We start from the raw sequence: 274226 nt of genomic DNA, 5'->3' as shown, positions 1-274226 counted from the left end.
TCACTGTCGTTTTCCCATTATGCTGCACCAGTAGCTTTGTGGGGAATCCCAATCAGTACTGGAGGCGGTAGTTCTCGCAGGACCCCGGTGATGGTTGCGAAAGTCTTCCTGTGTCGTAGGGTGGGCGCCGAGAGGTGAGCAAAGATCTTCACTGTGTGGTACTTTTGTGGAAAGTCCTTTTTTAGCCACCGAGAGGTGAGCAAAGATCTTCACTGTGGTACTTCAGTGGAAAGTCCTTTTTTGCTCTGCTTGCCTTCAGCACTAGGTCCTTGGCATGATAATAGTGCATCTTTAGTAGAACATCCCGTTGGGTATCTTGTGGTAGAAACTGCGGTTTTGCGACTGTATGCGATCCATAAGAAGCATTTCCACAGGTAAGAATGGGGCCAGCACACGGAATAGCTCAGTGGTATAGGTCTGGAGGTCAGATGTGGTTACCGTCTCAGGGATAAGCATTCATACTTGGCATTCATTGTGAATGTGTCAGGAAATTTTGCCAGAATGTTACTCTTATGGCTAATTGGCAGGTATGAAGACTCTACTTCAGATAGTCAGTCTGTCTTTCAAATATAATGCTGAAAAGGAAGGGGACACCACTGAAGGAAATTCCAACACTGCAACCTTGTTTAAAAACTCCAACATACAATGCTTAAATATGCACCTATGAACCATTGTAATCTAAGTTTCGTGCTCAATGCACTTTTTCAAGATCAAGTGAACTCGCACAAAGCTTCCCTCCTCTCTTATTTATAAAGCCCTAACAAGTTCCATAGCGCTGTGCAATGGGTGAACTAACACATTTGTAACCAGACCAGTTTGACGAACAGGACGATTGAGGGCCCTGCTCACTGAGCTTACATGCTAGAGGGAGTGGGATATAGTGACACAAAAGGTTCATTTGAGGGCCTAGTGTTTTGTTTTGATGACCGTTTAAGGATAGAAATCAGGGTGCGGGGAGGGAAAGCTGTTAACAGTTTAATTGATATGATTTCCTTAGAAGTACATTTTCATAGATTTTATTTTAAGGGGTGGAGACAGGGTGAAAGTCTTAGTGAGGGGAAGGACATTCCATAGGAATGGTGCAGCCCTTGAAAAGTCTTTAAGGTGAGCATCAGAGGTAGGAGTACGAACAGAGGTTAGACGTAGGTCTCCAACAGAGCATAGGGGCCTAGATGGAACATATTTGTCTATTACTGAGGATACGTAGGTTGAAGCAGCATTGTGTAGAGATTTGTAAGAAAGTGTCAGGATCTTAAATTGAGCCCTATATCTTATAGGAAGCCAAGGTAGGGACTGACAAAGGAGGGTGGTGCGGGCGCACTGGAAGGTGAGCTTTGCCGCTGCATTCATTATAGACTGTAACTGGGCAAGTTGGGAAAACTTAAGTCTACTGAGAAGCAGATTACAGTAGTCAAGGCGAGAGAGGACAGCGGCATGGACCAGCACCTTAGCTGTATCAGAGGTTAAATAGGGTTAGATGAGCACAATGTTTTTGGGCTGGAAGCGTCAGGCAGCGAGAACACCCAGGCAAGCGAGCCTTAGAGGTAGAGCCGATGGTAGTGCCATTGACTTGGAGAGACAGACAAGGGAGTAGCAACACTTGAGGGAGGGAAGACCAGAAGTTCTGTTTTAGACGGGTTCAGTTTGAGGAGCCATCCAGTTGGAAATAGCAGAGAGGCAGTCCGAGACACGAGTCAAGAGGGGTAGTGAGAAATAAAGGGAGGATAGATAAATTTGCCTGTCATAGAAATTATACTGGAAGCCGAAGGAGCTGATAGGTTTACCAAGGGAGGCAGTGTAGGGGACAAATGACAGACCCTTTGGGAACACCAACAGAGAGGGAGTAGGGAGAAGTGGCAGAGACCGAGAAAGAAAGCATGAAAGAGCGCTTAAAGAGGTAGGAAGAGCACCAGGAGAGAGCAGTATCTCGTAGACCAGGCTTCCCCAAACTCCGGCCCTCCAGATGTTGCTGAACTACAACTTCCATGATTCTATGAATTAAATAGGCTGAGAATCATGTGAGTTGTAGTTCAGCAACATCTGGAGGGCTGGAGCTTGGGGAAGCCTGTCGTAGACTGAGATTACGAAAGATGAGAAGAAATTAAGTATTTTAAATGTTTTTTTTTTATGTAGCTTTTAAAACAAATGTGATTACTTTCCACAATATTGAATATCCCTTCTCCTTCTTGCTGAAGGAATGTCAAATACCGGGTGGGGAGGTGAACCGGATTGTTGGAGATGTCATGTATAAAGCAACTTTTATTTTTTTAATAGAGCAGACTTTGGGCTCTAGATCTTGTATGTGTTTAAAATTGCCATATTAAGAGATCACTGCTTAAAGGGATTCTCCAGTGCCAGGAAAAGGTGTTGTATAAAAGCACACCACTGTTTATTGTATATGTTTTCATATTTATTTGAAAACAATTCATGGGAAGCTACTGCTGATTTATCGGATCTCCTGATAGGCAGAATAGGTACGTGGGTACAGTTGGCCGGTCCTGTAGGGGGCGCCTAGTTACAGCAGTTATAATGTGCCTTTTTGGAGCTTAGGTGGGGAGGATAGATAAGTACCAGGAGCCTTGGCCAGTATCAATGTTGCCTATCCTGTGGTAGAGGAAAGGGCAACTACCCATTTGATGAATGCTGCTTTGTTTATGGGAAATGTAAGGGAAGTAAAATGTATTTATAATTTAACTTGTTGCATTATTCCATCACATTTGTTTATACAAACTTTAATCATTTGTCACAGTTTAGTGAAAAACACTGAGAATGTGGGGATGTACAGGAAGAGGCAAGAAAGTGGTTCAGACATGTTGAGAGTAACAGGAGTTTCGTAAATTCCTTTAGGTTGCTATTGCTAAGTTGACAAGTTTAGCTGGTCAGCAGAATTTAGGCTTAAGCAATCTGTGTGAATTTTCTCCAGCCAACAGCTCATTCTGGAAAAGCTGACATTACTATTGAAAACCTATACAAGTATAGTAAGCAGCATTTTGCCCTGTTCACACCAGAGGTGACAGTAAAATTAGATCTTCAAGCAAGGTATCAACAGATTATGAAACTTTTTTAAAGTCCCCCCTCCCCCTTTCTATAATTATTACAAAGGTAGGTAGGATATTTATTTTAGATGAGAACTGAAGTGGAGCTTAAGGAGGAAGAGTTAAAGGGACACAGGTACCATAATCACATCAATGGATTGATGTGCCAGCATCAAAATCCTTGTCTAGCAGAGATCCCAGGCCCAATTATGATAATGAGAAGGCAGAGTTATGCTCCACCTCGCACCATGCCAATTTATACCAGGGATTGAGACAGTGTCAAAACTAAGAGTGATTGGCTGTATCATGTGTTTTGATTTATTTAAAATAAGTTGTTTGTTTTTTAATTTTTTTTTTTAGCAACGTGCCTTTGGAGGAAAAACAAATATAGTACAATATAATCCAAATATTGAGCGTAAAATAGAAGTTGGTGATGCAGCTTGAGTATTGGCTGTATATTCATGCAATATTTATGCACTTTTCCAGAGCAAAAAAAATAATCTGAAAAAACATCAATCCCATTGTTATTCTGCACATACATATATATATATATATATATATATATATATATATATATACACACCACACACACACACACACCACACACACCTATATTCAGCTATTCTCCACACATTCGTAATGTAAGGATCACTCCACAGTTAACATTATGGGCAAAAAAAAATAAAAAATTAATACCTAGAGAAATCCACTAGATGGTGCATTTGACTTGTCCATTTTTATTGTAGCTCTTGATTTTCCTCTTCTTTTCTGAAACAGCAATTATTGAAAACAGACTCCACTTTCAAGTCCAGAAAAAAGAAAAAAGAAAAAAAAAATATTTTGCTTTCTGGACAGTTTGAACTGTTGCACAATTTTAGAGGTTTCTTTTTTTTCATGCTAGAAAATCTTTATGGATTTGCATTATCTTAGATATGATGGTATTATGGGAAATCTGGTTGACACTCTACCTTTTGGAGTAAATTCCTGGATGCTATAATATCGAAGAATCAGTCACTGTATTTTCACTAAAAATTAATTTATTTATTTTTAATTAAAACTTTTTTACTGGGTGTATTATTACATTACAATGGGGAGCTCATTTGCTGACAAGGCCATACATCTGTTGCAGATCATATTATACTGATCATAGCAGGTTCCAGTACATTGATCAGTTGTATGTTCATGGTTCTGGGTGACTTCAAAGGATAAGAATCCATAAGGTGAACAAACATTCAACAAAAAGGGAGGGGGAGCTATAGTGCCATGAATACGGCTTTGTAATATTCCTGGCACTAAAGTATACCTTTAAGCTAGCAGAATTGCTAGCAAATGTTTGTTGCTCTGATAAATTTTGTTAAACTTTGCTCCCTCACTTTTCAAACATTTGTCAGCATATAAACGAAAATACCTACAAATTGAGTGACATGGTACTAGTATACAGGCGGTTCTCCTGCTCTCCAGAGTGGCAACTACAGTGCATGCCTATTTGCTGTAATTAATCATCTTGATTGTATTTGCTTTCTTTTTAGTGAATAGTAATTCATGGTAGGAGTGACATGCTGGAGGGAAGTAACTATCACCTTAAAGGATGACTATAGTGTCAGGAAAACAAACCAGTTTTCCTGACACTATGTCATCCTTGGGGGACCCTCACCCTCAGGGTCCCTCTCCCGTTAAAACCACTTCAGCAACTTACCTCAATCCAGCGCTGGTGACATCTCCTCCCCCGCCGACGTCAGCTCCTGAGTGGAGCAGAATGCGCATGCGAATTTCTCATCCAGCGTCGGAGAAGTGCCTCTAGCGGCTGTCAGGAAGACAGCCACTAGAGGCTGGATTAACCCTGCTATGTAAACATAGCAGTTTCTCTGAAACTGATGTGTTTTCAGCTGCAGGGTTAAAACTAGAGGGACCTGGCACCCAGACCACTTCATTGAGCTGAAATGGTCTGGGTGGCTATAGTGTCCCTTTAACCGCTCCTAGAGCTATATAATATATAATTTATGTTATGATAAATGATTTCATCATTGTTAGCTGTTATTTCAGCTTCTCCTGTGAAAAATCTATAACTTTTTATTTAATTTTTTTCTCTATTGCTCACATATCACTTGATCTGTGAATAAAATCAACATTTAGGGTCCGGGCTCTAGCAATCAACCTTTCTTTTTTTTTTTTCCCATCAATCAATTGAATTACATTTTCTTTTTCATTTTTTTTTGCCGCCATGGGCAAAATCACGAACCAAACTAACTCTGCCATTGCACATTTAGGTTGGTTCATGATTCAGGTACATTTCAGCTCGGAGCTCAGAAATTAGACCAATCACTGGATCGGCCCAAATTCTAATTAATTGCAGTTTGGACTAGAACAAATCTCTAAGTTTACAATAATGCTGATGAGCAGTTGTGGTACTTGCTGTACTTGTCAGATGGTGGGTTTTTTTCTGTTTTTATTTTTCATTCTTTAACAGAGTTAAAATTCTAGTCTTCCATGTCTTAAGCAAGATAAATCGTTTATGAATCTATAGCATATTAAGTGTTTTCTACATAAGAACTTTGTCAACTATGCAATGGTCAGTGCTGAACTCATTAGATTTTTGCTGCATTTCGTAATGTAAATAACTAAAACGAGGTAGATTTATTAAAGTATTGGCAACAGAAAAGTTGTGAAAGGATAGCAGCCGCAATAAAAAAAACAAAGGAATGTTTCTGCTGATTCCCCTGGTTTTCATAACGATTGTTTGACTTTGCTTTACTTTTCTGTTAGAAAAACGTTTCTAAATCTATGCCAAGGTGTCGCTTTGGTGACCTAATACAGAAAACAATTGGACTATACCCATTAAACACATTCTCATCATTCTAATGCATTTAACTACTACTTTTTTAATGTCAAGTGCTGCAGGATCAATATTTCTCTTTCCATGCATATTTTGTATTTTTCTTCATTATGTGCTACAGTTCCATGATACCAATTGCCGAAAGACGCCAATGCAATCATTAAAAGGTGTGCATTGCATACCTGTCCGACCTGCAATAATTTTGAAGTTGTCATTGTGTTTGGCCTTAACATGGTTAATATGTTCCAGTAAAATTACCCTGCCTCCTTCCTGTACTGTCAAGACTTTCCTTGTAAAAATAACAGTGTCCTTTTATTTGGTGGAGTGCGGCGTGATATTTTTGGCATGGCCATCACTTTTGACTCGCATAAATTTGTGACCTCAAAAGTGAGAACTGAATGCTTGCCTTAGTACCCAATATATCCTTATCCTTCAATATTTTCGGTTTAGTTTGTCCTACATGCCAGAATATCGTTTCGCTAAATCAGTAAGCAAGTAATGTAACGACTGCTGTAGTTAGTAAACGAATAGTATATTAAGCTATCGAACGTCTAAATAAAGAATTATCGGACTAAAAATTTCTAGTGTCATACGGTGCTCAATAGAAAGTTAAACTGAAATATTTGTACTGTTGTTTTTTTTTTCTAGCTTGTATTAGATCATATTGAACTGCAGAGTTGCTCTTGCATACCAAGTGTTAAATTACCCCAGAGAGTCAATTTGAATGTGTCTTCAATCAGATTATTGAAAAATTGGTTATACGGTTAGTCCGTATGATTGAGCTTGTGTTCTCTGGTGCAGTTTATTTTAACTAGAGTGCCATGAACACCTTGCTTTCAGGACTACAATAAGTTACATCCAATCCATAAGTAGGCGCCTTTGTGTTTGCTTTGTTTGTTTTTGTTTTCCTTTTGGGTCTCTGCCTTTAAATTAGAATTCCCACCTGATAATGAAATGTAATGGGTCTATTTAAGCATATATATTTAGTATATCTTCATTTAAAAGTTTCCAGATGTCATATTTAATTTAAGGCTAAATAGAAATTAGTGCATTGGAATGTGTTCGATTGTTGAAGTGTCTTGTTCTCAAAATGTGTGGGGCTTACACAGAATATTTGTTCTTGATTAACCATTGTCTTTATAAAATGCCAACATATGATGTGGTACTTTTTGTAAATGGGCAAAGTGGAATCTAAAATATTTTTTATTTAAATGCTGTCTTTGATTCCATTTAACACTAAAAGTGCCTATAGTGCATGTGCTGTTGGGAGTAGTGTTATTTGAATGTATAACATGTTTTTGATTTATTGGTTTCAGGAAAAGGTCAGGGGAGTGGGATGGGAAATTCCTGCTGTATTTAGCATTTTTCTTACCTTTTTTCAATTTTCTTTTTTTTTTTTTTTTACACATGATGTCGTCATGGCACTGCTGTTTTTAGAATTTTTGTTCTTATAATTGACAGACTACTTAAAATATAAAACCAGAATTTCACCGTCTTGTAAATTATTATTTTTTCCTAACATATAGTGGCAGTACCAGTGGATTTTGTATTCTTCTGATGGACAAGCCAACTGTAAATAATGAAATAAAAATTTTAAATAGTCCCTCCTACTTCCCCTTTAAAACCTCAGATTTACCCTAGGACCATCAGTAAATCTGAGGTTTTAAAGGGGAAGTAGGAGGGACTATTTTGAGTCTGGTGAGGTGCACAGGTTGCTGTATTGGGGATCGGGATGATAGCTGTCTGGGAGGTGAGCGGAGTGCCACGCTCTGTGTCCTGTTTACAGAGCACTCAGAGTCTGCCTTCTTATGCCGTGTGGAGACCGGCACTGGGTAAGATGTGGCCCACCAAAGGTATGATATGTTTTATATTTTCCTTAAATGCATCTGTCGGTTTTCTTCTTGATTGGTAAGTTTCTCAAAATTGTTTTATTTATTGTAGATGTCTTTATTGTAGATGTTCATCGTCTCCTAAGGACTTAGACAAAGAGAAAATGTCAGCACTTGAACTCAATAAGGATACGTTTAAATCAAAACACAACACCTGCTCAGAATGCGCTACTCCACTGCCTGATGGATGCAAAAAGAAAATGTGCAATAGCTGCGTTTCTGAAGATCTGGATAAATCTAAGCCACAGGATATGCAGAAATTTCTTAACTGCTTCCAGGGTAACCTTTCCCAAACATTTGAATCTTTTAAAGAATCTGCTAAAATTCAAGTGCCTTCTCAAGAAAGGCCTTCAAGAAAACGTAAGCTAGAAAGATGAGTTATCAGGAGAATGCTCTGATACTGCATGCTCATCAAATTCTAGTGAGGTGTCTAATGTGGAAGAAGGTTTTCCTGCTGAACACCTGAAAAGATTCATTAAAGAGGTAACGGCAGTGTTATCTGAGGATGATGTTACAAAAAAGAAAATTAAGGGTTTCCCGATAGACTCGAAGTTGTTAGAATTTGTATATGTAGAATGGAAGAATCCTGAGAAAAGGGAACTCATTTTCAAACATTTTAAGGAGCTTATCAGACTTCAAGAAGGTTTAAATTGGGAAAATCTACCAAAGGTAGATACGCAAGTGGCACAACTGTCCAAAAAGACCACACTACCCATCAGTGCGGTATTTGGCCTTAAAAATCCATGCTCTTACTACGTCTATACCGACGGATTATGCCTGCACAATAAAGGGACACCTTACTACACCATTGCAGTCTCTCTCTACAAAGCCATACATCCGGGGTGAGATCCATCTGTTTTTCCTCACATAACAGTGCACTGTTTTTCTGGACTGTTTCATACATTTTCTTGCTTTTCTTTTCATTTTTTCATTTATTCATTTTTTTTTCCAGTATTGACCTTTTCACCATTATTTCATATGCTTGCAGCTTTCCATGATTGGAAACTACAGTATTTATATCATAATTTTCAAATAGAGTATCTACCCATGGAATTACTGTACTATATATATGGGAAATATGAACTGTATTTTGTTGTAAATTTGTGTATATACCATCAATTTTGGTTTGGTGTACCATATATGAATTGATTTACATCTATAGGAGAGAACATTGATTGTCCTATTTGCATGAATTACGCAATACTGGTGGTTGTAGATAGATGCATATACTATGAATTCCAGATGTTAATAGTTGTAGATTTGTGTATATACCATCAGTTTCAGTTTAGTGTACAATATATGAACTTAATTGACTACTACAGGAGAGATAATTGATCTATACGATAGGTTTCGTCCTATTGGTATGAATTATACTATAATGGTGGTTGTTGATTTGTATATATACTATGAATTCCTGTTTTTTGTATCATATTTGAATTTACTTAGAAATCATTAATTCTCCAGATTATAAGAGATTATCGATTTTTTTTATTTTTTTTTTTATCCGAGAGTTCTTGTTTAACCTATATGAATAGTGTTGTCGCGAACCCGAAATTTTCGGTTCGCGAACGGCGAACGCGAACTTCCGCAAATGTTTGCGAACCGGCGAACCGCGCGAACCGCCATTGACTTCAATGGGCAGGCGAATTTTAAAACCAACAGGGACTCTTTCTGGCCACAATAGTGATGGAAAAGTTGTTTCAAGGGGACTAACACCTGGACTGTGGCATGCCAGAGGGGGATCCATGGCAAAACTCCCATGGAAAATTGCACAGTTGATGCAGAGTCTGCTTTTAATCCATAAAGGGCAGAAATCACCTAACATTGACACCTGTCCTCAAAGCCCAGCCCTGATACACACTGACACAGAGCAGAATAGAGACTGTTCCCCCTACATAGGGTCACTTGGCAGATATGGATTGACACCTGTCCTCAAAACCCCTGATACACACTGACACAGAGCAGAATAGAGACTGTTCCCCCTACATAGGGTCACTTGGCAGATATGGATTGACACCTGTCCTCAAAACCCCTGATACACACTGACACAGAGCAGAATAGAGACTGTTCCCCCTACATAGGGTCACTTGGCAGATATGGATTGACACCTGTCCTCAAAACCCCTGATACACACTGACACAGAGCAGAATAGAGACTGTTCCCCCTACATAGGGTCACTTGGCAGATATGGATTGACACCTGTCCTCAAAACCCCTGATACACACTGACACAGAGCAGAATAGAGACTGTTCCCCCTACATAGGGTCACTTGGCAGATATGGATTGACACCTGTCCTCAAAACCCCTGATACACACTGACACAGAGCAGAATAGGGACTGTTCCCCCTACATAGGGTCACTTGGCAGATATGGATTGACACCTATCCTAATGATCCCTGATACACACTGACACAGAGCAGAATAGAGACTGTTCCCCCTACATAGGGTCACTTGGCAGATATGGATTGACACCTGTCCTCAAAACCCCTGATACACACTGACACAGAGCAGAATAGAGACTGTTCACCGTCCACAGAGACCATGATACACACTGACACAGAGCAGAATAGAGACTGTTCCCCCTACAAAGGGTCACTTGGCAGATATGGATTGACACCTGTCCTCAAAACCCCTGATACACACTGACACAGAGCAGAATAGAGACTGTTCCCCCTACATAGGGTCACTTGGCAGATATGGATTGACACCTGTCCTCCAAACCCCTGATACACACTGACACAGAGCAGAATAGGGACTGTTCCCCCTACATAGGGTCACTTGGCAGATATGGATTGACACCTGTCCTCAAAACCCCTGATACACACTGACACAGAGCAGAATAGGGACTGTTCCCCCTACATAGGGTCACTTGGCAGGTATGGATTGACACCTGTCCTCAAAGCCCCTGATACACACTGGGGGGAGCTACTGTCCTCCCCAACCCCTGCGCGGTGGGTGGGGGCCATAAATCACAATGGGGTGACCTACTGTCCTCCCCCCCTCGGCCCCCATCCCTGCGCGGTGGGTGGGGGGCATAAATCACAATGGGACGGACCTACTGATAGGAGTGGAGTATTGTTCATATCAGTTTAATACCTTCCGCGTCTCCTATCAGTGGACGTGTAAATGGCAGAGATTTTTAATTGTTGAATCACCTCCCCTTTTTAGGCCAAGGTGGGAAGATGCTTAGACCACTGGTATATTGGTGCCATCTTGGAGGATTTTAATTTTTGGTTTGGTTTTTGAAGCCACAGTGCTGCACCAGTGGGCCTAAAAATTAGGCATGTACACATGCCTGAAAAATGTGGTATTGTTGCAGCCGCTGCTGTAGCAGCGGCCAGAAAAATTGATGTTTGTTTCACAGGCAGAAAGTGCCCTAAAACATGGCGGCTTGAACCCTAGTTGGTGGCGGATAAGTCACGCAAGTCAAACGTCATTCAGAGCTAAAATACAGCAGCGTGTGGACCATTTTTAGCCCAAGGCAGCTCATCTCATCAGGCCTTTTTAATCGAATGTATCGCCCAGTGTCAGTCCCTTCGGGATCCATCCCTCATTCATCTTAATAAAGGTGAGGTAATCTAGACTTTTTTGACCTAGGCGACTTCTCTTCTCAGTGACAATACCTCCTGCTGCACTGAAGGTCCTTTCTGACAGGACACTTGAAGCGGGGCAGGCCAGAAGTTCTATCGCAAATTGGGATAGCTCAGGCCACAGGTCAAGCCTGCACACCCAGTAGTCAAGGGGTTCATCGCTCCTCAGAGTGTCGATATCTGCAGTTAAGGCGAGGTAGTCTGCTACCTGTCGGTCGAGTCGCTCTCTGAGGGTGGATCCCGAAGGGCTGTGGCGATGCATAGGACTTAAAAAGGTCCGCATGTCCTCCATCAACAACACGTCTTTAAAGCGTCCTTTCCTTGCCGGCGTGATCGTGGGAGGAGGAGGAGGAGGATGACTTCCACCTCTCCCCCTGTTAGATTCCCGTTGTGCTGTGACATCACCCTTATACGCTGTGTAAAGCATACTTTTTAATTTATTTTGCAAATGCTGCATCCTTTCCGACTTGTTGTAATTGGGTAACATTTCCGCCACTTTCTGCTTATACCGGGGGTCTAGTAGCGTGGACACCCAGTACAGGTCGTTCTCCTTCAGCCTTTTTATACGAGGGTCCCTCAACAGGCAGGACAGCATGAAAGACCCCATTTGCACAAGGTTGGATGCCGAGCTACTCATTTCCCGTTCCTCCTCCTCACTGATGTCATTGAAGGTATGTTCTTCCCCCCAGCCACGTACAACACCACGGGTACCAGATAGGTGACAACGAGCACCCTGGGATGCCTGTTGTGTTTGGTCTTGCTCCTCCTCCTCCTCCTCAAAGCTACAATCCTCCTCTGACTCCTCTTCCTCACAATCCTCTTCCAGCGTTGCCGCAGGTCCAGCAAGCGATGCTGATAAGGCTGTTTCTGGTGGTGATGGTGACCACAACTCTTCCTCTTCCTCTTCACGCTCATCTACCGCCTGATCCAGCACTCTTCGCAGGGCACGCTCCATGAAGAAAACAAATGGTATGATGTCGCTGATGGTGCCTTCGTTGCGACTGACTAGGTTTGTCACCTCCTCAAAAGGACGCATGAGCCTACAGGCATTGCGCATGAGCGTCCAGTAACGTGGCAAAAAAATTCCCAGCTCCCCAGAGGCTGTCCTAGCACCCCAGTCATACAAATATTCATTAACAGCTTTTTCTTGTTGGAGCAGGCGGTCGAACATTAGGAGTCTTGAATTCCAACGTGTAGGGCTGTCGCAAATCAAGCGCCTCACTGGCATGTTGTTTCGCCGCTGGATATCGGCAAAGTGAGCCATGGCCGTGTAGGAATGCCTGAAATGGCCACACACCTTCCTGGCCTGCTTCAGGACGTCCTGTAAGCCTGTGTACTTATGCACAAAGCGTTGTACGATCAGATTACACACATGTGCCATGCACGGCACATGTGTCAACTTGCCCAACTTCAATGCCGCTATCAAATTTTTTCCGTTGTCACACACCACTTTGCCGATATCCAGTTGCTGCGGAGTCAGCCACTTTTCCACCTGTGCGTTCAGGGCGGACAGGAGTGCTTGTCCGGTGTGACTCTCTGCTTTCAAGCAAGTCAAACCCAAGACGGCGTGACACTGCCGTATCCGGGATGTGGAATAGTACCTGGGGAGCTGGGGGGGTGCCGTTGATGTGGAGCAAGAAGCAGCGGCACAAGAGGACTCAGCCGAGGAGGTTATGGAAGAGGATGGAGTAGGAGGAGTAGAGGAGGTGGCAGCAGGACTGCCTGCAATTTGTGGCGGTGTCACCAACTCCTCTGCAATGCCACGCATTCCTTGCTTGTCAGCCGTCAGCAGGTTTACCCAATGCGCAGTGTAGGTGATATACCTGCCCTGACATGCTTTGCAGACCAGGTATCAGTGGTCAGATAGACCCTTGCCCCAACACTGTGTGCCAGACATGCCATGACTTCCTTTTGCACAATCGAGTACAAGTTGGGGATTGCCTTTTGTGAAAAGAAATTCCGGCCGGGTACCTTCCACTGCGGTGTCCCAATAGCTACAAATTTTTTGAACGCCTCAGACTCAACCAGATTGTATGGTAAAAGCTGGCGGGCTAATAGTTCGGACAAGCCAGCTGTCAGACGCTGGGCAAGGGGGTGACTTGGTGACATTGGCTTCTTACGCTCAAACATGTCCTTGACAGACACATGACTGTGGGCAGATGAGCGGGAACTGCTCAAGGCGGGAGACGGAGTGGCGGATGGTTGAGAGGGGGCAAGAAGGACAGCAGTGGTTGACGTGGCTGAAGATGCTGGACCAGGAGGAGGATGGCGGCTTAGAGTAGGCGTGCTGCTTGTACTCATGTGCTGATCCCATAGGCGTTTGTGATGTGAGATCATGTGCCTATGCAAAGCAGTTGTACCTAGGTGGGTGTAGGACCTCCCACGACTCAGTTTCCTTTGGCAGAGGTTGCAAATGGCATCGCTGTTGTCCGAGGCAGACACACAAAAAAAATGCCACACTGCTGAGCTCTGCAATGACGGCATTCTGGTGGTGGACACAGCATGCGTTGATTGGCGTGCTGTCGGGCTGACCCCGGGTGCCGATGCATGCTGTCTGACTGTGCCACTAGCTCCTTGCGACGACCCCCCCCCTGCTTCCAACTCGTCTCCTCCTCCTCCTCTCTGTCTCCCCATCTGAACTTTCGCCCTGTTCTTCTTCTTGCCGAGCGGGCACCCACGTGACATCCATGGACGCATCGTCATCATCAACCGCTTCGCTTGTATCTGACAACTCAGAAAAGGAAGCAGCAGTGGGTACAACATCATCATGATCACACCGTACCTCCATGTGTTTAATGCTGCCTGCCTGAGACATATCCCTGTTATCTACATCCTCTAGCAATAATGGTTGCGCATCACTCATTTCTCAAACGGGTGTGTGAATAACTCCTCTGACATACCAAGTAAAGCGGCTGTGGTGCTAGTTTTGGTGGTGGCGGCAGGCGGGTGAGTGCTATCTTGAGAGGTGCCTGAAGCTAAGCTGGAGGAGGATGGTGCGTCAAGGTTCCGAGTGGAGGCTGTACAAGATTGGGTGTCCTGTGTTAGCCAGTCAACTAAGTCCTCAGAACTTTTCAAGTTCAGGGTACGTGGCTTCTGAAAACTGGGCATTATTCTAGGGCAAAAGGGAATCACAGCACCACGACCACGACGGCCCCTGCGGGGTGGCCTGGCTCTGCCTGTCATTTTTTTTGGGATTAGTGGTACTATGCGTGCAAGCTACTGTGAGACCAGATATGATTGGCAATGTGCACTGGAACAGTTCTGCAGAGCACACGCTGAAGGAAGGACTGACAGAGCCGCTTGAAGACAAGTAACTGCTATTCAATCTATAACAGTGAAAAACAAATTTTGGTTTTAAAAGCACGCTATAGAGACACCAGATATGATTGGCAATGTGCACTGGAACAGTTCTGCAGAGCACACACTGTAGGCCTGAGACACCCGCTTGAAGACAAGTAACTGCTATTCAATCTATAACAGTGAAAAAAAATTTTGGTTTTAAAAGCACGCTATAGAGACACCAGATATGATTGGCAACTGTCAAAGCACGCTGGCAGGGTTGTGCAGGGCACACGCTGAAGGAAGGCCTGACAGAGCCGCTTGAAGGACACTGACTGTCTGCTATTAGCTTACACTGGAAACCTTTTTTCTTTGTAAAAGCACGCTAAAGAGACACCAGATATGATTGGCAACTGTCAAAGCATGCTGGCACAGGTCTGCAGAGCACACGCTGAAGTAGGCCTGACACCCAGACGCTTGCAGACAACTAACTGCTCTTCTATTACAGTGAAAAAAAAATATTTATTTTAAATCTAAAGCTTAACCAATTGTTAAAACAGATATGAGTGGTGGCACTGGGCTAGTGGGCACAGTATCCAATGTGAACCTCACACAGAAGCTGGCATGCAGGCAACTGCTCTTCTATTACAGTGGAAACAAAATTTTGGTTGTAAAAGCACGCTATAGAGACACAAGATATGAGTGGCAACTGTCAAAGCACGCTGGCAGGGTTGTGCAGGGCACACGCTGAAGGAAGGCCTGACAGAGCCGCTTGAAGGACACTGACTGTCTGCTATTAGCTTACACTGGAAACCTTTTTTCTTTGTAAAAGCACGCTAAAGAGACACCAGATATGATTGGCAACTGTCAAAGCACGCTGGCACAGGTCTGCAGAGCACACGCTGAAGTAGGCCTGACACCCAGACGCTTGCAGACAACTAACTGCTCTTCTATTACAGTGAAAAAAAAATATTTATTTTAAATCTAAAGTTTAACCAATTGTTAAAACAGATATGAGTGGTGGCACTGGGCTAGTGGGCACAGTATCCAATGTGAACCTCACACAGAAGCTGGCAGGCAGGCAACTGCTCTTCTATTACAGTGGAAACAAAATTTTGGTTGTAAAAGCACGCTATAGAGACACAAGATATGAGTGGCAACTGTCAAAGCACGCTGGCACAGGTCTGCAGAGCACACGCTGAAGTAGGCCTGAAACACAGACGCTTGCAGACAACTAACTGCTCTTCTATTACAGTGAAAAAAAAATATTTTAAATCTAAAGCTTAACCAATTGTTAAAACAGATATGAGTGGTGGCACTGGGCTAGTGGGCACAGTATCCAATGTGAACCTCACACAGAAGCTGGCAGGCAGGCAACTGCTCTTCTATTACAGTGGAAACAAAATTTTGGTTGTAAAAGCACGCTATAGAGACACAAGATATGAGTGGCAACTGTCAAAGCACGCGGGCAGGGTTGTGCAGGGCACACGCTGAAGGAAGGCCTGACAGAGCCGCTTGAAGGACACTGACTGTCTGCTATTAGCTTACACTGGAAACCTTTTTTCTTTGTAAAAGCACGCTAAAGAGACACCAGATATGATTGGCAACTGTCAAAGCACGCTGGCACAGGTCTGCAGAGCACACGCTGAAGTAGGCCTGACACCCAGACGCTTGCAGACAACTAACTGATCTTCTATTACAGTGAAAAAAAATTATTTATTTTAAATCTAAAGCTTAACCAATTGTTAAAACAGATATGAGTGGTGGCACCGGGCTAGTGGGCACAGTATCCAATGTGAACCTCACACAGAAGCTGGCAGGCAGGCAACTGCTCTTCTATTACAGTGAAAAAAATGATTCATTTAAAATCTAAAGCTTAACCAATTGTTAAAACAGATATGAGTGGTGGCACTGACTGTGCAAATGAGCAAGGCATCCAACCTGACACAGAAGCTGGCAGGCAGGCAACTGCTCTTCTATTACAGTGAATTTTTTTTATTTATTTTAAATCTAAAGCTTAACCAATTGTTAAAACAGATATGAGTGGTGGCACTGGGCAAATAGGCACAGTATCCAATGTGAACCTCACACAGAAGCTGGCAGGCAGGCACCTGCAATTACATTACACAGGAAAAAAAAAAAAAAAGCAGCCTGATGTTATAGCCCTAAAAAGGGCTTTTTGGGGTGCTGTCCTTACAGCAGAGATCAGATGAGTCCTTCAGGATTGTAGTGGACACTGAATACCCTAGCCTAGCTATCAATTTCCCTATCTAATCAGCAGCAGCTAAACTTTCCCTCCTCTCACTAAGCATGCATCTTCCGAATGAATCGAAAATGGATGCTGGGAGGGAGGTTGGAGGGTGTGGAAGGGAGGGAGTGCTGCTGATTGGCTGGAATGTGCCTGCTGACTGAGAGGCACAGGGTCAAAGTTTGCCCAATGATGACGAATAGGGGGCGGATCGAACTGCGCATGTGTCCGCCCGCCGTGGCGAACGCGAACACGCTAAGTTCGCCGGGAACTGTTCGCCGGCGGACAGTTCGGTACATCACTATATATGAATGACACACAAGTGGTGTATAATAAATGAACTGTTTTCTTGCATACCCATACATTGACTCTCTCAATCTTTTTCTTTAGAGATATACATAATAGATGCATTTGAGTGCGGTATTTATATTGATATATTTTTTGTACATTTTCTTGAGGTTTTGATTGGGAATGAACCTCTAATACCTGCACCGCCACGTGATAGAGTGCCAGCACCACTGACATTTGTTTAAAAATCCAATGGACAGAAGAGCAGAGACGTCCTGCAGAAGAATCTTCCAAACAGCAAGGTTTCAAAGTAAAGCTGCAATTGCGGGAGTATCTGTCATGAGAGCACAAAAAGTTTGGCTTCAAGAAATTGAGAGCTGCCTGATGGAAGGATCGGAAAAAGAAATTCCTCAACTTTTACATAATATAAGGTTGGCTAATGATTTTATGCAGGATTTATCAGAGGAAGGCCCAAAATTGCCGGCACGTTCAATGGGACTTGCTTCAGTAATCAGAAGGGCTTTATGGCTGTATTCATGGTCCGTGGATAAGGCATCGAAGTCTTCTTTTTGTAAACTACCTCTAGAAAGTGGGAAATTGTTTGGTTCCCAACTAGAAGAAATGCTTAGGCAAATGTCTGACATGAAAAAGGCTTTACCTCAGGAAAATATATATACGCCAAATTTGAAAATATTCCATTACCAGCCTAGAAGATCTGGGAAGTTTGATAGGAATCGATTTCTTTCGAATACCAACAAGAGACTACAAGTTTCAAGACAAAACACTAACAAACAAGTTAAAAAGAAGAGGTTCTGAAGCCAAAGTAGGTGGACGGCTACAACTTTTTTTTACAAGGCATGGGAAGAAGCATTAAACCCATGGATTCTGTGGGTCAAAAGAGAGGGCTACAAAATCAAGTTCTCAGAAACTCCGAAACCTTGTTTTCTTCTCTCATCTTACTCCTCTCAAAAGAAGAAGAAATCTCTATGGTCAGAAGAAATGGCACTGGTAACACAAAAAAAAAGTGTGAGTGCCAAGACGTCAGGAAGGAAAAGGGGTATATTCCAGATTTTTCCTGGTCCCCAAACCAGACCAGTCAGTCACACCTATTCTGGACCTAAAGAATATCAACAAGTATATTTCGTACCAGAAATTCCAGATGGACACGATTCACTCTGTTACCCATTTATTGAACAAAGGGAATTTTATGGCAACTAACTTCACCTATCTTCACGTTCCCATGGCAGTAACAATAAGGAAGTATCTAAGGTTTGCAGTTCACCCTGGTACCAGTATCCATCATTTCCAATTCAAAGCGCTTCCATTCGCGCTCGCATCGGCCCCAAGAATTTTTACCAATCCTTGCTCCATTAACTGCAAGATTAAGGGAAATGGGTGTTTCTTTAATCCCATACCTGGACGACTGACTTATCATAGCCGACTCAAGAAGTCATCTGGAAAGGGATCTTCAAACAACAATGCACATGCTTGAAAATCATGGTTGGTTTATCAATTTAAAAAAATTCCAGCTTTTGCCAACCCAAAGAATTCAAATTTTCTCTGCACCTCCCTATGCGAAAGAGGCAAAAGATAGAGGAGGACATTTTTGTTTCTTCAAGAACAAAAAGATTACACCATAAGGCAAGCAATGAGTGTTCTGGGTACTTCGCCATCCACAATTGCAGCTGTCCGATGGGCCACATTGGCAATCCGTCCACTTTTCTTGGATCATTGGACATCTATCACTAGACCCATCAGAGCCCCCATTGATAAACAAGACATGGAATATTGCAAACATATATACTTTACTGAAGATAGGGATGGAAACTAGTACTGCTTTGAAATACTCAGAATATTACTTACCTGTAATTGTTTTTCCCCTGTTTGTTTTTTTTGAGACTTGATGGAACAGTTATAATACTTTGAAGAGGTCTTATTCTGTGCTTCACTTAAAGAAACACTATAGCATTAGAAATGCAAAACTGTATTCCTAACACTATAAAGTCCCTCTGCCACTGCGGCGCCCCCAACCTGTTGGCTACAGGGCTAACCCCTCCCTTTTTTTTTTGCCCCACTTCTAACTTGCCTCTTTTCGATGCCAAGGTCCCTCAGCTCTGGCTTGATCTCCTCCAATGGAGAAACCTAGTGCACATGCCGCAATCACATTATTGCTTTGGCATTAAATCAATGCTTTTATGTGCGGATTTTGTTGACGCTAGACGTCCTCATGAGAAACGTCAGTGAGAAGCCAAAAAAGCATCTCCAGTGGCTGTCTGGAAGACTGCCACTACAGGTTGTCTTAACCCAGCAATGTAAACAACGCAGTTTCTCTGAAGGGGACACTGAGATGAAGCTGTTTGGGTTACTAAAGTGTCACTTTAATTCCGTAGAGGAATAGCTACATTCCGAAAACAGAAAATCCTCTTGGTGTTTCTGATGGAGCAAAGTCTCTTGTTGACAGTCTGAAGAGTGCCAGTTTTATTTTAAGGAAAAAAAAAACATGTTAAGTATGTGGAATGCAGGACCATTCCCACAAAAGTGATTCTTGATAGAATTAGACTGTTTTTTTTTTTTTTTTTCCATAAATGGATAAGCCATACAAAAGAAGAAACATACATTTTTTTTTGTGAATACTACAAAAACACATAAACAAACAAACAATAATTCCACAATACAACGGCACAAAACACATCTACTGATGCAGCTACCATTTAGTGGAAAAGGCTAACATTTCCATAGGAATTTTTCAAAAGCAAAACTAAAACAGGAGTAAGGGGTGTGCAAAAGCAGATAAAGTAACAAGAGGACATTTTTAAGGAGTAAGGAGAGGCTAGCAAACAGGCCCCTCCAAAAACCAGTGGCGAGGTAAATTTCACCAGATAATTATCAGTGAAAATGTCTTTAATACCTTGTACAATAAAATGGATTTGATGTTCTGGGATTATGTTTTCTGTTTTTACAACTGCTTCACATCCTTTGTGGCACAACCCATTTGTTGTTTGTTTATACTGAATATGTGGAGGCTAGACAGCCATTTCTATCCATGTACAACACCACAAGCAGCCTCCCTCACAGACACAACATCCTAAGCAGCCTACACACACCCTCTCCCACTTATCATTGAACCACCATCTGCCATTTTCCCTTGCAAATGGGCAGTAGCACCTGGAAATGTTGAGGTGACTGACAATGCTTTGGGGTACGCAATGTCTGTAATGAAATTGCAGAATCCAGTGATGGCACAAACCCATTACAAGATACTGCCTCTCCACATGCACGGCTGACAGTCAAGGCTGGATACCCGTTGGACCACAGGTAAAAGGTTGGCAAAGAGTAGGATGACTAAAACATCTTAAATTTCTACATTTTTGTTTGTGTGTGTATGTATGTTTGTCAGCGTGTCTGGCATTGGGAATCACTCTGTGTGATTGTATGTCTGTCTGGCAGTTTGTATCTGGGTGTGTGTGTATCCCCATGAGTGTGTCTGGGATGTATATGTATGAGAGTGTGTTTCATTGTCTCTGGAAGAATGTGTGTGAGTATGTGAGTTGGTGGGGTCTCAGCAACTGTGTTTGCAAGGACCTTTAAGTGTTATGATGCTATCCCTTCAGGATGGACTGAGAGTAAAGAGTCATATGCCAGCAGTGCACCCGCTGGCTAGAAACTGTGCTAAATGCACAGGGGAAACAGGAAGGATTCCCCATCACTAGACACCAGGGACCCTGGCCAGTTAACTTTATTATCGCTTGCATTTGTTCTTCATTATGGTCGTCAGTTGGGGCCTCATATTCATGTTTCGCCAAAGGCCTCACAAAGTCTAGAGCCGCTTCTGTTTATATGTGCATTATACATGCGTGGGCGATATTATATGATTTGCCCATTATTTTGCATATAATATATGTATTATATATATATGTATATAATATTATGTATATAATATATATAATGGGCAGATCATGTAATATTTTGACGTGTTGAGAGATATCTTACTACTGCAGGAAATGTTTAAGAAAAAAAAACTCAATTTATACATCAGGGAAATGTGATGATAATCTTTATCATACATTTAAACATGTGAGCTGTTGTCATACGGACTGCTTGTAAAGCCACAGTTTTCTACATTTCTTCTATACAAATGCAGTCTGTACTGTGTTTGTGTCTTTCTAGCATATGTTTTGTATTTGTTTGTATGTTTTTTGGAACTGTTAGCTATTTATAGCCCTCTATCCTATAGTTTGCACAAATGTTTTCCTTTTCTAAAAGACAATTAGTCTCCCTTTAAACAGTTACAATTTGAAGGAATACTATAGTGTTAGGAATACAAAGCAGTATTCCTAACACTCTAGCGTCCCTCTGCCGACGAGGCCCACTTTGTCATGGACATCTAAAGGGTTAAAAAACCCTCAACACTTACTTGCTTCCAGCGTCAAGATCAGGCTCCTCTTCTATTGACTTCAGTGTGAATCTAATGCTCATGTGGGGAGGGCACCGCACACACATTAGGCCTTCCCCACACAAAAACATTGACTCAATGTATGCCTAGGGGGTTTTTCAACAAGCTAGACATGTACAAACTTTGTGAAACTGCAGGAAGCTCCTCTAGTAGTTATCTGCTAGTTTCTCTAAAATTGCCATTTTTTACATGGTGAGAGACCGGGTCAGTGCACCAAGACCACTTCAATGCAATGAAGTGGTCTGAGTGCCTATAGTGTCCATTTAAGGAGAATCACATTGCAAAGTAAACAGAGGTTTATTATTTTTTTATATTTACATATAGGTTATATAAAGCAGATTGGAGGGAGTTTGTATCCAGTAGTCACATATTTGAAGAGGCTCTCTAGGTAAAATCTGCCTATGCAAAGTTACAGTAGATATTTTCCAGTCCTATGTCGCCTATTCTGGTGACCCACTTGTTCTTCATCTGGCTATGGATGATCACTCCCACACGCACACACAGAACAATAGGATCTCTACCTTCTTGTCAACCACATAATCTGTTATCACATATTTCCACCAATATGACCTAAATGTAGTGGCTTCGCAAGCTACTACACATTACTAAAAATTACTTTCTAGTCCTACAGTCCAAGCTCAGAACTGCTCATGCACATTTGTGCACAGATATCTGGCTTGGCCACACTGGGGCAGTGGACAAAGATTCCATAGCAGTAACTGGGCTTTGTCTGAGGTCTACATGGGCCTTTCACCTTGATTATCAACCATCAAGCAGACTATGCAATGCCTCCCGCCTGACATGGACTATTTTAACAACCATTTATGAGGGTTCAATCTCTTGATTTGAGGTTTTCCAAGGTTCATCTTCACCTTGCAATGAGACGATCCCTTCCTAGCCCTGAGTCCTCTGTAATATTAGAGAAAAATATATCATGAGAGTGCCACTTTAATGCAACAAATTTGGATTTATTTATACATCACAGTGTGTGGGTATTGTGGTGGGGGCAGGATTTTAATGCAAAGGGTGCTGGTTTAATTTTGCAAGTTTGAGATTAATGTAGGAGATGCAGTCTTATGTATAGCATGGTGTGAGGTTAGTACAGCAGGTGTGGAGTATGGGTTTATATAATGCACTGAATTCATTCAAAGGTGTCGCTTCATAATGTGATTATTAGAACATTTTAGGTTTTAGGGCTGGTTTAGAAAGGGGCCTTTAGTCAATATTCAAGCCATGAAATATACTAGAGGTATTTTTGTCACCCAACAATGCCCCTTGCCTAATTTACGTATATTTTTCATTGATAAATCTTTTAGATACATTACTTCTCTGTGTTGGATATAAATCTGTTTATAATTATTTCTAATGTGTGTATATATATACATATATATATATATATATATATATATATGTCCGCTGCATGCAGTTTAGAGGTGGTGTTAGATAATTAATGACAACTTCCATATAATTACTGTCCTCTTAGTAAAACGTTAGACTTACTGCATGGGGAGTTATTATGAGAAAATAAACATTTTGGTTCTTGAACAGAACAATATGTTAAAAAAAATAAAAATAAAACCACAACATTTAGAACCGAATTAGCGCCGGATATTGGAAATAATTCTTGAGTTAAGTGAAATGTCATCATAATGTAAATTACAAAGCAGACAAATATGTATCTGCAGCCAGGAGATAAAAGTAATAATGGAAACTTTAAAAATAAATATAAATCTGTCAACATGCAAAACACTTACGGGATTCTTCCCAAATGGCCCTGTACTGTAAGTGGCAAATCCATATGGGGCCATTCGGACTGTTAAATACAGACATTGCTAATGGAATTCAACAATGTCCACATTGTGTAAATCGTGCCCTGAATGGACCTGAATATGGTCTGGATTTCATCTGTTCCAAATGACCCAGGTGGCTGAAATCCAGACCCAATGACGTAGATCCTGGGCAAGTGGCAATGAGGTGTCATTGTCCTCATTAAATTAATAATAGCATGTCTTCCCTGGCCACCCCCCCCCCCACCCCCCCAAATGAATTTGAGTCCCTACCTACCCCTCGTTGCTATATTATAGCTGCCAGAGAGAAAATAGTTCTTCAAATGATCAATTCACTTGCAAAAAGTGAATGATAATTTGCGAATATGCATTTGATTTATATACGGTCGACATGCTGTCATTGATAAATCTCAGATTCCTGTGCTGTTTATTGGTTTGGATGCAAATATTGGTGATCTTTATAATGCTTCAGAAGAATGATAGCGAATCGGTTGGACAGAAGGAATCCTGACTGCATTTGTAAATCTTCGAATTGCCAATGTGGTCGGAATTAGGTCATTTTCAGTTTAGTGAGTAACCCTGTTAGTTTAAAAAATGCAGCTCTCCAAAAATTAATTATAGGAAGAGGAAGGTGCATTGTGTTAGCTAGTTTTATTAATATGTGGTCCTATGGCTCAATTTAAATGAAATCACCTTGAATGTCACACAGTGTTGGATTTCAGAAATGGAGAACATTGCATGGGACCCCTGCTTAATAAAAGGTTTGGGGATTCAACTTTCATAGAATCACCAATCATCGCCCAGTATAGGAAATTTAATGGGAATCGTGGCTCACCTGCCAAAAGATGATACTTTTTGGCATGCTTTAGAAGAGGTGAAGTAATGAGAGAGAAGGATCCCTTATTAATTATGGTTTCTGGAGACCCCATCTGATTTTACTTCTGCAATCATTTGACAAATCGGGTATGAGGTGAGTAGAATGTGATTGTGGCACACAATTTATTATTATTATTAGTAGAGTTATTAGTGTTTAATAGTGTTGTCGGGGGGGGGGGGGGGGTGGGGGAGGTGGGGCGGGGATTGACCTGCAAGCTGAACAGTCGCATGGTGGAAGAGCTCCTGCCACACAGATTGTTTGTTTATAGGGAAATACTAACAGATTTCATGCCTGAAACAATACCGGGGTACGCTACCCATGCTGGGGGCACCCTGGTGAATCACTCGATGCCAAACTCGAGTGTTTCCCGCAATCCAGAACCCATGGTGGCAGGCTGCGACCTGTGGTGGACGGAGCTGGGGGGGAAGGGGCGGCCACTCCCCTCACCCCTACGCCGGAGGCACCGAACCACAGACTACCCGCTCCCCCCCTCAGGACCGGTGGGGGTGATCCCGGTCCAACCTCTCCAGACAGCGCAACCTCAAAGGCAGCCCCTAGCCACGCGGGCCTATACAATGGAGTATGCCACATGCAAAAACGACTGTCGCTTCGAATGGCACCACACTCTGACCAAGCTGGATGCCCTTTTCAACGCCTTCTGGGCACACCTGGCTAATAAAGAGCAGCATACCAATGCCCCAGTACACTCACCTGATGGAAAACCAGCATATCTCCACCACAGACGCACGGGCCTCCACCCAAAGGGACCTAAAAGATGGCACCAAATACGAAGACTCCCCCTGTTGGCACACAAACAGGCAAGATCGCGCCATGCAGTAAAGCCAGCACGAAGTGGCCTACAAGCACCCCCCAGACCCGGCATGAAGCCGCGACCTGCAAAGCAGACAACAACAGACAAGCCTGCTTCACAGCTCCGAACCCACTCAACAACACAGAGAGCCCCAGAGTACCAGAGAGAGACTCTACTTACCTACTTCATCGGAACGGGCCTCTGCAGTGACAGGCGGGCGAGACGGCCACTGGAGCTCACGACACTGCGCCTTGCTGTGCCCCGGCAGGACTCCCAAATATACCAGACATCCTTCTATGCGCTGGGCATAGGATGAAAGAGAACTCACGGGAAACCACAGAGGTACATGCCCAAAGCCTCTGTTATACTAGACGCTACCCATACCACACTACAGCCTCCTCAACAGAGACTAACCAACGACATAGCTTGCACAAGTATTATTCTATTCTGTTTGATTGTTTTCAACTGTTTAGCATCCTTTCAATAAGCTTATCAGACCTGTATAGTGCCTCACTACATGCATCAGACATGCCCACATTTCACCTGTTGCCTATTAACCTTAAAATGACAAGCCTGCCTGCCTGCCTGCCTGGCAAATTTCAGGATTATTTCTCCTCATAGACACTCGAGACTTACAAGCATGCATCACACAAACGTTATCGCATAGCCACACACATAGGAATAGCACACAATGACCACCATGTATTATTGTACCCATAGGTCAAGCATGATTAATCGGTGTTAAAGCTACTCCACTAACCATGTGTGCAACTATCTCAATCGTATTCAAACCTTATTAAAAGGTGTGCCGACTCATCGAAATGGAACAAAACAATAGTTTTAAAAGTTTTATGCCGCATGTAACATGTTTTATTGTGACTTTTATGCATTCCTGCATCTGCTCACTGTGACAGTGCAGGAAGATCTGTTAACATATGCACAACAAAAAAAAAAAAGAAAAAAAAAAAAAAAAAAAAAAAGAAAAACATAGTGTTGTCAGTAATCCTCTATTATATTATTTATGTAAGTGTAAAAATGTTAGGTGCAGGATACTGCATTAGGATATATCAAGTAAGTGGAAATGGTTCATTTCTAACTGTTCATGTGTTTAAAGCACCATACGCTACGTTCAACTCTCCTCGATATATTTCTTTCTTTCTTCTTTGTTTTTTAATGTTTCTCATGAACTAATACATCTCTTGGGGTTCAAAATAATGAGTTCATGTGAATGTTCTTGTAATCTTTGCCACTGGATTTCCCCTGCTCAAAAATGATTTTATTTGTAGCTGTCCCTGTTAGCTCACAAATTAAACATTTCATAAACACCTCTACTGAGTAAGTCTCAGGAATGACTTCATATGAAAAACCTAAAAAAGTGCAATTTGTATTTCAATAAAAGTAGAGACATGCCAACGATTCGCCTGTCTCAGTAACCAAGAGAAATAACTTCTGTTTGTAAATGTTTTCGTTATGATTGTGTGCTTTGTGTATAAATATATACAGTAAGGACATACTTGAAAATGAGAGAAATCTCAATGTACCCATCCTGGTAAAATATTTTATAAATATATACTGATATGATAATCTATGTCTTCTGGACAAGTGGGACATCGAGCTCTGCCCAGAAGAGTTATCCGCTTAACTTTGACACGAAATCCCCTGCACCATGTGTTCTGGAGGCCCATACTTCCTGATCCGGTGAACTTTGTAATTTTTTCACCCACTCTTTCCAACACCTACTCCTCCTTTTAGGTCTATACTATCCACATTTCCATATGCATGACTGTCATCTACTGTCTGACTTCTAGTTTTAATTCCTTGCTTCAGCATTGGTTTCCTCAAATCCTCTTTCATATAAGATTTTCCTCACCCCTAGTAACACGATTAGACTTGTGCATTCGTGTTTGGGCGAAATGTGATTCAGATAAAAGTTGGCTTATTCAGCAATATGTCTGAATAAGAAAAACAAAAGAAATGCCAAATAACCAAATTAAATGAGTGAAATGGTTAATATACAATTGTGAATGTAAAGGACATGAATATCATTCATGACCGAATGAATGTCATTCATGGATATCATATATGGTAAGCTACCAATCTGGTCTACTAAACAGCACCCGTATTTGGTATCCTTAAATATGGCAATCCCACATAAGGGTACCAAATTACATCTACTGAACAGCTAAAAGAACAACATTAAGAATAGCCCTTAATTTTAATACTTTAGATGTTTAGTAGATAGCTCCCTAATTTATTGTCCTTACATGGGATTGCCATATTTAACCCCTTAGTGACCAGACATTTTTCAATTTACTTACCGTTAAGGACCAGGGCTCTTTTTATACTTCTGCGGTGTTTGTGTTTAGCTGTAATTTTCCTCTTACTGATTTACTGTACCGACCCATATTATATACCGTTTTTATCATCACTAGGTGGTCTTTCTAAAGATACCATTATTTTTTTTTTTTTAATTCTTTATTTTTGTAGTGCACGTTGTAACAGACGAGCTTGCGTTACCACAACAGTAGTTGCAAGCTATTCAAAAACAGAGATAAGAAAACATTGGCATGGTATCAGAAACATTGGCACTTTTCTTTTTTTTTTTGAGGACAAGATAACATCAGGAATAAATTCAGGCTATACATGCACACTCTATATGTGGAGTAAGACAGGAAGGAAACTACACCTACATGTCTGTTTCGCAAGTGGCAATGCTCAGGTAGAGTGTTATCTAGACATGTGATATGAGTTGAGAGATACAGGGTATGCATATTAATTAATTAGCGAGAATCAACATTAATATAGCCAGGCTTAGGTATGTAATTGCTCGGTAAATGCTAGTGCTGCTGTGCTCATTCTAGGCAAGTAAAGAAGAGGACAAATAGCATAACATCCGTTTTAAGAGAAACAGGCTTAAAGTGAAAACCACTGGGGCTGAGCAGTCTGTGCTATTACATGTGTCCGTGTGAGACCCGGCAGAGAGAAGTAGGTAGGGGTAAGGTATGGCTGCATGTTTCGTCCAAGAGTGTCAGTTCTTAGGTGGCATGTGTTGAGCAGTTGTCTCTTGTAAAGCCCGGTCTGTTTCTGGCTGTGGAAGACTCTGTGCTTGTATAGATTGGGCAGATGATGTCGCTTGGGCCTTACAGTCCATGGCAGGTCTCTACAGCAGATCGGCATGGTGCAAGATGAAAGGGGACTACAGGCTCTTCCAGATGTCACTGGTGTACCTTTGGGTGGTAATAAGGCTTTTCTTTTTGTTGCTTGGTGGTCAGCCGAGTTAGATGCTTGACCAGCTTGTTACATGCTTCGCGAGCTAGCTCAGTGGGCTCATAATTCCCCTCCAACTCCTGTCTCCACCAGGGAGGCGCGTATTGCGGGCAGAGGGTCCGGTTGCTCTCTTGGTCACTTTCTCTCCCCGGCTGGGGCAGCGGTGGATTCGTCGCTGTGTTCGCTGCACCGTCCTTTGTTAAGGAGTAAGGTGCTTTCAGCCGCCGCCATCTTACACTGTGGGCCTTGGGTGTTCAGCACCCTTTAGTCAGCTCAAGTTCGTCCCAGTGGGGACCGGGATGACCCCCCCCGGGATGACCCCCCCAGCCCAGAGGGGGGGGAACGAGGCAGGCCCAACAAGCCAGCGCGTGGGGAGGGAGACGGGGCAGCGGCCGTCTATCCCGCTCCCCCCAGAGTAGGCCGCAGCCTCCGAAGTCCCGTGCCCCCCGTAAAAGCTGCCTATTGTGGCTTAAAGGCCCGATTCCTCTGGAGCCCTTCCGCCATGCGACCGGTCAGCACGGCGGTCCGGCCCCGCCCCCCGATACCATTATTTTCAGCATATCCTATAATTTACTATAAAACAAATTATAAAATATGATGAAAAAATTTACAAAAACACTATTTTTCTAACTTTGACCTCCAAAATCTGTTACGCATCTACAACTGCCAAAAAAACACCCGTGCTAAATGGTTTCTAAATTTTAGTACCAATGTTTAGAAATTCCCAATGTTAACATGTTCTTAACTGTTTTTGGAAAGTTATAGGGCTATAAGTACATGTAGGACATTGCTGTTTTCAAAATACATATTTTTAAAATATATCAATAGTGACATTGTAACACTGTTCACACCTTACATGTACTATTTTTTTTAAAATAGACAACCTAGGGCAGTGATGGCGAACTTATGGCACGCGTGCCACAGGTGGCACGCCGAGCCCCCTCTGTGGGCACGCGGCCACAGGTCGCCGGAGGGAGGGTGCGCTCCACCGGCGCATCCATAGTGCGGCACAAGTGGCCGCCTTAGGGAGCACCAGCCCGGCGGGCGCAAAACCGGAGTGACCGGCAGGAGGTGAGCGCATAGTGCTCCCGCCTGCCAGGCACTCTGTCTAGCGTGGCCGAGCGCGCCGCGGTACAGGAACTTATGCTTCCTGTACCCGGGCGGACGGAAATGAAGTGCTCACAGCAAGAGCACTTCCTGTCCGGGCCGGGTACAGGAAACTGAGCTCCACGGTGCGCTCGGCCACGCTACAAGGTAGGAGATCAAGGACAAGTAGAAAGAAAATTGAAGGGGGAAGAAAACTGAGGGAGAGATGGGAGGGGGGAAGAAAACCGAGGGAGAGATGGGGGGGTAACTGAGGGAGGAATGGGAGGAGAAAACTGCGTGTGGGATGGGGGAAAGAAAACTGAGGGAGGGATGGGTGAAAAAAACTGAGTGAGGGATGGGGAAAGAAAACAGTCGGGGGGGAGGGGGGATGACATACACACAGCACCCCTGCCCTACACATATGACCCCACACAAACACACACACATAACCCCACACAAACACAAACATCACCCCACACACACATCACCCCCCCACACACACACACCCCACCCCCCCACACATCACCCCACACACACATCACCCCCCCCACACACACACACCCCACCCACCCACACACACCACACCCCCACACACACACCACCCCACATCACCCCCCCACACACACACACATTACCCCCCACACACATCACCCCCCACACACACACACACATCACCCCACTTACACACACACACACCACCCCCCACACACACACCACCCCACATCACCCCACACACACACATCACCCTACACACAAACACATCACCCCACACACAAACACATACACTGTACCCCTCAATGCAGTGTGTGTACACTCAGCAGTCTGTGTGTGTGTACACTCAGCAGTCTGTCTGTGTGTGTACACTCAGCAGTGTGTGTGTGTGTACTCAGCAGTCTGTGTGTGTGTACTCAGCAGTCTGTGTGTGTATTTATCATTCTGTGTGTGTGTGTGTACTCAGCAGTTTGTGTGTGTGTGTACTCAGCAGTCTGTGTATGTGTACTCAGCAGTCGGTGTGTGTGTATTTAGCAGTCTGTGTGTGTGTGTGTACTCAGCAGTCTGTGCGTGTGTATTTAGCAGTCTGTGTGTGTGTGTGTACTCAGCAGTCTGTGTGTGTGTGTGTACTCAGCAGTCTGTGTGTGTGTACTCAGCAGTCTGTGTGTGTGTGTGTGTACTCAGCAGTGTGTGTGTACTCAGCAGTCTGTGTGTGTGTATTTAGCAGTCTGTGTGTGTGTATTTAGCAGTCTGTGTGTATGTACTCAGCAGTGTGTGTGTACTCGGCAGTCTGTGTGTGTGTGTACTCAGTAGTCTGTGTGTGTGTGTATTTAACAGTCTACGTGTGTGTGTGTGTGTATTTAGCAGTCTGTGTGTGTGTGTACTCAGCAGTCTGTGTGTGTGTGTACTCAGCAGTCTGTGTGTGTGTATTTAGCAGTCTGTGTGTGTGTACTCGGCAGTCTGTGTGTGTGTGTGTGTGTGTGTGTATTTAGCAGTCTGTGTGTGTATTCAGCAGACTGTGTACTCAGCAGTCTGTGTGTGTATTCAGCAGTCTGCTAAATACAGACAGACTGCTAAGTACACACACAGACAGACTGCTAAATACACATACAGACAGACTGCTTAATACACATACAGACAGCCTGCCGAGCACACACACAAACTGCTTAATACACACACAGAGATGTTAATTAGTTCGGACAACTGTATGAGTTGTTTTTTCTAAACTTAAACCTCAGTATTCAGGTTTAATTGCCGTTTTGGCACTTTGAGGGAAAAAAATTGGCATGTATTACGGTTTGGGCACTCGGGCTCAAAAAGGTTCGCCATCACTGACCTAGGGTATTCAATATGGGGTATGTCCAGTCTTTTTTAGTAGCCACTTAGTCATAAACACTGGCCAAAGTTAGCATTCATATTTGTTTGTGTGTGAAAAAGGCAAAAAACTAATTTGAACGCTAATTTTGGCCAGTGTTTGTGACTAAGTGGCTACTATAAAATACTGGACATACCCCATTTGCAATACCTTGGGTTGTCTACTTTTGCAAATGGTATGCCATCATGTGGATAATTCTCATTCCTGGGCTACCATTTGCTCTCAAAGGCAACATAACTGATCTGGCAAATTTCAATGTGAAAAAGCAGAACATTAAGCCTTATACTTGACCCTGTAACTTTTGAAACACCATAAAACCTGTACATGAGGGTTCGGTTTTACTCACGAGACTCCGCGGAACACAAATATTAGTGTTTCAAAATGGCGGACTTGTGGCTTACAGTTGGAGGCGAGCATGGGAGAAATGGACGATCTCCCTGCTACCTGACCTGCTGACAAAGACAGAAACCCCATTCCCCCCCAGCCGGTGGGGGTCATCCCGGCAAGAAACAGCAACGTGTGGAATCATTCAACCTGTCAGCCTCTGATACAAGTCCACGGCTGTGCCAACTGGATCAAGATGGCGGCTGCTGACTCTGCTACAGCTACAAGCAGTCTGCACAAGACACTCGAACCACGACTAGACTACATATTCCCTAGAAGGAGAAGCAGGGACCGGCAGAGCAGAGATATGTACCTCCCGACCATCAACTCCTTGTGGCTAGCAAAAAATGGAGACTGCTCTTACCTAGCATCCAAAGCTGACAGTAATTCATACAGTTTAAGGGTTAAAGCGTGTGTCACTAAATTTAGCTGCACAGGGCTAGCAGATCACTCAACCCATACACAAGTTTTGTCTCATGATTAGTTACCCCCAATCTAGTCAGCCTACGCTGCAGTTTCATCACATTTGCTGACTAGACAAACATATCCTAGCCTGATTCCTGATGAGTCTGACGATTCATTGTAACAATGTATAGTGACCTTGAATGTTATAGCCTGTTAGTTCAGACACATATAATTAGTCTGTTTCACTGTTATGCCTGTTTACTCGAAAAATATTAACAAGAAAAAAAAAAGAAGCTGTGAATCTGGAGCTTATATCAATATGCATTTTACATATTGTATTGTTGCTATCTGATCATCTGTTATAACTCCATTTATTTTTTTCTGTACCATATCTACCAATGCCTCAATAAAAGAAAGATTGACAACAACAAAAAGATTTTTTTTTTCATTTTATATATTTATATATATATAAAATCAAAAAATTGCCGGCACTCTTGGGTTTAATTCATCCAGTATATTGTTGGTAGATTCAAGCTAGGTTGAATCTACCAACAATAAACTGGATGAATTAAACCCAAGAGTGCCGGTAATTGTTTAATTTTTTATATTATTGGGACTTGGCACCTGGTATTATTATTTTTTGTAGGAGTGCAAGAGGTTCTAAATTGTCTATATATATATATATATAATTATAAAATACACAATCCAGCGCACTGGCTTATTCACTAAACAATAATTTCAAAACTTAGAGATTGTAGTAGTTTTATTTAAAAATACCACACCTAGGCAAAAAAATAATGGGGGTTTAGTTACATTATATGATCATATATTGCATAAGCCTGCCACAACGTCAATGTACCCCATTCTTGGCAGGTCCTACCTATTTAGCCTTGACTTGCAGAGAGTCCCAGGAAGGATGTATTTCCCAAATGAGTAGATTAATCCCATAAGAGCAAGCATTAGGCTGCTAGAGTAGGACCTGCCAATATTCCACTGTAGCCACCTAACTCCACTTTCTTTCTGTGTGCACTTTTGGAAGAATACACAAAGAATTAAAAAAAAAAAAAAAGATTGTATGGAAATATAGAATATTATGTTTTTACATGTTGTAATTTTGAGTCCAACTACACTCTATTAAAGGACCACTCTAGTGCCAGGAAAGCATACTCGTTTTCCTGGCACTAGAGTGCCCTGAGGGTGCCCCCACCCTCAGGGACCCCCTCCCGCCCGGCTCTGGGAAGGGGAAAGGGGTTAAATCTTACCTTTTCCCAGCGCTGGGCGGAGAGATCTCCTCCTGCTCTCCTCCTCCGATCCTCCTCTTCTACTCCCCGTCGGCTGAATGCGCACGCGCGGCAAGAGCTGCGCGCACATTCAGCCGGTCACATAGGAAAGCATTCATAATGCTTTCCTATGGACGCTGGCGTGCTCTCACTGTGAAAATCACAGTGAGAAGCACGCAAGCGCCTCTAGCGGCTGTCAATGAGACAGCCACTAGAGGACATAGGGGGAAGGCTTAACCCATTCATAAACATAGCAGTTTCTCTGAAACTGCTATGTTTATGAAAAAATGGGTTAACCCTAGAAGGACCTGGCACCCAGACCACCTCATTAAGCTGAAGTGGTCTGGGTGCCTAGAGTGGTCCTTTAACTGATACTGGAACCAAGAACGACTGATAGAACCTAGAAGGGCTTACAGTCCCCTAACTGACTAGCTCTGCTGCCTATTGGTCACAGCTCATCACCTCTACGAAGACCTTGTGTGACTGACATTTTTTTTTTTTTAAGTAAAACATGCTTTTAAAGTATATCTTTAATAAATGTTGCTCAGCATTACATCAGCTTTGGAATGCATGACTGCATCATTTGGCTTTTCTTTCATGTAAATAATCAGATTTGTATCTAGGTGTTGTAGTCTATTCAGTTAAACATATTGCTGCCTTAGAACATAAATCATTCAGAACACTTAACCAATTAACAAAACATTTGTTTTCATGTACAATCACCCCAGTGACCAAGCCTTTCTTTTGCTGATGATGTGAGAGATGAATACTAGCATTAATCCAATATTTATTACATAACTTTTACTGTCTTTGTATCTGTCTTTGTATCTAACTTTTACTGTCTATTTTTTTTTTATTATTATTATTATATGTGGAATATAGTGAAACTAAATGCACGGGGTAAGTCAGAAATCCGGGGAAATTAAATGAAAACTGAAGACCCTGTACATTTTAGTACACCCCTACTTTCTCTTCTAAAGCACTGTCATTCCACCTCTCTTCTCTTAAACCCCATCAGTAATCCAATGAAAATCCATGAAAATTAATTTGCTTGGCTCTTTTAACCATCCCCATATGAAGAATGTGGGTGGGGGGAGATTCAAACTGGTAATCTTCCTGGGGCATTATAGGGATTTTAATACTTCTCTGATGATAAATACAGACTGCATTGTTTAATTTTGATATAGTATGTTTGTGGATGATACCTGATGCCTGGCTTCTGAAGTAGGATGGAGTTTACATGGAGGTAGTATGGAGATTCAGTGGACAACTGATGGAATTTAAGAGGGGGAGGTGGACTAAAGGTGTTTTGGAGAAGAGAGGAAGGATGTCATAAAATGTACACTGTAAAAGTTTACATAAGTATGCTACAGTTTTTTTAGTTTTTTAGAAACTATTGTTGACCACCTGCTTCCTATGAAAAGCTGAACATCATAGAGAATGTAAGAAAACAACTCTAGTTCTTTTATCAAGTACACATACAGACTCCCACCATGTGCCCGCTTCTAAAGGCAGAAGTGGTCATGGTGGTTCGAGTAAACCTTTCATTTAAACTTACAGATGTTTAATAAACACCAGCTGTAGAGAGCTGGAATTATCCAGTGCCGATATGGTTACACCTAAATATATTATCTATTCCTTTCTATTTTTTTTTTTCCTTTTTCGTAGTTTAGGTGATATGATTTGTCATATTTTGCTTATGAGCATATGTGCAGCAGGGAACAGTGATCAGCAATTTAACAGAAAGAAATAGCAAAATCATTGTGATCCAGATAGTTCCTCACCACCAGCAATACCTTCTTTTCTGGTATTCTACTGTTCCAGGAGAAAGGAGTCCAGCATTCTTCTGGCAGGGTTTCTATACCATATGTTAAAACTATACAAGCTGTGTAAGCCAAAAGCAACAGATTTTGCATTAGGTGAGGTGAAGTGACTAAGCAAAGCTTTATGCGTAATGACTCAGGAGCCGATCTTCCTCCTCACAAAATATCTCCCCAATTCATGAGTTTAATGCAAGGCCAACAAGCACGAGGTATGCGATTAAGTGGGGGGAAGTGGGGGAGAGGAGTCAGTTATACTCTGCAAACAAATAAAGATTATTATAACATGCCACAAGACCATCTGTACTGATCCTGTGACTGCTAACACATTTAGTATCGATGGAATCACTGAAACTGCTAACACATTTAGTATCGATGGAATCACTGGAACTGCTAACATATTTAGTATCTATGGAATCACTGGAACTGCTAACATATTTAGTATCTATGGAATCACTGGAACTGCTAACATATTTAGTATCTATGGAATCACTGGAAAGAATAGCAGGATTGGTGTTTCAAGAACAGATGGAAATTTTTGGCAAGACAGTCACAAGCATATTTAAATTGTTGCGTCCACAACACCATGACCACTTTTGTGATTTCAAGCGGTTATGGTGCGTGGAGTCTGCATGTGCAAAGTTTCACTTTTACATAGTTACATAGTTACATAGCTGAAAAGAGACTTGCGTCCATCAAGTTCAGCCTTCCTCACATTTGTTTTTTTGCTGTTGATCCAAAAGAAGGCAAAAAAAACAGTCTGAAGCACAATTTTGCAACAAGCTAGGAAAAAAATTCCTTCTTGACCCCAGAATGGCAGTCAGATTTATCTTTGGATCAAGCAGTTATTACCCTACATTGAAAGATTATATCCTTGAATATTCTGTTTTTGCAAGTATGCATCTAGTAGCTGTTTGAACATCTGTATGGATTCTGATAAAACCACTTCTTCAGACAGAGAATTCCACATCCTGATTGTTCTTACAGTAAAAAAACCTTTCCTTTACCTTAGACGAAATCTTCTTTCTTCCAGTCTAAATGCATGGCCTCGTGTCCTATGTAAAGTCCGGTTTGTAAATAGATTTCCACACAATGGTTTGTATTGGCCCCGAATATATTTGTATAATGTTATCATATCCCCTCTCAGGTGACGTTTTTCTAAACTAAATAGGTTTAAATTTGTTAACCGTTCTTCATAGCTGATATGTTCCATTCCTTTTATTCATTTTGTAGCCTGCCTCTGCACTTTTTCTAGTGCCATAATATCCTTCTTTAGAACAGGTGCCCAAAATTGCACAGCATATTCAATATGTGGTCTTACCAGTGATTTATAAAGAGGCAAAATTATATTCTCGTCCCGAGAATGAATGCCCTTTTTCATGCATGACAATACCTTACTGGCCTTGGCCACTGCTGATTGACATTGCACATTGTTGCATAGTTTGTTGTCTATAACAATTCCCAAGTCCTTTTCGTGTGTTGTTATCCCTAATTCGCTTCCATTAAGGGTATACGTTGCTTGTGTATTCTTTATGCCGAAGTGCATAACTTTCAACATTAAATTTCATTTGCCACTTGAGTGCCCAGTCCTCCAGTCTATCTAAATCCCTCTGCAGCAAAGTAATATCTTGCTCACATTGTATTATTTTACAAAGTTTTGTGTCATCTGCAAACACTGAAACATGACTTTCAATGCTGTCTTCAAGATCATTTATAATCATGTTAAATAGAAGGGGTCCCGGACAGACCCATGAGGGACACCACTTGCCACCTCTGTCCAGCTTGAAAATTTACCATTAACGACAACTCTTTGTACTCTGTTTTTAAGCCAATGTTCTACCCAAGAACAAGCATTTTCATCTAGACCGATTTCCTTGAGTTTGAACACTAATCTATTGTGTGGAACTGTATCAAATGCCTTGGCATAATCCAAATAGTACACATCCACTGCAACACCCTGATCTATACTTCTGCTTACTTCTTCGTAGAACGCAATCAAGTTAGTTTGACATGACCTGTGCTTCATAAAACCGTGCTGATTTTTGCTGATAACTCAAGGAATTCTTGAATATTATCCCTTAATAACCTTTCAAATATTTTACCAGCCACAGAAGTTAAGCTCACAGGTCTATAATTTCCAGGCAAGGATTTTGAACCCTTTTTGAATATAGGAACCACATCTGCCTTCCTCCAATCCTCTTGAACACTTCCTGAAAGAAAAGAATCTCGAAAGATTAAAAACAGAGGTTCACTTATTTCTACACTTAGTTCCTTAAGTACACGTGGATGGATACCGTCAGGCCCTGGAGCTTTGTTTATATTAACTTTCTTTAGTTGCTGCAGCACCTTGTCTTGAGTTAACCAATTACAATTATTCTGCAAGTTTTTAGTAGCAATCATTTGCACATCTATTGCCATGGGTTCTTCCTTAATATATACGGAGGAGAAATAGTTATTTAAAATTCCTGCCTTTTCCTGGTCTTCATTAACTAACACCCCCGTTTCAGTTTTTAGTGTACCTACACTTTCATTTTTGTTTTTTTTAGAATTTATGTACTTAAAAAATGCTTTGGGGTTGGTTTTGCTCTCTTTAGCTATCATTTTTTCATTTTGAAGTTTAGCAAGTCTAATTGCCTTTTTGCACGCATTATTTGCTTCCTTATATCTTTTATAAGATGCATCTGATTTGTCCGAATTGGTTTAGAAACTTCATGCTTTACAGGGCAAACATCTTGCCTTCAGCAATCCAAAGCATTCCCAAGTATGGCTATAGGTGCGTTACTATATTATTGTACATCATGTATCTAAAACACATTTATTATTGATGGGGTTTTTTTCAGTATATATTTTTCAGTCCAAATTATGAAAATTGGTGCTTCATATGGGCAAATCAAAGCCTCCAGCGATATTCTGCTATTCTTGGATGATAAAAAAAAAAAGCAATGTAATTTTCTTCTTTAATTTCTTTTCATCTTTATTTATCCTATATTAGTGTGAGGTTATGCACATGCTGTCTGAGACAGTTTTATGTGTTTTTGACAAATCACATAAATGAATCAGTAAGGCGGATGCCTTGTATGAAGAGGGTGTTCCAGGCCTTAGGAACAGATTTGCTTTGTTTTGTTTTTTTCCTTTTTAACTCTGGTGCTAATTTGAGGTTTATTTTCCAACAACATAGATCTTTAGATATGGGAGTGGACTGGAGTATGAATTGCATACTGTGATGGCAAGAAACTGCATTAGGTTGAATCATCAACTAAATTGCACAGATTTGCCTCATTAAAGACATTTCAAAACTATTTTATATAAAATGGAGACCACTGCTGTTCTCTTTTTCAACCAGTTACCAAGCAAACAATCCCTACTTCATACTATTGTCCATGTGTTTGTTGACTATGACAACACCCAGTGTCAGTACAGATTAGCTCACATTTTAATAAAAACCTGGGAACAATATGTGAACCTCAAATCCCTCAACACCCATCTCCTGTTACTCTCTCCAAAAGGGCAGCACTCTACTCTCTACTCCAGTTCTGCTTCACTCCCACCTTGTTTAGTTGCTCTCCTACTCAATGCCTTTCCTATTGTGTTTTATACAGCACCTCCTCAAGACTGTAAGGTTGTTTGGGCAGGGTCCTCGCCAACCTATTGTTCCTGTAACATTTTGTAATTATTTCATTTATTGTTAAATCGCCCCTTTTATAAAATTGTAAAGCACTGCAGAATATGTTGGCACTATATAAATGCCAATGATAATAATATTTTCCATTCTACGAGATAAAAGCAAGTCCTAAGTAGGTTCATATTTAAGGGTTTTTCAAATGTTTTCATGGGTGCACAATTAGTACTAAATGTTGAGTAACATATCAGTTACTATGGGCAAAAGAAACCCCAGGGACAACCATAATGTATTCATCAAGTTAATTAACTGCAATATCGAAGAACCATAGAACAGATTTCACTGAGTTTCTTTGAGTCACCCGAAATAAATGTAATGTTTTCTAATGCAGAGCTCTTACTAGTGAAATACTGCATTGATCTAAGTTTGTATACATCCTTAAAACATATTTTATATCGGGGCCGGGCCTGTCCGCCATCTTGGATGCATGCATGGTGACCTAGCTCTTCCAAGTTTTTGTCTATAGATCTGCCATCTGGCAGTTAATCACAATAATAATACCAAGAGGTATGAGCCCTAGCTACAACGCGATTGCTGGTACCTGAGATAGCCCCGATATAGAAGTGATTGTGTCTCCTGGAGGTTGAGGCCTAACTGGCAACTGAGAGGGGGAGGCGTCCACTCCCCAGCTTGGCAGTGCATCAGAACTCGCCTCAATGAGAGTATCAAGAGTTGCCTGAGGGAACCAAGAGGCAAAGACCCTGTTCCCCAAGATGGCCACGAGGCCTACCGACCAGAGGAGATTCTGACTGTTTTCTACTAAATCTGCAATGCTTTTTGGACCTCTGTGTCCCAGAGATCAGAACAGCAGCAGAGCAGCATGAGTCTCTCCTCACACAACAAGAGGATGAAGGTTATAGAGGATCTACACCGGGCTCTCCTGCTGCACTTAACACTGTGATTTACCGACACCTGAGAGTCAGGAGAGGCAAGGCCTCACTACACAACCCACGCCTGCGGAGGAGAAGCAAGAGACTGAAGCTGAGGCACAGCACACATACTTGGTACCCATGCAGACCATGGAGTGGGATAGACTTGAGCATGATTAATAGCTGGGTCCGTGGAGAATTGGTGTTGGCTCTAATTCTAGCTCATAGTTGGTGTGGGTGCTCGCTTGGGCCTACCCAGAGTGCACTCATGGACAGTCCTGGTATGTAGGCACTGCTCTTACCTAAATTGGGCATTGGATGATGGCACCATTATACTGAGACTTTAAGTTTCTTTGGAAGTTGTGGCATTTCTAACTTACTCCTGTCTTCTTACTCTGCTTGTTGTGCCTAAAACAAGTGCTTAGATTTCTGTTTTAACTAATCTTGTTATACAATATTAGCGCTATGTCGTTCTTTCTACCTTATTTCATCTTAAAAAGAGGCCCTCACCTCATGTGTGACATATCTGTAACATAAATTAAGCTTAGCACACGCACTGATATTATCATATACCTTTTGCAAGTTAATGTCTTTAATTGCCACCGTTGTACTGAAACGTTTCCCTAATAGGTGCCTCAATAAAAATACTGATTGACAAAAATCTAATTTACATTTCGTGAAGTCAAAAAAAAAAAAGCAACATATTTTATATTTCTCTAATTTACTGTGTGACTATAAGCTTGTGACGTCTGACATTATTGAAGACTCCTGTTACGGCATTGGGATGGGTTCCTTGCTACCTTAGTCTATACTTCTAGTTATCATGTATATAGCTTGTTTTTTTGCATCTGTCAAGTAAAAGGATTATCAGACACACACAGCTTGGCAGAAAAGGAAGTGTTCTCAGTATGGAAACATAACTGTAATGCGATGAGGCACTCCTCTTGCTGCAGTGAATCACAATCTGTGATGACTTTTCTCTGTTCTTCCAAGTATTGTGAAAGGCACTGGCACTGCTAATGGCACCTGTTTTCTACTTCGCACCTCATTAACAGCACTGGAGAAGCCTGGTTCCATCCTCCCTCTTCAAAGCAGGAAACGGTCAGCAGCAGAGGCATGTGGATGCAAAGCACTTCCACTATCCTCTGCTACACGACAAAAAGTATTTTACAGAGAAGTCCGTATTCCCATAGATGCCGAACCATGGGATCCATGTTCCGAAAAACATCCTGGCATTCAGTGTTGTCAACATCACAAAACACTTCATTACTAGAAATGATAATAATGTAATTTATTCTAAAAAAAAATTGTATTAATATTTACACAAATGCTGCTCTAAATATATTACACAAAATACTGTATATAATTCATACTAAAAAAATAAAAAAAAAACTCACTTAGTCTGATGGCAATTCCATTGATTGCACATAGATGTAAATGGAATAGTGCCGATACGTTTGCCTTGTAAGTTCATAAATCCAAACCTCAGAGAATTGCTAGTGACCAGTCTGTAAAGTGTGTAAAAATTACAGCATTCATTCATATTATGGCTGTATATTTAACAAAGGTTTTTAAAATTAAAGTGTCTGTCACCTTAAACATACCTTTCTACTATTGTTTCCTTTTCTCTTCCTCTTTCTGAATCTGTTCTTCTTTTCTTCAGACCCATAAATCACTTTAGCTTGCTCTCGGTGTGAAGAGTTTTTTCAGTTTACAAAAAGTGCAGATATAATTTTTTTTTTAACTTTTATAAATTAAAATTGTTATACCCCCTGGCTTTCAATCAAACAACCAGTCTTGTTACCAGTAGAACTAAATGCAAGAGGCAGTAATTGCTCAGAGCATCTGCCTTGCACAGACTACTCATTGAGCTGTATTGGGAAGTTTGTGATTGGACAGCCACAGAAAGTCTGGGCGGGGTTAGAAGGGGAGGGTTTCTGGATCTTTCCTGTATCTGCCCTCCACTATGTCTAAGGTTATTTCCTTTTATCTGCGCTCCACTATTTCTACTGTTTCAAGGGTTAGAATAATAATTGAGCGAGGATAAATTAGTTCCTAACCCTAATTTTCTTTCCAATTGTCTTTTTCAAATTTGAATCGTTTTACAACCGTTTAACCGTTCGCCTCCCTCAATTAATATTATAACCCTCAGATATAAAGGAAATAGTGGAGGGAAAACAAGAGGAGTCTTATTTATTAGGTCCACAGAGAACAATTAAACTTTCCCAGGCCAGGCCTGGTGAGCATATAATATCACAGCCTGCAAAAGCAGACCCCCTTCTACTGCAGAGAGGGACTGTTAATATGGCTGACTTGGGAAAATGGCTTCAGTTTTATCTTATGTGCTATAAAGGCAAGTATAACTAACCATAAATTAAAGCTGCCAGAGTTTATTTTAGGAAATACTATTTTTTCGTGCACTTGTGAGAAATTGGATCGGAGCTAAGAAAAATATAAAAAATAATGTTAATATAGTATCTATGTAGGCATTATACTATATAAATTTACAGTAAATACAGTTAAGCCACTAATGCTGTTGCTCTGTGTAGTACATTTTGGTACCTTTACAGAAAGGCACTTGGATAATTATTCCTTCCTTCTACACCAGCATAATAAAAACAATTAAAACGCCTAAAACCGATATGTGCATTATAAATAGATCATCAGTTTAACAGTGTGAACTTACACCTAATGTATGAAGATATATTTGAATATATGCAATTTTTTTTATCAAAAGATGCACAATCACAACCTTAAAGGATCACTATAGGGTCAGGAACACAAACCTGTATTTCTGACCCTATAGTGATAAAACCACCATCTAGCCCCCCTGGGCCCCTCATGCCTCCATAAATATAGCAAAATCTTACTGTATTCAAGCCTTAAGCTGTAACTCTGCATGCTGTTTGACTAAAAAAAAAAAAGAAGTCTGCTGACATCATCAGAAGTGGTAGCCTGACCCAATCACAGTGCTTCCCCATAGGATTGGCTGAGACTGACAAGGAGACAGATCAGGGACAGAGCCAGCGCAATTCAAACACATCTCTGGCCAATCAGCATCTCCTCATAGAGATGAATTGAATCAATGAATCTCTATGAGGAAAGTTCAGTGTCGGCATGCAGAGGGAGGAGATACTGAATGTTTGGATGCATTTTAGGCAGCCATGACCCAGGAAGGATCTCTAACAGCCATCTAAGGAGTGGCCAGTGAGGTTATCACTAGGCTGTAATGTAAACACTGCATTTTCTCTGAAAAGACAGTGTTTACAGCAAAAAGCCTGAAGGTAATGATTGTACTCACCAGAACAAATTCAATAAGCTGTAGTTGTTCTGGTGACTATAGTGTCCCTTTAAGCGAGAGCCATAATCATAATATTTGATGTAACAAGATTGCTTAAACCTAATATTAATAAGAGAGAAATGTTTTAATAAACGTGGAGACTGGCTTCTATATGGTGACTTTGGTTGTATCAGATTTCATTTGATTTATGTTAAAACTTATACTGTAATATTTGAATATTACTATCGTATTTTCGAAAGTAAACACCTACAGCAAGGAAAGAGCAAAGTTTGACTATATCACAGCATAAGCCTGTTACAGATGTCTGCCAATTGAATGCTAAAGAAGGCATATGTAGGAAATTAACTTCATTCAACCAGCAATGTGCATGTCGAGTTTGCCACCATATTGCTATGAGATGCTAATGATATATAAATGCTATTTTTCTGTACTTGCTCCTCTGATACAATATGGCTAATTGCATCTATAATGATAGCACATGCTTAGCAGCCAGATGTTTTGTGTATAACTCTTACCAGTTATGCATCTTTCCATAAAGTCTATTGGGAAACTATTAGACACCTGCAGTAAGGTGTATACACTATGTGATAAGTGATAAGACAAGATGGTGTAGAGTAAATATGAGCAAAACTTTCTTTTTAACTTATTTTCTTTTTATTGTGCAATAACAAAATAACATATAGTATTAAGTAGTACAAAAAATGGAAAATATTTTACAATACTGGTATGCACAGAGAGTGAATCAACGTATTCTGCAATACAGCTATCTTAATGCGGTAACCATGGCAGAACAGTGTATAAACAATACTTCAAGCATGTAAGGTGGGTACTTCAATGTAATACATGATCGAAAACGTCTTGCAGGAACACATTACATTGTACTTTTTAGCGCATGACACCACCATGCGCACTTGGTATGGTTAGAACCTGCCAGGGTCCCCGTATGGTCGTTTGGTGTGTCTCACTCAGATCGGGGCAATTTCTCTCTGTCGGTCCTCATGGGGACCCTGTGGTGAGTGAGACATAAGACACTGGAGCCTGTGTATCTGAAAGGTGTACCACCAAGTCACTTGAAGATTCATATATAACAATATATCAGTAACCGTGGGAACTACATCATAGTGCCATTGCGATATCTTCTTATAATGACTTTCTTGCGTGTTGTTACAGCCTGTCGATGTATGAATCTGTTTAAATACCAGTTCCCATTCTCTTTGTGATATGATGATATTTAGCTTCTGGGCCCAAGAAGTGGTAAATTGAGGCAGCTGTCCCTTGTGTCCCCCTTGCAACAATTTGTATAGTATAGAAAGGTGTTTGCTCTTGAGGATGCCGGAGGTGCAGTATGTTTCAAAGTTTGAGAATGTGCGTGCGCCTTTGAGAAGGCTCTCTGTGGAGTGTAGGAAGTGGGATAGTTGGGCATATTTGTAAGTTTGGATGACCGAAGGTTGGGTTGTTGTCATCAGATCGTTGAGAGGCTTGACTAAATGACCATCCAGAACCGACATCAATGTAAGGTAAGGTGTTGTGCCTGAGACTTTTAAAAAATCGTATGAGTGTATGGGTACACCTGGTGGGAAAAAAGGGTTACCTGTCAGTTGGTATAATAAAGGAGGGAATGGGGCTATGGATGGCACTTTTTTATGATGATCCACATGCGGAGAGTTGGGGTAATAGTCGGATGAAGAGTTTGGCTTGAGCGGAGGAACGTAGTTCCTGTCCTGTGCCAAGGGATCATGTGTAGTGGTATCAGAAAGAACGAGTCCTCCAATATCACCAATTGTGTCTTCGGTGTCGGATTGGTCCATTTATATATTCTGGTTACTATAATCGCTTTGTGATAAAGACCTATGTTGGGCAAACCAAGTCCCCCCTGTGTTTTCGGTCGTGTTAGTAGATCGAAAGATAGTCTGGGATGATTTTGGGCCCAAATACATTTAGTGAATGCTCGTTTAATTTTGAGAAAGAAGGATTTGGGGAGGTGTATGGGAAGAGTTTGAAGAAGGTACAGGATCTTTGGTAGGGTATTCATTTTTATTATATTTATTCGACACAGCCAGCCGAATTGGAGTTTATTCCACGTGGTCAGGTCCCTATCTATTATGTGGAGAAGAGGCTCGAAATTAAGGTTGTATGTTTTACTGAGATCATGGGGTAGGTGAACCCGTAGATACATGATGTCATTTTTTGCCCAGTCAAAAGGGAATAAGTTCTTTAACAAGTCTTGAGATGGGCCATCTGTCTTGAGGAGAAGTATCTCGCTTTTGGAGAGGTTAACTTGGAAGTTGGATACCTTATTATATAGATTGATTTTCTCCAGTAAAGGGGCCAATGTGGTGGTGAAGTTAGTGTGAATAAAAGATCATCGGCGGGGGCAGGACCTGGACGCAGAGCCGGGCAGACGCAGGACAGAGCTGCTCTCGCTCCAAACGCCAAACCTGCCTGATAAAAAGCCACAAAACGATGCCAAAACCCGTCAAATGGGCCACCAACAAAGAGCTGCTGACAGGTGCAAACTGCCGAACAACCAGCAATGCAGCCCGAGGTCTACAAGCATGGCCGGCGTGGAGGAGGCGGCCGCTCCCCCGCCACCAGCCACGGCTTACGGAAAGAGACTGGACCCACGTTCCCCACCCTATAGACCGGCGGGGGTTATCCCGCTGACAAGCGACGACGGGGTAACCCGAAAACGACTGACACTCTGTGCAGCCGCGGACAAGATGGCGGACTCCGCATGGACCCCCACCACATGGGACCTACTGGAGCTGCTTGAGGTCTGCCTTGACAGGCTGTTCACAGCCTTCTGGAAGAGGCTCGAGAGCAGACCGCGAACCGCGAAACCGCCACCTTACTCACCTCACCCTCCCCGCTACACACCAAGATTGACCAGCTGGAAGGCTCATGAGACACCCCACGGGAGGCAGAGGAGATGGGTGAGGCCCAGGGCACGCGGGCCACACAAGCAGAGGAACAAGGTCTGCCACCAAGAACACAACCCCAGGCCTGGGCGGACGCTCCCCCGCCACCAGCCACGGCTTACAGAAAGAGACTGGGCCCACGTTCCCCACCCTATGGACCGGCGGGGGTTATCCCACTGCCAAGCGACGACGGGGTAACCCGAAAACAACTGACACTCTGTGCAGCCGCGGACAAGATGGTGGACTCCGCATGGACCCCCACCACATGGGACCTACTGGAGCCGCTTGACACCCCACGAGAGGCAGAGGAGACAGGTGAAGCCCAGGGCACGCGGGCCACACAAGCAGAGGAACAAGGTCTACCACCAAGAACACAACCCCAGGCCTGGGGGCACTACCTGCCATCCCCCAAAAGGAATCTGCTGGGCTACAATGGGACCACCGAAGCGAGACACCGTGAAGCAGGCACTGGAACAGAACGCTGACAGGGTGAACGCCTTACCGCCCAACACCAGCCTCCTGGCGGCTCTCTCCACGACAACCTCGCCTGCCCTCACTCCCAGCGCACATGTCCAGCCTCCAGGGAAGGGGTTGGGTGACTGAGACGGACTCTAGTTTCCAGCTGGCTAAGGACAATGTCTCCCCCTCTGCAGGCATAGGCTGAGTAAACTGCCGACCACTCTATAGCAAAGCATATCTGTGTTTTTTGTTACTTCACAAAGTTAGACATAATCCTGCTATCTTGATACTGCAGTTATTGTATATGCTATACTGTAGCCTAATTACCATCTTATATCCTGCACTCTATGCTACAGTATACTACTTTCTATTATATTGTGTTGTTTAAACTATATTGTGTTGTTTAAAATTGTTTCAGATCTATGTTGATCAGGGATATTGGTCAGAAGTTGCCACAATTTGTGAAATGTTTTCCTGATTTTGGTAATAATGTTATGTGTGCCTCCAGAGTGGAGGATGGTAATGGTTGAGTATCAGACAGTGAGTTAAAGGCTTGTGTGAAGGGGTCAGCTAGTACATTAGCAAATAACTTGTAATATTTGGCCGTAAAGCCATCTGGTCCTGGGCTTTTGTTTAAGGGCAATGCGTGTGCCGCTTTGTTAAATTTTTTGCGTTGCTGATACTTATGAGCGTTATCGATACCAATATACTCATATACTGTCCTACTTAGGATCACTATCTAGCTCATTAAGGATTAAGCGTTGCTGAGACTTATATAGGATCACTAGTTAGAATTTAGGTTTGGGGACTTATTACTCTTTGGGAGTTACTAAGGCTTGATATATTTCTCACTTAGACGTCTAGCCGTTCGGTTTTATTCTGGGTTTGGAGGGAGAATTCCCCTATCATCCTCAGTATGCCGTACTTAAATGACTACCTATGTTTAACAAGTCTCTAGTACTCCTAGGAATCATTTACACGTATATTGGATGGCGACTTAACTAAGAGTACTCTTGATACTCAACTAATTAAAGGGTGTCTATTTATACCTAGCAAACATCTGAGTATTTTGGAGCTCTGTCCGACCGGACCATCTTTATTACCCCAATTTCATTTAATATACGTTTTTCAACCTTGGCATGGGGATCGTGTTCCAGAGAACGAGGGTGTTAAGAGGTTTATAGGCTTACATTTTGATCACATTACTTACGCGTTCTTATTTGCCGTTCACTCTCTATTTTCCCCTCAGTTCTCCGATACCCATATTGCATTTGGGGACCACTCTGAGTATTATAATTGGGGAGACAGTGTTATCTACCCGACTATATTATTAGTTCGGCTTACACCGCTCCCTCTATATTCCTTTACATCCTCTGCAACGTATTGCCTTGAATGCTAATAATATCCCCTACACCCCTGATGTTACTTTTGACTGTATCCATTTATGGATCACTGTAACAATAATATATGTGCAGTTGTTAACATATTGCTCTTCTGAAGTTTATGCAAACAGTCTCTACTTCTCAGGGGATACTTTCTTATCTCTTCTCTTGTCACACACTTTGCATAACCGACCTGCGGATACTGTGTCCGCTTATGAGTTGTTTTATAACGGTTTCTTTTAGCTGTTTCAAACACTTAGTGGTAAATATGCATCTACTGTGAGCTTTGCTCACATTCTCAAGTATATCTAGTTGATTATGGACCAATTAGCATTTGGAAGCCTTTCACTATAAGCTCTTGCTACAATTCAAGGTCCCAATAGCTATCTATCCTACACGGGGACCGATATCCTTACTGTCACCACAGGTAGGTGCAATACCTATAAGAAGGTAGGGGTGAAAGGTGGGTAAATGGTCATGTACAGGGCGGGGGGTAGGATCTCTAAAAAAGAGAAATTAGCTCATTCAAAATGGTCACTGGGAAACGTCATCCGTTCCCGAGAGAATCCTAACCCAAATATGCTGTAGGTAACCAATTAGGGGCAAAATATTCCTATAGGCACAAGTTGTGGACGGGGGCGATAATTGGGCATACGTGTTCTTGGTTCAGTAGTTTGGTGCATTGTGTGGGATTTGGCTAGTGGCTTTTTAAAAATTCGGTTCTGTAACCAATTCGGAATCCAATAGTGACATTGTTGTTTTTTGGGGTTTTTTTTTTTGCACATATTCTTCCTCCCTGGACAAGAGATGCAGGAGCCCTGAGGTGAACTGGGGATAACCTTGGCAGCCCGCTAGAGGCGTATCGGTGTCTATGCTATGATATTACATACCTTGGGAGATATCTACCCATCCCCTCCTTCTAATCTGCGGGTGGGTGTTCTAGGTTTGGGCTGAGGTCCTCTGTGATCTGTCTGCTGAAACTCCTCTGGGGCGCAGGGCCTGATGGGTTCTGTCTAGCAATATTGGGGCGTCAGGGGGTTTGTCCAGGATAACATTGAGGAGTTCCTTAAGTATCAGTGGGACATCTTCCTGTTCAGTTTCTGGAAGACCACTAATCCTGAGATTATTGGGTCTCCCCCTGTTGTCCAGGTCATCCATTGACCTCTGCATTGCAGTCATTTGAGCTGTGTGTTCTGCCACCTTATCTTGGAGGGAGTGCAGTTGTGTAAAAATATTGCTTATTTTCGCCCGATGCTGATGGATTCTGCTCGTAGGACCACGGAGCAAGTCTAGGCAGCGACCATTCAAATAAATTGAATTTGTCTGAATCAAAAACCTTTCAATCAACACCCGAGTGAATGATTGCATCCATTTATGGATCTATTCATTCAGTTACGGATTAAAAGGCTTTTGATTTGGATCAATCAATTTTCAAAATAGCCTTCAATTACCAATTTTTGCATAAATTAATTCATGATACTTTTTTGTATCTGTTATTTCTTGTGAATTACACAGTTGGCATGTCCAGTATTTCTTAAGCACTCAACTTCTATAATTTTTTTTTTTTTTAAATATAAATATATATATATATTTTTATTGTTGTCCTGTTTTCTCTTATTGTTATCAGTTTTCTTTTATTGTGCTGTTCTTTTCTCTTTTTCGTATGTCACTCACATTTGCACTTGTTGTTCGATGTATGTTCACTATTCCAAAGCTATGAGTAATCAGAACATATTAGTTTTATAATACATTTATAAACACGGATCGTTTGTAATTACGCTTTTACAAAACTTTTATAAAACCACATACACTTGCAATATTGTTTATCTGGTTTTATATAGTGTAATGGTGTTTTTTGTTCACTGTGTTAATATGCTACAAAACAATTACATTTCCAGCTTCTACAATGTATTGAGAGCCAGCTGACACAGCAAAATGTATTTTTGTGCACAGTCTATTACAATTTGCAACAATGTGTCCATTTTAATTTGTTAAAAAATATATATTTTTGTATATTTTGTAACTTACACAAAACCATTACTAAGCATATGCATATATTCACGTGACTAAGCTAACCAATGACTTGGACAGCAAGTTGAGCCCAGACTTTCACATATAGAACCTACATAGCTAAAGTGGAACTAAAAATCCCAAACCCATTTTATCAAAGAATTGTTTGGAGAACATGCAGTTTTACTGCAATTATTCTTTTATATAGAATGTAAAGAGAAAGGAAACAATATTTAATTAAGTCTGTTGATACATGGATCGCTACGCACTAAACACTGTTTTTTTTTAAATTGTAAATAATGTGTGATAGAGTGCTTGCTGAGACCACAAATCTTGTGAGTAGTATTAACACTTTTTGTTTATATACATTTTCAGTTTTTTAAATCACTAAATGATATTTTACAATTGGAGACTTATTTATGTACTTAGTATTCTAGTACATTATGAAAAACATATCTCTCTGAAAGAAATGGCAGATTGGATCAAGAACCTATCACTGGATGTAATCTTACAAACATGTCTTCCTGACACTATAATGCTGAAACACAGCCCTGGATGCCTGGCTCCTCTCTCTGGAGAATAAAGGTGATTTTACTCACCTTTTCTCCAACACCTCGCGGGTCTCGTTGCGGCTGAGATAATTCATTTTGATGATCTCATTCAATCCAATGCTTTCCCATATAGACTGTTACACATGTGTGGCAAAATGCTGTGCTGCGTCAATCAGCATCTCCTCATAGAGATGCATTGAATTAATGCATCTGTATGGGGAATGTTCAGCGGCTCCATGCAGAGGGTGGAAACAGTGAATGTAGGTGCTGCACACTGTGCAGCACTGATCCAGGAAGCACCTCTAGTGGCCATCTGAGTGACTGCCACTAGAGGTGTCCCTAGGCAGCAATGTAAACACTGCATTTTCTCAAAGACAGCGTTTATATTGAAAGGCCTGCAGGGACATGCTATGGACACCAGAACAACTACATGAAGCTGTAGTGGTTCTGGTGATTAAATTGTCCCTTTAAAATGTGTGTTAAAAACATTATAAAACCATATAATTTTAAATATAATTTAAAAAATGTATCAGCATATTACGAAAAGAGTCACAGTGATTTCAATATTAAATGCACAACTTGTAATTACCCAATAACATGAATAAACACTAAAATTCCTGACTGGCATTAAAAATAACCAACAAGTTAGTCAAATTATTGCCAGTTGGAAAACATGTGAGTACCACTTAATGACAGCTACCATGTCATTAATTCTTGCTTGTCATAGTGTCACACCACCAAAGGAGTAGAGATAGAATTGTGCTGGTTTTGTCTCTTCAACGTCTTTCTTTACCTATCATTATCAGTATGAAGCTGCATTAAAATCTTGGACAGACCAAGTTTTTCATGTACTGAAGCTGTCTTGAGATTAGAGACCCCGTGTGGATGGTGGCAGTCAAAATATATTAAAGGATTTTAAATTGGACCAGGAGTCAACAGAGCAATTGGAAGTGGCCCACCACTCTCATAGAAAGACTAGCCCATAGATAAATATAATATAATAAACTAATTGTTAGCATGGCTTTGTTTAGCAATGGAATAATTGCGGAATCGGTTGGCACTTTATAAAATATCAGTAATAAATAAATTAAATTAAATAAATCCATAGGAAGCAAAAGTACAAAACCAGTAGTTAAAGCAGACAGTACAAATCACCAGAAGCCAGCCACAGTTAGGACAACAGAAAGACACCACGTGGAAGTCAAGCCAGTGTTAAATGAGAAAGTAGGATCTAGGTGAGATTACATAATTGACTCTTGCCAGTCTGACGTCACAGAACATAATGCTGGGTTCATGTATAGGAGGGCAGCTGCGCACTCCAGTAATTGGGGCTAATAGAATGTACAGGAAAAATGAGCAGGTTCATAACCACCCACAACGTGACAATGATCAATGGGTCAATGTGTAGACCTTGCTAATAAATGGTTACTACAATGTGAGTGTTATGATCTACTGAATACTGTCTCCTAGGCCGGCAGAGATTCTTTTTTTATTTTTTTTTTTATTCATCTAAACAGCATTATGTAGAGAGAGAATACAAACAAAGCTAACCTTTTAATTTTTAGGCGTTCACTTTTTTTTGTAGAGAGAGTTTAGGCATGATGCTGATTAATCTGGGAAAGAAGTCAGATTCCTGGGACCTCTAAGGGGAGAATTGATGAGCTCCAGTTTCCACTGTTGTCTGAAGTCTATAAAATTGAAGCCTGGTTTAAAATGATGAAACATCTGGCTGGTAATAATTCCATTGCACACGCTTTCCAATGTCGAACAGCATACAGTGTAACATAAAGCAGGCTGCACCCATAATCATGTGAATATGGGTAATATCAATATTAACCTCTTAAGCTAAGACAATTAGCCAGCAATGCCAGCAAAAGGTGAGGCTAACTTGCTCATTAAGGTGTTGAAATTTATTTTGACGTTTCCATGTCCCTGCTTTCTTTTAGGGAAGTATTTGCTGACCTAAATATTGCTATACTATGAAATGTATGCTTTACTCTGCATCTCAGAATTAATTAAGTCTCAAATTATTGATCACAGAATTAAAAATCATTTATTTTTACTGAAATTGCAATTTCCATCTGTTTCTTACTAACCGATTGCACAAGAATGGTTTATATCGCCAGTATTCATGTGGTTTCATTTTAAACTTCTGCCAAGTTAGTCCCAAAGTGTTATTGTTAATAAATATATTGTGCGTTACAAAGCTGTATTTAATATGATTCAGTGACTCACTGCTTTTAGTTTATTTAACATGCAATATTTTATGGGTTAAAGCTTCAAATTGGACCTGTAGCTTAAAAAAAAAAAAAAGAAACATTTTAAAAAAAGGTTTGTCAGCCTTACAAGTAGTGAGATTCTCATCCCATCCATCTTTTTTACCACCATGACCTGACAGCCTTAATAATTGTTCCTCCTAAATCTATTTTTTCTAGGTGCTACAGGACTGAAGGAAGTACAAGGTCATACGTGAGGTTACATACATAGAAAGCAATTCTCTAATACCTCTAAACACCATTGAGCAAACTGAACTATTGAATCAAATATATATGACGGTTCTTTAGGTTATATCGATTAATGTAAACATTTTTAGGTACCATGTCTGAGAGGCTCCAGGGTGAAAGCATGATTGGACTTTGTTGATCTTCAGTTGGATCAGGATGACACCTTTTTGTCTTTAATACCAGTACTCTGAAACAGTGTTAGTATTAGAAATATTGTATTAATGCAGAGATAAAGTATGCTCTAATATTTTATGATCACACCGACTGTATGCAATATAGAAAGAATATAATGAGATTTACGACAAAGTTATATAAGTGGAGCTATCATTAATGTCTGAACATATTCCATTAGGCCATTCTACATTTTGATCTTCACAATAGCACTTTAAAAGTAACTCCCACCATCCAATTGAAAGATTATTTTTCTGGTGCATTGAGTTAGATACAGTTCCATTTGGTGAAGCGGTGGTGTTGTTCTGTGCATAAAAGCTGCTCTGAGACATAAAATAGTTATCAAATCTTATGTTTTTGTTTTTTTTAAAGTAATTATTTCTTATGAACATACAACACAAAAATAATTGCAGGATTTTTTTTTCTAATCATGGGAATATTTGGAATTTGCTAAGGCGTTCCACATTTTAAAACAAATTATCAAAAATTGGAAATATTCTCCAGCACATCTGTAATTCCTGCATGATTGTTCGGCCTGCAACGTGATATTCCCCGATGAAATCACAGTTTACTTAATAGCCCTGTAGATTTTCATGTGGGCTTTATTTTTATTTTTTTCCTTAAAACAAATGTTTAATTTTGTCATTTTACACAGTTTTAAAATGTTTCCTTAATCCCTTAAACAAAGCATTTTTAGTTGGACTGCTATACTTTTGCTTTGCCAAATTAAATATGCTTTGTCAGGTTTCCATTAGTTATAAGTCACGCACCTTTCAGATATTACAATGTAGAAGCGCCAATTAGAGGCAATATTTCTTGCAAAGAGAGGCTTGTTTTCCTGGATTTTCACTTTACACTTAGATTTACCACAAATTAGTTAACGACACATGCGAGTTTTAATAATTCATTCTTTATGTTTTCCTTTTGTGACCCATATATTTTTCAATTTGTACATTTCAATGTTGTCAATCCGATGGTTGTCATATAATGTTTATCACACAGTGCTGCTTGGACAAGATTAAGTTTGGAGTATTTTGTTTTCACCGTTCTGTGTTGTTTGTATCTTTGTGTCACTGGGCATAATGGAAGAGGAATCTAATAAAAGCTTAATTTACTAAAATATGTATTTGGTTTGTAAGCCAGTTAATTCAATTTTACTTATTTATTTTAATTTTATTTTTAATTCAACGCCAAGTTATTTTTGTTTTGATGTAGTGCAATATGTATTTGAATCTTGCAATGAATACTTTGGGGGTCTAGTATGGGATTACATTCATTAACCATTACAGGAACTCTGTCATGTTATCCGAATACTGAGGAATTAGTAGATGTATCTGTTTTCAAGCTGGTTGAAATGTTCATGTGCAGTAGGTGAAAGGTGTTCCCTCTTCCCAACCAAAAATACATTTGGCATGGCTGAACCCATGCTGCACTCGTTTCCTTCCTAGGTTTGCACCTCAAAGTTTTATAGATTCTTCCTACATTTCAGCAGCCAGCCATATTTGTATTGTGTTCAGTCCATTGATCATATGAAAGAAAGACTGTAAATATTACTCCTTTAAATTATGTTATTTTTTGAGACACCACTGGATAACCAGCTTTACATAAACAAATACATTTACAATTATAATCCTGCAGCTCACCTTTTTGCCCCGATCTCCTCTCCATTTCCTGAACAGAAGAATGGGGAAAAAAGCACAACTGTGGGCATACTAAAGTCATGTGACCATTCCAAGTCTCTTTACTAGTGGTCATGTGACCTCCTCGTTTAGTGTTTTTTTAGCCCTAGTACAAACTTGTTTCCATTTTTAGACCTACTATCCCAGGCCTGACTTTCTAGAAATGTTCTTTTTGGAATCTTGATATAAATTGTATGCGCTCAGTTTTTTCCTGGTTTTGATTAGTTTTGAACTCTTTCTGGTCTTGGCCAAAATATGAAATGGTCACATGACTTTAGTGCGCCCAGAGTGACATTTTTTTATTTTTTTATTCTTCTGTTCAGGAAATTGAGACCTGGTCATAAAAGGTGAACTGCAAAATTCTAATTGTATATTTATTTGATTATGTAGAAATCAAAAATCGCATTAGCCAATGAATGTAGCAGGTTTTGGGTATATATTTCTATTTGAGATTGCAATTGTGATTTTGGAGGTTTGTCATTGTCTGTTTGAGGTGCGCTAACCAAAGGAGAGGCCTGCTATTGATATAGCGTGACAACCAAATGTGCAGGCCCTTTTCTGTTAAATGGCCGGAATCCATTGGCAGAGTGTGTCAATTAATTCACAGGTGTACGTAGGCTACCTGACAGAAATCTAGCTTGACACCCATCCCCATGAACTGTAGAATTTTGTTGTGTCACTCTGCACCGCCTGTAACCTCCTTTTGTTAGGAAAATTACATGCACATACTCACTTTCACACACACATTCTAGATATCTGCTTTTCAGCATTAAGGGATTCACCACAGAACGTTATTTAGATCGCAATGTGGGCCCTTAATTGAAATATAATAACACTTTTTTTTTTTTTTTTTTTTAAATTCTTTATTTTGGTAGTGCAAATAGTCACAATATTTCGACAGTCGCCACAACAGCGTATTTCAAGTGTTGCACATGGTATGCAGTGGCATGAAACATTTGCACAATTTTTTATATATATAACAGCTTAATAAACAGGCTTATGATGGATCTATTTACAGTATGATCAAGTTGAGTATTAGGTATTACATGCCTGAGAGGGACTAACAGTCGTACATATGCCAGGATTATATTCGTTGAGAATCTTGCTATAAAGCTGAAACGAGTAGGGTAAAAGGCAACGTGTAATCAAGCTTATGGCATAGGCAGTAACTGCCAATATTGTTAAGGTGAGTGTTGAGGTAGCCTATGTGTACTTGGTAGGATATAGTATGCAGAGGCGTGACTGAGGATATAGACAAGACACATGCAATCTTATTTTTAGCAAGGCCCTGCAATCAGGTTCATGCTGAGAAAGAGATAGGACTAGTGAAACAGGCATCCAAAACAGGTTTCTAGAACAGGCTTATATAAGGAAGTTTCTATTAAAAGAACGCAAATAAATGAAACGCTATGTTTGTCATTGGTACCTCATTATTAAACATGCTAGGCTATAAGGTTATTAAACATTGCTTGGGGACGAAGGTGAAAGAAAAAACATAAGGAGAAAAGGCAATCATATGGGGAAAATATGAGAAAATACCACTGGCGGTAAGGAACTGGAGAGCGTGTATGGCTCTAGTCCGTGTGGCTGACCGGTTGTAGAGACAGTTCAGCCTATGCCTGACAAGTAATTTCCCGATAGCCAGGGAGAGTGACTTCTGTTTTCAGGCTGCGGAGTGGGTTGTAAAGCAAGTCCATTCCCTGGCGTCGGCAGTTCCCGGTGTGTTGTATGTTGCCTTATGTGCCGCCGTGTCAGGGCCGTCTTCGTTGCCGCTGTCTGCTTCTTCATCAGGTGGTTCCGACCTCTTGTGGGTGAGTACTCGCTGATATGTTGGTGGGAGCTCGGGCCGTTGCGCGTCCGCCTGTGTGCTTGCCGGTTCTCCTGGGCCTTTGGTGAGATCTTGCAGCCATTTTCAGGTAGAGTGCTGGGCCTTAGGGTCTGTTCGGTGGTATCGCTTTTCTGTGCGAGGGGGCTGGTGTGTGCGCCCGTTTCGTGCTCCCGCCATGCCGGCCTTTGGCGTTTGCGCTGCCTGGTGGCCGCCTGGAAGGCCAGAGCTGGGTGTTCGTAGTGACGTCTGCGGGTGATTGGTCTTAGCCACGAGGCCACCAATTGTGTAGCCCGCTGGTAGGTCATCCCCCTGTCCACCAATGTTGTGCAGAATTGTAGGCACTGCTGGTCTAGGGCCATCAGAGGGTGGAGTGTGGCACGGCTGACCGCTGACTTTTTCCTGTGTCTTGGCTGGGCGGCCATTTTGGCTGGGCCTCAGGCGCCTCGCTTGTTTGCAAGTTATGTGGTCTGGGTATCTCGCTCACCGTTTAGGTACTCTTGGGTCGGACGTGTTGTGTCCGTCGCTTGGTGGTGCCGGGATATCCCTCACCGGCCAGGGGGGGTGAACGGGGTCTGGAGGGCTGCAGCGTTTTCCCGCTGAGTTGTTGGCGTGGAGGTCGGCCGCCGCTCCCGCGCCTGCATATGTTGGTAGGCCGCAATCCCGTATTTGCACCAGGTCGCTACTCCGAGCTCGGCAATCCGGCAAATTGAGTCTCGGGGGTCACCCCACTACTCTGCTGCTTCGTTGTGGAAGGTTTGGTGAGGTAGTTTTGGGGGAAAAGTCGCTTGTTAGCCGGTCTTCGTACGGAGCTCTGGTTGAGTGCGACCAGTCTGCTCGGCAGTCAGGCCCCGCCCCCCATAATAACACTTTTAAATTAGACTATATTGCTCATAGTTTAATGCCAGACCTTAAAATAACGTGAATGCTATATGTGACTTCTGGGAAAGGAATGCAGCAAACTCAGCGTGCCTCAGCTTTGTTATAGAACCTGCCTACTGAACATGCTGATATCATGTACTTGCTAGGTAGTCAATACTGGCTTCAGAAACATGTGACTATATAGAGCAGGGTGGCTGAGGCACTGCAAGATGATTTACCCACGAGACAATGCTATTTGTGCACCATTTCTGTTTTGTCTAGCTAGCCATAGTCAAATATGGGTCAGCATTATGGTTCCAGTTTGCATATCTCAAACAATAAGGAAGAAAGACTGAGCCAATAAAGTGTGTATAGAAACTCTCCAAAAAATGGAGGGAGGCTGTGATACTAATATTCCATATTAATTAAGAATGATTCATCACTATTGAGCAAATTAAACTATTATAGATAGTTAAGATGGCGCTGGTACACAGTGCTGAAAATGTTAATAACCACAAAACACAGCACCAAGATGACTCATGCATAGCTTCACGAGAATATTATGAGAACGTAGGTAGTTTTTAGATAAGAGAATATTAACCGCACAGATCTGGCATGGCAATGCTGGCGGACTGAAAAGCCTGGCCAGCTGCAGGTCCCATCCAACGCTTTTGCAGGGTCTTTGCTGGGCTGCACTGATAAGAAGATTTGGTGGAAAAGTACAGACTATTCACCCTTTTGATTATTAAGTTTCTTATGAAAGATTAGAAAACTTGGCACTCATTTGGAGTACTACCCACCTGAAATACGGATGCGTATTGCTGGTTCTGCTGATTTCCCAGTAAAAGAGGGTCCCCTTCAAGCCTAACTGCCAGAAGTTCTCTCAGTTGAGTGCAGCAAGCCTCTCTTATGGTGATGTGTACTTGAGATGTTTTTATTAAGCTGTTTCTTTGAGCTGTTCCTTTAAGCTGAATTTTAAGCTGAATGATTGTTAATTAAGTCTTTGTTAGTAAATAAAGTTTGTATTGATTATTTACAAGTACTCGATGTCAGTGTCTTTCCCTTTCTCAAATACTCAATTCACTCATCCCGAATAAGGTTTTGGTGCCCACCAATAGCTTTAAAAACCTTAGGGTAATTGATTATTGCTTTTTGATATTGGCGCTTCATGAATTTAATGATTAGACACAACAGAGGCCAGAACATAGAATTAAAATCTGTGCAACAACAACAAAAAACGATCAAGGTATTATTTTTAAGCACTTCTGTTGACACATGCGAAGTCCTTTAAAAAAATAATAATTTGTTGTTTCTCTTTATTTTATAGACTCGTAACAAATGGTTATGCACCTTAATGAAGACTCAGGTCGAAACGCGTTGTGCTTGTGCTTATGTGGATAATTTTAAGTATACATGTAAGATTTTATATATATTGTTTAATAAATTCACTATACTCGATTTTAACAGGTTACTGTCTGTGTCTCACCTCATAACCTACATTGGAATATTGGGGAAAATTCAGAAGACACTTACAGATGGAAATACTGATCACTTCCCCAAATTGATGGCGACTGAGATACTGCCAACCCACTACTATCAAATAGAGCCGATATAGCTGGCTCCATAAACAGTGAGTGTAACCAGTAAACATGTGTACACTTTCTTAGATATCAAGTTGTACACTCGAATTACATACCCATAACAAGGAAGGGTAATTCTTTTATATATTGTTTCACTTTGTGTGCACTTTCACTTTCTTTGGTATTCTCGTAACCAAAATGTAAAAATCCCACTGGATAAAATGCCGTAGTTTCGTGTGTAATATATTTAAAGTATCTACCCTACACAGGACATCAGGAACACTGCATAATATTGTGTGGGTATTAGTCATCCCCTACTTTCTATGTGTCTGAAAATAAAATACCAATCCAAGGTATAGTCAAGAATTTACATCAGACATTTTCGTTTAAACATTCACAGCAGTAAAATTGGCTGCTGATTTATTTTGTAGATTTATTGGATTGTTACTGCTTTACACATATGAAAGACAAGTTGTTGTTTTTTTCTTACGTATGGAAAATTGAGTACCACAGGACATAACAAGAAAGTCTTGCTCTTCCTCCTATCCATCAATGTTCACACTACATATACAGTAATAGTTTATTGTACAATAACAGTAAGCATGTTGTAACCGAACTACATTGGGTTGATCCAGAAAATAAAGGAATTAAATATTACAAACATTGTTTTAAAATGTGACATTTATGACACAGAGCCTTTTGTTAAAACGACTCTGGGTACTCTTCATGTGCAATGCATGTCATATTTTGTGGGTGGCACTGAAACTGTATCTGATAAACCTGTATGGTCAAACGACCTCAGTGCGTTAACCTAGCTATAAAAATTGCACCACTAGGTTTGTGTATACATTTAACAAGTAGTTGGTATTTATAAGCACCATCAAAAACCCTTCAGTTTAAGAGTTCTCAACTAGTTTAACAAATGCTTCAAGGATAAATAATTGCATGGATACAGTATACACACACGTCATTTACATGACATATCAAACGATAACTGAGATAAACTAGAGCTAACTTTGGTTGTGTTCTTTTTGTAAATGAAAGACTGAGTAATGGTTGGCTTTTAATGTGTGTAAATATTACAGTGCATTTATAAAAAATCTTTAAAAAAAAATAAAAAAAATTACTAGCACCAAAAATGTTATCATAAAGGTCTTAAAGAAGATGTAGGTGGAAAAGCAAATAAACCGGAGAAGTCCATCAGGAGCGTAAATGCATGTACCTCTGCTGAAAGGATTGGATGTATCAGCATCAATGGTCAACGTCCAATGAAGTGTTCCCAAGTTTAAATTCATTGTATTGAGCATATCAAGGCAGCTCAGTTACATACTATATAAGAAGCCTGAGACAGTGGTTGTATTGAGCTGGGGTATTGGTCCTGTACCTTGCATATGTCATGAGAAGAAAGTGCTTTTTTAAATTCATAGAAAAATATTTATGAGGATTTGTACCTATCCTATGGGAAATCAGTGAGGGGAAAACATTCATGTCTACCTATCGATCTTTGGTTTCATTTCGTTGGTCTTTGTCCGGTGAATTAATGGAGTAGAATTTTTATCTTCATTTTAAGAATGTCACCCAGTTCACCACTGAGGTAGTCTCTGTCATGTCTGTCTTCAAGCTGGATAAGCTCTTTCTCCTTATAGAGAGGAACACTGCTAATCTGTAGGGAGTAAACACCTGCTTGAGGTTTCTTCTTGGCCAGGTGAAGGTAGCTAACTCCTTCCTTTTGATTGATCCTAAAGAGGCCATCTTCATTTCCAGAGTCTATTATATATCTGTTGTGATTTGTTAATGTGGTGAGGGCAGGGGTGAGTTCCAGAATTCGTTCTCTTATATTCAGGTGAGATGTGTTGAAAGCAAGGATAACCGTTTTCTCAATATCCCAACTTGCAAGACTAACCGGGGCTTCCAGTTGCTCCTGGAAAGAAAAAAATATTTTAAAATAATACCTTTAACAATCAAAAAACATAACTTGGGATGGTATATGGTAGTAATGACATATTTAGGGAATATTAGGAGTTAATGTTCTAATGAATTGAAAAGCTTTATGTAGGAGTGTGTGTAGAGAGTTGGCTTTTGGTTGGTTGGTTGGTGGGTGGGTGCGGTGAGGGGGTACCTTGTTCTTCAACCAAGGAAGCACAAGGTCTTGGTGCCCTAGCATCATGAATTACCATTTTTAATGTACAGTGTAATGTGACCCATTGTGCAGTACAGGAAATTATTAAAATAATAGGCATGCCATTATTATTGTAATAAAATACAAACACAACAATGGGACTATGTAGATGACAGCATAATACTTACGTATTGCAGTAGGTAAACAAATTACACGTTCATTTATATTTCCATTCCATATTTTTGTGTTATTGGCATAAATGTGATCTATGCTGTGCTTTGGAGAACATAACTCAGTGTGTGGAAACCTCACTCCCATAGTGCTTACCATACAGTTTTACAGTTTTTTAAGTATTTTTTTAACTATAGTATAGTAACTATAGTCTAAGCTTTAGTTAATAAACAATTTCAAAGACTTTTAGTTTTACCTCTTCATCATCTGAAGCTGTGCTGTTTGTGCTCCTCCGTTTCCTGCCTCGTTTGGGATAACCGTTGATTTTACAGTCGTAGCAAGCTTCCGGGGAAAGAGAATTGTCATCTATTTCCCCACTGACCGCAAGATCTTGGGCTCTGCTGAATCCTGCTCCCGTAACACAATGTCTAAGAGACGTAAGACAAACATGACTTATATTAACATGGTAATACAGATTGAAAATTTGAAGCCCATCATGTTCAACCTTTCACACAGTCTAGTTGCTGTTTTTGATTTAGAGCACAAAAAAAAAAATCCTAAAGAATTTATGAATTTTGCCAGAGTAAGGAAAATAACATTCTAATGCCAAAATGGGAATTAGAATTCCCCGTGGCAGAATAAAAATTTTAAGAATAATATTTTGTATTACTTTTTATACCTCTGTATTCTGCTAAAATGCAGTAAGAACTTAATAAAACCCCCCAAAACATTTATTGATTCTGACAGCACATCTTCTCTAGGGAGCACATTCTATATCCTTATTGTTCCTATTGTAACTAACCAGTTTTGCTGCAGTAGGTGAGATCTTCAAATCTCAAGGGACGGCTTTGTATAGATTGTGACTCAAAAAACTTTAAATTATCATACATATTCTAAATATGATGTTCAGAAAATGGATTCTAGATGTAATCTTAGTAAATTAAAACTACTTCTAGACATTTTATTTTTTATTAAACTATTTTTTTACTGTTTCTCTACCAGAAACAAGTGTAAATGTTTTTATTTCATGTGTTTTGTAGAATATAGTTTAGTCCATAAAGCCTCACACAACTTCATTTATGTGATATGTGATATGTTTATATTCTAGCTACCCTTACTTCAAACAAAAGATAAGCTGATTTTTTTTTTCAACCAAAAAGGGCTCTGTAGCGAAGGTTTTAAACAATTTTGTGTAGTGTAATATTTTAGGCAAAATTGTTGTTTCATGATTTTAATGAATTATTCAAATGTTATTTTTTTTGTTCTATTGAAGATTTGTCAAGTGTGCTTGTTAAAATCATTTATTTATGGCTTTTTTTATTTTTATTTTTCGTATGATTAAAGAGATATTATGAGCACCAAAACCACTTTATCTGAAAGTTAATGTTTATATTTGTCAGACAATACGCCTCTAGTAGATGTCAAACTGAGAGCCACAAAAGGTACTCCCTCATTAAGACCTTTGATTTTCGAAGGTCTGTTTGCTTGGTAATGATCGCTGTACCATGAGAAGCATTGGATTGGACCAGGGACAGATGATATTAGTTGAAGAGGAACAGTTCACAAGAATAACATTTTGGTAATAAAAGTCTATTTGCCGTAATAGTTTTTTTTTTTTTTTTTTTAATGATTAAATATTTAAAAAAATAAAGGAACATCTGATAATAGTTTTTTTTTTAAATTAGTGTTTTGTTATCACTATACCACAGCTCTAAATATTGATAAATCATTGTGCCCTTCCATTTCACAAGAGATCAAGTGATTGTAAATAACGCCTATGAATAAGCACGTGGGTCAACACATACACTATTGCAGGGGCAAGCAACCGTTGGCACTCCAAATGTTGTGAACTACATCTCCCTTGATGCTTTGCCAGCATTATAGCTGTAAGAGAATGATGGGAGATGTAGTCCATCTGGAGTGCCAAAGGTTGCCTACCCCTGTACTAATGTATAAATACACAGCTGTATGTGTGCAAAAGAACAAAATGAACAAAATATGCCCTTTCATTTTTCCATGTATCATTGTACCCTTCCATAAAGAGTGATGTTCTAACCCTAGATAACTTTAAGAAGATAAGGGCTGTTATGAATACAGTTCTTTTAATATTTACCCTTGTCCTACTCGGAAGTAGCCAGGAGGACAGCCGCACAGATAGCCGCCTTCAGTGTTGGAGCATCCATAGCTGCAGGGAGCTTGGGAAGAACTGCACTCATTGACATCCTGGCAAGCACCAGCAAACTGCTCAAAGTGAAATCCTGTTGGACAGATACACTTGAAGCTGCCCAATGTGTTGTGGCAGGAGGCTCCTCCACACGCCTGACTATTCATGCACTCATTTTCATCTGGAAAAAAAAAGTATTGTGATTTACCATTTCATAACTGTACAAAAGTTATAAAGCAGTAAAAACAAGTAAATAAATACAAACCTAATTCACACCTAGTCATATTTGTCTAAAAATCGCTAGCTCTGTTTTGAAAAGAGTCTAATTAAAGGGACACTATAGTCACCTGAACAACTTCAGCTTAATGAGGTTGTTCTGGTGAGAACTATAGCTCCCTGCAGCCTTTCTCGTGTAAACACTGTATTTTATGAGAAAATACAGTGTTTACATTGAAAGCTAGGAACACCTCCAGTTGCAGTCACTCAGAGTGAACCAGAGGGATTTCGGAGTTGGTGGAGGCATAATATGCCTCCATCCACTCAGATCTGCTGTCAGCAGAGTACAGGGCAGCACTGTGCACGGCATCCTGTGATTCAGTATCTCCTCCCTCTGCATGCAGACACTGAACTTTCCTCATAGAGATTCATTGATTCAATTCATCTCTATGAGGAGATGCTGATTGGCCAGGGCTGTGTTTGAATCATGCTGGCTCTGCCCCTGATCTGCCTCTTTGTCAGTCTCAGCCAATCCTATGGGGAAGCACTGCATTGGATCAGGCCACCACATGTCAGCAGACTGTCTAACAGCATGCCGATTTACAGCTTCAGGCTTGAATACAGTAAGATTTTTATTAGATTTATGGAGGCATGAGGGGCCCAGGGGGGCTGGATGGTGGTGTTAACACTATAGGGTCAGGAATACATGTTTGTGTTCCTGACCCTATAGTGATCCTTTAATATTGTAAAGCGCTGCAGGATGAGTTGGCGCTATATAAATACCAATAATAATAATATAAACTCTGTCAGGTCCATTTGTTGATATGACTGCCAATGCAGTGGATTACTTTTTGTATTATTTATCAGCTTTGCTTTGCTCTGATATTTTTATAAAACTGTGTAACTAAGTACAGAGTGTCCCATTTTTATGTTTTAGAACACAATACTGCACTGTCATCCATCTAATCATTCACAGTAATAACCTCCATCCACTTTAAGGGCCCTTTTCTCAGACATATCCCAGTGTAAAAAAAAAATCCTTCTTTAAATATAATATATATATATATTTCTCTTCTTTCTTCTTCATGTTGGGTGGCTCGCCGGGATGTTAATATGCATATATATTATAATTATTTTGTGTGTCGGTTAGAAACATCATTTCACATCAAATGTATGTTTCTTTTAGGATTATTCTGCTTACAATTACTAAGATATAATAAAACAACAAAGGATGTTACAGGATGATAGATGTTCAACAGCAGATTGCTGGACTCAGGAAGGGAGGCAGAGATAGAGTCTTCAAAGTCAGAGAACAGACAGACCACCAGCGTCGTTGTCCTTTGTCCACTATTCTATATAGTTATGTCCATCATGACGTCAGACATTGAAGCTCAAACTCTGGTCACATAAGGACTTATATGAAGACCCTCTTGAAATACAACCACATACCAGAATTCTCAGACAAAGAAAGTCACGTGACGTATTGATACCATCTGTTACTAGTGCTCAATCTAGACATATTTAATGTACAGTGATTAGAATGTGCAATATTCAACACCCAGTCTGCCGCATATTAGTGGGATTTACACTCTGAAGTGGCAGCTGATGAAATTTTTTTATCTGAGCTCATTCCTGAGCATAATCAAAAGGCAGCAGCTGAAATAATTGCAGCCTGGAGTGGTATGGTAACTCCCACTAATCTCAGGCGGCACTGGGCCATGCAATTTTCAGTGCTGCCCTAACAGTAAAAAAAACTACCCTTAACTGCAACAAATAATTATACTACCTTAATGCAAATCATTCACCCTTACACTATTTTACACTAACAGTAACTTAACCCCTACACTGCACTAACATGTTAAAATCTTACTTGTGGCTGGTATAGTGTCTCTCTATTATGGCACAAGTGAGCTACAAGTTTTATGAGACCTGAACTGTGATTGACCACAAGGCAAGCTATTATGTTTCTGCCCATTCCGAGTGTCCTTATCAACTCTCTTGTTGGTATGAGATTCATATAAATTGTGACAAGTCTGATATGGCAAGCGAGCATCCCTTAATGCAATATGAATGAGAGAATAGTAAAGGGTAGGATTGGGTTGGGGAGGAAACATTGAACTTTACCAGCTCTGTTTTAATGGTGAATCTCTCTAGACAGTTACCTGGTAAGATCAGGGTGCTTTATCCTTCTACAGAAGAAGGTAGCTATGTGAATGTTATGCCAAACTTTATGGAATGTCTGTTAACCACTTAAGGACACATGACGGAAATATTCCATCATGATTCCCTTTTATTTCTGAAGTTGTGTCCTTAAGGGGTTTTAAACATCAAATTGTACGTTTTCTATTGTACACTGCTGCAGAATCTCTATAAAAATATAATAATCAAAGTAATTTAAAGACCCCTGGCCACTACTAAAACTTTAGGCTAATTAGCTTCATACATACCAATATGTTCAAGTGTACTTTCTTTTGAGGCAAAACATTTGATGGACAACATATCTTATTTCCTGGCATAGCAAAGTATTATTGTGATTTACTGTACATGGATTTATAACATCAATCACTGATAAACTATGTGCCATGAGACTTGGTCATGATCCTTGAATGCTTTGGTTGCTAGGATAATTGGAAACAAGTTCATATTTGAACAGAAAAAAACAAAAACTCAACTTATTTGCATTAAAAGGACATATAGCTATTTTGGTTAAAATTTGATAATTTTTTTGCTATGTCAACAATTACACACTTCTTGTTATGTCACTGAATAAAAATGACATAAAAAATGGAAATAGCTGGATAAAGAGGCACCCCACACTCCAAATGAAAAACAGATTTGAAAATAAGTCATTATGTTGAGGTTTAATAAATACTTTACAAAAAATTCATGCAACCGGTGAGAAGTCCTTTTTTATGTTGGAACATCGAAATGTATGTGGAAAAATCTCTAGACAGTTTGTAAAATGATTGCAAATGTGGAAGGGTTTAGGTCACTAATTGAAATCTGACACCTGCATATTAAACCAGTCATATGAAGAAAATGAAAGACATCTGCACACCTTTTAACGATAACCACAATAATTCAGAGAGTTTGAGCAACCTGTGTGTCCTCAGTCATGTGAGCCACTGTGAACGTGGTCACTGTCACACTGGGGTTTATTCACTAGTCTTGGAATCGCAGACCACAGAAAAGGGAGTTGGAAAAATAAAATCTCAACATGGAAAAATTTTCCAACTCAGCATGGCCTCCAGGTTAGTTGACTTTGACCTGAAAGTTGCCATTCTTTAATTCTTTGAAAGTTGGCATGTGCCCAAGGCAAACTGGCAAATTACCCCCCCTACCCCCCTACAGTGAGTGCAAATGTATATGCCTGTCAGCAGTTAAGTTAATCTGTTTTTTTTTGTTTGCACCCCAGCCTTTGAGTACACCAATGGTGCCCTGTACCAAGCTGTGCTTGTTTACGTGTCCTACACTTGTTGACCATAATGCATCAACATTCTAAATGGAATTAGAAGATCTGTCCATCATTCATGGATGTCTGACTTTGGCAATGAGGATCAATGGTGATTGCATTACCCATAATGCTCAGCTATGAAACAAAATTAGTGCGAGGGAATATGGTGGTGTTGGCTAACCTTACATCTTGTTAGAACAATCCTTGAAGCATAGAGTAGCATTCTCCCTCTGCACATACCAGCAAATGGAGATAATGCGGTGACTGTTCATGTACACTGCAAGGAGTAATGGTGTCTTGACTTTGGGTAACAATGGTGAGATATTTCTGACTAACTCCATAGAAGATGCACTACTATACCAAGCCAATTCCAGTTCAGTCTTTCCAACTCGATAGTCTCCTCTATAGTGCTTTTTTATTTGTTAGTGAAACTATATGAAATGTTTATCATCAATCACACCTTCTCCTGCTTGAATCTACATTTCCATAACTCCTTTTTAGAAGTAACTATGGGTTGTTATATTATTCTACAGAAGAACTATTAAATGTTCTTTGCAATTTGTTATTGTCTTCCAGGCAATATGTTTTCTGGCTGATAAGCTGATTGTACCTGTGTGTTTAATCAAAGAGCTAGTTTAGGATGTGTGTCATCAATGCCCAGAAATAAGCAATACACTTGGCCTCAATCATTTTCTTTTTCGAGAAAGAGTGTTTTGGGAGGATCGCCTGGTTTGTCTGAGAAAATCTTTCTTCTTACAGACACTTTGGATATCAATCAACCCAACAGGAAATCCTATGTCTGACCTAAAAATCACACTTAAATAATATGCAAAATTATTGCAGCTGTATTCTGTCTGTGTCAGGTCTTTTTTTCTAAACTGATGAAAAGGACTGTGAAACATTTGGAAATGCTACGGGGTTATGGCATATCTAATGATATAGTGTCTGTCCTCTCTCCTGCATCCTCAAAGTCTAGACTCTGCAAAAAGGAGACTTTTTAAATTCTTATGTTTTCTCACCCCTTTCTCTCAAGTCAAGAGTGTGGTGGGTCTAGACTATCAAGTTGTTTCCCTTCTGCAAGTGCAGACATCGTTTCTGAAATATTGAGTTGACTGCCAGCAATCAGCATATGAAATGGCTTCAGAAGAATGATCTCACCTGCCAGTTCTAAATGCAGCTCCTTACGCACTGTTCTACCTACCAGTACCAACGGCAGGTCCCCGATCGTCGTCTCTTTAGGCAACACTTAAGAAGGTTCCTAAGTTAGACAACTTGCACCATCTGCGAGGAGTGGCTCTCATCTCATTGTTCCTTCATTACAATGCCGGCATATTAAAGCTCTGTACTGGGATTGCTTATTAACATTTGCAGTGCTGAAGAGTAGTCTAGTGTTGCTCATACTAGAAATTCTGATGCTTCGACACTGCAGATGCTGTTCAACCATATTGACCAAGATACTCATTCGGCAAAGATGGCTGAATATCATTGTAAATTTAGTTCACAAACATCTGCAGTGCAAAAGATTAGCAACTTCTCGTATAGAGTCATCTCGTAAGAGAGTTGTTTTGCAAATAACTATATATTCTCCATTTTCTATAGCCCACTTGATTTAGGTTGAACTTAATCCTTTCCCAATCTGAAGACCATAAGCTGCCTGCAAATCTTCACATAGTAATGTCTACTCACCAACACACTGGTTCCACTGATAATGTTGAAGGTAGCCTTGTGGACAGCCACACCTATACCCTCCCATGATGTTCTGGCATCCATGTTGACAGCGATGACTTCCATCACATTCATCAATATCTAGAAATAAAAAGGTTTTTAATCAAACTTTTGTACTTCCAATACCATTGTCTTTGGTCTAATTTTGCACACATGTGATACCTAGAATAATCTGAGACCCTGTATCCTGAAGCTTAAGATCTATCACCCCATCATCAATCGAGAAATACCTTTGTCTGAGTAACTGTTAACCCTTTCCATCCCATAATCATATCAACAATTGAGAAATACCTTTGTTCATGAGACTATTCATTTTTACTCTCCCAACCTTGTGTGCTCATGGGCTTAATTTCATTTAGACGTGAGAATTTGATGATCGTTAGCATCTAAAATAATTTCCACATACTGTAGACTGTAATGTAGGTTACATTAGCTATTGCAATGGCAGATGGTTAACACTGAATGCAAACTGTCATTAAGAGTAAACAAACAAAAACTATCACCTGTATGAGAACACCATAGAACACTTTGAGCTGCATGCATCATATCTACTTATGTCTTGAAATCCAAAGTAAAAGAACAGAATACTCACATGCTAAACGGTTTCACTGTAAGCTTAGTTATGAGCATTTAGTGCTTATGGACAACATAAAAAGCCACAGGATTTATTTGTAAAAATAGATTATTTGTTAACATTAAATAAAAATAAAAAAACTTTTGTTTTTCTTTAAAAAATAACTTTTTCGGGGGTAATAATCTTCCAGTTTCCTTAGAAACGGGAATGGACTGGGGTCCAACGACTGTCCTTGTCAACCTTGATGCTAGTCTCTGCTACTATAAGAGACCATCAATTCACCAGGCATTTGTCTAGAGTACCTTACGTTTAATCGAGTCCATCATAAACCTCATAATACTAGTGTGATGTGCAGGAATATACGGTAATTAACTGCATAACTCTCTTGAACACTTCCCCTCCACTGCATTACAATACATTACCACAATTTTGACTGGTGTCTCTTTTCACTTTCAAACCATTAATTCTCAACAATTTTTTTACCATCATAAATTTGATGCCACCTTCTTGGTTGCTAATTGTGTGCACTTTATTACTTAGTTGTTCCACAACAAGTTTAAAATTAATTTTGAATAGTATGTCTACGTATTCTCTATATTTAAAAAATAGTATACCTACTTATCCTCTATATTTAAAATATATACATTAGAGAGATTTGAAAAATAAAAATATATGTAGTAATCCACACCTCTTTATCGAGATATTATCCATTACACCTGGCAGTCAGCATAGACGAAACATACAGAAAAGAAAGGAAATTAAAGGGAAACTGGCTTTCCCTGCACTATGGCTTCCTCTTCTGTCAATCGATTTGAAAGCAGGTTATAATGTAATAAGAAAAAATAAAATCTTACAAACGGCCAACTTAACTAAAAGCAACGCAGCGAAGTTCAAGATGCCTACTGTGCCAGAGTTTAGTATGGGCAAAACATTGCACATGACTTAACTGTGTGTTTTTCTCTAGCTACCAGACATAAATGTTTACAAACACAAATAATTCTAGCTTGCATAAACAGCAGTGTTTGCTTTGGCTGACATGACAATGTTATCTGGCTTCTAATTGAGTAAATTTACGATTATTGTTGCCACTGCCAGTTCAAAACTTCAGAAAGGGTAGCCCCTTGGGTACGTTGTTGGCAAGGTTAAACTGACACTGAAATGTTTTTATAGCCCATGTAAAGGATATTTTAAAGCATGAAAATGAATTTGATTTATACGTCTAACAAAGGATAAATTACATTTGACAGAACGTTTCCAGGATTCAATAGACTAGAATCCCGGGGGAACCCTAACCTTAGCTTTGAAAACAGTGACTGCACAATTGGTCTGACTGTTCGTTAAGGCAGGCTCACGCAAAGACCAATTAAAGGGCTGCTTGCAACATTCTATGGGGACTTTGAAATTGACATTATTTTATTATTGTGGGGCTGCAATGGCTCTCAAGTAAAGATTAAAGAGGAACTATTATTTTCCAGGGTGATTTAAATATAATGCTTACCTATCCCTTCACTTATCAAATATGTATTCGTGAGGTGTGAAAAAATTTAATAAAATTTAGAAATCCACACTTCCTGCTTCCTACTTCCTATAACTGGATGCCTCCCTCTCCGCTCCCTGCCAATCATTGTTATACAATCTGTACTCTGCACCTGCCAGTCAGCATTAAGAAAACATACTGAGAAAAGGAGAAAATACACAGCGTTTGGATTGTTCCTCTGCATTTGCAGTGTTTGCCATAGATTTGTCTTGTCTGAAGTGGATTATGATGTAATTTGCTAAATCTTTAATATAAATCTGAAATAAAACCGAGCATCCCATGAAAAGTGTTTTGGAAGATTTACAATGTTTTATTCACTGGTGTCAATTTCATTTTCAATTATGAAATACAGTACCTTCACAGGCTCCACTAGGATCCAAACTAAACCCACGCTGGCAGTCACATGAATAGCTTCCTGGAGTATTTTGGCAAACGCCTTTTGCCCCACAAAGGTTAGCTTCTGAAGCACATTCATTGTTGTCTAAAGTGAACATAGAACAAAAATAGATATCACTGTATATAAAAGGACAATACGTTCCTCTCTATAAATTGCCAACCCATCCCCCAAAGTCTAACTCAACAACCCACCCAGTTCCGATGTAATATAATGCTATTCTCCACTGCATTAACAGTAAGTAACACATGGACTTTTAATACTTGTCATTCGTCGTGTGCATACTGTACTAAATTCTGTTTTTTATATTTTTCAGGTATATGTGCTACACATAGATTTTGATGATCATTTGTTTCCACAAAAATTTTGTTTGATGTCTGTTAAATCTATTATTTCATATTATTTTTGAATCAGGACTCTGAATGGAACATAAAGGTGATGATTACATAACTAGAAACATCTACACAGATAACAAAGTACACATTCTAAACACGGAAATCTATTACAAGGGCTACGACAGATGCCTCCAACGTACAATAGATTGCAAGTTGCCCCTTGTTGTTTAATTGTAAGCACATGGTTCTGTAACGTTGTATGTACATACGTATTCACACTTTAAGGAAGACTCCAAGCACGGAGACTGTTTCCTAAAGTGTTGGTGAAACAAAATACTTTCCCCAGTTGGTTCCCTGCCTTACTACATAAGGAGTTTGCTGCCTTCTTTTATTTGAACAAAGAAACAGCAACAGAACAGCAACCATACCCGATTGCTCAGGGCGAGAGAGTTCCTTTTAAAAGTTTTTCCTATGGTAATAAGGACTTTGGCAGATGTTTATTATAAGAGCTCAGTAGGCCCATCATTTTCTTCTACATCTGTATTAATAGGTGCAGTAATAACGGAGTGTGGGTTTAAAACGGATCCATTTCAAGTTCTCACCTTAATTTTTCATCATTATTTTCCATGCATTTATTTTCCTTTTTTTTGTATATATTTGGTGTCTTTTACGCATGTTTTATTGTTTGCTTATTTGATGGACATTACCTTGGATACTTTGTCACAATGTTACTGTGTATTGGACAGCACAAAGAGTATCTATCTACAAATATTACATGTAGATGTATTGTGTATTACATTAAACATTGAAAACACATTCCAATAAGAATGGACTGGGACTATCAGTGAGTTATTTGAACATAGTTGAGTATATTGTCTGTTTAATGTCATGTCTCAATACTATAATGTATTTGATCAATCTGTTGTTGTTGTTGTGGTGTATGGTATTTGTTTACATTACAAACAGGGTTATTTACTAGAGTGACAATTGTCAGGAATACAAAGCAAATTGAATGACAATGTCAAATTTAAGGGCAAAGGATCAGAGCTGGAAGCACGTTTGACTTGGATAATTTTTACAGTTCAGCTACTTATATTTGGAATTCACTTGGGATTTCTAACAATCTCACTTTAGTAAATAACCCTGATATTTTCTATTCATTAGCTAGTTTTGGGGATATTTTGGTTACTGTTAATTTCATCTACAATAATTCTGATTAATGAAAGATTTTTGTCAGCACAAATCCTATATTTTGTGTTGGTGAATGTTCTTTCGATAATTACAAATTTTACGTTATGTTACGTTAAATGGACGTGGCCAAGAACAGAGGCATCCTTCACTTTATTCGTAATCTCCCGATTCTCCTTCAGTTACTTTAACTCTACATTCCTTTAGGTGACACTTACCAATGCAAGCACTGTGATGCTGTGTGAATCCAGGGGGGCACTTACAGGTAAATCCACCCATGGTGTTAACACAAATAAATTGGCAATTGTGCTGCTTAGTTGCACATTCATCTAGATCTGAAAAGGAAGAGCAGAAACCCATATTATAAGCCAAATATATTTTTATATATATAATATATTATGTCATATGCTTAATTATGGTTAACGTTCTGAAAGAAGTATAGTCTAACAAAGTACAAAGACTGCGTGTCTTTCCCTTTGTGTGCAACTAATTATTCATTTCAAAGTTTACGCATCGTACATTTTAATTAACAACAAACACTAGCAAATGATGTACAGATAGACATTGGTGACCATTGTAACTTGTATACAGTTTTCTTTTTTTGAAGAGCTGGTAGGACTTTGATGTCAAGTTGCAAGGTAATATCTTTATATTTGGTGCCATGAGCAACAGACTTACAGGAACAATATATTAAAAGAGACTTGCAATGTTTCAGTCCACTGCATCACAAGACATTTACTGCAACATTTTCTTTGCACTTCCATTATCTCCAACCTTTTTACCAGCATTAGTAAATACTTGCTTAATACTAATTCCACAGATTCATAATAATCCCTTAGCATTTACAATTCAGCCGACGCATTTCATCAGAACTCACTTTTGGGTGGTAATCTGCTACACAATGTAGATCCCCGTGTGTTTCCATCATTTAAACTAAATTCTGCTATACCCACAGTTTACAGGTGAAATATCTTCAACACTTGTAATAACAACATGCACTGAAGATGTCCCCTAATCTGGTAAGCAACCCCTTGCTACCTTACATTATGATGCTAATTTTGCAATGTTTATACGTAATTGGGTAGATTAAGTTTTAATGCCACATTTGATTAATGAAGAATGTTTTGTTTCATGTATTTATCCTTAGATGGTTGAGGTATATAATTAGCATCCAATAATTATGGCAAGTAATGAGCTATTGACAAAAAGACTGTGCAAGTTGCTTTAGGGAGCTTGTAGTAGTATGGTCTGTAAATTTAAATCCCTTTTTTTATTTTTATTTTCTATCCTGTTTGTACATTTTCATTGATCATAAGATCAGTACATACAGTTTGCTCTTACTTGCCCATGTACATTGTGCAATATGAATTATTACTGCAGATAAGGGTAATTAGGGTTACTAAATAAAGCAGGACTTGGCCAGGAAAATACAAAGCATAAGCCAAAATAATATTTCAACTTGGTCATTTTTCCAGCTTGAATATTTTTGCCTAAACTTAGCAGTTTTCTTATCATATCTCTACAATTCTCGCTGTAGTGAATCACCCAGATTAGTTTTACTATCACATCAATTTTGCATGTTGTACCAGGCAACCTGGTGCATTTTCCTCACTAAATATTGCTAACAAATTATAATTTTTTTTTTAATTTAAGGGGCTCAACATGCGCTCGTCCATCTGTTTAAAACATATCATATATCTCACAAAAAAAAATTATATTTTATTTTGCTACAGTCATATGTTTATTGTAATGGTACCTTGCCTGTACTGAACCATGTAACAAAAGTATTAATTGTTATTCAAACATAATTATTAGATAATAAAATCCATGGGATAGGTCTGAATGACATAGTTCAACAAACAAATATAATTCAGTAAAATGGAGGGCAATGTTTTAAAATCATGGTCTAATTCCTCTTATAACTGCACTGTTATGTGTGTAAGCAGTGTGTGTAATGTTAACACACATACAATTACTTTATGGTTCTAAAAACCTTTGCAATAACTACATGAGCATTTAGAGTCACAGAATTAATAAAAACATTGAAAACATCTATTTAGAAAATTGGGCGGATTAGATGTTCTGAATGGTTCTCATCTGTGTCATATTCTATGTTTCTATCTGAAACTGTGTTCCCATAATTAGTTTAACTTCACAAACTACTCACATGTCATGCAGATAATCTCAAGATCTCCCTGGCTTTATAGAGATTATGGGTTTACTTTCAATCTTGTTGCTACTTTTAAAGCTGACCAGCCGCTATTCATTGAAATGCTTGTTATTAATGTTAGCGAGTAGAGGTTACTGACTGCAAAATGTTACCAGTATAGGCCCTGGGGAGATAGCGCAGCTAAGCGGACAAGGGCACATGTAGGAGTGTGGGGATAGATGCATGGGATTGGTTGGGAAGAATCTGTGGGTGTGATTATGTTCTGTGTAAGACAGTGTGGGGGAGGTCTTACCTCAGTGCCACTTGGGATTCGGGCCAGCAAACAGCTTCCCTCCCGCCCACCCTATACTATATTTTGTCGCAGCTAGCCGGGGGTATGTCCTTGCCAATTGAGTTTGAGGTTACGTTTAAGTAGATGGAATGAGATGAACAAGTTTTTTAAGGTCTCAAACCTCCCCTGCTCTAAAGGTTTAACTTTAGGTTGCCTGAGGTCTCGTGCCCATCGAGCGTGGATAAGGTCGGCTGATGGCAGGCATTGGAAGGATTTTTATGACGAGGGGGGAGGTGAGAGGGAGTGGTGATTAGGAACCACTCCATGTTTTTATTGGCAAGGACGGTTGGGTCACTGTATAACACTATGGGTGGAGTTATATATGTATATATGTTAATTTATGCTTATTTATGTCTAATGTTTTGGTTACAGAAAAGAAGAGATTTAATAAATAAAGTTATGGATGTGTTATGCAGTAATTTAGTTGTGATAATAAATGCTGTGGCCTGTTTCATCCATACTAAGTGGTCTGTCGTTATTGGGGGGTTTAATGGGGTTAGATTTTGTTCTAGGCTGCATCGCGATTCCCCACTACGTACATACATGACGGGGATATACCAGCCACCCCTACAGAAAGTCAGTCATTAAGTAGTGGCTAACAACTCTTATTATTTTCTATGGGAGCTGCTAACCATTACTCAGTTACTATGTTTTACTATTTTAGAATCCCGTTGCTACTCAATATTGACTGCTGCTAAGACAAACAATCTAACATCACCCTCTGGCCTGGTTTAAGGCAGTAAATGACAGCTAAATCCCTATACAGCCAAGAAGTTTTGATCCAACCATGTCGCTAAGATTTACCTCCCAAAACTACTTGCCTGTAGCTACTGGCTGCAATGGGTGAAATGCGCATGGTCAGGTATGTATTTCTGTACTTTACTATCAAGCAGCTACTATGAGAGTTGCTGGCATCTGTAGTGGCAGCCCTTAGTGAGAGGCTACAAGAATATAGCAACACAGTTGTAAACCTCTTGGTAGCTTGTAGCCACTACTCACTACTGTTGTTAATAGCAACAGCTTACAGAAGCGGTTTACTGAATAGGCTTAAAACAAGCCCTGTTTTAATCATATTTTAGGCCCATAAGGACATGATGTTACCTTTGCAGCTTCTTCCATCTTCCTGCAGAATGTAACCTCGAGGACAAGAACACTGGAAGCTTCCATCTGTGTTTTTGCAGATGAAGTTGCACGGCTTAGGAGACTGATTGCATTCATCAATATCTGAAAAGTAGATGGAGCATATTTCAAAACCCATTACAGACATGTACATTTAATTCCTGAGCAATATACTACACTATTAATATATTATAATATAAAAAATCTACTAATTACTCCAATGGTCTGTAACAATGGCTTTAGGAAAAACTTAGAAAATTGCCCCGGATGGGTCAGGGTTCAAAACAGGCAGGTACCCTTGAAAGTTCAACCTTAAAGTTTTGAGATGCCCCTGGGTTATGTCTAGGAAACATGATCAATTCAGTGTTCTCTTGGGGCAGATCAAATCCCTTAGTACAGATATGGACGTGTCTGCTTTTCCAATGCTGTGATGACTGTGAACTGTTTCTTCAGATCCCTTTGTTTAATGCTGAAAAATGGCTTGCTGAAATAGAGATACCAAATGGCTTGCTGAAATAGTGAGTGGTTGGTTCAAACTTACAAGCCAGGATCACAGTATTGATATTGCCTTACCTATACAAGAGGTTCCAGTTATATCCTGAGTGTAGCCTGGGTTGCAGTGACATTTATAAGCCCCTCGTTCGTTGACACATTGTCCATTGCGACAGATGCCATAAAGAACATCACACTCATCAATATCTGTATGAAATGAGAGTAATATGAACTGGCATTACAGTTCTGCACAGTTGAACCATCATTCACTCAAATATCTTGCAAATATGAAAATACTCGTAACATATTTCCTTGAAGACCAGGTAATGCATCTAGTTTCCTGTATTATTGTCCACCACTACAATTCTAAATTTGTATATGCATACACACCCTTATGATGGCTAGGGGATTCATAACGTGTACTAAAGTGGTTTATAATCTGTTCTTTATTAATTAAAGGACCACTATAGTCACCCAGACCACTTCAGCCCAATGAAGTGGTCTGGGTGCCATGCCCCCAGGTTTAAACCCTGCAGTGTAAACATAGCAGTTGCAGAGAATAAAAATGAGAAACTGCCATGTTTACACTGCTATGTTTAAACTGCTCTGTTTACATTGCTGGGTTAATCCAGCCTCTAGTGGCTGTCTTCCTGACAGCGCTAGAGGCGCTTCTGCGACGCTCAATGTGAAAATCGCATTGGGCACCCAGAACATCCATAGGAAAGCATTAAGAAATGCTTTCCTATGGGCATTTTTAAAGCATGCGCGGCTCTGGCTCCATTCGGCTCCACTCGGGAGCTGACGTCGGAGGGGGAGGAGAGGTCACCAGCGTCGAGTGAGCCAGGCCCTGGATAAAGCTAAGTGGGAGGGGGGCCATGAGGGCGGGGGAGACCTAAGGACAGTATAGTGTCAGGAAAACAAGTTTGTTTTCCTGACAGTATAGTGATCCTTTAAGTTTGTTGAGAAATGTTACCAGTAAAAATGACAGTTATTTATTTAGTCATAAGAAAATAGGGACAAACTGTACTTCATTCTACAACCATCTAAAGTTGCTACCGAGCCATCTACAGTCTACTCAAGCAAACACGTTCATTACGTACGATGAGGCAACCTTAACACTATAACATTTATTCTCCCATTTGGCGACTAATGTTTAAAACCTACATTTCCACAAATTATATCTCCTTGGATGATCTATAGGCAGTCACCATTAGCAATGAGAACTGGAAATCTGAAAACGATATCTCTCCCAGTATGATGTGATGACTGCTCATGAGCCAGTTACAGTGGAGAAAGGGGGAACTAGAATGCAAAAGAGCTACATAATAGGGGAGATATAAATGGGTCTAATATACTAGTGGCTGGAAGGACCTCTTGATACAAACCCCCCCCCCCCCCAAAAAAAAAAACACACTCAGAAATTCCCTCCCAACGAATTAGGTCATTAAGACTCCAATGAAAGGTTTCTCTTCCATAACTGTCTCAGTACTCTTGTCTTGCAAATATTGCCTCACCCTTGATATGTTTTTAACACTCCCTTGCAGTTCTCTATCCACCACTTAGAAACATAAAACATTCTCTCACAATCTACCATTGCTCCTTTCCCCCTTCTGAAAGCTCTTCCCTCTCTCCATGTACGGTTTTCACTGCTGTATCTCCCTTCTAACACAGCCTTTCCTGGCTCTCTCTACTATACCATTCTTCACCTTGTACCATTTAGGCACCAAGAGTCTTGTGTATCTCTCACCATTACAGGGAAACATGCACACAAAATATGGTACACAAATAAAGAATGTATCACTATTTGTAAATCTAAACCTAATCACCACTTTGTTGATTCTGGAGCATTGAGTTAAACAAACATTTTCTTCTTATCGACTATTTGAATCTAACTGCAATGCACTATATTCCATATTATTGCCAGAAGATCATTTTGGAGTTTACATATCTTGTGAGTTTTTAAGTTTACATTACAGAACATTTTTCATGTTAGTTTAGTGGCCTCTTGGCCATTTTAGACATTCTACACAAGTCTTAGAATTTACTTTGGCCACTGTTCTCTGAGTTCAAATTAAAGAGGTGGAAAGAGTGGAGAACATGAGATTGGTATATATAGTATTGGACATTAAGTTCTTGGCTATGTAAATGACGAGGTAAAATAATATTAACTAAGAGTCCTTGTCCAGATATTGATGTGAGCCCTAGTAAATATACTCAGGGCAGGGAACACCAATGAGCAGGGTTCTGGCTCTTCTAGAGTTACACATATTGATGTTCTGCCAGCCTACGAGGTGTTGTACAATATGTAAATTGTAATTTATACTATATTTGCAAGACATGTCTACATTCTTTGAAATACACATCTATCAGATTTTGTCTTATATGCACACTCTAACATAAATAAATACCTTCTCCGCCGGTTGTGAATCCTTTTCCATAAGGGCACAGTTTTCTGTATTGAAGTGTGCCTTGGAAGGGGCAAATCTCGCAATTTACACTCCAACCTCTGCCGGAACTGCAACAACATTCCGACTTAGTGACTGAGTTCCTGGTGGATGATCCCATTTGGCACATGGTATGTAAAACGTCAGTGAAGCAATATCCCAATCTGTTGTCTGTAAAACATAGAAAGATACAATTTCAGACATTGCAAAGCAGTACAGCAGACCCTAGGTAACCTGTCAAACTTAGTTTTGTAAACAGTTTGTAAGTTAGCAAATAGTTTGACTACCAACTTGTGAAGGTTGCAGGGCACTCCTGCCACCATAACTACTACATCATGCTGTGGTGTTGATCATAATTGGCGTGCTCCTCTATGGTTATGTATAACCATGAACCCTATGAGTTTATAAATAAGATCCAGCAGGGCGAGTTGTTTACACGCTCTTCCATGTGTCTTCTGACTGACCCTTATTTATAGGTACTTGCCATTGTATCACCTATTATATGACATTCTTACCGAGACATTCTGTTTCTGTAGAACTTGTATTGAAGCCATCAGAGCATTCACATTTGTAGCTTCCTACAGTGTTCACACATCTTCCATTTTCACATAGACCAGGTTTCTGGCATTCATTCAAATCTTATTCGGGAAAAAAGAAAATGAGGACATTCATTATATAACATTTTCTGGTTATATGACTTTTTTGTAAGCTTATCTTTGATAAACATTTCCGTCAATTTCGTTATTACATACCCATACATCCTTCGCCATCTAATCTACGTTGATATCCTGGTCCACATATGCACATATATGTTCCGATTAGATTTTTACAGGTCATCTGTTTGGATTCACAGTCATGGATTCCATCTTCACACTCATCCTGATCTGTAAGATATGTATTTTTATTATTATTATTTCACAATTAATTTAAGAAGCATTTCTACAATTTACTATTTTATTCAGAATATTTAGTATAATGATTAATCTAGAAAAGTTATTTTTCTTTGTATTATGATTAATAAAACGAAAATGTCAAAAAAGCTATACAGGATTTGCTATTTGATGGCACACAACTCACCCTTGCACATTCTTTTGTCTTCTCGCAGGACATAACCAGCTGGACACTTACATTCATAAGATCCGTATGTGTTGACGCAACGGAACGCACACAAGAGTGGGTTCTGTGCACACTCGTTAACATCTATTAAATGAAACAGCTATTATAAAAATGCAAAGTGAAATACATATATAGTAAATTATATTGTTACTCAGTTTAAACAAATATTAAAGATGGATTTATTGGTTTCTTTCATGAAATTATCATATTGCATCGTTTTTTTATATCAACAGATATATACCTTCACATGACATCATTGGTCCTGGCTCAAAGCCTTCCTCACAAGTACATTCAAATCCACCAATGATATTCTTACAGGTTCCATTCCCACATGGGTTTCCAACAGAGCATTCATCAACATCTAGAATGCAAATAAAAGAGTTAGAGGAATTTCAGTCTCCTAAGTTTTGCCTTTACTCTGTCTAAGAAACACTGTCTAGGAAACTTCAGTAAGCAAACTGTCATTTTTGGACTTTAGCTTAACAAGGTATCAAGGTTTAAGTTTAAAACGTTAATTAAAACATGAACACAATAATATAACTAAATGTTTGATCTTTTCAATGGTAACAAAAAGTGGCAAGTTTCTCCTCTTTCTCCTTTTGGGTGGGACACGTCACACCTTTTTCTTGGAATTTGGTTGCTTGTCAGTTTCCAATAAAAATAAATAGATCCACAAAGAATCACCAGAATAAATATGGGACAATGGTTGTAAATGCAAAGCTTTATTAAGCAATATTTATTCAATATCACTTTGTAAGATCACATCTGACGCGTTTCGTCTATAAGCAGTTGTAATCATAGATGATTAAGTCTGTATATAGACAAATGCATCAAATGTGATTTTACAGTGACATTTAATAAATATGGCTTGCTAAAGCTTTGAATTTACACCCATTGTCCCGTGTTTTGCCGGTGATTTTTTTGTGGACTTATATTCCTTTATTGGAAGCAGAGTGGGAGACAGCTTGGCCTGAGCACCAAGAGTTACCTGGGTAAGTTGCTTATAAGGAAGTTAAGTGGATTATGGATTGATTATCCTTTGTTTTTTATGCTCAGTATTTAAGTACACATGTTTCATTAAATACTGTTTGTTTATTTTTTTATTCTTTATTTTATTTGTGCACAGATGGTACAGACAATAGCCAGCGCAAGCCATTCGATCAACATAGATTAACAATTGTATTTTAATATCACAGAACAATTTTATGAGGTTAATAAAAATGAGTCGCTTGATGCATAAGTACTGCACCTTAGGTCGAAGATAAAGAAAAGGCAGAACGTGAGACAGTGTGGCATGAGAAAGAAATTTAAAGTATTGACATATGACAGATGGGTACATGCCATGGCTAGGAAAGATTCCTGGACCCTACAAGACACTAAGCTAGTCAGAGGAGTTTAAGGAGTTACAGGAATGATTGGAGAGGCAACCCCTTTCCTTACTCAGAGACCACTCAGCCCCCACCATCTGCAGGATGCAGTCCCAATAATCAGATGTAGGTCTGCCAGTACACACCCAGACTGCCACCCAGGCCATGTCAGATATCCTGAACTTAGTTCTGTACCGCAGTGTGGGTTGATGAGGAAACACAACACAGCTTTGGAGGTTGTGCATCCTTAGGGTCTCGAATGCTACCCGCCATGGGACCTCGGTGTCAATTGCAGCCCCCCGTTGAAGCTTCAGAAGCTGGAAGTTGTTTAGGTAATGATTCCCAGCTTTGACTGCAGAGGGCGCCAAGAGCCAAGTGGGAGGCAGACTTCTCCATGGAGTGCCCGGCTTGCAGAGCAGACTTCGCCGTCACTTTAAAAGGTAAGTGAGACCTCCAACGATGTCAGGCACTGATAGGCCCAGTGTGGACTGGGATGACCCCCCAGCCCAGAGGGGGGGAAGCATGGCCAGCACCTTGCATATCGAAGGCTATGGCCCACAGCTGACAGGCAGAACAGCAGGGAAGCAGCCGTCCACCCCACTCACCGTCCGAGCCGTCCGCGGTCACCGGAACCCTCACCATGAGTGGACATAGCGCAAATTTAGGGCTCTTTATGAGGACCGGCGCCTCCAACTAGTGTGTGTTTCACTTCTCAGTGCCTGCTGCCGAACTGGCCTGCTTAAATGGGTCGAAAGGCTGGTAGATTGCGGAAGCAGGTGTACCATGCGGCCAGCCTGCATGGCGGCCCGGCCCCACCCCCTCTTAAATACTGTTTTAACAACTATAACCAACTATTACTGCAGTAAGCAAGCCTTTGTTTCTTGGGGGTATCTTTGTTGAATATATTGGGTGACTAAATTGTGATAACTTTTTTTTGTTAAATTGTTGTTAATGTTCTACTTTCCTGAAATGTCACCTTGGATTTCAATTAGTGGTGTAGTAAAACACTGAGAAAAAAACTTCATTTTTTTTTAAGGTACAGACCCACTATTGAACTCATCAAAAATATTTGAATTAAAACATTAAGAGACTTTACAAAAAATGATATTATATAAGTGTACAAAACTGTAACATACCTGTGCATTCATCTCCTATAAGTGTGTAGCCAAAGGAGCATTCACACCGATAAGACCCATCTGTGTTGATACACTGTCCATTTTTGCATTTGTCAGGATCGGTACATTCATCCATGTCTATGAATTAGGAAGAAATGGCCTGATGTTTAATTTGCGCATTATACGCTTTGCAAACAGTAGTTTGTTCAACATTTAACCACATCCACCTTACCAATTCGTTCATCCTCAGGTCCAATAACCACACCACTTCCATAGGGACAGATCTGACGGAATGCATCTGCAAATATATTAAACAAGTTAAGTCTTAAACACACCACAGTAAACAAAGCAAAAAAATAATGCAAATGTGTCCTGCAACTAGGGTTGCCTGATTAGTACATGACTTCGGGATACCTATAAAATTCATATTTTAGAGCTTCATTTTAATCAACACAGCCTGTAGTCTGTATTCTTCTGTATGTGCCATAATTCATGATCTGATAATCCCATCTACAGCTGGAATACCCACTAAATATTTTCTGTTAAAGAGACATTTCACTGCCAAATCTTGAAAAATACTAAATCACTATTTAGTATGTATATCCCCAATGAAACCATGCATGCATTTACTTATGACGCTTTTTTTCATTTAGGATATATCTAAAAACAGCTTGCAAAACCTGCAGATCTCTTGTCTTAACAAGCCCTCCCCTTCTAACTGACTAGACTTTCTGTGGCTGTCCAATCACAGGCTTCCCACTGCAGCTTCATGAGATGTTTTTGCAAGACAGGTGCTCTGGGCAATTGCTGCCCCTTGAGTTTAGATCCACTGGGCTAACCAAACCAGGAAGTTACAGGCTTGGTTGTCTACTTAACATGCTGGGTGGTGTAACCAGGTTAATTTATAAAAGTGTAAATTTCTATTTGAAATTTGAAATCTGCACTTTTTGTAAAATGAAAAAAAGAGGACATATTCCTCAGCAAATAGTGTAAAAGGAAGAGATATCGGTGTAGCGCTCTATCGTAGTGGGTATATGGAAATAAATTAGTAGAAAACCTTGCTGTACCTTAAATAGGTTGGGTATACTATAGAAAGTCCCAGTAGTTTCGGATTTTACCTTAAATAAAAAACACAAATATACAGAACATAGTGTAACCTGTGTACAGGGTAAAATATAAAAATAAAGTGCATAGGTAACTGACTCACACTTTTCTGAGCTAATGTACTAGCTCAGGTATATGCGCCTTAGGGTCCGTAGAGGCGACCCTCACCCTCTTTTTCGTCCCGATTTTTCTCCAGGTGTAGTATCCTAGGTAATGGGTATAGGAGGGAGAATATAGCGTAGTACAGTCTGGTGTATATATGATATGTTAAGTAGGTAATACCAATATACTCACAAACCCTGAGCCAATATATCGGCTCGCTTCACAAGGTGTATGTGGTTAAGGACCACATTCCTTCTTTATAAAAGCAGGTAGCAATAATAGCCGTAAGTGTTATAAGTATATATAATTAATTTATTGTATAAAAAGTATATAACATAAATATGTATAAAAAAAATTGCTATATCAATAAAACAACACTTGTGGCTATAGTCCAAAAATCAATTCTGTCAGCTCACTGTTCATCCAGGACGCGTTTCACCTAATTGGCTTCCTCAGCTGGAAAAATGTTCATCTTTGAACATTTTTCCAGCTGAGGAAGCCAATTAGGTGAAACGCGTCCTGGATGAACAGTGAGCTGACAGAATTGATTTTTGGACTATAGCCACAAGTGTTGTTTTATTGATATAGCAATTTTTTTATACATATTTATGTTATATACTTTTTATACAATAAATTAATTATATATACTTATAACACTTACGGCTATTATTGCTACCTGCTTTTATAAAGAAGGAATGTGGTCCTTAACCACATACACCTTGTGAAGCGAGCCGATATATTGGCTCAGGGTTTGTGAGTATATTGGTATTACCTACTTAACATATCCTATATACACCAGACTGTACTACGCTATATTCTCCCTCCTATACCCATTACCTAGGATACTACACCTGGAGAAAAATCGGGACGAAAAAGAGGGTGAGGGTCGCCTCTACGGACCCTAAGGCGCATATACCTGAGCTAGTACATTAGCTCAGAAAAGTGTGAGTCAGTTACCTATGCACTTTATTTTTATATTTTACCCTGTACACAGGTTACACTATGTTCTGTATATTTGTGTTTTTTATTTAAGGTAAAATCCGAAACTACTGGGACTTTCTATAGTATACCCAACCTATTTAAGGTACAGCAAGGTTTTCTACTAATTTATTTCCATATACCCACTACGATAGAGCGCTACACCGATATCTCTTCCTTTTACACTATTTTCTGATAGAAAGATAAGCACGGTGGTATAGCAGCTCACAAAAAATTTGCTCAGGATAACCCAGATTATAAACTAAACATAGAAGCGCTTGTACTTCCCATCTACATATATTCCTCAGCAAGCTGAAGTGATTTGGGGGTCTGGAGTGTTCTTTTAAATATCATTTTTTTTTTTTTTTTGTGTGTTATATGGCATTTGATTTTACTAGAAATAATATCAAGGACACAGATAAATTCTGATCTGACATTAAAATGCTATTGTCTTTGTAATGTTAATTATAAATACTTTCTTCTGTAGGCTGTGGCCTAATTTGTTTAGAAACATTAGGAAAGGGTTAATGCTCAAACATGAATAGTTTCTCTCCTGCACTTAGTTGGCGCTGCCCGTAACAGTGTTCCTTATGATTTCTTTTGGAATCTGTTCATTTGGACTTCACATCCTGTACATCTATAAATGTTCTCTCCAAACTCGGCTTTCAAGTGAGTTTGAAACTAACACCTCGCCAACTTGTGGTGGGTGGAAAACTGCTTTTGTTGTACTGAGTAATGGTCTCCCTGCGGGATTGTCTGGGAATGTATTCTTTGTTGCCTGATTGCAGTAGGATATACAATGCTAAAACCATTGTGTAATAAATTGCTAATGCCTAACTGATTACAATAATACATGGGAAGCTTAGAAAACAAAGTGTTTGGTTTCTAAATGTTGAAGTAGATGCTGCCTATTTTCTGTAACAAGCAAGTGCCTCAATAAAGGAATGATTGACAAAAGTAGATACTGCCATGCAATGTTTAGTTATGTCAACACAGTCTATTGATCAGCACAATCATACCATCCCCTTCTGTTGGGCATATTTCACACGGGGACCCCCAGCCAGTTTCTCGTAAGGCACAGCAACACTCTTGCTTAGAGTGATTTCGAGCTTTGGGTGCAGTACATTGACCTTCTTCAAATTTCGTGAAACAGAAGCCCATTCTCTGATCTGTGATGGAATTTAATATGAAAGAAAATGTATAAGAATGTGATAGTGTCTCTAATGAAGACAGAATTTAAAAAGTATGCTAGCATTATATCAGATGTGAAGATAAATACCATTTAACCATATTAAGCTCAGATCACTCCAGGGTTTAGGTATGGTTATCTAACAAATTATTAATCATATAAAAAAAAATCTCTGCCAATTATTACCTTGGCATCTCCTTCCAGATGATGACAATACAAATCCCTCCGGACACAGACAGGCAAAACTGCCTGGTGTATTAGTGCAAGTGCCCAGGGCACAGATGTCTGGAAACTCTGCACAGTCATCAATGTCTGCAAAAAAACAATCAAAATATAGTAAAATACGGATTGTCTTCAATATGATCAGTATTCATGTGTTCATAATCTTCAATTTCCTTGTATATACCTTCACATGTTTCATTCTTCAAGACATAACCAGGAGGACAGATGCAACGGTATGAGCCATCCAGATTTTGACAAGTGCCAGGAGCACATTTCCCGGGATCGCGGGAGCATTCGTTGATATCTGAAAAGAATGAGGTGGTATGCTATCACGTGTTACCTAGAAAGAACCTTCCACAATATAAATACTAATGATGCAATGATTGATGAAGACTACAAGAACAAAAATATGCGAATTAATACCTGACTTGGTTACCTATAAAAGGTTCCTACTATTTTTCAGCTTTTTACTGTTATCGTGTATTTTTTTTAAAACACCTCATGAGAGACATTTTTTTCCACCCAAGAGTAATGTGAATTTGAGTGCAGGGCTTATTTCTGTGTTTTTATTAGCATTTATATTTCACTGCCATATTACAATGATGCAACCCACCCTGTATGTGCCATATTAATAATGTGCAATGGTTCATAAAAATCCCCATTTCTGTCTCTTTATAGAATTTTGCCTTTGGGATGAAAGCAGCAAGGCGAATTGTTAGTGTAGGACTCACCTAAGAGGTCTGCCTTGACATGGCAGGTGAGCTTACATGTTACATTGTTACATGTACTAAAAACTCTGTTATTTAATGGTGCATACGGACTTGGAATTGTGCTCGAGGGACTTTTAATTTTGTTATATTTTATCATTGTTTCATAGTTGTACAATGCAAAGGGTTACCACCCCTCTGATAAAGAAAAAAATCACAGGAACTCCTGTACAAAACTTGATGGTGACACGCTCCGTTTCAGAAATGATAAAGTAGGCATGTATATTTGAACTGTATTTTTTGCTGGTGAAATCTCTGCTGAAATAGGGGTTAAAAACATACCTACCTGACAGTTTCTTCTTGCTATAAAATGCTGTGCATGTCCTATAATGCCCAATGCAGTTACATGCGAGACACTATCTGCACTTTTTTTTTTTCTTCATTCTTTCTTTTTTTAGTGCATGTAAAATCACATATAGCATACCATGCCACAACAGCAAGAGCATGCGGAGTCAAACAAAGATTTGCAATAATTAAGTAGTGGTGAAAACTTTGCACATTTTTTAGGTTATTATCGCTTGACACAGAGTTATATGTGCACATTTTTTTTAGTGCCAACATCTGGAGTTCTGGATTACTAAAAGGAAAACATGAGAGTTCATCACATCCCAGCAGCGCTAATGGCCAGACGTGTGCTAATAAGTACATTTGAATGCTAATCACTCTATGCAACTTGTAGTTGTTTGGCTAGTACACAATGCATTGATGAGATTAGGAGGATATTATAATATGACACATTTTTTTGAATAAGTAAAATGATTGGCAGAAAAACTGTATCAGCTTGGGCTGGAAACAACACTATGTAGTCTGGTAATAGTTAGTTACCCAAGCATGTTCTCCCGTCTGATGCCATCTCGTAGCCTTCATTGCAGATACACTGGAAACTCCCAATAACATTGAGACACTGTCCATTTCTACATAGCTGGCCATTCAGTGTGACACATTCATCGATATCTGGAAGAGTAACACAGTATTATTTTACCAAAGTAATAACTCAAAGAATATACATTTCCAAAACACAATTACAATGTAAGTAATACAAAACCAGAAGAATTATTTCAGCTTCTACTGCAAGACCAAATATGTCCTAGATTTAACTTTTTTTTTTTTTTTTTTAACTTTAACAGGGGCCCAATATTTATATGGGGGGGGGGGGGGGGGGGTAAAAACACGAATGTTATAAATAAATACATTTATAATGTTAGAGTGTTCATTTAAAATTACATCTGAAATTGAGAACTTTTTCAGAACACTTTGTATAATAGAATTTTAATATCCATAAACAGTACAATTGTGCAATTTCCTTTTAATTGGTATTTGGATCCCCATCAAAGAAAAATACTTTTACGATTTCTGTGTAGGCGAACACAAATATTTGTGGGACTGGACAATAGTTTTTTTGCAGATAAAAAAAATGGCATTCTGTGGTTTAAAAAAAAGACATTCCACATGTTTTTATATGCTTATTTGTAATTTATATCTAAATCTAAAATCATGTATGGACATATTATTATCTAATCCATGTAGCGACCAAGTTAATAGATCACTGCTCATAATTCTTACTTATTTTACCTGTTTTTAACTCACACAAAGTTGTTCCCAGGCTGCATGTAGTTTATTTAAATTACACTTCTGAAGTGCTAATATTTTAATGAAGTTAATCTCTGAGTACCCTAAAATAACCCTCATGTGAAAATATTGTGATCTTGTGGCTTTTGGGACACCTCCAGTTATATCCAAACAATCTGATCTATAACAGCAATATTCTCAGAAAATGAAATGACACAGAATATTTAATGAATATTAAATATTTAAGTCAGAGGTGTTGCTAGGTTACATACAACCCAGGACAAAAATATATTTTGACCCCCACCTCCCGAGCAGTATAGTTTTTGTGTGTAGCACTCTGCACACCTTCCAATTCCCTTTTCTTAGGGAACTTAAGCTCCGTGCACCCCCTGCTGCCTATCACCCAGGCATGACTGTACTCCCGCCACCCAGTTCGAACACAAGTGATTTAACTATGCATCTTAAGTTCCTTAAAGGGGTTCTCAGTGGCTGTTGGATACAAACAAGAGATCTTTAGGCACTAAGTAATTTGTTTGCAATTCATTTTTCATCATAACTAGATAAAATGGTAGAACACATCTTACCTATACAGTCATTATTGTGTGATAGAATGAACCCATCGTGGCATCTGCAGTTGTAAGAACCAATGGTGTTTCGGCACGTTCCGTTTCCACAAGGATCTCTGTCACACTCGTTAATATCTACAGCAAGACAACAACATGTGGACATGCTCAGTAGGGTACAACATAGTGCAAATGTAGACTAACAAGGAATATTTACACGTTTATACTACATAGCTATAGGTGCAGAGAGTCCAGGTTGACAATGATGAAATCTGAATATGCATTACAGAGGTTCTAACTAGCAAAAAGAGAAAGTGAAGAAATAAATACAGGTGATTGGTGTACCCCCTCAAATTATTTTTGTTTGGTTTATTTGGGGTCCTGTCTGATCACAATACTTGGGTTGAGCACACCATCCCTCCTCACACAGGTGCCCCATTAGAAGTGATCACAGTAAAACAGGAGTTTAAGAGAGCTTCTTGGAGCAACTTTAGCACAATATTTTGTAGCTAGAAATTAGGGTAGACTCAGTTTGCAGTAGTGATGGGTTTTACATAGAATGGCTACAGGTGCCAATAAATTTCAATATTTTGTAGGTGAGATTGGTGATTTTAGTAACCTTGTAAGATTTGAAAGTATACATTTGTTGGTTGTTTACTGTTCCCTTTTAGGGCAAAGTAAAATTATTATACCTAACTGCAGACTGAAGGGTTGAAATATATTAAGTGGCAGAACCTTTAATTGCATAAATCGGCATTTAAAAAAAAAAAATGACTTTGCAGTGAATGTGTAGTATGAAAACCGAATTACAAAATTTAGGCAGTATAGCAAATATGACAAAAACTAATTTGAGAATTTTTCCAATGGTGCTCTCTTTGTCCAAAACCTTCAATTTATGTTTCAATCCGCTAAAATGTATAAAAGTTTCAATCCGCTAAAAGTGTAACACCGTAAATAGAAGAGTAAATATTGAAACATACCCATACACATCGTCTGATCCTCATTGGTTTTAAATCCATTGTGGCAAACACAATAATATCCACCGGTTTTGTCTTTACATTCTCCGTGACTGCACAAGTTGGGAATTTCCTGGCACTCGTTTCGATCTTAATGGGCGGCAAAAATGTATGAAAAGATGAAACAACAATACAAAAATCTCTGTATAAATAAAGAAATGCAGTCAGAAGACAAATAAAATAGCAGCTTCGGGAAAATTTTACCGGAAAATGTGAAGAAGAAATGTATTTTGCTGTCTCAATTAATGCAACACGTCTTTCTTTTAAACAAAACGGATGTTCAAAATCAAATTGTTTACAATGCCCTTTGGGCTTCAAAAATGATCAGAAATGTGAAGCACAAGGGTAAATCAGGGTAAAATAAATGTGTGTTGACAGTTCTCTCTTTCAGACGTTTTGATGAAAAATAGCAATAAAAAACTTTGACTGTCAACATTCATGGTCAATGCCAGCCAAGGTGAGTGTGTAAATTAAAGGAGGTCTTTGTTTTGTTTGGTTTTAGATTTTTAAAAAGATTTGGGTCATATTATCGCAAGTTTAAAAAAATCTAAAATTCAATGAGCACTAGCACTAGCAGAGATTCAGCTTGAAGTGAATGGGTATCTATTGGGCATCTTTAATAGGAATGGGACTTCCCAGTGCTCGGGTTATATATCGGCCATTTCTTAACAAGTTTGTATCTTAGAAAACACTTTGCAAGTTCGATGCTTTTCCTATTTATCAAACAGGGATGTAAAGAATTACAGGAAAATGTGAACTTGCCAATGTGATCACCAGTATTGTTTCTTAAACTGGATATTTTGCCAGCTTTCCTGTTCTACTGTTCCACCGAGTTAGTTACAATAGTGATTTTTGGAGAAACGATAAACATCCTAAAGTACTGTTGGCACAGTTGCGGAAACTCAGTTCAAATCATAGAGATAATCAACTCCCTCCAAAATTAGCAAAACAGAAAGTAGAGAAACAATAGACAATTTCCTTATGGGAAAATACCAAACATTAAAAAACAAAGCACGTCTTTGACGTATATAGGCATGTATTATACATATTAGACATGGTACATAGACATATGCATTCTAAACTCCAAACACTAAAGAACCCTGCTTCTGCCAAACTCCTGGTTTCTAATCTATTTATATTTTTTATCCTTTATGTTCAATTTAGTTTCTCAGCTGCCATTCCAATATCATAGGGTGTACCCCAAGGTTATGTTTTAGGGTTCACCTCCCTTCAATCTAGACCCTCTGTCCTAAAGTAACCATATATAGGTAAATGAAAAGTAAGAGTTGAGTAAGTAAGAGAATGAAAAGAGTTTTGCTCCACAAATAATCTTAAAACGCTCTTTCTTGCCTTACGCGTGCCCCCAACTCTCTGTTCACATTTAACATCTCCCACCATACATTTGCCCCCACTCCACCCTCCATTCTAACACAACAAATCCTATAAATTGAGCACAACATGAAATTCACAAAATTATGTCTATTATTAATATTTTTATTTTCTATGATGGGACAATATTCTATAAATCTACTTGCTACATGTATTGTCTCTATAACTATATTTTCTAATACTCTAATGTAATGTGTATCATGCAAAGTACAGCCAAGAAACCTAGTTCTTACCGACGCATTGCCCGGTTGATGTGAATTTGTATCCTGGTTTGCAGTCACAACGGTAGCTGCCTGGTGTGTTAACACAGTCCGCATTCCTTTGACATACTGGCCCATTCTGACATTCATCAATATCTGTAAGTGCATACAGAATTTAGAAATATCCGTTGTAATGTATATATTTTTTTTATGGTACGGTTTTAATTATTGCAGTTACTTAAAAAAACTGTGAATTACAAGAAATAAAAAAGAAATAAGAGTAGCAAACAAAGAAACCCAGCCTAGTGTAATAATTACTTATTAGAGATCTAGAATCTAAAGATGGATTGTTTGGACAGCTTGTAAAACAAAGGATCTATCTGAAGGGTGCTAAGTACCCAAAATAGCCTTAAACTTGCTCCAAAAATGTTGCCTCTACTTCAGGAAATCAAATCCTGAACTATTTGCTTTTGGCCACCAAAAAGTCCTAATACTTAACTTACAGTACTATACTTCATTACATCAAACGCATCCAGAGCGATGAATGTATAAAGATGTTTATCCTGTTTTGGAGTCATGTTTACTCTCACTGTTCGAGCTTTGCCCTCCCTTCCCAAACTAACTTATTTATTTTACCCTGACTACCTCTCTGTCTATATAGAAACTTTATGAATGACACTCTTGCCCCCTTGTAAGCCTTTACTGTGTTTACAGTTTGGCAGAAAATCTTCTAACTTATTTACAGGGCAGGATTTTGGAGTTTCAGGTTTCGGATTAGCACAGTCACGCAGTTGTTGATTTGCTGGAGGAGATAGGCAGGACACCGAAGGCCTCTGGTCCAAAACACTATGCTTTCTTTCATTTAAAGATGTCCCTCTAAGCCATTGCTGGGAATAGGATGAGTGGTTCCTAGCTTACACTAGCTCTGCACCTCATATAGCCTGCTGAGAGATGAATGCCTGCAATAGAAACCTGGGAAACTATTGCTACCGAAATAGATTTATAAAAAGATTTACAAAATATGCATTTGTAATTAATGCCTCCATAATAAAATGTATGAATTTTACATATTATGATAATGGGGGTCATAGCTTTATATATTTTCCATGAAGTTAGATATCTTTTTTTGTATGACTCGATGAAAGATCAAAATAATCATATAAATAATAATTACAACTAAACTGGCCTTTTGTTTTCCATTTTGTATTCACTCAGTTGATGTTTTTTGTTTTTTTTTAATTGATTGTAATTTTTTTTACTCACTGAATCCAGTGATATTAAGCTATTGCAAATGGTAAAACAGGTTTGTTTATTTTATTTTTACCTTTAGCGACAAATCAATAAATGCCTGATTAAATAACTTTGTAAAATTTGCACTCCACTCAACATCATGTGTATGTACAACAGTATTTCAAAATACTATCTTAGAATAGTACTGTTTCACACTTAAATGATCTAGCTGGGTTCTATGTAATACACTACTCTGCGTTTATTATACAGTTTTGTACGATTGATGAGAAAATAAAATGTCATATCTTACCTTCACAGATTAGCAGCTTGTCATTGTAAACAAATCCCATTGGGCATTCACATTTAAAGCTTCCTACCAAATTTATACAAACTCCATTCTCGCAGACACCAGGAATTTCTCTGCATTCATCAATATCTGAAACAAATGTTTAAGTTTGTGACATCCTCTGTGTACAACATTTACAAGCAGATCAAACTGTACATTAAAACATACTGACCTACTGGAAGCCCAGTGTAAATATCGATCACAAAGCCCGGTCTAGTACTTCCGCAAAGACTTGAAAAGTCATCTGCAAAGAAAGCATTAGCATAATTTATTTGGCAAGTATTTTAATTAGTAAATATCTATTTCATGTTGTTTTTAATAGAATCTCTGTTGAGAGTCTAGGTTAAGTTACATAAATATAAAACTGGCACAAAGGGGGATAAAAAAAATCACACCTAAACTTTTATTTCCAAAAACATACAAGGGGCTTATTAAAAACAGCTGATGTTTCAGTAACACATTAGGCAATTGAACTACGGCACACGCTGACAGGTAGATTTAATAGAAATTGACAGGTTACACCAAAATTGTGATTGCTGTGCCGACGCCACTTAGTAAAGGGTGCCAGTTGAAGTGTGCTGTGCCCTACATAGGAAAACGTGGAAACTGCAATGGGTGGAGAAAAATATATACAACAAACTATATTATTTTGATTAAGATTAATTATTTTCAGCAACCTTTAACAGTTTTTAAAATATATATTTTTTTTCTGATACCTGCTGGTGGGTTGTTCAGAAATTCGCCAATACGCAATTCTAACGTTTTTTTTTTTCCAAGTTAAGCTTCAAAGTACATTTTATGATTCCCCCAAAGAGATGTACTTATTTTATTTCATTTTAAAGAATTATCTCCTTGGGGTGTATGCACGACAAATGAGAGAAGACTTTGGAATGTTGTGTAGACTAATAAAACTTACAGTGTGCTACCCAACTATGTGTTAGCATTAGAATTCTGATGGCACGTGCTTCTCGTATAAAGAGTTTACCAAGTAATTATGAATTGGATGAATAGTAGACTCTCCATAGTTATGCTTATTACAACATACAGAGATACATGCTGCTCATGTAATATAATGAAACTATTGAAAAATGTGATACCTACCTGTATTTGGCAAAGGACACACTTCACACGGTTTGTTCCAGGCACGGCCAATATTGTATGAGCAACAACACATCTTCTTTGTCATGTTATAGAGCAATTCTCCATCGCAGGTTTGATTGTCAGCATAATAGTTTCTGGAACATAAACTCCTTCTCATATCTGTAAGTGACAAATATATATTCATCACAACAAATAATTACGTAACATGAACTGTTTTACTACACCCTACATATTATTTAATTAAAATAAAAAAGGAATTCCAGCACAAAACGGATCAAGTGATTATTACAGCGGGAAAAAAAAACAGGAAACATTTTAAAGAAACTTATATTGTAGCAATTTTTATAATTTATGATATTGCCATTAAAAGTAAAACTTTTTTTATAGTATGTCAAATACAGTGTAATTTTGAATTTCACAGTCTCTGAAATTTTGCTAATTATTATTTTTTTTTTGCATTGTAAAGTGTGGATACATAATATTCATTCAATTTTAATTACAAATATGTTTTTATTGACTTATTCGGACCACACAACAAACAACAAACAATAAAATGACAGAAACAAAAATTATAAAGAAAAAATACTACGTAAAATAGTATTTTGACAAATATGAACACTACAGCAAAACACACCATCTGCCACTTAATAAAATGGTGCACAAATCCCAAAGTTTACTTGTTTTTTTTTGGGAGATCATCATATCCATTACAGTCAAAGAGTGAAAGAATGTAATTGACATTACTTACCCATACAATTATTTCCTCCATTAACTTGCATGTAGTCAGGTGGGCATATGCACGTGTAATTTCCAACCGTGTTGAAACAGGTTCCAGGCCCACAGATACCAGGTTGTTCACATTCATTAACATCTTCAAATTGAGAACAAAAGTTTATCATGAAAATGTTGACAAAACAATTTCCTTCCTTAAATCTCTCAGCTGAAATGTGGTGGATGAGAGAGGAAATATAAACAGCCAAATGGCCATTTTATAGTCAAAACATTTACGCAAACCTCATGTCTGAACAGATTTCGCTTTGGAAATATTAGGAAGAGAGGCAAGATGCTAGATGCTAGGCTATAATCGGATTATTTTTAATGCAATCGGCTGTATATACCATGAATATTATCAGTACGCACCATCACAAACACGTGTTTGTTCATTAAGGTAATAGCCAACAGGACAGCGGCACTCAAAACTTCCAAACGTATTGATACACTTTCCACCCTGGCAAAGTCCAGGTAACTCGAGACATTCGTCAATATCTAAAGAGAAAAAGCAGGGAGCATTATTTGAGCATTATTATTTTATAATAAAAAAATACATCTTGAAAATGCCTACACGCATGTTAAGATGCCCTGTTGTCTTGAAGTTAATTTGATTAGCGGTACTTGATCTAGTTATCTCCCACACACAGGGGCACCTGAGTAGGATCTCCATTGTCCTAATTAATTACCCCCTGCCGGAGGTCTGTGTATAAATATGTGCATTGAAACATTATAAAGAATTCCTGTTTTTCACCCTCCCCATAAAGTTTCACCCGATGTTTGCAGGGGCTGCGATATATATATCACTGAACATTCTGCGAGAAAAGGAGAGATGCTTTGGCGGAGATACTCTGGTCGAGTATTGGAGCTCAGCCACAATTACAAAATACCCATCAGTTGAAAAATACTCATATATGGCAATGGAAGACGGTTTACTTATGCTCCATGGCACTCGCTAGTAATGTGTTTTTTAGCAGCTCCATAGAATAATTATGGATTAAATTACTCAGTCCTCTAATATAATATTTCGGGTGAATATTAGATTTGGGTGCATTGTTCAGCAAAAATATTTTATGCTAGATACTTTTGTGTAAGGTAGGGTTTTAAATTTACCTTCCAAAATAATGGTGATCGGATTTGGCCTGAAACCTTCACCTCCAGGACACAAGGTTTTATATTCACCTAGAGAGATAACACATTTTACAACTCATATAAAGACTTTTCAAGCAGATCTTAAAACAAGAATGATAGATAGATATTGTATAATTATATGATTATTTGAGCTGTAGAAATTGCTTCTAAATTACTCGTAAATTACTCAAAGCATACATACTTGAGTTCACTGAAGGACAAAGTTCACAAGGGTTTCCCCACCCTTTGAGCCCAAGAGAGCAACAACACGAAGCCTTTGAAACACCAATTCCTACTTCGGTGCTGCAGGACAACTCTCCGTTATCTCCCCGAGGTTTTGTTTCCAAATAGCAACTGCCAGACCTGGTATCTGCAGGCAAAGAAGAGACATGTTTAATAATAACATCATAAAAAGACATGAGCATCATCATTCTCTCTGAATTCTTTCTTATACCTGAATGAAATATGTAAATTCTATTTAGTGTTTATTTAGTGTTCTATGTAGCTTAAGAGTACACAAAACACAGGGCCTGTGCTACCATTTGATCGTGTTTTACCTGTAGCTGCAGAATGTAATGCCCAATGTATCTTGTCACTGTAGAAAACAAATACCTTATTGTCATATGTACATGTATGTCTTCAGTCCAGTACATCTGTAAGGATGCACACAAACCTAACCTAATATACTGTAATCGTGGCTTTTGTGAGTTATGTTGCCCTTGTATTGCCTTATATATTATGTAGGTAAATAATTGTTTCGATATATTTTGTAACAAAGGACATTTTAGTAAAGTTCGGGTTTTTCTGCATGCTTATATTTCTTATTTATGTTCTGCTTAGGGTTTGCTTTCTGTGGATAGCTCTCAGTATTGAGTAATGGTTAATTATTATATTGTGAAGACAGATATTTATACTTATAAAAGGCAGAAATGAGTGATATTATGGAGCAAAGTGCTAAATAGGAGCTATCACCTTGGAAACCTAGAGAATATTTCTCAACATTTAGCACTTTGCACCCAGCATAGCATCTGTTTTGGCTAATATCTCCTCCTTTGAGTACATCTCCTCTAGAACTCTAGAAAAGGTGATGAGAATGTGTTTTTTTCTTGAAAAAACATAAACAGGTTATTGTTATAGACTATTAATGACCTATATCACAATAGTTTCTGAAAATATATCCAAATAAATTAATGATCTGGCAGGAAGAGTAGCTGTGATATGTTAAAATGATGTTCTGATTTTTCATTTCCCATGTTCTATGTAAAATATTAAACGGTATTCTGGAAATGGTCATTTGGAGCTTTATGGACTGATAAATGATATCAGTACAAATTCTAATTAATGCTAAAAGAACAAATGCACTCATGAGCATGACAATGAGAGCACGCATGCACTGGAATTCACGTAGCTTGTACTAGACTTCTTTTTCTGCAATACTAAATAAAAAGCCATTGAGAATGAATGTTTCCTTGGTCATTTAAAAAAAAAAAAAAAAATTTCATACCAACACATCCAACCCGGGTTGGGTTAAGTTCGAAATCTGGAGGACATTCACAGTTGTAGCTGCCTGGTGTGTTTTCACAAGTGCCACTGATGCATACTGTTAGATCGGCACACTCATCCACATCTGGAAAATTAAACACAATTATGACAAGAGCGTTAATTTAATGAAGATTTATTGGTAGTTAATGTAGTTGATACTACTCTAATGTAAGATGTCTCTGTCCAAGCCCAAAACTGGAGCATTAGGATTTGCTATTAAAACAAGTCCATATGGTTTTGACTGTACGTCTATCTCTTGGAAATCCTTTAAGAGACTTTTTTTTTTTTAAAGATCTGCACATAAGCAATGTGTGCTGTGTACAGTTGAAAATACTGTAAAATAAACATAGTACCTATTTTAACTGTGTAACTGTGATTATAAGTGATTATTGTGTCTGAAGTCTCCTTGTGCCATCCTTCATTTCAGTATTAAACCATTTTTTATGTTTAAACTAAAAGCAAGAGTCCCCAGTAACAGTCTCCTGTGTGCTGCTAGGGCTAATGAAAAAGTATTGGCCTCAGCAGCAATGGGTGGCTGTGATTGGATGGGAGTGTCAGCTGAACGTTTTAGCCTATCACAGCTCCCATTGCTGGTATGAATTAGTATGGCTTGAAGGAAGTGTGTAATCTCTGCCTTAGCCACAACTTGAGTGCGGACACTTATTTAATTTTAAGCTGATTGTAAATGGTTTAACACCAAATGGAGGGGGACTCCAGGCATTATAACCAATTCAATGATATGTAGTGATGTTAGTGCCTACAGGATCCCTTTAAAGTAACTTTATATATAAAAAGAAGAAGACAATAAAGATGTGTAAATGCCAATAATAATGTGAAATAGAGAGAGAGAAAAAAAAAGACAGAGTAGAGGAACACTAAAGGAAGGTTATCTAGCCTGGATTTTTAACATATATTTTTAACATATTTCCGAATATTTGGAGATAGATACAACGCTCTTATTTGCAAATGTCTGAAAAAAAACACACTAAAATTGTACCTACTTGAAACTGAGACTAGAAATTTGAATCTTATCTTACCCGTGCAATTGCCTCCGCTTCTGTCCAGCTCATATCCAGGGTCACAATCACATCTGAACAACCCCGGCAAATTTTTGCAAGTTCCATAAACACAGATGTTGGGGAGAATGCACTCATCAATATCTAAAAATGGAGAAAATGATGATGTTGTTGAAAAATAAACAAAAAAACTTCAATGTCTTGGCACTAGGCCATCAGATATAAGTATAAACTCGGCAACAGAATACATTTCTCAAATGTAAAGATGGTATTATTTTATTATTAGTGGATATTAAAACACAAAGCTAAAAATCAGGGGCTCAATATATTACCTATATCTTAATCGACATTTTAGCTTGTGAAAGAGCAACATAACTTTATTCAAGTCTGTGTATTAACAATTTGTGTTCTACTGCAGGTTGGATAAAACAAACATGAATAACTTATTATAAGTGACGTATTTTTATTGTTAGAGAGCAGACACATAAAAACTCTTCTAAAAATTAAAGGGTTGATAAACAGAGCTGTGCATGTACGTAGAAAAATAATATGAGCAATTTGCTGCAGGGATTATGATGGTTAGAGCACTAACTGTGCAGTGACTCTAACATAGAACTGAAAAAGATGTAATAGAACCTACAGTAAAGGACAGCTTGTGCTACCATCATGTTACTTTTAATGTTTTTGATCCTAAGTTGATCCTAAATTATCTGTTCTTTCCAAACCATTGCCAACCTATTGCTGTTTCTCTCGTTTAGCACACCTGTAAAGATTATGTAGCCTTTTTAGCCCATTAGCCCAAATTTTCTGGTCAAACTATTAATGAAGTTTGGTATTTTGGGTGAGTTGCTGCTGTACCTTCACAAACTTTTCCATCAACGCTTGGTAAGAAACCCATGTCGCAATCACAACGGTATCCTCCAGGAGAGTTCAGACACTGTCCATTGCCACATAAATTCAAGTTTTCGGAGCACTCATCAATATCTGTTCAAAAGAGCAGACAGGTTAATTGATCAGACTTTCATTTAATTGCACACCATATACAGAACATAAAACATATTTTTAGAATTTCACCACCATGTACAGTCAGGGACGTTTTAGCCGCGAGGTAAACAAGGCATTTGCCTTGGGCGGCATTTTCCAGGGGGCGGCAAAAAAAGACGCCCCCAAATGCCCAGGGCAAATGTCTTGTTAGCCTTGCGGCTAACTGACATGCCGGTCGGGCTGCTGGGCTGGTTGCAGGGCGGGTGGGCGGCTGGCGAGTGAGAGAGCTCCCCCTGAGCTGTCTGCTCAGCTCCCTCGCGCGCCGCAGAGTGAGGCTGGGAGCCGGAATATGATGTCGAGGGAGCTGAGCAGACAGCTCAGAGGAAGTGCTCCCTCGCCAGTCGCCCGCCCGCCCTGCAACCAGCCCAGCAGCCCGACCGGCAGCCCCACTAGACCCCAGGGAGATAGAGAACTCCCTCCCCCCCCCCAGCATTCCCAAAGGTAAGGAGACAGGGGGGTAAAAAAAAAAAGTGTTAATGTGAGTGTGTGTGTGTATATATGTCATAGAAACATAGAAACATAGAATGTGACGGCAGATAAGAACCATTCGGCCCATCTAGTCTGCCCAGTTTTCTAAATACTTTCATTAGTCCCTGGCATTATCTTATAGTCAGGATAGCCTTATGCCTATCCCACGCATGCTTAAACTCCTTTACGGTGTTAACCTCTACCACTTCAGCTGGAAGGCTATTCCATGCATCCACTACCCTCTCAGTAAAGTAATACTTCCTGATATTATTTTTAAACCTTTGTCCCTCTAATTTAAGACTATGTCCTCTGGTTGTGGTAGTTTTTCTTCTTTTAAATATAGTCTCCTCCTTTACTGTGTTGATTCCCTTTATATATTTAAATGTTTCTATCATATCCCCCCTGTCTTGTCTTTCCTCCAAGCTATACATGTTAAGATCCTTTAACCTTTCCTGGTAAGTTTTATCCTTCAATCCATGAACCAGTTTAGTAGCCCTTCTCTGAACTCTCTCTAAAGTATCAATATCCTTCAGGAGATACGGTCTCCAGTACTGCGTACAATGCTCCAAGTGAGGTCTCACCAGTGTTCTGTACAATGGCATGAGCACTTCCCTCTTTCTACTGCTAATACCTCTCCCTATAAAACCAAGCATTCTGCTAGCATTTCCTGCTACTCGATTACATTGTCTGCCTACCTTTAAGTAATCTGAAATAATCACTCCTAAATCCCTTTCCTCAGATGTTGAGGTTAGGACTCTATCAAAAATTCTGTACTCTGCCCTTGGGTTTTTACATCCAAGATGCATTATCTTGCACTTATCCACATTAAATGTCAGCTGCCACAACTCTGACCATTTTTCTAGTTTACCTAAATCATTTGCCATTTGGCTTATCCCTCCTGGAATATCAACCCTGTTACATATCTTAGTATCATCCGCCAAAAGACATACCTTACCATCATGACCTTCTGCAATATCACTAATAAAAATATTAAAGAGAATGGGCCCAAGTACAAATCCCTGAGGTACCCCACTGGTGACAAGACCATACTTTGAATATACTCCATTGGCTACAACCCTCTATTGCCTGTCACTCAGCCACTGCCTTACCCATTCAACAATATTGGAATCCAAACTCAAAGATTGCAGTTTATTGATAAGCCTTCTATGTGCAACAGTGTCAAAAGCCTTACTGAAATCTAGGTAAGCAATGTCTACTGCACCACCCTGATCTATAATTTTAGTTACCCAATCAAAAAAATCAATAAGATTAGTTTGGCATGATCTCCCTGAAGTAAACCCATGTTGTCTCTGATCTTGAAATCCATGTGTTTTTAGATGTTCAACAATCCTATCCTTTAACATGGTTTCCATCACTTTCCCCACTACTGAAGTAAGGCTTACTGGCCTATAGTTGCCCGACTCCTCCTTATTACCTTTCTTGTGAATGGGCACAACATTCGCTAACTTCCAATCTTCTGGGACTACTCCTGTTAACAATGATTGGTTAAATAAATCTGTTAATGGTTTTGCTAGTACACCACTAAGCTCTTTTAATAGCTTTGGGTGTATTCCATCAGGTCCCATTGACTTATTTGTCTTTACTTTTGACAGTTGAAATAGAACCTCTTCCTCTGTAAACTCACATGTAATAAATGACTCATTTATCCTTTTTTTTAACAGAGGTCCCTTTCCTTCATTTTCAGCTGTAAATACCGAACACAAATATTCATTGAGGCAGTCAGCTAGACCTTTATCCTCATCTACATACCTTCCTTCTTTTGTTTTTAATCTAACTAATCCTTGTTTTAACTTTTCTTTTCTCATTTATGTATCTAAAAAAAGTTTTGTCCCCCTTTTTTACTGACTGTGCTATTTTCTCTTCTGTGTGTGATTTGGAAGCTCTTATAACTTGCTTAGCCTCTTTCTGCCTAATCTTATAGGTCATTCTGTCTTCCTCACTCTGGGTTTTTTTATAATTACTAAATGCTAACTTTTTGTTTTTTACTATTTTGGCCACATCTGCGGAGTACCACAGTGGTTTCTTGAATTTTTTGCTTTTACTGACAAGCCTAATGCAATTTTCTGTTGCCTTCAGTAGTGCAGCTTTTAAATAATCCCATTTATTTTGGACTCCATTTAAGTTGCTCCAGTCTGATAATGACTCCTTTACACATATTCTAATTTTAGAAAAGTCTGTTTTTCTAAAGTCTAAAACTTTTGTTTTTGTGTGGTGTGACTCAGTCACTGTTCTTATATTAAACCACACTGACTGATGATCACTGGATCCTAAACTTTCACCTACAGTAATATCTGATACCAAATCTCCATTTGTTAACACTAAATCTAGTATGGCCTCTTTACGAGTTGGCTCCTCAACGACTTGTTTTAGAGACAATCCCAGTAGGGAGTTTAGAATATGTGTGCTTCTGGCACAAGTAGCTATTTTTGTTTTCCAATTCACATCAGGAAGATTAAAGTCACCCATGGTGATAACTTCCCCCTTCATTGTCATTTTAGCTATTTCTTCAACTAGTAGATTATCTAACTCTTCAATTTGTCCTGGGGGCCTATAAATCACACCTACACGAACTACTGTGTGATTACCAAATTCTAACGTAACCCAAATGGACTCTATGTTCGTCTCACTAACCTTTATTAGGCTAGATTTTATGCTATCCTTCACATACAGGGCCACCCCTCCCCCTTTCTTGCCTTCCCTGTCTTTTCTATATAAAGAGTACCCTGGTATTGCTATGTCCCAGTCATTTTTTTCATTATACCATGTCTCAGTAACAGCGACTAAATCTACACTATCATTTGCCATTATTGCCACAAGTTCATGGATCTTATTCCCTAAACTGCGAGCATTTGTAGACATGACTCTAAGCTTATCATTTTTTAACACACTTGCTACAGGCACCTTCTGTCCTTGTTTTGGGGGACAATTGGATTGATGTTTTATCACCCTTTTGCCCCCCCCTCCTAGTTTAAATACATCTTAGCAAAACCTCTGAACTGCTCACTGAGAACATTTGTTCCCTTTTGAGAAAGATGCAAACCATCTTTTTTGTACAGTTTATTTCCATTCCAAACAGAGCTACCATGAGCAATAAAGCCAAATCCTTGCTCCCAACACCATTCACCAAGCCACAAGTTAAAGTCCCTAATACGCATCCGCCTGCCATTCTGAGTGTTATGCACAGGCAGAACTTCAGAGAATGACAGTGTGGAAGCAACCTGCCGTATATCATTGGCAAAAACATTAAAAACTTCCTTAACCTCTGAAACCTCATTGCAAGCCAAGTCATTTGTCCCTAAATGGACAAGTACATCCAATTCCCCTTCCTGCTTTGCTTGCTTAACAATATTACAGATACGTCTCCTGTCTCTGTGAGCAGTAGCTCCGGGAAGACACTTCACAATACCACCATTGTCCATCTCCACACCTCTTATGATGGAATCCCCCAACAACAACTGCTTTCTATTAGGCCTCATCATAGTCTTCAAGCCTCTCTGCACAACACCGCTGGCCTCAATGCCTCTCTCCACAACAGCACTAGCCTCAGTGCCTCTCTCCACAACACCTCTAGCCTCAGTGCCTCTCTGCACAACACCACTAGCCTCAGTGCCTCTCTGCACAACACCACTAGCCTCAGTGCCTCTCTGCACAACACCACTAGCCTCAGTGCCTCTCTGCACAACACCACTAGCCTCAGTGCCTCTCTGCACAACACCACTAGCCTCAGTGCCTCTCTGCACAACACCACTAGCCTCAGTGCCTCTCTGCACAACACCACTAGCCTCAGTGCCTGTCTCCATGACACCATTACACTCTGAAAGAGCAGAAAATGAATTATGTAGAACAACAGACTGTGCAATATGCCTTTTATCCACAACTCTAAGTCTACCAGATCCTACAGTAATCCATCTGCCATTCCTAGTATGTCTCTGTGGCAGTGGCTTTGCAGCAGTTCCAGCTTGAGTTTGTTTACCAGATAATTTACAAATCTCAGACTTCAAAAATACAATCTCCTGCCGCAAGATAGAGAACTGTCTACAGATTAGACAACAACTAAACCTCCAAAAAATGGAACGCGAAACAAATGCATAGCAACTATTACACTGAACTAAGTTTGCCATTCCAATGAGATCAATTATTTAAATCAAACGAATCTTAACTTTTTATTTATCCTCCTGAATACCTCAGATTACCTCCAGTTTATCTCCAGAATATCTCCAACCACAGACACTTAGAAGCAACCCTTAGAAGAAGCAACCAAGCTCTATTAGCCAAGCTAATGACAACAGCCCTTATATACTCCTAAAATCACCTCCCACTAGGAATGTTTAACACCTGGGTAGGCCTCTGCTTATTAGCAAACAATAGCTAATTTACACAGCAATCAATAGCAAGCAGCTACCTAATCCAATCAAATGCCTTATAATTACCAACAGGAAATCAAACCTTGTGCAATCAGTAAAATTTTCCTACAGATGAATCTTACCTGTAACAGTAAAAAAGAAAACTCTTAGCACAACTCTTAGACAGTTGAAGCTTCTGTAAAACTCTCCAGAATATCTCCAACCACAGACACTTAGAAGCAACACTTAGAAGAAGCAACCAAGCTCTATTAGCCAAGCTAATGACAACAGCCCTTATATACTCCTAAAATCACCTCCCACTAGGAATGTTTAACACCTGGGTAGGCCTCTGCTTATTAGCAAACAATAGCTAATTTACACAGCAATCAATAGCAAGCAGCTACCTAATCCAATCAAATGCCTTATAATTACCAACAGGAAATCAAACCTTGTACAATCAGTAACCTTTTCCTACAGATTAATCTTACCTGTAACAGTAAAAAAGAAAACTCTTAGCACAACTCTTAGACAGTTGAAGCTTCTGTAAAACTCTCCAGAATATCTCCAACCACAGACACTTAGAAGCAACACTTAGAAGAAGCAACCAAGCTCTATTGTTAGTGAGTGTGAGTGTGTCTGTTAGTGTGTGAGTGTGTGTATGTCTGTCTGTTAGTGTGTGTGTGTGTGTCTGTTAGTGTGTGTGTGTCTGTGTGTGTGTCTGTGTGTGTGTCTGTTAGTGAGTGAGTGTGTGTGTGTGTGTCTGTGTGTGTGCATATGTCTGTCTGTTAGTGAATGTGAGTGTTTCTGTTAGTGTGTGTCAGTCTGTTAGTGTGTGAGTGTGTGTGTGTGTGTGTATGTCTGTTAGTGAGTGTGAGTGTGTCTGTTAGTGTGTGTGTCAGTCTGTGAGTGTGTGTGTGTGTGTATGTCTGTTAGTGAGTGTGTGTGTGTGTGTCTGTTAGTGTGTGTGCCAGTCTGTTAGTGTGTGTGTGTCTGTTAGTGTGTGTGTGTCTGTGTGTGTGTGTGTGTTTGTTAGTGAGTGTGTGTGTGTGTGTGTGTGTGTGTGTGTGTGTGCATATGTCTGTCTGTTAGTGAATGTGAGTGTTTCTGTTAGTGTGTGTCAGTCTGTTAGTGTGTGAGTGTGTGTGTGTGTGTATGTCTGTTAGTGAGAGTGAGTGTGTCTGTTAGTGTGTGTGTGTGTCAGTCTGTGAGTGTGTGTGTGTATATGTCTGTTAGTGTGTGTGTGTCAGTCTGTTAGTGAGTGTGAGTGTGAATGTCTGTTAGTGAGTGTGAGTGTGTCTGTTAGTGTGTGTGTGTGTCAGTCTGTTAGTGTGTGAGTGTGTGTGTGGGTATGTCTGTTAGTGAGTGTGAGTGTGTCTGTTAGTGTGTGTCAGTCTGTGAGTGTGTGTGTGTATGTCTTTTAGTGAGTGTGTGTGTCTGTTAGTGTGTGAGTGTGTGAGTGTGTGTATGTCTGTCTGTTAGTGAGTGCGAGTGTGTCTGTTAGTGTGTGAGTGTGTGTGTGTGTGTGTGTATGTCTGTTAGTGAGTGTGAGTGTGTCTGTTAGTGTGTGTGTGTGTCAGTCTGTTAGTGTGTGAGTGTGTGTGTGGGTATGTCTGTTAGTGAGTGTGAGTGTGTCTGTTAGTGTGTGTCAGTCTGTGAGTGTGTGTGTGTATGTCTTTTAGTGAGTGTGTGTGTCTGTTAGTGTGTGAGTGTGTGAGTGTGTGTATGTCTGTCTGTTAGTGAGTGCGAGTGTGTCTGTTAGTGTGTGTGTGAGTGTGTCTGTTAGTGTGTGTATGTCAGTGAGTGTGTGTGTGTCTGTTAGTGAGTGTGTGTGTTTCTGTTAGCTAATGTATGCGTATCTGTCAGTGAATGTGTGTGTGTGTGTGTATTTAGAAGGCGGGGCGGGGGAAGGGTTGGGTGGGGGTGGTGGGTGGGTGAGGGGGGCGCCTGAGTTTTGTCCTGCCTAGGGCAGCACAAAACCAGGATACACCACTGTGTACAGTTCATAATGTTCTGAAAAAGCTGATATTTCTGTTTGTTGCTATGATTACAGATGGAGACTCCTCCATTTCAATAAAGATATTTTTGGCAGCAACAAGACAACTTGCTCTACCGGGGCTAATTCTCTGTTGATCTCTCTCGCTGATCTCACAGCGGTCTAAATAACCATGAAAAGAATGTAAATTACAATGAAACTATGATAAAATTATACTTTCTGCATGATAATTAAATGCTTTGGGCCAAAACACACAGCAGCAGTTTTGTTCCAGGACAAACTTGGAAAAAAATGAAAGTTTCGTAAAAGCCAGTTTGATTAGGATGAACACAATAATTATTTAATGACTATAAAAAAGGCTGCATTATAAAATAAAGACTTCTGTCTACATTTAGTTGATGCCTTTAAGTTGGCATTTTTTATGTGTCTTTAAACAAATACGAACTGCAGTCCTAATATATTACACCATGTTGTATTTTAAAAAGTTAGCATTGTTTTTCAACACTATCTTGCACACTATCTGACATATTGTGTTGTATACATACTCACCTGTGCATTCTAATCCAGTCCCAGTGTACCCCTCTTTGCACAGGCACCGGTATGATCCCATTGTATTCTTACAGTCTGCATGCGGACTACATAAATGCGTTCCATTTGAGCATTCATCAAGATCTACACAAGAGAATATGGTTAAAGCACACAATCATTTACAAGCAGCAAGTAAAAACAAAATTACAAAACATACATAATTATTTTTTTTACTAATTTAAATTGGATATTCACACCATTGCAGACAGACCCAGCCCACTTTGTACGTGAATGCATACTGTCATTTCTTTTAATTAATCAATGACTGTGCTGACTTAAGCAAAAGGTAAGTCGGATAATCGGCCATATCTTTGAGGTACTGTGACCAGACAGTATCTAGTAAATGTGAAGACCAAGTTACAGTCAGTCAGTTGCAGCCGAGTAAGGACATCTCATGGAGAATTTAAAGACTTTAGACATATACCGGTAATAATCCAAAACCTTTTATTTAATCTAGTTCAGAATCAGTTTATATGACAAAGTTAGTTAACATTGTCCAAGATTTTTCAGCACTTTAGGGTACAACAACATATCAAAAATTGTTAGAACGGAGATAATAGTGATCTAAGTTAATCTATTTATTGTTCTCCGAGTGGAACAATACCAGCATGTATCCTTATGTCCTGCACATGCGCTGGGGTTTATTTAAAAAAAAGATTAATTAAACACTATCACTGCATTTTCTTCCTTTCTTGGTGTGGTCCATTGGACCTAAACCTAGAACATATTGTTAGTTCTCTCCTCTGCATAAACAAACTAACTGTGTGTCAAATAAATGAGTACTAAAGGAAATCCCTTTGAAAACACGTTTCCAGTATTGCAAACAAATAAATAAGTGGATTTAGAAACGTGCATTAAATTAAGACATAATGAGTCTGCAATTCCAGATGTTTGGCAGATTTAACATGGAAGCACTTATTTCTTCTCTGTTTTTGTTAGAAATCAATTTATCCTCAAATATTTTAGTAAATTGAACTGCTGATAAATTTGTACTACAGATAAACAAAGCTGTATTCTTAATAATGCTTAAGAAGGGCTTAATTCTAACAAAAATTCAGAATATTGTATATGCAAACAAAAGAAAACATTGAATAGGGAACATGTCTTTCAAGTTGATGTGGACGCGAAGTCCAATAAAGATAGGAATTACAATTTGGGAACAACTAGGGTAACAGAAGTCATGGTGTGACACTGGCCGTTAGTCTACACCATATAGAAAGTCAGCATACCATGAAAGGAATTTTAAGACTGGAAACACACTTACCTGTGCATTTCACTCCATTCCCAACCCATCCTGGGCTACAGGCACATTTAAAGCTTCCTGGGGTGTTGGTGCACATGGCATGTCGATCACAGTTATGGGCTCCTATCTCGCATTCATTGATATCTACGGAAGCAAGCAGAAGATAAAATATTTAGCCAATGGTACGGTTAATGAGTTTGCGAGTCCATCTCCATGGTTCAATATGTTATCTATGTTTTATTCGGCTGTTTTACAAACTTGCATGGTTGAAACCTATTCAGTCCACGTTGCATGAGAGCAACTCAAATGGTTTTGTCTCTGGTTAAGTGTATAGAAAACAAGTTATGGTGCAGCCTGTTAGAATATGTATTATTAGTTAATACTCAACCATGACAACAAGGGTGTTTGACATGTTTCTCTAGGCCATTTCAGCACTGAGTACTATCTCTGTTAGGCCATCCATTGACTTCATCTGCAGGGTAAAGTTCAAAGGCATAAATGAAACCTACAGAGCCATTGCTAACACTCTGTCTATGTGCTTGAATTGTCTGTCCAGAACTTATATCCTTCTCTCAACACAACCTTCCAGTCATCAGGTCCTCTCACATGTTATATCTATCCTTTAACATTCTCTATTTCTCTGTTTCTTCTCATACATTCCTTGCCTACTATTTCCCTCTACAAACCCACCTACCAAGGTGCGTTACTAATTGACCAATAATAATCTGCCAAAGAAGATTGCTGAAAGTCACTAATGCTTTAACTGGCTACCCCTGTAGGCACCCATCCCTTCAACTCTGAACGCAATGCAGAGCTACAAAAGCAGGGCTTTCATAGTGTGCATCTATGCATTTATTTGTATGTCATTTGGTATGTTAATATTTTTGAAACACTAGAAATGCTAATTTTTCTAAATAATAAAATAACTTATCGTACAACATTAAACAGTTTCAACTAGTGGGAGAAACAGGACGGCTTGATAGCAAATTGAATCTCCAGAAAATGGGGAATTATTCTGGCTGCAATGCCAAACAAGCTGGCACCAAGCTGAGACCAATGTTCTACAGGAATATTTCTGGCTCAAAGACAAACTCTTAATGTCCCTGAACAAGAAAATTCCTACAGGCAATCCTGTTACTGAATATTGGTGTAATCATAATAGCAAGCTTTTTTTTCTCTATATAATTTGTTAATAGGAAGCACATTGAATGCACTGCTTTTAGTTCCCATCTATGAATACACTGTTACAAGAAAAAAAAATAATATTCAATTCTAGCCAACATGATAAAAATCACTCAAAGCAGGAAACCAGTATTTAAGAAAAGTTAAAATAGCTAATTTTGGCATCAACTGTAAGGAAAGACTATTAGAATTTGGAAAGGTAATTTTTACAATGACATATTGAGTGATACGTTGAATTCACGATGATGCCTGCTCTGCATGATAAATGATCACTATATTTAATGTTGCAAGCAGCAGACAAAGAAGGAGAAGATTGCATTGCAATTCTGGTCTCCAGACTATAGTATTCAAATGGTAATTACATAGCAGATAACGGCTGAACTTTTTTGATTTTTAAAAAAATATGTTTTATCTATTTTTGGCGTGTTTTAAAAACTTTGCCAACTGTTTTTTTTTTTTTTTTATGAAGTTGGTCTTCCAATGCATCCCGTGGCTACAACGTAAACCATTTATGTGTTTGCTTACCAAGGGCTTAACCAGTTTACGGACTGGGCACGGCATACCCTTGTTATTGTGAAAATACATTGGTCTTACAAGGGCGAGGGTTAAGCGATTATTTTATTTTATTTCTTAGGCTTCAATATTACTCCTTCTCCGATTCTGTTCTGAGTCAATGTGGCAAATAGTTGAATAGTTATCAAGTTAGACGCCCACGCCATAAAACAGGACCAATAAAGAAACAAGTAAATCTTCTTTTTTTTTTTTTTTTTGCATTCTTTTTAGTTATTTTAATAATACACATATTTTTTTTATTAACAAACATGCACGCAGAGAAAAAGCACAAGGAGTTTCTCCTTCTTCTGTTAGAACCCCTATGGGGCTTTCCTACTTAGCTCATTAAACACTGCAGGAGCATTCTTTTGTTGTGATTCAAACTTCTAGTTCTTTTCCAAAACTGTCACGAACTGCTGTTTCTTCTTGACAAATCCGGAATCCAGCACCTTGGGTTAATCATGTATATATATATATACGTAGGATGCAAAAAGGTTGGTAGCAGACTTCCACCTTTTCTAAATGTACACAGCAAATAGGACTACTGCAAAAAGTCCCACCAATATACCTACATTCCTGGATGTTGATAGGAGCTAAATCGAACGAATTCCAATTGGAGCCGACAGAGTTGCCCCCATTTTGATCCTTTGTACAAACATGTGCATACACTGTACTTTTCCCATAGCACGGTTTGCGATATCAATATATCACACATCATGTTTGTGAAATGGGAAGCATGTGATGTAGTGTGAGAAGAGATACAAATGATTTCCCTCTGCTAGAACATCTTCATTAAGGATTGAGAGTAAGCTCTAGAGAATTCCTCATTTTGCTTAACAAACACATACTATAAATATCATGTCAGTTAGGAAACAAGAAAGGATTGAACAAACTCTTCTCATTCCATGGAGGAAAGGCAATCCAACATAACTTTAGCAGTCAGTAGCAGATAGGCAAATGACCCTACTCCGCTGTATTACAATTGTTTATAATGCAAACATATTCCGCAATGCTGTACATAGAAACATAGAATGTGACGGCAGATAAGAAACATTCGGCCCATCTAGTCTGCCCAGTTTTCTAAATACTTTCATTAGTCCCTGGCCTTCTCTTATAGTTAGGATAGCCTTATGCCTATCCCACACATGATTAAACTCCTTTACTGTGTTAACCTCTACCACTTCAGCTGGAAGGCTATTCCATGCATCCACTACCCTCTCAGTAAAGCAATACTTCCTGATATTATTTTTAAACATTTGTCCCTCTAATTTAAGACTATGTCCTCTTGTTGTGGTAGTTTTTCTTCTTTTAAATATAGTCTCCTCCTTTACTGTGTTGATTCCCTTTATGTATTTAAATGTTTCTATCATATCCCCCCTGTCTCGTCTTTCCTCCAAGCTATACATGTTAAGATCCTTTAACCTTTCCTGGTAAGTTTTATCCTGCAATCCATGAAACAGTTTAGTAGCCCTTCTCTCAACTCTCTCTAAAGTATCAATATCCTTCTGGAGATTCGTTCTCCAGTACTGCTTACAATAATGTACAATAGGTAACGATAAACCTTTACTTCTAAAAAAAATAAAACACACATAGAATACATAGGAAATAGGTAGGTGAAGTCAAGCTAACAATCTAAAGGGATAAGGAACAAATGGAAGTGAGGAATTAAGCGATGTGAATGTATCTGAGTATGGGAGGGGTGTTTGGAGGAGGGAGCACAGTAGACGGGAGACAGCATTGAGGGGATGGGTTGTAGGGGATGAGGACTTAATGGAAGAGCAGCCAGGCTTCTCTAAAGAAGTGTGTATTTTAGGATTTTTTTTGAAGGACTGCAGAGTCAGAGAAATTTGGATGAACTTTGAGCTGGACCCTTAATGAAACAGGAAGCCAGTGTAGAGACTAATTGAACAGTGTGGTGAGAGAATTCTTGGATGTAAGGTAGAGGAGTCTGGAAGAGGCATCATTATGGACTGTAGATGGGCAGCCTGGGCACTTTTCAGTCTAACAAGCAGGTTACAAAATCAAGAGCACGGAAAAGTGTCTTGGTTGCAGCCTGAGAAAGGGCAAACACGAGAAATGTTTTTAAGGTGAAAGTGACAGGATTTCGTGATAGATTTTATGTAATGAAAGGTCAGAGTCAAAAGCACACCAAGGCAATATGCGTGCAGGGTAGAGATTATGATCACACTCTTGACCTTAGGGAAAACAGGAATAGGTGTAGCATTAGAGGGAGGAAAGACAAGGAGTTCGGTCTTGGTGAGGTTGAGTTATGGGACTCGTGAAGTGAGGATAGGCAGTCAGTGACACGAAGACAGTTGCTTCTTACTTCTTGGGGGGTAAAATTTTGCACATGGATATTGGTGGTGTGAATTATATGGACAGCAATGGACCTACTTCAAGTTGAAAGAGATAGAAAAGAGAAGGTCCATGCAACAATTTCAAAGTTCCAGAGTTGAATGCAATCAACAAGTGCAAAATATAGCCAGTGAAATAATGCAGGAGAGTTAGAGAGAAAAATGAAGAGAAAGGTGAGATGCTTTTACAACATAGGGCTCTTGGACCCTCGAACGCATTGACTTCTTTGGACTAAGGTGGAAATTGGAATGAGTTTACACCATTCAGCTAACACCAACAAAAACAGGCAATAGAAATACCAAAAAATGTTAAACATTTTCATGCCTTACAGCATTAGAAGAATGTGTTTTATGCAATAGAAAGTGACTTTAAAGCCCCAAGGAATGTTAACCACGTGTAAAGGTGTGCAGAGGTTCTCTTTACATGAATTATTGCACACCCTCTTTCTCTCAATATGTATACTGACAAAATGACCATATCTAGGACCTAGCCGACTGAGCTGGACTGAATGTTTATTGTGCGGAGTTGCTATGTGGATTGTGGTAATTTACTATGTGGTTTTGTCCAAACCAATATGGGATGTTTATTAAAAATGATCCAAAACCAATCTTCCCAGGGAAATTTGTATTCATGCAAATCTTGGAGCACTGAGTATGTATCAGATTGATCTCCTGCCTAACTGTCACTCACCCCTGTAATAACTCCCTGGGAACAGTTTAGTTAAGGAAATGCAACTGTGTGAAATAATTTCTACCCAGCAAGAGAAGAGATATTTAGCAAAATACCAATAATTCTATTTCTAGCATTAACTTTAAATGGTTAACCCTTTGAGTCAAAGAGTTGCTGGTGGTGATAAACATACTTATTAGTAAATAGCCATTTTTTCATTTTTCTTGACCTTGTATTCAATAATGGATGCTGCACGAGACTCTCTTGGGATCATTTTTGAAAAGCGACACTGAGTCAAAGTATTAAAAGTAGAGCAAACACCATAGAGACCAGTGGAATATTTGTAATTAGTGTTCCACTTTCAGCACTTGAGCACAGGAAAGCTCTTTATAAACAACACCAGTGGGTACCCGTCAGCATCAGGACTGTCAATCTATGTGCTGGTCCACATTCATTACAAACAGTTCAAGTCTCTAATGTAAGGAACACTCTTCCACATTTAATTTAATTTAAAATGTTCTACTAATTTAATAATGTATATATCTGCCCCCATTTTCAAGTATAATACTGTTCTACTGACCAGATTCTAAATCACAGGTTGTCAATTAGTGTTGACCGAAGGCAGCCCTTAACTCTTTGGGAACAGCAACTTCCATGATGCTTTGCCATACATAAACCTGGTTTAACAACAGCTGAATGACTACCTTTTGGCAACCCCCTTGTCTCAATGTTCACAGCCATTGCTTTTAAACGGTGCTATAACAAAAGTGTTTTTGCCATGTTACAAATGTTTTTGCTGTGGTGATCTCTATAGCACGAGGTCCGTGATTCTCCTCTTCCAAAATGCACAGTATCATTCTAATTAGAAAATATTACTCACAATGTATTTCATGGAAATGGTTATGTAGTCACTGCATAAAATACTTTCAGCTTTTCATCTAGCACAGGCCTCCCACTTTGCTGGATCAGACCACACTACACTAAAAATTATCTTCATCCTCCTTGAAAGACTAGCTTTACGGCTGGATAACTACCATATGTCAAGGAATTTTCATCCTCCCTGAATGGTCTACAGTTAAGCTAGACTGCAACAGAAAGTCAAAGCACATGTACTGATAGAAAAAAAGGAGATAAGGAGTAATAGCAAATGACATGCCTGTATAAATATACTGTATTTCCAGCCTTCAGCGTATGAATTCTACATACCCCAGGGACACCTCGCTTTTCCACCTCAGAGCCAGGCATATCAGGTTCTGAACAAGGTGAGCTTAACATCTATATATATATATATATATATATATGTTTAGTCACTATTGTTGGAAACTCGCTGCACTACTGCATAATTTCTATTACTTTTCATGTCGGGAGAATATTCACCCAATATCTACCAGAGGTGTGATGCTCCCCTAAGAGCATAAAGGTTGCTTTTAAAGAGCCAGTTACTATACAGGCTCAAGTCAATCACTCTGCTCTAATATAGATGTAGTATCTATATATTCCATATTTAACATGTACTGATAGGTCTACTGTGCAACTGCTCTATTGCCCCGAGTCACAAAACATGCTCTCTCTGACATGTCTACTGTGAAGGCAGACTATAATCAGACTTAAAAGTACTTGTATCCGGGGGTGGAGCCTGAGTGGGCAAGAGGAGCAGACATGTGTGTTTGGAGCTCCAGCTAGAAAAGCGAAAAAAGTGATTTTAACCCCGGCTAAACCGTGATTACACCCCACCGATGGGCAGCTAAGAGCCCAGAGGGGACTAAGCGACTAACCCTAAGACTCTACTAAACGGATTAAGCACGGGAGACCAAAGAGACACTGCTGCGGCCTACTACACCGAAACTGGGGAGAGGCGGACGACCTCCCTGCTTCCTGGTATCCAGCGAGAGCAAGCAATCTCCTACCCACCCACCCCAACTGGACCAGAGGGGGTTCTCCCGGTCCCTACTCGACTGCACACATCAAGCGGCACAGCAGCGACATACAGACCCAGCACAGGGTATTACCAAGCAAGGAAAGACAAACCAAAATGGCGACTGTCGCATTACCTGCTGAGACGGCACACAAGCAGCGCGCACCAGCTCTCTGCTCTGCAGACCACATGTTGAGGCGGCTGAATAAGCACTTCCAAAGGCTATGGACCACTCTGGAGAACCACCTGTTATCCAAACCGCTCCAGCCCAGAGTCTGTGAATGGGGCGGCGGGAGTCGGAGGGAGCAGAGGACTCCCTCGGGCATAACGCACTCAAATAAGCCTGCACTTCCTAACACTAGCCCACCTGGGCCGAGGGCCACCAAGGGCTTGACCCTAACACGTCGTCCACACGGACGGAAGGAGGACCGCCACCGAAGGCGACAGACCACCAGATCCCCCGTTACTCCCGCTATGGGAAAGACCCGGCCCATGGAGGAGCCCGGGTCAGTGGTTTAAAGACGTCGGCCTTCATCCCGGCCTGGGGCTGGAGGGAGGACTTACCTCGCCCCCGCCGACCAGCCGCCTCCGTACCCTCCTCTGCCACATATCATACGCGGTGGAGAAAACACAAAACATCTCAAACCCTTTATATCTCCAGCAACCGACCAGGTCGAACAGGTCAGCCATGGAAGGCTCACCGCACCACAGCACACGAAAGGCAGACGAAGTCACAACTGCACCAGTGGATCACTGATCCCTGGTGGAGAGGAGAAGCGGACAAGGCACCGGGCACTCAGAACCGCAGGGTAGTGCGCAAGAAGCTCGCTGGACCTTGGCAACCAAGCTATGGCGGCCTCCCACCAAGAGGCTATCAAGCTATGTTGAATGTGCCTTCATTTACTAACTAGCAATAGCGCAAGTATTGATGTGATATCCACAGTTACTAATGTGTGCAAAGCATGATGGAGAGGCCATCTCTTTTAAAAGTGCCACTCTCGATCACTTAAAAAAAATGAGTGCAGTTAAGCTCATCTGTCTATTATGTAAATCTTAGCTAGCCAGGCAATGTTTAGTTGACTATAATCACCACTATGCACAATGAAAACATGGTATGTTTACTATCTTAAGCCTGTCGACCCCACCGTGACCTAACACAGTGGTCGTGCAAAGCTAGCATGTATTGAGTATATTTAGTATATTTACCTATACTGTCGTTAAATTACTTGATCCTTAAACGTGTACCACTCTTGTTCCATACAAAAACAAAAATGTGCACAGTAATGCCTATATGCCTCGAATGTTAACCTCACTGTTTATTCTTATCTCGCTTTTACTGTTGGGGCATAGCGAAAATGCTTGTTACCCTCATACACGTCAAAAATAAAGAATTTAAAAAAAAAAGTACTTGTATCCTCACTTGTTTTGACCACAAAATGTACTTAGCTACAAGTAAATTTGAACTGGTACAAAGCAGGGGACACTAGAATATTGTTTTTTTTTATTATTGTAGTTTATAAAATATATATGTAGATAAAATGACAAGTTGTACAAAATGCAATAGAAATTTTTTGAAAAGGCGACAAGTCAATATCATATTGACAAACCAGTGAAAAAAGAAATGAACAGAAACAGGAGACATGATTATCAAGGGAAGTCCAGGTGTGCATTTAGGGGTTCCTAAACCTCATCCAACCCCCAAGAATCTTAAATGTTATGAAAGGAGGCGAAGACATGATTTAATAGTGCAGTTAATTAGTCCATTTCATGATTGGCTGAAAGCTTTCCAAAACCTATTGACAGGAGGGTTAGTCTCAATGTGTTTGAGCTAAATAGTGGTGTGTGCCTGTACATAATAATCTTTTTGAGGAATTGTAAAACATTTCCATGCGGTGCCAGAGGGATTGACACTGTATTGTGATGCTTGTGGCTCTCAAATAGAGAGAGTTAAATTGCAAAATTTAAAGGGTTAATGTTGTTACCCTTAAGTTTCTCATAAATCATATTTCTGCCAATGTCAGAAATCTAAATGAAGCGTTTTATTGGTACATGCATTCTTAAATTACACAACAGCATTGAATAGAATAGAATTGATTTTTTTTTTGCCATGTTTTGCATTTTTCCCATACGTTTTAATGCAGATTACTGCAGGCATTCCATCTGGTGTGGAGGTAACATTATCCGGTCAAGGAGCAAAACGCTTGTCTGGACTCTACTCTTAAATCTACTTAGAAGGAGAAAATAACATCTGTGTGGGATGGGAATGCACTGCATGATGGTGGGTGGAGGCTGAACGCTGAGTGATTAGGGAAATAAAACATGTTTATTTGTTAAAATGGAAACAATCCGTAATGACAAAGCAGCTGAAAAATTTAGACAAATTCTAATGGAACCCAGAGGACCTCAGCATGGAACTTGTGAAACAATGTACATGATCTTTGGAATCTTCCTATTAAAAGGAAAATGCCATGAAAGATGTTTGTGATAATAATAATGTAGAACTCAGTTTTCCAAACATGCATCCGAGAAAAGGATTTCGCTTTAAATCTGATCTATTTGAAGCGATGAACGAATTTTTGTTTGAAATCACATAAAAATGGATGTTTTTAAGTTACTTCCACTTTTATTTGCAGATAATTATTTGAGAATTCTTTTGTTTTAGGACAACGAGAGATATGAAGACTACTACCTGACTAAACTATTGCTCCTATCATCATTTAAAACTAATGAGAACTTACTGGTTAATACCTATAACTAACCCCCCCTCCCCCTCCCCTTTTAGATAATTCATTATCCATGAACATAATATCATAGCTTCTTTACAACAACTACTTCTTACATCTCTGCCTGTATAATTAAATAATCTTCTACTCTGCCTTTCAGAAGCCACCAAATCCTCCCTTTCCTGCCTTAAATTTAATATGTGGATTTCATTTGGAGATGTGTAATCACCACTTTTTGTATTTGGCTAATTGTTGTAATAGTTACTAATTTGCTTCATTTATCTGAGCGCTACCATGGATTATGTGAAATAATGGCTAGTTTTTAAATACATTTGTGTGCTCCTATGTGAACTTTGTTGGGTTATTTTTAAATACCATGAGATACAGGATCTTACATGGTTGAGCAAAACCGAGATGGTGAAATCTGCTATTTTATAGTGAGAAAATGGTTTCTACCTCTGTAGCAAAATTGGATTTTTTTTTTATCATGTATGAAATCTTGAATTATCCATGTTGAAAGTCTTTTTTTTCACATACAATTTCAATTACTAAGTAATCTGTTGAGATCATGATGTAACCTGATCAGAATTCAAATATAAACATATTATCTCTTTGCATCATTACACCCAGTTCACCCACAGTGGTCACCTAAACGCCTTGGTGATCCCACCACTGATATTTACAAGGAAATGTTATAAAATACAAGTTACCTGTGCATCCAGTAACTCCTTTCTTGCCTGAGTAACCAGGGTCGCAGTGACAGATGAATGATCCTTTGGTGTTCTCGCAACTTCCACTGAGACAAATATTAAGATGGAGTTCACACTCATCCACATCTGAAATAATAAATGTAAAACTGTGAACAAACTGTGGGTGATATACCAGAAAAGAAAGCAGAATGAGGTTTTCGCTTAGACCCGTAATTGCAATACTTTGTCTCTAGGGTCAGTGAAAGTGCATTGTACAAGTAAGTCAATGGCCAGGAGCATGGCATATTCCTATAAACAAATATTTGGACAAACGTTATTCACACATGGCTAATAGGTCTACTTTCAGACTCTTTGGTAATTCTGCACTGAATATGAATAACTTTGCATCAGCTGTAAATTGTGACTCCCATCATTCTCAGGCAGCCTGAGACCTGCACTAAAAAGGAATGAATGGAGTATAAGTGGATGTCTGTATATGTCAGAATGCTGTATTAAGAAAATATAGTAACTAGAATTATAAGTGGGCATGTATGTATATGAGTGACACAGTTATTCACTAAAGTGAAAATGGTAAGGAATTCAAAGTGAATTTATAATTTAAGGCAAAATAGCTGAATTGGGATAATTCTCCAAGTCAAGTTATGAGTCCAGTTGAGCTATTTGATATTCACTTTGAATTCACGACAATTCTCAGTTTAGTAACTAAACCTGTATTTCTCTTTTTGTTTTGCTGCTGGATTAGAAGGGAACAATTTATGGTGCTATAGCAGCTGCAGAATAAAAATCAATAAAAAATATCTTTAAAATATAATGTACAGTAAGAGTATAGTGTTTTATTGGGCAAAATAAAGTCCTGGGGTTCCGGAGTTCTGTCCAATATATTCTTAATATTCGAATATTGACATGATACTAATGAATCCGCGAGTGCTTGTTTAGGTACACTGTAAATTTCAGCACTCATAATCATGTCATGTGTTAGAAGTAAAATGTGTTTTACTGAATGTTAGAAGATATGCCGAAGTGGTGCCATTGTGAAAATACGCAGTTACCACCCAAATGAAGAGATAAACAAAAAGGCCTAAATGAACGTATAATTTACATAAATTTTACTTTTGGATTAATTGCAGACAGAGATGCACGGAAGGTTAAATGAAGTCTTTTTCACTACACACAGTCTACTTCCAAATTTCAGTACTGCATACTGCATGTGCTTTCGCACGCAACGACACAACATATCTCAAGAATAAGTAATATAAAATGCAAAAGTTTGGTAACCAGGTGTAAAAATACAGATTTTACATATGATGCCCAAAGAATCCCCAGCTTTGTATCAGGCTCTGATGGGGTGGTATTTGTGAAAATACAGAAAAAGATACAGGTTTTGTGCTAGCAGCCGATATAAAAACACTCACCAAGACAAGTCTTCATATCATCTGATGCCATGTAACCATCGAAGCAAAGACATCTGTATTCTCCCGGGATATTGGTACATTGTCCTCCATCACAGATATTAGGATTGTTTTCACACTCATCAATGTCTAAAAAAAACAAAAACAAAACAATAATGACTTAATATGTGGCTAAATTGGCTAAAAATCAGCATTAAAACAAACTGTAAGAATTGACCTTGTACTAAAGGCACATTTATGAGTTATTTACCTTTTTAAGTGGCAGAGGATTAAGCATCTGCTAACTAAAGCCTTAACTACAGAAATCATGTATACATCCTCCCTTGTTTGATCCAGAATTGTATTTCAGATAACAGAGAAAGTGTTCCTAACCATCTTTGCAAGCAGAGCAGCATTATTTACCTTCTTCCACACAGTAAGCAAGTTTAAGGAGAAACTTTATGAATTCTAACACCCAGGAAGAGGGAAGGGAACAAACTAATTCAGTGTTGCAAGTGGATTATTTGTAAGATGCTTTAACAGCTTGCAAATCCCTGTATAGTACAATAGTTTCCTACAAACAAGCCTGCTGTATGTAGGAATCATACCTACATATAGACATTAGTTTTACATTCTTTATGCATTTTGATGGTGCTACATCGCCATCAGGTTCCTTACTAATACTCATAAGCAGGTTATTTATCTAGATTGTCCCCTAGATTATGTGGCAAGATTGTATTTTCTTTTGTATGTGAATATATCAATTTCTGCCTGAAACATTTCTCTAAAGAACGAATAAATACATTAAAACCTAAAACTGTAGATTTTCTAAAAGTTATAATTTAATTTCTTATGTATTTCTAAACAGCCATGAATAGACATACTGTAATTAATAGGTTATCCTACATTGCGTGCAAGCTGTGTGTTCCATCTTTGAAATAAATGGTGTGCTGATCAGGGGAGGGCAGAATATCTTTTTTGGAGAGCAAGTAAAATTCACCAGGAACTATAACCGCAGCTGGTCCTCTTTATAAATTACTTATATCAGCATCCAAAAACATGTATTTTTCCTGCATCACATACACTGTCAGGGTCTCTAGATTTTAGCAAATTAAATCTGAATTGTAATATTAACCTAAAATAACCAATCTATGACTACAGTTGGTTATTTTAGCCAATTTTTTTTCTATTCATATTCAATTTGATAAAATTTGGAGTTTAGTTACTAACCCTGTTTGAGATCTGCAGATTTTTTTTTTCCCTACAGTGATTCAAAAGCAACAGAGATAAATTAGAAATTGCTTCCCAGAGTGCTGGATTCAGAACCCACATGAGGCTTGTTTGGTCCTAACTTCAACATTCCATTCCAAATAGAGAAAAGGTTTGTTAGTATTTGCACAATAAATCTATGCTTTTTGTAAATAGTCTATTATGTGGACAGCTCAATCTTGGCAGCATTCTTTGCCGTTTCAACCTACACCAATGTGGGTCATGACGTTTCTTTTTTTTTTATTTTATTAAGAAAATGCATTATAAAACTTTCAACTTCATTCTAACATGAGGGGATCTAGAATAATAATCCTTGCTTAATTGATAATACCACAGCTCAACAGCATTTGCTAAACCATTAATTGTTATGTCTAGGGGCCTAAACCAGTATTCACGGCAGGTCGGGGCTTAAAACTTTTTAGGGACTTATGATTGGATTAAGTAGGATTGTTACTGCTAGAACTCATTGTGCATTTGGATACTTCACTTTCAACTAGTAATTTAAATGAGGACTTCTACAGCATATGTTGTAACTAGCAAATGTTTATATAGGTTTATATGAGGTCACTTGTTATGACTGGGGTTTCTGTGATGTGCTATATACACAAGGTTGCTATATCCACCCTGCTTTCCGTGACAAATACAATTTTGTTCAGTTGATGGGCAGTACAAGGAAAGTGCTAGCCCCAGTATGCAGAATTCAAATGCTGTATGATTACTGATTTATTAATAACTTGACTTCCTACTTGCAGTATTTAATTCTACATAGTACAGGGCAAAGCTTTCCATCAACTGATTATCAGTATGATAAGTGATATATGGTGTATCTGGTAAACCCAGATGGGCATATTAATCTCTCCTGCCAATTGATGATGTGAAAATGAAAATATCCATATTAAGCTATTTCTCTAATTCCAAACCCCCGTAGCAGGCTCATTAACTTTGGCATCCTATAATTCTGAACTAAAGACAAGACAAGAACTAAGACAATTATGGTGTGCCAGGGTTATTCGTGAATGCTTTAAAGCTTTTATATGCATTCATTCCACTACAAACCACTCTACAATTTTTAATGCTCTCATGATCAAACTGGTCACGATCAAACTGTTCTTATACTGGGCTTGTAATTAATCCGGTAGCAAGTGGCATATCAACAGGAAGGCTACTATTGATTTAAACTAGCTCCTGTCTGTGTACAAGGGTACATGCCACCCTGTACATCAACACATTCCAATATGACAGCATCTTTGAAAGTGTTGACACACACATCCACAAATGAATCAGTGGATTTAATTCTCTAAAATTCCGAGTATCTAGTATATGCACTCTTGAAAAAAAAATCTATACAAAGAGATTTCTTAAAATAATTATTCAATCTTGTTATATTATGTTAGAGATAATACAATAATTATATCACTCATTCTTACGCCTAAATGGTAAATATCTCTAAGAGTTACAAGCAGAAGCGGAAGGTGCACACTAGACATGGCTCAAGTTTTATTAAGATAAATAGGAAATATCTTACCAGTACAGGTTCTTTGATCTGGTAGTAGAGCAAAGCCTTCTCGGCAACTGCACTCATAGCTTCCTTCTGAGTTGGTGCAGAAATTGTCACATCCACCGTTGAAAACCTGGCACTCGTCGATATCTGAATTAATTAAAGAGACATATGACTTTCTAGAGTAAACACATTGTATATTAAACATCATTTTTCTGATAATCAAAAAGGCTGAAGAAATATGCGAATGAATAAATATTGTGCATATCCCTAGTGGTATACAAGTAGAGTCGCAGCTAGGACTACTGCCTCTTTACCAAGGCATATTACGTCATCTATAAAGCCATACTGATGGACATAACATTAATATAAAAGCTCTCGGGTAGATGGTAACATTGGCGGCATTTTAAATAAAGATCTCCAGCACAATTTGTATGATTGCCCCTAGATCTAAAACTCATCCAAATCATATCAAATTATATTCCCAATACACGCACAGATTATCCCAGAATGCTTTTATTTTAAAGGCACTTACCAACGCAAGACAACTTATCATCTGATAGCTTGTATCCAGGATCACAGGCACATTGGTATCTACCAATCAGATTGATACATCGCCCATGTTCACAGAGGAAAGGGCCAAGTTCACATTCATTGATATCTGTGGGAAAAAGTGGTACAGGGGCTCATGATATATAGAACATTACTTCAGGATACAAAGAAAACTACAATGAGAAATTATCTACAGGAATTGTTTAGATAAAATGCACGTTTACTGAATCATAATATGATGCTAGAAAATGAACAAACACTTTTACAGAGAACGTTTGCATTACACTCAGTGAAACTCCTTACATTTTTAGGGGGAACTTTTCTGCCTAGAATAGCATCCTTCCCACTTTAGAATGTGTTCATTATATAGCATATCAGCTTTTTTTCTAAGCATTTCTAACTTTATTCTGTTTGTGTTCTAGAGCACACACAATGCTTTTTGTATGCTTGTTGGTTCGTTAGTTTGTTTGTTTGGGTTTTTTTTCAGGAAAAATAACCTGCTGAAGTACATATTTCCTCAAGAATAACCTAAAAGTCAAAACTAAGAAAAAGAAAAATGGTCTTAACTCATAAAATATTTAACCAAATACATTTTGGTCAGTAACACTGTAAAATATATTGGATATAGTATGTATGTTATTTGAACAAATCTAAATACCTTACCTAGACAAGCCGAATTATCAGGAGCCACTTCATGTCCAGGGGGGCATTCACAGCTAAAGCTCCCTTCTGTGTTTATGCAGATACCGCCTCTGCACAAAAGGGGATTCCGTTCACATTCATCAATATCTGAAATGCAAAAACAGGAACATCTAAAATCTGAGAGGGAACAGGGAATACGCATGTGCCATGTGATAATATGTAGTATGGCATAAAAATAATCAAAGAAGACTGACAATCCCGGAACAGAAATTTTGACAGATTTGTTTATTGGGAAAGGAGAAGAATAGTTTTAGGAATATAACTGGAGTGGTGTTAACACCTGACTGTTGTATTAAGGTATATGCGTCATATGGTTATGGAGTGGAAAATATGTCCAGCTAGACAATAACTAGTAAAAAGCGCCTTTGTTGAAGCCTTATGATGTTCAGAAAGCTAATGGCAAAACAAAAGTTAAAGTTTTGTATTGACCAATTCTATAATAAATTATAGCTTTTTTTCTCTTATGGGCTATTAACCCTTGGAAGCTTTGACTTGCACAATAACACTCGCTTATAACAATGTATGCAAACTCTGCAGCAAAGTGCAGCCCTAATGCACGACAAGCATGCTAATAATTAGGTAAACATTCTGTATCTCATTCGTATTCTATGTATAGGACGTGAGATGCAAATAAAATAAGCGGATCTCCCCAGATTCCCCAAAGAACGAGGAAGGTCAAGGGCATCTCAACACTATATTTTGTTTTCATTTAAAAAAAAGAAATAATAATTTAGAAAAGGGGGGAGAAATTTAGGGACAGACAGTATTATCATTGCCAAAATTCATACTTTTTTATTTTTATTTGGGCAGCCCTCTATGGAATTAAAAAGTTAGTTTTTTTTTTTTGGTCATTGCAACAAGGAGTCCCCATGCTGCTGAATAGCATTGAAGGCTAAAATCTGGTAATTCCACTGTTGGCTAAGAATTATATTATATATATATATATATATATATATATATATATATATATATATATATATATATATATATATATATATATATATATATATTATAATATATTAATTATTATAAAAAGTCTAATTCACAAAAAATGGATTGTCATATATAAACAATATGTCATTTTAGATTTGAATGTTCAACATCAGTATGTAACCAAATGTTAATACTGTTGGATTATAGCCCTCGTCATTACTTGCAACCCAATATTCCAGAACTGCTCACTCACAGTACCCTACCAACCTTCTCCAATCCATTGAATCCTTACTTACCCATGCAATTCTTCATCATCATAAATCCACTTTCATATCCTTCGAAGCAGTCGCACTCAAAGTCTCCGGGAGTATTGACACAGTTGCCTTGGCCACAAACATCGGGGGATATTCTGCACTCGTCAATGTCTGCAGAGATGCAAGAGGTTTGGTATGAACTGTAAAGTATACAGCACAATTGTTAACAATACACGAATAAGATATTTGCATGCATACCTGTGCAGTTTCTCTCCTCTGCATCAAGTGCAAACCCGTTATCGCACCTACACTTGAAACTGCCAATAGTGTTCTTGCATTTACCATATTTGCAAAGACTCGGGATCATTTTACACTCATTGATGTCTGCATTGATAGAAAAAAAAAACATGTACTGTAATCAAAGTCCCTGATTATTTGTGTCAACGGAAAAATAACATTTATTGAAGAGAAACACACTGTGCTTCAATTGCACTGACTGGGGCATAGGTGATGGTGAAACTCATACGCAGAAGAGATTACGGGGCCAAATTTGGAGTGAAAGTTGAAAATGTCTCTACAACATACCCAATTTTTATTGCACAATAACATAATATTTGGTATGGGACAAAAAAAACTGGCTTTGTAAAGAAAGCATTACTGCTCACAAAATAGAATACAATACGAGCAAGGCAACTTTAATATTCTGCCACAAGGGTCTTAAAATATTTGATACTGCCTTAAATAGGCACTGGCGGTAAATTATCATATATTGTCTGCTACATGGTTGTGTACTACACAGTATGTCCCTTTAATATTGGGAATTTACAATATTTAATTTACCCTTGGAGAAGGTTTTCCCTGGTGTAATCTCCTTGGTTGAGTAACCTGGCCCTCTGGGACATAGAGTTTCAAATTCTGGTGTTCCTTTCGTCGGGCATTCATCACAGTGAGGGCCCCAAGCAGCTCCAACCGAGCAACAACATGCATCGAGCCGATGTCTTCCAGCAATAGCATGAGTACATTCTTCATCCTCATGTTTCAGGTAGCAAACCTCCAAACGGATATCTGGTGTAAAGGACAAATGTCATTTTAATAACATGAATACATCCTGCAACAAATGCCAAGAAATCTGTTGCAATGTAAGTTTTGCAATATTTAGAATATGAAAAAAATGTCCTCCTTTGCTGACAGATGCTGACCATTGCTTCTACCCAATATCCAGTTGTAATATTGCCAAAGAATAATCACAGAGTGGTATACTGAATAAACCATTGTAACCTACATTTATTCATACACAAACACATACAAAAGTAAATTAATTTGAGAGTATTGAGCACAATTCTTTAGACAATAAGAACAATGGAAGTAAATAACAGAAGGCAATGTATAAATAAATATTCTATTACTAATCCTGAATGTTATCCGCTATAAAGGTATTTTCAGTTATCCATTTGGAATTCTCTGATTGGATTAACGTAACAAAACAAAAAGGATCAACAGAGATGAATTAATTTGAAAATATGTCTCTTCTTTTTATAACAGATTGCTTCATCGTCACATAGATAACTAGCTCGGTAGAACTAAAACAGTAATTTGAAAAAAGTCCAGTTTATAACCATGAATGGCATTAAGCAGACCTAGGTACACTAAAGAAAGAATTGTGCAGGATCAAAAAGTGAATTCAAAATTAATTTTACATTTAAGGTCTAGATCAGTAGTACCCAAACCATCCCTCAAGGCAAGCCTACCAGTCCAGGATTTAGGGATTATCTAGTTGTGTCAAGGTGTTTTTTTGTGTGGTTTTTTTTTGCTTTTTAAAAACACCTTAGACACAACTGGGTAATCCCTAAATCCTGGCGTACCTTGAGGACTGGTTTGGAAACCACTGGTCTAGATGAACTGGAAGCATGGCTGGCATGAATATGTTTTCCAGTACAGCTCTTTCAGCCTTACATTTGATATTCAATTTGAATTTTCTTTGAATTCCTGACAATTCTCCATTAGAGAATAACCCTATTCTCAATGTTATTTTTTGAAGGTGATTTTGGCACAGATGCTGCACTATTTTTCTATCAGCAATTCTGTTATACATATATCTAAACACAATCGCATGACTTTCATTGAGGCGTGATATTACTAATGTTCCCTGTATTGTCAGCTGTTTCCAATCGTGTTGGGAAATAAGTCTTCTAAATATCACAAATCTTTCAAAACTGATGTTAGGCCTCATACTCTAGCTACCAAGATCACACCCTTTGTTTAGGTACTTTGATATATATGCTCGATAGAATAACAAAGGATTTGAACATTTATTGCAACTGGGGAATTTTCCCACCTCTTGAGTAATGCTACCAAGAATGCAATGATCGTTAGAATTCTATTCCATCAGATGCAATATGTAGCCGCCCAGATCTCAACAATAATCAAAAACAGTTGGAACACGATTTTTAATGTTTAAAAAAAAGACCAAAACTATTTTCAGTCGTTTCTAACATATTTGGGGGACTTCAGAAAACTGTAAGTATCATACATCTAATTAGTTTTGATTTGCCACCTGTGAGTCGTAAAACTGGGATGGTCTTAAGCAGTTACTAAAACCATCCACTTTGGACACTAATACCATTGTATGATCTTGGTAATGACATTTTTGTGCAGTGTGTAATTTTTAGATAATAGTCTGAAGAGCATTCTGTCACAAGGGAGTACTTGGAATGTATCAAAACAGATATATCTTATGTAAATCTGCATTTCTGCTAAGTCAAAAGGAATCTGAAATCTTACCAATACATGTGCGTCCAGTGGAGTCAAGCGTCATCCCATCGGGGCATTGACAGACAAAGGATCCCATTGTATTAACACACTTTGCATTAATACACAATCCAGGAAACACATCGCACTCATTAACATCTGTATCCAAAACAAACACAAGCTTAGCATTAGAAAGACAACACCAATAAAACAATTCAATATGTATTACTTCCCGCCTGCAAGTTTATGTGCTATAAATTCCAATTTACAAGTAAGACATTCTCTTTCACAACTTCACAATCAGTACACGATTAAATATATATAGAATGAGTACACGGTTTTATTTATATATATATATATATATATATATATATATATATATATATATATATATATATATAAAATCATGTACTCACTCTTCATCCTCATGTCTGTCTGTCATCCATCCTTCCTTCTGCATCTAACTGCATCTAACTATATATCTAACTATATAACTCTCTTAAGGTACCATTAAACAGTCAGGTAGATAAACAGACCAACTGTCATAACCTGTTAGTGTCTACCAGCAAAGAATATCTACAGCAGATAAGAAAAAAATATTCTTTCTGCCTCTTTTTCTTTGTGGACCGATATCATCAACTAATATATTACATGCTGATTATGAATATCAGAGCTATTATTCCAAACTCTCTACAGTGCTTTAAATCGTCTACATTGCATCAACCTTTTACTCTGCTAAGTAAAGAACTTAGAACTTCATAAAAGAAGCAGTCGAGGGATGAGGGAAGTCATTCTCTATATGAATAACTCATTATTTACAGGCTGGTAGCAAAGGAAGAAGGCATTACTTTGTTTTATTTATTGTCATGGAAATCAATCCAGACAGTATCTGTTGGTTACACAATTTTCATCCGGCAGAGGCCATTAACACATTGCACACAATCTCACATTATTGCATAGTTTTAATTAAGAGTGAAAAAAAGAAGGATGGGGACCACCCTTTTTTATTGGTGTTGTTCTTGGCGTGCTTCATCCAAGGCGTGTTCAGGTTACTCATGGTGAACATGGGACAAATGTGCCAAAGAGTTGGGTCATGGGGAGTGATCCCACTAATGTACAAAACAAACTCCTTTGGAGACTGGACATCTGGAAAGAATGGTCTTCACCATACAAGAGACCAAGTATTATCAATAGCCAGTTTTATTCTTTGGTCTTCTAGGTTTTGGCCATTGTGACTGGGGCCAGGGGATATAAACTGGATATCTAGCTGCAGAAATATCCAGCATTATAAAGATATAACATGACAATTCTCATTGGCTTCGTTGTAGAGCAATCACTCCATTTACTTATCTCCCCTATGGACCACTGATCACAATGTATTTCACACATTTTGCCATTAAAAGCCATTTGACATCATTCATAATATCCCATCAAAATGTATATGTGGTCCTAAGACAGTGGTTCAACTTTAATGTTTTGGGGCAGTTAGTTATTGGACTTACAAAGAGCTATTCATGTCACCATGATTATTTGAGGAAGAGTAGTCTAGTTTTTTTTATAAGTGAGATTGTGGTGGCCACATTGTATACCCATTTATCACTCATGGTTTCTCTAACAGAGAGCTCAAACTCTTTCTTTGTTTAATTGCTTTGTTTAGATTGTCAAGATCTCAAAAGGCCACAGAACTCTTCATATCCAACTGCTCCCCCCCCCCTGCCCTCCCCTTAGTACGCCACTGGTCATATCATATGCGTAGAATTTCTCCTTATTTTCGGTTCAGTGTTTTAGTGTTCACTGTTTTTAGAATAGTGTAATTTTAATTTTGCTAACAATTTGAATGTAGGCCCCTCTTGATCTTGAGGCCCTAGGCTGAAGCCTAGTTAGCCTATAGGAAAATCCGTCCCTGTCTGTGGTGTATTCCGTAAATAGACCACACAGACTTCATAAAATTTAATTTATTAACTGTTACTATATTCTTCTACTTGGCATTAAACAGCAGTTGTTAAACGTGTTTGATTCGAAGTAATTTATAGCACAGTGTGAAAATTACTACAGATCACTAAAAAGATTCCATACCTTCACATACAGTGCCTCTAGTTCTTGCAAAGCCTTTTGCACACACATGATCTGTTGAAAAGTGGGAACACAGATCACAATATTAAATTGGTTACATTGTTGTTAAATTCCACATTCACAAATAGTTAAGAAGGGAATAAAAAATGTAAAATATAAATATTAATAAAAATGCTTCTAATAAATGGGCTAAAATTGTAGATGCAATACATACTAACAGTGGTTGTTTTAAAATAGGAAACTAACATATTCACATCAACATTCTACAATACCAAAAATAAGTATGCACATATAACCTCTACAGAGTTTTATCTAGCATCACTGTCTTTAACCCCTTAAGGCACATGACATGTCGGACATGTCATGATTCCCTTTTATTCCTGAAGTTTGGTCCTTAAGGGGTTAAGCACAAAATAATTACTAAAGGCAGACACACACAAGCAGGTTTCAGTGCCAGGGACTATCTTAAAAGAAATACCAAAGGGGTGTCTGCCAAGGCAAAGGAATTATTTAATTGGGGACGTAAGAGATTGCCCCTCTACCCTCCGCCCCCCCCCCCCCCCCCACACCCATATCAACTGTGTTTTTTACTTCCTCACCCTCTCTTAAATCCAGCAGCCAACCCACAAAGCAGTTAAGAGTCAACTGAAAACAAATAATTGTGTTCTGCTCCTCATGCCTAAAATAACTTGCATCTGGACCACCTGCTGGATTTTAGACATATGAGGCAATTATTGGTGGGGTTTGTAGGTAGGTAGGGGGGCATAAGATGTTATATGACTGAAAGGTAAGAGTAACAACATAAACAATATGCTTAAAGTAAGAAGGGCTGGCATAACATCGTGTGCTAAAATGAAAAGGGAGTGTGGAAGAAGCAGTAACTTGCACTACGCTTCATCAAAATTAGAAACTCTGATAAGATACCAGTCGTAAAACCTTTCTCATGTACAAAGAGAGTTTGTGTTTATACGGTATGACGTTACCATGTTCACAAGGGGTACATGGACTGCCCCAGGCGGCTCCTAATGTTGAACAACACTGAGATCTCAGAGTTCCCCCATTTATGTTGATTTCACATCTTCCGTTTATTGTATGCTGCCAACAGGTTCCTTTCACGGTTTCTGCAAAGAAAAAGGTCACAATTAATGCAAAAGATGTATTATTGCTTAATAAAAGCCATACAATAGTCACATATTTATCTATTCACCATTACACAGTATAAAGTAAATTTGTCCAGCTGACTGTGGTAAACAAATATATTAAAATGAAAATATTAACGATCTAGTAGCCTTTGTATCAAACTTTTACCAAAATGATAGAAATCATTGTAGAATAATGGGAGAGGTTGTGCTTTCAGACTGTTACCCTAGCCGTACAAAATACATTGACAATATATCACAAACTGATAAAAACAATAAGAGCAATTGATTCGCTTTAGAAAGGCTAACTCTGTCTTTTGCTATTCTACAAAATCTGATTTCAAGACGGGTTAAGTTTCACATATTTTTTTCAATTGAATTTTGATTGATTTTTTTAATAATGTTTCACAGAAACTGCTGTACAGAAACTTTACAGGAAGTTCTATAAAGTTCACATAATTTAATTGCAGATTAATCTATTTGGAATTCAAATTCAATCTCAACTTTGTCCGTATCACTACAATAAGTCAATCTGTGTGTTTTCTTAGTTCTGTACGTTTGGCTTTTCTCTTTCTGATATCTCACAGTCACAATGTAATTCACAGCTTCCTCATAAAACATGAATTGCAAACCTCTTAGAACTCTGGATATAAATGTATTGTCTATCTATCCTCTAGCGCGGTGTGCACATAACAGATTAATCAGCTCTCAGCAAGGGTAGAGAATGCCTAGCATTTTACTACCCCCATTACCCAAACAAGGTCAGTAAAGTTCTAAGATTCTGAGAAATACAAAGCTCAAACTGATTCATTTCTTCTAAAATCAATCTCTTGAGAGTAAAATTTAATCTTAAGACCTCTGTCAGAAAAATATTAAATGCCACAAAGGTTGTGCAAAAAGATTAACCATTTCATGATGCTAAACCACAGAAAACAATTTAGACCGTTACAAATCACAGAAAACAAAAACATATTTTTTTTTAAGACTTGATGGCGATAGTAATTCCATACTATATGAGTCTTTAGGGCTCTCTTGATCCGAAAAGATTTATATTCAGAATAATATTGTATGGTTGTCGTGGCAGTATGAGAATGAAGCACTATCTATCAGTCTATTACTACTTAGGAACAAAATCCATTAATTCACTGAAGCCATATTCTGTAAATGCTATACATTCCCATACTATCATTCCCCCAACTTCAATACTAAGAATCACATCTTATTTTTATGTGTGGGTCTACAGCATAAGCAATACCAAGTTATGGACAAAAAAATGGGGCTGCACAAACAGCCTCCTTGATCATAACCACTACAATATACTGCAATGGTTATAGTGAATTTGGAATTTCATTTAACTTAGGGCAATAGCTAAACATATCTCTGAATCTCAAGTGTCAGAAATCTGCTGAGCCCTGCAAAGCATTGCATAGTTCTCTACAAAATGGGAAGAAAGGTACATAAAAATAATGGGCATAATGCCAGTTATTAGATAGAAGTAATTAAAAATCAGATAAGCTGTTCAGGTCAGGATAATGGAATTCATGATAGCCAATTATCAAGTCGAGTTTTAATATAGGAGTAACTAAAGTGAGAATAGTTGGGAAATTGTAGGGAATTAAGAATAAATGTAAAGCCAAAATAGCTGAACTGGGAAAAATATCCAAGTCAACAATGCTTCCACTTTGCCTTCTATGGTCTTAAATTTGAAATTTACTTAATGAAATTCTTACTGAATGCTGATGCTGAATTGACTCTTGAAACACAAAAAGTAGGGACACTTCTGACTGATGCATTCATCAATAAAAGGAGCAATGCTTGAGCTTTTGGCATTATAGAGGATGCCAGGAGAAGAAGACATCATCCATTCTACTATAGAAAAAATCCAGGCAGGTTTATTTTCTGACCCATGCACAGTAGCACCCTGGGTTGGTATATTGTGGCTGAGTGCGACCCTATATTTTTTTCCATTCTACTATAGAGACTTGTGTCATTCTAGCTGGTGAAGTGCATGAACATGTTGATTAATCTTACACAAATCCCCAAGTGTGACTGTTTGTGCCACAATGCACAACGCAGAGCTTTTTAAAATGTTTTTCTGTGTATGGAGGTTTGGTTCAGCATCGTGCCTGTTTGACCATAAGGTTCTTGCCATATAGGCTTTGCGAGAGCAGGTATCTCCCGTAGGTTTGCTGACTTTCAGGTAATTAACTTTTGTAATGTTACCAAGAGAAGAACTTTGTTCTTGTCTTGTCAGATGGTAGGATCTCTGTACTATGTGAATCTATTATAGTTTAATAGGTAGAAAGGGCTAGTCCCATTCTGGACGTCCTTGAGATGTGAGTCCAAGAAGTCATTTCCGGGACTGTTTTAGCTACTTCATACCTGGTATTTGACAGCAATTCCTCCTATTAAAAGACTCTCTGATTGCAAGATAGTTGTATAGTGAATATAGTCTAAACTGAACTGAAAACACAAGACAAAAATATATATGGAATTTCGTACCTATACAAATGGTCTTTGTTGTGTCCAAAGTACTTCCGATGGGACACTCACACACGAAAGAGCCACGGATATTTTTGCACACCCCATTAATGCAAGGGCTGGACTCGCATTCATCAATATCTGAAAAAATATATATTAATTTTCACAGCTGATAGATCACATTTTGGAAAGATAGTATTAGCATGTTACAAGGTTTATGGAAAATTATCAAATGTCATCTACTGCACCAGATACACAATTTTAATTGCAAGGAGCAGATACATGATACCTGTCAAAAACAGCAGGTTATATATAATAGCAGCCATGCTTGGCAGACAGACTATATCAAAGAACAGTAGCAGAAAAAACACTGTTTTCTGTTAACATTAGTACATAATATTATCAAATGACAATAGAAGAAAACGACTATAGCTGCCTATAATAACAGATATCCATGAACGTTATCTGGTAATGATTTTTTTTTTATCATTAGTAGCAGATAAAAAATCTCCACTCTCAATAGAAGGTTCAGGGCAGGACAATGATGAACAACAGAAGACACAAATCAACAGTAACAAATACAGTTCATTAGCTTCTAATGGTTGTTTCTTTACAGAAATATAGACCATCATAAGCTTGTATTACCTTCACAAGTTTTAAGGTCAGGTTTGTAGACGTATCCTTTTGGGCATGTACAAGAAAAACTTCCTGGGGTGTTGCGACATTGTCCATTGTCACAGAGCAATACGTTTAACGCACATTCATCAATATCTGCGTGGGAAGGAAAGCGTTAGTGTTTTAGACATCACTCTATCACACTGCGCATTTATTGTTAACGTCTACCTGTCTATCGTGATACACAAAACTTTATGAAAAGTTATATTGCAAGATCTATTCATCTACACATTATACAAGCAAAAATGGCTTCCAAATGTAAAGATTTTTCAATAAATTTTAAAAAAGATATGGTTCCTCCCCTAACCTGTCAATCACATAGCAGCATAGACCCCTATGCCCATGGCAAAGCCCTTAATGATGACAGGGCAGAGATAAAGAACCCATTTGTAGTTAAAAGGGTTAGTTTGAGCACTATAACCACTTCAGTGATTTGAAGAGGTCATGATGCCGGAGTCTGTATTTGCATTGAATCAGCTTCCAAATTACTCAAGCATAACTTAAAAGTATAGAATGAATAGTATAGAAACAGAGTGACAAATGTTATTATATTCTGATCATTGAGGAGATTTGCTTTGCCATTCCTATGGTACCTAGGGCTGGAGGAAAGATATTGAGGGTTATGTTTCCATAGTATAACACCCACAGAGCCACTGGGATGGGTACATTGTTGTCACTAGCTAGGAGGTGAGCATTGATTTAACATCTCCTTCGGCACTCCAGATGTTTCAGATTAGTCTCGGATAATGCTCTTACAGCCGCAATGCTGGCAAAGCATCAAGGGAGATGTAGTCCACAACATCTGGGGTGCCGAAGGTTGCCTACCCCTGTCCTAAAGAAATAAAATATTTTATCTTTTATGATAAATGCTAAACTTCTGGGAGATGATGCACGCTAAATAGAACAAGTCACGACAGCTATATTTTAAGTATTTTTGACAACCCTTCGAGGCAGGAAAAACATTATGTAAAGTAGGTCAACTGCTCTCTTGTCAACTCTTTCCTATCTAAAGGCAGAAGTTACACAGCAACGTCCCGAGTTATAGGAATTAGTATAGATTTCAAAGTAGAGAACTTGCGATGCTCTTGAACCTAAGCAAATTAAGCATTTTACACAGGGAACTACATGAATGTGTACATGCATACATTATATTTAAATCCAGCGTTGTTGACATTCTAAAATGGTAAGCAAAGGGGATTATAGCAAGAATACATTCTAACATAGCACAATTAACATGTTTGGGCTATTACATGGCTTTCAAACATCAATTCTTATCAAAAGGGGAATTAAAGGACCACTAAAGCCATCCAGACCACTCAATCTCAATGAAGTAGCCTTGGTGCAGTGGCCCTGTCCTTTTCACCCTGCAATGTAAGACATTGCTGTTTTTTTTTAGAAACTGCTAGGTTAACATTTCAGGGTTAAAACCACCTATAGTGGCTGTCTTCAGTGACGGTGACAGCTGCTAAAGACACTTCCGCTCTAGTGGCAGAGTAATGTGACAAAGAAGCTCATTGGATGCATGAGCAGGAGGTCTCCAATAGAAGCATTGCATTGGACCACTGATGGAGGAGGCCATACCATCCTCCATAATGTCACAGAAGACAGAGAGGTAAACATTGCCAGGTGAGTCTCAGCACTGGAAAAAGGGGAGTAAAACTTTATTTTCTTAATTTTAATGGAAAAACAGGGCGGGGGGGGGGGGGGGGGGGGGTTACAAGACATGGGGCAGCGGTACTATAGTGTGCCAGTTAGTACTCCTAACACTACAGTGTCCCTTTGATTTTTTATAGTGTCTAATTACTAGATTGTCCAGAGGGAGGAGCATCAGCAGTTATCAGAAATAACACTGGTTCATGCTCAGATGTTTTTATTTTTAAAATATATCTGATACCTACATAAGTATTGATAACAGCTGATACAGTACAAATGTATATTAGGTATATAGAATTCTTTAGTCTGCTAAATGGTCCAAGGAATGTAAAACTCAGAAGAGTGCCTTCATCTGTCCCTAAATAAAAAGGATGATCCTGTAATGTACTCATATAAGTGTTCATAAAATTATTTAGTTACTTTCACTTCCCCAACACTTCTATCAATGATTAATGCATTTCAGTGATGGCTGTGTAATTACATGTTTTCGGTTTTTACACGTGTGGCTATTTTCCCAACCACCTTCAACCTTAAAAATAAAAATTAAACAATATAAAAATTAAACAATATAAGAACAACAATAGAAACTTGTAGACTGAACTTTGTCATAACGAATGAGGAAAATTGTAAATAGAGCATTTCAGATTATACTTTATTAACCCTTAAGGGGTTAAGTACTAAATTCATACCATTGCAGCGTTTTCCAGTATAGTCCACATCATATCCTGGGTTACAGATGCATTTGTAAGTTCCACGAAGGTTTTCACAAATCCCATTCTGGCATATATCAGGGTCCATCTCACATTCATCGATATCTATTAAATAATGAAATTGTGACTGATGTAATAATGTCATACTATGCAGAATTTTAAGATAGTTCAAATCTGCCCCTGATTGTAACATCAGTAGATTGCTCTATTCCTGATAAGTCTCTAACCATCATTCCGTTGATACTTCTCAATACCCCTGCAATATTTCCTTTCCCTGTTTAGTCTTTCTTCTCTACCTCCTTGTAGTGAGCCTTTGTTCTTTTCATATTTTTTTATTTCTTTTCTCTTAAGCTATCCACCATTCGTTACTCTTCAAACTCGTAGTACAGAGTGACTATTGGCAGACATTGGTCAACAATTCTTGAAACATTATAAAAAAACAGTCATTATGTTTTATTATTACATAATAGAGAATACATGTAATACAGATGTGTATTATTTAGCATGAATATATATGAATTAATTATTTTTCGCTAAATCTCTGGCTAACCTTTGCTGTGTGAAGGCAGCAATGTTTAGTCCTCATTAGTCGGAACACCACTACTTATCTGCTAGGACCATGCACAATCTGAAGATCTAAAACTGTCCCAGATTGTGTTTTTGACATGCCTGACTCTTGTGCATGATGTAACGATTTGTGAATGCAACCAAGCTCTTTATTGCCTCTACAGTTTTTGGTGGGATAATCTGTGCTTCAGGCCAAAGAGGTCTTAAAGGGTTACTCCAATCATCATAACCACTTCAGACCGATTTCCTGGTAATGGGGCAAACTGTTTAGCAACAGTTTGTGCCCTTGCTTGGGTCCCTGCTTTTCTCTGATGCTTTCCAGTGGTCCAGTGATGTGCTTCTGGTTTCTACAGAGCCATAGAAGTTTAAAGACATAGACATCGCAATTCACTGGCTGAAAATGCCAGCTGACCTGTTGGCTGCTGACATCCAAACGATGCTGCCGGAGGTGGATTTGTGCAGCATTTCATAGCGAAATGCAGACTCCAGGCACCATGAACCACTTCAAATCACTGCTGTGGTCATGGTACTTGAAGTAACCCTCTAATGAAGTGTCCACCAAAAGAGCAAGGTTATATTAGAAGACGCACTTAAAGCTGTGTTTATATGTATGCATTACAAAATAATACACACAGAGGATATATTACATGTAAACTTTTATTTTAAATTTTAAAAATGATGCAAATTTTCCTTTACAGGAACACTATGAACACCATAACCCCTGCTGTAATGGTAATGGCGCCGGAAGGGCCTTCGTGACTTTCCAGAGTAAGTAGTCAAACTGTTAAAGAACTGTTTCACAACATGCCGATTTAGGCACTCATTTACTAAGAATGCTCAGCTTACGCAGGCAACAGACAACAGACACCTATCAAGCCCCAGTTAAGTTGTTAAACCTCTTTTAAATGACTTGACTCCTTAGTGTGGCAAGGCTCGTCAGGAACCATAACCACTACAGCCAGCTGCAGTGGTTATGGTGCTTGGAGCGTTTTTTTAATAAGCAAATATGCATCCGCTATATTTAAGATTACAAACAAAGTTTAGACACTTCTGGCAGTGCAGTTATTCAGGATATCATCTTTTATGACACATTTCTCATAACGCACATCCAGCCAGATTATCAACATTTGGCTGGATGAGCATCATGGCACATGTAGTCCACAGCATCTGCACAGCCAGAGGTGGCCTATGCATGTCTGCACACAGCATAAAGTATGCAAGAATTTATATTGCTTTCCAATGTTGTATCTTCCCAGCTAACTAAACAGTCAGTGTTCCGAAATATTAGTTCTGGCTGGTTTCCTAGATCCAAGAATGTTATTTATATACAGTTTGTAATTACATTGTTTATCATTGGATGGGTTCTTTAATTGATCTTTTATAATTTCTTATGCGTTGTGGAAAAAGCTGAACACACTGTGTTTACATAAATATAACAGTGGCTGGAAAAAAAAGGAAGTCTGAAGGTTTGAATTAGCAATTTGTATATTACAGCTGGTAAAATAACAGGGCTATCTGACTGCATTTGATGCACACAATGCATCTTAGATCATAATCGTTTATTTGATGTGTAACACCTCTTCTGAAGGTTACTCATATAATAATAAATACAAATATCTACCTGTATTTATAAACTGTTTCAGCTACATATCTTATGTTATCTATTACATTTCTATACAGAGATATGTGTTTTTATGTGTGGGTAACGTATATATAAAATGCATAATTTGCATAAAAAAATAAAAGAGAGAGAAAATGGATTAAAACATTTGTGGACTTTTCTAGCTAAGATGTAAATGAAAATTCAATGTATTTGTTTGGTCACCAAATATAAGAGTATTCCCCCTGTGCAATGTGAAGTGAATTTTACATGTTATTAGTATATTGTTTTTTTATATTTGTTTATACTGTGTGATAGACTATTGGGGCTATACTGTTGCCATCACACAGATGCTTGCAGTTTGCAGTTTGCAATTTTGCAGTCAGGAAAAGTGGGAGAAAATTATGTGCACTTTGTGTTAGAGGATTTGACTCTGCAAATGTAAAGAAAAACTGTGGATCTATCATGAATGACAGTTTTGTGTATTATTTACATTAACACTTACAGGGTAATTCACACAATTTGGAATTTAATGTGAATTCAGGTGGATTTAATATTTAAGGCTAAGTAGGTGAATTGAACACACGTTCTAAGTCTGCTATACTACCAGTTTGGCTACTTTATAATAAAACTCGAAATTCACGTTGAATTCTCACTTTAGTAACTAGCTCTGTTAATTGGATGCTGCACAAATCCATATTACGATACCACATTTCTTTTTCAGCTTTAACATGTATTATAAAACTGGTGTGTTTTGTAATATATAAGAAAATTGGTTTAATACGTATGTACCGTACTCTAGTTAGTGCTTCAAAAATGGGTTTTAACCCACAGCTGAGTGAAATGAGTGATTATAATAAGCTCACTCGTGTCACTTGGCATTTGTACCTGCCGTCCCCCTGTTACTTGTATTCTTCTTCTAGTTTGGTCTCTGTGTAAGTTCTAAAAAGGTGTAGACATAATCAGAGTTACATTTTTTTTTTCCTACATTTTTTTGGAGGCTGCTATAACGTTTGCAATGGATCATTTATTATTGTATTTTCTATGGATTGTCATATTAATGTATTATTTATTTTATCGGATGTGATTAAAATAATGAATTTAATAGTATGTTGTTCCTAATATGGTCTAGTTTAATAATTGTCCCTAATATGGTCTACTATTTTCCTTCCACAAAACCTCAGACATTTAGGGTATCATTCCATAAACTGTAGCGTTGAAGTGTTCTAGATTAGGCAAACCCATTTTTTGTGTGATGCCCCACTTTTGTGGTTTTTTTTTTGGTACAGAATAACAAATATTCACAGCCCCAAAAGATCATTTGTAATGTTCTGTGTTATGTATTTTTCCTACATTTGACAATATTGACAAAGGGTAGAGCTTAAGGCAAGCTCCACTTTCTTTATCAAGATAGTGGAGCTTGCCTCGTGCTCCATTCTTTGTTAAGATTGTCAACATAGGAAAAGTACATAGGACAAAGAAGTCTCTACTTTGTCTTTTGTTTCACAGAGAGATCAGAAATGAAGAAAGAAGAACAGATTCTGAAAGAGGAAGAGAAGAGCAAACACCAGGAGAAAGTCAAGTTTGAGATGACAGAGCCACTTTAAGGTCACCTGAAAACAAACTTTTAAACAATATTTAGGCTGAAATCATTGAGTTGGTAAAATTCTTCACCTTAGCTAGCCTTTGACTTTTTTTTCCAAGCTAGGTACCTTGGCTTATTTTTTCAAGCTAATTGTCAACTCAACTCAATGCCTAGTTAATACAAACACTTTTTTATGACTTAGATCGTTAACTGCCACAATATTAGTTCAAAATTCATTATAAACAAACGGCTTACTCCATAACAATATTAACACTAAAGTTGAACATATGCTTCCAAACACACACATTCTGTTGGTAATGTCCAAATATTTACCAACCATTTGTTCGATGGTTCATTTAACGTTCACAAATGTTTACTTACTGGACTGTTTGCCAGTAAAATATTATATTAATTATACATACCAGTTCCTCCGGACGTAATTCCAGGGCCACTGCTACACAAAGCATGATACTCCTCTGAAATACAGGAAATACCATTGCAGTCTGTTACTAACAAAATAAACAATAGGAAATCTTGTCTCAGAAAATAATATCACAACATGAAAATCGAGTAATCAGAGAAAGCAGAGCCACCCAAAAGTGCTTATAAGGATGTCCTATGTAGTTATCCTCTGAGCAAACAGTAATGTCAATGTGATACTCTTTCCAGGAACCTACACATTTCCAATCCAGCTCTTCTTTAAATAGGTAACTAGTCTTACCTGAATTCTGTGCCGGGCAGGGTTGGCACGGCTCTCCAAAACCATATTCTAAATTGGCGCAACAGCACTCAGACTTGGTAACAGCCCCTTGCAATGGTCGGACACATTGACCTCTCTTGTAGCCACCATAGCACGTACTTCTTATGTGAGTGTCTGCAAAGGAATGGTTGTTTAGTAGCAGATAAATAGGGGTTATCAAATATGCATATGATCAAATGTAGGCATGAAAGAGCACATACAATAAATTAGATATGTTAAATTAAATAAGGATTTGATAGATTGGATGGATGAGCAGACAGACAGAGAGACAGAAAGACAAGCAGACGTTGACATAGTTTAAATCTACAGTGTGTCCGCTGTGAACAAACTGTTTTTCTTCACCTTACCTACACACACACGTCCATCAAGCCCGACAGCAAGCCCAGGGAAACATTCACATCGGAAGGAACCATCAGTGTTGACACAATGGCCATTCATGCAGATTCCAGCTGTCTCACACTCATCAATGTCTGAAAATGACAGAATTGCATTAGTAAATACAGAGAAACGCTGTTATCCAACCAACAAAAGTTATCTCAAACTTAACAGCTTAAAAAGAGTGGGTTTATCTTCCAACTGATTACACACTAAACCAAAGCACCTGTTGGATTCTTACTGTAAATGTACAGAACATAATTGAGTTGTTTTGCATAGTGTGAGATTTTACCAATACATTCTAAAACAATTTCATAGAACACAAAAAGTCAATCCATATTTTCAAACCATGAAACCAGCCCGTGATGTCCTTTTATGTACAGTCTAAACATAGCAGTGTAGAGACACTCAATGAAAAGTGTGTAACAAGAAATAAAGAAGATCCATTATGTGACAACAAAATACATGAACTTAGTAAAAAGCCATAAATAGTGCATGAGCTAAAAGGTTTAGTGCACTTAACACACGAGTGACAACCAGTTACTACATGCTTTACAGTGTGTTCCAGGCTTCTCTGACACAATATATAATTGTTGCTTTAATGTCTGCAGAAGAAAAGTTAAAATACACTACACTAGCAATAAATAATCTGTACAGTGTTAACATGCATGCCATTTAGCCTCAAAGAGTTTTGAAGCAGCCAAATGATGAATGTGGCACATAATGACCATACAAGGGCAAATTGAGAATCCAACACCAACACCTATGGCATTTTGCCATAACATACACTCCAAGCATCCAAAGGCTATCCAAACTGTGCTGTTAGAAAAGTAACTAACTGGTTGTTAGAAAATTAATCACGGAGAACTTAGTAGGTTCTTTTTGACAGTAGCAGGAGAGGAGTCATGGGGGCGGGGGAGGTGGGAAAGAAAACCTGCAAACAATTTAAATGATATGCTTTCCTGAAGAAGTGTGTTTTCAAAGATTTTTTTGAAGGAGTGGAGACTGGGTAAAAGTCTAACAGAGAAGGGAAGGGAGTTCCACAGAAAAGGTGCAGCCCTGGAGAAGTCTTGCAGGCAAGCATCAGATGTGGGAGTACGGACAGAGGATAGACGTTGGTCTTCGGCAGAGCTCAGGGGCCTCGGCGGAACATACTTGTGTATCAGGGAGGATAGAATTATAGTAACTTAGGGATGTGATCAGAATGTACAAAACTGTTCAGAAGTATATTTCCAATGAATTATACTAAATAATATTCAGTTTAATCAGTTCAGATTAATTACAGACCCATCCAAAGCAGCTGGTAAATTATCGTAAGGGAGAGGCTGAGCTGGTACAATATTGATTTATTAACTTCTATCTAGAGATTTAGGAGACACTCGCGTACCTCGTGGATAAATAAAATTGTAAGCAAAGACTTTTGCATAAGGCAATACCCCATCTTCATCATGACATTGTAATAACAATTTTTTCATTCCCCATCACTGCAACCTCTTAGTAAGCCAACTGCTATTTAATATTTACTAGGATGTGGTTTTTGGAAACTGAGAAGTTATTTAAAGATTTTTCTCTAACACAACATTTTACAGATCTATTTTTACACCACCAGAAATTGCTGATTAGTGAATAGGCTACAAGGATAGTCCCTGCATTACTTTTAAATGTACACCAAATACAGGAAAGGCATGTTTTATTAGACATGGCGGGAGCACAGATAATTGTTCACCTAGCTAGAGAATTGTTACATGATGGGCATTAAAGTGACACTAGTCACATCATGAGGTCACAGCTTTGGAAACAAAAATACACATTGACTTAACATGTGGTTCTAGAACCTTGTTTAGAAATGGTAGCAATAACCCCACTTAATTCCCCAACAAATTGTAATTAATTACATGTTAGAGTGAGCATTAATATATTAATTTATAATGTGCAGTACAGTGGAATAATAGCTCAAATTTGGAATCGTGTATTGAAAGTACATTTTACTGTAACAAAAGTCTAGACACATAAATGTGTTGACTCTCTTGGTCATTGGCATTAATGAATGATTAATCTTTTTCTCATAGAAGTAGGATGATTTTTTTTTTACTAAAAAACTCAATGTGCTTTTGCTCACTACACCCTCAAAGACCTTTGAGACAGAACAAAATAACAAGACAAAACCAAAGTAACCACAATTCATTTGGTTTCACATGTGTTTCTGCTCTGGTGTTGGTGGAGCTCTCTAAAATCTATGGAACAGTTTGCACAAAACCCAGTTCCCAGCGGAGTTAAAGCCACAATCTCACATACATATGCAAAATCTCTAATTTTTACCGACTGGCCTTAATTCGTGACCTGCTCAATAATAACAAATGCAGCCACTTATGCCGAGTGGAACTGGCACTGGAAGGATGTGAGTAAACCTGGCACTTCTCTTTAAAAGCTTCCTCCGAGCATCTGTTGGTACGTCTGCTAAGTTAACATTGAATGATGAAAAACATTCACAGCAGGCAATGCTAATGCGTGTAAAATTGTTTAAACAGAGCTCCAGTTGTATAGCATACTTCACACAGGTAACTGCTGCAGTATACGATAACAATGAACTTTAGCTTAAAGGAACACTATGGGCACCCAGACCACTTCAGCTCTTGGAAGTGGTCTGGGTTCAATGTCCCTGTCCCCTTAATCCTGCAATAGTAATTGTTGTAGTTTCTGAGCAAGTACTATGATTACATTGCAAGGTTAATACTGCCTACCTGCTTGCTAGACGACTTTTGGTTGCCTAACTGACAATAGACGCCCTTATGCTCTGCATGAGAACGCCAAGCATCAAGCAAAAACCCATAGGAAAGCACTGCAGCAATGCTTTTCTATGGGGAGGGCATAATGCACTGGCGATGTGACGTCGAAGGAAGCCGAGCGCCGACCCAGCGCCAAGGAACATCAGTGCTGTGATCAGGTAACTACAGTAAGGGTATTTTAACCCTTACTCTGCAAGGATGTGGGGGAGCATAAGGGAGGGGGGCAGAGGGAGCTCTAGTGCTTGGAATGCAGCTTTGTATTCCCAGCACTATGGTATTTCTTTAATAAAGCAATTTTGATGCCTAGATCATGCCCCGGCAGTGTCTTTGTTCAATTCTCTGCCATTTTGGAGATAAATCACTTTGTTTATGCAGCCCCAGTCACACCTCCTCTAGCTGTGACACAGACAACCTCCATAAATAAAAAGGTTTAACTTTAAATAAGTACAGTATAGTGTGTTTGGTTTAGAAGTTCTTCTATCCTGATCTGTTAATATAGCTTTAATACAACACAAGAGGCTGTTGCGGGTTCTATGAGTCCATTAATAGAGCAGGAGATAAGAAATTCTGAAGTAAACACACTGTGCAATATGCAATGTTTATAAATTAGACCTCTTTGTCATGCAGTGTGTATGGAGGCTATGTGAATCTCAGCCAGGAGTGGTGTGGCAAAATTAAGCAATTTAATGTCTAAATGGTAGAGAATTGAGTAGTGAGACTGCAGGAGCATGATCTATACAACAAAACTGCTTAATTAAGCAAATATAATTTTGGTGCTTAGGGTGTCTCTTAAGCAGAAACCTGATGCATTGTTTTGTCATTTTAGAATTGCGCACATGCCTATATATAAAATATGTAATTTTAATGCATTATCTTTTTAATATATTAAAACAATCAGGTGGCACATCCATCACCGAGTGTGCCTTTAATTGTCACAAAACAGATACATTTCCTTTACTATAAAGAATCTTAAAGGACCACTCTAGGCACCCAGACCACTTCAGCTTAATGAAGTCGTCTTGGTGCCAGGTCCAGCTAGGGTTAACCCATTTTTTTATAAACATAGCAGTTTCAGAGAAACTGCTATGTTTATTAATGGGTTAAGCCTTCCCCCAAATCCTCTAGTGGCTGTCTCATTGACAGCCGCTAGAGGCGCTTGCGTGATTCTCACTGTGAAAATCACAATGAGAGCACGCAAGCGTCCATAGGAAAGCATTGTAAATGCTTTCCTATGCGACCGGCTGAATGCGCGCGCAGCTCTTGCCGCGCGTGCGCATTCAGCCAACGGGGCGGAACGGAGGAGGAACGGAGGCAGAGATCTCCCCGCCCAGCGCTGGAAAAAGGTAAGTTTTACCCCTTTTCCCCTTTCCAGAGCCGGGCGGGAGGGGGACCCTGAGGGTGGGGGCACCCTCAGGGCACTATAGTGCCAGGAAAACAAGTATGTGTTCCTGGCACTAGAGTGGTCCTTTAACACTCTTAAAACAGAGGCACTGCTTAGCAAAAAAAAAAATTCAGAGACTAGCGGAATGTCAAGTTCTAGAGCAGGAATACTAAACTACAGGTCTCTTTCTAAATACAAGCGAGTTAACCAGTTCCTTTTAATTGTGTTCATCGACCTATGTTTGAAGTGCTTGGGATCATCTTCATCCATTTATTCTCAATCAAAAAAACTGTTGAATGTATTGTTTATGTATATAATAGTACTGTATATGTCTGATAGTAAAAGTGTAATGTTGTTGACTACGTTCTCCAAGACATACTTGAAATCGAAAGAAATATCAGTGTATCCTTCATAGTGAAACAATTTTTAAACCAATAAATACATTCAGCCTTCAAGTCCTTGAGTACCAACATCATTGTTTTGTGAGTAGCACGCATCCTGTCACAATTAATAATCAATAAAACAAAAACTCAATAAAGAGGGCTTTTCCAGCTTCCCGTACTAGTCATAGGAGCGATTGCTTCAAACACATACCTGTGCAATATCGTCCGTTCGGTGCCAGCTGGAATCCAGGTTTGCAGATACATTTAAAACTTCCATCTTCGTTAATGCACATTCCATTTAAACACATGTTCTTCACACTGCATTCATCCATATCTGTAACACATACATCATAGAGTATTATTATTAGAATGTAGCGTGCCATCAATTATCAGCCCAATGTTTATATTGAATCTCTGTAATGTTTCTGGTTAGAGGTATGTTCACACTTCATTGAGATAATATTGAAGATAAATGTTCCCATCTATTTTACCCTTCCTGCTTTCTAACACCTCATTTTTATATCTAATAATGGTATGGATTTCCTTTTTTGTTTAGTGCACTCTACTTGTTCTTCATAGAACAAACACAGTCATCCCATAGATAAGACTGAATAAATCCTGTGTGATCGATTCATTATTCAAAATGCATCACAGCTCAAGCATTTATGAGAAATTCCACCTGGGAGACCTTTTTCAGCATTTTATCTGCAAACAGAGACAGCAATATGGAGCAAAAGCACCATAGAATGGAACCATTATGAAGCCTAATGGTCCAGAACCTCTAAAACATTGACAAAACGGATATTTCATCTTGGATGGCCGATCTCTCAATGCATTGATGAAAAATTTTGACACTCCACGTGTCAGTAAACTACAAATTTGATCATGTTTAGCCAGCCTAATACATCTACATGTATTTTAAAGACCACAAATACAATATGTCTGCATATGTTTCACAAATAAATTAAAAAAATAACATAAAGGAATTTCAGTCTATGTCAAAATTAGCTGTGGTGGTAACTGTCCATTTCCTGAAAAAAAAAAAAAAAGATCACACAATTTCTACCCCAAAAAGAACTTAGTAGTGAAGAGGTTAAACCATGAATTGTAATAAATTAGCAACAAACTTCAAAAATACGGAAAGAAATAGCTGAGACTGCATAAAGGTCTCCAACTGAGATGAGTAACTGACCCACATTTTTGTAAGCGCACCACAACTCAGTTTTTAGTATGTAAATTCTTTAATTGTTTTATCAGAATTGTGCATTTGTGAACTCAGTAGAGAAATACTTTATTTTTCTTCTCAATCTATCAAAATATCATATTTGTATTACTTTGTTTTATATTATTTAACTGTGTAGATCCTTACTACACTACCAGCTTGTTTTACAGTTTGGTGGGTTTCGTACATCATTTAAATAAATGTGATGTATATGAAGAAACACCATGGATCTTCCAGGGGTGGCTACTTTGGTTGTAGTCGCTTTCATTTAACCATAAGGAACTAGAAAGCTGTCAAGTTCCACGAGTTGCAGAACTACAATAGCTGAAGAGAGCACCAGGTTAACTTCTCTTAGTCTAGAGAGACAATCCGTTTTAGGAACAATTAAACCAATCAGGTCATGTGTACATATGTTATTAAAGCCTGTTAGCTGAGGGAATGTTCCGTAAGACATTACTTCACATTGTTCTATCATCTTCCTTGTGCAGAAGGGAATTTCATACAGCTGCAAATGAAAGGCTGCACCTGTGCAAATCAAGCTGGCTTAACGTGTAGCCAAGACACTGATGGGAAGAGCAAAGTAAGAAGAGACTTTGGACCTCTCAAAGAATTGGACAACGAGTCAAGGAAGAATTAGAGAAGAGTGATGACAAACTAGCTTTTATTCAAAATGATGAATCTGCTGGAAGCAATTACCTTGACAATTCTTTCCATCAGGAGCAACATGAAAACCAGCATTGCACACGCAGTGAAAGCTTCCATCTGTATTCACACAGCGCCCGTTGTTACAGATCCTGCCGTTCTGTAAACATTCATCGATGTCTAACAAAGGAAATATACAATATATCATTATCTACGCTGCTTTGCAAAACTGTAGTGGTTACAAACAATTTAAATGAAAAGAAGGTATTTATTTCTTCATTTATCACTAATAATAAATAAAAAAATAGAATGCTCATGAAACACACCAGTTCAGACTTAAAATTAAAGGAATACTCCATGCACAACTGATTGATGTAGTGGCTATGATGCCAGGCATGCCTTGGAGCATCTCCCACCACTACCAACACCACCAGTGGTAGAGGTAAACTGTTCTTGAATGTTTTGACTTCTTATCTGGGGTCCACTGAGCACTGCTACATGACCCTCGCTACCAACAACAGGAACACCTGTTAGCTCTCCTGAGCTAGGTCCTGCCGGACATAGCTCATTGGCTGAGACTAATCAATTGCACATTTAACAGCAGCAGCAATTTTTGGGGACTTTTCTGACAGTAGAGATGTATATGCCTGAAGAATACATAACAATGCAATATTTTAATAGGTTCCCCCCTCCCTCACCCCCCCCCTCTAATTAAAACCCCATAGCCACTTACCTGAATTTAGCGCCGATGTCCCTCGATGTTGGGTCAGGCTCCGCTCACACTCCTCACCCACCTACATCAGCCGGCGGGGAGACCTAATGCGCGCATTAGATCTCCCCATAGGAAAGCATGATTTCCTATGTACTCGAACAAATCATGCTGCATTAACCTCTTGTTGATAAACTCATTGCTACCATAACTATTACAGTTGAGTACTTACTTACTCGTCTTTACAATATCCAACATATCCACTATATTCTTTCTAGGAGAATAATTTTTGTAATCCACTGATAATGAGCTAAACTTGGTAAACTCACTATTGATACATGTAGTTGCATACTAGGGGAAGAGCATGCACATCACACCTACCACATGCATCCCTTAAGACCCATCCAACTCATTAACCCGATAAATCTAGCGAAGAGATGTTGCCGCTAGGGACGCAGATCTGTGTAAAGCTACTGTAAATGATAATAATTTTGGGAGTCTGGAATGGATCAATAAAATTTACATTCATTCTTATGTGAAATTTTAAATCAGTTCTCGAACAAATCGGAACTTGAACAGCGTTCTGAAACAAATTGAGTTGGAGTTCTGAGGTTCCACTGTAATATACTTAGTCTGAGCCCCTGAAGTTCCACATTGTCCCAATATGATTATCTCCACACCAATCATGGTAATGTGTCATGTGACTAAAGTATCTTGGGTTTATTCACCAACAATTATTTGGAGTAAGTAAAAAAACAATTTTCCAACTAGCTTAGTCAGGGGACTGTTTTAACTCAGGAATTATGCGCTAAATGTCCCAATTCAGTTCACTGCAAGTCACAATATAGTGAACAAACCTTGTTCTGCTAAATCATGAAACAGCTTAAATAAATATATATGAATGAGCAAGGTTATAGCATACATTTACAACCAATAAAAGTGAATATATTTGCATTCATATATTGGATACCTCTGCATTCCGTCCGGGTGGAGGTGCTCTGAAATCCAGGTTTACATTGGCAGATGTAGGAACCTGGGGTGTTAACGCAATCACCATGAAGGCATGGACTTCTTTCACACTCGTCAACATCTAGAACACAGAAAGAGGGCAGAAAAGTCAGGCTTCTTCCTTATTTGTGCAAGAAAAACAGCTACTTTGAATGTAGTTAACTTAGAAATACAGATTATAGCTTATGATTATGATAGAAATAAATACATATCACACAGTACAGTACACATGTCCACAGGGTATACTAAACCACACATTACAAAATATTGTAGGTTTTTGTATTAAATAAGGTGAGTGTATAGAGCATGGAATCAGATATGATCCTTGCACTTTCCCCATCTTCTGGGTGTTGACTTAAAAGAATTTACAGAATCTACTGGGTTCCACAATCCCTTGTCGGAATATTATTACCAAACCCCCACATAATAAAGTGCAGTGTCCGCTGGATACCCACAACCCTGTTTATAAAGGTTCCAGGGTGATGACAAGTTCCTCGCACCATCAACCACCGAACAATCCTTCCCCACCAAAACCCAGAACACTATACACTATCTGCAGGATCGGTGTGTGAATGAGTTCAAGAAGTGTTATAATGAACAGGTGTATAGGGACATAGGGACAAGTGAACACGGCTATGTATTTAAAGAACCTGAATAGAATGGACGCAACAACATTAGAAACGTAGCTGTACCTAAGAGAGGGTGTATGTTATTAGAACTGGTGCATATTTAATTTAATATCATAAATATAGCAAACCAGTAATTTCTCATAATGAATAGCAAATGTACTAATAAACACGAGAATAAAAAAAAAAAATAACCATCGAAGTAGGTCAGTGCTTTATATGCATAATGTGAGTGGAATTCCTTTCAATATAGTCAAGAATGCAAAACCAAGGGATTCAAGTGCATTCTTTCCATATTGTTAGATTCTGAACGGACAGAATGTTTTATCATATAAATGCAGAGCGTGTTTTAGGAGGAATGACATTTCCGAAAATAAATAAATATAAATAAGCATCTTAAAAGTATTCCAGGTGAAGATTTCATTCCGTGAACACAGGAGTTTGTAAGCGGTAAGGTTCCTGGCTTAGTAAATTGCATACTAGATTTATATTAATTGCTGAAAAAATCCCATCAAGAATACATTAAGTAGTTTTTGAAAGTTAATTTTGTCAGCGATCTGGAGAAAAGATCAAGACTCAGCAAAGACTGATGCTCATTCATAATTCTAGCCCTTAGGTAAACACCCTTTCCTAGTCAAACATCCTTCCTAAAAATGTTCTCTATTGAATGTGCTATGTAATGCAAGGGAGCTACTGCAATCTTTGCAGAGCAAACAAACTCCAAGTTACTATTTAACTCTATCATTCCCCTGAAAATGTGAAATGCATTAAGATGGAAAGTGTTGATTATACCTTAAGCACTCTAATTGGGAAAGGCAAAATCCTCCCAGATTTCCTCCCAGAAGAACCCATATTTCGCCCAGCCTGTGTGATTACCTTAAAGTGCACCTGTCATGCCCCAAACAATTAATGTTCATTAGAATGAGCATACATTCTATCTATACATTGTGCTAGCAGTTTTGCAAACAAATGTATAGACTAGGAGAAAAAACTATTTAAAAATAGGCTTTTCGCCCAGCTGTTAGTCAATGCCTCGGCGGGCCACGGCATTGACTGACAGAAGAGAGTAGAAAAGGGTCTTCTGCTCCCCTAAGCATAGCAACCACAGCACATGCACTGTATTTGCTATAGAAGCTCCCTAGCCACCTAGGAAGTATTGGAACAGAGTGACTTGTCATCACTGATGAGGTTTGCCCTGTTTGGGAATCCAGACTCTAGTGGCTGTCTCAGTGACAGTCATTAGAGGCGTTTCCGCGCTTCTCACTGTGAAAATCACAGTGAGAAGACGCTGGATGTCCATAGGAAAGCATTGAGAAATGCTATCCTATGAACTGTTTGAATGCGGGTGCATTCGGCGCTGGGAGCCCGGCGCTGGAGAAAGGTAAGTGTTTAACCCCTTCAGCCCCCTTCAGCCCAGCGGGAGTGGGACCCTGAGGGTGAGGGGGACGTAAGGACCCTATAGTGCCAGGAAAACGAGTTTGTTTTCCTGTCACTATAGTGGTCCTTTAACTTCTCTTCACATGCTCTTGCTTAAGTATGGAAACTTAAAATGGATGTATGGGAACAAAACTGGTGTGTACTATCTGACAATAAAATTAGTTAAGGTAAAGCTGACTTTGCACACTATGCGAATGCTCTTGCTGCTTCAGTGTCTCCAACACTGTGGCATATTCCCTTTATTTTACACTCACTATATACATCTTTTCTCTGTCCCAGACTATATAACAGTAGTGTCTGCCTGCTAGTAAGAAGTTTAGGAGAAGAGTGGACCAGTGAGTGCTAGGGGACAGTTGTTAGAAAAGATAGAGCTAGCACATCATAAGATTAATTTAAGCTCAGGGTGCTCTCTGCACTGTATGCCCTTGGTTGGACATCTTGCATTATTGGCAGGCAGCCTGGCGTGCATTTACGCCAGGCTAATCATCTGTCATTTTTGAGCATGTTTGTCCCTTTGGGCAGTTCTAGTTACACAATATGCGCCAGATATGCCCGGCGGGTTACCTTGGCCATGGGCCCAAAGGGGAGATCAGAGGATAATAATATATAATATAATATGTAATATATATACATATATACACACACAGATGATCCCATCTACCCCACACACATAATATAGGCCTATACCGTAAACTCATAATGCACAACCTATACACACTCTGGATCCCCTAGACACACTCTGGGTCCTCTACACACACTCTGGATCCTTTATACACTCTGAATCCCACACACAAAAAAGATCCCCTATAGACACACACTAAACCACCTACATTCCTGACACACTCTGAATCTCCTTTGCACACATTAAATCTGCCCTTACGCAAACACACGCACACTACATTCCCTAAACACACACTCTCCACAGCCCCTACACACAATACATCACCTATACACACATACACTACAGCCCCTATACATGCTCCCTATAAACTCACACTCTCTCACTCTCTATAGCCCCTAGCCACACATATTACACCACAAACACAACACAACTGAAACCAACCTACTTATACAAAACACCACACCACAATTGGCGCTCTACACACAATCCCACAAGCAGTCCCCAAATTCATGCACAATACAATTTCCTGACCATTTTGTAATCCGGTATCCAATTTATAGAGATACAAGAGAAAAGTCACAAGCAAACACAGTGCAAGCATGTCATTAAACTTGCTTGTGCTGCGCAGAACAAATACTGGGCATTTTTCTTATGTGAGGGTTCTTCAATGGGGCTCTGCACATGGGCTAACCAGAAGAGCATTGAACCAAGATGCTCACTTTGAGAGGGGACATGTTTGTCATGCCCTTCTAACTGGGCTGCTGTGATTAACACAAATTGTTTTCCCATTTGTATCCTACTATCTGTGCTGGGTATTGGCCAGGATAATAAGCTACCTCAGTTTCACGAGGAACATCTGTAGTCCATCACAACTTCAGACTATATTTAATATTACCAACACAGCTCCGGGGCTTACATCATATACATCACTCCGTTCCCTGATGGTTTCAAACCCACAGCTTTGTAAAACCAATTCCCATAGACTTGGGTAAGAATCCTTTTGTTATGCAAGTAAAAAACAAATTAGATTGTTTGAACTTTCAACAAAGAACATTACAATGGAATATTTTATAGTGGTAGAGACATAACTTTAGGCATACAAACCAGACTGGAATTATTCAACCCAGATCCTAGATTAGACTTAAACCCACAGCATTCTTGTCCAGTGTCTGATTGCAAGGATGATAGGAAATGTAGTATTTCAGCAACCGTTGGAATGCAACAGACAGGTAAGCATGACATTATATTTCTTTACTGATTTGCACATATAGGTAACTACATACTAGATACGTAGATCTTCTTTACTCGATAAGGAGGATTTTAGTAGGATTGACATTATCTCCAATATGGGATTGACAGGCAGAGATAAAAATAGAGCAAGAGTTCCCATTTGAAAAAGGGATGCACTCATTTTCAGTGCCAGACATACCAGAAAAAGGATGACACTAGCTTCCCCAGAAACAAAAATAATTAAAGGTAAGAAACTTAAAAATATTCAGGTCCAAATAAAAAAAAAGAAGTTAAAATTCTAGCTTTCCAAATTAAAGATTGTAGCTTCTAAAAGATGTGGTCTATATCCCTGGATACAGTAGTATAAGACATATCATCAATGCTTTATCAGTGGTTTGCAGCGTGTTTTACACCAATTCAGGACTGCAGTGTAAGTACCAAAACATTTTCACAAATACTCCCGTGTTAAAGAATTCACAGCTTCCATTGTTTGCATTCTATAGGCTATTACTTTTGGCACTAGGTCAATGTTAAAATGAGCCTTTCAAACATATTAGAATGTGTTGCATCTGTTTTGGCCTCTGTGATTGTGAGGAGTGATAAAAAGAGTTTCTGTTACAACACAATGTCTTGAACTGTAAACAGTACATATTGTTTAGGGACATGTTCTGTACATGATCAATGAGTACCATAACTCTGAGAATAACTACCATGTAAACTACAGCTCTTTCCCTCATCACATACAAATACTCAACAAAACTCATCTCAACAAAAGCAGTGACCTCCAACTCACATACTTGAACCAAACAAAAATGTGCTCTCTACACAACCACACATGACCCATGCTTCTCCAGATCAAATATCTGAAGTTCTTCTCTACAAATCACATGTCTCATTCCCTAGACTTCACCTGTCCTACTAGACTCCTACAGGATTTTACCTGTGCCGTTCTCATCTACAGATTTCCTGTATTATTTTCTAGATTCCACCTGTCTTCTAGACCGTGTTGTCTCAATATTCATGTACTTAACGTCGTGCAAGTAAAGGCACAATGACACAAATAATCTAGGCCAAAGTAGGACAAGTTAAACAACTTTTGATGAATCATAACTGCCATCATCCACAACCATTCAGGGGACTGACTGACAATGATATATGTTATAGTCCATGAGCAACATCATATTAAGCATTTACACCATAAGGTTCCAACACTCACATCAACATCATTAATAATCAGATTGCTCTGTATTTGAGTCCCACATATACATTCTGCAATAAACAAACTGCACTGGCCAATGGCAAAATAGACAACCACAGCCAAATTCATTGGAATGGTCCTCAGAACAGTATGTCCGTTCTACCTGCAGGAAATATTTCACCTTTTATTAAACTTAATTAAAACAATGCATCACCATCTCTTCCATAAGCAAACCATCTGCTTTCATGAAAAAAAAACAGCAGAAGACATGCATGAGCTCTCAATGCAACACAAGAACCATGTAAGGACTTTTAGAGCCCTACAATCTTGGCTGATCAGCCAAACTTACAAGTTTACCACCAAAAACATGGTTTCACCACCCTGATCCTTCATGATCTTATGTATTTTTATTATGCTTTTATCCGCCTATCTCTTCACCACTCCATGTACCATTCCCAAAATTAGCAAACCAATAAAACTTAGTTGGAGCACCAGATACTTTTCTATGATTGTGCAACAGATCACTGATTTTCCATAGCAGAATTACTGTGTATCCCAAAAAGATGGTGCACTAATTTCCATACCATTTCAATGTTGGCATGATAAATGCATCATATGTTGGTATTTGCCTTAAAACAGAAAAATGCAGCAGCATTTTAAACAACCAGTAGGATTTATGAAGGATTGGCAAAGACTGCTCGATGGTTGAAACATTGCTGTATTTCCATCTGTTTTAACACTAGTGAAATCAAGTTGATATGACCTGCGAGGTTCAAGTTCTTCTTTAGGAACAATTTCCAATACTAAATGTAGTGGAGCTCCCTGTACCTCTGGCTGGGTACCTCCGCCAAGGACCGCTTCCTAGCTGGAACAGGGGACAAACCTCAGCACTCCTGGAGCCGAATGGGGAATTCGCTCTAGACACCCCCAGGCACTGGTCGACACTCAGTCCTTGGAGCTCTAGTCCTTACAAGGACTTTCCCTGTTGAATCCTCCATGCTGAAACAAGCTGGAACAGTGATTAGCCCTTTCCCCTACCAGTAACCAGATGACACATAGTTCTGGGAGCACAAGCTGGAATATGTTTATTGGCAGCCCCAACGGACTTGATATGCAGGTCCCCATGAGAGTAGACTACGGTAAAAATCTACACACAATTACATTGGCTCTCCGGTCCAGGACACTCACATTCAAAACAAGATAATCCCTCCCCTGTGCCTGGGATATAATTGAGTCAAGCACTGTATTAAACACAATTATCTCCAGGCACAAAAACACACATTTCCCAAACACTCCAAAAGTACCTTAAAAATACATAAAAGGGGGGCGGGGCCGGGCGGCCATGCCGGCAGGCTGCTAGCCACAATAGCTCCAGGGGAACTCGACGACTAATGGGCAAAAAACCCACTAAAACCAGCCTGGAACCCCCTGAGAGTGAGTGATACCTGGTCCTGGAGTGTCCCGGTGCAGCTGGAGCACCTGAGAACGGGTGGACTGGGTCCTGGTGAGATGCTCCGGGGCTGGGGCCTACCCGGGAGGGGAGTGGGGCGGACGGCCGCTGCCTCGCTCTCCATCCCGGTATTGTCTGGAAATGGTGCCGGCTGCGGGGTCCCCGGCCTCGTTCACCCCCCCTCTGGGCCGGTGGGGGTTATCCCGGCCCCCACCGAGCAGGCAACATCCTGGCAGAGCTTTTTAGGTGACTCAGCGCTGACAGCCACCACGCGGCCCGGAGAAATGGCCGACAGAGAAGCACTTGCCGACCAAAGAAGAAGGCGTGCTGAAAAAGCACCAGCGGCACTTGGCCCGAGCCACGACCACCCAGGGTACTCATATACAAGTCGGGGCAGCAGTGGGGACCTGCGGCTCAGCCGACCACCCACACTGCAAGCAGGCCCACCCAGCGCCTATGTAAACCGAACGCGCCTCACCAGAGCTCCCTATACTGCACACCGAGGACCAACACGGAGGCAGTGCCCAAACGATTACCCCAGTACAGTGGGGCACAGCAAAGCATCATACTCACGCCTGCATACCAGCAGAGAAGGAAAACCCACAGAGATCCGCAGACACTCTGACCTGCAGTGGGTCCCAAAAACGTTAAGTACACAGAGGTGTTAAACGAGGACTAAATTTAATCCTGGAAAAAAGGACACTGCCTACCATCATCCCTGACGCCAAACTGACAGGTACCCCAGCTCCTTCCGACAGAAGGCAACTAAAGCAGAAGCTACTGGACCAATTGCTGAAAGCCGTGACAACAGGGACCCTGGCTATGGATACAACCAAACAGACATGTCCACCACTGGTACTATAACTGAGGCTCCAGTTAGAGATAGTATTGATGCCCTAATGTAGACAACAACTTAGCAAGCCACAACCTGCCTGGTGGTATAATATCTCCATATTTGAATACTCACCTTAAGTTAAGCTATTGTTCCATATAAGCATAAGCCTGTATAACTGCAATTTATTACCTTGCCTGATGAAACCTAGGTCTTAAGCGAACCTATAATGAAACGTCCTGAAACATTAGCCTGTTGTTTCAAGTTTCTCATGAAAATAAGCTGATCAATGTGCAGAATAGCCATGTAATTACAATGTAAGAGCGAATTGTAAAAAAAAAAAACGTAAAAATGTGCATTTCTTTTATGTGACATGACTCTGTAAAATTGCATGTATATCTTGGTTGGCTCTGCTGTCGTGGCATTGTAGACCGTATTGTATTTTCTCTGCACGGAAAAATCTCTGCACGAGCCATGTTTTTTCCTCCTTTGTCCCTCCTCTACCTATTTCTACATGGCATGTGCATTATGTTAACATATTGAAAACTAAGCGTCAACCTAAACTATTGTTCTACTATAAAAACTATAAAAATGTGCCTGTATAAAACATGCCATGACTTGCACTATGTTTACCTATCTTACTGAATATCGCTGTTGTGGCGAATATCTGCGATCTGTTAATTCTGTGCACACCTAAAATAAAGAATTAAAAAAAAAAAAATAAAAAAAAAAAAATACATAAAAACCCCTAAACGTTACATCCCCTGATAGGCCCGATCTGGGTGACCAGCATATCCAAAATTCACCCAGATCAGTTCAGGGGTTCAGGATTTACCTGGAAGTCATAATTTGACCGACCGCACGCATGATCCCATGCCCATAACAGTTCCAGAGAATCAGGGCTTACAGTCGGTCTAGTTCGGTAGTTTAAAAACCGAACAAACTACCGAACATAGTCAATATTCTTACCCTGGAGCTTGTTTCCCTTGTTTGTGGCAACATTTCCACCGAACAGTGTCTTTCTAAGTGCTGTGGAACCGAACACAGGAGATCATGGAAGTCCAGCGGTGTTCAGGAGTTTCAGAGTCTGAAAATAGTTCCATGAACTCGATGACCAAACACCGCTGCCTGTGTTCATGCAAACAAGATGGCCACCACCTCGTGGTCGTCCATAAAAAATGCGGCCACCCAGACGTACACTGCGGTGGAAATTGCTGAAAGTACCAATTAGGCTTAACAAGCTCCAGGGTGGTCTCTGGTTCGTGCGGCTGTTCGGTTCCTGAACCATATAGACCAATTACACGAACAGAGACTTTTACATTACATTTTACAGGGTCCATAGTCTGTGGGGTGGGGCTGGCAAGCAGACTCCTCCATAAACTCGTTACTTGGAAAGGGGAGTTTGTCACACTAAACTTGCGCACAAGCCCTATACAGGGGTTTAGAAACAGTTTAAGAGTAATATGTCAAATTTTATAACATGACTTGGAACAAGCTGTTGACGAAAGACATCCCAGAAATATTGATAACTTAAAGTTGCTCTGCAACAAGGAGCAAGACAAAATAACTCCAAATTGATGTACGGGCCTGATCAACAAGTACAGAAAATATTTGGTTGACGTTATTACTACCAACACTACCCATAAACAAGTGCAGAACAAGTCCAAATGAATTTCTGACTGCTAATCTTACAGCTAACATTCTACCATATATACAGTGCAAGCATATTCATACATTACTTTTCATTCACTTCTTAAAAAGTGAAGTTATCTTATGTGAAGCAACCAAAGCCAAATTTCCAAGGAGAGGTTTCTCAGGACAACGTTTATGATTTTGCTTCCTGAATCGCACAACATGACTCACCACAAAAGGCTTGGACTTCCCAATAATGTTTATGAACCAACATTCTTAACTATAAATTCCACACACTTTAAAATGCATTACGAAAACATTTTACCAGCCCATGAAACTTAGTCGCTCCCTGAGTTACAACTCAGCAACAATCTCAACATCTTTACTGTCAAGGTAACTTGTAAATGTCTTGGCATACTCAAATTTTCCATTTGCTCAGAAACCATCAAGAATTCCACTGTTGGTAACTTTGGCAATTGTAGCTAAAAGGGATTTTCACTCTTGCTAACATTATTTCTGTTCTCTTCTGTCACTTTTGAGAAGCTGCCCCAAACAGGGCAGGCAAATACAGGGAGCCTATGGTTGCAGTGTGTCATCATTAAATTTTTTTGTTTCTCTGTTACACAATTAATTTTTGGTACCTAATTAATAAGATACTACAATTAAATTGTGGAATTCATCTTATTAATTTGGCAAAGGAAACCTCATACATGTTTTTCTATGAAACAAAATGTGAAATGTGTTTGAGTCGATGTGAACTGAAAGAGTTACAGGATTTAAGCCAAAAGAGCTAGCAATTCTTACTTGGTTTTAAACTCCTGTTACCTCATCACAGTTCACTGTTAGTCAAATAGTCCGCCTAGCTACACAGTGCTGTCTGGCCAAGGATTGGAAGGTGGGGTACTCTCTCTGACCCATGTCTTTAAAAAATTGCATTTATTCACCAGATCTGTTCCATGAATACACACATTGTGGATACAATCCAACAATCCCTCAATTTTGAGGGCCCTTTGGCCACTGCTTATTCTCCCTCTAGTAATTACCCCCAATCACAGATTTGAAGAATTCCATGCTGGGGCAACTCCCCATTTTATTATGGGCTTGATGTGGGAAAATATTTCAAGGCTTGGATGAGACAATGGACAGACTTTGGAAATACTTTTAACATACCCACTCACCTCTGTTCTGCATACTTGGTGTAGAGGTACATATGAGTGGTGGTCCCCCTTTTTATTATGTTCATTATATTTTATTATGTTCCTTAATTATAGATAGCAATATGGTAAGCCTCATGGAGGCCTCATAGAGACTGTACTTCTTCCTGGCTTTGGAAATCCAACAAGCGCTCACTATAAAATGTGGCCCGGGGGGAATAGGTGGACATTTAGCACCACATAGATCCAGTTTCATGCAAAATGACAGCAAATTATTTATTTTATTTGCAGGACTACCTTTTTAGTTAGTTTCCTGTCATATATCGGTTGTCCTTTTTTCTTTTTCTTTTTTAAGTGGCCTGGTTGAATATAAGTGTTTATACTTAGACACTATAGTCACCCAAACAACTTAAGCTTAATGAAGCAGTTTTGGTGAAAAGATTATGCCCCTGCAGTCTCACTGCTCAATTTTCTGCCATTTAGGAGTTAAATCACTTTTTTCCACCTCTCTGCATGTGGCTTATACTTCCTTTATTGCACATTTTGTTTAATTTAGAATTCCTTATCGCCTGCTCCGTTAATAGCCTTCTAGATGCTGTATGAGCTTCCTGTATGTGATTAAAGTGGAATATACAGAGCACGAAATAAAAACGTCTAAAGTAAGTTAACATCTAATTGAAATGAATTTTTGAGTCACACCCAGGAGAGGTGTGGCTAGAGTTGAATAAACAAAAACAAAAGTAGTTTAATTCCTAAATGGCAGAGAATTAGGCATGTGATGCCTATAGGGGCCCTTTAATAGGATTGTTATATAATGTTTACTAGGCTACTGAAAGTATTCTATTCTAAGGTACAGTTTGTTGCAGAACTCTAGTTGTAGAATGAGAAAAACTAATGATATAAATTATTAATGATTAACTTTACTACAACAACAGGAAGTACAGAGTTGGGGGGTCACAGGGACGAATACATTCATGTGAGTGTGTCTCCAAAGAATTATACAGTTGTTTATTGTTGCTCTCTTACAAGTTCATGTTAATACAATTATTTAGAAGGAATGTTTGTAAAGTATAAATAAACTGTCAGTTTTCTCATAATTGTTTGCAAAAAGTGGTATATCAAGACAGTGCTACATGTGTGCTGGCTACCTTTCAGTGAATATTACGTATTATGTAAGTTCCTCTTTACTCACTCTAGTAAACACTATTAAAGCTTGTGAATTCCTTACATTTCTCCCATAACTTCCACAGGGCAATGGACCATCGCAAGAAGTTCTAATAATAAATTCTAATAATTTGCAATGTACGCCCAGACCCTGCCATGACAGCTGGGCACACAATGCCAAATAAAATTACATTTTTAAATACAAGCATAGATTTATGCTTGTATTTTATACAGGTAGATATTAGGTTATGCAAAAACTCTACGTATACATGTCGAAATTCCACTTCAATAATTATGTATTAATGAATTTATTAAAAATGTTTAGCAAAGAGTCATTGTACATATTATGCAGTCTGGTGTCACAAGACAATGAATGTTTTAAGGTAAATTCCCATATATATTGGTTCTTATTTAAAATAAGAAATAGTAGACTGATTGTCCCTAATAGGGTTTATAATGTATTATGTTAATCCAAACTAATTTTGTTATATCACATTTGGAAATACAAAATATATTTTTCAAGAACATGTAATCTGACTAAATCTGTCACATTCTGCGATCTATTACACTGCCAAAATTGTATTCACTCAAGTACTTGAAGACACACTCCGGGTAAGATAACAATTTCATCAACATAAGGTTGTTATAGTGCCAAAAGTTCCTTGTCGCTGGCTCACGTAAAGGGGTTAACCGATCTCAATTGGATTAACCTCAAAGTCTTTGTTCTAGTGCCGAATCACCCTGCCTCTTGGCATCTCTTGCAGAATCGGGCAGTGGTTCTGCTGATTGACTGATTGACTTTAGAGAGTCTTAGAAAATGGAAGGGCAGACAGGCAGGGAGATTCAATGCTGGAATAATAAAGACTTTGGTGTTAAATCATTTGAGACCCCATAAGGTGAGCCAGCGTTAGGGACCTCCTTGCACCGTAACAACTTAATTTCGATGAAGTTGATATGGTGCCTTAACTGTTAGTTGTAAAACCTTACAATTTAAATATATACATTAAAAAAGCTAGACCTACTATCACAAAAAAAGTGAAATTCTAAGTGCAAGTGAAAAAAAGTTTTTAAATTGTGCAAGTGCACAAACAGTTTTTTTATAAAATAATAATATGAAAAGAATGTAAGAATTATGATCTTACCGACGCATTCTCCTCTGTTATCCAGGTGGAATCCTTTGTTACACTCACATCGATAGCTCCCAGGAGTAGGGATACAGCGGCCATGTAAACACAGGTTCCGATAAACTGCACAGTAATCTGTTACTTGCTGTGTCACATTGAAAGGCAAGACCACTAAAAACAAACAAAGATAATCAACTTAAAAACATCAAATCTACATGAAAACGGATAATGGGATTTATTTTAGAGTAACATTGGGAACAGAAAACTAAGTAGTGAATGATGTAGCAGTAGGTGTGTTCCTTAAGGCCTCCGACCACAAACCCAGCTAACAGAACATAAAGAAAAACGTAATTGAATGTATTTCACCTATTGTATATAAAAAAAAAAATATTTTACTCCTGCAAAAATATTACTCCTTTTGTTTATTATATCCATTCCTGTTCCGTAGTCCAGAAACCGAGTTAGCAGAACATACAGAGGAACTTCATTTCCACTAAGCACTACCATCCTACTTTATATCGTATTGTCCTTTTCCCCTACTGTATAGTGCGGTGGACTATGTTGGGGCTTAATAAATTCTAGAAATAATAATAAAAATATGAAGGCCCCAAACTAAAGGACTTATAACAAAACATGGAGGGCATAAATTATGCACTTCTTAAAAAAGTATTTTGGATGCCTCTTTCCTACCAAGCTGCTGGAATCGACACTGCCTGGCTTTTTTAGAATTGGCTCCCTTATTAAGTCATATCTTTCCACTGTATTTACACTTTATCTCAAACTTATGAAAACTATCCAGTAAAGAAATTAACCGACCAATAAATGACAACTGGTTAGTCATATAAACCATGTTTTTTATAAATCCAAAGCTTAAATATGATACAATAACAAGTAACAACAAGTACACATTGCTACTAAAAATATATTCAATAAAGATGCATTCAAGAAAAGTATTTACCAGGTAAAGGTCTGGGTGTAGGTCCCCCAGGAATAATAGGAGGGTATATAGGTGGACCAACTGGACCAATTGGAGGGAAAACTGGACCTATGGGAATGATTTCAGGTCCTGGTCCTAGTGGTTGTCCTGGTAATACTGCTGCACAGAGTTTGCGATATTCATCTGAAATCAGAAAGGGTTATAATAGACATAATGAACATGAGTGGTACAAGTGAAATACAACTTAGAACTAGGGATTACTGGTCTCCACTACCTGCAGCTATAGAATCTCATCCAAACATCTCAACTATCTTTAAGTTCTGTCTTGGAAACATCAACCTTCGTAAGCAACCGCCAGCAAAACTGATTCGTGTCTCTGAACAAAAGATCTGTTCTACTTTGTCTTGACCATAAATACATTTTGCAACAGCTTACCCACTCTCATACATATTATTCCATTAACTCGTAGCCTTTAGCATCGTCAACATTACTGTCTGTTTGGAATACAGCCTAGTCTAGGTATTTTTTGCCTTTCTGATAAGGAAGGTTAATCTTCACATATAGACTTCTGCATAGTGCCCTACATTTTGACTTCCTGTAAATAAACTAGTATTTGTGTCTAAGATGGCTCTCAAGCCAAATTATCTATTGCCACAACAACTGTAATACAACTTTACAGCCAGCAGACACATACACGCGGTCAAACTTTCCCATGCAAATTATGATACTTGACTTGAAAGTTGGCACCTACCCTCTGCTTTAACTGGTGTAACTGCTGTATGCTGTAGAGTAGGAATGGGTCACCATGATATCTCTGTGCCTTTCCCATTAAGTATTATTGACTTGTATCAAAGTAAATTTTCTTTATATATACATATTTATATACAGTGCAGTAGAGGCACTGCTACTTAAGATGTTTAAATGCCACCGTGCAATTCCAGCCAAATAATACAAATATCGCGAGGGAATGCCCTCACTGGTCTTGCTCGTAAATGCTTAAAAAGTCATTAACATTTCAGTCCAACAAACTGGACTTTCATCAGGATATATATCTTCTTTAAACTTTTTTTAATTTTTTTTACAAAGTGAAATTTTGAATCTTATCTAACACAAGGCTGGTCTGAAGACTATTTTTATAATAAACACAAATAAGTTCAAAGTCAATAGTTTCCTGTACAAATATCCAAAGCAGATGCTGCACAAAAGGAACTAATATGTAAACCATTGTATGGGATAGCAATAACATTAACACACACATACCTGTTCCACGGATTGGGCACATATCAGGTGTTGTGGTTGCTGCTACTGACCAGCATCGTCCTTTATCACAGCAGCATTGAATTTTGGGTAGAGGTTGAGGAAATTGGTTTGTGCACCTTCCATTGGTTAATGAACCGAAGCAAAACCCAAGGCGTGTATCTAATAGACAGAATAAATCTTATTACAAGGAGTATATATGAAAGAAGGGTTCAATTTGGAAATAAGATGATAATAGCTGCCCATTACTCTGTAATGATTAATTTAAACCAGGGGTACCCAACAGGTAGATTCCTAGATGTTTTAAAACTACAGGTTCTATGATGCTTTGTCATTCTAAAGGCATGCAATCATCATTGGAGTTGTAGTTTTACAATATCTGGGGAACCAGCTTTTATTGGAGGATGAGCTACATTTAAAACAAGGACACGTGGACAAAAATGAAAGAAATTGGCAATTTGTGTTCCATATTTGTGCTTCATATTTTGAATGGTACGTTGGAATGCAATAATTAAGGGCTGCTGTGTATATATTTCACATATACAGGAGATTAATAATGTGTTTTAGAATATATATATACACACAAATATAAATGTAAATATATGTTTATGATTAGTGTGGCAAACATAAAGTTTGAGTGTGAGAGTCAGTGTAACTGTATATCTCACCAATGCATCTTGATCCATCCGGAGGTGAATAAAATCCCGGAGGACACTTACAGAAGTAACTGCCAACAGTGTTACCACATTCACCTAATTCGCAGATCCCGGGAATTGTGCTACATTCATCGATATCTTTAAAAAAAAAAGAATGAAACACAAATTCAAAATTCAAAACATCTCAAAATATTACAGTGCACAGCCTACCAAGGCAAACAGACTATCAGTCCAGAACTGAATTTTATATCTGTTATACCTAGATGAAATACGGATTTAAAAAAACGCAGGAATATACCGTGTTTGTGGTTTACATGTTGAACAGCGGCCCCTTTTAGGCTGACTATGGAAGAGAATGCTAAGAGACACTGGAATGTCTCCAAAACAAACCAAATCCCTTTTTATTCTGTGCAACATAACAAAATCCTAGATTTTCATGTGGATTGCTGTCTATGCTTGCCAAGAACTACAAGTATATGATATAAAAGTCAAAATTAAGTTCTGTAGTCCAATATCCCATACAATCTCTGCCCATTCAGCCACAAGGACAATTCCCGTGCCATTTTTAATACCAGTCTGCGTTGCTGCGTACGCTTGTATATCTGCTAGCCACGAACGAACCTGTAAATCAGTATTATAGTTGTAGTTGTTAAAATAAGGTAAATCCTCTATGCTGTTTGCGTTATTAATTTAATTTCATGTAGAAGGTGTTAAGTTGTATGTAATCTGGGAAAGACATAGTCTTAATTCCAAACATTTCACAGAAGTGTAAGTCTGAATGACTGTTTCCCCCCCATATTAGCAACAAGCTCTAAAAAGGCACCTTGGGGAACTTCTGCGGTTTACAAAAAAGCACATCTATGGTCTGTGTTTGACTTGTGTATGGATAGAAAATAAAGCCGCATATGTATTCATTTTGAATGTGCTTGACTCATGTGCACCTCTGTTTACATAACACTCCACAGTGTGGCTTGCTATATGGGTTTTGTGCAAAATCTTAAGTTCATGCTTTGGTAGAAGGTGAATTAATCTGCCTTAACCTGTGTATACACATTGTGGATTAGGGAACTATAAATAAAAGATGCAGTGTTAGGTTTGCCAACATTTTTTTTTGCTTTTTCTTTAAAGGTTGGAGAGACGCAACGAAGGTTGAATATGGGGGTAAGCACCTGACAGCAAAATTGCATTATATACAAAGCTATATCTCCCAAAATTTCAAATGGACATAGAGGGACACTTTCATTTCAGGGGTGTGAGTGGGGATGTGGCTAGCTGTTCTGAGAAATTGTAGGTGACTTACTGATCATTTATGCAACTAAAATATAATTTAGAGCAAGAGCAATGTATCTTATTTACCCTGACTGATTTCTAAACACATTTATTGTAGTTTAAAGACACATTACTGTGAGTATTATTGCTTTGGAGTTTCGTTACACACTCAGGAATTTTGCCAAAAATAGGGACTGTCCATCCTAAATAGGGACATATGGGAGGTATGCATAGAAGATCTCCTGATATTATCTCCTGAATATATTATCTTCCAGCAACCAGGATTGAGAATGATGAGTAAAGACTATTCTTTCCCACTTTGTCGTTTCTTCATTCATTACTCCCTTTTTTAAAGAATATTGTATTTCTTCTTTATTTTTTCTTGTTTCATTTGATACAGGAAGTATCAGGGCCAGTTTGACAGCCAGGGGTAACAAGGTTAATTTTTAAAAGTGCTAATTTCTCTTGAAATCTGGACTCTTTGTAAAATAAAAATAAAATGAGTACACACTCTTGACACATAAAAGACTTCAGCAAGCCTTTAATATAAGGGACATTGTAGGTAAATTCATCACCTACTGATAACCATTTCCATAACTCAAAATATAATTAATTTTAAAATACAATACTAGGAGTCGTACTTTTGCAACGCTCTGTTACACACTTATACAAAGCACTGATTTAGAGTGTTTAGACAAGAAATTGCAACAGAATCAAAAGACAAAAGACAAAATTGGGACTGACCCTTTAAAAAGGGATACTTGGAAGGGATGCTTTCAGAAAAGATAGAAACACTATATGCAAGATGATTTAGAAACCTAAAGTGATTCTCCTTAAGTCTAATTATGCATACGCATGTCCATTGTACTGGCAAATCTGCCAAGAATATCAAAAATGTTTCAAGGATGTAATGAAATAAGAGCTGGACTCATTAGACTATTAAGACAAATATTTGGAATTCGAATGTCAAATTTCAACCAATACGAGGCATTTGTAAACAATGGCTTGCATACTTTCAGCAAAGTTGCTTCCCAGATGAATCTCGTCGTCTAAAGTTCACATTCCACCAAAGCTTACCAACTATGGTCAGCTGGTAAACCACTGCTTCTTCTAAATAGTCATTAGGGTTAAGCAAAAGGTCTTATTTAAAACTGCTTTTGGAATCATATGCTAGATATTGAATTACAGCCTCTGCATACACTATTAACACGATAAGACATGCTTCAAATGGGCAAATTCCAAGAAACAAACCTGCATTGATCAGTAGAGCTTTGGGGGGAAAAAGCACATTCCACGTGTTCTGTTCTAATTCTTAAACAGATAGTACAGCTAAGACATGAACCCCTGATAACATTGCTTATAATATCAAGAACATGTTGATACCTTACAAAAGAAGCCATTCCGTGTATATCGGTGATATTACTCACTTATTTACTTAAATGAGAAGAATTCAAGGGGGTTACAGGCTTAGCCAAAAAACTGGGAATTTAGAGAATTTTTGGGGGGTAAAACAACCTAAGTGAAAACATTCCCAAGTTCTGTTATCCCACTTTTCTAAATTTGCACTAAAAGTAGACTAATTGTCTAAATTATCAGGCGGTTACTTTTCAGATAGCGGTGTCACACGATCTGAAAATAAATACACCTTTTTCAGATGCTTTGGAGTTGGAACACACAGTTCCATAAATTCTCTCTAATACTGCAGAGACCACTTAATATGGGTTCTAGATAGTTTTCAGCCTTAAAGAGTGTTGGATTCTACTGGTTTAGCTATCTGAAGCAGAATGGAAGTCTGATACACGTTGGTTAGGAACTTCTGTGAATTCATTATTTAGGTGGCTAAAGTAAGGTTGTCAGATCGCCGTAGTTTTCTAAGTCACTTGTGAATTTTGCACAATTGTCAGGCATGGCTTGAAATGATTCCTGACAGCATATGGAATTCACGTGCTCCCATTATCAAATCACCATAATCACATGAATGCTACATACCATACCAGCCCCTTCAAACCGTGCCCAACTTAAAATTGTATTAATAAATATAGTGCAAAAGTGGCTATCTGGCAACCTTAAACTGAAGCCGGGAGCGACAATACGCAAGGTTAAGCAGTCAGATTCACAGATATCGGGCAAGTTCCATCAGCTGTCTCCTGAAAGACTCCTGAATTTGTCACTTCGTACTAGGCAGTACCTCGTGCAACAAAAATGGCGGGAATTTTAATCATGAAGTCATGGTGCCAGCAAAACGGTATATTTTAAGCACATGAAATGCTAAAAGCTCAAAAGTTTTTATATTATACTAAAAAACATTCATTTTCAGGACACAATGCTCAGACATCAAGGAATCCAAAACATTTATGAATTTATGAACATTGAATGAGGATTTACTGCATTTAGATATTATATTAGCTACTAAGGGTTCATATTTGTAACTGTTATACCCGTAATGTTTCCTAGATAATATTAGATATTGCTACTATCATACTTGACTCAAACAGGGTTATTTTCTAAAATGAGAGGTCAAAGAGACTTTAAGGTGAATTTAACATTTAAAGCCACAGTAGCCATACTGAAATCAAAGCTGACTTTTTCCAGTTCTGCTATTTTGGCCTTAAATCTGTAATTCACTTTGACTTCACTTTGAATTCTCACTTTAGGGAATTTTCTGCTACGTGTTGCCTGGAGAAGAGAACCGTTTTGACCGTGTTCAGTATACACTCATTGCATCGCTAGTGTACTCAGCTAACAAGCACTGTCAGCCAACACGCACACATGATTGTAATAACATTTTATAGGCTACTTCAAAAGGAGCCAAAGAGTGACACACTGGCTTTGATAAGATGCTGTTATTTCGTTGTGTTAGAAGTACAAGAATTCTTCCTCCCCTAGTTATTGCCAGTTTATATTAGAAGGGTGGTGTGATGTGGGCACTCACGGAGCAAAACAACAAATAAAACAGTTTCTGGGAGGATAACTGAACTTTGAAAAGTACGGAACATTTCAAGACATTTTTAGAGCTTATGAACTTTGAGTTTATTTACTAAGTGGAAAAAAGTAAGAGCAGTTGTTTAGCAATGAAGTCTTTATCACATCTTGCATGCGATGATAACATTGATGGATAACATTTTGTCATGCCAGCTGCTATGGACAAATGTAGTATGTTCTTCAATCCAAATTATCTCTATGGGAGCTTAAGTTCAATATCAGTGCTATGCCATAGGTCGGCAATATAGAACTGCAACATAGACCACTTCCAAATTTACACCACTTTGTAAATCACCCCACAACATTTTTTTCATAGGCTTTAGGTATTATTTCATAAATAAGAAACATTACATGTGCGTTACATGCAAGTTGAATATTATAATATCAGCACCCATGACTCTATCCAGAATCCTTGAATTTAAATTTTAGAATCCAAGCACTGTAGCCACTAAAGCTCGGTGTAGTGATTGAGCTGCTAAGAGTCTATCGTCACCGTCCCCTGTTTTTTGGGAAAATTATTTGGAACGGTTTGACAAACACTGAAACTCTCAAAAGACTGTCCTCTCCAAAGCTGCTTTGATAATGCAGAAGTTACATTAAGTAATTTTTGGTGGTAGTCATACACTGAGAGCACCCCATTTACCCACTCCCATTGCTCGGAATCTACCAATGCCTTAATAATGCCATCCAGATTAGACCAAATTGATATTGGTAATGCAGATTTGTAAATTCTCCAGTATTGAGTTGGCTGAAGTAGGGATGGGATATTGGTACCAATGAGAGCCCTATTATTTATCAAATTGCTCCCAAAAGGTTTGAAAAAAAAAACCAGAACATACTTGTAGCATGACCATTACATTTAAGGTTATGTTGCTTAGAATACACATTTTATATTTAGAGTTAACCAAATGGGCCTACTGATAATCACTTTGTATGAAGTGATATAATGACCTACTATTACATTAATTTCATAAAGTTAATCGTAAAAGCACCTCAAACGGTCATATCCAGAGATACAGTCATGCATCAAAAGTAAAGATCTATTTAGGTTGAAAATGCAGATTAAAAAATGTTATGCAAGTTTAGTGGCCTTAAAAATAATTTAAAAAAACAAAAGGGTACAACTCAAATGGACAGCAGGCAATAGCTTCTCTGATCTACGGTTTACTTGTACTACTGGCATAATGGCAATATCACTCAAGAAACCCTAAAGGATTGCACTACACAATAAACACTCACATATAAATTAAAGGACATGTGCGGTCCATCTCAGTAGTCCCCAGTGGATAATCTGAGCCAGTAAAAAAGAACAGCAATGTAAGAGTAAGCCAACTTCTTCTGGCCTCCACCCATTGGTGACAATCTTTTCTTCATTTCTCAAAGAGCTACACAGATATACATAGTTTCCAATTTCCATTCTGCCCCATCCCCACCCACTTTGCTGGATCCTTAAATGAACTCCTCCGAGGACCTTGGTTCAAGCAGAGATGGATGGCCCATCATCTAATTCCAACAATTAACACTGTAAACTAGATGAGGGAGATAAATCTCAGAAGCATCTGTTTCTTCACACCCCATGCCAGGGAAGTCAACAAATGTTACATTAGCTTTGTTTTATTAAAATGGTCTACATGTAAACAGCAACATGTTCAGAATTAAAGGGACAAAGAAGACAAAGTTAAATTAAAATTCACAAAGAAAGTTGATGGGAGAAGCCTTACAGTAGAAATGGTAGGTGCGTGTACTCTTGTGGAATATTAAAATACAGTTCTGAGTAGGAAATTACATAAAAATAAGTATATTGGATAGATTATGGCTAAATGAAAGGACCACATTTAATCAGATTGCCTTTATACTTAATTGCTACATTTTATTTAGGAAGGACTATTGATGTTTATTGGGCTTTATGGGTAAAATCTTACAGACTGCAGGGTATAATTTACTGTGTGTTCTAGCCTCTTTCTAAGTATCCCTTTAGTGACAGCTAACATGAGCAGAGTAGGGATTCATTTTAAAAATGTAACATTGAAGTGTTGGCTTTGAAAAGTAATAGGTCAGGTCAATAGGAGTCTGGCTGCAAAAGGATGAATTTTTCAACTCTGCTGCTAATCTTTGCAGTATATTGTCTGTAATGTCAGTAGTGAATATAAGACAAGAGTCCGTTACTACACTAAAGTGGTAAAGTTATATTCAAAGACTGCACTCCATGATCCTTCCTGTGGCATCAAGGGCCAAAAGCACTTGCTGGTGCTGTCAGTGATTTTATTTATTTGCAGTATAGCAGCAATTTCAACATCTCCTGTCCTGGCCATTGACAAAATAAATTGGCCAAACTCCCTGTGGAATCATTATTTAATCATTGCTTCCAATAATAAAGTGATTAAGAGCCTTCTAGCCTGGATGGTAGTAGAGATGGAACCTGCTCAGTTAGTAGTAGGAACTACACTCCTGCAAGAAGTGACTTCAGCTCCATAACCCAAGTTTACTATATCTTTTTGAGCGCTTTCATTTTAAATGAAATTCCAGTTATTTAAATGTTCATAAATGTTCATAGGAATTTGAGATCCTGCACAGGTAATTTCTTTTTGGCTTTTATTCTATTAATTGGGACTGATGAGTACTATAGTCATTGCTGGTGCCCAGGAGTAGTGGTGGTTGTAGTGCAGAGCTTAAGAATATCCGCAGACTGAACTTATGATCGTCAAGTAATTTCCAGTAGTGTGTGTGTGAATGCAAACTCTTCTCAGCTTGGTAATGAAGCTTACATATTGGAAAGTATTTGAACACAACTCAATTACCCTGACTACTAAGGCAAACTTAGGACATTCTTTGGAGATCTATTATACAGTTACTGATAACCAGTGAGTAAACCAATGCAACTGACCACTTAAATCTCACCATACATATACAATTGGAGGATTAGGAACTTCTGAATCTCCCAAAAAATATTCGCAGCCTGTCACAAGAACGAGGTCATTACACTGCTGGGTACTTTGCCAGGGCCAGACTGAGATGAAAGACAGGCCCAAGCACTGCAAAAACAGCTGCCAACTTCCATAATCAGAACTGGAGAATAAGGACGAGGTACATTAGGGTTAGTGGCTTAGTGTCAGGTGAATAGCAGTTAGGGGATATACAAGCTCCCACTAAGTGGCCCTCCTTCCCTTGGTTACCATAAGTGTAGCATGGCTAAGCAGAACCACGATGTTGACCTAGCTGGCAGTTTATGACATACTGTCATTTCCTTGCCACTCACATACAACGGAACACACAGCACCCTGCCTAACTACAAAACAATACAATTTAAGACAGAGGTAAATCATAAGGAGCTGAGGGAGGGTGGATTCTATGGTTTCCACAGGTGGTCCTTGGCCCATGATCATCATTGCCCACCAGTGTTTGCCTTATTTTTTCATTGACTAGTCTAGGACTTACCAAGCTGTAACTGGTTCTGTAAGCAAGCAGGCAACAGCTAATTATCCCATGTAATATGTTTGGTAGGAATTACAGTTAGGGGTTTGGGGGATCCTAACGTTTTTTTCTAAGTCTAATTTATAACTAATATTAACTCTAACCTCCTAACTCTAAATGCCCTTAGAGCAACCCTTGGTATTCTAGAGTTAATCAACAACAGCACCATTTTTAGAACATACCATGCAATAGTCAAAACTAGTCTGAATGCATCAAATTTCAAAGTAAATACTAAATATAAGTTGTGACCTTCAAAATCCTTAGGCAATTTACCTTATATAATCAAGGGTGAAAATCTTTCCTTTGCATACTGTAAGCTATAAATGTAAATGAATCCCATGGAACATAGATGTCCCCAGGTTACAGTGATATTAGGTTGGAAAAAGAACCATACCTTCACATTTTTGTGTTATTTCATTAAACTTGTGTCCAGCTGGGCATTTGCACTCGAAAGATCCCACGGTGTTAATGCAATTTCCTCCTTGGCACAAACCAGGGATTGCCTGGCATTCGTCCACATCTGCCACAAGAAATTAAAAAAGAAAGTTAGATATACTTTGCCATTAGTATAATCCATTACAGCTAATTATTCTTAGAAATCAATGGTTCGTAAAGATGCATGTGATGTAAGAACAGCTTGAAACCTAAGTCCTTCCGCAGCTTAGGAGGTGGAACATCTAATAAAACACTCTCTACAACTGCGATCAATGACAGCTTGACACACAATAACAAAAGCAAAGTACTGTATACTAATTATACTAAAGCCGAAATATACATAAAGTCTTCTTTTAGAAAATATTGAAGATGGATAATGATATGACTTGTGTTTTTATATTATGTTCAAATAAATATTCAAATATTTGTAATAGCACTTTATTTTCTTCCATAGATCATTCTTTGAGATCAAGACTTCCAGTCAAAAAATGAGGGAAACAAAATAGTTGTTGACTATAATAGAGAACAATACGTGATTCAGTTCATTTAGGTGACGTGGTACACACCATATTCCGTGATGCTCTTTTAAATGTATTTTAAAGATTTAGGAACTGACGTCACAATACAGTTTAATCCTGGTACAGCCAGGGCACGTGTTGTGTTGAAGAAGGAAAAACCGAAACATTGTTCCTGTTTCTCCACCTCCACATTCTATGTTCAGGGCCAGAGAAAAGTAGAACTTACAACAATGACAGACAGGGAGCCAAGATGAAGGCACTTAGTTCTAGGAAAGAGCTAAATACAGTGGTGTGCATTTCAACATGTATTGTTCCAGGCCTCACAGACATACATTTGTTAAATAAAGAGGATAAAGTAACCATAATGTTGAAAACCCTGGGAAGAAACAGTTCCTCAAAACAGTTCCATACGTCACCCTGTAGAATAATATACTCAAAATATGCTAGATTTAGCTGGATATAATTCAAGAGATCATTTTACATTTCGATATAGACAACACACACCAAGATCATGGGCTCAGAACAATTGGAAATCGGAGAAAATATCTATCTATCTAGCTATCATCCATCTATACAGCTATCTCTCTCTCTACACATCTACCTCTGTGTTTCGCTACCTCTATCTCTCTCTAGCTGTCTCTCTAACAAACTCTCTCTCCTTTTCTTCCTTTCTGTCTTTCTTACTCATTATCTCTGTTTGTTATTGATAGGCTTATAAAGCAATGCTGCTTACAGAGCAAAATTAAATATAATGTGACTTGGGCAGCTGCCCAAGGCCCAAGGGTTATACGGGTTTTCAGAAGCATGAATGTGCAGAATGAATGGGAGGCCTGAAACCTGTGATCTGTCTTGGGGCCCTGAACTACGGCTAGTTCTAACCTAATCCTAAAAGTGAGGTATCTGGTAAATGATGGCTCAGGAAGTATTAAATATAACAATTTAGGAAAAACTGAAGGGTAACTTCAGTAAGAGGCATCAGCCCCCTCTTGCCCTGTGCTGTGGCTGTGGACACCCATGGATGTCAATTTTATCTTATAAAATATACACAAAAGAAAACAAACAAAAAAACTGCATTCTTTTCTTTTTTTTTTATAAGCCACGCATAACGTGATGTCTCTCTTTTTACTGCTGATATTTCTCATGCACTGGTTTTATTCTTGGGGGAAAAAAAAAGAACACCGTGCATACACACTTATAAAAACTTAGCAAAATTCCCCCACAGTGCTGGAAAGTTAGATTACTCAACAGTTTCGTATATGGCTGCCTCTGCTAACTTTCTTCTGCTTCCTGTCAGACATCCAGACAATAAAAGAATTTATACAGCTGGAAGTGAAAGATTGAGAGCCAAAAACTGTGTCAGACCTTTCTATCAGGAGGCAAGCTCAAAAACAAGCGAGCAACATCTGGGTGGATTCAATGATTCAAACCAACTGCACACTCAAGGAAAAAAAAAAAAGGAACAAGAAAGTGAAAAGGAACAGGTGTTCAGAGTTACTTAATTCCTCAAAAATTATTTTAAACCAGCCTATTGTTAAGTCCAATGAAAGTGCAACGGTGAAACAGCATATGCGCCGGCTTTCGTACAGTATATTTTAAAATAAATACATTGACGTATGTGAGGTCATGTTAACAGATCTTCTGCTTGATTTAATGATGGAGTAGTTGGCAACATTAAATTCATTAAGGTTTTGGCTCTCCTATCTGACCTGTGTTGCTAATGCTTTTAGTTTTACATCAGGCACCTGCTCCGTCATTGTAGATGACACAGACTTTCCATTCTTTCTGCATATATTCTGGAAAATGAAAATACTGCAGGCCTTCAAAGTCGGCATAGCTCGACATTAAGTCATTAATGGTGTCTATAGGACAGACGTACCTTGACACGCTCCTGTTCTGATGTTTGGAATGAAGCCACGACGGCAAGGATGCGGCTGAGCAGGACACATTTCACAAGGATGGCCCCAAGCTCTTCCGACCGTGGCACAACACAACGATTTGGTACACACTATCCCGCTCAACTGGCCTTGGCACATTTGATTGCTCACAATGGAAAAACATGGTCCTGTCCTGTAATCTGCCAAAAAAGAATGATAGCGATTACTTTGGGGTATTCATAATTGGAACAGGAAAGTTTTTTTTGTTTAATTATAGCTACAGTGTTGCATTCAGAAGCAGCATTAGATTGTAAGAACACTTTATATCAGGTTAGCTTTTCAACAGAACAACTTTTGAGTCCATTTCTCTATAAAGTACACAAGATAATACCTTGATATCAGATAAGTATTATTTAAATCAGCAGAAAGGGGAAAAAGCAGCAGACATACTTGATGAACATGGATATGTAGAAAGAATGTTAATGTACACAATAGTGATTAGTTACCAAATATGAATATACACCTGCCACAGTGCTAATGTACTCCATTTTATTGCTAGCCTTTTCCATCTCAATTTAATAGAAACATAGAAACATAGAATGTGACGGCAGATAAGAACCATTCGGCCCATCTAGTCTGCCCAATTTTCTAAATACTTTCATTAGTCCCTGGCCTTATCTTATAGTTAGGATAGCCTTATGCCTATCCCACGCATGCTTAACCCCTTAAGAACCAAACTTCTGGAATAAAAGGGGACCATGACATATCACACATGTCATGTGTCCTTAAGGGGTTAAACTCCTTTACTTTAATGACTGCTCTTATGCAGAGCAGGGATTTAATACTGCCCTGTAATATGATACATGTGAGTTACTAGGTGTTTGCAGTCAATTCTCCATTAGTAGTATATCACTGGAAATGTATAAGATTAAATATTATCAAAACAAATGTTTAATCAACAAGATAAATAGGAGATAGTTTTATGAAAATGTTTTAACATATATCGACTTGTGGTCAGGGATCAAAACCATATGTGAATAATAAGGTTGAGTAGAATGGATAGGGCTAAACAAAGAGGGCCCACCTACTTAAAGAGTTATTATAGGGAGTGGTATGTGGTGGTCCAAATACTGGCGGAATGCCCAGAGATAGCTGTGAGGAATTTGATACAGGCAGAATAACGCCTACCACAATTTCATGTTAACTGCCTTCACATACAAATAAATAACGCCTATATATATATATATATATATATATATATATATATTTCCATCCTGTTTAGAAAAAAGTGGATAAAATCTACATGCGTACCCATAATATTTATTTTCTATGATATTTGTTTGCTGTGTATGAGTGTACAACAGCTCGGCAGCAATAAATCTCAGCATTATCTGTCTTTAAACTACAATGAATATCTTTAGAATTAATCTGTGTAAGGAAAACATTTGGTCTTCTTCTGAATTACATTTTCAGTTGCAGCATTGGTTATCAGTAAGTCAAAAAGTTGTTTAAAATATCCAGGAATAAACTGGATCACACCTCCAGTCGATCTGCTAAAATTAAAGGACAACTACATGTACATAAAGCATTTCAGTTTGCTCTATGTGTGAAGGGTGTGTCCTCTTTTTCATTTTACAAAAAGTGCAGGTTTAAACAGAAATTGGAACTTTTATAAATTAAAGGAGCACTATAGGGTCAGGAACACAAACATGTATCTCTAACAGCCATCCGAGGAGTGGACAGTGAAGTTATCACTAGGCTGTAATGTAAACACTGCATTTTCTCTGAAAAGACACGGTTTACAGCAAAAAGCCTGAAGGTAATGATTCTATTCACCAGAACAAATTCAATAAGCTGTAGTTGTTCTGGTGACTATAGTGTCCCTTTAAACTTGTTACACTTCCTGGCTGTCAGTCACACACATGGTCCTGTTACTTCCTGGTTTAGTTAGCTCAGTGAAGCTAAACATAAGAGGCAGGAAATTACTCAGAGCACCAGTCTCGCAAAGACTTCTCATTGAGCTGCATTGGGAAGTCTGTGATTGGAAAGACACGTAAAGTTTGGGAAGACGTGCAAAGGCTGCAAACAAGAGAATTGCAGTTTTGAAAGCTGTTTTCAGTTATACCCCCAATTTAAAAATACATAATTAAATGTATGCATTTTTCATTGGTGTACATCTACTAAAATGTGATATTTGTTTAATAATTTTGGGCAGAGGAGTGTCCCTAAAACATTTTCATTTTTGGCAATTTGACATGTTTGGGAGGTAGTGTAATGTATAAACTTGACATGTTCTTTCATTTATATTTATGCAAGAACCATTTGTACTTTAACTATCAATTCCCTGTAGGTACAAAACACCTTCCTCTTAAAAGACATCTCATGTCAACTTGACCCTTTAATTTTATTCGTATTCTTTAACTTTGTATTGTTGTGCATTTAAAGCTGCATGGTTAAAAAAAAAAAAAAAAACAGACTTTTAAACTTTTCTCATTTGTCGGTTCTGATTTATATTATTATTATTATTAATGTTACTTTGGCCTTAATGAGATACTGCTAAATCTTTATCATTGTATTAAAGGGACACTATAGTCACCTGAACAACTTCAGCTTAATGAAGCAGTTTTGGTGTATAGAACATGCCCCTGCAGCCTCACTGCTCAATCCTATGCCATTTAGGAGTTAAATCCCTTTGTTTATGAACCCTAGTCACACCTCCCTGCATGTGACTTGCACAGCCTTCCATAAACACTTCCTGTAAAGAGAGCCCTAATTAGCTCTTATTTCTCTTATTCCCTGCTATGTTAATAGCTTGCTAGACCCTGCAAGAGCCTCCTGTATGTGATTAAAGTTAAATTTAGAGATTGTGATACAATTATTTAAGGTAAATTACATCTGTTTGAAAGTGAAACCAGTTTTTTTTTTTCATGCAGGCTCTGTCAATCATAGCCAGGGGAGGTGTGGCTAGGGCTGCATAAACAGAAACAAAGTGATTTAACTCCTAAATGACAGTGAATTGAGCAGTGAAATTGCAGGGGAATGATCTATACACTAAAACTGCTTTATTGAGCTAAAGTAATTTAGGTGACTATAGTGTCTTTAATACAATTATTGGGGGAAATATATTTATGCTGTTTAAAGCAGAGCTTCCTGTTTAAATTACACGTAGCTGCATTTAAACAACAAGATATACTCTTTTACAAAAAAAAGGCTGTTGTGTAGTGTATCAATGCCAGACATTCTCGATCATTGGACAACACTCCACAGTTTCCATGGCATCACTAACATCTGTTTTATTGTATATGTCAGGACTGGACAGTGGAAAATTGGCCACTAAATATCACAAACACTAATTGACATTGGCAGGCAGGTTTTGGCAACGTCCGTGTATGTTGTGGGGCACGTCAATCCTGCCAGTTTGGCCCAAAAATGCCAATCTATACAAAACTGGCCAACTTTTTTTGAAAGGCGTATATAGGCAAAATGCATTTTATATGTGAATATTTTTATGCTTTCCTGTTAGGTAATGTGATCTGTCTTTTTCAGCCCCCCTACTGTCCTGACCCATTCCAGCCTGAGATTACAAACCAGAAAAGCTTGCAGATAACACAGAAAAAAAACTCAATATACAAACACAATGTCGTAGACAGGTTTAAAACATGTTTAAGTCGCTGCAAATTGTATTTTGATCTGTCCTGCAATTTTCACAGAGTGTGTGGTCTTTTTAAAGGGAAACTCATGTTTCTGGAAGTTAAACCACTGACAAAAATAGTGAAAATCAACAATTACTTAAGTTAACCTTTATTTATTTTTCTTCTAAATGTATATTAAAGAATTAGCAAATAATACTACAACCCAGTTAAGCCTAGGCACAGCCAAGGCAAAAAATGCAAATGAGGTGAAATGGAAACATTGTTCCATTTCTCCTCTTCACTATATATTTTAAATCTGCTTACTGGTTGGTGCAAAGAACTAATCTTATACTGATGAGTTAGAGGGACAATATGTGGAGGTGCCAAGTTGCAGGCTAAAGAGGTGTGTATTTCTATATTTAATTTAGTTTTTAGCACCTCACATATAGAATTTGTTTAACATGGGTGATAACTAAACTATGTGAATAATATAAAAAAATCCTGGGAAGTGCAAATCTTTGTTGAGGTTTCCAAATCCCTATTAGGATTTTGGGATGTCTACAATAAAAATTCATACAAAAGAGCCTTATTTAAAAAAAATATATATATATATAATTTTTCAAGAGTATTCCTCAAAAAAATAATAATTGTGATTTAGTAATGCTAGTTCTGCTATATTAATTCTGACTCATCACACATGTCCCAAAGGTCCATTGTTGGAATTATTTAGGGATTTTAGCGCAAATGTACAAGTGCAGTGTTACAGTATGCATATATAACAAAATCAACGTACAAGTACATGTCATTATTTCAACAAAGCACAGTGTGAAATAGCCAAATTTGAAAAATGTTCATATCAGCTATATTTTCAGTTCAACTATTTTGGCATTAATTTAAAATTAACTTTGAATGCTCAGGCAATTCACAATTTTGTGCAAAGTAGATTAACTTATTTGTTATGGAGGGCCGAAGTGTACACTGGAGTAGGAATGGAACACTGAATGTATCACCTAATGTGATAAATGTAGTTTATTACGCTTTCGTACATCAATGACAAGAAGAAAAGTGTGTGCGTATGGTGTATGGTGTTCCTGTATATATGGAAGATTAGCAAGTGTTTATGTTAGTGTGTGTATGTTGGTGTTCCTGTGTTTGTGCATGCAATGTTAGTATATGTATTTTGGTGGTGTTCCAGTGTATGCAATGTCAGTGTGTGCGCATATCAGTGTTTCTGTATGTGTGCAATATTCGTTATCTCCCCTGCCATCCTATTATTTCTTCACAATTATCTATCCACCACATTTTACTATGCCCCCACCCCATCATGCCTCTACCTTCTCTAATAGTGATGTAGCTGAACTGTCAGTGTTGCAACTCTTCCTTCTGTGCAGCCTTAAACCACACACACAACTTGTGGGGTGGAGGGGACAGGATTTAAAGGAGCACTATAGGGTCAGGAACACAAACATGTATTCCTGACCCTATGGGGTTAAAACCACCATCTAGCCACCCTGGGACCCTCATGCCTCTATAAATATAGCAAAATCTTACTTGTATTCAAGTCTGCAGCTGATGGCTCTGACCCTGTCTGATTTAGACCTGTCCACTGCCTGCTGACATCATCAGAAGTGGTAGCCTGATCCAATCACAGTGCTTCCCTATAGGATTGGCCGATACTGACAAAGAGGCAGATCAGGGGCAGAGCCACTACAATTCAAACACAGCCCTGGCCAATCAGCATCTCCTCATAGAGATGAATTGAATCAATGAATATCTATGAGGAAAGTTCAGTGTCTGCAGGTAGAGGGAGGAGATACTGAATGTTTGGATGCATTTTAGGCAGCCATGACCCAGGAAGGATCTCTAACCGCCATCTGAGGAGTTGCCAGTGAAGTTATCACTAGGCTGTAAAGTAAACACTGCATTTTCTCTGAAAAGACAGTGTTTACAGCAAAAAGCCTGAAGGTAATGATTGTACTCACCAGAACAAATTCAATAAGCTATAGTTGTTCTGGTGACTATAGTGTCCCTTTAAAGGGACACTCCAGGCACCCAGACCACTTCTGCTCATTGGAGTGGTCTGGGTGCCAACTCCCACTACCCTTAACCCTGCAAGTGTAATTATTGCAGTTTTTCATAATAGGCAGTTTTTCCCATAGGAACCCCATAGGAAAGCATTGAAATGATTTTTCAATGCTTTCCTATGGGGAGACGTAATGCGCATGCGCGGCATTTCCGCGCATGCGCATTACGTCTCCTCGGCCGGTAGGCGAGATCAGTCTCGCCCACCGGCCGACGCAATCACTGGGAGGAGCGTTTCGGAGGCGGAGACAGCGGTGAGGGACATCGCCGCTGTCCCAGGTAAGTGACTGAAGGGGTTTTCACCCCTTCAGTAACCGGGGATTGGGGGGTGGGAGGGAGAGGGACCCTCCAGTGCCAGAAAAACGGATCGTTTTTCTGGCACTGGAGTTTCCCTTTAATGCAGCACAGAAAGGAAAGTGATGCACTGGTAACTCAGTCATGCTACAGCATTAATTAATAGTTCCGGTCAGTTGTGGTGTTTTTTTTTTTTTTAAAGCCATTTAGGCTCAGGGACAGATTCATAGTGTCAGTGGGCCACATAGAGACCACAGACTGCATGTTTAACAGCCCTGTTTTAATGAATAGTCCTGTATGTGTAATAAACAGATATCACTTTTCCTGTGCATTCCATCACATTTAGAACTCTGAATTGCTTTTTAAACATTGCCTCTGCATTCTGTCTGTCTGTAGAATGTGCCACTGTAGCTGCTCTATGCAACCTTTATAGATTGAACAGATCTCCAAAATGAAATAAGACAGGCCCCTAAAATCTTTGGAAAGCCTGTTCAGTTGGATGGATCATACACAAGTAAAATATTAAACTGAAGAATGGTTGTATAAAAAAACTGCAGTATATTGTTACAATGTCTTAACCTTGAGCAAATGAGCTCAATATGGTTGGACTGAGAATGAGGTGAGAAAAGATATGACTTTAAGTTAAGGACATTCCTTGTATCTCTGAGCTCTGAAATGGGATGAAATACAATCAACAAGCTGAAGGATTAATGTGTGTTGTTTCAGCTATTTGCAGCTGGGAGGTCTGCACGTGTTTAAAAGACTGCATGCCTACATTTGTATCGCTCGCTTCCCTTAGCGCCTCCCCTGTAACCAGCTCTTACAATATGACATCATCACTGCGTGATATCGTTTTCAGATCTGTGGCCTGCTTTTCAGTAATGTTAGCAGGATATGTCACTGCATGTGTGACAGTCAACCTGATATTACGTCACTTTTCTTGCAAACAACATGGAAGTAGATATAAACTTCAGCAACACTGCAGAACATAAGTCCTATCATCCTCAGTCAGTTAATGCACAAGCAATAACTGGAGACAATCAGCATTTGGCTCTTATGTCATTCTTATTTTATTTTTGGTGTGTGCCATTGATTTGAGTAATGGCAATTGCTATTCACAAGAATACCAATTTGTATCTCATTAGATATTCACCTTTAAGTTGAAACAGTAAGGTGAATTGTTAGCAGCGAATTCACTTAACCCCTTAAGGAAATGTTCTATCATACTGGCCTTTTACTCCTGAAGCTGTGTCCTTAAAGGTTAATGATTATTTCAGTGGAACCACAAATGTCTGTTGTGGGAGTTTGAACACAGGGCTATCTTCTATGTTTTAGCTAGTATTAGCTTGCACAGTTTCAAACAAAATATCCATTACTGTGTCATTATAGAGTTTACATTTTAGTTGAAAACAACAGTGAACGTGCACTCCGATGACCATTACAGGTGAATTAAATCCTAGAGCAGGGGTAGGCAACCTACGGCACTAGTGCCATGCACGGCACTCGAGGTGTCTTTGCACGGCACTCAAGGCTGCTAGAGTCAAACAGGCTCTGGCCTATCAGGAGTCCCAGTAAAACTTCAGATATCTGCTAATCCGAAAAGGTGGTGAAGGACAATCCTCAATTTATGCATTGCAGCACGTAGAGGTAGTGATCTCAGATCACTTCCTCCCAGCACTTGTGAATAGGAAGCCACACTGCAGTAGAGCAGCTCGCAGTTGCTGTTGCAGCTCCTGTCCTTGACATGTACCTGGCCGGACTAGTCCCTACTGGAACCCAGGGAAGCCACCCACACTGCTAGATATACACAGAAATGCAGAATAACCCTCCCCTCATACAAATAATACGGACAGCCCACACACAAACATACACACAATCCGCACAAACGAAACACCACTAACAATCCACATACATGCACACAACCCCACATGCAATACCCCAAACAGCCCCCACACACTACCAAATGCACACTTTCACATATCCATCCACACACACACACAATACCACAAGCAGCACCCATACACAGCTTACATTCATATGTATCATACACAATACCATAAACTACTCATGAACATCAACAATATAATAGCTCATATACGCAGGGCCTTCTTTAACGCGGGGCAAACTGGGCAGCTGCACCGTGAGCCCTGCTGGCCTCAACTATTTCTAACCCTCTGGCTGGTAATCTGCACACTAAGGAGGCCCACCGGGTGGCCCATGCACAAAGGTCAGCAGGGACCCGGCACACGCTGAGGTGCTTTAACAGTGCGAGCGGGCCCCTTGCTTTTCGGCAGCAGGCTGGGAGGAAGTGACGGCCACGCATCACTTCCTCCCACAAAGAGAGGAGCGCGCAGGAAAGAAGAGTAGGCAGATTGGAGGGGGGCTGGCCAAGAGCTCTAGACCCCAACTCCCAACGCCTTCAGCCACCAACAGGAAAGGTAGGAAACTGGAGGGTGAGTTTTAAAGTGTATGTCTGTGTCAGTATGTCTGTCAGTGTGTGTGTGTGTCATATCTGTGTGTGTCAGTATGTTTGTGTGTCAGCATGTGTATGTGTCAGTATGTCTGTGTGTGTGTCAGTATGTCTGTGTGTGTGTCAGTATATCTGTGTGTGTGTGTCAATATGTTTGTATGTCAGCATGTCTATTTATGTGTCAGTATATCTGTGTCAGTATATCTGTGTGTGTGTGTGTCAGTATGTTTGTATGACAGCATGTCTGTGTGTATGTCAGTATGTCTCTGTGTGTGTGTGTGTGTGCTTGCAATCACGCCAACACCACATACAAACATATTCCACAAAAACACACAAAAACTGCTTAGTGCTAAATACAGACCTGCAAACATGAGTAAATGGTAGAGCCCCAGCTGTCAATGCATTTCTGGAGTTGCACGACAGATGGGAATCTACCTTTTAATCACCCGTGCAACAGGGAGACCGCCAAGAATTCTTGCACCTCTCTACTTTAGGTCCACCACTGTGTTGAGGTGTAGGACGTGATTGCATGCCTGGGAAGGGGGGGGGACAAGGTCCAGGGGGCCCTAAGCAAATGCTTTGCCCAGGGTCCAGTCATTATTAAAGACAGCCCTGCATATATACGCACAAATACAATGATACAAAGCAATTACAGTACAAACACAAGCAGAATATGGCAGCACACACACCTCGATTTATAAAAAAAATAGCACGGGCACGCTACAGGACATCACAATCCTATATCGGCACAGTGCTGCTAAAAGGTTGCCTACCCCTGTCCTAGAGTGTGCATTGCGGTTTGGGATAGTGCACAGGCATCTTTTGTTTTATTTGACACCTGTTGGCTCAGTCTATTATGTCCAAGAGAGAACTTTGTATCCAATTGCTTTTATTTCACATAGTAAGTAATTTATTCACTATAAACAAAGAAATAGGTGCACTGTACCTTTAAATACTATGCAAGGTATGATAAAGTGTAATTAGGTAGTGCTCTTTAAAGTGCAAACAGTGATAATGTCCATAATAGAGAAAATATATAAGGTGCAAATAAATAACAGTGCACTTTAAAGTGCAGAAGTTACAAATAATAAAGTGCAAAATAAGTGCACAAGTGAAAAAAAAGAAGAAAAAAAAAAAGGCTTACAGTAATCCTTAATAAATGGAGTTTCTCAGTATTCTCCCAGAAATAGATTGGAGTACATTGCATGAAAATAGAAAAAGAGAGAAATATATTGTGATACTGCAACACTTGAAAATATAAAGCAGGGCTGTCCAACCTGCGGCCCCCCAGATGTTGCTGAACTACAATTCCCATGATTCCTTGGCTATCCTTTTAATTAAAAGAATCATGGGAGTTGTAGTTTAGCAACATCTGGGGGGCCGCAGGTTGGACAGCCCTGATATAAAGTCTGAGAATGAAAATAAACTCACAAGGATAGATCAGTAAGAGTCTGCTCTAACTCGAATGGCTTGGTCCTGTACTTCAGGACTGGAGTGAAGAAGATGATCGGAACGGCAGCTGGATGCGCAACAATTCTTTCTTTATTAAACTCTGTTGTTAAAAATCACAAAGTGACAAAAGCTCTTAGTCCAAAAGAAGTCCTCAACCCTTCAAAATACCGGCTTTCCACACTCGAGGTAAACACTAGCGATATGGAGTATCCAATGTAGAGGGCGGTACTCCCGGGAACTTGAGGGTCGTGACGTTGTGCGTAGAACATGATGGCACGTTTCGCCTGAGCGGCTTCCTCAAAAGTATATTAAAACTAAGTATATTAAATTCCTACAATATCCTTTCTTTTTTTTCCATTTTAAATGGATCAGAACGCTTTGTTAAGCAATGGAAAAAAAAGAGTTTCAAACAAATGAGTCCAATAAAAGTGTATCACCTAAAATTGGAGCAATTTAAATGTTCCTATGCCTAACGTATACTCCATCACATCCCCTTCTATCTAACACTCCATATTTTCAAACAGTACTGATTAATATCAGAAAAGTGGCACTTTGTTCTGATTAGGTTTTACAGAGAACACTACAGCTACGGTCTACAGAACATAAACACATTACAAAAAAAAAAGAAGTGACCACTCTAGCAGAGGTACGAAGTATTCAAATCTTAGTTATATTCCATCTGGGCTTCAGAACTACATTCCCAGAAACACAGATTGTACTTTCAAATGGTGAAATATTACCAAAAGGTTATTCTGGTTGAAAATAGGAATCTCTATGACTACAACACAAAAAGGCACAAAAAAGAAAAACATGTAATTTCTAACTCTAGCTATATTATTTGTGACACCATCCGCAATAAAATTAAAACATTGTGTTAATGTCCTTAGCTCCTATACAAATAAAGATTACAAGCATCTAAGTTTGAATAGCTGTACATTGTAATTATGTCATACACAGTCAGGGATGTGCAATAACAGAAGGTAGAAAAGTTGCTACTAGGCATTATCTTGTCCTACTAGTGAATGAAATGTAATTCAAATATTTATTATTATTATTATTTATAAAGTGCCAACAAATGTTGTAGCGCTTTACAGTGGGTGGACGAACAGACAAGTAATTGTAACCAGACAAGTTGGACACACAGGAACAGAGGGGTTGAGGGCCCTGCTCAACGAGCTTACATGCTAGAGCACGCATAGACAACCTTCGACACTCCAGATGTTTCAGACTACACCTCCCATGATGCTTTGCAAGCATTATGGATGTAAGAGCATTATGGAGGATGTGGTCCACAACATCTGGAGTGCGGAAGGTTGCCTACCCATGTTCTAGAGAGTAAGATAATGGTAGGGTAGTAAAGTAGGCGACTAGGATAGTTTTCACTGAGGGCTTAGTGGGGTTTTTTTTGTTTTGTTTTTTTGGGAGGTGGGATTGACAATTGCAGGAGAGGAAGCAGGGTGTGAGGAGGGAAGGCTATTAACAGTTTAATTGATATGCTTTCCTGAAGAAGTGAGTTTTCAATTCATTTTTGAAGGAATGTAGACTGGATTAAAGTTTAACGAAGCGGGAAGTGAGTTCCACAGGAACGGTGCAGCCCTAGAGATAACAGAACACATGCATCATTTTGGAATCTTATATCCAGGTATTACTTGATCATCCATGTGGTGTGGTAACAAACAGCAAAAATGCTGGATTTATCGCACACTCCACGGGAAGCTGCCGTTACAAACGATATTGCAAATGGTAAGCAAATTGTTTAAACTGGAGTTTTTCTTTACTGGATTCAAGATTAAATGAAAAATCCTGATGATCAGATTACCACTGCAACTCTAAACTTCATATTTTCCAAATAGGCAGGGTTGGACATTTACAAAACGTATTCAGGTGTTGCCGCTCTGTCATTACAGTATATTCTTAAGAACACTATAGGGTCAGGAACACAAACACGTATTCCTGACCCAATAGTGCCCCATTCATTTGTATTTAGTTGTTTAATTATATAGCCCCCAACTAAAGCACTTTGTTTACTGCACTTGTAAACCTGGGTCTGCACCCACTGACATCTATCATTCCCTTTAGAGCTTATGGGAAGCCCCAGAACAGTATTTGTGTTCTTGTAGATCAGTCGTATCTTTTCATTGCCTTGTGATACTTAAAGTATCCTTAAATTACATCATTCTTCTTACAGAGGATGTCTAAACAGTTAAGTTCAATCCCGTGACAAACTTTAACAACGGAAGAATATAAATGAGAGGAAATGGAAGCAACTGGTTCTCCTTATCCCCACAATGTGTTTCTATCTGTGTATAATTCCATTCTATGGAATGAAGCTTGTTAAAACATTAGGTGGGGTACATCTCAAATCCCTATTTTACCTGAATTTCACACTATCTAGTTTACAGTTGTAAACCAAACCTTAACCCCTAACCTGTGCACATTTACTCTAACCCCGAATTCCCTATCCCTAACTAGTACACATTAGCCCAAATCCCTAATCCCTATTACTAACCAGTACATCTTACCCAATACCTTAACACTAACCTCAACACCCTAATCACTAACCATATGTCACATTCTTGTTGCTTTGATGCCGACTACATCCTTAACCCTAATATTGCTCCAATCTCCTGTGCAGTGAGATACAGGTTACATAGTTACATAGGCTGAAAAGAGACATGCCTCAATCACGGTCAGCCTTTCTCATATCTGTTTTCGCTGTTGATTCAAAAGAAGGCAAAAACACAGTTTGAAATGCTTCCAGTTTTGCAACAAACTAGGGAAAAAATAATTATTGACCTCAGAAAGGCAGTCAGATATCTCCTTGGATCAAGAAACTATTACCCCACTAAATAAAAATGATATCGATGATGTTTTTGCAAGTATTTATCCAGTTTCTGTTTAAACATTTGTATAGACTCTGATAAAACCACCTCTTCAGGCAGAGGATTCTACATCCTTATTGTTCTAACTGCAAAAACAAACAAACCCTTTCCTTTGCCTTAGACTAAACCTCCTTTCTTCCAGGGTATATTGTTGATTCGGCCAAGGAGTCCACCATCCATTAATTCATATGCCTCATATTCCTAAAAACAGCCACCGCACCATAATGAAGAGTGCCACAAGGTGCCTAGTGCCCAAAAGAGGAGCAGACAGAAGGAGTATGATGTAACTTTTATTGGTTACAGAAGACTTATTTATTGGTTCGCATTGTTCTAGTTAGATTGCTGGAGCTTGTTTAATTAATCATACGAATGCTTCATTTTGTAGTTTACATGTGAGAAAGAAAATGTTGCTCCAAAATCTTGGTTTCTTTATTCTTCGAATATATAAAAATTAGGGAATTAAAAATAATACAGGAATAAAATATCATATATAGATAATGATCATGACGTGCTCTAACGTTAGTAATAATATTTTTTTAACCCACAAATTGTGATTGTTGCTTTGCAGACTCCTTAAATATACACTTGCTTTAACAGTTGGTAGCATTTTAATAGCATTTACCAGGTATTTTTAAAACAAGTGCCATGCAGTGTTACCATAGTATTATGAATATCCATGATGCCAGATTGGCAAAGTGCCGGGTCACTAATCCCCTGACGCCACCTGCTGTTTCTTATGTTCATTACCAGCGACAAGTAGAATTGAACAGACAGATCAGCAGTTTGCCCTGTAGTGCTGGCATACACAATGACTGACTTCTAGGTCCTGTTGCTAAATGACAAATGAAAACCAATAAAAGTTGGGTAGTGTACGAATCTATTGAGGATGTTTTCCATTTTCTCATCCAAAAAATCAGGACTTATATTAAGCAAAAACTCCATTTTACTAGTTGGGTCTATAAAACAAAGATTTGTTTCCAAGAACATTGTTACTAGTTTTGCAATTTGAGATAAAGCATAATAGCACAGTACATCACAGTGAAAATTAATACATTCTAACCATTTTCATCATAGGTTATAATTAAAGGAGCACTATAGGGTCAGGAACACAAACATGTTTCTCTGACCCTATGGGGTTAAAACCACCATCTAGCCACCCTGGTCCCCTCATGCCTCTGTAAATATAGTAAAATCTTACTAGTATTCAAGTCTGGAGCTGCTGAATTTGTGCCCGTTTCCTTTAGACCTGCCCACTGCCTGCTGACATCAGCAGAAGTGGTAGCCTGATCCAATCACAATGCTTCCCTATAGGATTGGCTGAGACTGACAAAGAGGCAGAGCCAGCACAATTCAAACACAGCCCTGGCCAAACAGCATCTCCTCATAGAGCTGAATTGAATCAAGGAATCTCTATGAGGAAAGTTCAGTGTCACCATGCAGAGGAAGGAGATATTGAAAGTTTGGATGCATTTTAGACAGCCATGACCCAGGAAGGATCTCTAACAGCCATCTGATGAGTGGACAGTGAAGTTATCACTAGGCTGTAATGTAAACACTGCATTTTCTCTGAAAAGACAGTGTTTATAGCAAAAAGCCTGAAGATAATGATTGTACTCACCAGAACAAATTCAATAAGTTGTAGTTGTTCTGGTGACTATAGTGTCCCTTTAACTTTTGTGCAGTGTCCCTGTTTCCATAATCCTGCAATGTAAAACATTGTGGTTTTAGAGAATGGAGCTTGGAGCTTCCTGTAATTTGACTCAATGAAACGATGCTGGACGTCCTCACGCTGTGAATGAGGACATTAAATCAATGCTTTCCTATAGGGATAGCCTAATGCACATTAGGTTCCCCCTATCGTCTGATTTCAGCAGAGGAGGAGGAACCTGACCCAGCGCCGAGGGACATCGTTGCTTGCATCAGGTATGTGAGAGAAAGTTTTTTTTTTTAACCTTTTCATGAACAGGTTAAAAAATATGTTTTGTATTCCTAACACTGAAGTGTTTCTTTAAAGATGGATGGATGGACAGACAGACAGAATATGCAACATACTGTAAGATATATGTGGAGTGATATGTATCTTACAGAATGTTATGTATCAGCAGCTTCCATGTACTCCACATGTCTTCTATATGTCGATTTCCCTGCTCTACCAGAACAGCCTGTGTTCAGAAACATTAAGAGCAGAGTTATCTGAAACCTATTTATTAAGTGTAATAAGTATGGATGTTTTAACTAAGAGAACTGACTTGGGGATACCTCTATAAAAAGCATCATCAGACCAGACTGATCACCTTTCCCCTGTGCCACTATGAAAAGCAAAAAATGTGAACTCAAGCTAAAGAGTTCCTAATACAGCATTTTCCTGTGTTAAAGGAATGCTGACATCAAATTGTCACTTCTCACTTTTAAAAGTTTATAACATTTAATGAAATCTTAATTGCATTTTTAAACTAAGCATATTATTTATTTTTTTTAAATTCAATCTTTTTAATCTGGCCCAGATTCTACTATTCTACTATTATCTGATTAACTGCTGCTCAACCTTTCTTGCTTGCGGCTGTGATTGCGTTCAGCAGGCAAGTTAGGTTAAGTAGCAGTTGGTTAGATTACAATAGAGTTTGACCCAACATTGCTGCTCAGCCATGTTTTTCAAACACAAATACACAATAGAAGTGGATCTGCTAGGAAAAATGAGAAGAATGGCACAACACAGTGCTTAACTGTGCTGGTTAAAATTAGTATTAGATATAATTGGCCACTCACACTTTGAATGCCAAATTTAAGCCTTCATTATATAATTGGTGATATCATTGGATTCTCCTGTTGCTATGTAGCCTCAGTATCCTCAGTTTTGCTGGACCATAAATGTCAGAAAAATAAAGTGCAGAGAATAAAGTGCAAATTCCATTAAAGTGCAAAAAAATAGTTTTAATCACTTAAATATCAATTAAAAATAGCATGTGTGGTAATGAAATACCAGTCCACCAGTCCTACGCGTTTCGCCCTAGCAAGGGACTTGTTCAGACACAAGGAACTGTGCAAACCAACAAAAATACAGTACAATAAAACCTCCCACCCCTCCTCCTTTTAAAACCCCTTAATTAAGTCCAAGTTAGTTCTTATTGGTTCATTCTTTCTTCCAGGTGCTTTTTATGATGTACAAAGAATTTCTGGGTTTCACACCGACGTCATCGCGCAAACAAAATGAACATACATCATTAAAAAAAATGTTTCAAAAATCAGGTTTCATTAAATGTAATAAACTTTGAAAAAAAAAATGAGAAGTGAAAATTTGATGACAGTTGTCCTTCAACATGTTTTACATGTCGGTATCAATGGGCATCCTGATCATAACGGCATCTAGTATTTCAATATCTACAGTCATGTGGAATATAGCGCGTGCTTAGAATTTACACAGCATCTGTATTTAATGCAGAGTTTTAAAGACAAGCTGTCTACTTTCCACTTCTGATGAAGGGCGCCATTCATAAAAAAAAAAAAGGAATCAGGACATTTAATGCCAGTCTGTTGCTTTTCATCCATGATACTGTTGTCCATTACTACACTATGACCATTTATACTTCAAGCAAATACGCAGGTCTGACAGTGACCACCAATTCTAGGACTAATTAGACGCACACCTGAAATTCATGGTACCTTTTAGATTTACATACCTTTGCCAAGTTTGTACACTATTGTATTGACCTAGGTTTGTTTAAATGTCATAGAACAGCCTGTATACACAGAATGTTAATAATATTAGTATAGTCAAAGAGCTCTAGAACATGCTTCGAGAAAATGTTTATTTTAGGAGTATGACATATTTTTCTTTGGAATTCAATTTCACAAACTCTACAGCACGATTACTGAATTGCTAGTGAACTAAAGCTCCCATGAATCTTTTCCAGACGCTTTCTGTGGTTTTGACAGGCAAAAGTTTATGGGAGTTACAGTTTCTTAACACATGGAAATTCGATGTTTAAAAACCTGGGTTCTATGGTGACATAATTATTGCAACTGAATGTAACTTAAACATCAATGTCACTATTGGTAACAGAACAGTTTGTGCCAGACGTAAGTGAAGGGGCTAAAATCGTACAGATCAAAATCGGAATTTACATTAATAAATAAGGGAACTAATCCATGGGAAGAAAATAAAACGTTATAGAGCAGCAATAATCCCACATAATATGATGTGCAGTAAAATGTTGGCTATTGGTTCTGAAAAGGGATACTTCTAAACTGACAAAATGGTTCCCTGTAAAACGGATACAAGCAATGAAAGATTTAAGTTAAGAAGGAAAGACTGAAAACATATGAGTGTGCACTAGAAAATAAAGGCATCAGAGGGGGAAATATAATATTGTATCATACAAATGGTGGCTTTACATAGACATGACACTCTAGTGACATGTTCATTAACAGGACTGTACAAAATACAAAAAAAATCACCTACTGACACTTGCAAAAAGGAATTAAAACTATAGCGCTCACATCCTTAAAATTGGTAATTTAAATTATTTCATTAAGGCAGGATACAGTGCTGTAATTGTTAGCACGGGTATTTTTAATAAAGGTTTGTTACTTAATGTAGACATTTTGGAGTCAAGCATTCATTTTCTATCTTTTAGAATAACAGCAGGAACAGTAATACTTAAAAGGTTTTACTAGATGACCATACAGTGTCCTGTCAACGTAAATTGCAGTTTATTTGTTTTTAATTAATGGGGGTGCAGGTTTGTTTGTCTTTCAATTAAGAAGGGTTGTGCAGGTTTTTTTCTTTTATTAAGTGGGGTGTGCAGGGATTTTTTTTTATTAAGGGGAGTGTGCAGTTTTTTTTTATTAAGGGGGGTGTGCAGGTTTTTTTAATTAAGGGGGTGCACGTTTTTTTTTTTTAATTAAGGGGAAGTGCAGTTTTTTTTTATTAAGGGGGTGTGCAGGGATTTTTTTTATTAAGGGGTGTGCAAGTGTATTTTTAATTAAGGAGGGTGTGCAAGGGTTTTTTTTAATTAAGGGGGGTGTGCAAGGGTTTTTTTTAATTAAGAGGGGTGTGCCTTATTGCTAACTCTCTTTAATTCTCCTCTGACCAATGTTATTTATTTTTCCATTAAAACTGTTTGCGAGAAAGCAGAAGTGCTGCTCAAAACTCTTGGTGTTGGTGAGCCTCAGCATCTCCTGGGTTACACTTCTGGGGTGGATGTGGAATGGTCAATCACCAGAGGCTGTTGGTAAAGTCTCTCTCATGGGGCCGATGTGTGATATCAACTTGCAAACAATGTTGTCATTTTAAAACCGCATCTCCATAATTTAGAGAACAGTTCATTATTGCATGTGTACACAGCTTTAAACTTTTGTTATTGCAATATACCTGTATTAGCTTGCTGATGGGGTGAGACTGTATATGATGTCTTCTGTATCATTGTTTATGTTATGTATGCCTAAAAATCTTCCAATAAAGATTAAAAATGAAAAAAAATCAGCTAAAAAAATCTTATATTTCCGTATTTTAGGAAGGATAATACCTCTATGAAATAAGTATTTTTCTCTCCCATCCTTTTTATAGGTTCTATGTAAATGTTTATGCTATAGTTCAATTTTTTTCTATTCTACAAATATCACACACATAATTACAACAAAAAAATAACTCTATACAAACTATTTCACTGAGTTATGCACTCGACAGTTGGCTCATTTCATCATGTGATTCTAAATGATTGCAACACTCCACTTGAACAAAATTTCTTTGGGAGGAATATAACAGATATTCATAAAAACTGAGGTTGTCTTATTTCTAACATATTTTTCCTAGAATCAACAGCTAACGGGGCATAATGATGAGAAAATCACCTGCACTGTGGATAAAGTCCAAACCGGAAAAGGAGGTTATTACGCGTTTGTAGTTCAAACCGCTATACTGACGTCAGATTAATAGCTCGTCCCTCATGTAATCCTGGCTGCCGTTCAACACGATGGATCTAATGTGTTCTTTTTTTTTTCTTAAAACCTGAGTCTTTGTTAAACTAGAAATTTAATAGAGCAGCTGAGCATTTTACAGTCTTTTGGAAGAAGTGGAAAAAAAGGGATGTGAACCCTAGCACACCCTGTAAAACATAAATTTCTTACCAAAAGAATATGTTATTCCTGTGCTCTGTACATTAGGTCAATTCTTACGCAGTATTTTTGGAAGTATGCCAGCAGCTCCACCTTGTCAAACAGAGCTTACTGTTTCAACGTGTAGCCGCAGTCTGTCGGTGCTGAAGATTCTCACTGTATACTATCGTCTCTTGTCTTGAAACCACACGGCTTTGGCAACGAGAGTTTAGATCTCATTGCCACACAACATTTTCAAAAGGTTAAACAAACAAAAAAAAAAATGTTTGCAGAAACAAAGTTGGAAACACGTACTTAATGTAAATAGTCGTATGCACTGGAGTTTTTAATTGGGTTCAATCTTTAAACAATCCCGTTAGTTAATGACAAGTTGGATAAACACTATGATACTAACACCTCTAGGAATTTACCTTCTCCGTTTAGTGTAATTCAACCTCTCAACATCTTTCCAGGAGCCATAAAAGCTGATATAACATGAGCACTAGCATTTGGCTGACAGGCGTTAATGAGAGCCCCGTGAAACAGTCCACCACTGATATAGAGGATACTAATTAGGCATCTGCCATTGATCTGATAGCGGAAAGTGTGGTGTAACATTTGAATATAATTTGCTTTAACCTATATAGACAGGTAAATGGTTAAACAAAGGACTCTTATTATACACAGTATGTTTACAGTTACATAATGCCAGAGAAACATTTTATTTTAAAGAAAGGATTATGATTTTTCTCTTTTGGTCTAGAAGATTTAAAGGAGGAATTTATTATTGAAATAGATGGCTATTGGGTAGTTCTGAAACCATGAGATCAAAGGATAGTTGATCTATGGATGTCTCCAGAACTTCAAGGTGAGATTATATTCCTTTGACTTGTACCTTTCATAATAAATATATACACATACACATGAAGGTACACCTATACACATGCACACACTGGCCATCTTTAATCCTGCCCTCCCTTACCTTACTTATATGCCTGATGAGATGATAGGGAGAGTAAGACACTGTCTTACTCACGACAATCCATCGCCTAACATAGACATAAGGGGAGAAGCACAGAATTAATGACAGCAGCCACAAACCACAGATAGGTTTGTGGCTGCTGTCCTTAATTCTGTGCTTCTCCCCTTACTCATATACCAGGTGATGGGCTGTGGTGAGAGAGACAGTTTCTTACTCTCTGTCACGTCCTGTTCTGTTCTGCACAGATGTCTGGCCTTGGCTTCTGGTATCCAGTACTCTTTTTACAATTCTTTTTTAGTTTTTCTTGGTTTTTCTGGTTTTCTATTCTATGTCTAGTTTTCTTTATGCTGATTATTCTGGGTTCATTCCTTTATTCTGTTCCTGGAATTCCCAGTCTCCTGGATTCCTTTAAATGTTTGCTTTTTGTTGCCACACCCATTCCTTTGCTATTAATTCTTTTTTTGTTTCAGTCTGTTCCTGCAAGCAGTGGTGTCATTTTCTCTGCTCCTTTCTTTGCAGGGAAATACTGTGTGTGTTTTCTTGTTGTTTATTTAGTCATGCATATCTACGCAGTTAGGACCCATCTTAATTGGAGTACTTTGACGCAGTGGTGGGCTGCATACATCTTGGCCATTTATATATGTCTAATTCTTCTATGTTTATTACATATATAGTACTTGGTTATCTCTCCTCTTGTTTTGCCTTGTATCTTTTGTCTCATTTTATTTGTCTTGTATTCCTAGTTCATGTACAGTCCTGTCCTGTCTATGTCCTGTTCACGTTAACCTCATGTATTGTGTACATGTTCTGGGTTCTGCTTTCTGTCCTGCTCCGGTTCTGGGTTCTTCTAGTCTTGTCTTGTTATCTTGTTTGGTGCCTGTTCTAGTCTTGCCTTATTTTCTAGTACTGGACACATATCTGCTCATTTCAGCATATCATCTAGCTCCTGGCTTCCACTTAAGTTGAATCAGGACTCTGGTATGTGGCCGCACAAACCCTGGTGTGCAACACAAGGAGGCGTGTGGTTATCCTGCACCAGACCCTGATTGTCCATTTCCATGCTCTGACTCCTATCTTCATCATCAGGCATACAGGAGTCCTAGTCTTCGGACCGCCACCTGTGAAACTCTCCCTTTCATCTCATCAGGCATATAAGTAAGGTAAGGGGGGATATAATAGAAGACAGCAGTGGCGAACATGTTGGAACCTCGACTGCATCCTGACAAGTGTGAGCATGTGTATAGGTGTGCCTGTATGTGTATCTGAATATGTTTGTTTTTTTTATTATAAAAGGTACAAGTCAAAGGGAAATAATCTCATCTTGAAGTTCTGGAGACATCCATACATCAACTGTCCTTCAGGGTCTCATGGATTCTGACATCTGTAAAATCCCCAACGGCCATCGTTTTCAATAATATATTGTTCACCATTATGTATTAACAAATACAGTATCTCACAAAAGGGAGTACACCCCTCACATTTTTGTTAATATTTTATTATATCTTTTCACGTTAGAAAACTGAAGAAATGACACTCTGCTACAATGTAAAGTAGTAAGTGTACAGCCTGTATAACAGTGTAAATTTGCTGCCCCATCAAAATAATTCAACACACAGCCATTAATGTCTAAACTGTTGGCAACAAAAGTGAGTACACAGTGGAAATGTCCAAAATGGGCCCAATTAGCCATTTTCCCTCCCCAGTGTCATGTGACTCGTTAGTGTTACAAGGTCTCAGGTGTGAATTGGGAGCAGGTGTGTTAAGTTTGGTGTTATCGCTCTAACACTCTCTCATACTGGTCACTGGAAGTTCAACATAGCACCTCATGGCAAAGAACTCTCTGAGGATATGAAAAAAGAATTGTTAATCTACATAAAGATTGTCAATACTTTGGAACTGAGCACAATGGGCAAGACCATACAGCGGTTTCACAGGACAGGTTCCACTCAGAACATGCCTCGCCATGGTCGACCAAAGAAGTTGAATGCACGTGCTCAGCGTCATATCCAGAGGTTGTCTTTAGGAAATAAACGTATGAGTGCTGCCAACATTGCTGCAGAGGTTAAAGGGCTGGGGGGTCAGTCTGTCAGTGCTCAGACTATATGCCGCACAATGCATCAAATTGGTCTGCATGGCTGTCATCATGAGGAAGAGGAAGCCTCTTCTAAAGATGATGCACAAGAAAGTCCACACACAGTTTGCTGAAGACAAGCAGACTAAGGACAAGGATTACTGGAACCATGTATTGTGGTCCGATGAGACCAAGATAAACTTATTTGGTTCAGATGGTGTCAAGCGTGTGTGGCGGCAACCAGGTGAGGAATATAAAGACAAGGGCGTCTTGCCTACAGTCAAGCATGGTGGTGGTGGGAGTGTCATGGTCTGGGCCTGTACGAGTGCTGCCGGCACTGGGGAGCTACAATTCATTGAGGGAACCATGAATGCCAACATGTACTGTGACATACTGAAGCAGAGAATGATCCCCTCCCTTCAGAGACTGGGCTGCAGGGCAGTATTCTAACATGATACGACCTCTGCCTTGCTAAAGAAGCTGAAGGTAAAGGTGATGGACTGGCCAACCATGTCTCCAGACCTAAACCCTATTGAGCATCTGTGGTGCATCCTCAAACTGAAGGTGGGGGAGGGCAAGGTCTCTAACATCCACCAGCTCCGTGATGTCATCATGGAGGAGTGGAAGAGGACTCCAGTGGCAACCTGTGAAGCTCTGGTGAACTCCATGCCCATGAGGGTCAAGGCAGTGCTGGAAAATAATGGTGGCCACACAAAATATTGACACTTTGGGCCCAGTTTGGACATTTCCACTTAGGGGGGTGTGTTGAGTTATTTTGAGGGGACAGCAAATTTACACTGTTATTATTATTTTATTATTTATATAGCGCCATCAAATGCCGCAGCGCTTTACAATGGGTGGACGAACAGACATGTAGTTGTTACCAGACAAATTGGACACACAGGAACAGAGGGGTTGAGGGCTCTGCTCAATGAGCTTACATGCTAGAGGGAGTGGGGTAAACTGACACAAAAGGTAAGGATAGTATTAGACTAATGAAGGTTGCAAGAGAGGAATCACTGTTATACAGTGTCACGGCAAGGGTGCATAACTCATTATTGCACTATGGAATATTGCCCTTTAATGTAATTTGTGTAGTGCATAGATAATCTGCTTGCCTGGTAGAGATGGAATATTGTCAGGGTAAAAAGGGGTTCATTTGATTGTATGAAAGGTCAGATGACAGAAGGGGTAATGTACATTGTATAGGAATGTGAAAAGGGTTTTATCATATGAATGGATCCTGTGATTACTCAAAGGCTCTGCAAGGTGTGAGATTCTACACTGGAAAAGCCTGAATGTCTGGCTCAGTCATGTGGCCTGTACCTCTTAATTGATGGGTCAATCTCTTTGATATGCTAATGGACATTAGCCTTGTTCCAGTATTATATCCAAAGGAAAGAACATTCATATTTACCCATAGAATAATAATTAAGCCTCATTTTTGTTATATTTGGAATGTGACAGGTGTCATCTTCTAAACAAGCCCAAACATGATTGGCATAATTTAACCACAGGGAAAGGAATTGTGATGTCCATCATATTGGGTCGCAAGTAAGGTGTGCCACATATCTATAGAATGGGAAAATAATAACTAATTCGTAGATGAAATTATAATTTCTGAGGCAGGTACATAAGAGAAGATAAAAACAAATTTTTCCATTTGGATTAATGTTGGTCTGGAACACAAGGGGGTGGTCATTCATTATCTCTATAGATACACCTTAACTCCCCCTCTAGACCAGGCGTGGTAATCTACAGGGTATATCTCTATTGATACTGAAATGTCTGTGTATTTGCTTGCAGCCAGAATTTAATTCTAAGTGAGTCACCATCTTTCATCCCAGAGACCCCCTGAGGCAGAAGTATTTACTTTGAAGAGCTGAATAAGTGATTAGGACTTTCTGTTATTTTATCCCTTTTGTTTTTATCTGTTGTTGGTGTAAATAATTTGCTTGTCATCTATATTTTTGCATGCACTGTGACAATTTTTTGCTCATAATAAATATTCCTATATTAAGTTCTGACTTTGTCTGGTAAAGGATCACGTTACCTAAAGAGACTAATTAGCATTTTTGCAATTGCTTAAATATTGTGTTAAGTTGTGTTTGGTGGGTTTTTATTATTGATTTACCTGGGGGACCAATGCACCCCATTTATAAATTGTCTTGGTGGTGGCAGCGTTAAACTAGTAATAGTTATATTATTATGTTTAAGTGTGAGTGGTGTTAAGGGGGATTTTGTCATTATTTCCAGCCTAGTGCAGACAAATAGTGAACTTTAACCCTTTCACCACCACAACTACGTCACGCACACTCTTGAAGTAGGGTGCGTTCGTGATATACAGGCTGTACACTTACTACTTTACATTGTAGCAGAGTGTCAATTATTCAGTGTTGTCACATGAAAATATATAATAAAATATTTACAAAATTGTGAAGGGTGTACTCACTTTTGTGAGATACTGTATAAAAAATATAGATGCATAGAGGACAAGATATTTCACACGAATGTAAGAATAATAATGGAAGTAAAGTATGGGAAATGACCAAAAATACTTGTCAAGAAACTACACATAGACTGAAAAATCCAGTTTTCGTAGAGAACACTAATAGCTGGAATAACTCAGTTCCGTGGCACCAGCATACTTTCAAACCATAAATTTGTGATGACAGTAATGTATGAGACATTTACCAGTAACATTGCTTTCAGTAACAGTGATTTATAAGCATTAAGCAAATACTTGTTTTCACTGAAATCTATAGGAAAAACATATTATACACTTAAAAAATATGTAATTTAACTTGATGGTTACACAAATAACTGGGAATATTTTTGCAATAAAACTAAAGCACCTATTACATTTTTTTTAAAAAAAAGATTCATATGGGCTGACTATATGATAGTAAATATAAGAATAGGATAAGGATTTATGTAGAGAATTATTTACTAAAAATGAATTGTGATGAAATGGCATGTGGATTGAAGAAAACATAATCAAAATTATCTAAAACACAGCTGAAATGTCCTTCCAACTCTGCCAGTTGCAGTCAGATTGTTTACTAATTCAGAACTACCGTTTAATTATTAAATTTCATTTTTTGCAGTGTCCCATTATAGAAGACTCCAAATAAACTTTATATGTTTTTTAGTCTTAAAGGAACACTATAGGGTCAGGAAGCTCTATCTAGCCCTGCTGACCCCCCTTCCCGCCTAAATATAGTAAAATCTTACCTTTATTTCAGTCTGCTAGTGCTGGCTCTGACCCTGACCTACCTCCTTGGCTGACATGATCAGAAGTGATGATCTCACAGGAAAGCATTGGATTGGCTGAGATTGTCAATTTTGATGATATCAGCCAAACATAGCCCTGGCCAATCAGCATCTCATCATAGAGATGCACTGAATCAATGCATCTCTATGAAGAAAAGTTCAGTGTCCCATAACAACTTTATCAAAATGAAATTATATTAGTACCATTAGGTCCGGCACTAGCGCACCTTTAAGGGTTAAACCCTTCATGAAGGATTTAACTCCAAAGTCTTGAATCCAGTGCCCTCAGCCAATCACCAGCGCCTTAAGCAGGTTTTAAGAATCTGAGAGCCAAGAAAGAGCAGAGGCAGTGGTAAACCACACTAGATTGAAGACTTTTGCGCTTTAACCGCTAAAAGTAAACAAGATCAAGGGACTTCCTGGCACCATAACAACTTAGTTCCGATGTTATGGTGCACGGAGTATAATTTACTGGTGACACAATATGATGCTAATACAGCACAACGTGTTTATGTCAAATTATTCCCAGCTTATATGTGTCCCTCTAATTAGCTTTCTTTAGGCAGGAAATTTGTATTCACTGCACATGAAGACAGTAAATCGAACAATGAATGGAAATCAATTCTGGACAAACACAGCACATGTTTAAAGGTAATCAGAAGTGATGGCTAACACCCACTGACAATGGAATAAAACCTGGAGTCCTAGTTACTAACCGGTGTATTTACTCCTCAAGACATGGCTCTGGCTCGTAGCTAATGAATGAGTAAATATTTACACGAATATAATTCCAGGAATAATTGGATCCTTCCTCCTGACTTGATTTACTTATTTATGTATTTATGCTATTTCTCTAAGCAATAATTATGATGAGCGATGGATAGCACAAATCCAAAGAGTCACATCTGTCCTCAGAACTACAATCCAAGAATTGTCTATGTCTGAATCAGTACTGCATCCAAACAATGATGTACCACAGATTATGTCATTACCAAGGAACAGTTCCTGCAAAGAGATGGGTGGCAAAATAATGAAATGTAGCATAATACATCCAATAGTTTTGTGAACAAGCTCTGAATACGCACAAAGCTACTGTAGCACTATCCAAATTATGTCACTGCGATGCTAGCAACTGTTAGTTAGATGTCAGTAAAGGCACTCACATAACACAGATGTCATCGAGGTACTATGGCAACAATGAACAAACATTTGCAGATGTTTTCACTGAGAAAATCCAAGAATGTTTCTCAGAAGCAATATGTGCAGAAACAGCCCCTTCAGCTGTTGTGGACTACTACTCCCATGATGCATGAGTATCTGCAGTGCCAGAGTATAGCTCTGTCTGAATGTATACATGGCTGTATTTACCACTAGGCTAACAATGCATTTGCCTTGGGCCACACTTTCAAGCGGGCAGACATGTCTGTCAGTGAATATGTGTCTGTCAGTGAGTGTGTGTGTGTGTCTGTCAGTGAGTGTGTGTGTGTGTATGCATTTGTCAGTGAATGTGTGTGTGTGTGTGTCTGTTAGTGAGTGTGTGTGTGTGTGTCAGTGTGTCTGTGAGTGAATGTCTGTGTGTCTGCCAGAATGTGTCAAATCAATGAGGATTTGTGTCTGTGAGTGTGCGCCTTTCAGTGAGTGGGTGTGTCAGTGTGTGAAAGTGTTGTTGTTGTCAGTGAAAGTGTGTGTTGGTTAATAAGTGTGTGTGCCAATGGCTGTGTGCGCAATGACTGTGTATCTGTCAGTGAGTGTATGTCAGTGCATGTATCAATGAGGGCGTGTGTCCATCAGCCAAAAAAGTGCATGTTGGTAGGATACATGGCATCATTGACCCTACCACACATATAAACAGATATTAAATGAACACCTAACTGCCTCTGCCAGAAAGTTTAAAATGGGTTGCAGCAGGACAATAATCCAAAACATACATCCAAATCAAAAATAGTTTACTGACCACAAGAATCTAGGTCCTGCCATGGTCATCCTCATTGCCTGACTTGAACCCCATATAGAAATCTTCTGGGATAAATTGAAGAGAAGAGTCCACCCGCATTGACCCTGAAATTGGAAGGATCTGCAGAGATTCTGCCAGTAGGAATACCCTATCCCTTTCCACGTATTCTCCAAACTCATCAGGCATTATAGGAAAAGAATCAGAGCTGCTATCTTGACAAAGGGAAGTTGCACAAAGTATTGACTAAAAGGGTACAAATTGTGCCATGCGCATTATAATCCTGTGTTGTGTTTGCAATTGTTTGATATTCATGAAAGCAGAGAATTTTTTTATTTTTTTTAACAAAAGATCAGAACGTTAATATTAATAAAGACAATTTTTTTCACAGCCATCTTTGTTCATATTTACCAAGAGTGACAATATTAGTGGAGAGCACTGTATGCAGGTGTGTTGATGCACTGTGTTCCCAATTTCCATCGCCCCCTTTGTATGTCTCACCACACCTCGCCTTTCATGTATCCCTTTCCCCAGTTGTGCCCCACTTCCCATAACCCTCTTTTCCTCTAATTGATCCCCTCTTCTCTTCCCACCCTTCCCTCCCTTGTTCCATTTTCTCTCCCCTGCTTTGCTATATTGTTCACCTCTTTTCTCCCCATCCATCATTTGTTCCCCTTTAATACACTCCTTTAATAGCCTTTTCTCCTCTCTGTTCTCCCCTCTCTTATTTGTTCTACTTTTCACTCTCCCTTCTCCACTGACTGATTTCTTCTCTTCCCTCCATCCTCTGCATCCCTCTTCTAATAAACCCCCTAGCAGACCTCAACTGCTGTCCAGCAGTGTTGAGGCTGCAGCAACGATAAGCAGCCAATGGTACAGGAGATCACCTCCAAATGACATCTCCGTGCACTCTCCTGAAACTTGTTTGGAAGCCTGCTGGGAGGAGAGGACCTGCTGCCATGGTTGTTGGGTATCAAGGAAAAATAGGTATTCCCCTACTTGCCCAAGCACCCCTAATGTACTACCAATGATCCTGGCTTCTAGCATTGCTGCCTTGAGGCCACGGACCATGCAGGGCAGGGCCTGCTCAATGTAGGGCCCTAGGTGGTCTCCTTGGTTTCCTTAATTTCCTGTTTGGACCAGGAGAAATTTTCTGAATCATCAATCATCCAGTTTTGGTACACTCATGCCTCCTATAGCATATTTCTCCTTAATTCTCCATGGTCATCTGTTGTAGTAGCTCCTCTACCCTAAAGTTTCAACTTACAGTATATTTAGAGAAACTTTTCTGCACACCTTTGTGATAAAGAGCGATCATATGGAAAAATCTCATAACATACCTCCCAACATTTCAAATGGACAAAGAGGGACATTTTAGATTTAGAAGTGCAAGTGGGGTTGTGGCCAGGGGCAGAGCTGTTCTAAGAAATGTTAGGTGACTTACTAATAACAATTTATGCAACTAAAATGTAATTTAGAACAAGAACAATGTGTCTCATTCACAGAGACTGATTTCTAAACGCATTTATTTCAATTTTAAAATATATTACTCTGAGTATCATTGCTGTGGAGCTCTGTTATACACTCTGTCACAGCAACAATATGGAGCTTCTAGAAAAGAGGGACATTTGGATAGAAAAGACTGAGGAACAGTGGGATTTGGGCCCAAAACAGAGACTTTCTCTCTTAAATAGGTATGTAATTTTAACAAATCTAATCTTTCTAATTACCCAGGTGTTTTTGTTCTCTAGGCAATTTCCATTTGCTAGATGAGATTATCTTTGGCACCACATAAACTCTGTAGAGACTGTAATACATTAAATTCCTAGGAAATGAGAAGTTTGAGATGCTAGAACTACCACGTATGGCACCAACAACAATAGCACAATCACAGTTGATTGGATCACATTCCTTCCTCACTTTTAGGTGGAGTTGAACAGCTAAACCTTTTGACCATGTCTGCGTATATTGAGTTGCAGCCTCGTAGTTTGATCTCTGTTTTTTTTTTTTTTTTTGCACTATAGTTCAGCTGTACTTAATAAGGTGGCTCCTGATTAAATAAGGAACAGAGGAGAATGGATTTCCTGTTTCCCTATTGCATTAGCAATAATAACAACATTCTTACATTTTTCCCAACTCAACTAATGCAAACAACAGGTTGTGCAGGAAAAAGGAACATATGCAGAGGCCTTGTGCAGGAGCATACTCAGGGCAATATGGGAGCCATCAGTGTGCTCTAGCACAGGTCTCCTGCCAGGACATCATTGAAAATGAGAGAAATCTCAATGTATCTTTCCTGGTAAAATATTTTATAAATAAATAAAATAAATAACTAATTTCACTTCTTCTAATCTGAAGGACTACACTATTTCAAATTCTCATACATTGCTCATTTGTGAATAAACCAACATTTAAATAAAACATGTCAGCCCATATAAGTAAGATACAATACAAGGCAAGAAAGGTCCACTTTCAACTGGTTTAGAAGACACATTCCATCATTTCATGATGCCCCAAAACAATGGTTTGCTGCTCCGTTGGTGTTTTGTTTTAATTTTACCCTAAAAGATTTCCAGACTTTGCTAGCCCTTAGCCACAATATCCTAAGAAGCATACAGAAGCATTGTTGCAATACTGATTTCACTTGAATTTTGTCTTTCACACGGTGGCATATTTTACTACATATGGTAAGAAATGAACACAAGGTTCACTTTTCTCTCTTAACATAAATCTCTATAAATCTGGCACAATGCCTGCTGAGCACCATTTCCTAGGGGATAGACATATCTTACACAGCTGGAGATTCATTGGTATTTTTAGACACATGATTTGAATGTATGCTGATCATAAATCTGGTGCAAAGAAAGTGCTTGAGGTTTTTTTGTAGGCTGGAGGGACCCTCCCACACAATAGTATATAAGCTTTACAATATGTCTATGATCCAAGAATTATGCTTTGTGTTTGTACTTCAGTGGAAGTGAGCTCTAGGGAAGGTTAGCAGGTTACAATCACTCGAGCATAAGTAGGAGGCTTTAATAACATCCTACACTTTAAAGGCGTTTAGATACACCCGATAAATGAATAAAGGTTAAAAAAACAATGCAGACTCATCAGAAAGGTGACCTTGTTGAAATATAATCCCACATTACAAGTATGTTTATAATAGCCCTGCATCAAATCTAATGTGTGATATTTAGCAGTGAAATAACCCTCAGCATCCTCGTGAAAACAGTGGATAAGAATAAAGCAGTACATTTATTATTTGTAAAGGTCTACGGTATACATTGCAGTGCTAAAGTCCTCTAAGCACTTGCATAATACTTTTGGGGTGCTGTAGTTGGGGGATTGAACCCAGCTAAGGGCTATCCCCATTCAGGCCTGTAAACACCCTGACTTTATGTGTCAGCATCCAATTCTATCATACATATTTGCCACTGACACAGTCTTAGTTTTATTGCTATCATGTTGTAGAATGGTGAGATACTTCATTATTGTAGGGTGAGGAACCAGGGATTTAAATCAAGTCTCAGGAGTCCAAGAGGTTAACTGAGAAAGTATGTCATGTTTTACTTTTTAAATGTACTCCTAGTTGCTAACCTCCTCCAACCTCAAAATTATCCAAGGTACATTGTCTTCTTGGCGAGTTTGAAATTAAACATAGCAGCTATGATCACACAGTTTGAAGACCCCCTTAGGCTAATCTGACAGCTACTCCAGGATCTGCTTCCCTATAGGTTATCTTATGCACTAATGTATAATGTACATTATTACCAGCCTCAGTAAAACGCAGACTTTTTATATCCCGTATATCTATCTCTACAAGACAAAACTTTGTTTTCCAGATTTATAGTTTTCTTCAAACAAATTTCTCCACTTCAAGCTGCCAATCTCCAATGCAATTAATATAAACCTTTTTTATGATCAGTATTGTATATTTTATGCATTTTATAAACTAAAAATTCTTACAAAGTCTTTGATTTTGCCCAGTTTTCCTTTACGTAGTTGCCTCGAAACTGCCCAAGCAAACACAACATATAAGCACACAAAACAGGTAAAAACAAGTAAAGGCAATACCTTTGCGGCTGAGAAGAGATGCTTAATGAATGAACCTTCAGTCCCATTTTCGGAGGTAACTGAAAATTCAGAGTTGCAGGAGATATCAGCAAGCACAGATAAGTTGCAGGTAGCGAAACATGCGAGACCAGTTAGGAGAGGAAGGCAAGAACAGACAAGAAGTTATGTCACAAACAGCAGAATACAGATAAGGTACTTCAAACTATTTCTATGCATAGGTTAAAAACTATCAAGATCTTTGTTTATCTCAAACGGGTCAATGATTACAATCATTTTATATAGCGGCAACATATTCCACAGCACTCTGCATTTAGAGAAAGGGGTGAGGAAGCCCTGCTCAAACGGCCATGCAATCTATGGAATGATATCCTATGCCTTTATTCCGTTTATGGTAGAATAGGATTTCCTACTTATTAATCATTGACAGCTCTGTAGAATATTTTTTAAGGTTAAATTAGTATAATATAGGATGGGGGCACTTAATCCCTATATGATGGTGAATTAAGGAAATTACTTCATGTGATGACAATCCTGGCATGTTATATGTTGTCAAGGAGCTAAGGACATATTGGATTACCGTTATTGGTCTACAACAGGCTGACTTTTCCTACACAGGCAAAAAAGGAATTGCACAATGATAACAATTTATTAAACATTTAGTTAAAAATACATGTGAGTTCAAGAACATTTAGTGGCCAACATAGATAAAAACACACTGTTGTGAACTATGGTAAGAGCAAGGAAGACTTAGAACAATGTTCAGCGATGTAAAGATATAAGGGGGTAAAAGCAAGGTACTCACCCCTTTCACACTGAGGTCCAGTAAACCCATATGTGCAGGCGCAGCGATTTGGAGCCACACATCGCCCGCCGTTGAGACATCCATGTTCACAGACAGCTGTAACAGAAAGCAACAACAATGGATTCTAGGATCATATGGCCAGCAGTTAAGAGATCGATCAAAGTACCTCTACATTATGTGCGCATGTGTAGGCGAATATGACAATTCAAATTATACGCAAATTTAAGGCTAGGGATACAGTTTGATACAATGCAAATGATAAAAATGACAGAAAAATATTTACCAGGTTAAGACTACAGATTTAAAATATATATATACTTGAATTTGTAAATAGGCGTTTGATTTTGTCTTCAATGTATGTATGTGCGTTAGCAAAATTTCCTGCAAAGGTTTTATATACTTGCCTTAACTTTGATTCTGGGTCTAGCCAGTAAGCTGAATACAATCTAAATGTTTGTTCAGTAACACAAACACAATATTTACACACAGGTCTATGTCAAAATCGGATTGGTCAGCAACATCAGTGGTAATCGGTTACACTAAGTGTATATGTCAGACTGGAGAGTTGAGATGGGGAGCTGTTACTAATGTTCATAGTTATAGCATTAAGTACATGTTATCACTGTTTCCATTTGCCTTTGAGAGAAGCTGACTTGTCTGTTCTGACAGTTGTTGTTCTGACAGTTGTTGTTATGCTTTTTTGTTTGTTTTTATCATGTCACACATACACTTGAATCCTGCCGGGTTCTTTTAGCAAGCAGAACTAACAGGTTATGGGGTCAGAAAATGTTTTAATCAACTAGTATATGAAGAAAGCAGTTGGGGCTGCTAAAAAATAAATAAATAATAAAACATAGTTTTAAACTACATCCAGATTGCTGAAAGCAAATACTAAGGATGTAAATATGCAAAGAATCTATGACATTTGCAGAATATTGGAAACTATCAGCTGTGGAAGTTTAAGTCGCTCGACAATGACGACGTGTGAGCTGTGCAAAGCAAAGACGGTTATGATAACAACTCAACAGAACGAAACAGAAAGAAAAGATAATATATAAAATAAACAAAAAAGATGCATAAATTATAGCAAATAATTAACTAATTCATATCAGTAGTATGAATGTGAAATATATCTAAATGTCATTATTTGAATGTTTATTAGAACAGTAAACTGTATCTGCTAAGGTAATTGTATAAAGTTATGCTGTGGTAGGGAAGTGCATTGTCATGTGAATGCTAGGCTAGAAACTGTAGAAATTCTTAATGCAATTGGGGAAAATATGACAGACAATCAAATAGAGACAATATTGCTCGTTAGCTGTCCAAAAGTCATATTGTGTCCCTATAAAGGCTCCAGATGATAGGTTTGATGCAGAAATTACGGTACAATATGCTAAGGCTACAATAATTTATGAACTCAACAGAAGAAAAATATGCATTTTGAAAAGAATGAGAGAAGAGATCAGAAACAGATGCAAAATGTCATCAGGACAGGAGGCAAAATAAACAAAATAAGGTGTGTTTTATAAGCTGCAGAAAGCCAGGGCATTTGATGAGTTAGGGGAGAGCCCATATTTCTATGTACTGTATGTTCTTATGAAATTACATAGATTTACTAGAATTCTGCTAGATAAAAAAATGTATGAACCTCAAAACAAATGTTTGTGCACCATGACAAGTAAATATTAAGCACTTTAATAAAACACTTTAAGCACTTATCTCAACATGTATTTTGGAAGTGAGTTTGTTTTTTTTTTAAATTAATTTTCCAAATTAAGCATAGGAGACAGCTGCTTAAGTATGACACACATTTTATCAGCTGTGATTCTATGAACATTAAATATGAAGTACTTAATTTGTGTTTGTAATGTTTTATTTGGGAGATCTATTCCATACAAGAGGGAGGTCCTTGGTAAGTTCCTGTGCTATTGAATGGGGTTCTTGTTCCCTATACAGCAGGACTTACGCTGGCCGCAATGTGTTCCAATGTATCCCTTTTGACAAAGGCAATGGTCTTCGTTGCACGTTCCCCCATTCATACATCTGATGTTGCACTGCTGGACTGAAATTAGAAATATAAAAGTGTTATATTTACATTACACTTATTTATTAGTTATTTTATTACAGCTCTTTAATCAGAATGGGTAGTATAAAAAAAAGTTTTGATTACCTACCCTAGTCTCTGCCTATGTTTTTAAAGTTCTAAGACTTACTCAACAATGCAGCTTCTTGGGTTCATGTCACATGATCACAGTCGAATCATTCTAAAAGTTGGCCAGTAAGGAAGCCAAGTTCATTGGCTGGGGTCATCGCACTACACGCCTCTTACTTTGGGTTTTAACACTGCACAAACATCAAACACTGTCACACTGTTCCATAATGTGATAGCACATATCAGCAATCTGTAAATCTTGCTGTGCATGCACGGCGTAAGCAGATCTGGCCTAAAACTTTACATTTAGCATGTGGTCCTTGCTTGCAAATATGTATCAATGCCGATGAGGTATTCACAAATTAAGATCTTGTTTAGCCATACTGTTGATGATGCTAATGATGAGCTCTGCGAATTGTAACATATCCAACTCGATAGCTAAAAAAAAATTGATAGGCAGCAAAATAATGAGCACAACAAACATCTGTTTTAGATGGGTGCCCAATCCTTCAGCATTCATTGTCAGAGGTTACGTGTTGTAAAACACAAACAGAGGAGATTGCTATGAACCAGCTGGTGAATGACAACCGTTTGGCATCAAAATCTGCATGTTTTATGACTGATATTTACCAACTGTCCATTCCTGTATACATGATAATGTCAAAATAAACAGGCTATGCTGCGATTTTTCAGTGAAAATCATAAATTGTCTTATTTATTCTCAAAGCATGCTCAGTTGTTTATTCTGAAATACACTTCTCCATTTTCTTTCAGATATTCTCTTGGACTTTATTTGTTAAATAAACATAATATCAGTTTTACACACTATGATTATATTGCAGAGTTTCACTGTAGTATGAAATTATTATAATCAGTCAACCAAATTGTCTAGTAGTGGATTATTTGAATTATCTAAGTATGTACTTAGTCCCCGATTGATTATAAAATTAAACCCTTCCGGACAATTTGTTATTCAAACTCTATAATTTCGTGAAAGTCTTGGCTTGTCTACTATCATAAATGAGTTCATGTAGTATCACAATACTTTTAGCCCAGTCAACGCTATGTCATATCCAAGAACAGTATTTGTGTAATAGCATTATGTAAAAAAAATATAGGACAAAACACATATACTATAAACATATTCAATTATTTTTCTTTGAAGGAACACTCCATTAAAAGATAACAATGAAGTAGATATACATCTAAAAAAGATATGCACGTAATTTGTTTCCCATGTTTCCTTTAGGATATATGAAGTCTCTTCTTTGGGGTATATGAATTTACTGCAAGCTCTCCCCTTCTTTCCAGAACAGATTTTATTCTGGCTGTCCAGTCACAGTCTTCTCAATGAGTGGCATGTGTTCTGGGCAATTGCCTGCTTCTTGAGTGTAGCCCCACTAGGTTAAACAAACCAGGAAGTAACAGAAACGCCCGTCTGATGGACAGCTGATGAGGGATAACAAGGGTCATTTATAAAAGTGTCAATTGCTATTGAAATCGGCACTTTTATAAAATGTCCACACAAAAAAAGAATTACACTTTTTGGAGTACTCATTTAACTAAGCATGCCACATTGGATGCTTAACCCCTTAAGGACAGAGCTTCAGAAGCTTGACTTACGCTTAATGACACAAGCAATTTTTGCATTTTCTTGCTGTTTGCGTTCAACTGCAATTTGCATCTCTCTCATTTATTGCACCGACACATATTATATACTGTTTTTTAAAGGACAGAAAGGGCTTTAATTTGATATAACATATATATATATAAATGCTTACTTATTATAAAAAAAATACAGAAAAATGCAAAAAAAATGAAAAATATTGTTTTTTTTTACAGTTTTTGCAATCATAATGTGTGCATAATTAGTGCAGGTTAAGGAAAGTAATTAAAAATAAATTCATTTATTTGTTCTGATTTACAGAATATATAATGTGTCTGGGATTTTAAGTTTTTTTTGGTAGTTACAGGTCACAAAGCACAAGGAGTAAAATAAAATTTTAATGTGGAGCGATTTTAGAATTTGGTATGTTTGTCTTGTAAGCCTAATAGCCATAAAATAAAACAAAATTGCCACACAAAAGTATATATTTATATAAAGTAGACATCACAGGCTATTTACCTAAGGTTGTTTTGACACTTTCTACGTAGCCATTTTACCGCCAACCTCTGCTAAATATTGGTGTAAAATTGTGTTTTTTGGGGGTTTTCGCACACAAACGTATAACAAAGAACTTCTCATGTGTATTTTGTAAAGTTGGTGTGTGCTATTCCTGTACAAAGTTTTATTATGTGTTCAGTTACTTCTGCTGAGTACAACGGTACCCCCATTGTATGTCTTTGGCACTATTTTGTGAAGCTACAGTGCCATATAGGAGACCTGTCCTTTTCAGTATTCACAGTAGAATTTTGAGAGACGGATTTAATGAGCCTATGCTTCCATTTGGGGTATTATAACAGTTTGACTGTTCAAAAACCCCAACAAAGGCCTACCATTTGTAAAAGTAGACACTCCAGGGTATCTCATAAGGTGCATATTGTGCCTTAACATGCCCCCATTTTTTTACCATTACATGCCAAAGTATGTGGTAAAAAATAATTTTGTGCATTTTTTACATACGGATTGCATTTTTGCTGGGCATTTTGTATATTTCATATGTGCCACTAAGTTCAAACCCCCAAAATTATGCTCAGCTAAGTCTTCTGAGTAAAAGGACACCCCCATTGTATGTCTATGGCACTATTTCGTGAAGCTACAGTGCCATACAGGAGACCTGTCTTTTTCAGTATTCACAGTAGAATTTTGAGAGACGGATTTAATGAGCCTATGCTTCCATTTGGGGTATTATAACAGTTTGACTGTTCAAAAACCCCCACAAAGGCCTACCATTTGTAAAAGTAGACACTCCAGGGTATCTCATAAGGTGCATATTGTGCCTTAACATGCCCCCATTTTTTTACCATTACATGCCAAAGTATGTGGTAAAAAATAATTTTGTGCATTTTTTACATACGGATTGCATTTTTGCTGGGCATTTTGTATATTTCATATGTGCCACTAAGTTCAAACCCCCCAAATTATGCTCAGCTAAGTCTTCTGAGTAAAAAGACATCCCCAATGAATGTCTTTGGCACTATTTTGTGAAGCTACAGTGGCATATTGGAGACCAAGCCATATCAGTTTTTACAGAACTTTGAATTTTGACGCTGGGCCTATATGCAATTTCCAAGCATCTTCGTAAGTTTTAAATTCAAACTACCCCACAAAGGCCTACCATTTCTTAAAGTAGACACCCCAGGGTATTTCAAAAGGCATATTTTGAACCTTAGCGTGGGATAATTTTTCCGCTAGCTTGTACCAGGTGTAGTGGTAATAAGCGTTTTTTCTGCCTTTTTGACACACAAAGTGAGTTTGCACAGTATATTTTGCAAACCTTATGTGTACCACCACTCTATAATACTTTATATGTTGCTCAGCTATGTCGGCTGAGTACAAAAATACCCCCGTATGTACCTTTGCCAGGTATATGTGGACATCGGAGGGGCACATTTGGGACACAGCCATTCCATTTTTTTTCAAACTTTAAATTTTTACGCTGTGCCCATGTCCCATTTTAGAGTATTTTACCAGGCTATATAATCCAAATACCCCATAAAGCCATACCATTTCTTAAAGAAGACATCCCAGGGTATTTCAAAAGGCATATTTTGAAAATTAGTGTGGGATCATTTTTCCGCTAGCTTGTACCAGGTGTAGTGGTAATAAGCGTTTTTTCTGCCTTTTTGACACACAAAGTGAGTTTGCACAGTATATTTTGCAAACCTTATGTGTACCACCACTCTATAATACTTTATATGTTGCTCAGCTATGTCGGCTGAGTACAAAAATACCCCCGTATGTACCTTTGCCAGGTATATGTGGACATCGGAGGGGCACATTTGGGACACAGCCATTCCATTTTTTTTCAAACTTTAAATTTTTACGCTGTGCCCATGTCCCATTTTAGAGTATTTTACCAGGCTATATAATCCAAATACCCCATAAAGCCATACCATTTCTTAAAGAAGACATCCCAGGGTATTTCAAAAGGCATATTTTGAACCTTAGCGTGGGATCATTTTTCCGCTAGCTTGTACCAGGTGTAGTGGTAATGAGCGTTATTAAATTAATTTTGTAACTTTTTAAAACTTTTTTTACTTTTTAAAACTATTTTTTAAACTTTTGTTTTGCTTATTAATTTTTTTAAAGTTTCCTAAACTTTCGTAAAACTTTTTTTTTACAGATTTAACATTTTTCTAAGCTTTTTCTTTTACCGTTAACCCCTAACTAGCAGTAAGCAGCACTAACAGTAAATTCCCCATTTTCCCATAACTCCCACCCACCCCAGCTAGCAAAATATTTAATTATACAATATTTAAATTAGTTAATTAAATTAATTTAACCCCTGAGGGTTAAAAAATAAATAAAAGTTAATCGTCAGGGGTTAAAAAAAAATTAGATCACAGTATAATACTGTGATCTGTATTTTGATCACTGTAGGCAGTGATAGACTGGCAGGTAAGGGGTTAATTTTTATTTGGACTGGGTAAAGGGTTTATTTTTTTTTTATTTTTTACTTAAACGTTATTAAAACTTTTTTTTTACTTAATTTTTTAACTTTTTAAAGCTTATTTTAAAACTTTTTTTAACGTTAACCCCTAGTTAGCCTAACACTAAATCCCCCAATTCCCCACTAACTTCCACCCTCCCCAGCTAGCTAAATTTATCATTTTAAAATATTTAAATTAATTAATAAAATAAATTTAACCCCTGAGGGTTAAAAAAAAAAAAGAATTAACCCTCAGGGGTTAAAAAAAAAATCAGATCATATTAAAATGTAATCCCTGCCAATTGATCACTGTAGTCAGTGATCATTTGGCAGGGAAGGGGTTAATTTTTTATTAATATGGGTAAAGGGGGGTGGGATTTTAATTTAACTTTTTTTTTTAACACCAGGGGGCAGGATCATCACTGATCCGGCTCCCTGCACTTCACAGTGAACCCGGAAGTGCAGGGAGGCGGAGGTGAGTATACAGAGCACATGTGCCCGCTCTGACATGCTGTCAGAGCGGGCACATGAGCTGGGACAGCCCGATCCGGTGCTCCCGGTCTGCCTCTAATGCAGAGGCAGACCGGAGCACCATTAACCCCACGATCGCCGCGATTGCGGCGATCTGGGGTTAATTTTACCGCGTGACGGACGAGGTCCGTCACCCGTCGTTAAGGGCATCCCCAGGATGACGGACCTCGTCCGTCACCCGTCGTGAAGGGGTTAATAGAGGTTGCTAATTATAAAAGCAATGTTTGGTTTAGATCATGAGGCATCACTCATTTTAAAGCCAAGACCACAAATCATTAATAGTAGGTGGTACATTACCTATCTACTTGCACAATCAAAGGGACACTATTGTCACCAGAACCACTGCAGCTTAACCCCTTAAGACCGCAGCCAAATGTACAAGTTGTGATCCAAAAAAAACGTAAACAAAACCTGGCATTTGCGCTACATGTCTGTCCAACCGTAATTCACCTCTTTCATATTAAATGCACCCACACTTATTATATATCATTTTATTCAGGGGAAACAGGGCTTTCATTTAACATCAATATTTAGGTATGGAACATAACGTAATATGAAAACAATATAAAAAAATGAGAGAAAATAAGATTTTTTTTAAATTTTCTTAGTTCTATGTGACATTCTAACTGTGAATGTCATAATACTGTTTGCTTTTACTGCAATAAAATACACATATTTGTATTCAGCAATGTCTCACGTGTAAAACAGTACCCCCTATGTACAGCTTTTATGGTGTTTTGGGAAGTTGCAGGGTCAAATAAAGCATGTTACACTTTCCAGTTTTTTCACATTGAAATTTGCCAGATTGGTTACGTTGCCTTTGAGACTGTATGGTAGCCCAGGAATGAGAATTACCCCCATGATGGCATACCATTTGCAAAAGTAGACAACCCAAGGTATTGCAAATGAGGTATGTCCAGTCTTTTTTAGTAGCCACTTGGTCACAAACACTAGCCAAAGTTAACGTTAATATTCGTTTGTGTGTGAAAAATGCAAAAAACTAATTTGAAAGCCAATTTTGGCCAGTGTTTGTGACTAAGTGGCTACTAAAAAAGACTGAACATACCCCATTTGCAATACCTTGGGTTGTCTACTTTTGCAAATGGTATGCCATTATGGAGGTAATTCTTATTTCTGGGCTACTATACGGTCTCAAAGCCAACGTAACCAATCTGGCAAATTTCATTGTGAAAAAACTGAAACACAAGCCTTATGTTTGACTCTGTAACTTTTGAAAACACCCTAAAACCTGTACATGAGGGGTACTGTTATACTCAGGAGACTTTGCTGAACACAAATATTTGTGTTTCAAAACAGTAAAAAAGTATTACAGCAAAAATATTGTCAGTGTAAGTGCCATTTGTGTGCGAAAAATGCAATAAATTTCACTTTCCCTGACGATATCATTGTTGTAATACATTTTACGGTTTTGAAACACAAATATTTGTGTTCAGCGATGTCTCCCGAGTAAAACAGTACCCCCTATGTACAGGTTTTATAGTGTCTTGGAAAGTTATAGGGTTAAATATAGTGCTAGCAAATTAAATTCCCTATACTTTCGGCCTGGGTTGTTAGGCAGGTCCCGCTAATTGTAATTAATTAGGATACCTAATTATGTAAAATTATTACATAAATATATATGTAAAATTATTATATATACACGTGTGTGGATATATATATGTATATATATGTATATCATTTTTTTACAATTATTTTTATTTATATATAGGTATACATATAGTGATGTATACGTATATACTTAGGTATATACATATATATATTATTTCGTTCTAAGTGTATTTTATATCAATATATATATATTAATATCAAAATACAGTTAGAACGAAATTACACACATATATATTTTTAATTATTTTTTTTATTTTTTTATTTATTTTTTTTAACGTATTTATATATTTTTTATTATAAAATATATATATATAATTATAATTATGTATATATTTAATCAATATCCTTCTACGTGTATTTTGATATTAATATATATAATTATATATATATAAATATTAAAATACACTTAGTGTATGTGTAAATGTGTGTGTCTATATATATATATATATATATACAGTACATATATATATATATATACATACTTAGATCATATATATAATATATATATAAATGATCTAAGTATATTTGATGTGTAACTGTATTTTATTTTATTTTGTAACATTAAGGGGTTAAGAGGGGAGCAGAGGGGCAGAGACAGTGTCAGCCAGTGATTTTACATCACTGGCTGACACACAGGATCAGTGATCACAGTGACAGGCTGTCACTGTGATCACCTCCTGCAGATCACGGTAATTGGCCACAGGGGGAGTGCTTGGGTGGCCAGGCATTGCCCCCACCGTGATCTGCAGGGGGATCCTGCCTGCAGTTACTATGGGTCAGCCAATAGGCTGACACATAGTAACTCTGATCGCAGTGACAGGCTGTCACTGCGATCAGATCGCAGGGAGAGGCTGTCTCTGCATTCAGATCGCAGAGACAGCCTCTCCCTGCGATCAGACTCTGCAGATCGCGGTCACTGACCGCAGGGGGACTGCCTGGGGGGCCAGGCATGTCCCCCGACCGCGATCTGCACAGTGAAAATGCCGCGGCTCCATGTGTCAGCCGATTTTAAAATCGGCTGACACATGGTAAATACCGATCGCAGTGACAGCCTGTCACTGCGATCGGAAGCTGCAGACCGCGGTCCCCAGGCACAGGGGCGCTGCCTGGGGGGCCAGGCATGCCCCCCGACCGCGATCTGCAGCGGCCATGTGCCGCCGGCCACGTGGGGGGTAAGACCGCCCAGGACGTACTATGCCGTCCTGCGGCGTTTAGAGCCGCCCAAATAAGGACGGCATAGTACGTCCTGCGGTCTTAAGGGGTTAATGTAGTTGTTCGGGTGAGTATAATAGCTCCCTTCAGGCATTTTCATGTAAACACTGCCTTTTCAGAGAAAAGACAGTGTTTACATTGCCCCTAGGGACACCCCCAAGTGGTCACTCCTCAGATGGCTACTGGAGGGGCTTCCTGGCTCAGTGCTGCACAGTAGGCAGCAATGCCGTTCAGCGTCATCACACTCTGCATTGAGACGCTGAATTTTCCTCATAGAGATGTATTAATTCAATGCATCTCTATGAGGAGGTCCTGATTGGCCAAAACGGCATTTGGCCCCGCCCCATGCTGATTTTAGCCAATCCAATGCTTTCCCCATGGAAAGCATTGGATTGGCAAAAAATATGTTTCCATTTCGATGATATCACAAAGGAGGCGGAGCCAGTGGAACCGTGTGGCGCTGGAAATAAGGGGAGTTTTAAACTTTTATAGGGAGGCTAAGGGGGGGGGGGGGGGGCAAGCCACCTAAATGGTGGGTTAAACACTATAGAGTCAGGAATACATGTTTGTGTTCCTGACCCTATAGTGTTCCTTTAAAGTTGAGACACAACTCATCTCTTTTGGTTAAAATTTGGCTCTAGGTGGCTGAACCACCTCACCACTCCTCTCCCCTCACCCGACACAACATTAGGACTTAGTTATGTTATACCTATAAGAGATAGCATCTATAGTGGGTGCACCCAAACGACAATCCGAGCACATATATCAAAGCATCGTCATTGTAAGTGCTAGTTGCTGTTTGTTTCTTTTGTTTGTTTGTTTGTTTTTTTAACTTTAGATCTTCTTATTGTGTTCTATCCGTAGAGACAAACTCTTCTCTTTCCCTTTTTTTATAACATTAAACACATCAGGAAAATGTTGAATAATGCAGCTTTTAGCAAGCAGCACGCGTGGGTGTGCAGCCAAAAGATCTCAGACAGATGATTTGACCTTTACAGGTCTCTCAGTATGATGCTGCATTATGGCATGTAGTAGACTGTTCCAACATTTATACAGGAGAATCAAAATCAGTCTAAATGTGATGAAATCCATTAACATTCCAGATTTTCAATTGTAATGCATGCTGTGCTGCACAAAACTGTACACAATGTATGTGTTATATGACAAGATTAAACAACAGTGTTTTACAAGGACAGTGGTGACATGGAAACTATAGTTTGTCCTGAAATTGTAAATAAATCACTGAAAATCAGCATTAACTTGTTAAACATTTTTTATGTGAGGGTCCATTTTCTTTTACATATTTAGTAAAGAATTATTCATTTAGAAACTACAATCCAGTACATTGTTTTTAGAAAATGCATTATACTTGATAAAGGGAGGAACTCCCAAAAGCTCGTCACTACAAATATAAATTTAAATTAGTACAATAGTACAATTAGAAGAAACTGAAATACTTCATTATATTGAATCTACATTACTGGACTAATACGGCAATTCAGGGTAGTTTCCCCTATTTATTTATTATCAGTTATTTTATTCATTAGAAACATAGAATGTGACGGCAGATAAGAACCATTTGGCCCGTCTAGTCTGCCCAATTTTCTAAACACTTTCATTAGTCCCTGGCCTTATCTTATAGCTAGGATAGCCTTATGCCTATCCCACGCATGCTTAAACTCCTTTACTGTGTTAACCTCTACCACTTCAGCTGGAAGGCTATTCCATGCATCCACTACCCTCTCAGTAAAGTAATACTTCCTGATATTATTTTTAAACCTTTGCCCCTCTAATTTAAGACTATGTCCTCTTGTTGCGGTAGTTTTTCTTCTTTTAAATATAGTCTCCTCCTTTACTGTGTTGATTCCCTTTATATATTTAAATGTTTCTATCATATCCCCCCTGTCTTGTCTTTCCTCCAAGCTATACATGTTAAGTTCCTTTAACCTTACCTGGTAAGTTTTATCCTGCAATCCATGAACCAGTTTAGTAGCCCTTCTCTGAACTCTCTCTAAAGTATCAATATCCTTCAGGAGATACGGTCTCCTGTACTGTCCTCAGATGTTGAGGTTAGGACTCTATCAAATATTCTGTACTCTGCCCTTGGGTATTTACATCCAAGATGCATTATCTTGCACTTATCCACATTAAATGTCAGCTGCCACAACTCTGACCATTTTTCTAGTTTACATAAATCATTTTCCATTTGGCTTATCCCTCCTGGAATATCAACCCTGTTACATATCTTAGTATCATCAGCAAAAAGACATACCTTACCATCATGACCTTCTGCAATATCACTAATAAAAATATTAAAGAGAATGGGTCCAAGTACAGATCCCTGAGGTACCCCACTGGTGACAAGACCATGCTTTGAATATACTCCATTGGCTACAACCCTCTGTTGCCTGTCACTCAGCCACTGCCTTACCCATTCAACAATATTGGAATCCAAACTCAAAGATTGCAGTTTATTGATAAGCCTTCTGTGCAACAGTGTCAAATGCCTTACTGAAATCTAGGTAAGCAATATCTACTGCACCACCCTGATCTATAATTTTAGTTACCCAATCAAAAAAAATCAATAAGATTAGTTTGGTATAATCTCCCTGACGCAAACCCATGTTGTCTCTGATCTTGAAATCCATGTGTTTTTAGATGTTCAACAATCCTATCCTTTAACATGGTTTCCATTACTTTCCCCGCTACTGAAGTAAGGCTTACTGGCCTATAGTTGCCCGAATCCTCCCTACTATCTTTCTTGTGAATGGGCACAACATTAGCTAACTTCCAATCTTCTGGGACTACTCCTGTTAACAATGATTGGTTAAATAATTATGTTAATGGTTTTGCTAGTACACCACTAATCTCTTTTATTAAGGTTGGGTGTATTCCATTAGGCCCCATTCACTTATTTGCATATATTTTTGACAGTTGAAATAGAACCTCTTCCTCTGTAAACTCACATGTAACAAATTACTCAGTTGTCCTTTTTCCTAACTGAGGTCCATTTCGTTAATTTTCATCTGTAAATACTGAACAAAATATTCTATATACCTTCCTTCTTTTATTTTTAATCTAACTAATCCTTGTTTTACTTTCCTTTTCTCATTTATCTAAAAAAAAAAATCCCCTTTTATTTTCTCTTCTGTGTGTGATTTGGAAGCTCTTACAACTTGCTTAGCCTCTTTCTGTCTAATCTTATAGATCTGTCTATCTTATCCACTCTGTTTTTTTTTTTATAATTACTAAATTATAACTTTTTGTTTTTTACTATTTTGGCCACATCTGCAGAGTACCACAGTGGTTTCTTTATTTGTTTGCTTTTACTGACAAGCCTAATGTAATTTTCTGTTGCCTTCAGCAGTACAACTTTTAAATAATCCCATTTCTCTTGGACTCCATTTAAATTGCTCCAGTCTGATAATGACTCCTTTACACATATTCCAATTTTAGAAAAGTCTGTTTTTCTAAAGTCTAAAACTTTTGTTTTTGTGTGGTGTGACTCAGTCACTGTTCTTATATTAAACCACACCGACTGATGATCACTGGATCCTAAACTTTCACCTACAGTAATATCTGATACCAAATTTCCATTTGTTAACACTAAATCTAGTATGGCCTCTTTACGAGTTGGCTCCTCAACGACTTGTTTTAGACACAATCCCAGTAGAGAGATTAGAATATGTGTGCTCCTGGCACAAGCAGCTATTTTGATTTTCCAATTCACTTCAGGAAGATTAAAGTCACCCATGATAATAACTTCCCCCTTCATTGTCATTTTAGCTATTTCCTCAACTAGTAGAATATCTAACACTTCTATTTGTCCTGGGGGCCTATAAATCACACCTACACTATACTGTGTGATTACTAAATTCTAACGTAACCCAAACGGACTCTATGTTCGCCTCACTAACTTTTATTAGGCTAGATTGTATGCTATCCTTCACATACAGGGCCACCCCTCCCCTTTCTTTCCTTCCCTGTCTTTTCTATATAAAGAGTACCCTGGTATTGCTATGTCCCAGTCATTTTTCTCATTATACCATGTCTCAGTAACAGCAACTAAATCTACACTATCAGTTGCCATTATTGCCACAAGTTCATATTCCCTAAACTGCGAGCATTTGTAGACATGACTCTAAGCTTATCATGTTTTAACACACTTGCTGCAGGCACCTTCTGTCATTGTTTTGGGTGGCAATTTGATTGATGTTTTATCAGCTTCCCCCCCACCCCCCCTCCCCCATTTAAATTAATTTATTTGGTTATTTAAATCTGATTTGATTTGCTGTTTTTTTTTTATAAGACTAAATATCCAACAAGTATATAATGTGCACTTGATAACATTGATGACAGGAACAATAAAGTGTATCTCTGAATAATTTTGCATAGTTTAACCATCTTAACCATTGATGTCTAACTTAGGTACTCTGTAGCGACAAAAGGTTTCCCGCAACTTCCTCCACAAACAAGGTGATTAGCTGGACCAGAGGCTGGCTACACCTCGGTCAATAGTAGAACAAACAGAATTATCCAGGCATTCAAGAGGTGTAAATCAGGGAGTTTTTATTGGAGAACACAGCAATGTTTCGACCTCAGCTGAGGTCTTTATCAAGCTAACTTAGGTTCTCCAACATATAGTAAACTATAGCATTTATAATAGTTGGTTAGCACAGAAATATGGAAATGTAGCCTACCGATAGCTGTTGATACAAGGAAAGGCATCCATGTTCTAGAACCTTCGGCACTCCAGGTGTTGTGGACTATTGTGGAGTGTCAAAGGTTGCCTAACCCTTTTCTAGAAGCTCATAAATGCAAAAATTAAGAGGTATATAAATTTCAAAGCACTGTAGATGGTAATCTAGAATCTAAGTTATACTATATTCTTGCTATGTTCTTTTGTGCCTTTAATGTTTGGCAAGAATTCTATAGGGATGATGTCCAGTCAATATTTTTCCATAATACTAAGAAAAACTATTGTAAAGATCCTAGAGAAATTGAATTTTAAACCAAATCTAATTAAAACTACAGCCGGGGGGACAGTATGTTATGAGAGTGAGATCGCAAATGTTCTTTATTAAATATTAAAAACTTATGATTAACCGCCAGTGTTATACTATGCCTAAAAAAACGCAGGATGACATCCTATTTATTCCTTCCTATATTTTGCCAGGAATTAATTGCTGAATACTATGTTTTGTGGGAAAGTCTTATAATAAATTACTTGGTTAGATATTTGGCTGTAACAACGGCATTTTTAAAAATTTCCAGAAATATTCGAGTTTAATATTAACAGACAATACACATCTGAATCACAGCTATATTATGACTATAATAAGACAGCCATCGATAGCGCGGAAATTCTTCTACCAGCTTGTTGGGATTCAGATGTGTATATTGGAAGCCGCAGAGGAGACACATTACAATTGAATAATGAATTTTGTCTGGTGAGTCTTGGAAAAATATATGTGGTAAAGTTTCGGCATCAAAACTGATAGACTTAAAAAGGGATTTTAAAATGATAAAAAGTATACAGAAAAAGTATTGCACACTGAACAGACAATGGAGATACTGGCTCATGAATTGACAATCTACATAAATATGGTTCATTTATGATTAAAAAGAGTACCACAAGCTCCTGGATATTTTTGATGCAATATAGGGACTCATGGTACCCATACTATTTATATGCAATTTGTTGGTTTTGGCTCCATTAAAGGGACAGTGCCCAAATACAAAACAAAAAAGACTTTCTGTGACTGTCCAATTATAGTCTTTTTTTAGAGTTTTTGCAAGACAGGTGCTCTGGACAATTGCTTCACTGAGCAAAACTATCAGGAAGTAACAGGACCGGTTGCCTCATTATCAGCCAGGGGGGTAGAACAATTTATAAATGTGTCAAATTTATAAATTAAGTGCTTTAGCAGTCTGGAGTGTCCCTTTTAAAAAGAAAAAGTTTTGTTATTTGTAAGAAACTTAGTACCTTTGTAAAATGACACACAATCACTTTGACTTATTAGAAGATGTATTAAAGGTACACTATAGGCACTCAGACCACTTCATCTCACTGTATTGTAAAAGAGTGCAGATTTAGAGATAGCCTGTTGAAAATCCCTAAAGGAAAATATTGAGTCAATGCTTTCCTATGGGGAAAGCCTAATGCATATTAGGTTCCCCGCATTGGCTGACAACTGCGCTGCAATCAGGTAATCGACAAAAGGGTTTCTTGCCCTTTACATCGATGGGGGAGGCAAGGTGTGGGGCAGAGAGTAACACTATAGTGTACCTTTAAATGGCATCATGACAAAGGTACATGAAAAAATAACTCTGCCAGTTAGTAAAGGGCTTTGATCAGAGGTAAAGTGCAGCACAGTAAACCATAAAAAACATTATTCCATTTGCTATTTACTAAGAGTTTGCAGTTTCATAGGTTGACAAAAAAATTTTTTTTCTAACATATGCCTAGAGAAGTCAGGCATAGCGTCTCGTTAGGCAAGAAGAAGACCTTAATGTGTTTTCCCATGTGGCTCTGAAAGTAAAACAAGTGGATTAATTAATATACGCTGTGGTCTGTGAGACTACGGAATGTAATTTAAATAAGATTATGGACTCACATTGACTATCTCTCTCTCTCTTTATTACAAGTACATATTTTAATTTAAAGAAAACTGTGGAGCCAGTTAAAAACTCAGAATACCAGGGGGGACTTGACACATGGCCTCCCATTTTACAGCATAAATGGGCTGTTGATTGGAGGATAATGGATTAAAAGTGCCAAAAGGTACCCAGCCCTTTGATGCTGTAATGGTTAACAAGATGAGCAGATCCATAGGTTCCTGGCACTAAAGGGTAAAAGGACCAATAGGTGCTCAGCCATATGGTCCAACAAATGCCATAAGGGGTACAGTTTAATATATTAAATGAACTACAAGATACCCAGTCTTCTGGTTCAGTGAATGTCATAAGAAGTTACCAACTTTGGCATTTATTTGGCCAGGAGACTGGGCATGTTCTGTCCTTCATTGGCAGGAGACTGAGCAAAGTTCTCTGTTAACTAGTAACGTGCTCGAAGGCTGGGCACCCTCTGGACATTTTAACCCACTACCATCCAACAAACAGCCCTCCAGCTGGAGGAAGAGGTGCAGCCATACCCTGGGCCTACTCTGGAATTTAGTAATCTAATGGGGTTAGACAGCTGTTGGTGTTAATGGTGACAGAGTGTTAACATTTCAAACGTATGATCTTCCCTGCATTGTGCAAAGCCTGCATTTATTCTGGGAAAAGAGATGTCCTGGCTGAGCTAGTTTGAGTTAGGATCTGAAGCCCACCCCTAAAGGAGTATTTAAACTAAATTCCAAATGTAACACTTTAACTGCAGCATGGCTCTTTACACCATATGCTTAAAGGAGCAATGAATGTGAATGATTTTATCAAGTTTATCCTTCTCAAATGGTTTAAATATTGATCCAAAATAAGACAAAATAAGACAAATAAATATAATCTTTGAGGTACATGGAATGAATCCTCCATTGCATTTAGATTAGTCCCAGATTAACCATGATAAATTAATGATCTGACTCATGAACACACTCTGTTTCCAAAAATATATACAAGTTTGTCTTGAAGACATCTACAGAGTACCCCTGTATACTTTGCCAAAATATAAACTGTTACAATAACAAATTACTATTCACTTTATCTTTATGCTTCTCTAATAAATTGCCTTCTTTTAACTTTGTTATACAACTTCCCTAAAAGGTGTGTACCCCAGCTGTAAGAGATTTTAAATGGAACTAATCAAGAAAATACCTTTTGTTGGGTTGTAATAAAATCATGCATATCCTAAGGCATTTTTGGAATTGCAGCAAAGGTATCCCAAAATTACTATTTAACAACTGAAGTAAATTTGCTGGGATAACAATAATTAAATGGTTACAGGTGAAACACAAGTACTCCATAGGAACCATAGAAAATGCTATGCCACTTGGCACGACCTACGGCTTTTTGGCACTTTTGCTATGTGCTTATTTCACTGTGAAATGCTTTCTGTTTAAGTGTACCCATACATATTGCATATTATTTTTAATACAGAGATAGAGCTGTCTTCTAATATCCTATCTGTACACTTAAAACAACATTAAGTATGAATGAAATAATTAACATATAGTGTTGCTCATACTAATTGTGTTACACTTGGTGCAACTAAAGAAAAACTATTTAAACTAGATTCTTTTTTAGGCATGATTGTTACAATGCACAATATATGTAGGATTTCAATTACATTACAGAGCAAATATTGCATGGAGTGCATTAAAGTCTTAAAGCTTCATCACTAGCGATGTCATGGGTTTAGGCTGAACAAGATTTTTAGCTGTGGTGATCTAAAGAGGTGTGTGAGGAACTTACGTTGAGAAATCTTTATAAAGGACTTTCCAGTGAATATGGCTTAGGCAATTTTATTTTGGTCATATATATATATATATATATATATATATATATATATATTTACAGGTGTAATTCCATGTTTAGACAATTTGGGATACCTCCCTATTAAATATTAATGTGAGAGGGTAAGGTAGATTCATATTTGGATGGCAATTCTCTTGGGAACTCCTCATTGTTACTTTAGAACTGAATTATAAAAGAACAGGGAATGCACCTACAAAAAGAGTACAAATATGGCTAGCGCAACCTAAACTGTTTAAGTAACTGTGAAGTCTGTAGTATTGAGTCATAGGTAGGAAGTGTATCTATGGACTTGATTGTTAAATTGCAAAATAATTCATAGATGAAAGAAATAATTTCTGTGGACAGCACAAGAGAAACAATAATATCAACATTTTCCATTTTGATTGGTGTGTTGGTATGAAACACAAGTCAGAGGCCACTTATTGTTCATATAGGTACGCCTTCCCTCCACCTATAGCACCTCATTGCCAGCTTGGAAACCTGAGATGAATACAGTTGGTATGAATCCAATTATGTGCAAATGTCTGGTATGGTTACCAGCGACCAAGATCTAATTTAGTAGTCGCCATATTTCCTTGCCAGAGCCCTCCTGGACAGAAAATTCTGTTGCTTTACCATGTAAATGCGTAGTTAGATTTTCTGTTCATTTCTGCTTTTTTTAGTTGTTGTTGGTGCAAATGATTTGTATGTCATCTGTTTTTTTGCTTTTTTTTTTTGGTTGGGGGTTGTTTTTTTTTTTTATACACTGCGACTATTGTTTTGTTCATTATCAATATTCCTTTATTAAGTTCTGCCTTTGTCTAGTAAAGATTCACGTTACCTGATTAGACCAATTTATTAGTCATTTGAAATCACAAATGTGTGATTCAGCAAAACATCTAATTTGGGGGATCAAAGTAAACGATTTCTAAATTGTCTTGTTGGTTGCAGCATTATGATATTATTTATATTATTATACTTCAGTGTGGTTAGCGTTAAGGGGGATTTGAATCATTTTTTTTTTCTAGTGCATACAAATAGTGAATTTTAACACTTTCACCACCAGAAGCAAGTCATGCTTAGAGTAGGGTGTGTTTACGACATTATATAGGTTGTTTTTCCTGTGGGTTTTTGACGTTTCAGCACCGATTTCAGTTTATTCTGTTTGCTATTGTCTCTGATCACCTTGTATGCTAGAATAGTGTCCATCCATTTGCTAACATGAACTTTAAATACAAAAATGGGCCCAATAAACAGCCTATTGACCTCTATTCAGGCACCTCCTTCCAAAGAATAACTCCTGAATTAATAAATATAAAAAAACAACAACACTGAAAACTACAAAAAGGGCTTCCCCTCGTGGGACACTACTAAAGGAGAGACGCCAAACAAAATGGAACACATAAATATTGTTCAATTTTTATAAGGACTTTTGTACACTTAAAAAATAAAAAATGAAAAAAACTAAAGTGTAAGTGTTGTGTGAATGTGCAAAGTGACACACACTACATTTATAATAGAACTCCGTAGCAGCAACATATAAAATAAGGACTAGGTAATATCTATGTGGATCAGCTTCAGTAAATAAATAAATATATTCAAAGCCTAATGCAACTATAGAAATTACTATATACATGATGGTTTCCTACAGATAAATAGGAGCGTAGAGGACAGTAAAAGATGATAGCCGTAAATTAGAAATCTTGAATATTAAAGTAGCCAATTTAACCTCAAACACACTGTACATCAACATAGCTACAAATGTTTCCAAAAGAAGCCGTATAGACAGATGATTTACGGCTAGTAATTTAAAAAAAAGTGCGTGGAGTACTATGACAATCAACCTCACCTAACAAGGTTACCATAATATGAATTGTTAGGAATACAAAGCAAAGCTAAACTTTTAAGTCATAATAGATGCACTAAAAACATAGTTGGAACATTTTTGCAATGCAGTTGAAATTGTGGACTTCACTTTGTATTTCTAACAATTCTTTTTTAGTAATCAAATTTTGTTAGTAATCCTATCAACTGATGCCAAACAAGCCAAAGTGGGGGAATAAATCTCAAGCTTAGATTTTGGAAATTTGCTCCTAGACTATTTTGGTCTCAATTTTGCAAGTGGGTCACCGGCGAGTCTCCAAGTCTCTGCTATTGAGTCCGTCAGCTTGCATCTTGATGAAGCTAAATGATTTTGCTTGAGTGAAGACCACAACTACAGCAATGTTATACTGAGAATGCCTGTTACAATCTGAACTTTGTCCTTGGAATAATGACAAAAAAAATAAACATAGTCAACAAAACAGTGTGGCAATGAAACTAAAGGGAAAATCTACAAGTCAGAGTCATCAGTAGTCTCAACAGGGTGGTGTCAGTTTATTCTTGGGTACTGTCCGTTATCTAGCCAATATCAATGAGAAGCCAAGAATCGAACAGTGCCAGAAAATCATAATGTTAGTCTGATTTCCCATAAAGTATACAGTAAACAGGAAACATTGCGCATTAACATACCCTTCTTTAGTTATGAAAATGAAGCATGCAGCATGGGGAATACTAAAAGAATACAGCAGTGTTCTCCCGTGCTCTGAGCTAACCCATAGGTCACCAAAGTTCTAAAAGGAACTTTATAAATTGCATTTAACCCTTTTAATTGGAAGCATGCTGTAGGGTGAACAATTAATGCACTGCCCATTCTTGTGTCATTTAATATGTATATATATATAATATAGCAAATATACATTGAGGAGTGGAGGCACAAAGTCTATGTGGACTACGTATTCATTTTACTATATTAAAACATGGTGGGCTCTGCAGTAGCATGTCCTTCTATATTTCGTTTGATGACCGTGTCCCTCACATTTTTATGCCAGTCGAGATCAAGTTCTTATATACAGCTGGGCAGAAATGCTGTTTTGAGTGCAGTCCCCTGATACACATTGTTCCAATTCTGACACAAGCAACAAAATGAAATTAGGGAGAATTCTCTACAACTTCTAGCTATTGTTTTCTTGTAGTTTTCTATATTTTAAATGGTCAATGAGGATGAGGAACACTTGAGTTGTTCTAGGGGGTGTGTCAGTTGGGTGACCAAAGACCAAGATCTATCACAATGATTTTCTGATGACTTCATACCTTACCAATAACTATTTGCAAAGCAAAGTCAATTAGAAAAAAGTATTTTATCTATACAAATTTATTTATGTACACCCAAATGCTCACCAGTCTCCACTCCTTAAAAAAATCGTTAAAAACCCACTTCTTCATAAAAGCGTATCAATTGAACTGTTAATAGCTCCTGACTGACTCCTCTCCTGCAGCTGTCATTAGTCTAACTATCCTTACCTTTTTGTGTCATTTTACCCCACTCCCTCTAGCATGTAAGCTCATTGAGCAGGACCCTCAACCCCTCTGTTCCTGTGTGTCCAACTTGTCTGGTTACAACTACATGTCTGTTCGTCCACCCATTGTAAAGCGCTGCGGAATTTGATGGCGCTATATAAATAACATAATAATAATAATAATAATAATAATAACATATACTAAAGATTTACTTGTGTAAGAATTATTTGTGTGATATTGCTGGGGATTTCTGTTATACAGTGATGTACACCAAATGTTCTGAGTTCTTTGAAGGAGGGACATAAGGACAAAAAAGGAAGAGCATTGAGATTTGGGTAAGAATTGGGTAGAGTTGGGAGGTATGCCAGTATTCCTCTTCACTTTACATGGTAACTGTGTTTCTCCCAGTGCCCAAGAAAAAGAACTATCATCTTTTAGATCATTATTCTGTAATAATGATGGTGTAATACAGACTGCAAGCTGGCCAAAATGTTGCTTTTCTCAAGTTCTAAAAAATGACCTGCACAAGATGTAATGGATCATTTTTGTATATCTTTCGACTGTTGGATGGTTACAGTGGGACCAAGTGTCCGTGCACCCTTGACAAATGGTACTGGACATTTAAAACAGGTGGGTGCTTATTTCACATTTGTTGTTCTATTATTTAAGTAATTATTGAAATAAAAAAAAAAATATGGACCTATGCGGAGAGCAGCAATTTGAGGTGGCTTGTCAAATCCATTGTATATAGAGAAAAAAAAACAGATTATAAAATAAGGTGAACTGTCTATTAAGGAAAAATAATCCCATGCATTGCCAAAGATCGGGTAGTTCATAAACTCTTGCAGGACCCAAAGAAGGACTTGTTTTCTTTTATAATACATGATGTATTTAGATTAAGGTTAATTGTCTAATTGTAGTTAGATATAGTCTTAATGTCAGTGTTAGTCCTATGGTTAATGTGTTAGTAAAATATCGATGTTAAAGGGGAGATGTTTATGTAATGACAAATTTGGGACATACATGCATCAGTGCTGATAGAGATTAGTGGGAGTTACAGTTGCAGGAATGAACTGAATTAAAATGAACTGCAATGAGGTGAATAGAAGATTATTTCAAGGTTTTTTTACAGGGAATTATTCCTTAGATGATGTCACCATTTGTGTTGTAAGGGATTCTAAAACGTTACAGGCAGATCCAATAATATGTTACATTAAAGGGACACTATAGTCACCAGAACAACTACAGCTTAATGTAGTTGTTCTGGTGAGTATAATCATTCCCTGCAGAAATTTTCATGCAAACATCGTCTATTCAGACAGGGATACCTTCAATGGCCACTCCTCAGATGGCCACTGGAGGCACTTCCTGGGGCAGTGCAGCACTGATGTTTAGCTTGTCCATGCTCTGCATGGAGATGCTGAACTTTTCTCATAGAGATGGATTGATTTAATGCGTCTCTATGAGGAGGTGCTGATTGGCCAATCCAGTGTTTGGATCCACCTCCTTGCCGATTTCAGTCAATGACAAGCATATTTACTTTCCCTTAGGGAAAGCATTGGATTGGCTGAAATCCTAAATTCTGATGATGTCAGCAAGGAGACCGATAGGGGGCAGAGGCAGGGCCAGTGACGGCGGATACAGGTGGTGCTGGAAATAAGGTATATATTCTTGCCTTTTAAGGGGGCTAAAGGGGGTGGGCAAGCTACCTAAATGGTGATTTTAACACTATAGGATCAAGAATACATGTTTATGTTAATGACCCTGTAGTATTCCTTTAACAACTTCAGGGCAAGACTATAGGCAAAATCCAGTGATGTCATGACAGAACCAACAGACTATCTGTCATGGAGGGCTTAACCTTTAAAAAAAAACTATCTCCTCTTTTTTTGTATATAAATAGGCCATTAGCAAAATAAATATATCAATATACAATATATATTACAGTTTTTGACAAGCATATTTACTTACTTGAGATACACATTTTAAAAATGTCTTTAAACTTTCCCACACTCTATGAAGCTTTGCTATTTTGGTTTCACACAACATGTTGAAACATTTGAAAGGAAGCAGAGGGTATTGTTACACTGAAACAATATATATTATAAAGAGTTCTGTGAGTGAGTTACATAGTGTTTGTCAGGCTTGAAATGAAAACGGTCCCAGGGGTTAGATTTGCTATGCGAATGGTAGAAAATTAATTAAACTGCTTTATAAACTGTTTATTATAGTGAGAACAAAAATGTAACGAAGAAAATGTAATACAAGTATGAATAGAATCTAGATTAGCAGCTCTTACTTAATGCATGGTTACTTACTGCCCATGCCACTTTCCTACAGTCCTGTGGGGCCACCATGACTAGCCATTTATCCACTTGTTTGTATCCACCATTAGATATATGGGCCTGCATTGATGTCCATAGGATCACTCATTTGAACAACAGGTCTAATAATAAGGTGAGTCACATAAAAATCTTTTCTATACTTGAGGAAAACTACATTCTAGATGCAAACACTGCAACGTGGGTGTTTTGGAATACTGCCCTTACTTTGTTATGGATTTTGTCTAAACATATTACTATACCTTTTTCATTTACTGACATATAATGAATGTTTCATTAAAGGGACACTATAGGCACCCAGACCACCTCAGCTCATTAAAGTGGACTGGGTGCCGTGTCCCAGCACTCTTAACCCTGCAAAGGCAATTATTGCAGTTGTTTAAACCCTTAAGGACCAAACTTCTGGAATAAAAGGGAATCGTGACATGTCACACATGTCATGTGTCCTTAAGGGGTTAATTAACTGCAATAATTACCTTTATGGGTTAACTCATGTCTACAAGACAACCATTAGAGGGCCTTCCGGATCGTTAGGATGTCAGATGTTGGATGTCCTCACGCTATGCATGCGGACTTCCAGCGTCACTGGAATCCCAGAATTATACAATGCAATCCTAATGTGAGCGCAGCCATCGCTCTGTGCATGCGCATTAGGACTTCCCTGCTGGACCCAGATATGTGACACAATGGGGGGGCTTGACAAAGGGGGGAGCTATAGTACCAGGAACAAGAGTTAGTTTCTTGGCACTATAGTTTCCCTTTAATCCATTTAACTTGACATACCGCGTAATAATGGCATGGGGTAAACAAATAATGCATATAGAATAAGTGCATATGTCATGTGCCCTTCTTACCGGAGGTCTGCCAGACTCCAGTCCCCACCTCTATTACTAATGACCGGGAGCAGGAAGAAATTCCTGAGTTAAGCCCTGCAGTTTAGGGCTTGGCTGAGAGGGATTAGCTGACAGTCATTTTTTTTTTTTATTAATCAGCTGATTGATTCACAATTGAAAAAGTGTACAGCAGATAAACATGAGGAACCCGGTGCAGCTGACAACTATGGGAACCCTGACCCTTCAGTGATAAATTATTTTGTCTTCCATCCATGCCAACTGGTTATATGTAGAGAGTGCATAGAACACAGGAATAAAGAGCTATGTACCCATTGTACAGCGCTACAGAATCTGATGGCGCTATATAAATAATAAAATAATAATAATAATAATAATAATAATGTGTTGACCTCCTGGTCTAGTAGGGAAGCAGGACCACTATTTGAAGCAGTACCCATCTCTTTCTTGCATCCTGGTGGTTACACTATTAGACACCTGGGTTCAATTTGGTCATAAGGGAGAAGAGTACAAGGGACCTATGGTCAGGGCCGGCACGTCCATAAGGCGGCACAGGCGGCCGCCTTAGGGCGCACCGGCTCTGGGGGCGCAAAATTCCAGTGACCGGCAGGAGGGAAGTGCTCCCTCCTGCCTGGTCACCTCCTGGATCCCCGGAGCTGCTGGGAGGCGTGCGGCTGACTGGATTAGGAGGCGGCGAGGGAGCTCTCTGATCTCTCTGACCGGCTCCCTCGCGCGCCTTTTGCTGATGCCGCGGGAGCCGGAATATGACGTCATATTCCGGCTCCCGCGGCATCAGAAAACCGCCTGCGAGGGAGCCGGTCAGAGAGATCAGAGAGCTCCCTCGCCGCCTCCTAATCCAGTCAGCCGCACGCCTCCCAGCAGCCCCACTGGACCACCAATGAAAGACCCACGCCAGCACTCCAGGTAGGGAGGCTGGGTGGGAAATTTAAATTTAATTTATTGTTAATTACTTTATTAATTACTGTGTGTGTGCATGTGAGTGTGTATGTGTGTGAGTGAGTGTGTGTGTGTCTGTCAGTGTGTGTGTCTGTCAGTGTGTGTGTAAGTGTGTCTATGAGTTTGTGTGTGAGTGAGTGTGTCTGTCGGTGTGTGTGAGTGTGTATGTCAGTGTGTATGTGTGTCTGTGAGTTTGTGTGTGTCTGTCAGTGTGTGTGTGTGTGTGTGTGTGTGTGAGTGAGAGTGTGTGTGTGTCTGTCAGTATGTGTGTGTCAGTGTGTGTATAAGTGTGTCTATGAGTTTGTGTGTGTGTGAGTGAGTGTGTCTGTCGGTGTGTGTGAGTATGTCAGTGTGTGTGTGCGCATGTGAGTATGTGTGTCTGTCAGTGTGTGTGTGTTCGAGTATGTGTCTGTGAGTTTGTGTGTGTGTGTGAGTATGTATTTTTCTGCATGCCTGTCTGTATGTATGTATCTGTATGACGGTATGCCTCTGTATGTATGTATGTGTCCGTATGCCTGTATGTCTTGTACGTATGTTTCTGTATGTCTCTGTATGCCTGTATGTAACTGGATGTATGTTTGTCTCTGAATGTCTGTATATATGTCTCTGTATGCATGTATGTAACTGTATGCCTTTATGTCTCTGTATGTGTGTGTCTGTGTGTCTCTGTATGCCTGTATGTCTTTGTATGCATGTTTCTGTATGTATGTATGTGTCTGTATGACGGTATGCCTCTGTATGTATGTATGTGTCTGTATGACGGTATGCCTCTGTATGTATGTATGTGTCTGTATGCCTGTCTATATGTATGTGTCTGTATGACGTTATGTCTCTGTATGCATGCATGTATCTGTATGTGTGTATGTCTTTGTATGCCTGTATGTATGTATGTATGTGTCTGCATGCCTGTATGTTTCTGTATGTATGTTTCTTTATGCCTGTATGTCTGTATGTATGTGCCTGAATGTCTTTGTATGTATGTTTCTGTATGCCTGTCTGTATGTATGTGTCTGTATGACGGTATGCCTTTGTATGCATGCATGTCTTTATATGCCTGCATGTCTCTGTATGCATGTATGTCTCTGCTTGTATGTCTCTGACTGTATGTGTCTGTATGTCTCTGTATGATTATTTCTGTCTTTGTATGACAGTGTACCTGTATGACTTTGACTGTGTGACTGAAAAATGATGCATGTGTGCCTGTGGCTTGGGAGGAAAGACACACAGGTGAAGATGCATTTTTTTTTTTAATGAGGGTTGGGGGCGCCAAAATGCATCTTCGCCTGTGTAACTAAAAATCCTAGCACCGGCCCTGCCTATGGTGACAGTGGCACATAAGATACTGCTCGCTTTCTATGCAACCCAATTGGTAAATCGGTTAGGTTCAACTTTTCGAAGAACTGGCTTTTGTTTTGGAAGACCCGCTGCCTCTCTTTATGAGCTGAAATATTATGAGAATGAGCCAAAAACTATTTTTTCCTTTGTTTTGACAAGTCGTAATCACACTTCTTGTAGAAAGGTCACACATTGCTTACACTCACAATAACTAGAGCTTTATCAAGAAAAGAAATGTAGTAACACTCTGCAAAATATGCTGCCAGAGATAGCTTTATTCAGCTTGAGAAAATAATTGGGATTAAACACTGTTTAGGAAATGATATCATTCAACAAGAAGAAATAGGAACTCAATTCAATAAACTGATTTCAATTAAAGCAAATCATGCCAAATTTTAATTTCCATTCCCACACGGTCACCCACGTCATTCATCGACTTTCAATTTTAGGTTTACGGAGGCTTTGGAGGGATGTTTAACACTGCAAGTGCCAGAGATATGTATAATTAAATACAACATAGCATTAAGAAATAAAACCCAGTAACAACTAATCCGTTTAAAATCTTATTTCAAATTGACATTAAATGCACAATTTGTTTCAATTTCTGGACATTTCATGTGCAGTTTTATTTTTCAGAGGCTGTTTTTATGTGTATACATCACATCTGAAAACACCCAGGACACACGTGAAAATGAGAGAAATCTCAATGTATCCTCCCTGGTAAAATATTTTATAAATTAATAAATAAAATAACTCCCATAGAATTAAAGGGAATGTCTAGTAATAATAGACCTCACATTTTATTTTATTTTTTGCATCATACACATAATGTATTTTAAATATTGGGGGAAAATTTTAATCAATCAATAAACAACAACAAAAAGTTACATAACTACACTAGTAATGCAATACTTAGAGGTTTTGTCTGCAGCAGCAGGAAGGCAACCCCACACCAGGATGAGACACTCCAATCTGTAGCCGCTCACTCTGGTCTATAGCGATTGATATTATCCCATAAACTCCCATCCAAGAGTGGTTTTTGTATCTGTAGTTTTTTTTTTCCCACCCACCACCTGCACATATTATGGCTGGGACGGCGTTATAAACCCAAAGTAGTCATATTGTGGCTGTTATCAATTAACACACAGTCTAGTTCACTGTTTAGTTAACCAGGGTTCAGACTGATATTGGAGGAATAATGGACTGTGTTTCAGCTCTCTCCAGGGAACAGCTTCTGTATTCTTTGCAAGGAGTGTGCACTAAATGGATACAACTGAGAAGGCACCCCAAAACTAAACATAGAAACATAGACTGTGACGGCAGATAAGAACCATTCGGCCCATCTAGTTTGCCCAATTTTCTAAATACTTTCATTAGTCTCTGGCCTTATCTTAAGACTAGGATAGCCTTATGCCTATCCCACGCATGCTTAAACTCCTTCACTGTGTTAACCTCTACCACCTCAGCTGGAAGGCTATTCCATGCATCCACTACCCTCTCAGTAAAGTAATACTTCCTGATATTATTTTTAAACCTTTGTCCCTCTAATTTAAGACTATGTCCTCTTGTTGTGGAAGTTTTTCTTCTTTTAAATATAGTCTCCTCCTTTACTGTGTTGATTCTCTTTATGTATGTAAATGTTTTTATAATATCCCCCTCCCCCCCCCCCCATCTTGTCTTTCATCCAAGCTATACAGAGGTCAGTATATAAGGAAAGTGCATGGTGCTTAGACTTACCATGACCCTTTAATACCAAGTCAGATTTAGCCAACATGATATTTTCAGTGGTTATGGGAAATTGTTTAGACACAAATTGTTTAGACAAATGCTTTCAAATTCTTGAGCCATATTCATTGATAAATGTGGACACAACCATTTCACATATTTAGTGCTTCAAAATAATTACATAGACCCACCTGACTTGGAACCACATGATGGAGCTGTTTGACCAGTTGGACAGGTGCACATATTTGGCCGGGAACAGAATCCATCTCCACAAGAATGCCGACATATAGCTGTAGATTAAAAAAATTAAAAGAGGACACATTGTTACACAAGTCAGCTAATTAACAATGACACCAAGGTATAATATAAACACAAAAAGGCTTACTTATATTTGATTTTACTTTTTTGTTTGGGGATATATTGGTATGGTAATGTCCTAGGGATTATACCTAAATTTGTATTTAAAGGAAATTCTAGGCACCATAACTTTTTTATCATATTGAAGTGGTCATGGTACCAGACTTTGCTTTCAATAATCTGGCAAACTGACAATACGAAGCTTTAAAGCAGAATTTCTGGATCCCTTAAAATCCTGCCAGTATAAGGACCAGGAATTGCCCTTCCCTGATTTCTAAACACATAGCTTTGCTGATGTGACAGGGACTTGCAGAAGCGAAGTCAAATGTGTGATATGTCTCTGCGATAATTTGTGCCAGGTGCTCAAACCCACTTGCAGCATCAGTCATCACAGATACATACTAGACTTGCGCACAAATGAGTTTGCAGCGGCTACAAACTGATTTAATGTCTTTTAATCTGCGTCTGCATTGATCTGTCTGGGATTTACCTGTGGAGTCTTATTCAATGAAAAAGACTCTACAGGTAAATGCCAATCGATCAATACATTTGGGTGCAGATTATATCTACATCTAGCCTCAGACAATTACTCATTTCATACTGCAAACCTTATATACCAGTCTCACCTGTTACTTTAGCTAGATGGGTTTTCAGTACAATGTCTCTGGCAATTAATTATATCAGTGGATTTGTCCCTCACTCCACTAGTTAAACAATGTCAGTGAAGGCCTCCCAACCTGGGGGATCACTTTTTGATATCCTGAAAGCTGCTGATTGGTTCTCTGATTCTACTTTCAAATCTTCTGATTATCATCCTGTCTCTCAAGTATCTATTGTGGCTTTGTCATAATATGTTAGTATATGTTATAATGTATATATTATTGCAGCTATAAAACTAGCAAAATCGGAGTCTCCTCTCTGCAATACAATGTTCAGATTCTGCCTTACACATGTGTAGGAAAGTATGGATTGTATTAAAGACAGGATGTGAGTATTATCCCTCCCAGTATTAACCCACCCATTTTCCGCTTATCTTTTGGTTTTTATTACAGTTTAACACAGTTGAAGACGACTGAATTACCCTTTGTTTACGGATGTTCTTCTGATTCCAGTTTTGTGTCAAATTTCTATTGTTATGGACTATTTTATCGGGGGTCGCAGCTCAAAAGACGATTTGGGTTACACTCTTGTTACTTATATTACCTATGCTGAATGCTGATTGGGTACCAGTTATTCTAAGTTTGGCTGTACCTGTTAATTTTGAATGGTGCGTTAAAATGAATTTAACTGTTTCACGCTGCTGTTTGGAGTAAAGAGAGTACAAGCATATTACTCACCTTATGTCTTTAATAAAATCCATATTTTTCTACATATATGTTTGGGAAAATATCTGAAAAGTTTAGACCCTAATAGCCAAACTGGAGTACAGTAGAAGAATAAAACAGTTGACATTTTTTCCAGTTCAGTTATTTTGGGACGAAAAATTGCTATATCCTGCTCAATTCCTGACAATTTTTGATTTAGTGAACAATGGTTTATTGAAGAAAAAGAAATCTGGAGCTGGAGACTTTTTTCCACTGCAACTTTTCTGAGCCTTAAACTTGCAATGTAATACTTAATTCCTGGTATATTTTCTATGTCATCTATCTCCTCTATCTCATCAGCATGTGGGACCCATATTTGCTGACCCTGTCTGATTACACAAAAATTTCCATCCAACATCAATGTCTCTAACAGATATATTTGAAGCAGGTTCTGAACATTACTCTAAACTCTCTGTGCTGTGAAATGTAAAAATCTCCTAATATAAAATCTCCTAATATACCAGTAAAAAACAATTAAGGCAAACAGGCATATTGACCTTAATGGCGACACCGCTGCTTGGTGTGCGGTGCCTGGGTGGTGAAGGAAGGCTTTACTGCACTATAGTACAACACCAATGTCTATGAAGGAACCTACAAGACCATAGGAGCTTCCATAGACAAAACCTTTTTTCCTTCGCTGTCACTAGTGATTGCTTGGAGCTTGACAAGGTTTGACAGCAGTAGCTCCACTCTTTTGTCAAGCTTTGTCAAGTGTAGTAAAAATACATAAGATAAAGTAGTCTCTACTTTGTCCCACAATATCTTTTAACAGTGGCAGAGTTTCCATGTAATTCTAACACAGTTTTTATGAGCATGTCACAAAGATCAGAGCTGCTTTAATCACATGACAGTCCACAGCAACCAGGAAGAAAAATTCCTGTCTTGAATATTTAAAATATAGGTGTTTATTTTCCTTCTAACACATGATGTTGCAAAAAAAACAAGAAAAGAAAAGAGAACTTACGAACAATGCACTGATTTCCTCCCGGTAAGGTTTTCCATCCAGGGCAACAGTAGACATTGTAACGAGATCCGCACACATTGGGCCTTAAAAGACAAAATCAGCACATTACACCACTCAACTTAAAAAGGTATTAAAGTGTTAAGCATAGAAACAGATGTTCATTTTCTGAAGACGTAGGAAAAAGCACTAAGCTTTTTATTTAATCTGGTATCATTACTCATGCAAGAAAAGAAAATACAGGTATGCCGGAGGAAAAAAAAATGCCTATCATTATGTAACTGGCACAAATCATTTAGTACTGAAATGCAAGAATGGACATCATGGTTCAAATTCAATTAACAAAAATAGTTATTTAGTATAAACGTTCGCCATGTCCCAAATCCTGTCCGGCTCAGCAGTGTTTTAATTACTCTGTGTCGCTCTTGTTAACTTAGAACCTTAATGAGCTGGATCAGAACCAGGAAAAACAATGTCCATTAGAACATAACAGACAAACATGTCACATTTGGGATCTTTAATATATTAATTTAAAAATAGATAGAGCGATAGATAGATAGATAGATAGATAGACGCTCACACGCAAACACACACACACACACACATTTTCATATACATATAAACTTATAACAAAATTGTGCTGCTCAGAACATTAATATATAATTTCATCAGGCCTCAACCTTGCTGAAAATCATGGGAGTAGTGGTTGAACATCTGGCGAACACCCTGATGGCTACCCCTGCTGTAAGGATATTATGTAACCAGTCTTCATCTTAAAATGACCTCATTGGGTTTAGTCAGATAAAGTTGCCTGATCCACTGAACTTTCAGCTGCAGCTTTGTGCATTTAACTCCCACATGATGTTCAATCCATCATACCTTATTAAGCTAGCCACCCCAAATATGATGAAGCTGGAAACACAAGGTTTTAATAGGAGCATTCTGTCTGTTTCCATTAAATAGCGCTATATTAACCCATCCATATATTATATCGATATACATCACATGCATTTTCAGTTTATATCCTATATATTTGTTCATAATTTACACAAATATCTACAGAAATGCATAATAAAGGAAGGCATACCCACTAATATGTGAAATGTGAAAGAGGAACACAAATATCCTTCAGCTGCACCAATATAGTAGTGAATAGCGAGGGCATATTGTAAGCAGAAAACACACCCATACCAAAAGAGAAAGACGTTTTTACATCCAACCCTAAGCAGATATGTAAGCCAATCTATACTTGCAACTCATTCATGGGAGGGATGGAGGGATGGATGGAGGGATGGAGGGATGGATGGAGGGATGGATGGAGGGATGGATGGATGAATGGATGGATGAATGGATGGATGAATGGATGGATGGATGGATGGATAGATGGATGGATAGATGGATAGATGGATGGATGGATGGATGGATGGATGGATGGATGGATGGATGGATAGATAGATGGATAGATGGATGGATGGATAGATGGATAGATGGATAGATGGATGGATGGATGGATGGATGGATAGATGGATAGATGGATAGATGGATAGATATCACATCTACCAAAAAACATATGATTGATCACTGCTACATGATGTTATAACATACACAACTCACATCTAAACAATGACAAAAAAAGTAACAGCAGAACCACAACCATACAAAATATAGAGTCTAATACATCTACTTTCACTCTATCTGCATTAAAAGGTTACTACGAATAATAAAAAAGAAACAGTACTGTACTGACACCCCCCAGAAGTGGGAAAAAAAGAACAAAGCAAAAATATACTTGTAATCCTCCTCTAGTGAGACTTTGATGGGTTTGGGACGGGGGCTGTGCCACCACTGGTCGTCTGTCTGCCAACAGACATCCAATATGCACAGAATTGACAAAAGCCGACCTGCTAGCTCCCTAAAAATCTTAGGGGCGGCCTGGGTATTCCCAACATGAGGATGTATTACCTTGCTTCGGTGATGGCCTAGTTGATCCTGGTGGAGACAGGGAACTACATACCTCTGTGGCTGCATATTGAAAAAGCGTGTTTGTGGCCGTTTACTCTACCTAAGTTTATGTGGTCTCCAAGGACAATAATACAGGCTGATATAGCCCACATCTGTCAACATCTGCTCACTCTCTGCAGGTCTGGTCAACTAAAGTACCTACACTTCTTTGAACTACCACCAATCTACAGTGTGACCCATTGTCTACATTGCAGCTCCTCACACCTTAACCTCACAAACTGGAACTCCTCTGCTATATCTAAGGTGAAGCAACTGTATAACACGGAATTAAACCCTTCACCGAATTAGTGACTTTAGTCAATTTAAGACTACTCTGTGGACAACCTTCAAATTGTCTTGGATAATAGGGGGGGGGAGGGGGACCCTGATAATGCTTTGATTTGGCCACTGTTTGACTTTTATTTCAGAAAAGGGGATACTCTGTATTTTCATATTGAACGGATTATGACTATAATACTGTATTAAATGTTTTATTTCATTTAATTTAACTTTTTGTTTCTTCTCAATCATCTTTCACTTGGTGATGTTTATTTTTTTTTTTTTTTTAAATAAAAGCTGATATAAAAGCATGCACATCAATTATTAGCACACCAGGGAAGTAGACAATGGGGCAGATTTGTGTAAGTGTTCTTTTGTACAACACGGAGCAAAAATGTAAAAAGAGGAGGAGACTCCAATGTGACAGCTAGTTTCACTGGTTTCCATGGTGAATGCCCCATTTTTTATACTTCAGATCACTTTTAAAGAACAGAACACTGTGTTAAATCTCCCCCATTGTTTTAACCTATTGTACGCCCAGGTGAAAAACAGAAATAGTGAGGTCAAGTTTTTTTCAATGTTCTTGGAACCATTTGTTACGGGTCATGACAAAAAATGTGTTTAGATATTATTTCATCTTATGCTATTATACTCAATTAAGGAGAGATTTATACTCTATTATGTAGCTCTAAATCTTAGGGTGCACTAAGTAAATAATCTGCAGAAACTTTGTGTTCACAAATGTTAATCTCTTACATGAAGCTAACTATTCTGAATATGATCTTTGGGATAATAGCTTTATTTTAGGCAAGTAGATCAACATCACGCTTCAACAGACATTACTCAGTAAATATGACAAACTGTTCTTCAAATAAAATATATATATATAAATATATATATATATATGTAACGGACCGTTTCAGCAGACAAGGGGTTAAAATCCGTTTAGGCGATATGCCCCTTTCTGAGAGACAGGCACAGCTACTGCAGAACACCAAACTCCCGAACTGGATACAAAATAGCACTCCAAACTGGAACCTCACGAATAGCTGCTAGAAGACGAACAGGAAAAGCAGACATCAGCTTACACTCCTAGCAATCAATCTCCAACAGCATACAGTGAATCCCCCCAAGAACGAGACAAGGCTCCGTGTTGAGGATCAAGCAGTGGTCTCAGGTCTGGAACACCCAGCCTGCTTTTTATTACAGTGCACATACAGGACACACCCAGGGGGAGGCATAAAACAACCAATCAAGTAATTGTACAACCCACACATCCCCTCCCCTCAGACAGGGATCCAACACGCAGAGTACAAACAGTAGCCAGATACGTATACCGGACCTTAGAATGGCCGGACTAACGTAAGTAGTACAGTATAGAATGGTCAAAGACAAGCCGAGGTCGAGGGTAACAGAAGACAGGTAAGCGAGAGACAAGCCGAATCAAGGGTAACAGAGATAAGCAGAGTAAGGTAAACAAGCCGGGTCAAAACCAAAAGGGATAATAGAATACACAAGCACTGAGTGACTAGAACAAGCTAGAACCACAACAGGGCAATGAGCTAATGAAAGAAGCTCTGTTAAATACCCTGTTCAGAGCAGTAACCACGCCTCCAAGGCATCCTGATTGGTCCTGCAGCCATTGACTGACAGGTTGTTCCGGGGGAGTGTCCTGATGACTACTTCCTGCCTAGATGCTGTAAAAGGCAGTCACTCCCTCGCGGCCGGCCTAGCATGACCGGATAGACCGCGGGGAAGGGAGCCATCAGACCGTCTGGATGGAGGAACAGCTAAGTCTCTACCTCTTTCGGAGGTAGAGACCACAGGTACCCTGACAACATCACATTCACATAAAAATACATATCCACAATCAATCCATTCAGGGGAACAACATATTAAAAAATGGCATGAATCAGACCAGGGGTTCAAAAGTTAGTAAAAGTATCTTTTGTTCCCCCTGGCTGGCAGTATTTTAATCTGGCTCAAACAGTAAAAGTAAAACATCCCCACAATGCATCCTGGCTTCCTCCCTTCTGCCCTGGAGATAATTGGAGAAGTAATCCAATTATCTCCCAGGTCAAAGACAAAACTCCATTACACATGTGGGGACCTAAATACAGGATTATGTTTTAAAATATATAAAGTCACTTTTATTACACCAAACACAGACATGTGGGCGCACAAAACTACCGAATAGAGCGCAGATCCTATTCACACAGTTCAATTGCCATGGAGCTAAAGTCTTTCCCATAGTCTTTCATTATATGAATAGGCTCCATGGCATAGCTATCTGGGGTATCACCGCTCACACAGGGCAAGTACCGAATGGCCCCACTGTATTTAAAGGGCCAGAATGAGTGACATGCACTCTGTTAGGGCCGAATACTGTTTTTAAAGGGCCCAATCTCCCAGGGACCATAATCACATGGCAAGAGGCTGGCAAGCAGTCCTCTCCAGGCCCAAGAGGCGAAGGGCACTTCGTCGCACAATATATACATATATATTTTTTTTTTGGTGAAGAGTATTTTCACCAGCATCTAACGCTAATTACAATATTGTACAAAATGAATAGTATTAGACTGTCATAATTATATGTTTTTGGAAAATCTAATTTGAAAATAAAAAAAGAAACATCTTTCAAGAATGTTAAATAGTGTCTGTCTAATTGCTGGGCATGTAAGAACACACACACACACACACACACACACACAAAAAAAACACACACAAAAAAAGGACTTTTGCACAGTAGCCTCCATGGGTTTTGCTAATGACAAACTGCTAAAATGTAACATCTTTACTGATTCCCACCAAAGGCCAGTTTGATGGCACGTTAAGGTAAGATAGGATGGCCGAAATGTCTCTTTACAAAAACTTTTCATAACAGAAACAAGTAACTATTGAGATCTAATGCTTCATTCAGGCATTGAAGTAATAATATTAAGTAGTATTAATATAGCGTCTTACTCCCAGTGGGACTCAAAGCACTCATGCTCTTGGAATTAACCGAATCAACAGCTGAATTAATAGATTGATGATACTGATTTATTGACCTCGGAAGGATGAAGTTGATGCTGCTGGATTTGAACCTGTGGCCTTGTGGGTTAAACAGGCTCTGTAGTGCCAAAGGTGCCAAAAATTTGCTTCATAAAATCAGCTAAGATGACTTTAGTTGTACACATTTTCTATTGCTACAATTTTTTATGCACAATATCTCTAAATACAAATAATAGCACTTTCTTGGTTTCACAGAGCGTGGGGGACATGAGCAGAAATATAAAAGACAAATCTACGGGGTGAAAAAAATATATAGAATGACCAACATGAATTTTTATTGTAAATTAAACTCAAAAACTAAAGAATAAAAGAAAAACAAATAAGCATGATATAGGTTTAAAAGTGTCCACATTATATACAGTCATATGTGCCAAATACTTAAAATAAGTAAAGGAGCCAAATGACAGGATATTAAAATACATATATCACATATAGATGGAATGCACTGCAGGGCTTAGCTCAGAAAAGGTGTTCAAAAAAATGCTCTTAAATAGAGAGTAGTGGAGGCAGGGAGTAGCACATGGTGCTACTACATGTAAGAAGCCAAATTGTTCCAACGCATTTTGACTACTTACAGTGAGTGGGTGGGGCCAGGGCACTACTGGCACTATAACCACAACAACACACTGTACAACTAAATTAGAGTTTTGTGTATTGCTTCTCACCTACTCTAATTCTGGGCAGCATTTCTCTTACAATATCACATATTTTTGTTTAATAATATGGAAGTCTATAATAATAATAATAATAATAATAAAGTATTTAACCAGGAAAGGTACATTCAGATTACTCTAGTTTTCAAGTACGTCCTGGGGATGTTACCGTAGTCCAACATCCAGGGGTTGTTACTATCACCCAATTTAATGGTACTCATTTTATCTACCTCATATAATGCCTCTCTTGATCAGTTATTTATAAACTGTGAGCAGAAATATATATGGGGGTTCTATCCATAAACAATTGAGATGTGGTGGTTTAATAGCTAAATTGCTTAGTGTTCAACAAACAATTGCTGAATACCAAAAACCTCCTATTCCCATAGTCCCTGAGTGTGCTTGTTATTAAAATTCTAAAAAGTTGTGCAATGTCAGAGCTTCCATTCACTTAATCCCCCATGCCCTGTGTTCTGAGATAGTTATTGACTGGGCAAAGTGCCAATCCCCCAGTGTCGTGCCAGAGGGGCCAGATCGATCTGCAGTTACTAGTCACTGATTTATTTATTTTTTGTTACCCATATTAACATATATGCTATGTTTCATTGCCTTAGCATGATTGCTGGCACATTTGACAACTTTTGCCTATTTTATTGTCTGATGTATTAGTGTATTGGACAAAGTACAAGTTTCCTTATATTGTACAATCATTCGTAAAGTTCTGCAAAGCTTATATCATACAAAAGAGAAATGTGCGTCATGCAATTCCTCATTTGTCAAAGTGTGTTATGTTACAGTTTGATCTGATTTGTAGATAACTTCGAAACCGAAGGAATCGGCATTAAGTCATGATCTGCTATCAGAAAGTGATTAATATTGTAACGAGTACCCTAGATGACATTGAACAGAGTGTCCAGATCTAATGATATGTGATCACGCCAGGTCTATTGTTTTCATAAACCTTTTTTTTTGAGTGTGAGATTTAATTGTTTTTCTTGGGCTGCCTTATTGTACATAGAGCAGAGCATTTTAGTGCATAGTGATCTATATCGAAGAACTTAATTAAATATGATTATTTAACTTGTTAAAGCTCTATATTTTCATTACATTGCTTTCAGTCCCAAATATCTCCCAGTCCCGAGGTTCTCCAGCTGTTGAAAATAAAGCCAGGACATAAAACGATTACTTAGCCCTTTTTATATTCCTCTTGAGAAGGAATATGATTGTCCTGAGTGCCTAGACTGCCAAATAGATGGGTCCCATTTGGAACACTGAGGAATCTCCCTACATTACACGTATGAGAAGAAAACCTCCCTGAAACAGGTTAAACAAGGACAATTCAGAGATCTGAACAAATCAGTATATGTGAAACATTTTAAGTATCATCACTGCAACTGCAGGATGTTTCATCTGTGAATCATTATCTGAAGATTTTGAACAGACGTATTGTGAATAGTAAAAAGGCTTTAAGGCCTTTTCTCTTGAAAACATAATAAAAAATAAGGATGCAAAAGCACATTTGATATACTTAACACAAGTACTAACACTACAAATACTAATTCAAACATAGAGTAGGAATATTTACTGAATGAAAAATATAAAGTGGTTTTCTTGAGGAAAGGCCATTATAAGGAGATCTGGTGGATTATCAAGAGAAAGGACCTCCAGAGGATCATTTCTCCTGTAGAGCAAAACCATACTTTTACTCATTATCATACTGCTAAATATAGTTTATTTTCTACAAAAAAAAAATATCTAACTTAAGCCTCAATTAAATTCAAGCTGTTCGTTTATCGGCAGTTAATTAGCTTCCGATAATAAATTCAACAGTTTAGATCAATTACATTACCGCAGTTAAAGGCTTATCAGTAGCCGATAAACTGCCGATACTTGACCTTAAAATTTTTTTAAAATAATATATTATTACAAAATAAATATTATAAAAATAAAATAAATATACCTATTGGAATGTTCAGCCACATTTGTCACCCACATAATGCCCGATAAATGGCCTAATCAAATTTGACTAAAAGTAGTAGATTTGTGAGTTTTTTTTTTCCATTTGTCTGCTAGCAACACTAGCAGCCAGCAGACAAATATTTTTAAAAAACCTATACAGGCCAATATGATTATATATACACATAAGTATTAGGTTATAATCAGGAGTCAAGTCCTGGGGAAAAAAGTGTGGGAACTCCCCCCCACCAAAAAAAAACCCACTCGTATGCATATATAAACGCGTGCACACACATACACTCACAGACACATACATGCACTCAGACACTCACAGACGCACACACATACTCAGACACTCACACAGTGGTGTATTTTAATTTTGTGCTGCCCTGGGCATGACTATACCTGAGAACCCCCTAATCTAAATTTACCACCCCTTCCTGTCAAGGGCGCACCGCTTCCTTATTAAGAACCCACCCCTTCCTCTTTAGACTCCACCTTTTCCTGCTCCTTTTAAAGAAATACTATAGTGCCAGGAAAACAAAGCTGTTTTCCTGGCACTATAATTCCCTGTAGTGCCCCCCCTCCCTCATGTCCTCCCCTCCCCCACTCGACACTGATGGGGTTAAAATCCTATGGGTATTTAGCAGATGCTGGATGTCCTCATGCACAGGGTGAGGACGTCCAGCATCAGTTAGGCGACTTTTGGTCACCTAACCACCCGAAAGTCCCTCTGATAGACAGCCACTAGAGATGGAGTTACCTCTCAAGGTAATTATTGCAGTTTCTGAGAAACCTCAATAATTACACTTGCAGGTTTAAGGGGACTGGGACACTGCACCCAGACCACTTCAATGAGCTGAAGTTGTCTGGGTGCCTATAGTGTCCCTCTAAGCACACTCTCTGACAGACACCCACACTGGCAGATACACACTGACAGTAACACACACACTCAGTGACAAACACACAGACATCACGGATTTGACACACACATTCTCTGACACACACTCATTCATTGACAGAGAGACACACACAAACATACTGACAGACACACACTAATAGTCACACACACACTAAATGACAAACAGACTCTCACTGATTTGACAGACACTTACAAACATACACTAAAAGAAGAACATACACGCAAACATGTGCATACACTAACAGAAGCACATACACTTATACGCACACACGTGCATACACTAACAGCAGCACATACACTTATACGCACACACATGCATACACTAACAGAAGCACATACACGCAAACATGCATACACTAACAGAAGCACATACACTCATACACACACACATACATACGCTCATACACACACACACACTGACACAAACACACACATACATTAACAGACATGAACTAACATACACACACACACACATACATAGACTAACATACATACACACACACACTAACATACATACACACACATACATACATACACATACACTAACAGACATACACACACATAAACTAGCAGACATACACACACATACACTAACAGACATAGACTAACAGACATACACACACACTAACAGACATACACTAACAGACATACACACACATACATATATATACAAATTATTCAAATTAACATTGCCCACCCAGCCTCCCTACCTTTTAGGAAAGCTGGCATGGATGGGTCCCTGGGGTCCAGTGGGGCTGCAGTGAGGCGGGCTGCTCTCTCCCTGTCATGGGGGGGCCATCTGATTGCCCCCCTCCTCCCCCCGGCGGGCGGCTCTCTCCCTGTCATGGGGGGGCCACCTGATTGCCCCCTTCCTCCCCCCCGCGGGCGGCTCTCTCCCTGTCACACGCGGTGAGGGAGCTGTGTCCTCTCTGCTCCCTCTCGCCGCGTGGGTTGTCTGCTGATGCAGGGAGCCGGAATATGACGTCATATTCCGGCTCCCTGCATCAGAAAACGGCGCGCGGCGAGAGGGAGCAGAGAGGACACAGCTCCCTCACCGCGTGTGACATGGAGAGAGCCGCCCGCCGGGGGGGGGGGGCAGGCAGGCAATCAGGTGGCCCCCCCATGACAGGGGGAACACAGGGCATTTGGGGGCGGCATTTTTTGCCGCCCCCTGAGTGCCTGCAGGGGGAACGGCGTTCCTGCTGTGAAAAAAGTGCAGGAGCGCCGTTCCCACGCGTTTCTGCAGGACTCGAGCCCTGGTTATAATCCTTCCTTATTCCCCGAAGTGCTGTGAGTGAGGGCATGTGTACAAAAGAGCAACCAATAGTTGATCACTGAAATAAAAAAACTAGTGACTGGACAGCTATTGACTCCTATAGTCTTTCTTTTTATTTCTTTTTAATGAGTAAAAGGGTTAGTCAGTCATTAAAAAGGGTTGGTAAATGTGTATTCGAGGTCTTATTTCAAGCAGCTGACCCGTTAAATGGGTTTGGCTGCTTAAATTCTGACTGTTATTGAATCCTGCTGAAATTCAGAAACACAAAATGTGTCTGAAAACTGTCAATAATGTTATTTATCTTATTAAAAACAAAAATTTGGGGGCGGGCCTGACTGCCATGGCGGAGAGTCGCAAATTGCTCAAGCTCCTCTCCTATACGAGCAACATAAGTCAGTCATAGCCTCATTAAGCTGCAAATCTACTCACCAAGCGACCCACCAGCATCCCGACCTGACTGTAGCACATTGTGGAGGTTGTAGACGAGACAAAAGCTCCCCGGCAGCAAAGCCTGACTCACGCAGCCTAGAGCGCGATGGACAGGAGAGGCGGCCGATCTCCGAGAACGGAGTCGCTCGACAGCCCTAATCAGTATGCCAGTGCACCAAAACCCAGCCACCTGGATCGGCAGGGGGTGATCCCGGTCCACCCCTGGGAGTCCAACCTGACCTAATGGGCACAGAGGATGAAGCAACTGAGACCACGGAGATAACAAGGGAGCCACCAAGCAAGGCAGACGCCACGTGGCACCCCGACTCTGCCGAAGATCAACCCGACTTAATAACCAAACTAAACAGAATCTTTGTATATAAAATAAATATAAATATAAAATAAATAAATTCTGGCATTGAGAGGCACACGACCACTCACCTTTCGTCACCCCGCGGTATCTGCTGACACATCTCTGCACCAACTTATAAGTCTCTTTTACACTGACTCTGTAAACGCTAACTTCTCTTACTACCCCCCACACATGGGGACTCATATCTTTCTACCGAATCCCTTCTACCCTAACAGGCTTATCCACATGTACACAGCAGGTCTCTCTAATTGTTATTACTATAAAATGTGCGAAATTATCTATAAACACATTCTAACAAGAAAAATTAATCTATTGATATTTACCTAATGTATACTGTGTACCTCCAGTCTATATCAGCTGTCATTTGTCAATCTACATGACCCTTTTTCTTTACTACTCTTATATTGACTCACTATGAATAAGCATGTTTAAAAAACAAACGAAAAAAGGGGCAGCACATCTTGACCTAATATGTTTAAATATTGTTATTATACATATTGTCATATGTCATCACACAAGCTTGTACTCATCACTGCACTCCTAGAATAAAGAATTTGAAAAAATTAAAAACAAAAATTTTGATCAAACAAATCACAAGTACAGTAAACTTTATGGTACAGAAAAAAAAAACACACTGATGTTAACAAACTTTTTATAGATTGTTTAGAATGTATGATCTATTATGGCTTTATTACTTACTAACAATAACCAAGCACAATAAAAGAACAAAACAATTTAGCCCTCTAGTGGTAGAAGAGTCCAGTGTGTCTTCTAAGCATAAATAATGCTGACAAATAATTCCTAGAGTGAAGGAAACCACATATTAGGTCTGTATTTATAATATGTCAAACCACAACTTGTTACTGAACGGATCCATATTCATTAAAAATGCTCTTTGTTTGACACAGACCAACAATGACAGCATGGATAACATATGTAAGTTATACAAATAAAAATGTAAAATTAACCACTACACGTGATGTAACTACCGCGGTAATGTTACTACTGCAAAGGATTCTGGGTGGGCAAATGAGTTTAACAAATAATCACATGTTTGCCTCATTCCATTTTAAACGTGGATTCCTATATATTAGTGGCTGAGCGGAGCTGTGTGCATAAGGAAGTCTATATCTGCATATATCTTGAGTTTTTATATTTTTACGTGATTTGTTTAGAGTTTCAGTTTTTGCAGTATTTCGATGTTTCTGTTGGGTAAAGAACATCAGTCAGGTCAATAAAGTAACATTTAACTTCAGGAATGCAAAAAGATATGCTTAGATTTAAGAAAACTCCCTCCAGCGATCAAAATACACACTCAACAACAAAATGAAATAGACAAATTGAATATTCATGATTTCAGCCATGTCCTTGGGCTAAATGTTTGAGTATGAACATTGTGTCTGAATGTGTTATCAACTTTCAGTAAACTTAAAAAAAAAAAAAAAAGTTACAGCCATGTTTTGTTTATTATACTAATAATTTGTTCCTCTTGATTTAATTATAAATGCATTTGGGATCTGTATAACAATGTAGTATTTGATCTTATCAAGTAACAAACAGGATCTCTGTGATGTATGATAACCAGTTATAAACATCACTATGAAGACACCGCCTTTCTTAAAGGCATAAATGTGATGCTTCTTATAGCCTGCCTATTAAGGGCAGACTACGATAACCATAACCACTACAATGTGCTATAGAGTTTATGGTGCCAGGGTATCAACTTAAGTAGTTAAACCACTTGCTAACATTTTGCAACTCGCCTGGGGTGTGTCAGGGCCAGTCACCTCCTCCTCTTAGAATAGGAGGCATTTTGCACTGAAATAACCAGCAGTGCAAGGCTTAGCTCATTGGCTGAGAGCAATCAGCTGATACTGACACAATGCAGAATTGACCAGCTCTCAGCAGACCCTAGGTAAGTTTGCAAATAGTTTGACTACTTACAGTACGGGGAGGGGGAGGGGTGGGTGGCGTACCTATGAATATCTAGAGATGAGAACAACCTGATGGCAATTTTAACATGTTAAGAATGCAGGTTATTTAAATTAAAAGTAAAATTAATCATGTTCCATGACCGGCACCTATATTTTTTTGAGCTTCATTATATGTTTTCTTTTATATATACTGATCTTCAAGTGACACTAAACCCACCATAGCCACTTACCACCATACTGTGCAACAAGCTTACAATCTAACTTCATTCTATTCAATATTGCTGCTGTAGTTTGCAATAATTGCTGCAGCTATATGCCTATCAAACCACACAGTACAACTCCTAAGGCTGCAGGAGGGCAAATCCTCCCTTTTCCAGGTGGGACTGCCCTTTATAAGTGTTGCTAGTGACATCACTGCATCACTGGCAATGCCCCCTCATGGGCCCACCCATTACATCTTACATAAACAATTTTTGCATCTTTTTTCCACTCTTTAAACCTTTGCCCAGTACACCATACCGTTTCATAGATTTTATGGAGTCCCAATGATTTCTATGGTGGAAAATCTAGTGTGTTTTAGCCACTGCTAATGTATCACTGTAGGTGTGAATGGATTGTTTGTTAATTGATGTGATAATGCTGAATTAAAGGACCACTATAGGCACCCGGACCACTTCAGCTTACTGAAGTGGTCTGGGTGCCTGGTCCAGCTAGGATTAACCCTTTCTTCTATAAACATAGCAGTTTCAGAGAAACTGCTATGTTTACCTATGGGTTAATCCAGCCTCTAGTGGCTGTCTCATTGACAGCCGCTAGAGGCGCTTCCGCACTTCTCACTGTGATTTTCACAGTGAGAAGACGCCAGCGTCCATAGGAAAGCATTGTGAATGCTTTCCTATGGACTGGCTGAATGCGCGCGCAGCTCATTCCGCGCATGCGCATTCAACCGATGACGACGAGAAGGAGGAGGAGAGGAGGAGGAGAGGAGGAGGAGAAGAGTCCCCCGCCCGGTGCTGGAGAAAGAGGTAAATTTAACCCCTTCCACCCCCTAGAGCCCGGCGGGAGGGGGGCCCTGAGGGTGGGGGCACCCTCAGGGCACTATAGTGCCAGGAAACGAGTATGTTTTCCTGGCACTATAGTGGTCATTTAAGCCCCTGTGTGCCACATTTGATACTGATTAAGTAATTGGGTTCAAGCTTTGCATACACTAGCTAACATCTAGTGAATAATCACATGTTGAATGTTAGAAACATTGAAGTCACTAGAAACTAACAAATTATATATAGTATTCTTATTTATCGCACAGCAGATGGCTCCAAATTTAGAACTCTGCCTTTGAACAGCTTCAAAGAGATTTAATAAGGATTCTTCAATACATAGAACGTTAGATGTGCTGCACAAAATGCTGCTACGCTATTGTGTCTGCAGCTAAACTGGGTGCAAAAAAAGGAAAAAAATATTTTTTAGGGAATAAATGCATTATATTGTCATAATCTGTGTCTTGTCAGAATTCAGTTCTTCATTCCTTATATACAATTTCATCAACTGCAAAATCTGTGTTAGTTTTGGTTTAAAAAAAAATATATCCTTTTATTACATTCATTGTTAAAAAGATTTAGGAGGTATCAGCTGCTGAGGAAGCATCAGATGAGACGCAATGTGCATCCAGCTAGTTTCATTTTAGGTTTGACATTCCCACCATCCCTTCTTGCTTGTATAACGTAAGGCTGTACTGAAATATGTCTGGCTATGGATTGAAATAAAAATTATATTTTTTACTAAAAATCCACATACTGTTTCATGCCGGAGTGTAAAGGTACATACGTAGGCTATTTTCTTTGGATTTGAGGAGAGACCTGTTTTAGAGGATCAAGTTTTTTCATTTTTAAAATCAATAATGTGAAACGGCTTAATATTTACAGGCTTTACATCTTTTTAAAACACCATTAACTGGGTATCTATGTGAAACCAACTAAATAATAATGTTTTAAATTTTAAATTTCAACTAAATTTAAGGGGCACAAAAGTCAGCCAGGCCACTCCATCTCAATTAAGTGGTCAGGATTCAGTGGCCCTGTCCTTTTCACACTGCGTTGTAATCTATTGTTGCTTTATAGAAATAATTAAATCAAATCTTTTACTATAGGGATGCTTAAAATGCATTTACTGCACTCACGTTGCATGCCTATCATTCCCCATTGCTCCTCTATATTGCCAGAGTAGGCCATATCCACTTAATGATGTTGTGAGAGGCAGAGAGGTGAGCAACGTCATGAGAGCCTCAGCAATGGGAAAAGGTAAGTAATGCTTTTTTAATTTACATTTTATTATTTTTAAATGCAGTTTTCTAATCCTATCACTATAAAGTTCCCTTGAATGATATCTGTATAATGCTTGGTGTTTGCTTGTCCATCTTAGATATTAAGTCAATCTGTATAATTTAAAGACAATTTGGAAACTTTTTTGTTTATTGAAAACACATCCGTCTTGTTCAAATCAAAGGGTTTTGTTTTGTAATGGTGGAACCCCTTATGGTAGGCATGAGGTACCATTTTAAATCTTTGTCATCACAGAACCTGAAATAGTTCACTGCTTAATTGCTTAATAAAAATATCCACAAAACAGCAATTCATAAAGTCTTGGGATTTTTGTCGTGTGGTTTCTTTTTTTATTTTAGGTACGCGAAGTTTTATGGATAGCAGATCCTATATTTTGGTAAGGAACTGATGCAAATATTGCAGTTTTCATCTGCATGCACAAATGTTATTGCTCTTTCACTTAGTTACTTATACTTTCCCCCATTTACTGCAGGGTCTCGAAGTCCAGGCTTTTACCCAGAATGACTTTCATGAGGTCGGTGGCAATTTACAGGTGGACCATGGTATATTTAGTAAGATATACTATCTATATCACATTTATTTTTGCCCTCTTCACCAGGAAACTACTATGGGTTGTATAAAAGCAATTCGGGGAGATGGCAATGAATACACCACCTAATTATTACACAGCCTCAAAGAGCAGAAACTGGATATGCACGCCATTACCTTGTTGCTTGTAGAACCTTCTCTCAAAAGGAGCAAAGAGAGAGGTGAAAGCACCAAAACTAGTTAATGGAGAACATGTTTAGTTATAGCTCTTGGGCTGTACCACAAGAGTCATGGGCTGGGGCTTCCTTACTTCCTCTTTGGGAGAGGGAATTATATTTTAATTTACTGATGGTTACTACCGGAAATAGTGGTTGTATGCATGTTACGTGACACCTATTTCCAATTATGATATCAATGTTCTGAAAACAGATTGAAAGTTAGGCAATGGAGGATATCTGGCTGTAGTTGGGCTCAGTACTCTGGCTGAGTACCTCAGTAATAGTTTTCTTATTCCAGGAATACATTGTGCTTCAGTGATTATAGTTACCCACACACACTCGACGACACATAGTGCTGGAGACAAGAACAACCTTTATTGTCACAAAAAACAGTTTATAAAGGAACAACATCATCAGAAACTCATACACAAGAACAATAGGTTACTGCTCTGGTGCCTCTGAGTCTGGGAGATAAGCTTATTAAAAGACGCTAATTTATTAAGTCCCCAGACACCAGGAGGACCAAATAATAAAACAGTGAAAATACATACTTTAACAGAATTCCATATACAAATTATACATCCCTTGACAGAGCTCATTCCCCCCAAGTGAAGTGTCCAAAAAGCACCTGGATCTGATGTACCTAGCCCATGCTCAATGATGTTTGAGGGTGCTGAGGCTACATAGCGAGGTTTCTGAGACTAGCTGTCAGTCACTGAAATTAACTGTTGTCAGGCTCCCCCTGGCTCTTAAGTAGTGATTGGTATCCTCCCTCTCCTATACCGCTTTTCCACCTGTTAGTTTTTACCAGGAAGCCACGTGAGACCAGGCAGACTGCGAGTTCCATTAATTCGCACCTAGTTCTGCTGAACGTGTTGCGGCTGCCCTCGGATTCCTAGAACAATTTTATTGGCTGGAATAAAAGCGTTCGATGTGGGGAAGGCTAGGAAAGGGGTAGTGGAGCCAGGGGATATTTAGCTTTTGTAGTAGAGTTTGTAAATTGACCCAGCGCAGGCTCCACTACATTGGCTGTGTAGAAATGTAATGGACAAAATCTGTCAAGAACTTACCTTGGCATTATTCGACATTGGAAATGTGGGTGGCGAGGGTATTTGCTATGGGAACTGTGGGGGTGGAGTGCAGAGAAAGCTAGCAAACACATATTTGCTCAGAAGGACTTTACACCAGGTTTGCAGTTTGGGCAAAGAAAGTTGCAAGGGCATATTCTGGCACCCACTGTCTATGATGTACGGAAAGCTGAGGGGAAGCAGACGGAAAGGCTACCCATTTTACAATCAGCGAACCATGCTCTAGAGTAGACATTCTCTTTTATTCTGTGTCCAATCTTTTTCTAGAATGAAAACTTTTGCAAGTATGGCCCTTAATTCCTTCTAAATTATTGTCTAATTCAATTTAGTCCTTGTAATACCACCACTAAATTAGTTCTAATTCTATAAATAAACCATAAGACTAGCAAAAGTAAATGTAATAATGAATATAAATGTAAGTGCTGTCCCTTTAATTATTTTCCAAACCACCTCTGCCTTTATACATAAACAGACTCTTCTGTTACCTTTCGTTTGTGCTGCAATTCATGCGATGGAACAGACGTAGTAACAATAAACAGAAATATACCATTCAGGTTTAAGGGGACCTGAATCGAATGTATATTTTGGGCAATAGTACACAAAATCCAATGCTTTCTGGAAAATTACAAGCCAAATGTCTTTGGTAAAATCAGCCAAACAAAAATATAAATATCACACAAAAATAAATGGTGAATTAAGTGAAAACATAAAACGTGTGATGGGAGAAAATGAAATCACTAGAAATCTGTGCCGCAGCCTTCCTTTTGGTGTGGGCATCCAGTGATCCAGAAATAGGAGAGGGAAAAGGAAACAGGAAGTACAGCTAAGCTAGGTGCAGTAAATCACAACTATATGGTAGAAAAATCACTATATTAATCAAAAAATGGGCATCAAAACACAAGATGAACAGCATGGTAGAGAAATACTGCTTGTTTGCCCCATTGGAGCAGGAAGTCCTCACCAACATCAAAGGTGAGTCAGTAAGCAAGTACGGTCTGTGTGATGTGATCCACAAGATCCTGGGCTTCATGAAAACTGAGAGCCAACATTGGCTTACTGTGCCGAGTTGCTCTTTTAATTTGGGATCTTGGGTACGGTAGCAGGTGGTACCAGAAAGGATCAGAATAGCCATTTGCTTTTTATACAGGCTGCATTTGGGGTGAAAGTTAGATGTTTTACAATGACTATGATACGCCCCTCAAAAACCTCTCATTAAACACAACGTTACCGATAAGAAATTTTCTACACAGAAACCGTTGTTTTAAAATATATTGTGCTAATTATACATTGGATTTAAATCATAGTTATTTCCCAATAAGAAGCTACCAACTAATAGTTTGACAGCACTGATGTAAATTACCCTTGGCCATAACACATATATTCCCTTTTCTTTCAGATAGCCTTGTTCCATATGGCAAACCTCCAAATTCAGGCAGCTCGTGGGTTAACACAGACAAATGAAGCAATCATATCTGGCCAACGCAAACAAGAAAGTCAAGGTCCAACCAATCCCTTAACGTGTGGCCCTGCACACGCATGCTGTAAAACAATATGCTGCTGGCTTATGAGGAGATCGGTGAGTGACAGGAATAAGCCTCAATTTGGAATGCTGGTCAACTCTTCATGGCAATGGGTTACAGTTCTTTCAATAGTTATACAATGAAATACAAATGCTTAGTGAACACTGGATATATTTTATTATAGCCATTAATGATTATTAATTATTAGCCAAACATACACACGTACATACACACATACAAACACACACATACATACACACAAACAGACAGACAAATATACACACACACACAGATACAGACAGATACACACAGACAGACAAATATACACACACACAGATACAGACAGATACACACAGACAGACAAATATACACACACACACAGATACAGACAGATACACACACACACAGACACATATACACACAGACAGGCAGACAGACAGACATATACACACATACACATACCTTTACCTGGGGTCCAGTGGTGGCTCAGCCTGATGGGAGTCAGAGATCCCACTCTGACTCCCTCCTCTCCTTCATCCCGCGATGCTTCCGGTATAAGCTGGGAGGAGTGACTGGGGCAGTAACTTCCTCCCAGCCTCTGACCTCATCAGAGGGGGCCCGGTCGCACTGTTAAAGCTGACTGGGTCCCCTGGAAATACATAGCATCAGGTGGCCTTAACAGCATGCGCCACCCGATGGGCCCATTCAATGCGGCCCCAGCAGTTACACCGTGTGTGCTGGGGCCACATTACTTAGCCGGTGGGACCCGCGGTAGTTACGCCACTGCCTTGGACATTGTGATATTTAAAATCAGTTTTATAGAACCCATCTTTTCAGAAATGCTTATAGCCTCTCAGAGTAACTTCTATTTTACAAACCTATCTCTTGCTCTCTCCTAAAGGGCCACACTCCACTCTCACCTCTAAATCTGCTACTTTTGCACCTTGATGCTCTTCCTATTGTGTTTTTATACCCAACCTCCTCTAGACTGTAAGCTCATTTGGGCAAGTTCCTCATCCTCCTATTGTTCCTGTAACATTTTGTAATTGTCTCCTTTATTGTTAAATTTCCCCATTTTATCATATTGTAAAGCGCTGCGAAATAAGTTAGCCCTATATAAATCCCAATAATAATATTAATAATGATAGATTGTGATTGAAATATCGGAGCACAGCAGTTGTAGAACACGTGCTATGATTTACAGATCTTCATTAAACTTATAGTTTAGAATCATTTGGAGTAGCACATAGAGCCCTCTAATGCTTCATGCCAGCTGACACATTTCCATCGTTCTAGCTTCTAGCATACTCCTCTGTTCTAGGTGTAGATACCTTCTTTGGCATGAGTTGGTATCTAAAACCGCATTGCTCTTTTCAACAAAATCCTAAAAAGCCAAATTACAGTATAACAAAATGAAATGGAATCCTTTAACTCTGTAAGCTATGCACACACCTATCTTTCAAGAGGGTTTGCGATACAGACAGATCATTTTACAGAATATCGGGCTCTCTTTATGTATATACTTCTTACACTTTCATAGTTGGATGGAATCAGTAGGATTTACATTCCTTTTCTAATCTTTGCACATGACTCCAAAAAGTCCCTATACATGGTCCCTAAAGCACTGGGTTTTATTTTATGTTCTTTTAGTAAATCTTTCATGCAGACGTTTTTCTTTTCCAACATCCATCCTGCTTTAGCTGGATAATCCCACACCTTTTTTTTATTTTCTCTTTTTTTGTCCTGAGTTTTCCCATTATAGTTGAATTTGCATAGGAGACCTATGCAGCATTTTCCTTTTTTTTTTTTTTTAACTTCCTTTAATAGTTTGTTTATGTTAACTCCTACCTTGTCATTGTAGTACATTGGAAATGAAAATAAAAAATGTAAAAACATATATAAAAGCATTTGATTTAATGCACAGCAGTTGCTTTAAAGACCTTACCCAAACATACTGAATAATATACTGTTTATTGCCGAGTAATGTCATCTAAAAACAGTGCGACATGGATTCAAAACATACAAGTATATTAACACCAGCAGAATGTTACTTGACTGGCTTTGATACTTTCGTTCCCTGAAAGAGCCTCACTTAAAAAGTCATTCCAAATGTTTTGGTAACCCGCAGATTCAAGTGATGCAATAATATGTCAAAGGAACTCTACGTCTATTACTGCTTAACTATGTTTGGATATGTCTGTTGTGTTTCTTACTCATTTGTTTAGAAATAAATGTATGTTCTCTTAAAATAATTTGTGTTTTTTTTTATTATCTGTTAGGGAAAATGCGCACATAGCTGACATATTTTTGCTTTGACTCATTCTATTCTGTCAACTTTTAACTTTTTTCTGTCATTGCGACAAGTATTTGCAGAATTTTATAATTCTGCGTTTAAAAATGTTTGTAGAATTAAGGAGCCAGATATACTTAGGAGTCAACCAGATTTTCTTAGGAATAAGAGGTTCATAATTGGTTGGTATCAGCAGTAACTATTTTAACCATTTTTTTCAGCTATGGCTCCATGACTTCTGGGTTTGTTAAGTCCTTTCATAATCTCTTTACTTTTTAAATAAGTCATATCTGTATTTCCTAGGGGGACATTTACAGTACAAAGCATTGATAAACTGGTCAGTGAAAGTTTGTGTGAAATCATTCTGGTATATAATAGAATAGCATAGAATAACAGTGAGATGTTCCCACCTTAGGCTAGAATCTGTTGCAAACAATACAGCTATCTTATAACAGAATACCATTTTTTTTCATAGAAGGCGACTGTCTTCGAAACAGAAGAAATCAAAGGTGTCTATAGATTAAACATTGAGCCAAGTGAAGTCTTACACACTGCTTAAAAAATTTAGTTCAAAACAGCCTAGTGGAAAGAAAACTGCAACTGACCCGAGCAAGAAATTTGTTCCCCTATTTGGTTATTTGTTTTGGAGTATATTATTTATACCTCTGTCACTGGCAAGTCTAAATGCTGAAAAATTCATATTGGCTCCTATACATGTCTGCCTCTGAATATCTTTAACTGTACGTATAATTCTATATACCCACTCTAATAAGTATAAACTATACTCTTCACTTTAACCCCTTAAGGACACATGACATGTGTGACATGTCATGATTCCCTTTTATTCCAGAAGTTTGGTCCTTAAGGGGTTAAAGCAGGTATACCTATCTTCCATTCTAGATTTATTAGATGTCACTCAATAGATAGACAGATATTTCTAGGCTCAAGATTTATAAAATGTTAACAGTAAAAAATAAAAATAAAAATGGATATATTGGTGATTTCACCAGCTGATATAACATTGAAATGTGCTATGTATGGTCCATAATTTAAGTATATATATTATATTACAAGAGAAGTAAAAAATGACCGCAACCAATCTAAAATAATTGCATAAAATCAAGGAAGTGGACAAACGTTTCTAGATTATATTCAAATCCAGCAAGAGTTTGTTAAATAAAAGCACCTTAAATTCTAAATAAACCTACTGTGGATAAACAGAATATAAAACTTCAATGCAACTATTTATTTGCAACGAGTTTGATTAACAAGGTTATTTATCTAAATTTTAGAATTCAAATGAATTCAAAGTAAATTTCAAATTCAAGGCCAATGTAGCCAAAGTGAAGGCATAGCTGACAATTGTGACATTAACTTTGGAATTTGGAAGGTCTTCTATCTATTTGATATTTCATCCAGGTGTACATTACAAAGCAGTTTGGGGTGTGAGAGTGACCTGACAGCTGACTCGCAGATAAGATGTCAGAATGAAAGATTATTTTTCCAGTTTGGCTAATTTGGACTAACTATTGCATGTTTGGTTATCAACTCAATGTAACTTGCTGGTTAGTGATCAAGCCCTTTCCAGAGCAGACACTAAGAAATGAAAATGGCGAGACTGGAAGAAATTGCTCTGATCACTTGTCCTACTAAGTGGCACTGTTTATTTCCACTTATGGAGATGCAGACTCCTCTGCCTTGCTTAGACTGTGTACTATCAAACTTGAAATCTCTGGAAAAGAGCAATAAAAACTGAAGTCTGTCTTATTTGTAGCATTCCTGAACTTAATTTACTTTGGCTTCAACATCCCAGTGATTATATAATCTACCACTCACTATAGTGATTAAAGGCTGAAACCCCATATTTCAGCTTTTGTTTAAATATCCCTAAATGGCTTTTGGCTGCAAATGACATAGGTCTTCTTTTGTCTGCCAGACAGAACTGGCGAAGCCAGGGGTAACTGGCATAACGATGCGTCACTAACTTGTGAACCCAATCAAAACCACAATATATACCTTTTAATGTCAGCAATTAAAACACTGAGGTCTTTGGGAAATATATTAACCATTTGAGCCAAAATGCACTGAAAATTGATGGCAATTAGCTACTTGAAATAAATGCAGTTTGATCATATGTTCTGTATGCTTAATAGATGGTTGTTTTTAGTTTTGGTTTTAAGGACTGCTCAACAAAGAATATATAAATATACAACAAGGATCCTTGAAATAAAGTGGTCATTCTTACACCAATAGTCATTGTTAAATTGTAACATATTGTCCAGGTTCCAAAATGCCACTAAGATTGAGACTATAGTGATTATAACATAGTTAATTAAAGTGACAATTTGTAATGCCAATGCAAAGAATTATCATCAGTTTGGAATTGTGTAAAAAGAAACACATCCCAGGACCCTGCACCTTCGCAAAACAATGGCAATCTAAATTTAAACATGGTCTCATTTTCTGCATTTATAAAAATAAATGATATGCTAGGGAGTACATTCATTTATATCAATTAAATCTTTTACTTCAGATATAAAATCAAGAAGTGTGTTAAACACTAAAATTGATACAGATTACATTGATGGTAAACCAAGATATAATATAATTTCAGAAGTAGAGATAACATAATTTTAATCTGTGTGCAGTACACACCCCCTCTATGGCTGGGGAAATTGTTTAAATGTTCTCTATATGAAGGAACATTTCAGCAGCTATCAAGGAATTGAGTTTAGTACAGTAATTGTAAACATAAATCTTTGGATTTTAAAGATAAGGCAGCTGTCATTTTATACATTGTGATTGGCAATTGAATATTAGAAGACAGACAGTATACCAGTCATACGTTTACCCAAGTGTTAGGTTAACTACAACTCTCATAATCCAGGCAATGGAAAATTAGAAGAAATCAGACATACCAGTCAAGCCAAGGGTACCTAAATCAAGGGTTAGGTTAACTACAACTCCCATCATCCAGGCTTGGTAAATATAGTTTCTTAAAGCTGCAGTGGGTACAAAGTGATAGTAAATAAGTATTGATACATTACCCTTTTAGCACATCATGTCCTGCCCCCACATTGCCACCTCTCCTCTTAGCTCTGCTCACTCTACTCTCCTTGGCAGGCTCAGCCGGAGCATCTTTCTCTGCAAGTTGACTGGCAGCTAAGGACAGGCACAGTATAAATCCCAGCACAGCACTGGCTGCACTCTCCAGCCGCATCCTGGCCACGCTGCTCCTTCAATGCTGCTGAAGCTGTCTGACTTCTCCTTCTGATCCACTTTACTCTCACTCCCACTGGCTCTGATCACTTTAGTTTTCAAAAAAAAGCTCCTGTCCAAAAAAAAATGAAAAATAATCAAATCAAATAAATAACAGGTCTTCTCAAATTAGGAGACAGCTGGGAAAAAAATAAAATAAAAAACTATTATAAAGTGACATCTCGCTTATCTACCCCTGGATATAAAAGAAGAGATCTTAAAGTATTCTCCATCTACTTCAAATAAAAAATAAAAAATGGGAAAATATATTTTTTATAAAAATCTGGGATTACGCAGGCAGATGCTTACACTGCCCTACCCCCCAAAAAGCAGGGACTTCTCAAGCAGTTTGCAAGAAGCCAGCTCTAAGACTCTATGTACCTTCAGCATGAACTCATGTCAGAGTGTGCCATGGTCCTGTTTGCTGCAGCAACAGATTCTATTTAGAATTTATAGAACAAAGTGGCCGTCAGGGACAGTAAACAAGACCCAAAGCTTGAGTGGACCAGTAAACCCGCCCAGAAACATCCTGCAGACATAAGGCGGGAGCCGCAGCTGCCTCTTGGCAGGGAGAGGCTCAGCCTTTCTTGGCTGGAATAGTGGATGAGGCTGGGCTGGGGATGGGAGCACATTAGCTGCATGGATGGGGCGCTCGCTTCCACCGACCTGACAGCAGGAGATACAATGTTACCATGGCTGTCTTAGTCCTCCCACCTGTAAGCAGCACTGAGAGGATGGGACTCCTGCACATTGGAACAGGATGTTTATTAGCTTTGTTTCATGTCTGTAGTGAGGATTAGGCACAGATGTGTTTAGAAGGTACAGTATATGTCTTTTTTTTTAGAAGCTGTGTGGTAAAAATAAAAAATTGTCAGCGTTATGAGATTTGCTGTGTTGATTGCTTTTGACAAATGTCCATCTAATAGTTTGTCAAGGTTTGGTTAGGGAGGGGAGCTGACCCATGAAGCAACAACCAATATATAATGGAACACATAAGGCAAGAAAAGCAGAATTAAAGAGACCGCAAATTAAAAGAAAAATAAGTTTATTATTATTTGCAAGAAACCAAAAGAATAACAATGCACAGGAGAACAGCCTGCTCTGGAACACTGACGTAACACAGGATACAGGGACCAGACATTAAAGGGACAGTTTAGGCACCATAACAAAACTAACTAAATTACGTTTTAACCCCTTCACTAAGGGGTTAAACCATTCTCAGGAAATCCAATGATATCCCTTAGGATAAAATGCCAAGCTGGACAAAATGGACAAAATGCCAAGCTGCGCCAATCAGCATCTCCTCAAATAGATGCATTGAATCAATGCATCTCTATGGGGAATGTTCAGCATCTTCATGCAGAGCATGAAGACGCTAACCTGTGCAGCACTGGACTGAGGAGTATCTCTAGTGGCCGTCTGAGTGACTATTTACAGTGAAAAGCCTGCAGGGACAGGCTATAGGCAGCAGAACCACTACATTAGGCTGTAGTGGTTCTAGTGCCTATAGTGTTCTTTTAACAAAACAGGGAAAAAATAATTGGAAGGTAGGGCCAGCTGGGAATAGTCAGATCTCTTTTAGCCTGTGTGCAGCAGCCTACAACAGCACCACAGTAAGGTAGTGGCACTGTGAGGTACTGCACCAGACTGATGAGAGAAAATAGAATTAGGACAGTTTTAAGTTATGACAAAGCTAATAAAGGCTCCCACAAGGAGATATTAAAAGGGCAGGGGGGCTGAGAGGGGAACAGGCACTACAGAGCACGTACAGGAAAGCTTGAGGGGTTGAAAGAAAGTGAGGTGTGTTTACGTGACAGTTATAGGGAAATGAAGAGAGAGGAGACTTATCAAGGCAAACAGTGACCTAGTTTGAGTGTAAAGTGGCTGTAAAAATTTAGTTGTTTTCCATAGGGATTGCTCCTTATCAATCACTTGTATTGCCTATTTTTGCCCTGATAAAACTCCTATATATGAGGTGTCATTTCTACGTACTGGTGGCAACCAGTACTGCTATGATGTATGAGGCAATATACAACGGTGCAGCCTATTCAGATGGTAACTTTGTGTTTATGACTAGATTCTAAACCCTAAGATGTTCGATTCAGCAAGGTTTTCAAAATCTTAGCTATTGTTTATTACCATTAAATAAATTGATCATGGATCCTTAAATGGGAGTTGTCACTTCTGAATAAGTATTTTATTAATCTGGATTTATTTCACATGCAGGGCTGTCAGGGCACTCCTCAGAATACGATGCAAAATACATGCATTTTTTTGTAAATATGTCTGAGCATGCATTGAAAATTATGTATAGCGTAGCGTGCTGTATACTTACCTCAGCTGTGTCCCTCACTTCAATAAACAATTCAATAGTGTTTATTTAGGGAAATGTGGACTGTCACTGTCCAAAAAGCAGAACAAACTGTGATTCTATACCTCTACCATTCCTGCCTTAATATTGAAACTCTTTTCATGCAAAAACCTACAGCAAAGAAAATCCAGACTAATATGATCATCAAAACTAGCAGGTCTTGTGGATCCCTTATTTTGCATTATTTCAAACACGGTTTGATTTAGCCCACATGCAGTAAGCAAGTAAGCACAGTTACATTAAGAATGTGAAATTTGCAGGGCATTACAGGCAGTCATTGCAGCCTGCAAAATAATCCATATAGTTTGTTCAGTTAGAACTTGCCTAGCTCATCCCTAGCTTTTAGAATCTAGACATAAAAACTGTGAAAGAGGGTGGGTACATTTTAGTGCACCTGAGCAGTTGTGGGACACCGGCAGAGAAAAATAATTAAGAAATCTATGTGGTACTTTACTGGCTCCATCAGAATTCCCAAATGTCCCGATCTAGGCCCCAGGAGGAAGTGCATAAAAATCTGCCCTGCGTTTTAGGGTTTTCACTAAGGCAGAGTAGGCACCTATGGATCTGCACAGAAGGTGCTTGCTCTGCCAAAATATATTGGGCCTGGGAGGAATGTGGGGAGGGGAGAAGTGTTCTTACTGTGCTCTTACACTGCAGCTTCATCATGCGCCCTGTAAAAGTGCTGGAATCAAATCGAATTGAAAGAATCACATTTTTGGGGCACATACAGGTTTATTAGTATGTATGTTTTGTAGATTCTCATAACAAAATTGTGACAAAAATACACCACTGAATTTTGTAGATTCTCATAACTCCTGCTGTGCAACATTTAAATATCTGCATGCAAATTTTAGGAAGGTACTAACTCACACACAGGAGCTGTGAATGACTGCAGTGTATAAGGTTCCCAGAATGCCAAATGAGATATGCAAAACAGCCCAAACAGCAATGTCAACTTTTAGATTTTCAGTACGTTTCTGATGGTTTTCTTAGAGATAGGTTATTCTCACAGTGTCCACAGTGTCACACAGATAAATGTTTTTACCTTATCGGGCTGGTGCATGTTTGGAAAAACCTTCAGTTGAATCATTAATTAATAAAGTACATATCTGAAAATTACATACATTCAGATATACTTAAAACATAGTACCTTATCTATGACTAAAGCTATGTCATATTCGTAAAGTGTGTATTCTGGAGTATTTCTAGAGTCTTCATTTGTTAAACACCAGGAGGTTCCTGTCACGTATCCTTCGTATCCATGTGGCAAAAATGGAGATAATTACCTTCCGAAGATCGAGAGGAGTCCTGCTCAGCGGTCTTCTGCCAAGATGCCTGCCTTGTGCGGCATGTCGGTGTATGCCGGCCGCTGCGGACCCACGCAATTAAATAGCCCCACGTCCGTTCACGGTAAAGACAGCGTGTGGGTGACGTCATGCATAAGATGCACACCCACGTTTTTGGGTTAAGGGCTAGGTACAGCCAATCGGATCTGCAAGAGGGTTATTTAAACTAACTTATTCCTTAGCTCATTGCCCTGTCGTGGTTTCCCTTAGATGTTTATCCGAGAGTGTGTTCCTGATTGTGTTTTTCAGGGTTTGACTTTGGCTTTGCTTTGACTAGTGATGTCGCGAACATAAAATTTTCGGTTCGCGAACTTCCGCAAACGTTCGCGAACCGGTGAACCGCCCTAGACTTCAATGGGCAGGCGAATTTTAAAACCCACAGGGACTCTTTCTGGCCACAATAGTAATGGAAAAGTTGTTTCAAGGGGACTAACACCTGGACTGTGGCATGCCGGAGGGGGGTCCATGGCAAAACTCCCATGGAAAATTACACAGTTGATGCAGAGTCTGGTTTTAATCCATAAAGGGCATAAATCACATAACATTCCTAAATCACAATGGATATGGATTGACACCTGACATATGACATATTGACACCTTGACATATGGATTGACACCTGTCCTCAGAGACCCTGATACACACTGACACAGAGCAGAATAGGGACTGTTCCCCCTACATAGGGTCACTTGGCAGATATGGATTGACACCTGTCCTCAGGGACCCTGATACACACTGACACAGAGCAGAATAGGGACTGTTCCCCCTACATAGGGTCACTTGGCAGATATGGATGGACACCTATCCTAATGATCCCTGATACACACTGACACAGAGCAGAATAGGGCCTGTTCCCCCTACATAGGGTCACTTGGCAGATATGGATTGACACCTGTCCTCAGGGACCCTGATACACACTGACACAGAGCAGAATAGGGACTGTTCCTCCTACATAGGGTCACTTGGCAGATATGGATTGACACCTGTCCTCAGAGACCCTGATACACACTGACACAGAGCAGAATAGGGACTGTTCCCCCTACATAGGGTCACTTGGCAGATATGGATTGACACCTGTCCTCGGAGACCCTGATACACACTGACACAGAGCAGAATAGGGACTGTTCCCCCTACATAGGGTCCCTTGGCAGATATGGATTGACACCTATCCTAATGATCCCTGATACACACTGACACAGAGCAGAATAGGGACTGTTCCCCCTACATAGGGTCACTTGGCATATATGGATTGACACCTGTCCTCAGGGACCCTGATACACACTGACACAGAGCAGAATTGGGACTGTTCCTCCTACATAGGGTCACCATTTTTAGCCCAAGGCAGCTCATCTCATCAGGCCTTTTTTAGTCGAATGTATCGCCCACTGTCAGTCCCTTCGGGATCCATCCCTCATTCATCTTAATAAAGGTGAGGAAATCTAGACTTTTTTGACCTAGGCGACTTCTCTTCTCAGTGACAATACCTCCTGCTGCACTGAAGGTCCTTTCTGACAGGACACTTGAAGCGGGGCAGGCCAGAAGTTCTATCGCAAATTGGGATAGCTCAGGCCACAGGTCAAGCCTGCACACCCAGTAGTCAAGGGGTTCATCGCTCCTCAGTGTGTCGATATCTGCAGTTAAGGCGAGGTAGTCTGCTACCTGTCGGTCGAGTCGTTCTCTGAGGGTGGATCCCGAAGGGCTGTGGCGATGCGTAGGACTTAAAAAGCTCTGCATGTCCTCCATCAACAACACGTCTTTAAAGCGTCCTGTCCTTGCCGGCGTGGTCGTGGGAGGAGGAGGATGACTTTCACCTCTTCCCCTGTTAGATTCCCGTTGTGCTGTGACATCACCCTTATATGCTGTGTAAAGCATACTTTTTAATTTATTTTGCAAATGCTGCATCCTTTCCGACTTGTTGTAATTTGGTAACATTTCAGCCACTTTCTGCTTATACCGGGGGTCTAGTAGCATGGACACCCAGTACAGGTCATTCTCCTTCAGCCTTTTTATACGAGGGTCCCTCAACAGGCACGACAGCAAAAGACCCCATTTGCACAAGGTTGGATGCTGAGCTACTCATTTCCCGTTCCTCCTCCTCAGTGATCTCAATGAAGGCATGTTCTTCCCCCCTGCCACGTACAACACCACGGGTACCAGATAGGTGACAATGAGCACCCTGGGATGCCTGTTGTGGTTGGTCCTCCTCCTCCTCCTCAAAGCCACATTCCTCCTCTGACTCCTCTTCCACACAATCCTCTTCCAGCGTTGCCGCAGGTCCAGCAAGCGATGCTGATAAGGCTGTTTCTGGTGGTGATGGTGACCACAACTCTTCCTCTTCACGCTCATCTATGGCCTGATCCAGCATCTTCGCAGGGCACGCTCCAGGAAGAAAACAAATGGTATGATGTCGCTGATAGTGCCTTCAGTGCGACTGACTAGGTTTGTTACCTCCTCAAAAGGACGCATGAGCCTACAGGCATTGCGCATGAGCGTCCAGTAACGTGGCAAAAAAATTCCCAGCTCCCCAGAGGATGTCCTATCACCCCGGTCATACAAATATTCATTAACGGCTTTTTCTTGTTGGAGCAGGCGGTCGAACATTAGAAGTGTTGAATTCCAACGTGTTGGGCTGTCGCAAATCAAGCGCCTCACTGGCATGTTGTTTCGCCGCTGGATATCTGCAAAGTGCCCCATGGCCGTGTAGGAATGCCTGAAATGGCCACACACCTTCCTGGCCTGCTTCAGGACGTCCTGTAAGCCTGTGTACTTATGCATAAAGCATTGTACGATCAGACTACACACATGTGCCATGCACGGCACATGTGTCAACTTGCCCTACTTCAATGCCGCCAACAAATTTGTTCCGTTGTCACAAACCACTTTGCCGATATCCAGTTGCTGCGGAGTCAGACACTTTTCCACCTGTGCGTTCAGGGCGGACAGGAGTGCTTCTCCGGTGTGACTCTCTGCTTTCAAGCAAGTCAAACCCAAGACGGCGTGACACTGCCGTATCCGGGATGTGGAATAGTACCTGGGGAGCTGGGGGGGTGCCGTTGATGTGGAGCAAGACGCAGCAGCAGAAGAGGACTCAGCCGAGGAGGTTATGGAAGAGGATGGAGTAGGAGGAGTAGAGGAGGTGGCAGCAGGCCTGCCTGCAAGTCGTGGCGGTGTCACCAACTCCTCTGCAGAGCCACGCATTCCATGCTTGGCAGCCATCAGCAGGTTTACCCAATGCGCAGTGTAGGTGATATACCTGCCCTGACCATGCTTTGCAGACCAGGTATCAGTGGTCAGATGGACCCTTGCCCCAACACTCTGTGCCAGACATGCCATTACTTCCTTTTGCACAATCGAGTACAGGTTGGGCATTGCCTTTTGTGCAAAGAAATTTCGTCCGGGTACCTTCCACTGCGGTATCCCAATAGCCACAAATTTTTTGAACGCCTCAGACTCCACCAGCTTGTATGGTAAAAGCTGGCGGGCTAATAGTTCAGACAAGCCAGTTGTCAGACGCTGGGCAAGGGGGTGACTTTCTGACATTGGCTTCTTCCGCTCAAACATGTCCTTGACAGACACCTGACTGTGGGCAGATGAGCGGGAACTACTTAAGGCGAGAGGACAGCAGTGGTTGACGTGGCTGAAGATGCTGGACCAGGAGGAGGATGGCGGCTTTGAGTTTGTGTGCTGCTTGTACTCATGTGTTGATCCCATAGGCATTTGTGATGTGCGATCATGTGCCTACGCAAAGCAGTTGTACCTAGGTGGGTGCTGGACTTCCCACTACTCAGTTTCTTTTGGTACAGGTTGCAAATGGCATCACTGTTGTCAGAGGCAGACACATAAAAAAATGCCACACTGCTGAGCTCTGCAATGACGGCATTCTGGTGGTGGACACAGCATGCGTTGATTGGCGTGCTGTCTGACTGTGCCACTAGCTCCTTGCGACGACCTCCCCCTGCTTCCAACTTGTCTCCTCCTCCTCTCTGTCTCCCCATTTGAACTTTCGCCCTGTTCTTCTTCTTGCCGAGCGGGCACCCACGTGACATCCATGGACGCATCGTCATCATCAACCGCTTCACTTGTATCTGACAACTCAGCAAAGGAAGCAGCAGTGGGTACAACATTATCATCATCACACCGTACGTCCATGTGTGTAATGCTGCCTGACTGAGACATATCCCTGTTATCTACATCCTCTGGCAATAATGGTTGCGCATCACTCATTTCTTTAAGAGCGCTCAGGCGGCTGCAGCTTCTCACCTCCCCTCCCCGTAGCGTGGCCGAGCTGCTCTGCGTCCGCGGTGCCGGCCGGAGTGATAGGAAGGTGCACACACACTGAGTGTGCACCTTCCTGTCAGTCCGGCCGGGTACAGGAAACAGAAACTCAGTGTGTGTGCACCTTCCTATCAATCCGGCCGGCACCGCGGACGCAGAGCAGCTCGGCCACGCTACGGGGAGGGGGTAAAAAGAGAGAGGGAGGGAGGGGGGGAGTTAAAAGAGAGGGGGGGTAAAAGAGAGAGGGAGGGGGGTTAAAAGAGAGAGGGAGGGGTTAAAAGAGAGAGGGGGGGTTAAAAGAGAGAGGGAGGGGGGGGTTAAAAGGGAGGGGGGGTTGTTAAAAGAGATGGGTTAAAAGAGAGAGGGAGGGGGGTTAAAAGAGAGAGGAGGGGGGGGTTAAAAGAGAGAGGGGGGGGTTAAAAGAGGGAGGGGGGGTTAAAAGAGAGAGGGGGGGTTAAAAGAGAGAGGGGGGTTGTTAAAATAGAGAGGGAGGGGAGGTTAAAAGAGAGAGGGGGGTTAAAAGAGAGAGGGAGGGGGGTAAGAAGAGAGAGGGAGGGGGGTAAGAAGAGAGAGGGAGGGGGGTAAGAAGAGAGAGGGAGGGGGTAAGAGGAGGGAGGGGGGTAAGAAGGGAGGGGGATAAGAAGAGGGAGGGGGTAAGAAGAGGGAGGGGGGGTAAGAATGGAGGGGGGAGTAAGAAGGGGGTAAGAAGGGAGGGGGGAGTAAGAAGGGGGGAGTAAAAGAGGAAGGGGGGAGTAAGAAGAGGGGGGAGGGGGTAAGAAGAGCGGGGAGGGGGTAAGAAGAGGGGGGAGGGGGTAAGAAGAGGGGGGAGTAAGAAGAGGGGGAGGGGGAGTAAGAAGAGGGGGAGAGTAAGGAGAGGGGGAGTAAGAAGGGGGGTAAGAAGAGAGTGGGAGTAAGAAGGGGGGGAGGGGGGTAAGAAGAGGGGAGAGTAAGAAGAGAGGGGGGAGTAAAGGGGGTAAGAAGAGGGGAGGGGGGAGTAAAAAGAGGAAGGGGGAGTAAGAAGAGGGGGGAGGGGGGTAAGAAGAGGGGGGAGGGGGTAAGAAGAGGTGGGAGTAAGAAGAGGGGGAGAGTAAGAAGAGGGGGAGGGGGAGTAAGAAGAGGGGGAGAGTAAGGAGAGGGGGAGTAAGAAGGGGGGTAAGAAGAGAGTGGGAGTAAGAAGGGGGTAAGAAGAGGGGGAGGGGGGGTAAGAAGAGGGGGAGGGGGGAGTAAGAGGAGGGCAATTGCCCCCTCCCCTGTCCGCAGGTACCGTGCGGGCAGCCGGCAGGGGAGGGAGGAAGAGAGGACCCAGGAGCTCAGCCTGCAGCTCCTCTGGGTCCTTCTTGCGCGAGCACAGATCGTTGCCGCGGTTACCACGGCAACGTTACGGCTCTTGCGAGAGTAAACTCTAGCCCTGGAGCTACGGGCTAGAGTTCACTCTCAACACTGTGACCACCAGGTATTCCTGGTGGTCGCAGTGGTGAGAGTGAACTTTAGCCCCATAAACACACTGCCCCCACACACCATACACATTCACACACTGCCCCCCATACACACACACTGCCCCCACACACACCATACACATTTACACACATTGCCTCACACACACACATACACTGCCCACCCATACACACACAGCCCCCCATACTAACATTGCCACACACATACACAGCCCCCTCGTACACACATTGCCCCACACACCCTACACATTCACACACTACACCCCCTCACACACACTGAACCTTTCACACACACTGCACCCCTTAGACATTGCACCACTGCTCCTATACCCTACTACAGCCTCATATCCCAGCAGACCCCAGGTAAGTTGTCAAACTGTTCTTAAACGGTTTGACTACTTACTCTGGGAGGGGGGCCCGGCCCTCCTGGCACCATAACGACTACACAGAGTAGTAGTGGTTATTGTGCATGGATTATTTCTTTAAATAATCTACGAGTGCCCCAGTAGCCAGCAAGCCAGCCAACCCACAGGCCAGCCAGCCCACAGGCTGGCCAGTAGACAGCCAGCCAGCCTACAGGCCACCAGTTAGGCTTAAAGCCAGCAAACCCACAGCCTGCCAACCGCAGCCAGCAAGCCACAGCCTGCCAGCCAGCAAGCCACAGCCAGCAAGCCACAGCCTGCCAGCCGCAGCCAGCAAGCCCACAGCCTGCCAGCCGCAGCCAGCAAGCCCACAGCCTGCCAGCCGCAGCCAGCAAGCCCACAGCCTGCCGGCAGTAGCCAGCAAGCC

At 38.9% G+C, this 274226-nt stretch overlaps 1 protein-coding gene across 1 annotated transcript; it reads right to left on the bottom strand.

Moving 5' to 3' along the window:
• Positions 1 to 59367: 59367 nt before the first annotated feature.
• On the bottom strand, positions 59368 to 264066 carry FBN1 (fibrillin 1). The gene is made up of 65 exons (XM_063449025.1): positions 263783 to 264066; positions 239879 to 239961; positions 237385 to 237483; positions 210044 to 210139; positions 208078 to 208173; positions 176022 to 176219; positions 173587 to 173712; positions 165483 to 165608; positions 164818 to 164976; positions 163579 to 163740; positions 162639 to 162791; positions 150114 to 150233; positions 148489 to 148614; positions 146782 to 146904; positions 141993 to 142115; positions 141607 to 141759; positions 141308 to 141361; positions 137113 to 137238; positions 134741 to 134866; positions 134117 to 134236; positions 131459 to 131596; positions 130479 to 130529; positions 128436 to 128561; positions 126495 to 126719; positions 125913 to 126038; positions 125697 to 125825; positions 124429 to 124554; positions 123749 to 123874; positions 123241 to 123363; positions 120471 to 120596; positions 119059 to 119184; positions 108974 to 109096; positions 107671 to 107793; positions 100111 to 100236; positions 99274 to 99396; positions 98199 to 98321; positions 96897 to 97064; positions 96677 to 96745; positions 95936 to 96061; positions 95544 to 95666; positions 94796 to 94954; positions 93867 to 93938; positions 93659 to 93784; positions 92152 to 92274; positions 90494 to 90619; positions 89535 to 89651; positions 88207 to 88335; positions 86799 to 86918; positions 86579 to 86704; positions 86223 to 86372; positions 83252 to 83317; positions 83041 to 83157; positions 80779 to 80898; positions 80499 to 80621; positions 80174 to 80305; positions 79937 to 80059; positions 79386 to 79592; positions 77059 to 77184; positions 76468 to 76590; positions 73084 to 73200; positions 71304 to 71429; positions 68799 to 68918; positions 63392 to 63623; positions 61535 to 61706; positions 59368 to 60909 (listed from the first exon to the last, which is right to left on the bottom strand). Exons 1-65 carry the CDS (start codon positions 263953 to 263955, stop codon positions 60526 to 60528), a joined length of 8604 nt encoding a protein of 2867 aa, XP_063305095.1. The 5' UTR covers positions 263956 to 264066; the 3' UTR covers positions 59368 to 60525.
• Positions 264067 to 274226: the final 10160 nt, after the last annotated feature.

This window comes from Pelobates fuscus, chromosome 3 (assembly GCF_036172605.1).
Source record: "Pelobates fuscus isolate aPelFus1 chromosome 3, aPelFus1.pri, whole genome shotgun sequence".
In the NCBI taxonomy this organism is placed as follows: domain Eukaryota; kingdom Metazoa; phylum Chordata; class Amphibia; order Anura; family Pelobatidae; genus Pelobates; species Pelobates fuscus.
This window is presented reverse-complemented; position numbering and strand designations above follow the sequence as displayed.

Coding starts and splice junctions, on each gene's coding strand:
- FBN1 (XM_063449025.1), bottom strand. CDS start 263,955: ATGCGGCTGGAGAGTGCAGCCAGTGCTGTGCTGGGATTTATACTGTGC. Junction 126,720..128,435: donor CACTGGACGCACATGTATTG/GTAAGATTTCAG, acceptor CCTTTACACCAG/ATATCCGTTTGGAGGTTTGC. Junction 61,707..63,391: donor TACTTCCGAGTAGGACAAGG/GTAAATATTAAA, acceptor TACGTCTCTTAG/ACATTGTGTTACGGGAGCAG.